We start from the raw sequence: 218,151 nt of genomic DNA on the forward strand, positions 1-218,151 counted from the left end.
TTTTCGTACCAGAAGTCTCTCGATGAGACAGAAGCCAGAGTATGCGCTTTGGCAGGTGAAGAATCGGCAGAGTCAACACATACCATGAAGGTAATGAACGTTCTTTCAAACTTCATTTTTCACCCAAGAAGGAGAAGACAAGTTATCCAAGTCACTGTTGCTCAGAACAGCCAAAATGATAACAAGAAATAAATAATGCACACTGGTCATTGAAAAAGCAATAGGAAGCCTTTGTCGAGCCCTTTTTCTTTCTTCATACCATGCTAAAATTTCATTATGCTTTGCCCTGTTGTATGTGGAACTTTTTCTGATATCCAGTAGGTTAAAAATGTACTTGTTCCAGGGGATTTCTTTTTTAATATAGCATGAGAAACAGCACTTTAAAAACATGCACACAAGGAATTTTTCTTCTGAATTTTCTTTGATCCCCTTTTTTATCACCAAACTTTTGAGAGATCCATTCAGAAAGTCATGCCAGTTGTGCATCCTTGGTTTGAACGTTGCCTTTTAAAAAGAAAAAACTAATACTAATTTTCATAATATTAATAATAATACAAATTTTCATTGGCATGGTCTACTTGCTGTGGTTGAAAAAACTTGGCATTTAGGCTGCTATTGCAGAGATTGATATGAATCAAAATGGAACAACAGAGCAAATCAAAATGGGAAATTTTAATTAAACACCATTAAAATGTATTAGGAACATCTTCACCTTTATTTCTATCCTTAAACAAGCACCAAATTGTTGACCTGATGACTCTGAGCTTCATATCACTTTGCATCAGCACAGTAGTCCCTCCCTCTCCGTTGTTCCTGGATCAGATGCTCCTCATTTTATTATCCCAGCAAGAGTCAGTATATCTTTAAACTGCTCTTTTGCTTACATCACTGACAGCCCAATCCTATGCTTTCCTCTCCTGCTGATGCAGCCATGCCAAAACAGCACGTGCTGCATCCTGCACAGAGGCAGTCCCAGAGATCTCTTCTGGGTAAGGGAACATATTTCCCTTACCTGGGGGGTAAGCCTCTGCAGCGTGGAAGAGTCCACCTGGATCTGTGCCAGCAAAGTGGCTGGCACAGGTTCACATGGACCTGGGCTGCAAGATTGGGTGCAGGAAGAGATTAGGCTTTGGTGAAACCATCCCCTTCCTGGACCTGATCCGCCCGCCTTGCCACCCCTCTTACCTTCCACCCTTCCCCACTCCATTCCACTTGGCCTGCCAATTTACCTGAGTCAGTGGGCCTGCCCTAGATCATCACTGCATCACTACTTAAAGTGATTTTCTTGTAGAAGAATTTAAGCTTCTGAGAATGGTTTGGTTGCTGGAAAGTTTAACAGCATTTTGCCGATACAGCTGCCATCATGTCATGTCCTTTTTGAATGGAGAGTTTTGTTCAGGGTAGAAATCCTCCAGTTCAAAAAGCACATTGATTGGTATTCGGTAAGTTCTAATCTGCATCTCAGCAGTAAGAGTGGCCTCATTAAGACACCATATTATCCTCACCTCCATTCACATCATTCACTTGCTGCTTTGGCAATGTGAATTGTGACTCTAATAACTGGCTTTTTGCTCTCTTCAGCTTTCAACTGCTCACAGGCTAGCAAGTACAGCACGCTACCATATGCTCTGGCATGTCTCACAGTTGGTGGCCATCAGGTCTGCAGCAGAGCTTATTAAGATACTGCTGAGTGGATCCCCCTATATCAGAACAAGGAACAGGTCTGCATTAGCATCAGCCCCTCAGTAACGAGCCATTTCTGGGTTGTCATAGACTTTGATACACAGAATTCTAACTTCAGGATATTCACTACAGTCAGACAGGATTCTCACATGCTCCATAATGTTGATCCTACAGCTTTCATGAAGTGTTTTAATTGTACCTGCACCAGCTAGTTGCATGGAGGAGGTATGATCATTGTGTCAGCTTTTCTTTGACGGGGGAGAGAAAATTCAATAAATACAGAAACCTCTCTTCGAATTCACCAGGAAGCTATCTAGAATTCACTAGATAGCTTTGTAGTGTTTTTCAGAATATATAAGAACTAGAGAAATCTTTATTGTCTGCTGAAGTTCAGGATTTATTACTCATGTATAGAAAGTAACAAGTTGGTGGACTTCCTACCATTACATGTCAATCCTCAACAGAAACCCTGAGGCCCCTGTAGAAAATTGTGGTGGACTGGATTTGCACATGCCTCTGTCCTCCATGCAAGTACCTCAAGAGTGTGCAGGGAAATACTAGCTCCTGATTTGGAGACCGCATGCCTTTGAATACCAGTTGCAGAGGAACAATGGCAGGAGAGGGGCAGGTCTTTATTCTGCAGGGATGGGAACTCGAATCAGGTGACTTGAATTTGAGTAATGAAAATCAGTGTTTTTCGTTGACTTGCGTACACCCAAGTCACATGTGTGGAACACTGGGCAAAACACTCAAGTCAAGGGCCCCTGACTCAGCACTCTGTCCCTACACTTGAAGACTCAAGTCTGGCTGTGTCTGTCTGTGCTTGCTTACTGTTTTCGCCGCATGAAAAACCTTGTGGGGCCATTATTCTGACCAGGTGAGCAGCAGGAAGTGCCAGCCAGAAGGCAGGGAATGGTTAATGTTTGCTTTTACATCCAAGCAGGAGTGGGGAGAGGTGGGAGAAAGCTCTCTTGCCCATCTCTAAAGGAATTGATGAACATTGGACAAAGGATGGGCCGTCTGATTTGTTTCTTTGCATGAGGGAGGGCAGGAGGAGGAGCCCAAGGGGGTTCTTGCTTTGAAATTGGCTGGAGAAGCCCAGGGAAAAAGGAGGCAAGGAAGCAGGAGAGGTTCATAGAGATCACTCTTTCCAATTGCATGGCTGCTGTGAGCTTTGTTGTTACTTAGGGGGAGGAAGCCCCATTGAATAACCAGTTGCAGTTGGATTACTTCTGAGTAGATCTGCAAGGGATTGGGTCATCCTTTATGAGCTGCAGCACAATCCTAGCTGCATGTTGGACCGGCGCAAGTCCCTTGCGCCATCCCAGGAGGATCGCAAACTTGCTGTAAGGTACGTTTGTGCCTCCTCAGGCATGCAGAGGTGCACTGGCCTGCAGAAGCTGGAATAAGCCTCCACACCAACAGAAGGAGTGAGTCTTACATTGGCCGAGCTTGGCCAACACAAGACCAGGGCCTAGGAGAAGGGGGTAAAGGGGTAATTTGTACCCGGGCCCAGGGTCAGAAAGGGGGCCAAGAGCCAAAGTTGGGGGTCCAGAAATTTCCTGGGATCTTACGTTTTCCAATCTCACCTAGACTCACTGCCCATGCGGGATCCTGGAGGCATTACCGTAGGCATATGGCAGTGACTACAGCAACAAGCATACATTCCTTAACTGTGTCACATGTGGAAGGAAACTGACCTGCTACAGTGGCTTGTGGATTTGCTTCCTATGAAGGAGTGGACAGGAGCTCAGGGACACAACTGCAGGACTACAGCTGTTGCTGACGTTTTGGTGTACAAAGGACACTTTCCATTTTAGTATGAGTCTAAATACAATGATTCTAATCTCCTGCAATGATTTTCTATATTTTAAAGATTTTAGAGACACTTAGGGGTACGTTTGGTTTTCCATATTCCTGTGTCTAGCTGCCAATGCCACATGGAAGGGTAGATCTAGGCTCCAAAGACTTTTCTAGATGTCTTCACCATCCCCCCCCACCCTTTTTTGACCTTCCCCCCTCATTCTGCTTGTCCCATCACCACCCTCCCCCGCTCTGTTTCACCCCTCCCCCTTTGCAAAGGGGCCCAAAAGAAACTACATACCCCCTGATAAAATTTCTCTCAGAGACCCTCACAAGACTCTGGGGTGGGTGGAGAGGAGGCAAGAGGGAGGTGTTCTGGGGTGGGGGGAGGGTGGGCGGTGGGCAGCCCTGGGGGTGGGCAGGTGGGGAGCAGGAGGCGGCGCTGGGACCCAGCAGTTATGCCGGATCCCAACCCCTGTTCCCAGGGAGCTCGGAGGAGCTTGAAGTTGCTCTGCTCTCCTCAGACTTGTACCACCTCAGGAGGTGGTACAAGTCCGAGGAGACCCATAGGGGTCAGGGTAGATTAACCTGAGGTAAGGCAAAAAGTTTCCCCTTACTTCTGGTTGAGCCACATTGGGCCTGTATCCTGTGCTGGATACAGCGCAAGCCTCTTGGCTTGCCTGTTCCAGTGCAGTATAGGATTGTGCCTTAAGCCTCACAACTGCTGCATCTGACCTCTTGCCACTTCTGTCCCTGCTCTCATGCAGTCCGTCCCACCCCATTCCGCCTTGTTCACAGATGGGATGGGACAGCAAGGGAGAGTTTAAAGAGAACTCCGACACACACCCCCTGGCAGCAGCTCTGTTGTTTTTTTCCCCCGCACCTGACACGTGTATCAAAAAGACTCGTAACTCATCAGGAAAACACTCCTGGTCAGGAAACCAGGAAAACACTCCAAGCAATTTGGAAAGTGCCTCTATTAGGCACTTGAGTCAAGCTGCACTGGATTTGCCCATCTCTGATTATCTGCTTATGGGATCTGGTTGGCCACTGTGGGATACAGGATGCTGGACTAGATATGTCTTTGTCCTGATCCAGCAGGGCTCTCATCCTTTTTTTATGGAACAAGGGACTCCAAGTTCCAACCTGGCAAGTAATGAGAAGGGGGATGGGCTCCAGATCACTGCTACCTACTTTGTGCTTCATGATGAGCAGGAGAAGTAATTTGGAGCTTAGGGAGTGCTGGAGGAAGAAGGGGGCTGCAGCTGCTGTGATCCTCTTCCAGCTTGCTCTTGGCAAGTTGGAAGAGGATTGGAGACCCCAGGGGAATGACAGCTAGAGAGGGCAGTAGATAGATGGCCTGGGGGCTTGCCTGTTCACCACCTTCCCAAGAGCACCACTCTATGCAACTGTTTCAGGTCACTTCATGGCAAGGCCGGCCCTATGTATCAGTCAGAAAAGTCAGCAGATGAAGGAATCTCAGATATGGAGATCATGAGGGATGGGGGAAGTGCTAGAGAGTGTAGTATGTCCTAACCTTTAATACTTATAGTAAGTTGTTTTTCTCGATTGCAGCGAGAGGAATAGCAGAAAGAAAGATGATTTGATTATTCTTCTCTGAATAGAAATGGCCTTGCAAATTCCATGTAATTTAACTCCACATAATTGGAGTTCCTAGATCCTAGAATGCAGGGCAAAGCATTCTAATGCTCTAATGATCAATATTGCCTTTATTACTTAAAGCACTTTACTACCTAAGCACTAACAGCAGACAATTTTGGACTGGGGCTGTGGCAAAAAGTTCCTGCAACAGAGGAAGAGGCTTGGACAAATGTTTTCATTTCCTATTTCTGTTGAGATCAATAATACACTACAGACATAAGGTTACTACCTCATAGCTTCAGAAAGATGCAGAGTTGCCTATATCCCAATGTTGTTTAAAATGTAAACTGATATTTTCATCATTTACTAGCAAGATGCAGGTCCAACCTTGTTATACATGTATTTTTTATACACAGATTTGACTCAACACGAATGGTTACTGCAAATGAGAAGGAATGTGCTGATTCCTGGAGAAGAAGAAAAATGCATCCCTTTAAAATCACAGTTTAAAAAACTGCTTTTCATGCTGTTGTAGAGAAACAGTCAGGCAAGTGATCATTCCATTCTTCAACTGAGCCAGGCAAAGGCAGGGGGTCCTATCTGTTTCTAATTGCTGACTGCCTCTCTACAACAGTAAGAAAAGCTGTTTATAAACCACAATTGTAAAGGGACACACTATTTTGTTTTTTTTAAACTGTTTATATTTAACACATTTTATGGTATCAGCAGGGAGTCCCAGAATCAAACCCCTGAGGACCCCTAAGGCACAACCTTGTTCCTTGAGGAGCAACAGAGGCACAAGAAAACTGGAAGTCGGTCATTAAGGACCAAATCCTAACCAACTTTCCAGCACTGGCATAGCAGTGCCAATGGGACATATGCTGCATCCTGCAGTTGGGTGGCACTCACAGAGACCTCCTCAACATAAGGGAATGTTTGTTCCCTTACCTCGGAGCTGCATTGCCCTTATGTCAGTGTTGGAAAGTGCATTAGGATTGCGCCCTATATATATTTTTCCACTTTTTTTAATTCACTGATTTTTTTAATCCATGAAGGGTTCAGGAACGGAACCCCAGTGAATAATGAAGGACAACCTGTAGTTCTGAAAATGTGTAATAGTTGGTCCTGGGCAGAGGTGTGTGGGGCCACTTGCATCTGAAAATACAGCAGATCATAATGATCATAGTGAATATTTATATACTGTATATCTTTTAAAACAAAAAGTGCACAAGGTAATTTGCAAAGCAAAATAAATGAAAAAGATGGTTCCCTGTCCCAAAGAGTCTCTCAATACAGAAAAAGACACAAAAGAACCATCAGCAAGCAGCCACTGGAAAAGATTCTGTGCTGGATTGCACAGGGATATAAAGAAATAAAAACAAAATAAATAAAAACAAATATGCAGGTCAGAGAATCATCTGCATCTCACAACAGTGTCAAGGAAACCTTATTTCTTTTCTATTGTCTTGCTACAAAATTTGAGATGTGCTATCTGTTCAGGACATATAAAGTAGGCAGCAAAGCCAGCATCAGTCATTTTTAATGAGAGGAGTTTCAGCAACAAGATAGCAAATAAAAAATGTGTTTCTCATTTATACCATCTACAGAAGAAGAAGAAAAAACATCAACATGGTGCTTCCAAGGGGACTGGAGTCAATTAAAAAGAATAACTTTGGATGATAAGGAGAATATAAAACTCTAGTGTTTGTTTTTGTAAGAAAAGCCACAATGGCAAGTTATGTTTGTCCTGTTGCAAAACCTGAATCAAAGAAAGTTACCCATGCACTGGTGCTGCAAAATGTTCAGTATTTTCAAATAGGGATCCTACACAAGCCCTACTAAAATGAATGAATGTTATTGAAAAGCAGAACTCGCTAGATCAGCGGTTCCCAAACTTTTTACCACCAGGATTGACTTTTTAAAATGAAGCTCTGAAGCAGTGATTTTCAACCTTTTTCATCTCATGGCACACTGTAAGGCACTAAAATAGTCAAGGCACACCATCGGTTTTTTGTCAATTGACAAGGCACACTGTGCTGTCAGTGGGGGGCTCCCATTCTCCAATGATCCTATTGATAAATGATCCTCTCTCAAATTCCCATGGCACACCTGGGGACCATTTGCGGCACACCAGTGTGCCATGGCACAGTGGTTGAAAATGGCTGCTCTATCGGGACCCACTTAGGTTTATCAGACTTCTAAAAAGGGAGATCAAGAAAGAAATAATATTTTACTTCTCTATCTAATCTATCTATCTAAGTAATAATAACCAGAAAAAGATCCTCAAATAATTATTTCTCTATATTTACACATGCTTGCAAACGGCAGGAGGTCAGCTCTTTGCAGGGCAGTTAGCAACTATAAGAACATAAGAACATAAGAACAGCCCCACTGGATCAGGCCATAGGCCCATCTAGTCCAGCTTCCTGTATCTCACAGCGGCCCACCAAATGCCCCAGGGAGCACACCAGATAACAAGAGACCTCATCCTGGTGCTCTCCCCTACATCTGGCATTCTGACTTAACCCATTCCTAAAATCAGGAGGTTGCGCATACACATCATGGCTTGTACCCCATAATGGATTTTTCCTCCAGAAACTCGTCCAATCCCCTTTTAAAGGCGTCTAGGCTAGACGCCAGCACCACATCCTGTGGCAAGGAGTTCCACAGACCGATCACGCGCTGAGTAAAGAAATATTTTCTTTTGTCTGTCCTAACCCGCCCAACACTCAATTTTAGTGGATGTCCCCTGGTTCTGGTATTATGTGAGAGTGTAAAGAGCATCTCCCTATCCACTCTGTCCATCCCCTGCATAATTTTGTATGTCTCAATCATGTCCCCCCTCAAGCGTCTCTTTTCTAGGCTGAAGAGGCCCAAACGCCGTAGCCTTTCCTCATAAGGAAGGTGCCCCAGCCCCGTAATCATCTTAGTTGCTCTCTTTTGCACCTTTTCCATTTCCACTATGTCTTTTTTGAGATGAGGCGACCAGAACTGGACACAATACTCCAGGTGTGGCCTTACCATCGATTTGTACAACGGCATTATAATACTAACCGTTTTGTTCTCAATACCCTTCCTAATGATCCCAAGCATAGAATTGGCCTTCTTCACTGCCACCGCACATTGGGTCGACACTTTCATCGACCTGTCCACCACCACCCCAAGATCTCTCTCCTGATCTGTCACTGAACTATCTTGCACACCTAAGGAACTGAGCCCTTTGCATGGTAATTAGCAAATACAGTAACTGATTTTTGAACAGCCTCAGGGCTTGAGGCAGTTAGTTATCTGATCTTTCCATCTGTCCTGACCCACAGTTTGGGAACCACAGTGCTAGATTGCATTCAGTATGGCTCTGACTCCAGTCTGATCCACATTTTCCTAGGAGCAAATCCTACTGATAGAGGTGGGTAAAAATGGTTTTATTTTTTTCATGTATTTCAGTGTCTTCCAAAATTAGAAGTGCAGAAAGTGACGATGTGTGTTTTTAGCCTAAGAGCACATTTTTATAAATTATAATTGCAAATTATAATTATAAATTATAATTGCAAATTATAATTATAAATTATAATTGCTTTAAAAGTGTACTAGGTAGGTGATAGAGGTGGTACAGTGTCCGCAGATGCAGCCACATGTATGTAGATGTGTTAAAGAATATGTAGAGATGTTAGAGAATGATTTTAATTTTTGCAGATTCGTTATCACCAAAAAAACCCCCACCTCTACCCATTGAACAGACATCTAGGTAGAAATGCATAGGATTGTGCCATCATTCATCCATAGATCTGTTTATCTCCTTTTCTACACAGAAAGGACACCATTGTTGATGGCAACATGAGTTCCTCATGCAAGTTAAATGATGGAAATAGAGGCTCTGCTTCTCTGTAATTACTAATTAATTACTGAATTACTTTGTTGTTACAAGATACACTCCAGACATGGATACTTTCCAGCAGGTTTATTCTGCTTTCAGCAGTAGCCAGCTCATCTAGAAAGAGGCTTCTGGCAGGTAGGAGGGGGTGTCACTGTGGCTCAAAGCCATTGCACCAATATTCAGAAGAGAAAGGAATGAATGATGGGGAGAAATCTGCTTGCCAAAATGCACTCCCTAAAATGCTAACTGCTTACTATAATCGCACATCATTTATTGTATATGAAGGCAAACTGATAGGCAGGGTGCAATGACCTGGCAATTTATTTTACTTTTCTATGACTCCAGGCAGCTAGGTCAGGAAGCTCAAATTCTTATCCACTCTCAGATGAGCATAAACTTTTTTCTCCTCTTGTCCTAATGATATTATAAAGACTAATTAGAGGGGAATTCTGCTATTGAAGAGAGGTCTATATATTATGCAGAAGATTAGGATGGAAGCACCTCTTTGATGCCCATTTTTTGAGTCTGAACTGGACTGCAGAGCATTCTATTAATCCAGGCATAGTCTTGGCAATCTTTCTTCCTGGACTATCTTTCATTTATTTGTTTGCTTGCTTACTCGTTTATATTTTAGCAAATTACAGTCTGCCCCATTAGATTCAGGATGGCTTATGATACACCAATTGAAACATCATTACTGTGATTCATAAAATAAACACACATAGGAATGGCTAAAAACAGGTTGTCATCTTACAATGGCACAAACCAACAATGATTGCAAGGCATCAAAGGCCCACTGAAAGAGAAACACCTTCAGCTGGGGCTAGAGCAAGGGTAGGGAATGTGCCAACCACATCTCACAACACAGGGAATTGCACAGGATAGGGATTACCCTCTCCCACAAGTCACCACCAATCAAACCCGAGAATGCAGTGAAACCTGCAGAAGGGCCTCCCTGCAGAATCTTATAGAAATGGGCAGATTAATGTGGAGGAAGTTGGTCCTAATATGGTCCTAAGACAATTAGGGCACAATGCTAATTTGCACTGGAGCAGGCAGGCCAAGTAGCCTGCACTATATCCAGCGCAAGGTAGGTTCTAACTGGAGGGCAGCATGAAGTAAGGGGATATTTTTCCCCTTATCCCATGTCATGCCCCAGTCACCCTTATGGGGCTACTCAGATCTGCACCTGCGATTTTGCAGGCGTAAATTCAAGCAGCCTGTGTAACTTTGCTCAGTCCATGGAGAGAGGTGAGGATTTAGCCTGCACCACTGCATGTAGTTCCACTCCTCTCCTGGTCCCGGTCCACCTCCTGGGCTGCCCTTCTACTGCCCCAAAATGCCCCCTCCCTGCCTCCATCCCATTCTCCTGTCATCCTCTAAGAACATAAGAACAGGCCCATCTAGTCCAACCTCCCGTATCTCACAGTGGCCAACCAGATTACTCAGGTAGCACACAAGACAACAGGAGACCTGCATCCTGGTACCCTCCCTTGCAACTCTCCCATCCCCTGTACTTGCCTGCCTTGGCTGGCAAAAAACATACCTCTGCAGGGTCTGGAGCCGGCCTCTGGGAACCAATGTATGCACCAGCCCTGCTAACTCCTGAGGTAGTGCGAATGTGCTTTACAACACATTTGTGACACCCTGAAGCTGGCACAGGGAACCTGTTCCAGTTTAAGTGCTGGTTGGTATTGCTCTGTTTGGGTTTAATGGTAATAAACAGTACTTGCTCTGCCAGCACAGAGGCACAATGGAACTGTGCCATAAAGCATGATAGTGGAGCGGGGATCATGTTGATCCAGAGGCTGAACATATGTCATAACAGGAGCCAGACTGAGTACCTACAAAGTAGAGCTCACCCCAGCAGAAAAATCTACATCTGGTTATGTTTGAAAGTATGCCTGTATGCAGCCTAAGTGAACTAAGGATATGTTCAAAATTACATCTCTAATTCTTAATCAATAGCAGCACATAAGCAGGCATTGAATAAGATATCTGCATTATTCAAAAGCTAAAAAAGTCATCTTGCCATGTACTGTAAAAACTAGCAGGAACAGCCAATTGTAAACCCAACCAAAAAAAAAATGCTGTTTTTAATCACTGCAAGAAAACTGGACTCTTAGCTTGACAAAACAATCTGACTAATTTGTAGTTTGTATTTTAAATTTAACATACTGTTCACATAAGGAGCAGAATACTGCTTTTATTGGAAGCTTCTTTTTATTGTTCCCTATGGCTGTTTGCTTCAGATATAAATAACATTAAAGACAGGCATGCAGATGAAGGAAAAACAGTTTCAGTCTCTGGTACCATTCAGTAGCAACATAAGCCAAATACAACAAATACATTTTACAGCAAACTTTCATTGCTAATCCCCAGTCTCAGAAAAATATGGGGGGGGGGGGAATAACCCGTAAGGCAGGCAGGCAGGCAGGCAGACTTTTTTACGTCTTTCTGACAAGCATTTTTCACAACTCTGCAACATACAATTACCAAAGAAAAATGTCTCCGGGACCGGCCCAAGACCTCATGACTCCTTAAATGGCATGCCAAATGCTGTCAAACCCTCTCCCCCAATCTGGTGATTTGCCAAATGTTGCACCTCCCACTCCCTGGACTGGAAAAAGGAAAGGATGAAGCAGAAGACAAAGTGTGGAGAAAAGAGTGGTGAGCTGATAGTCTGACACTAGCAAAACTTTGGTGTCTTCCTTGCATTTCTACTCTACCCCCCCCCCCTTTTTTTTTTACAATCCAGGGAGTGAGTAGGATATATGAAGGGAAGCTAGAAGCGGGCATCACCCCATCAATCTGCTGCCTGTGACTGTCTCAGGGCCCAATCCTAATATACTGCAGTGCAGGCGCTGCGCTCCAGTGCTGGTGCTGGGTGTCGAAAATGTGCTGTAATCCATGTCTGCAACATCCTGAGAGGAGTCGGCACTGGTTCAGCACCAGTCAGCACTGTAGCATGGTAGCGGTAGTGAGAGCTTTGGGGGTGGGAGGAGGCATTTCCGGGTGTGGGAGGATGGGGTGGGGATAGAGCGGGATGGGGGTGAAACTGGCGGAGCCCTGTTCTTCTGGATTTTATGCCCCATATCGGGCTGAAAAGCCAACACAGAGCTCCTCCAGTATGCATGTCCTCTTCCCCCAAGGAGGTCTCTGGCAGCTCCTGGATGCAGTAGTAGCCATTTTGGCACTGCTGCACCCAGTGGAGTTGCTTGGGATAGGATTGGGCTGTCAGTTGGCTTCATGGAAGGGCCAGCCCAGAATATTTCTAATTGTTCTGAGTAGGGCTGATATTTATGCATGTCCTGTTTTTGTTTGAATCTTTGTTATTCTAATCTTGATATGCACCAAAAGGATTAGACCAGTGATTTTTGACCTTTTTTTTTGTCTCATGGCACGCTGACAACATACTAAAATTGTCAAAGCTCACCATCAGTCTTGACAATTGACAGGGCACACCATGCTTTTGGTGGGGGGCTCACATCCCCAATGGCCCTACTAATAAATGACCCCCCCTCAAACTTCCATGACACACCTGCAGACCATCTGCAGCACACCAGTGTGCCATGGCACAGTGATTGAATATGGCTGGCTTAGACTCTAGATACCAAAGCTTGCAACTGCAGTACTGATTATAGGTGAAGCAGAACTTCACAATTAAAAATAAAGGTTTTCAAAACATCATTAAGATTTAACAAATTTGGATGAAATCTTAATTTAAGAAATGCCTTTTCATTGGGAAATTGTGGTGGTGGTGAGTGATTGGACATGAGAGATTAAGGGCCCAATCCTATCCAACTTTCTACCACTGCTGTAGCTGCAGTGCAGCCCCAAGGTAAGGAAACATATGTTGTCATACCTTGAGGAGGCCTCTGTGATTGCCTCCCCACCACAGGATGGAGCACATGCCCCATTGGCACAGCTGCACTGGCACTGAAAAATAGGATAAGATTGGTCCCTAAATCTCCAATCCCATACACTTTCCTGGGAGTAAGCCCCCTTGAATACAGTGAGACTTAATTCAGAGCAGACATGCATAGAATTGTGCTGTAAGAAAATGACATTTTTGACTGCACTTGCCTATTGGTATTTTGGTGTTATTCCCAAATAGAAATTAATAGTGCCACCATAAAAGTCCCACAGCTGAATCTCAGGGGTGGGTAAATCCCCTTCCTTTCTGTTTGCCTTTGCTGGGACTGAATGGCATGCAATGTGGTAAAAACTTTTGGGGCAGTGGAGGGATACCTATTTTGAAGGTACAGACCTGGAAAGAAAATTGTTCCTGTACATCATTTTAATCTTCACGCCCCTCTCAAGGGATTCCAAGTAGGGTGGCCACCACTTTATGCCTTGTAAATGGACAGGGCCTGTATGTCTTTAACAGTCAGGAAATGAAAAGTGACATGCTACTGCCATTATGATGCCATGAAGCAAAAACCTTCACCTGTTGATTTCTGCCAGACACAGAGCTGCTAAAGAAGCAGAGTATGCTTCATTGAAAGGTTACACCCCCAATTTCTGTGCCTTTTTGCCAGCCTAAACTGAACTATAAGGTAGAAAGCGATCAGTTCCCTGGAGAAAAATAGCAGGTCAGAGCCACAAGCCCTGCTTGTGGGTTCCAGAGGTTGGTTCTTGTGGGAAGGAAGCAGAGCATCGGTTAGATGGGTCTCTAGTCTGACCCATCTGGAATCTCTTTATGTTCTTATGAAGCAGCTTCAGTTATATACCCTAAATCTGCACAGTCTGAGTCTTGGCGGTTAGACTGCAGCACATACATTGTTAAGGGGCCTCAAGACTGGTAGCCACTGTGCTCTCTCCCTGAGGTAACACAGTACCTTTTTTCCACACATATTTACTTGGGTGAAGCAAAGGACATAACTGTAAGCCAGAACTCTTTTTCTTTTCAACCCACATGTGCTCCAAAAGACCAAATGCAGGTTCTGTACTAGCCACTATCCCACATTCTCTCACATGTTTGATTAGAATGTCATTCCCCTGGGGGCTGGGGGATAAGAATAGGCCCTCAGTTTGGCTGTACTTGTCGTAAGCGGTGGCTAAACAGCCACCGGGTAGATGGGACTCGTTAACCTGAGAAGGCAGCTCATCTGAGCAAAGGAAAACTCTGATCCCAAACCTCCACTTTCTTGTGGCTACATCCAGTTATGGAAAAGGCTTCAGGAGTCAACCTCGAGGCAAAATCCGGAGCCGGAGTCCCTGAGGAAGTTCATGGCTGAACACAGTCTGGCAACTCCTGCGACGCCGCTGGAACCAACCATATTAGCTTCTGCCTTTCCATTGGACCATTTCAGCGACGTGGAGAGGGGGGATTTGCTGCATGGGTAACAGTCTATCCTCCATATCTACTTTACCCAGGCTTCGCGCACTGGAGAGGACCCTGTTCCAGAACCACTATTCAGAGCGCGATACCATAGTCTTCCAGGACTGAAGGATGCCAACAACATTCACAATCACACAGCTTGCCTATGTAGTATTGGCAACCTTCAGTCTCGAAAGACTATGGTATCGCGCTCTGAAAGGTGGTTCTGGCACAGCGTCTAGTGTGGCTGAAAAGGCCAATCCGGGAGTGACAATCCCTTCCACACCGGGAGCAAGTGCAGTCTGTCCCTGGTCTGTCTCCCTGGCTATGGGCCTTCCTTCTTTGCCTCTTTGCCTCAGACTGTTGGCAAAGTGTCTCTTCAAACTGGGAAAGGCCATGCTGCACAGCCTGCCTCCAAGCGGGCCGCTCAGAGGCCAGGGTTTCCCACTTGTTGAGGTCCATCCCTAAGGCCTTCAGATCCCTCTTGCAGATGTCCTTGTATCGCAGCTGTGGTCTACCTGTAGGGCGCTTTCCTTGCACGAGTTCTCCATAGAGGAGATCCTTTGGGATCCGGGATCCTTGCCTATGTAGGAAAGCATCAATTACTAGTGTAGCCACTAGATGCCGCTATAGAGCCTGCTGCCAAGCAGCCCAGACCGGTTGCTTCTCATGCAGGAAGACAGGGGCGTTAAGATCAAGGCAAGACTCTAAGCTGGGTCCCTTAACCCTTTTTGAGATTTCTGACTTAGACACGTGTTTTTCTCAAGTCAAACTTCCTGAATTAATATTCTTGGGCAATCCTGTTAGTGATTGTTATTGATTGGCCAAGGTATTGCCTTCAGTAGTGAGCTGTTTGGATCCTTTGGTTGCTGATTCCCTGCCCAAACCTTATTCTAGGTTTCTTCCTTTGTTGAGAATCCTTTTGCATCTTGAAGAGGATGCCTTCCAGAACCACATTGTTCAAACTGGTGCCAACAGCCATGTTCTGGCTTCCCTTCAGTATCATCCATGCTTTGGATGATACTGAAGGGACCTCTGAACCTACAGATTTCAGCCCTTCTGTTGTTGTGTGTCTTGTTGATCATTGCAGGTATGTCTGAACAGCCATTATATTTGTTCTTTAAGGCGATGTCTTATCTGCCTTTGCATCCTGGCAGGAAAACTAGGCTTGGGATCTGTTTCCTTTCTGGTCCTGTCTCAGCTTGTTGGCTCAAGGCTCTGTAGCTCGGTATTAATGGTCCCAATTCAGCACATCGTTCTTTCTTGCCCTCCTCCCTTATCCCCATCAACTTCTCTCACAGTCTCTCTTTATTGGATGTCATTTCTCACTCATCCTCCCTTTTGCTACCCGCCTTTCCCTCTCCTGTTTTACAAATTTCTCTCTCTGGGTTCCCTGCTCATTCTCCACTCCTTTTACCCCCACTTTCCCTTTCCTCCCTCCCTTCTCTGCTACAATCTGGCAGCCACCATCTTTCATCCTGCAAGATTCCTCGAGATCTTGAGTTCTGAAGTCTTGTGAGACCTCAGAACAGCGTTGATGGCCTCCAAGCTTTGGCAGCTACATAATGAAGAACTTCCACATGCCATATCCAGCCTAAGGGCCTAATGTTTGACACTACTGGTCTAGAATAATAGACCTTTTTATTTCCTGGGATGTCAAGAAACTCAATCTATTGAGGACTACTTTTAGGATTACAAATGTTCATTACTTGATAACTATAACATCACACCTTGTATGTGTGTCCAGTAGGGCTGGCAACTCTGACTGAAGCTACCCCCCCCCCCCAATGATGTAATGTTGGAAATCCCTGGAGGCCCTGTTAAAATCTCCAGGATTACTTTCAGTAGTCACCTGGAGATAGATGCTGATTCCTGGAATCTCCAGGTCAGTCCTAAAGAGTTGGCAACCCTAGTGTTCCGGGCCATCTTAGATATAACACCATAGGCAGAACTTTCATAAGACACTGCCTCACCTCCAATGTAATACTTTCCAAAGGAATCAGTTCACACATTCAGCTGCCTGTCATTCAATGTACAATAGTCAAAGATATTCTTTATGTGTGGATAAGACTCAGAAGCCATACTTGACTCCCAAATTTCACCACAGCCCTTGAGGTCTGTCAAGAAATAGATTGCATCTCTTTCAATTGAAGAGATGGCCAGTGTACAACCTGATGTGGAAAATCACAGGCATGAGATGGTGAAGCACAAGCATCACTGATTTGGAGACCTCCATGCCATCTGCAAGCCTTTACCTAGACTGACTACTTTTACTATCTGCAGTAATTTCATTCAGCACTTTAACAAGCAAGAGGGTAATAAAAACAAATGTGTGATTCATTGATGTACTGTCAAAAAAATCTTCTAACAATTCACCTCTCTCTCATAAACATGTACTATAATTGATTAAGAAATTACTATGGCGCTTCACACCTCCACTGGGACCAACTTGAGACCTGGTATACTTTCTCTGAAATGAGCAAGCTTAGAAAGTTGAGATATAAGAAAGAAAACATTTCAGCCATCCTAAAAGTGCCTGTTAAGATGCCACTGTTACATCAGCCCTTCAGTGAACCAATGCCAGTTCATCAGAACTCTGTGGACTGCTTAGGCTAGAGATCTTGACACTTGGTACTCTTTTTTGTTTTGTTTTCTTTAATATACATGTATTTTGTGGCCAGTGTTACATCAATGTGGGGTGCTGATGGTTCCCGGCTGTTCTAAATGTTTCCAGTGCTCTTCCCTGACCCTGTCATGTCTTCTCTCTACAACCTGTGTATAGCTTTGCACAGAGCAATTATGCACTGCAGTTGCAGCAACATCCTATGTGTTTGTTGCAGCATCAATGCAACTTGCAAAGGCTTCCAAATCATGTCCACTTTTTTGCCTTTCATGTGATCAGATAGTTAACCCAAGTAATAATCTTGCCATTATCTGCAAGCAAATTAATGCAACCTTGAGCATGAAGCAAAACAATCATCCTGTGCACCAATGGCAGCTGTGGGCAGCAACTTGGGAGAAGGGAATTTTCGTCCCCTTCTCCTGGGTAAGTGAAGTAGCCCTGCAATGGGGCTACTCTATTCACCACCAACCAAAAGGTCAGCAGAGTGTTCGTGTCAGCTGCCATGCCCCACACGAACGTGCAGGATCCGGTGAAGCAGAGCTCCACTGGACCCACCTCCCTCCCTAGGCACACCTCCCGCCCACCCTCTCCCCACCAGGCCTTCTCCCTGCCTCCACCCCTTTCCCAGAATGCCTCCTCCCCACCACCACCCCACCCCTGCTTTCCTTTCCAAGGTTCAATGGTCTATGCCACTCCCGAGCAGCAGAGGCCCAGTGCCTGCCCAGCACTAGCCCAGTGCCAGCCAGCGCTCAGCTAGCACAGACATTCACCCGGCAGTCAACCTCACAAACATGCCTTATAGCATGTTTGCAACAGTGCGCACCAGTAGTAAGCTAGCAGTAAGCCATCAAGCCCAGGACTGGGCTCTTAGTAAGTATAAGTCTTTGCAGATTATCCAGCACACACCAGGAGCAGCCCTGTTTCCTTCTGCAGAAGCTCAGCATACTTTTTAAAGGGGGGGACTCAACTCCAGTTCTATTGAGTTGTGAAGGGATGACTCATCAATGTGGGAAGTGTCCCTGTTATGACTTGTTTTTTAGTCGAGTTGTGGGGGGCAGAGACTCTAGACTCCACTTGAATTGCACCATGCTGGGTTTTCCCATCCCTGGGACCGCAATCCTAACAGCAGCAAAGCTACTGATGCAGCAGTGCCAAAGTGGCTGCTGCCACATCCTACAGCACCATGGTAGCTGCCAGAGGTCTCCTTGGGGGAAGCCCCAAGCCCTACAATGGGGCTTTTCAAGTCTGCACAGGGTATTTTGCCAGCACAGACTTCTGTGTTGGGCCAGAAGGCCTGGCATAGAATTCAGGATCTGACAGAGCAGAGCTCCATCTGTTCTGCCTACCTCCTTCCTCGGCTCCATCCTCCCCTGCAGCCCTTACCACTGCCTGCAGCTCTTATCTACCTCCAGCAGGTTTCCACCCAGCACTGGGCATTTGTGACACCCAGCACCAGTGCTGGCCCACCTCAGGATTAGGCCCTAACTTCTGAATACACATATGTGTCACTGTCTACTTGAAACTAAGTCCCAGTGAGTTACCCCAGGTGTGCGTAGGATTTTAGCCTTAGGGCCCAATCCTATTGTTCTATAGGATTTTCCCTATCCAAATATTCCAACTCCCAATGCCCATTTTTTGGCTAATTAACACACCCTTATTTCTAGAAACAGCTGTGGCATAACAAAGGAATGAACACAGAACTCTTTACCTACAGCAATTAACCAAATATATTGCTACAAACACTTATTCCCTGCAAGTCCTCTTGTCCAGAGACTTTTCCTCCCCAAAACTCCACTTAACTTAGTGGGTAAAGGTCCAAAGCCTCCAGTCCAAGTCCACTCAAGCTCAATCTCCCAAAGCAGAGTCCCTCCTCTGTCCTCTCCAGCAGAGTATCTCCTTCAGCAGGGTCCTAGCAATCCCCTTCTCCTATAGGTCCTAGTCCATCCATAACCCATAGGTCTGGGGTGCTGTAGGTCTTGGACAGGGTACCCCTTAGTGGCTTTGCTCCTTCTGAAGCTGCCTTTTATCCTGCAGCCCTTGTTAAGTTCAAATCAGGCTCAAGTGAGCCATCCCTTCAGTCCATGTCCATGCAAAGTCCCATCAAGGTCAAATGAAGCTCAGGTGTCCATCAGAGTCTCCATTGACCTTGATTGATTACAGCTGTGGAGCTAACCCTGCCCTTCCCAGAGCTGTCAACCAGCTGTCAAAACATGGGAATCACTGTCAACACCACATCATCCACCTGATGATCTTCTGATCTTCCATTACACCTATCCAGCTTTACAGCACCAGTGCAACCACAGTGCAGCCCCGAGGTAAGGGAACAAATGTTCCCATATCTTGAGGAAGCCTCTGTGATTGCCTCCCCACCACAGAATGCAGTGCATGGCTGCATCAGTACTGGAAAATTGAATAGGATTGGGTCCTTAGTTTAGTATTTTTATAGTACAAACCTATATACATTTATTCAGATGTGTCCCATTGTGTTCATTGGGGCCAAGATGACCAGATGTCCTTAAGGACATGCCCTCTTTTTTAGTCTTGTGTCCTGGAAAAGAATTTAAATGTTTTGCTTTTCCCTGTGAGGGAGCCTCTACAGGCAGTGCATAGCCTTCTTGTAATTAATAAATTATATGTAATATAGTTTTAAATTTAATAATAAGTCATAGTGTTTAAATTAACCACATGAAATCAATATGCAAGTGCTTTTCACTTTTATTTTGTCATGCCATACATTTTTCTTGCATGTCCTGCATTTTGGGGTGCCTTGTTCTCTTTAGCAGTTATGACATCTGGTCACCCTGATTGGGGCTGACTCTCAGGAAAAGGTGTATAAGATTCTGTGGAACTCCTTGCCAAAGGATGTGGTGATGGCATCTGATGTGGATGGCTTTACACAAAGGGAATTGGACAAATTTCTGGAGCAAAAGTCCATCACAGGTTACAAGCCATGATAGATATGTTTAACCTCCTAGGCTTAGAAGTAGGTTACCTCAGAATGCCAGGTGCCAGGAAGGGCACCAGGTGTCTAGTGTGCTCCCTGAGGTATCTGGTGGGTCACTGTGAGATACAGGAAGCTGGACTAGATGGGCCTTTAGCCTGATCCAGCAGGGCTCTTATGTAAGATTCTAGCCATAGTGTATTTTACTGTATATTAGTGTTCTGTTTTATGTTTTATGCAGGGAGGTGCAGTGGGTGGGGAGGCAGGTGAGGCAGAGCCTCCCCACCAGAATCCTTCAATAAGCGCTGCAGCTATGTGAGGCACCCAAGCACTCACAACCCGTGTGTGTGTGTGTGTGTGTGTGTGTGTGTGTGTGCGCGCGCGCGCGCACGCACGCCCTGACTCCGGTGGGGAGGCTCTGCTTCAACTGCCTCCCCACACACCACAAGTCCCTGGCTTTATGTACTGTATTTACTAACTGATAGTCAGTTTGACGTGAAAGGGGAAGGGCCAATATTAAAAATCGGTCAGATAAAAGAAATAAACTTGAGGGGCTGCTGGTAGAGCCTGTTTTCTCAGAAGACTGAACAGAGGATAAGAGGAGCCCCATCCTATGCATGCCTACTTGGAGGTAAGCCCCCTTAGAGTCAATGGGGCTTACTCCCAGGTAAGTGCGGATAGGAGTGCAGCCTCAGAGTCCCATCCTATGCATGCCTACTTGGAGGTAAGCCCCATTAGAGTCAATGGGGCTTACTCCTAGGTAAGTGCAGATAGGAGTGCAGCCCCAGAGCCCCAGGGCAGGAGGTCTGGTCTAGAGGGTAGAGCCTCCATTTGCCTGAAGATTAACATCCACAAGGTCGCCAGTTCGAGGCCACCGGCACCGTGCGACCTTGAAGCAGCTGGCAAGCTGCAGCTGAGCTGTTCCATCTGCTCGGAGGGGAGGGGGGGGAGGATGGAGGCCAGAATGTTAAACCAGATCAGAGTGTAACATCTTGAATGTAGTGGTTCTTGAAAGAAAGAACCTTCTTTCAATTTGTAAAAATCCCTGCGTGGATTTAATAAGCCTGCCTGTGTAAACCGCCTTGAATAAAGTCTTGAATAAAGACCAAGAAAGGCGGTATATAAATACTGTATGTTATGTTATCCTATGCATGCCTACTCAGAGGTAAGCCCCATTAGAGTCACTGGGGCTTACTCCCAGGTAAGTGCGGACAGGATTGCAGCCTGGGACGGTGAATGCCACAGGGCGTCTGTCAGCCTTCCTTGCGGCTTGATCACCGCAACAGGCTCCTTCACAGCCTCCCTCTGTGGAAACAGGAAACCACCAGCCGCAGGGCACCTTCCCTGCTCCTCCTTTACACGAGAGGCAAGGAGAGCGCCCGCCTCGCCTCATCAGAATAGAGCACGCCCCCTGGCCTCGCCCACCAGCCGGCACGGGAGCCTGGGAGGCGGGGCTCTCCCTCTCTCGCGGGCAGGGTGGCTGTTGCTGTCACGTGCGAGAGAGAAGGGGCGGGGCCTCGAGCGTGTCATGTGACTCGGCTGGTCGCAGCTGCCGGAAATCTCGCGCCGGAGAGGAGAGGAGAGGGGAGAAAAGATGGCGGCGGAAAGGGAGCCCCCTCCGATGGGGGACGGCAGGCAGGCTGAGTTCGAGGAGCTGGAGGACGGCGAGGACCTCTTCACTAGCACCGTCTCCACGCTGGAGGTGAGGGGTGGGAGGGGCCTGGCGGTGCTTGTGGCTGTCACCGGCTGGGTCGGGAGGCGCCCCAGCTCCAGCTCGCCCCCACCCCGAGGCCACTGGCCTCCTGCACTGGGCAGCGCCGTCCCCGACCGGTGCAGCAGCCGTGGCCTTGCCGTCCCTGCCCAGCCAGCTGCGGTGCCGCCTCCGTCCTCCTTGCACAGGCGCTTTCCTCGCCCACCTCCACCCCCGTGCTCGTCTCTAGCCCGGACCCTTCGGGGTACCTGCTCCGGCTGCCTCCAAGCCTGGCGTCCGGAGACCAGCAGCTCTCTGTGGCTCCCTGTCGCTTGTGGGGAATTGCTCTCCCCCATATTATGGCAGGTGGCTGTTCTTTTACCTCAGGCTGCGCTCCTGTCCATGCTTCCCTGGGAGAAAGCCCTATAGACTATAATGGGACTCACTTCTGAGTAGACGTGCGCAGGCCTGGGCTCTGAGGCTGCAGTCCTGTCCATGCTTCACTGGGAGCAGGCTCCACTGACTCTAATGGGACTTCCTTCTGAGTAGACATGCACAGGCTTGGGCTCTAAGGCTGCAGTCCTGTCCAACTTTCCTGGGAGTAAGCCCCATTGACTGTAATGGGTCTTGCTTCTGAGTAGATGTGCACAGGCTTGGCCTCTAAGGTTGCAATCCTATCCACACTTACTTGGAAGTAAGCCCTACAGACTCTAATGGAACTTACTTCAGATTAGATATGCCTAGACTTGGGCTCTTAATGATTTTTGGTTTGTTCAAAGCACTGTATGTACTTTCCTCTTTTCTGCCAAGTCCTGGCACTATTTCTTTAAAACAGAGGTGGGCAAACTTTTAACTTTAGAGATCCTGAACCTGTAACAATTGTATTGAAGAGGGATTTCAGCAGATGCAGCTTGTCATCTCACATGCTGAAATTCTCTCTCCTACACAATTGCTGAAGGTCTGGGATCCCTGAATTTAAAAGTTTGCCCATCCCTGCTTTAAAGGACTGGTGTTTTCTATAGGTTGTGTATCAACTTTGAGTCATAACTGTAAATTTTTGGACTAAACTTCTCTGTCTCCTAAAACTTTAGATCGTTCCTCAGTGTCTTCTCTCATAAGCACTTGTTTTTCTGTGTCTTGCTTCTGGAACATGGTGCTGCTAGTTGGCACATGTTGATTGCAGAGACAGGTTAAGGTCCTTTATTCAAAATAGTTATCTGAGGGCAAGTAAGGTTACTCAGTTCATGTTTGTAAATGCAAGATGTTTTGCACATTTGCTTGGTTCTCTCTTAAAAGCAAATATTACTGTTGGAGCCCAATCCTATGCATGTCTACTCAGAAGAAAGCCCTGTTGTAGTAAAGGGAGCTTACTCCTAGGTAAGCGTGGCTAGGATTGCAACTTAAGTTTAACTGGCTTCTTAAATATGTAGTTAAGCCTTGGGAGTTGGTTGAAATCTTTATGCAGGTCTTGATGCAACTCTGTTTCTTAATTGCATAAAGCACTGCTATCCAAGTGCTTGTTTTGATCTGTCAACAGTTTAAGAGGTAACTGCCATATCCCCAGTGACGGTTCAGGCCTTGTTTCTCCTGTGAGCTGGATGAGAAAGCATTGTACAGGAGTTATCTGTCACAAGAATGAAACACTGCTGTTCTGGTCAGGAGGTGGTTTCCTGTTACAGAACTTTAAATGGAGGTCAGGGTGTTCTGTTGATTTTCAGCTTAATTGTGCTGTGTGTGATGTACTGTAATGTTTTGGGGATAGGTAATTCTGAAGTTTTAAGTGTATGATAGGACTAAATTTTTCAGGAAAAAGCTGTCTGAACTATTTTTCTCTGCCTTTCTCAGTCCAAGGCATCCCCTAATGGTCTGAATAATTGCTCTGTAAAATTAAAGTCTAAACTGAATGCCTAGAAACTGTTTTGATAGTGTTATAGAGAACTAAAGTGCAGAACACAAAATGTGTGCCAATTTCCTCACACATTTCCTCACACATAAGAAGTTTTGGTCTCTTAAATTGGCACAGAGATGAAGTGGTAGCCAAAGTCTTTGCTAAAGAATGAAATTGCATATCAGAGTTGCAGCAGAAGAATCTGTGACTATTGTTGGTATCTGCACTGGAATAAAATCAATATTCCCAGTGTTGACTAAGAGAAGGAACTTGATAGCTGGAGGTATTTGATTTTGTAGCTAAATTGTGTCCTAAATGCAATTGGTAGGCTACTCATAGAGGTGTGCCTTTAATCAGTAGAATGTATAGTGGGCAAGTATAGTGATTAGAGGGTGAGGTACAAGCATGAACTTATAACTTTACTAGCAATTTTCTGCCACTTTCTCTCAGTCCTGCATTGCTAGGTCTTAATGTAGCTGTTTTCAACCACTGTGCCATGGCACACTGGTGTGCCTTAGATGGTTTACAGGTGTGCATTGGAACCTTGGGGAGTGTCATTTATTATGAGGGCAATTGGGGAATTTGAGCCCCTACCAGCAGAATGGTGTGCCTTGTCAATAGTCAAAATACTGATGGTGGTACTTGACAATTTTAGCACCTTGTCAGTGTGCCATGAGATGAAAAAGTTTGAAAATCAATGCCTTAATGTTTGCTCTGACAGGTAGAAACAATGGGCTGAGTTCATATACTGCCTTTTTAATAAGAACCACATTAACTGGACTTCATGTGTTTGACTATGTGTTGCTAGGAAAGTGAGGTGTTTTGAGCAATTTCAGAAAACTGTTGAAATTCTAATGTTTACCTTAATTAGTAAATTAGTAAAGGTAAATGGGACTCCTTTGTGCTTCTTTAGGGAATAAAATCATGAGTTGATGTTTTGCATTATTTACGACTTCGTATGTAAGAAGCCCTTTTTTTATTGGCAAAGGCACCCTGAAATTGCATTGAGAGAGTCTTATCAGGTGATAATTTGGTTTCTTCAGTAGCAGCATGCAGGCACAGCACTTCCTTCTCCAATGACTAAGCAATGTGAAAACATTCTCCTCCAAAAGTGTACCAGGTCACTTAATATTTAATACACTTTTCTTCACCTTCCCCCACTTCAGTAGTCACCTAAGGTGGCTTAGGCATATTGTCTTCAGAAAGCTGAATGGTGTGGGTATCCAGTATGTGTTTGCTGTTCTTATGAAGAGCCCCTCACGTAATGTGGACAGACAATAATCCTCCCCAGAGAAGCCATTTATGGCTTCTGTGATTTTCCTATTGTTGCCTTAATTATGGGGTTAAGCAAATGGAAAAATGAATACCCGTGCACCAATATTTTGAGACTCCAGGGGCTGCTTATGAGATGGGGAAGGAAAAAACTGGCTGAGGTCCTTTATCAGGAGGTGAGAGAGAACATTTTACACATTGAGCAAACTAAATTCTTGTCTACATTGAGTAGGGGAGTATGTTGCTTAATTGAATAGATCAGGTCCATTAAATGAATATTTTTTTGTCCATTTAGTGTGCTGGGTTTCTTGAGCACAATATAATAAGGATATTATTGCTCTCTGTGAATCGAGTCTCTCAGTTCTTCAAGGGTCACCTTCTCAGTTAGAAGTGCAGTAGATCCAGGACAGACCAGAGAGCCATTTAACTTATGGAATGAATTCTACAAAATTTAGCAAGTCAGTAGCTTAGATTGCTTTAAAAAGGGGATTGGAGGCTAGGACTATCAATTGATTCTATTACCATTAGCTTACCTGGCCTAGCTGCCTTCTGGCACTTCCCCCTTGAGACTCCTGCACTAGCCAGTCATGCTATGTGGAAAAGAGACCCTTTCCTCGTTAACTGCCTTGCCCCCCCTTTCCAACAGAAGACTGCAATTTAAAAAATGATAGCTAAATGGAAGCTGTCTGTTCAGGCACATTATACAGTATCTCTGAAGCTGGCATTAGGGTGGCAACTGATAAGCAATAAAATACTAAACTAGATAGACCCTTGGTTTGATCAAGAAGGACTTTTCTTGTATTCATAAACCATATTCATCTATAAATTGAAACTCATCCAACTGAGAATTAAATGCTAGAACACAAAATGGTTTGCATTTAAGCCAGCCTGATGGCATCTCTAATTGGAAGCAATAGCCTTGGTTTATTTTATTGCTTTTCTAGGGCTGTTAATCCAACTATGTATTGTCACATACTGTCATGGTTTAAGTTATTTGTTACTGGTAACCCAGTCTGAAACAAGTTTCCTTTGAAATAAGTTTGACTGAGTACAGTATGGTTTACTACTTCATATTCTTAGGATTCCAGTCTTGTGAAATATTGAAATGGCATGAATCCACAGACACCACAAATCTGCTTCAAAGTCCTCTTGAAAATGCTGCTTTAGGACCCAGTCCTATCCAACTTTCCAGCACTGTTGCAGATGTGCCAATGGGGCATGCACCATATGTTGCAGTGGTAGGACAGTTACATAAGCCTCCTCAGGGTAACATTTGTTCCCTTACCTTAGGACTAGATTGCAGCTGCATCAGCACCAGAAAAATGGATAGGATTGGGCTTTTAGGTTTCTGTAACTGGTAATAGTTTAATAATTGCAAATAAATTCTTTGCAGAAATAAGTGCCAATGAACAGAATGGCTAAATAGAATTGCAGACTTAAATGCTTGAAAAGTTTATGAGCTTGAAAAGGGTATGCACTAAAGGAGCTTTTAAAAAGAATAGTAACTGCAGGAATGTTTAACCATGTTGATATGCAGTTGAAATAATGGATCATTTATTCAACTTTTATTCTGCTTTTCTCCCAGATGGACATCTTAAGTGGCTCTAAATTAAAGTCTAGTCTACATTTAATGAAAAAATAATATATGGGGATATAATAAAGTGAAAATAGTTGCTATAATATCCCCTCTAGAACAAAGGCTGATGATTAATGTTTCCTTAGTATGCTGTTGTCCTACAACTCTAAGGAAATGGAAATTGCTGACACGGCTGCTGTCCTGAGCTGTTTATCATGTTTTGTGCTTATGTCGGGTAATGTTACAAAATGATTAGAACAAATGCGAGTACTGATGCATTGCTTCCCAACTGTTTGTTTCTTTCAACAGTCAAGCCCATCATCTCCAGAACCAGCCAGTCTTCCTGCAGAAGATATCACTACAAATTCTAACGGTCCTAAGGCTGCTGAAATAGTAGATGACGACAGGGAAGATCTCTTTGCTGGTAATTTTCATTATAACATTTGTTAGAATACTTGCATTCACGCTCATGTGTTGCCTAGTGTATGACTTTGAGGTGACTTGGAATTGTATCTTTGTCGTAGGAAGAAACTAGTAATAAAATTTCAAAATGCTTTTTAGACTTGAAGGACTTAGCTTTTTGAGGGTGCAACCCTATCCACACTTACTGGGAGTAAACCCCATTGACTACAACGGGACCTGAGTAGACATACATAAGATTGGGCTCAAACAGTTTTCCGTTTGCTTTCAAATTAATATAAATACGAGGGTCACCCAGAAAGTAATGCACCACATTTTTTTTCTTCAACAATTATTTATTGAACACAATGAAACTTACACACAAGAAAGAATGATGTTTTTTCTACACTCGCTATTTTTCCACGTAATCTCCGTCCAGTTCTATGGCCTTCCTCCAACGAGACACAAGGGCATGTATGCCCTGTCGGTACCACTCCTTTTTCTGGTCACTTAGCCATTTCTGCACTGTGCGAATCACCTCTTCGTCATCCTCAAAATGTCTTCCGCAAATGGCATCCTTTAATGGCCCAAACAAGTGGAAGTCTGAGGGAGCTAGGTCAGGGCTGTAGGGTGGATGGGGTAACACAGTCCAACCCTGTTTAGTGATGTGTTCCGAAGTCCTCAGACTTGTGTGAGGTCGAGCGTTATCATGTTGAATCAAACATTCACCTGGGTTGTTATGGCGCCAAAGTCGCTAGAAGCACTTCTTGAGTTTGGTTAATGTCTTCACATAAGCTTCAGAATTAATGGTGCTGCCTCTTGGCATCACATCAATGAGTATGATGGCCTCACAGTCCCAAAACACAGTGATCATGACCTTACCGGCGGAAGCAGTTGCTTTGAATTTTTTCTTCTGTGGAGATTGAGGATGACGCCATTCCATCAACTGTCGTTTTGTTTTGGGCTCAAAATGGTGAACCCAGGTTTCATCACCTGTCACAATCCTGGACAAGAACGCTTCCCCCACATCTTCAAAATGTTTCAGCAACTCAGAAGAAATGTTTTTTCTGAGAGATTTGTGGTCCACCGTAAGACAGCGCGGAACCCATCATGCACACACTTTTGAGTAATCAAGAGCACGGATTATTGCATCCACACTTCCTTTGCTGATTGACAGCTTCAGCGCCAACTGCCTAGTCGTTATGCGTCGGTCCTCGCGAATGAGCACATCAGCAAGCTGCGTCTTATCAGGTGTGATAGCCGTGGATGGCCGCCTCGAACGCTGCAAATCTTGGAGCTCTGCCGAACCACCTTCTAATGGCCTCACCTGTACTTCTGTCGACTGCAGATTCTCCATAAACTGTACACAAACGTTTGTGAATGTTCCCAACAGTTTCTTTCTCCGCAGTGAGAAATTCAATGACGACACGCTGCTTGTAACGTACATCACTTACAGACGCCATTTCGAAACACTGCTGCAGCTACGCTATCTGTCTGAAGAAATCAAAAATTTGTGTGCGCACTCCTGAAAATTCAAATAATGTATATCTAAAGTTTCGCATTCGTACCATTACTGTAGGCTGAGAAAAAAAAATGTGGTGCATTACTTTCTGGGCGACCCTCGTAGATACTACTTATTCTTCATTGAATATTACAGGTGGGACTACTTTATCTGCAGTTTTGGCATCTGTGGATTTGCCATGCTGCAGATGCTGAACCCCTGGATTGTCCCACTAAAGGCCACCTGGACACAACCAGAACCTTGTCACATTTGGGAGGTTTTCTGTACCTTGGAGAGGCTCAGAAAACCACCTGGAACCTTTTTCCAGCGACTACTGGTTTGTGCTGAAAACCAGAAGTTGCTGGCAAAAGGATCTGGGTGCTTTCTAAGTCTTAGAGAGACTGTGCATGGACTCTCTGAGGGTCAGAACACCTCTGGATGTGATCGGAGCGAGGCTTCGGTTGCATTTAGAGCTCAAGTGGACCTCCAAAACCGTGGATTTCATTATCTGCTGTTTTTGGCATCTGCAGGGGGGAGGGGTCAGGCACCACCTGCAAAAGCTTTGTTTGTGACGTTGTCTGCTGCTGGGTATTAACTATAAACTATTTTATTAAGAATTTGTTCTTATTCAAAGTCAATCCAAAGTCTCTTGACTTATGCCTTTTAATACCAAACCGTTTTAACTGAAACTGTACGTGAGGTACACTGATGTAGCATGAAGGATATGGGTCAGTGATTAAGTGGACCATTTGTAGTGCACAGCACAATGCATGTTTGTAAAATTATATTTTTTGGATGGTCATCCGCCTGAAGTGAAGGTGCAGAACTCTTAAGTTAAATGGCATGAAGGGAGTAGGCCTTCTTGTTGGCTCCCTTTTCCTTCTGTGTGCTAGACTGGTGGTGGAAGAACATGCAGCCAGATGCCTAAGAGCTCTGTAGTGTTTGAGTGCTCTGGCCAGGAGTTAAGTAGTGCTAGTATGTTGGGCTATGCATGTGAATCTCTTAAGTTTCTTCTGCCTTAAAGCCAATGGCCTTTAGGGCAGAAGATAATAAGGGCTATACAGTTTGATAACAGTGACATGGTCAGTGACATACACTCAAGGAGTTTACTACTACTCATTCTAAAGGCAAACAGCAAGCCTGATATACTGGGTTCGCACATTCTTGTGGGTAGTATAAATGGGCCTTTATAGCCAAACCAGCTTTTCAAGAACAACAAAGTGACGTTCTTGCAAAATGTATCTATAAGATTTGAAGTCTGAGGCATGTATGATAAGTTGATGCTTATGACTGGAGTATCTGAATCTGAAGTAGGTTTTTTCTCCAGTCCTACTTATTTGAAGATTACTGTATGATTGGGAGTTATATTTATTAAGGCAGTGTTTCTCAAACTGTGGGTCGGATTGTGAGCCAATCTCAGATGGGTCTCCATCCATTTCAATATTTTATTTTTAATGTATTAGACTTGATGCTACCATGGTTTGTGACTGCATTTGGGGAATGTTACAGGTCTCTACTTTAAACAGGCTACTATGTATATGCTTTTAACAAATCAATGCGGCTTACTCCTGGGTAGGATTGCAGCCTAGGATTGTTAAAAAATTTCCTGCTTGATGATGTCACTTCCGGTCTTGACATCATTTCCAGTGGGTCCTGACAGATTCTCATTCTAAAAAGTGGGTCCTGGTGCTAAACGTTTGAGAACCACTGTATTAAAGGATTCTAAAAAATGAGTGCTGTAAGAACTGTCTGAGTAAGAGTGAAAGACACTGGTTTAAGAAAGAATAAAAGCCAAGCTATTACATGTCCACTTAGCTTATGATTTTATTTAAAAAAAAAAATTTGATATTTTTCAAAAGATATTTGCCACCTTTCAAATATCTTAAGAGAAGTTACATTCTTATTATAGGCAACATCCTGGCAGTACAGTATCATTCAGAATGGAAGTAAAAGTTCAGTAAATAGAGCTTATTTATATTCAACTTTTATAGCCTAAACAGCTATTCCCAAATAGTGGGTCATGACCCAATTTTTGTTGGATCACGAAATTGACAGGGCAGAGCAAGCTTTGTGTATCAAGGCTATGTGCTTCTGGGGTGTGTGTGGAGCACTGCTGCTCAATCACCATTATAGCCACACTCCTTGGCATATATAAATCAAGCAGCGGCCTCTAGGCCTCTTTAAAAGTTTGGAAACTACTGGAAACCTACAACAATGATGACTACATTTTCTGTGAAGTTGTATTTGGGCTTGCTCTGTTGGTATAACTTTGTTTTTTTTTTACCTTGGTGGTGTCAAGGTGGGAAGAATTTGGAATACCTCTGTGGCAAAATTTTCTGATTTTTTTACACCCCCAAGGATACTATAGTCTGTGTCTCTCTCTATATATATTGCACTAGCTGTTGCAAGCATCTGGCCTAGATGGCCTGAGTTCTAGATTGTACATAAAGGGCAAGTATCAAACAGTGTAAATAAGATATATGAAATGAAATGGTAATTGAATGACTCTGATCACATGCTAGTATTAAAAGTTGTACATCTAATTTTTATTCATTTAGAAGCCACAGAAGAGGTGTCCCTGGACAGTCCAGAAAGAGAACCAATCCTCTCTTCAGAATCTACTCCAGCAGTCACTCCTGTTACACCCACTACACTAGTAGCACCCAGAATGGAATCAAAAAGTGTAGTGGCTCCTGCAGGTTTTGATAGATCCAGGGAAGAGGTATTGAATAACTTTATAAGACATTCTTATTAAACTTTGATTTATACAAATTATAGTTTAGTTTGTAAAAAGCACTTTATTAGCTTTAAGTTAGATGTGTATAGTAATAAAATAAGCTATGGATTGTCAAACTTTGTAGGGAGCATGCAAATAAAATTATTTTGCTATACCTCTTAAATAATAGCTTTTGTTGCCATTCTACTCAGTGTTTATCAATGGCCTGTGTTCACAAGCAAGACTGAGATGGGTAATGTCTGTGTATATTACACAATGTTTGCTAATCAGTTAGGGAAACTTCAAAAACAACTGTCAAAGTGCTTTGTATAACTAGCCAGTCATACACTGTGAGGAGAACATAGTTAAGCAAAGAAATATTTCTAAGATTGTAAACAATTCAGACTGAGCTGTTCAGATTGTGTCTCTGAACTAAGCAACAATCTTTTCTGATTTAAGTGCTTCCTTTCTTTCTGGAGATATTGTGTAATTCTTACTGCTTTTCTTCCTGAAATCTGAACCGACACCTTTCTCTGGTTGCTTCAGGATGTCGTTTTCTGTTAGTGTGAATATTTCAGGGCCAAAGTGTGCTTTAAATCTTGCAGTGCACTTTTCTAAACAAACTAAAACAGAAAACTAAAGTTATTCTACTTATAGTTAGTGACAACCATCTAGTGGACATTTGCTGAATTCATTAAAGGGAAGTCTCTTCTGCCACTTCTTGAACTAAGCAGGTCAACAACTGTGATTGGACCACTGAAGAGTTGTCTTGAGTCTCAGCAATAGTTTTGCTTGACTTATGCTTGTAATGATAGTATTGGAAGCTGGATTCATATGAGACTGCTTCAGTAGTGTATCAAGAGTCTCAGTTTTTTCTCTCTGAAAATGAAAAATACAAATATTTCACAGATACTAATATTGAGAGAGGTTCTTGCAAACATTGCCAGTTGCATAGTTGAACCAGTCATCCTTCTTAAATGGCTTGTTCAGATAATTCAGAATATTTTAGACATTAATTATAGTGCATGCTTTATCTTTCTAGATCGAAGAAGAAGCAAATGGTGACCTGTTTGATATTGAAATTAATGTGTCTGATCCAGAGAAAGTTGGTGAGTGCACATTTTAAGATGGTTAAACTAGCTGTAATATTTCTCTGAATTTGTGAAAATACTTGGTTATTCACACAGGAATCTTAAAAGATCTTGAAAAAGTAGTGACATGTATGTATGTTCCTACAGGTGATGGCATGAATGCTTACATGGCATATAGAGTAGCAACAAAGGTAATTTGTTATAACAGAAGAATGAACAATTTTTGCTATTATGTACTAAAAATGACTATTTTAAAATGGCCTTTTTGTTTACTTCTAGACTTCTCTGTCCATGTTTCACAAAAATGAATTTTCTGTTAAAAGAAGATTTAGTGATTTTCTTGGCTTGCACAGCAAATTAGCATCAAAATATCTGCATGTTGGTTACATTGTGCCTCCAGCCCCAGAAAAAAGTATTGTAGGTAAGTATAACTTTTGACAGAAATTCAGTTCTTTTAATACTAGACTGTGACACATCTACCTCTATCTGTTGCTATTTGGATGTGTTGCATTGAACATTGGGTGAGGGAAGCAGAAAAGGTTAAAACATTTTGTTTAAGTTCAGGGTAAAACTGAATTCAGGAACAAGATGCATTTCAACACAAGTGCAGCTAACTTGACAGATTAAATCATCTTTCCCATTACCCACTCAACACCCTCTTTATAATCTTTGGGTCCCTATCTGTTTTTCCTTTATGATAAAGCTTCAGTCATTGCCATTGAATTGTTTCAATAGATCTTCAGATTTGAACCTCAGTCAGGAATGTTATGTGTGTGACAATTGAGTTGACAGACCTTTTGATTAGAATTTTGTCCTTTGGAAGAAACCCACCTAATTTTGTGTAGGTGAATTATGAGCCTAGAGTTTTAGAAACAGCCCTTCTTATTCTTGGTGCAATGTTCTAATCAATTGTATGTTACTGTTATAGTACCAGCACCTTTTTAGCGGCTGCATTTTGAGCATCCTAGGTTTTTTCAGAGTTCAGAAATGCCTTTCACTGTCCCTTTGATCCAACTATGCCCTTTGTGTGCAGAAAGGATCTGTGGCTTATACAAGTGCCCCCACTATAATTTTTGCCATTGAAGCATCTTGCACTGTTCTAGACCCTTTTCCTTGAGTTGTGTGGTATGGGCAATGCAAGGAGCTACAGTGGCAAGGAGGGGGAAAGCCCATGGCTTTGGAGTTGTCATGCCTTTTAAAAAACTTATCTATTCTCCAGACTTGGATTGGGAGGATCCATTTCTGCTAATAACTTTTCAAATAAAGCTTAATCTTAAAGGGTTGGGCTCTCACTGAACTCTGCGGGAAGTGAGTGTGTACACTAATGGAAGGCGAGCTTCAGTGTTCTTATAGTAGTAAATATTGAAACTCATAGTGGTATCAGTAGGAGCTTAATAAACAGAATCCTGGTGTTTCATATCTACTAGTAGTAATGCTCAAAGTGAATGCTGAGGAAGAGATACAGGACAGAAAGGAGTGGCTACATAGGACAAACCCAACCACTGTTAAGGGATGGTCTTTTAAACTTGAAGGCTCCTAAGCAGTTTGTTTTGCAGCCATTCTCAGCCTTTTTTTGAGATATGTTCCTTTAGGAGCTCTTCTCAGGTTCTAGGACCCACCTGTCAAACATTAACAGATAAATATAAATGATTGTATTATTGAACCCTTTCAAATGGGCTATGGCTCTCCAGGGGGGCCATATGTCTCCTGCTGAGAATGGATAGCCTACAGAACAATGCATTTCTTGCTTCTGGTCAGATTTTTATTCTCACTTGGGCTGCTATGGTGCTGGCTTTGCCTATTTTCAACATCTAAGTTGTGAGTTTAGTTTGTTTTTTTAAGCAGTTTCTATATGAAGTGATTTTAGTTAGAATTAAAGCTTGTGTAAATCTCAAGTACATTGTTCTGGAATCTTGCTTCTGTTCATGTGTTCGACCTATGGGGAGTTAAAAATTTGCTGGATATAATGTTAAAAAGCTCTTCCAACTGAGATGTGGCAGTTCAGTCTAGTCTTTTGGCTCTTCTGAACCTTTTTATAAAAAATCATGAAGCTTGATCTGCTCTGCTGTTTCCTTTTCCAAATGACTGACTTTTGTATTAGTACTTGGTTTCCTTAGGGGAAAAAGAACAAAAACTCTTTCTGAGGGAAGCCAGTCCATTTTGTGTCCTGGGGGCTCTTATATTGGAATTAAACTAGATTGAGGTTCTTGTGGGGAGGGGGATACTCCTTTGACCAGAGTACAGCTCACTGCTTCTTCTTACTCATCTGTGCACCAGTGCCCCAGTTATTACTATAGCTTTGTCCCTGAATTCAGTTTTCAGGAAAATCATCTTCCTGGCAGTGTGCTTCCAAAAGCTTCTGTAAATTGCAGAATTAACAGAAGCAAAGTTCTGATGAGTAAAAATATTTTTGTCCCATCTATCTGTCAAAACCTTGTCTTAGCTGCAGGTATGGCAAGTGTCCTGCTGGTCATCTTTCCTTCCTAAATTATGGCTTCATTGTTGAGAAGTCATGTAAGAGAAAAATGGTTGGCACTAGACTGGGTTTTAATTGTGTTTTTTAATAAAGGTTTTAATAAAATCTTAAACCTGGCAGTTTAGAAAGTCTTTCTGTATCTTTCAGGATTTAATATATATTTTGAGATATTTACAAAGTTCAGTTAATGACTCAATCACATTCTGAAATCAGTATAATGTAACTTTCTTAAAGGCATGACCAAAGTAAAAGTAGGCAAGGAAGATTCATCATCTACAGAATTTGTGGAGAAAAGAAGAGCAGCTCTAGAAAGGTAATCACCTATCTGGATTTAAAGAGTTATGTACTGTATTGTTCATAAGACTCTGTGTAGTACTAAACTTCTTCTTCCTCATTCTTATGAGCTAAAAGGAATAACAAACATGGTCAAAATTGATCCACACATTTTGCAAAACTGTTTTATATCCACTTGACAAATAGGAGGGCATAGTTCAGTGTCAATTATTGGCATATTTAGGAGGGAGTGCTAAAAATGAAACTATTGCAGCAGAATAAAATGCAAGTTGAAATCTGCTTCTATATTTTAGAAATGTGGTGTATTTCAGCAAAGGCTTACATCCTGAAATATTTGTAGGTGCTAATTTTTAGATTTAATTGACTTATGAGCCATTTTGGCTGTTTAGTGAGATATAACTTGGTATAAGTGAGATATAACTTGGTATAAATACTTCCTCACTTTTGTAATTTGGTCAAAAGTACATCCAACAACTTAAAGAACTTGCTGTACCATTCTGTCCTGATAGCTAGAGAGCCTCTTCAAGTCACTTCTGTAAATGGAAATTATAAAGTAAAAAAGTTAATACATTAGAAAGTGTTGGTGGAAGGTACTTTTTTTAAGGCTAGAAATCATCAACATGCTGGCACTGTTAATGTCTGGCAAGTTTCCAGTGAAACTGTTCTAGCGTTATGCTTTACTAGAAGGTAGAGTCTTTGGTGTCATATTTGAACATGTCTTGCATGTCCTCTGTTTGCAGTCCCTCCTTGACTGATCATGAATTTCAAGCAGTATTACTGCTTTTTAATGGTGGTGATGGTACTTCCTGTGGAATCTGGCATCTAGCTCATAAAGTTTGGGGTTGTTTTGCTGAGTTGGAAAGTTATATTTTGCACTCCCCAGTGTCTGAAGAATGTATATAAGCCTGGTACTTGCACGTAGTGGAATAAAGCTGCTAGTGTCTTCACGTGCACATACATACCACACCACTTTTCCTTCTCCACTATTATCTGGAAGCACCAGGATATTTCTATTTTGTTTCTCAGCTATGGCAAAAGAGAAGAGTCTTTTCTCTCTCCCCCCTCTTACAAGCATGAGTTGAACTTCTAGTAGTGAAGGCTAAGGGATAGCTGTTATTCTTCTGAATTTGTCACACCTGTTTGGAATCTAGCAGTTGCTCACCAGCAATCGATCCACCAGCAATAGAATGCTCAAAATTGTCTTGCTAACATGTACAGGTTGATTATGTCTTACCCAGAATTCCAAAAACCAGACTGCTCCAAAATCCAGAAGCTTTTTGAATGCCATCATGACCCCTCTGGCACTGGCCAAAATGCACTAGTAATAGAACAAGAAATCATGATTCAATGTACACAAATTGTGTTTCATGCAGAAAATTATTAAATATTGTATAAAATTACATTCAGGATATGTGTAAGGTGTATATGAAACAAATGAGTTTTGTGTTTAGACTTGAGTCTCCTACCCAAGATATCTCATTATATTTATGGAAATATTCCAAAATCCAGGACACTTCTGGTCCCAAGCATTCTGGATAAGAGATATTTAACCTGTATGTGCTTCCAACAGATCAATGATTCTCAAATTGTGGGTCTGTGGCCCTCCAGTGGGTCATGACCCAATTTTGGACTGGTTGTGAAACTGACAGTGTGGGAAGGGGGAGGCACTGCTGCCCAATCACCGTTATAGCCACAGAGACTTGAGCGACTGGTAAAGTGAAACTATTTGGATCCCAATGCTAAAAGTTGAATGACTGAATATTATCTGTCCCATTGATCAAAGTTGGTCTCAAGGAAACATTAAGCCTATTCCAGAACTAGAGTTGTCAAATCATATCATTGTTTCTATGACCTTCAGCACTTTCCAACTTACAATTCTATAAGTCAGTGGTTCTCACTGGTGGGTTGCAAACTGGAAGTGGGGAACTTCCAGGAACCGGAAGTGGGCAACTGGAAGCAGGGCATTCCCCCTTAAGGAGAGTGGCCCTGCTCCAATGGCAGTGACAGTGCTGCAGACATTGCAGTGCTGCTGCCACCGAGGGGCTTATTTCTTACGTTGGGGGCAGAGCTGGCCCCCTGCAAGGCTCATTGCTGGAGCCTTGCAGCCCCCTCCAATGTCCTATGTGGCTTCTGCAAATAGCCCTTATCTCCAGTGAGCAGTTACTTTCCATTTTTGTGCAAAAGCCTGTCTATCCAAGTGGCAGCAGTGGCCAAGAGTGTCTTTATTCAGATTCGACTGATGTGCAGACTCTCAGTTTCTGGAGCAGCTGGACCTGGCTGCAGTAGCACATGCTTTAATTGCATCTTGGCTGGATTGTTATAATGCACTCCATGTAGTTCTGTCTCTGAAATATGTCTGGAATTTTGACTGCCACCATTGATCAGAATCCTAACTGCATTGGTTGCTTACTTGTTTTGAGGTCTGTTGAAGGTGCTAGCTGTCTAAAACTCTAAACATTTTGGGACCAAAATATTAGGACTGCCACCTCCTACCTGTATCATTTTCTCCCCCCAAATTTTCAAACTCTTCCAGCTCCTGTAGGACTACTTCCTGTCACAACCCCCTTTGTCGTAGAAAGGCTGACTGACCCAACGGTGGGTGTTCAAAAATTAAATTAGTGAGAATGAGGAAGCTGTTTCTCAGGGATGTAAAACTTGGCACCTGTCTGCTTTACAGTGTGTGCAGTGGCTTGCAGTTTGTGTTCAAGGCCTATAAAACCATGAATGTGACGCCACATCCCACTCACATCCTCCTGTGCCTTTCTGTTCAGTGCCCCTGTCTTTTTGGTATTTGGGTGGGAAGAAGGTCATTTATATCAATTAATTGCTTGCAGGCAAGTTGATTATATTTTAGGTATTTATGTCTGTTCAGGACTAACATGGATGACCAAATACTCACCTTTTATTGGTGATCTTGGCAGAGAAGTAAAAGATTGAAACGACATTTAAACTGAATTATGTAAATGTTAGCGGTAACCTATTCATAATGCAAATTTTAAAACACGCTTGTCTATCTGATGAAGGAAAGTGCTATAATCTATATTATACCCAGATTGCACACTTCTACAGTATCTTCAGGAATATTAAATGTTTTGCTTTTAAAACCGTAGATATCTGCAACGAACAGTAAAACATCCAACCTTGTTACAGGATCCTGATTTAAGGCAGTTTTTGGAAAGTTCTGAGGTATTTAAATTCTTCTGTTTTTTGTTTTGTTTTGTGTTGGGAATCTTAAGAAAAATTGGATGACTTCAAGGGTGACTACTTGAAAGAGCTCATTATCCCACTAGCTTGTAAGAAATAAGTTCTGTTGAATTCTTTTTTCATAGAATAGTGCCCATAGCTCAAAATCCACTCATCTTGGATTTGGAGATTGTCTGCACACACTGGATCTTTGTCATACAAAGCAGACAAGCTTGTGGTTAGTTCTGCTGTAATTGGTCCTTGAATATAGAGGACTTCAGTTTTCAGTGCTTTCTGGTACCTTGCAATCCCAAATTGAAACATTGTTTAAAAAACCTAATCTAACTTGGTGAATGTACGGTAGCTACTGCAATCTTTTGAATTCTGTTTAATTCTGCTATTAAATCTTGCTTGAAATCTACTTCTTAATTTGAATGTGTCCTAGTGAGAGCCCATATTTAAGAGTTAAATTGTAAATCTCAAATTTTATATATGTATTATAAATATCTCAAATTTTGACAAATCAGAAAGCTGGAGCTTTAACTGCCCACAGGTAGGACTATGTCAGCCCAAGGGCTCTAGCTTTTAAACTGTTCAAAAAATCAGATGACTTAATTTTCATGTCTGTCTTCCCACTTCCACAATGAACAGATGATCAGCAAGAAGCAAAAAGAGTGTACCTAACCTGTACTCCAACATGTCAACGGGGTAGGGTTCTCCAAGGGGAGATAGCAGTAGGCATAAGCTGCTGGATTGATGTTTTTCAGCATAGCTGTTGGGTGCAAAATATTTGATTCTATAGCCACTTCTAGCATATGGGCAGGAGAGTGAACCATGCATTAAGATCTCATTCTGGATGCTCCTGGATTGTAACTGTTGCAATATTGCTATGACTAACAATTCAGTATTCCAGGAAATAGTTGATACAGTTTCATAATACTTGAGAAACCAGTGTGAAATGTGGCAAGCAGTGTTAGACCTAGTGTTTACACTTGAAGTATTCAACACACCTTTTTTGTGCCACTGTGCCTTTAACTTTGAAACTGTAACAGAACATCACCCTTGAAGCTGCTTGCTGCTGCTTGCTTGGTATACAGGTGGCCAGTTAAAGCGTTTGGCGGTATTGTAACAACTTTTGACAAATGGTCTCTGTGTTCCATCTAAATGTAAAGGTGCAGAAGAAAAGCAAATTGAAAGTCTATTTTTTTAAGTTTTCCTCTGAGAATGTAAAAGTAGTAAATTTGAGAAATTAGGTTCCACTATATTGAAATGTATGAGAGAGAAGAAAACACTACATCCTTTTCAGTCCCTTTGGTGCCCAGTTAAACCTCCAGCCTTTTAACCGGTTTGTTTGCCCTTATTTGTCATTCAATTCCAGCTGCCCAGAGCAGTTAACACCCAGGCTCTGAGTGGAGCAGGAATATTGAGGATGGTGAACAAGGCTGCCGACGCTGTCAACAAAATGACAATCAAGATGAATGAATCGGATGCAGTAAGAGCTGATTTTTCGACTTGAATAATGAGATGAATTAATGAGGCTCAACAGTTGCATTTTAAGACTGTAGGAGTAGAAAATGGGATATTAATTTACTTATTGGCTTGGGTTCTCAACTGCATCAGTTGACCACCATGGTTATACCCAGTTAATTTGTTTCCTTAACGTGGGGGATGTAGCTTGCAATGGTAACAATTTGTAATGGTTTGATTCTTTCACTTTTTGCCAGTGGTTTGAGGAAAAACAACAACAATTTGAAAATCTGGATCAGCAACTTCGGAAACTTCATGCTAGTGTAGAAGCCTTAGTTTGCCACAGAAAAGGTAGATCTTTTGGTATACATTTCCTGTTAAATAGTTTTACCTTTATAAAGTAACTGAAAATGCATCGGGTTGTTCAGAAGATCAAATGTAGTTTCAACTAGCTCAATGAGTGATCTTAAATAAAGCAATTTGTCCCTTTTATAGCAGTAAACCTATAGAAAATGTCTTTAAAATAACTGGAAACTAAGCAAGTACTTAAGGCTGCAGTTGTACCATTACAGGGGTACATAAACCCTGTGGAACACTTCCAAATAAATAGGGATCGGTTTGAGCTGCAAATTGCTGCCTGAAATTGGTGAGACATGTATAAAATTGGTGAGACATGAAATTGTATACACATGTATAATTATGTATACATGGCAGGGGAGAGAAAATCGTATTAGAGGAAAAAACCAAGCAGTTTACTCAGGGTGGAGGGGTGTGTGGTCAATAATGCAAATATATTTTTAGTCATCTCAAACTAGGTGTTCAAAACATTCATGTACTTATGAGAACTTGGTAGAACAGGAAAAATTGCTTCAAAATGCAGGATACATTTTCTTCCCAGAACACATCAATGTAACCATAATAAACATACAACCAATCTTTATATGCTTTGCAGTATAACAAATACGACTTAATACTTGCATTCATGAAATTGTGCTGCCAAATTAGTGGACCTAGGAATCAGTGTTTCCTTTATTTTTGTTGCCTATGTGTAACATTACCTGACTGCACAGACAAGTCTGTCTACATCTGGAGTACTCAGTTATGTTGCCACTGCTGAATTCTGCAGTCATGGGGTTGTGAGGTGTACAAGGCTTTGATTTGAGCTGCACGGCCACGTGGCTTTCAGGGAAGGCTGCTAGGAACTATATTTACTGAAGTACTCCTACCAAAATCTGCTTTGAGAATAGTAGCCTGGGATAGTGGTCCATTATAGAAACCAGTGTTTCAGTTTCGAGAGCCAACCTTCAAGTGCTTGTGACTCAGTCTGCATGACCTGCTTTTCTGGAAACTGCAAATTCTGCTCAAAAATATTTGGCATGATAGATGGAGAAACAGGATTGTTATAAAGTTTGGTACTAGATTGCAAGAGGAACTTTGTATTTTATAATTGGGAATATAGGAAGAATAGGTTAATGGTAGCTTAGGTGCATTCACTAATCCAAGAACAATTTCATGCAACAGCCCTGTTTAGGTTCTATTACCTGCTGCAAACTATCTACATTCTCACCATCCAGAGACACTCTCCAGTGTTTATCCATTGGCAATAGGGAAAGATCTCTGCAGAATGACTGGGTAAGATTAGGAATTGATGCACATGAGGAGAGTAGTTGCAAGCTTATGTCTTGTTCTGTGTAGTGACAAACCATGATTTGGTGTTGTCTGAACCAGTCCTGTGTGTTAGTGTTTTTGGAGTATCTATTGAGTATCTATTGCATACATACTCTGGTTTATGCACTTGCTTAGAAAAATAGATTTAACCAATCCTGTGTGTATTGGGCATAGCTTCAGTTTTAAAAGTGGGTGTAGAAATGGAACATATTTGTTGGTACATTAAACCTGGTTATTTTCAAAAATACAACTGACGCTTAATCTGACTGCCTTTTAAAATTTTATCCATTACACAGGCTGACACACATTTTAGAGTCTTAAAAAGACCTGTTCCTGGGTATATTTGAGAAGCCTAGGCCATGGCTTCCTCACAGGGAAACTGCTTTAACCATTCACTAACAAGGCTATGCCATGTCTCCAAAGAAGATGTGATGGGGCAAAACTGATGCCATTTTTGGAATCTGTGCCCCAAATCCATACAAAATTTTTGTTTGTCTGTGTTTAGCTGGTCTGATGACCGTAAATAAAGTATCTATCTATCGCATAAAATTTTTGAAGTGTTTCTGACCAGCAAGCCTGTTTAATGTGAGTAGCTGAAGTCTAGCTTTTTTCCCCTCTGACAGCAGCATCCTCAAATCCCTTCAGCAGTTAATAGATTTCCAGAATGGCTTTCATTCTTCATTTATTCTTAAGGGCTTTTGCCCAAGCAGAACATTTTTGTTTATATTAAGTGAATGGGAGTAACACTCATTTATTTACTTGACTCCAAACATGCTCTTGTGGAAGTGCCGTCTGATTTTTGGGGAGGTGTATTAATGCCCCTGGACTTCTGCTGATCCCAGCTTCTGCTGCATATCCTTGATCCACATCTTGCATTGAAAATCCCTATAACATCAGAAGCAGCTTGTGGGGGGAATGGGGTGGATATGGTCCTGTTGAGATAGCAGACTTGATAGTCCATTTTTGGATCCAGGCCATTGTCCTTGAAATCCTATTGATGCCTGCTCTAATGGAGTCAATATGAATGAATTACTTGTTATGTGGATTTTATTTTGCATAGCTAAATACTATAACTCATATATTTGCTTTGAACAAAAGAATTTGCCTTCAGGTTTCATATCTGCAAGTGTTTGGGTCCCGCTAACACTGAATTTACTGAATTTTGTGCCCTGCTTTTTACATCTCCGAAAGGCTCTGGAAGGTGTGGATGGAGGGCCTTAGGGAAAGATGGAAGATATTTGATTGTTTTTATTTAGGATATTTATTTCTGCTGAGAGCTAAAATAGTTTGAAATTTTAAATAGTTCTCTCAAACCAGTGCTTCTGTCCTATGCCCAACAGTATTTTGTGACCTCATAATGCCAGTTAATTGTACAAAATTGGCATAAAAGATATTACTATGGCTTGCTTTGTGAAAGCAAACACTTTTAAGTTTCTTCTTTTTGCAGAGCTTTCAGCCAACACAGCTGCCTTTGCTAAAAGTGCTGCCATGTTAGGTAATTCAGAAGATCACACTGCTTTATCAAGAGCTTTGTCTCAGCTTGCTGAAGTTGAGGAAAAAATAGATCAGTTACATCAAGAACAAGCTTTTGCTGACTTCTATGTGTTCTCCGAGTTACTCGGAGATTATATTCGCCTTATTGGTGCAGTAAAAGTAAGTCCTGTTTAAAAACTACCTAATTGCAAGAAAGAACTTCGTTCATGGTCATAATTGCACAGTATAAGCGTGCACATGTTGTATTACAATATTAGAAAGTAAGGAGTAAAGACAGAGCTGAATTTTGTAGGTTTGGCTAGGTTGTGTTCCATCTGCACTTTGCATTTCTATTGAACAATCTTTCTGTATAAATTATAAAATGTATCAATTCTTGAAGTAATTTAAAATATCAGAATGATAGGTGACTGCAGTCCTAGGCATGTGTAATCAAAAGTAAGCTGCACTGAGTTCAGTGGGGACTAATTCCCAAGCAAGTGTGTGTTATGTTAGAATTATAGCCTAAAATTTTCCAGTTGTCATAACGAACACCCTGATGCGGACGGACCCTTGTTCAAAACAAAGTGGAATAACAAATGCGTTTTAATGACCTTTGTAGACATTTGGTCCCAAACCCAAATTGCTTTGGTTTTCCTCAGCATCCTCATGCAGTTTTCAAAAGCAGTTCAATATATCATGTAAGACCCAGCTGTACAGAATCTAAAGCAGTGGTTCCTAACCTTTACGCAAAAGTAAAGGAACCACTGGGTTCTTGTGGAACTGTTATGAGGGTAGTGAGCTTGCAGCAGTGGCACTTTCAGTTTTGTGCCGCCACCAACTGAGTGGGGAAAAGGGTTTTCTGGACTTGCTCAGCAGTGGTGAAAACCTGGGTTTTGTGGTGGCTTCAGCCATGGCCAGGTATGTCCAAAAACAACTTTTTTTCACTCAGGCAGCAATGCAAACCTGGAAGTGCTATTGTTGCTGTCGTCCTACTGTCACTACAAGTTGTCCTCCAAGGGAATTCTGTGTTTCCTTTTGCCACGACCCCCAAGTTGGGAAGCACTGGTCTAAAACTTGGTGTGCATGAGCCCTTGAATAAGTCTAAGGGCACAATCCTACCCTGCGCTGGAACAAGCAAGCCAAGAGGCTTGCGCTGTATCCAGTGCAGGATAGGGGCCAGAATCGGTTCAGCCAGAGGCAGGGGGGAACATTTCTCCTTACTCCTGGGTAAGGTGCCCTGGTCCCTATGGGTCTCCTTGGACCCATGTCACCTCCTGAGGTGGCGCAAGCCCGAGGAGAGCGGAGCACCTTGAAGCTGCTTCTAACTCCCTGGGAATGGGGGTTGGGATCTGGTATAACTGCCAGATCCCAGCCCTACCTCCCTCTCTCTGCCTGTCTTCTCCCTGCCTCCTCCCCGCCCACTTCAGAGCCATGTGTTGGCCCAGCTGGGTTGATGCAAGGCTTGCTGTGCAAGCTGCCATGAAGGCTGGATTCAGCCTCTGTGTGCCAGTGTATCTCTGTGTGCTGTCAAGACTTGCTTGTGAGGAGGTACAAACGTGCTTTATGGCACATTTGCAACCCTCCTGGGCCAGTGCAAGGGACTATGTGCAGCGCAATCTTAAGCTGCACTTTGCAAGGGACTGCGCAGCACATAGTGCACAGTTCTAGCCATGTGATAAGGAGGTATCAGCCTCAAAATGGGATGTTAATTGTGAACTTTCTGTTGAAAAGCGGTATATAAATACTGTTGTTGTTGTTGTTGTTAATTGAAAATTGAAGCATGTTTTAAATATTTTTATAGAGGCTATAAAAAATGAAAATGCCTGAGTAGTTCTAAATTGACCCTTAACCTTCTCATTGTTGCATCATACTGCTTACAGGGTGTGTTTGATTACCGAATGAAATGCTGGCAGAAATGGCAAGATGCTCAAGTCATGTTACAGAAAAAACGAGAAGCCGAAGCAAAACTTCAGCTTGCCAACAAACCTGACAAATTACAGCAAGCCAAGGATGAAATCAAAGAGGTAAACTTTTTTGAAACAGTCCCCACTTCTGTGTGTCCCCCCACCATTCATTGGCTTTAATGCATTACTTTTTAATTAATTTTAATCATTGCTTGTTTCATTGTTAACCAGAATAGTGAGCTGCTTAGTAGTTGTGTGCACAACAGGTTTATTTGAATTCTGGAAACTTTGTCATTATGCCTTTCATAGTGAGGGGTAGACATCACAACAAGGCAGGCTGAGATGAGTCAGTTTACTATGATGCAGTTAAAGGCATGTTTCCAAAATCATGCTAAACAGGCACTGTTTTACTTAATACAACATTTCTATCCATATATATTTGAGATATATATGTATGATAAAACTGTCAACATTTGAAGTTATCATAATCTCTGCACTTTTTCTATCATGCTTCACTAAGGAAATCGAAGAGGTAGGATAACTTCCATGCTTCCTTCCTATTTTGGCTGCTTCATGAGTTGCAAATCAGTTTGCATTCGTCATGCAATTTGAGTGTAAAGAGTATGCAAATCTTCATTCATAAAATGTGTTTAACATAATAGTTCTGCAAATTTACCACAGAACTCTTAGCTGAAGTGCTCCACAGACAGAGTTATGCAAACTGGAGTAGTTTGCACACCTGGTTTAGTTATTAGGGAACAGGCTGTGGAATTATACCTGTCTCTTCCTGGACTTCACCAGAGTTAATGTATTGTATGGTGAAAGCTAATAGGAGTTTCCTTACAACAGAGTTTGAAATTACCTTCATTCTATCTAGTTAAGCAATAATCATCTTAATGATGGCTGACACTGATGCCATGTAATTCTTTGCTGTAGCTAAGGTGGTTGTGGGAAGGGAGAGCATGCAACTCTTTGTCACTTATTAACTATAAGTATGTTGGGTCTGTGACTGTAAATAAAGAATGATGATGAACTATAACTAAGCAAAAGTAAACTGGAGCATTGTGTGTACTGACCCGGTTATAGATCTGCATACAATTCTCAGAAAGGGAGCTGTTGGACTATGTGTGCTTACTGTAGACACAGGGTCCAGTACAGCTTTGAGTGTTCAGTGGCTTGTTCAGTGGCTTCAGTGGCTTGAAGCTCATGATGAACGTGCAACAAACAGCTTCTGTTCATGCTGTTTTTCATGAAAACCACCACCAGCTTTGAGCTGTTAAATTTAAAATGACCACCACATGCCTTCGTATGACTTGTATATAAATCTAAGGTCAAAGGCTGTTTCCAGCAGCCAGTCCTATGCATGTCTACTCAGAAGCAAGTCTCATTATACTTAATAGGGCTTATTCCCAGATATGTCTGCATAGGATTGCAGTCTAAATCTGACGTAAGATACTTTCTTGACAATTCAAGCTTGTGTACACATGGAGATGAGCTCCATATGTGAAGTCATCCTCTTATTCCCTACTGCTACTTGCATGTGTCTGAAAAGCCTGCCATAATTGTTATCAGCATAATAAGAAAAAAGTTGCTACGTTATAAAAATGTGGTTTATCCTTCTGGTAGAATTCACTTTATTGGAAACACCTTTCTAGAACTGACAGTGCCAAATACTTTGTGTTAAGTCACTGACAGTTCAGACACCAAAGCTGCTGCTTAATATTTCAGAGCAGTGGTTCTCACACATTTAGCACCGGGACCCACTTTTTAGAATGAGAATCTGTCTGGACCAGAAGTGACATCAAGTAGGAAAATTTTTAACAATCCTTAGCTGCAATCCTATCCACACTTACCCAGGAGTAAGTCCCATTTACTATCATTGTTAAAAATAATGTACATAGTAGCTTGGTCAAAGTACAGGCCTGTAACATTTCCCAAATGCAGTCACATACCATGGTAGCACCAAGTGTAATATATTAAAAATAGAATATTGAAATGAATGGGGTCCTACCTGAAATTGGCTCACGACCCACCTAGTAGGTCCCATAGTTTGAGAAACACTGGAAGCAATCCTATTCCACTTCCCAGCACTCCTAAGGGCAATGCAGCTCCAAGGTAAGGGAACAAACATTCTCTTACCTTGAGGAGGCCTCCGTGCCTGCCACCCAACTGCAGGATGCAGCATATGCCCCATTGGCACAGCTATGCCAGTGCTGGAAAGTTGGTTAGGATTTGGGCCACTGTTTCAGAGAAGCATTGTAACACCTATGGAGTTCATTAGTGTCTACTATAATTCTGATAGCTTTTAGTGCACATTATACTGAAATGGGAATGGAATTAATGTGTAACATTCCTAAATTTAGCAGTTTTTTATCTGTGGCAATCTGTTGCTTGCTTCACTTTCATCCCTTTAAACTTATATACTGCTTTGCATATTTTGATCAGTAGCCTTATTGCTCACTGGAGCTTTTTTCTAGGTCTCTGAAAAATGCAGTCTCCTTCCTTTGCTCTAATGTTTCTAAAGCTATGCTCTACACATCAGTTATATTGAAGCAGTGAGATCAGTCAGCTGATTCTTGACCTTCAGTTAGTGCTGTTAATGGAAATAAAATATTTTAAATATTTAAACTTCCACTTTTAAATATATTCTTAAACCCAAAGCCTCTCTGTGGGATGTATTCAAGTGTATTGGATTAGAAGCATTATAGAAAGTGGTGAGCTTCCCCTGCGTTTTTGTTTTGAAGAATTAATTGTGATAGTCATAGTTATGGGTATATATTTCAGTTATAAACAGGCACTGTGCCAAGTATTAGTGTGGTTATACAAAGATTTGTACAAAATAATGCTGTTTAATCCCAATCTGAATATGTGGTAAAATTTACATTTTCAAAGTGCTTACTGTATTTTTAGTAAATAACTAAGTATGGGCATTTTTATCCCAATGAGGTCAAGGACTGAGAGTTAACAGCTTTCCAAAGGCTGCAGCACGTTCATTTGATGCAACTTAGTCTAAAACTAACTACTTTGTTCATAGCACAAGCAAGATTTTGACCTAGGGATCTTTGGATCCACACCTTAGCCACTGTTTACTAGCTTTTATTTTCAGTACAAGCATTTTTGTGTGTGCTCATATATGAAGTTGCTACTTAACTTCTAACTGGCTCAGGTCACAGGTACTGTACCTTCAGTGGAACCAATGTAGTAAGAACTTTGCAATCTTGCTTATGTTTAGAGTCTTATTTATTCATGTTTTTCTCTTTAGTGGGAAACAAAAGTCCAACAAGGAGAAAGGGATTTTGAACAAATATCCAAAACAATACGCAAAGAAGTAGGACGATTTGAGGTATGTATATATTTTAAATAATCGTTTAAATATTTATCAAAGAATTATTTTTGATAAGCAATATTTTCAACAACTTTTTCAGTTTACAAATAGGGAATTATATTTTTTACCTACAGAAAGACCGGGTGAGAGACTTCAAAGCTTTTATTATCAAGTATTTGGAATCATTAGTGCAAACACAACAGCAGGTAAGCTAAACCTCAAAACATAGTCAAAGGCCTACATTCAGAACTTGAGATACTCAGAGGCACAACATATTAGAACTTTGCCCTCAAAATGTCATTCATCAGTATTGCTTTTCTGCCAAGCCCCCCTCACTTTTGTTCCAAAGTCACTAATCTTTCCTATTCATTAATTCAGTAGGGAGTTGGCAAAGAACTTCAGCCTTTCTATATAGCTTAGGTTGAGGAAGGAGGAGGAGGAATTGCCTTGCAAGAAACTTGAAAACAATAAATGTATGTTCACTTCCAAAAAAGCAGCTGATCATAGACTTTTAACTAATGATGATGGAAGCATTCATTATCAAAGCACATGTTTCACAATGTATTTGCCTAATCTGTTTGCTGCTTTGACATGTATTGGTACAAAGTTGACTGAAAAGTTGCCTGAAAGGCTTAGGTTACATTTGTACTATGTGAACTTTGATTCAGATGGATTTGTTTGTATTGTAATTTGAACAGAGGAAAGAAGCATCTTATGGTATATCTTCATTCATGATAGCCTAATTTGTTTAACATGTTACATGATTAGGAGATGTAAATATAAGCATTCAAAGATGTCACTGTAAAGATACAGGAATGCACTTGTGAACAAAACACATTAACTAAATGCTATTCTCTCTCCTAGCTGATAAAATACTGGGAGGCATTCCTACCTGAAGCCAAAGCCATTGCCTAGAAAGAAGACTCCTTCAAGATATGAAGATTCTTTGGATGTTTGCCTGACTGAGATAAATTCCACAGTGAAATCACTTTAAAATCATCCAAATAAACCACTATATATTTTATGAATTAACATGTGGCTTTTTATATACTACAGCAGTTTATTAACAGTTGCATGTCCTGACCCTCTTTGAAGTGGACTGTGGCATGACATTCTGCAATACTTGCTGAATTGAACACTATTGTGTCTTAATACTTGCACTAAAAGGTGCGATGCAAGGCCAGAAAGTTATTTTTGTTCTTTACAATATGTTCTGTCTACCTGATCTTTATGAAACAAATTGCATTTATTAATGTTCACATACACATTCCTGTACATAATCAAGATTTTGTGATTACAGTAATAAAGGGATGTACCTTGTGAAACATTAACCATTAGCTTTTTTCTTTATTTCCAAATATTTAAGTAAGGTTTGTACCCAATACTTGTATCAATTATGTTGAATACTGTACTTTTTCCAGAAGTTCACACAACAGTTTGGCTCTTTAAGAATTCCCATCATGTATATTGATTTTATAAATTGTTACACTTAAATATAAATTTGTTAGGGGAAAGCAGAATATTGCATAGTAACACTAAACCTTTTACAGTTAACAGCTGCAGTTTCAAACTTTACACTGAATTATGCAGGTCAGTAGTGCTTGAGAGACATAAAAAGGCTAGCAAGCTGTCATAATACTTCTCATCTTCAGGGTGCTTTTAATGTTCTTGAATATAAACATATTGCTGTATGATTAATTCTGATTTAGTTTGTTCAAAGCACCGACATGTGGACCACATATTTCTATTGAAGCTAGTAAACATGAACAAGTTGTATAGTTTGTTTATGCAGGAGTGTATCAGTCCAAAAGCCATGACATGGATGCAAACACTCAGGTTGGAGTTTGTCCTGGGGACTGTTTGTTTATATTTAACTTTCCCATATGGAATACTGCATAAGGTAATGTACTGAGAACTGGATTGTAACCTGACAGCTGCCACCTCATTCGACAGAATGAATTGCAACTTTGCTGCTAAAGCAATCATGAAAATATCCATATTTGTACTTGGTGTTCAACATTTTCCCAAAGGATCACAGACACCTAGTTTTGCTGACTCTTGCAACAGGAAACTGACCCTGTTCTTAGTGTGATCCCTGTAGCAAACTGATTAGAGTTTTTGTTAACCAACTGATATGGTTCATCATGCTTTCTTTCCTTATAAAAGGGTATAATGCTTACAAATTTAACATCTTAGGTGTTCTTGCTTGAATATCAGTGGCTTTAGTTTTTTGTTGCATTAGCTCTGTGGTTTTTAAACTCTCAGGGAGTTTGAATACCTCAGTAAGTCCTTTCAGGGGAGGGGAGGGAGGCAGGGGGAAGGCAGTGATGTGATCCCCAGGATTGTGTCACTAAGGGGGGCTGCAGGGACTGGGATGCACTCATCAGTCCCTGCAGCAGCTTTCCTGGGGGTGCGGGGAGCCCTGTGTGAGCCTTTCAAATGTGAAAGTGGAGCTGATTATTCTCTTGAAATTAGTAAATGTTAGTAGCTTATTGACAAAGACTTAGATGAAGTAAATATAAGCCAGCAAGCCAAAATCTAATGTAAACACTTCAGCTTTGAAGGTAGTTGTGCTCTGTTATAGCAAAAATAACCAACTGTACTATAACTTCAAGTCTATATTATAATGATTTAACAATTTATTGTATGAGGATGTTGAAATGTCTTCACTTGACAGGAAACAGATTTGCTCTGTTTTCACAATTTTTTGCATGTATTCTGTTACCCATAATTCACAGGCAGGAGGGTGGAACTTGGACCTGTTGAAGTGTTATGGATATAAATGTCTGGAAATGATGATTTTACTCAGAAGTAAGCTCATTATGTTCAGTAAGACTTGTGTTGTAATCCCATTGTAAGGGGGGAAAATAGTGATGGACAGATACCTTAAGTCACAACTTATTGTTCTGTCTTATTCTATTACCCTTTAAATACAGGTAAGGAAGAAGTTGAAAGAAGATGATCCATTGTATGGTAGCTTTTCAATATTTAAGTGGTAAAATAGCTTCCTTCAATTGCTTCTATAAAAATTAGTTAAATTGACTTCTTCCCCACTGCATCTAGATGAGGTTGTAACTGAAAATATCATGCAACTTTAGTGAGAGGTAATTTTTGATTATCTTTTATCTACATCTCCCATCTTTGTAATAGAGAAACACACAAACCTTCAATCCAGCAGGTACAATGGTCATGAGATCCTCAGCTGTCTGTTTCTCACTTCTGATTTTCTGTGACACTGTAAAACGTGTTCTTCATTGTATGTGGGAGGGATTACTCTTTACTGTATCAGTGCAGTATTGCAATTTCCTATGATGCCATGCAGTCAGCATAGTCAGCTATTTTTCTACAGCCTCACATATTACAGTACACTTTTGTACTGAGATGGCAAGAGCAGAACACTATGATGGCCTTGACCAACAGTGGTTGTCTCTGCTGCATCCTGTTGAATCAGAATTGGAAGTGACCCACAAGGTCATCCAGTCCAACCTCCTGCCTGTAACAGGAAATCCTCCTTCAGTAGCTTCTGGTGAGCTTCTGCTTGAAGATATCAGTGAGGGCGAATCCACCACCTTTCTTGGTAATTGGTTCCCCTGCCAAACCACCCTTGGCATCAAGAATTTCTTCCTGCAATTTATTCAACAATTAGGTTACTCCTCTGGCAGTTTGAACCCATTTGATCTAGTTCTACTCTCAGAGGCAGTTGAACAAATTTGTTCCTCCTCCCATATAACAGCCATTCAGGTATCTGAAGAGCTCATATCCCCTCTCAGTGTTCCCCAGGCTTACCACCAGTTACTTCCAGCTTGGAAGGCCGGATGTGATGTGACAAACACCAGGAAGAGGCTCAGCGTGAGTGAAAGGGCTTTTCTGAGTGTGGAAAAGCATCCTTTAGAGCTCTCCCCCCTCTGAGCCAAGTCTCATACCACAGTTTGTGTCACATTCCTGATCTTGCTACTGGGGGACACATTCCCAAGGGTTACGAGTACCACCAGACACCACCACAAGTACTACTGGTTGGTACTAGTACCATTGATGGAGAAACTCTGGTCTAAAATCAGTTTTTTTATTGGCAACCTTCAGTCTCGAAAGACTATGGTATCGTGCTCTGAAAGGTGGTTCTGGCACAGCGTCTAGTGTGGCTGAAAAGGCCAATCCGGGAGTGACAATCGTAAGCCTAAAGTTACAAGAGGGGACCTTCTTAAGGCTTCCTACCCTAGCTCAATTCCTTGTCCACTCAGAGGTAAAGCCTATTAATTAATGGGATGTAGGATTCCTGTCTCATTTAACTGAAGACGACTAAGAGCCCAACCCTATCCATGTCTGCTCAGAAGCAAGTCCCATTGGAGTCAATGGCCTTACTCTCAGGTAAGTGTGGACAGGATGGCAGCCTAAGGCTGAGACTTGCATGTCTCACTTCATCCAGAAAGAGGTAAGGGGGAGATCCCTGCCAGGCCGCAGTGGCGACTTCTGGTTGCCGAGCAACGACGCCATCGCCACAGGCCACTCCCCCTTCCCCTCCCCCGGGCTGCGCGAGGGCTGTCCTTCCCCGCTCCCGCCTCCTCCGTGCCCCCCTTCTCCCTGAGGCATGGGGGGAGAGGGAAAAGGCGGTGCGGTCGCCATAGAGATGGGAAAAGGTTGGTCGCCGGGCGTCACGTGACGGCACCGGGCCCTTCCGCCAGGCTTTCCCAGGCGCGGGCCGCAGGGAGCCCGTCCCCGACCCCCTCCCCCAGTGCGCGCCTGGGGCGTCCCTCGGCCCCGCCTCTGCTCCCCGCCCGGCCCCGCTGCGGAGGCTCCAGGCGGCGGCCGCGCTCCCCCCTCCCGCCTCCCCACACTGCTAGCATGGAGGTTTTCATCCCGTCGTTCCGCTACGAGGAGAGCGAGCTGGAGCGCGGCTACACGGTGAGTGGTGGCGGGACGTCCTCCCTTCTCCCGCCCGCCTACCTTCCCCAGGGCGCCTCGGGCAGGGAGAGGCTGGCCCCGCTTGCACTGCGACCGCAGGCTGCGGCCCCAGCCACACTTACCTGGGAGTAGGTCCCATGCAGTATAATGGAGCTTACTTCTGAGTAGCCGTGCACAGGATTGGCTCTCAGTCTGCTCCAGCAGCAGTGAATCGGGCGAGGGGCTGCAGTCCCATCCACGCTTTCCTGGGTGTAAGCCCCATTCAGCACAGTAGAACTGACTTCTGAGTGGAAAACCCCACTAACCTGAAAGTAAACCCCACTGGAAACCTGAGAGTAAACCCCACAGACTCCAATGGGACTTGCTTCTGAGTAGAACACAGTGGAATTCACGCATAGGAGGACTGCCACTGTGGCTGCCCTGCTGCCAATGGGACCTTGTAGGTCCTAAAAACCAGGTGAAGATTTGGGGGGGATGTGATCTGACCCCTTCAGACCCCCATCCCATTCTCTGTGATCTGCAGGGTGAGCTATCGCATTGCCTCCTTGTCCTCCTCTGCTAAGCTAGCCACATACTTGGTTGCTGTTCCCTCCTGCCCTTTGGAAAAAACTGACTCCAAAAGTGAAAATGTGAAAAAGGGAAGAGAGAGAGGGTCTTCTTCCTCAACACCACCACTTCCTTTTTGCAAGGTCCATGGCCTTTCAGGCACTCTTTTCAAAGGAGGCCTGGAAATAGTGGCAAGCATGGAGTGACTAGCCAAGGAAGAGAAGGCAGCGATAGAAGTGGATGAAGCACCAAAAGTGCTGGAGGTGGTAGGAACAGGGGTGGTTGGGCAGTCGTCATTTTAGCAATGTCAGTGATCACCTCTGCTGCCCCTACTGCAAAAAACAAAAACATGGGCCAATGAGGCGCCTCTGGTCCCAGGACCCACTGCACCCAAAGGGCTTGACCTAGAGCTCCACTAATAGTAGTGCACCTGGTTTCTTATCTTCTTCGGCCGTGGCATTTCCTTTGTTGTTGCTGCTGCCTTCATCTGTCTATCTCCCATCTCCATCTGTAATTTCTTCTGGCACTAGACTAGCCAGCTGCCAGCAGTTCACCACTGCTGCAGTTTGGAAAGAGCGGGTGGCAGGGTTGCACATCCACACTCATTTTGCAGGCTGGTCTGTTCTCTACAGAGCTTAGGAGCAGAATGCTAGTTTAGCTTACTGAAGAGATGGTGGCAGCACCATTGAGAGGTAAGCTGGCAATAGTTGACCTGAAGCTCATAGGGATGAGGGTGGGAGACTGAGGTGCTCTTCCTCCTAAAAGTGCTATCTGGTTTTTGGTATCCTGTGGGTACCATTGGTAGTCTCTGGGTAGAGAATCAGCATAGTAGTTATTGGTCTTGGTCGCTTAGTATACCCAATCACTATGCAAGCCTGTTCAGATGCAAATTCAGTGGGGTTAACCACCAACCTAACCATAGGACAGGGACTGTAACCTTAGTGAGTCTGCTGGGTTTTTAGATAACTGGCAATTGCCAGTGTTTCTGGCTTGTTATTTAAAGACTTGATCCAGACTAGTGCCTAATGCAATAGTTCTGGATGGGAAGTTTTCTCTGTCCTACCTGAAGATGTTGAAGATTGAGCCTGGGACCTTCTGCATACAAAACAGATGCTCTTCACTGAGTTTTAGCCCCTCCCTGAGCTACAGTCCTGCTGTACAGGGTTACCATGTTTTCTTTACCAAAATTCAGGCACTTATGGCTGATTATCCTCCAGATCTTCTTAAGACTTCTTTCCTCTGGGAAACATATGCTCCTGAGCACGTGCAAAGTTCATTTGTGAAGTGAATGCTGCTACCAATCAGTATCAGCAATACTGAGCTAGATTGACCTATGGTTTGACTTGGCTTCCTATGTCCTTATGAACGTTTCTTCACTTCCCTGGAGGCTACGCTGTTATGTCAACCAAAGTGAATAATGGGTTTGCTAACAGTGGCTCCATGCTTGGTAAGAATGTATGTGAAGCTGCGGCTTTCTAGTGAAGTGTTTAGAGCTTTGCTGATGTTATCTAGCAAGATGATTGGTATGCTGCAGTATTACAGGAGCTCCTGATTGCTAAAGTCTCAACTTATGAAAGTACCCATGATCTCTTCTGATTACTTCCATTCTGGGTATTTTTAAGAGGGCAGTTATTAATCAAGTAGGGCATACTAATTAACATGGGAAAAATGTACCTTAATTCTACAGTCGGTGAATACTTCCATCATTGAACACAGTGGAACTTATTTCTGAGTAAACAGTCCTGAGTGGGACTGTGTTGCATATATAGGATGAAGTTGCCTTTTCATTAATTACATTGCATGTCAGATAAAGAAAGATAAAGTTAGCTTCTGATCTTCTGTTATTTTATCAAATGACCATAATTCAGGTGTAAGGTAAAGAACAGAATAGCGAGCAGGATAGTATTATATGTAATTTTATAGACAGCATAAGCACACCTCATGCTTGCAAGGTGAAAATGTAAACCTCTCTCCATAATGAGGTCTTGGATCTCCAAATAATCCCTTCTGCTAACTGCTCTCACCACACATTTTAGAGCAATGAACTCCCAATTTACGCATTATACTAGAACAGGAGAAATCAGAAGGAAGGATTTGATGAGGTTTCTAATTTCTCAGAACAAACTCTGTCTAGTGCTTTGTAGAGCAGTAATCCTGTGCCTGACCCTGTGTGTGGCTCATGTGATTCAACATTTCTACATATAAAAACAGTTCAATTGAAACAAAATCTAGTTCTTCATGAGAAATGGATGTACATTGAGTCACAAGAATCCTGTAACTGAAGGCTTTCTTCCTCTGGCTTGAGTGCAATAGTGCGAACTATCTCCAGGTTTGGATGTTTGGATGGTGACTACTTGTGTAGATACAAGGTTTTCAATACTGACAAAAACCTGAAGCTTTCCTCAGGCTTTCTTTGCCTCCAAGAGTGGTTGAGAGTAAGCGGAAAGGGGGGTGGTGGTGGAGGGTTAGATAGGCAGTGATAAACTTGTTTGTAGCAAGAAAGATAGGTGAAAGCCCAACCTATAACAGGACCTTGACATACCTTTGGTTGTACTCAGATATACAGAGACCGTTTTGGCTCTGCCATTGCTCCCTTAGCAAGAGTGGAGTCTTGCTGGGGGTGTGAACAAATTTTTTAAGAACTGATCCCAGTTTGTTTCAATTTACCTATCTTTTCACTGACTATTCCATTTGAACCCAATTTCACACTTAAAGTGGAAAAAATCATGAAGGGCAAGGGTAAATTCCTCTTTATTATTTATTTATTTTTTAAGGATCAAGGTTTTGACTTTATCCACTGTTACTGAAAACCAGCAACATTATATTGTGAAAAAAATTGTTTTCAAATCTTCCCATTGGACAACAGGGTTATCCTTATCCTTGTCTTTTAAACACATTAAAATGATGCAATACTGTGTCAAGACTATTCATGAAGATATTGGTTTTCCTCATTTAATACCAGTTAACTGTTAAAACTTTTTGTTGCCACTTTAAATTGATGACTGGATCTCCAAATTATTGACCCTCTGCTTATAAATGCAACAGTTGTTCATAATTTGGCAGTGAATGACCTTTAAATGTAGACGTTTTGTGAAGATATCCTTGGGGAACAATTTAACTTCAAAATGACACCCATGAGCACTTGTTATTTAAATATGCTTCCTTTGTCAATAACAGAATAGCAAGTACTAGTTAGATTTCTAATGTTGATTCAGATACTTGGGAACCAACTGAATAAATTAGTGTACACTTGATTTATATTGACCAAAAATGTTGCATTGGTATGTTGCAGGTCAAGGTGACTCATGTTTAAATAGGCTGAGGAGCAAAGGGCATACTTGACTGACATTAAGCTTACAATGTACTTAATTTTTTTTAATGTTGGCTCTTAAATGTTTGATACAGTAGATTTTATAGAAGTCCGTATAATTTTTGGGTTAAATTATTCAGAAATTATGTACTCTTTTTCAACAAAAAGTTCACAAACTAGTTTGTGAAGTGAACAAAGCAGATAGGAGAACATTTTTCCACTTCTTTTTTAATCATACAGGTACTCAAATCTTAAAGAAAAGAAAATCCAAGGGAGACACCAGCATATAGTCACTGGAAAATACGCTGTGCTGGTTTGAATAGGATCTGTTGCTCACCCCTTAAATATAAGAGAACTTTCACTTTATAAGGTGTCTATCTGGCTGTGAAACTGAGTTATTAATCTCTAAATTGCCTATAAAATCAATAAAGTTATTCTTTGTGTTTAGTAAATATAATTTCCAACTTCCCTTTAAATCTCTTCTCCCTGTCACAGGTCACAGGGGTTTGCTTCATGGCAACTAAAGGAATGCTATTTGGCAGGTTTTTAAATTATAACTCATAAGTGCTGTCAAGCCAATCCACGTAACCATCAGTAGAGCTACCCAGTTCTGCACAATTTGATAAGAATGTGTGTTTAAATGCAAATGCCAAGCTATGCCGCCCATCTTCTCAGTGGCTTCACTAGGGCTGGTGTCACTCCAGTACACTAAAGGTGTCACGCCATGGCCCTGCCCCAATCTTGTCATATCCTCCTGCATGATCAGGGCCAGCTTTGCAGACCAGTCACCTACTGTGGATCTCCTGGGCCAGCCACCCCCTGTGGCACATCTGAACCAACTGGCTCGCCATGGACCATTCGCTGGCTGCGTCGTTCCTGAGCAGTTGCAGCACCTTCAGAACAACTGGTTTCCTGTGTAAGATATTTTTGTGCCAGCCCCCACCCAATGGTTTTACCCAGTGCGGTCTGCAGCCCCCACATCCTCTTGGTGATGTCTCTGAATCTATTATTATTATTATTATTATTATTATTATTATTATTATTATTATTATTATTATTATTATTATTAATAATAATAATAATAATTAATAATAACAACAGTATTTATATACTGCTTTTCAACAAAAGTTCACAAAGCAGTTTACAGAGAAAAATCAAATAACTAATGGCTCCCTGTCCCCAAAGGGCTCACAATCTAAAAGATGCAAAACACCAGCAGATAGCCACTAGAAAAGACACTGCTGGGATGAGGAGGACCAGTTATTCTCCCCCTGCTGAATAAAAGAGGAGCACCCACTTGAAAAAGTGCCTCTTACCCAATTAGCAAGAGTTATCTATGAATCTATTTCATGCTGATTTTCCTCTACAAAAGTAGGAGGTGCAACCATTACAGAGTTATTTGTTCCTTTGATCCTATTCTAAGCCCTAGTCCTAGAGTCTAGTACAGGCCGTTTTTCTAGTTCAGAAACTGTGTCATAAGCATTGCTAGTCTTGGAATGAAAAATAGTGGAGTTTTTTCAACTTTTGTCCAAACTCTTGGTAAATGTCCTATCGCTTATAGAGAAATTGCTTCAACAGTTGCTAAATTGCTTCATCAATGGCTCTGGAATATCATCACTATAAGCTTCCTCTCTTGTTCTGGTTGTTTAACAGCAGAAAATTTGCTCTTGAAGCCTTGGAAGGTTACATTTCACTAATCTCTCTTCATTTTCATGTGTTTTCTTTTGTCAGGATTCTTGCTATCAGTGCATTCGTGTAACCTTCTAAAAGTCACTGCCTCTTTATAGGTATTTGGCATGTCACAAAATGACTGACTGGAGTAAAACTCTTTTTTGTCCATGTTGACAGGTTGACAAACCTGCGGAGACCATATTTAATGCCACTATTTTTTTTAATTTAAATAACTGTCTTACCTTTTGTAAAAGCTTCTAAGCTTGCTAACAACAAAACATTCAAAAATGAACAATTATCGTTAAAGTAGTAACATACTAAAAGTCATAGCATCTAATCTTAAATTTTGTTAGTCATGGCTAAGGAAGTTAATCATTAATAAGGGCCCAATCCACTGGCGTAGCTAGAGGGGGGTGGCACACTAAGTTATGCAGGGAGCCTCCCTGCAGCGTGCAACTGAGGGTGCCGAACCCGTGGATGAAAAGGGTCCACTGTAAATGCTAACTTGGGCTGCAATCCTATGCACGCTTTCCTGGGAATAAGTCCTAGTGAACACTATGGGACTTACTTCTAAGTAGACATACATAGGCTTGTTCCATTAGTAGTGTGGCTGGAAAGTCAGTCCCACACAGAAGTAATAATATAATACAGTCATATATACTTGATAGTACAGGACAACGGAAAAGAAAAAACCCTCAAGTGGTGGCAGTGGGCTGTAAGTTCCATCAATATTGTATCTTTCTTTCTGGAAAGATACAGTATTAGAAATAGTTTCTTTGTAGACACTGGAAAGATACTAGGTTAGGGTTTCATATGATATAACAGTCTAGGGCAGCGATTTTCAACCTATTTCATCTCCCGGCACACTGACAAGGCATTAAAATTGTCAAGGCACACCATCAGGTTTTTGACAATTGACAAGACACACCATTCTGTCAGTGGGGGGCTCACATCCCCCACTGGCCCTTCTCCCAAATTCCTGTGGCACACCTGTGGATCACTCACACAGCCAGCGGTGTGCCACAGCACAGTGGTTGAAAATGGCTGGTCTAAGGGCTTTCCTACAGAGAATTCAGTACAGTGGTGCATTTTAAATCTTTACATGGAAGTGAAAAGTGTCCAGTTTGGTTGGGGTGGACAAGCCCCATGTGATTGGGCAGTTGTATTGAACATTACGACTAAACAGCCACCGGGTAGATGGGACTCATCAGCCTGGGAAGGCTGCTCATCTGAGAGAAGGAAAACTGATCCCAAACCTCCACTGCCTTGTGGCTACATCCAGTTATGGAAAAGGCTTCAGGAGTCAACCTCGAGGAAAAATCCAGAGCCGAAGTCCCTGAGGCAGTCCATGGCTGAACACAGTCATGTTCTGGCAACTCCTGCAACGCCGCTAGAACCAACCGTATTGGCTCTGCCTTTCCATTGGACCATTTCAGCGACATGGAGAGGGGGGATTTGCTGCATGGGTAACAGCCTATCCTCCATACCTACTTTACCCAGGCTTCGCGCACTGGAGAGGACACTGTTCCAGAACCACCATTCAGAGCGTGACACCATAGTCTTCCGAGACTGAAGGATGCCAACAAGAGATTGAACATTAGGAAAACTATCTCTATTCATTTGAACTTTTGGTGCCATTATCTATATTTTGTATTGGATGGCACACAAGGCCCACAGGAATTGGACTGATTTCCTCCCCCCCCCTTCCTACTGTGTAGAATGAGGATATGGACTTCATATTAACTTCATTATTTCTAATGACATGCTTAAACTCTAGCTTTTGACAATTATTTGCTTCCTATCAGTGTTACTGTATCAGCACATTGAGGCTAGAGAGGTGTGTTTGTAGTGTGACACAAACTCCAGCCTTAGACTGGATTTCTGCTATGGATGTTGATACTCTGGAAGGTAGCACAGTGCTGATATTTTACATTCCAGAAATAAGATTTGAAACTTTTAAAAGTACAGTGGTGCTGTTTGTTTTCTCTTTCACAGACCACAATAAAAGATCTTTGTTAGTGTTCATTTGTACACATCTGAGTATTGTATAATGAGATTTGTCTGATTTGCTTTGACTTGTTAGAAGTCAAGAAATGTGGTTAGAAATGTGGCATACAGTGACATGAAGGTAGAAGTTATTTTTTCCTTTCTCATTAATACACCATGGAAATTTGCTGTTTTATTGTTTCTGTTTTAGTTGGTTTTGTAATTAAATCACTGTTTTAAGTTCAGTTTTTAAACCAATACAAGAAAGTGTTCATACACTGTATTGCCTTCAGAGTGGAGAATAATGAAATCCAACATAACCTCATCATCTCTGACATCAACACAAATTAAGAATCTTGATTATGTGGTGAAGCAATCAATAGGATAGCAGTGAATATGTATTGATTAGGAAAACTGCTTTTATGAAAAGTAATCAAATTCATTTTAGCTGACTTGCCTTCTTCTTATGGCCTGATCCTATGAACTCCTGCAGTGAGATAACAATCTGTACAATCAAGTATAGGACGCATACAAGGAAGTTAATTTATTAATATTAGTAGAACTTGCTTTTAAATGTGTTTTGGAGCAAGATGTGAGGATCCTAGTAATAACACTGTCATCGGCTGTGTCATATATGCAATTTATGTGACTTTGCCAGAGGATGCAACACTCTTAGAAAGCATTTTAAATGCCAGTTAGTTGCTGCAGTGTCTTGGATGTGAAACCATCTCTATATCAGCTGTTTGTACAGTTTTGTGTCCCTGAACACCTCAGATAGTCAACTTGTGCAGCCAAGGCCTCAGCCTGATAATAGATGGAGATCACAGCCTCATAAATTGTAGGCATACTAGCCCCCCCCCCATAGGGCCTGGTTATGACCCATCAGCATCTCCTCCAATATGCATGGTTTTATCTTTAACCAGTTTGCCCTCATTCACCAACTATTACCTTGGAACTCAAGTTCAGAGCAGAAATGTTAGGCCCTGGGTGCTTGGTTACAGAAATGTAAAGCTGGTGTCACCATATACTGCAAACATCAAAGCTATAGATAATCTCAACCCTGTGACTCCATATAGGTATTAAATATAATTTGTGTTGATAGGGCAAACAGATGGCCTTAATGGCCACCTATGCTTGGACAGAAAGAAATAAAACCAGAAGAGAAAGGATTAAAAGCATGTTACTCAAATTAAGTGATCAAGATCATGTAGAAGATCATGTGGTCCACACTATCACAAACTTCTGAGAGGTCCAGTAAGATCAACAGACCCTTGTTGTTCCTGTCAGTCTCTAGGCACAGATCATTTCCCAAAATAGTCTGCATCTCACAAGAAATCAGATTGAAAGTATTCAAGTAAAGTGTAATCCAGGAACAGCTGGAATTGTTCTGTTAACCCCATTTACCACAATTCTCTCATTCCCCCAAGGAATTAAAACTATTCCATCTGAATCCAATTCAAAATGCACAACTTTATGATCTCAGAATTGTGCAAAATTATCACAATGTGTCAGGAGTGGTTCACCTTCCAGTAGGATGCATTTGGAGGCCATTAACCCTCTGAGAAGGGTTACCCAGAAAAGTTCCACTGGACACAATTCATAGCGTAATCCTAGTTGACAGTAGTGCTGGCACGGTGGCTGCTACGCTGGTGCAAGCTGTCATAAAAGCACCAGAAAGTGTTTTATGCTGACTCATGAGCAAGCTGTGCCAGCAGGGTGGCCTTTCCCTGCCAGCACTGCAACCAGGCCTTGTGTTTTGTTTTTTTTAACCCTTGGTATTTTTACTATTCCCAAGCATCATAAGCAAACAGATACAAAAAAAAATACTGACAAAAGAAAATTAATGTTAAAGAAGTCAAATCACCATTGGTTTGTTATTGAATTGACTGTGTTGTATTTATAGAGGAGAAGAGAGTTTGAAACAAGAATTCAGTTTCTGAGCTGTACTTGAAAAGGTGTGGTTTCTCACAAGGAAAAGTGTTTTTTTTTTAATTTCATTTTCAGAGGTTTCAGATTCTGTGATTCCAGAATCACATTTTTAGGTGTGTAGACATGCCTGTGATTTTTCTTGACCTAGAAAAGATGAAGACAGATCTATAAAAAGAAAATAGAAAAATTATTGATTAGTATTTGTATTGTAAAGGCCCAGACACCAAATTTGGAGAAATTTGCAATGAATTTGTTTAAAATTTTGGTTAGTTTGGTTCACAACAATTAACAGTTTCAAAATGTATACAGGAATATCAGTAATGATGTAGCAGATGGGGAATACACTGGATGATCTCTACAGTGAACATACATGCCCCCCCACCTTGAAAATAAGCCATGTTTCTAAATTGCTGTGGATTATGCAGAATTATATGGCAGTCCCTAAGGAAAAAATAATTTGAACAAGTATGTCAGGGCAGCAGGGGAGGATAGCCCTTGCTTTCTCGATAGCAGAGTGGCACGGGAGCGTAAGGAGACAGCACAAGAAGCAGGCAATCCCAAAGAGAACCAAAGGAGCAGCCACAGGCTTGTTTGTTGCAGAAGCATGTATTGGTAAAAGGAGCAGGCAGAAGAGTAGTCAGTCAAGAAGTCAGGGATACAGCAAGGCACAGTCACGATAAGCAGTCCAAGTCACAGCACAAACCAGCAGCACAACACACAAAAACTCCACGACAACAACCCACACCTGGAGTCTGTGCTTGCCCCCGTATATACTGGGGCCAGCCAATCAGAATAGGGTGACCTCATCGTCACAAGACTGTCTTGTGACCCTTTCTGATTGGCTGTCCAGTGGTGCATTGCAACACTCCACCATAGCCTACGTGACTCTGCACACATCTCCCCAGGTCACATGGCTCCTACCTAACACAGGTGCATCTGATTGCTAATCATATACAGTGCTGCTGTTCCTTTAATTTACTTTTCATACCTGGCCTGGACATCAAGGCCCCTCCTGCCACATCCTGGCTTATAACAATTCAATGCCTGGGATGCCAAAGGCCTGACAAAATATAACCATAATTAGTAGCATTTCATGTATCAGATCTTACTGAAATCTTAAACCCACTTACTAGTGAGTAAAACTTTTGAAAATCGTGGAATTTGCCAGGGAACCAAGCTATTAAAAATTTGAGTTCAATTCAGATTCTTCACTGAATTCTGCACTTCTAGTTCAGTCACTAACTGTAAAAAGTAGTTTGATAATCAATTCAAACATTTTATAACAGATTCATTCATATAGGATAATCTCAAATTATTTTGCTTGCAGCCTTACTCTATAGAATGATTACTGTTGAAGAAAAATGTTTTTAAAATTAAAAAAAACATTATTATTTTTAAAATACTTTTGCCCGCAAAACACGACAGCAGTTTAAAAACAAGCAAGCGGGAGTATAAATCAATCATAGTGCATGATTATTGAATCACTTCTTTTGAACTGGTTAGCATTTTTTGTCTTTAAGAACTTGCTCAAGTTTCTAGACAGCCAAAAGATTTCAGACTAAGGTTCAGTTCTGGTTCATTGGAAAAAACTAACAGCCCAGTTCTAACCAGATTCCTGCATGCTGGTACAGCCTCTACTGTGTCTAATGTGGGAATTATGGCTGCTCCTTTATTCCCTTACCCTGGGTAAAGCCCCAGCATTCTCTGTGGGGCTACTTGGATCCATGCCAGCTTTATAGCTTGCACAAATCAGGGCTGCCCCATGTTGGGATTTCAGGCTTGGGAGAAGCAGGCCTCCTCCGTAGTCCCTGACCTGATCGACTCTCCTCCTGCCCTTTCCCTGCCCTGGCTTCCAACCGGTGGTGGAAGGATGGCTCATACCTTTCTGCCAGCAGAATGGGCCTCCATACTGGTGCAATTTTTCTGTCAGCGCATTTGCAACAATGCATGTGCTCATTCCTCTGGTGGAGGCCAGCATAGGATTGGGCTGCCTGGCAGTTTTGGGGGATAGGTTCAGTTCATCTTCCTAGAACTTGCTTCCAAGGAAACATGCATCAGATAGTACTATTAAGCTAGTAGTCATAGTTTCTACATGGGCAGGCAATATTCAAATCTCATTAGTTTGACAACAGAGAAGTTTTATGCATTTACATTTTTTTCATTTATATTTACTATATAGTTCTTTCCTTTTAGTCCTATATAAGTGAAAAGAGTGGTGAAGTTGACTGAAGTGGCTTATACCCTGCTTTACTAGTCAATTTCACAGGTAAGAGGAGGCTGGGATAAAGCAGTTGTTAATAAATGTGCTAGGAAAAAGGGACCATGCATCTTTCAATGAGAGGAAGTCTGAGGTGGGGGGAACATTGTTACAGGGGAGTGGTACCCTTGCACTTTTTTCTTTTAAAGGACCACATGATAAATAGTGGGTATTTTAAATGGTGCTATCCCACACTTCAGTATCATGCATTGTCAGGGTGGCATGCAACAATAATGCAAACACTTTCAACAAGATATGCAGACACTTTAAACACTTCTTGGAGAATAAGAGAAGTGTGTCATCCATCACTAGTGACATCAGGACACCCTTTTCCCTTTTTTTTTAAAGTGCTACCATTACAGGAGATGTGCGTTTGTGCTACATTCCAAAAACAGTTTGTGATAATGGTGTGAAGGTCTGTATAAGGCCTGGGGAGTCACCAAAAGCAATTATTTGTATCTTGCCCGTACAGTGTTTCTAACATAAATTGCTAAAATTTCAGGTAATCAGTATGATCCATGTCACTTGTTATAGCAGCAAACTTTTAAAGTTACTCTTTGTTTAACCCCCATGCACACCTGCTTCAACTTATTGTTAAAACAGGTTGTAAACCTACATTTTCTTAAGGTAAGCATGTTGAGTGCCTTGCTATTCTAGACTTTGACCCAAACAGTAAGATACTGTGAGGCATCCAGTCTCATTCCATGTTTTTGAACCTCATTGGTGTTGAAAGTAGTTTGCCATGGACGTGAGGACTTCTGTTTGGGAAACACAAGTCCAAAATGCCCTTAACTCAGCATGTAGTATTAATCCAGTGCTTCTTTGGATTTTGACCATTAGATTATACTCTTGTTAACCTTTCAGCTGCTCATTTCTTTATTATACCATAATAGAAACAATGCATTATGCTTGTTCTGTTCATTTAATGTGCAAAATCATTAATAAGTTATATTACTGAGAAATAGAGTGAAGATCTAATCATGATAGGATATACTTTTCCTTAAAGATTGCTGTGTTCCTCCTCTTGGTGTACAATCCTATGCCTGTCTATTCAGAAGTAAGTCTGACTTAGTTCAATGGAACTTACTCCCAATGAAGTGTGTGTAAGTTTTTTATTAGTCTGTGTGCTTTTACACACTTATACCTAACATTCCCCTTTGTTTGTTTGAGCAAAGATTTAGATTTTATAATATAAATCAGTCTATAAAAATACTGATTTTGGTTTTGAGAGGTACAAAAATAATCCTCTTCCTGCAAGGTCAACAAATTTAAATAAACTTGGCACATGTAGAAGAAGTCATAATATTTTATATGGAACCAAAGTAAACAGTTTTCAAAAACAATAACCGGGAAACGAGATATGAATGAAACCTTGGCTGATTAAACATTGACACACTTTCAACCACTTGATTTTAGACTGATGAGAATAATGAAAGAAAACAGCAATTTATTACTCAGTCCTATGCATGTTTTCTCAGGCGTAATTCTGAGTCTTGCTCAGAGCTTGCTCTCTGGGAAATTAAGCTTGGCATAAGCCCCAGTGAACTCAGTGGGACTTACTTATGAGCAGACACACCTGTTATTGTGTTAATGCTATGGGTTGTGTCGGCTTTCTGCAAGAGAGATGATAGTAGGAATTAAAATCACATTATTTTATGTCTTTCCTTTAGTCTGAACTGGAGTAATAGTATGGACTTTATTTTAATGCCTGTCTGTTCTTAATTATAGCATGTTGCATGGGAACTGATTTGAACTTCATTGTAATTTGTATATGCATTTTCTGTCTATATAACAGTTTAGTGAAAAGACTAGGAATACGAAATAATAAAGAATTTGATTCAGACCACAGGTTCATCTTCTTTCATATGGTTTAACCTACAAAGGTTCTACTTTGTCCCTTTTTTCTTTGCACTTGAAAAGAATAAATAATTATTTAATATATATAGCATGCACATTCCCAACACACTTTCTATATGAATTATAGGAAATGTAAGTTTCACAATGCCCAGTGGATGCATCACTTCTTAGAAAGTGGAAACAAAAAGTAGCACTTGTAGGCTGAATTGTCAAAACTCACTCATGTGAGAGCCCTTCTAAAATAATCCATAGATAACTTTATCTATTAGAGGCTATGAACTTAATGCCCTGTTTCCGAAAATCTCCTTTTTACAGTTAACTAGATAACTGTGTAACCCTCTTAAGCAAAAAGCCCATGAACTCCCTTCCATGGTTATTTCTAGCCTCGACTCTTCTAACAAGATCAACTAGGTTGCTTTTGCTTATAAAAGTAGAAAATAGATTTGATAAAAATGGTTAGTCCCCTGGCCCTTCTTTTATTTATCATATCAGAAAAGAACAATGTTTTGCTGTGTTGTGGTCAAAACAGAGGCGACCTTGCTTGTTCACAAGTGTTCAAAGTCTGGAGATAAGAGGGGCAAAATAATAGAGTACAATGGAAAGAGTGTAGTGTAATTATTTGTGACTTGTCAAGTGATGCCCTTTCAGGCCCCAAGTGATTCAAATCTGGGAACTCTGCACAATTCTCTAAACTAACCATAGCCAGCATCAGAGAAATCTCACCCAGCTTCCTCGACAGTGCTGAAATTGCATCGGTTTGTCATGCACTGAGCATGCCAGCTCTACACAATATCATTTGCTTGCAAATGGGCTTAGCCCCAAAGCCCTGATACACATTCCTTGGTATCTGGCTCATGGCCTGTGATTTGTCATGTCTCTGGTGCTATCGGTTTAAGGTAATTTTAATAGATTCTGATGGTTTGCTTGTAGGAGTCAAGAATGCACTCTAGGCTGTGTTGTTTTATGCCTCTTTCTGCAGTATGAAGCATGGTAGATGACCTCGTGCTGGTGATACCCAGACAAAAATTGCAGAGGAAATGAGGAGGTTGTCTTGTATGGTTTTGCTTAAAGCTGGTATTGGCAGCTATGACAAATCTTCCAAGGAAATTTCATGGCTTGTTTAATCACTGTTCCCATTTCTGAAATTCAAGATTTCTTTTCTTATGAGTAGTTTTGTCATTTTCTGGTAGAACGCAGGTATGACTGGGATATTTTGTAGCAAATGAAGTCAAGATTACATTTTGTATTTTTAAATTTGATGAAGCTACATATATATTATAATTTACAAAACTTGTAGGATTATCTGGATAAGGACACCCAAACATCTTGCCTTATTAAACCATGTAATCAATAATTGAGCTTCCCTCATTAGTATAACAAAAATGGTGCACCATTGTGATTTTATTCATCTTTCTCATCTGGGCTGCATAAAACAGGTCTTTCTGACATTCTGAACTACTAAGAGAACATAAAATCAATAATTTAATAGTTAGGAAATTAGGAACATTAGGAAATTGTTCAGGAAAATGGGTGTTTAGTTGTCTTAGAAAATTAATTCAGCTGCATTATGAAATAAATGGCATATTTTGCTTTGCTTTTGACACCGGTAGATGAGATTATTTTACCATTGACAACTCTGATCTTTACATCATTTTTTTAACTGACTCCCTTAATTGATTATTTCTGTGATGTTAGAGCCTGCAGCATAGCTCTCTAGAAGTCTGCTGACACCAATCGATTACCATAAAGGTGTTAATGTTAGTGATTTCATCCAAGAAACATTCAAACTCTGTAGCTAAAAACTCCCAGAGCATAGGAGGCCCTTGTTATTTTTTGCTACTGTTGAATAACAAGGACTTCTCTAAAGAGGTATGAATGAGTCCTTGGAAAAGAGCAGACTTCAAGTTGTTGTTGTATATTAGTATGGAGTACAGACACATTAATGTTTAAAATGTAGAGTTTTAAAAACAGTTTCTATTAATATTCATCATTGTATCTCAATGGAATTCATGCAAGAAGTGTTCAGACATAGACCATTTCTTTTGAGATTTCCTTAGGGGATGTCTGACAGCAGAGTAACTTGGAGCATCCCTGCAGCAGTTTGAGTTCTTGTCAGTTCGCCCCCTTCTCCCACCTACCAGAGAGAGATTAATCAGTTTTTTAAGGTGAAGTTGGAGTTTTCAATCTCTATTTGAAGCCTTTATATGTGAATCTCTAAAAACTTTTTTTTTAAATCATAAAAGGCAAGGAAACAATTCTGTCGATCTCTCAGTGCATTCCCCCCCCTTCATTTGCATGCTGGTCTGTGCCCTCAGATCCAGACCAGATCCCATTTTGCACATACATAGTTTTCTACATGGAGAGCACAAGTGAGTTTGACATCACAGCTTGAGGGTGTATGCAAGTTCAGCATAGATATTTTGAAAATACAGTTGGCTGGTTTGATGGTTCGATCAAACTAATGTGCATATTGTTTTAATATGGTTGTGTGAGTTATGTTCTTCCATAACTTTTCATTTACCATTTCAGGGCATCAGTGGATAGGTATTCTTCAAAGCATACAAAAATGCGAATGTTTGTATTAGTCCATTAGAAAAAATCTAAATGTTAAAGATAGCATCTGAACATCTAAACATAGCACAACATCTATCTTATTTTGAAGTCTCAAAGTTGTGAGCAAGCTTTTTCCAAATTCTCTGGAACACTTCTGCTGGTTATATGTTAAACCCAAAAGAAAAAATAAAGGAATGGGATACTGCATGACAGAGTGGGAACATCAGGTCTGCCATTTGTACATTGTTATGGAATGGAGGTGATGTAACATGAATGGAATTTGGTTAGACTGTGATAACTGCAAAAAGATCTTCAGTTGTGGCTAGGTGTACTGGGGTGCTCTCTTTTTGAATTAAATGCCAGTGTATCCAAATAACCAACAACATCTTGATTTCCCCACACTGCTCTGTTTTTTTTTTAAGGGGGGTTTGTTTTTATTTAACGTTCAACCTGAGAAAGACTACTGATGAACTTGAAACCTTTGTCATTACTTTGTGACTTTTAGTTGGTCCTAATAAAGGTATTATGCTACTGTTGCTGTTTAGCTTGTTCTTCCACCAAGAATTCATCCAGAGAAGCCAACTCTGTAGAGTGTAATAAATCTTTGGCTGACCCTGAACTTCCTGTCTCATTAAGATGCTGAACATACACCCTGCTCACCTTAAGTCATGTTGGCCTATCTGATCTCTGGGAGAATTTAGCAGCAGCTGATATGAGTATGAAAGAAAAATATCTGATGAAAACAATGAGCATATACTCAGCTTTAATGCACTTAAAGAAGATTTCCCCCCCCCCCTACAGTTATGCATTTCATCTGTGCATGTGCTCAGTATTTCATCACCAGTTAACTTGGTATAGGAAGAACGAGTTGTTTCTTTGGCTATGTGCTCATTCCAATATGGGTACATTATGTAATGCTCTTGTTCTTCATTTCTAGAATACCATTCATATGTATGGCACTTTACATTCAGGGAGATAACAGAACCTTGCCATGATGGCTCATAATCTAAAAGAGACACAAGGGAGGTAATACAAGAAGGGTAGGGAAGTGATACAAGGAAAGATTATATGCTACTTCTGCATTGTGTGGTATGCAGCCTAGGAGCTTAATGAAAAAGACAGGTTTTGATGAAGGAAAAAAGGGAGGCAGCATCACAGAGGCAGTTCCAGATGTAAGGGGCAATAAGAGAGAGAGAGGGCATAAATGTTTAAGGGCACCTTTGAAAAGATAAAGCTGGAGGGGTGGGAAAGTGAGGGCATGGAGAATGTTGAAGATAAGGCTGATAGTAGTCTACAGACAGACTGTCGCAGGACATGTTTTAATTGGCTTTATCAAGTTAGCAACATAAATATATGATCTGTATGTATTTTCCCCCACATTCTGCATACTTATTAGAAAATCCTTCCATCTGCACTTGTCATCACTACCACCTAAAACCTTTCTAGAAAAATAAAATCACAGTTTGTGTTTTCCAAGTTAATTAGCTTTCCCACTGGTTTTAGTCTGCTCTGGTGTAAAAAGATATTGTGGACTTTGTGCTTTTTTTGTGGGCAAGTTGCTTTTCTCTAGAAGCCAATTCTTCAAGGCTTACAGATCTTTCCTGTGTGTGTGTTTTCCAGAAACAAACCACATTTTAAGTAGGAGTGATTTGTTATCATTTTACATCTTTTACACAGATATCTGATGAACAGTGATATTCAAATAAAATTTTAGAAATCGAATTGGTAAACTACTGTGGTTTGTATCACACTATATCCTTTAAAGATATGTGCCTATCTTCAACACTGTTGTAAGATGATACAGTAATTAAAATAAAATTAACTGTATTATGAACTATATAAAAGCCAAGTTCTTTGTTATAAGTACACCAAGAAAATGAAATCTAATCTGTTTTTTGCTAACAGACTTTTTGAGAATCATATTTAGAAACAGATCATACACTCGCTTGTCACTACAAATGAACCAATTACTGGATTGGGTTGTCATTGCTCTTACTTGGATATCCAGCTTATATAACAGTAGGGGTCACTGTGTGCATTGAATTTGACATGACATTTTAAAATTAACTTAAAAGACTTGAACATTCAAGCAAAGTTTTAAAAGAAAAGGCACAAAAAAAATTGTTTTGAATAGAAGAAAAGGCACACAAGGAAATATGTGAAGTGGCACTAAAAGGTTTCAATCTGTTTCAAAATTACATTGTTAGCATTATATTCACATGTCTGATTTCATGCATGATTATGAACATTTTAAAATGAGAATTTAAAGATTTTTAAAAATATATAGATTTTCACTGATAAAGTTTCTCTGTGACTAGACAGAGATATCAGTGTGTGGTGACAGCATTCCAGATTAATGACAAAAGGAAGAAGATTCCATTATGCAAGAAGCTGTAAACTATTTTTTCCTTCAGAGACAGAAGTTATGACAGTGCCATTGTTGCCTGGCATGATGCTGAAATTGTCTTTTGAAAAAGTTGATAGATTTTTTTCGTCCTTGATGGTATACTCACTATAATTTCTTCTTTCATGCTTTGCTTCCTAATTTTATTTTCCTTCTAACGGCAAATGGTCGGTTTTTGACAGGAACACAATTGTAGCTCTGACATGTCTAACCAGATGTTCTCTCTCGTTCTACAGATGATTCTGACATTACTTAACAAGTATCTTACAGCATGATACCAGTATCTTTTCACTTTCTGCTTGGTGTCTGGATCCATTGTGGATTCTCAGTAGTTTAGCTGAATCATAGTTTTTCCCCTCACGTTCTCCTCAGGGTCTTCTAACTCCTTTTGTTATGGTCTGTTGAAAAATTTAAATCCTCCCTTTTCTTGGCACTCTAGCATTAATCTCTTTGACACCATACTTCAAAATAAAAAGTGCTCACCTCTTTATACCATGATACCTGTAAACAAAGTCTCTGTGTCTGTCAGAATACATGCAGCGATGCTGAAGCAGACACTAAATGTAATATCTATATATTGGTAAATGAATGCCTCTTTCTCTAATAAAAAGCATTTGTTTTTCACTGGCTTACACTATTTATATGTCTTATAAAATATCAAGAAACAATAGATTTCTAGTTAATTATTTTATCTTTTATTTATTCCATTTGTTGATTTTTCAGTCTTTGTAAAATGCTTTTAATTATTATTAACACAGTCCACCAGAAAGATCTTTTTAGATAAAGATCTCCCCTTCACATGAGTGGGACTAAAGTTCCTCTCTTGCCTAACATGCGTTGGTGTAATGGGATTTATACAGATGTTTCTGATAAGTTGTGTTCTACTACCATGTTCATCAACATACCCTGTTTAAAGATTACTTTCCTAAACTCTATGCTTGGTGAGATTGGGCTCTAGGCTCATACAGTTCTGCCATGTGTGGAAGAACAAAGAGATTCCATGCTTATTTGAATCTTTCCTTGGCCACCTGTTACAAGCACTTCCATTCTTCCCTGCCCAGGTGGTCTGTTCCCAGAAAGAATGGGTCTAGGGCTTTGATTATGTGATTAGGGAGATTGTTTGCTCAAATAAATACAACTCTTGATTTAGGTATAATTTTCTGTGTACAATAATTGGAATGGAGAGGAACCATGCAAGGAAAAACTTTTCTCCTTGTCACTACACACTGAAGTGAGATGATGGAAGTAGTGTTTAACCAGGGTGCTCAACTCCTTTCTAAGCCCAAGCAATATGTGCTTCCAGCTATGGAATACTTGTTGAAATGTCCTGTGACCGAGGTTATTGTGCAGGGTAGTACAGCCAGCCCTCCTTATTTATGAGTTTTGCACCCATGGATTTGACTCAGCGTAGGTGTCCGTGTCAGGAGAGCATCAAGGATTTGCTTCTGGTTGCGTCTGGGAGGTCCTGTGAGACCCTTCTGTGGATTTCATTATCTGTGGGGCACCCTGGAATGGATCCACCACAACTGAGGGCCAATTGTATTCTACCAAAAATACCTTGATTTTGTTTAGATGTAGAAAGGTGAAGATGATTGACATTTTTAGAGCAGCAAGATCATCCAAAGTGCCCAAACTGTTTTCTATACAAGGTTTTTATAAAGTAAAGAAAAGTGGTCAGCCTGTGGGAATTCTGGGGTAGTGGGCAGGGAAACCACCAAATGCTGGTTTAGCCATCAGTTTACTTGTATTCCTGTTTGTCATTTCAGTTATGAAGCCAGGCTCCTACTGCAGCTTGAGAATCTACTGTGAGTTGTGTTTTCATAATACATCTGTCTTCACCCATATCTCCAGGGGGAATCACTCTCTGTTTCACATCTAGCACAGGCAATTTGAACAATGAAGGGTGCCACTGGAAAGGACACAAAAAAGACTTGATAGTTGATTCTAGTGAAAAAAATTAAAACCACCATCCATTCCATTAAAATATTGCCCAAGGTTCTCTGTGAAGCAGGTCTAAATTGACTTCTCCATTAACTAACTAGCACAGACAATTCTTTCTTGTCTGCAATAGCAAAAATGATGCACCGTTTAGAAAGTGTTATTCACTTTCAACCAATATTCTTCTGACTCCTTTGAGTTTAACTAAGAAAACGGTAAAGTCATTGCTCTAGTTACTGTGCTTTTTTGAAAATAAGTCCAGATAGTGCTACGGGCATGCTTAGAGCAGTGGCTCAGGTATTTACCCACTTCACATATCCTTGTCACAAAGAGTCAGTTTCTGTCCTTTTGAAATCTTATGCAGTGATGCAGACAACCTGCAGATTGCACAGTGTGTAATATAGAATTATTTTCTGCTAACAAAATCCTTGTTAGCACTGTTATTACCATGATAAAGCCCTAAATGCAAGCAAGTTATTTAGGTCACCTCTAGCTAATTCCTATTTGAGAGGAGCTCCAAATAATGAAAGAAAATGAACACTAAATAGCGTCTCCTTAACATGTAGCAGCAGTTTTTCTTTGCAGAAGGACAGGGAAGCAATTGGGTACAAATGTGATTAAGAAGTGTTTGTGATCATCCAGATGTTAATGACTTCCTAGGTTAAGCAAGATCCTAGTTGTGCATAACGTGCTGGAATATGCTTTGGAATAGTAGTTTTCCTCTGTTTGAACAGCTATTCATATTCTGTCGTCATTTATTGTCCTATTCTGTCATCATTTTTTAAAATGAATTGGCCTTTGTAAGAACCCATTGGTCTTCATCATTTGTTATCTATTATTTTTGCCATCTATATTACTCTCAAGGTTGCCAAGTTATATGCATATGAAACAGCTAAGAATGTTCTGTTTTCTTAATAAATACTGAGGGAAAGGGTGGGAAATGCCTTCATATTTTTTTCATTAAATCAAACTTCATTTGCAGAACAAATAAGTTGGTGAAAGATTTTCACAGCACAGTCACAAAATATTTCTAGATATATTATTTTCTGAGGAAAATGGTAAATAGGGATTTTTTTTTCCAAGCAAGCAAGCAAGCAAGCAAGCACTGCACTTCTCAACATGAGTGGCAAGGATTCTACCACAGAAGTTCCACCCACAGAAGTTCCAGGTGTGGGGACTCTACTTCGTACCCTACCTCTTCCTCTACCAGCCATGCAAGCATGCCTGTGATTGTTTCACAGCCAGCAAAAGAGGGGAAGGAGAATTATGTAGCCAAAGACACAATTCCCACATCAAAAGACTTGCTCCATTTTGCAGTTTTCAACCCTTGGTTTTGAAAATATTTTATGTATTAGCTGAAAGAATGGAAGCTTGTGCACAGTATATATCCCCAATTTATGCTGTTTGGGAAACGTGTAACTGAAATGCCTCTCATAAACTACATTTACCACATCAGAAAAAGTGCTTGAAAACTCTGTGTGTGTGTGTGTGTGTGTGTGTGTTTTCGCCTCCTGACAGGTAAACTTAATTTTCACATGTTCAGATTTTACCATATACAACAGGGGTGCTTAAAGTTTTTGGCAGGAGGGCCACAACATCTCTCTGACACTGTGCTGGGGGCTGGAAAAAAAAATTAATTTACATTTCAAATTTAAATAAATTTACATAAATGAATATATTAGAGACCAAAATGAATGAATGAATTCCATCCAGTTTATGATCCCATCCACCCTAGTAAAGGGGGGGGGGTCTTCATGCCAGCTTATGATCCCATCCACCCTAGTAAGGGGGGGGGAATCTTCATGCCAGCTTATGATCCCATCCATCCTAGTAAGGGGGGGGAATCTTCATGCCAGCTTATGATCCCATCCACCCTAGTAAGGAGGGATCTTCATGCGAGTTTATGATCCCATACACACACACACACACACACACACACACACACACGGAGGGGGATCTTCCACACTTTCACATACCCGCCTGCTCACCTGTCCCCTCGCCCTCCCCTCCTTCGTTTGCCTGGGCTGCCTACCTGCCTGCCCGGCCGGCCAGCCAACCAACCAGCCCTCCCTTGCTCTGGAGGGAGACGTGCTGCAGCTGGGCTGGGTTCCCCTCCCTCGTGATCTTTCTCTTTCTCTCCCCTGGCTCAGGTTGCAGGAGGAGAGGGGAGGGGAGCTGAGCCAAACGGAGCAGAGCCCAGCCCAGCCCCTGGGCAAGAAAGGAGACTAGCACCCAAGCGCGCAGGATCTTTTATAGTGGGAAGTAACGTGAGACCTGCAAGTCTCATGTTACCTTCCCACTATAAAAGGCCCTGCATGCCGGCTGGGCTTGTCTTTCCTTCGCTGCCACTGAGCTCAGCGGCAGCGAGGGAAAGCAAGGCGCGGAGTTCGCGTGGTGGGCCAGTGGGCTGGGGTGAGGGCCGAGTGCCCATTGGAGGTGGGGGGACCCCCTGGGGGCCGGATGGGGACCTGCAGCGGGCTGTAAGTGGCCCGCGGGCTGGGGTTTGGGCACCTCTGAATACAAAAACAAATATGTGTATATTGTGTCTAGTTACAGTCTCCAGTGTCTGAAAATATATCTTCCCATTCCTTACATTTAACTTAGTCTAAACTTTTCAGCTTTTTACGCTTGGGGAAGTTGTAAGAACAAATTTTTGCATTTTTCTAAATTCAATCTCCTCTAGCCCTGTGTATTGTAAAATAAGTCTATGTAAACATGCACTGAGAGCAGCCTGAAATGGCTGCCATTAAAATGTTGACACTGGCCAATACTTATCTGTCCACTATATCTCAAGATACAAGAGCTATTATTAAGAGCTGTTATTTCCTGTTATTTTGAATCACTTATAACTTTGCCAGACTTTATCCATTGAGAATTTCCATACCAGGTCTTTGCCTCAGGCTGATTCTCCCCCCCTTCGGTTTCCGCAGTAACATTTTATCTGTTTTATTTTTATTTTTTTAGAATAAGGTCAGAAGGGGAAAAAACCATGCCTTTGACAATACTACAGAGAACCTATAGACACTCCTAGGATATTTGCAACACTCCCTCCCGCTGATTAACATTCAAATCACTTTTTCTAATCTGTGTACATAAAATAGTATTATAGGTTTTAAAGATTCTAATCGTTTTGTTGAAAATTATTAAGTTCAGCAAAGTCACCATTAAGTGGCTGTTTCAGAGAAAAGGCAAGACTCAATCAGTCTTGCTAGGACCAATTGTAAAGTGGGAAAACATGCTTCTGAAACTGGGTGACCAAGCTTTTGCTCCAACAAGAATGCTCAGTGATATATTTTTGAATACAGATAAAGCCATGAAACATCGTGCCCTGTAGTGGTTCTACAGTACATGAGTGTTCACATCTTCATAATGATATTTTGCTAGTAAATAAACTACAACAAAGAAAAGTTGTCTGCACTAATCCTTTTTTTAAAGGCAATCCTTCACAAAACTGTAAAGATTTTCATTTTCATTCTACTTACTGAATGAAGTTATTTTTTTCCCCAGTTTTCAGTCTGAAACAAACAATACAGTCAGCAGCAGCTATAATATGTGGGCTTACTAATCATATGCAGAAACTCTCTGGAGAAAGAAGTGGGGAGGATATGGAGATGGGAGATCCTGACTGATTTTCAGTCCAGAAACAGCAGGGTTGTTCCATAACCTGCAGTCAGTAATAGCCAAAAAAAAGATTTATATCTTTTAAATGTTTGTTGTCCCCTAGTAGAAGTATTCAGACATTATGAGGGAAGAGGGTGTGCTCCAGAAACTCATTCTTATCTCCTTTATGACCTCATCTTCTTCCCCTTTTCCTAATCTTGAGTGGGATTTCTTTCCTCTTGTCTTCTCCCAGTCTCTAGCTGCCCCATTCACCTCTCATTCTGGACTCTGAATTTTCTGGATCTGAGTCACTGGTAAACTTGCCAGTTCAAGTATCAGTGGCCGTTTAAGTGCATTTACTAAGCAATGGAAAAGTTTTAAAAGAATTGAAACCCAAGTGGTTGTATGCCACTAAATTGTAACGTTGTTTTAGAAAACAACAACCTAAAGGTCAGCTCAGTTAGGTTTTGGCAAGATTGTGTCTTCACAGTCTATCTGGTATGCTCATCCTAGAAAGTTGGTTACTTGTTTGCGAGTATTTATGTGCAAATATGGTTAGTTGCACATTGATACTAGTAGAAATGGATTGTCCTTACTGCTACATAGACAAAACAGTCATGAAATCTTTGCAATGCTTTAAGCAGTAGTGGCATGATATAATGAAGTTGTATTCCATTAAGCACTTGTATACAAGGGAACAAAATGTCATCACCTGAGTGTAGCTGCAATTCAGTGATACAACCTCATCTGTTCCATCAACTAGTTTTGCTCTGATCAATAAGCAGTTTTCTGTGGCCTTTCACTACTGTCAAGTATCATTGAGTGATGTAAATACACATCAGAAACTAAAAACTTGACAGCTCACCCAGACTAAGGAGGGAAAGGAGGAGGGGGAAACCACTGGAATTGATAGAGATGACAGCTGACATGTGCTGTGTATAAATTATTTGGTGTTGCTGCACACAAAACTTACTTTCTATTGTCTGTGAATGCACCATGAAATGACCACTGCCCAAATAAGGCCCAACATTAGGTGCTGTTTTTTGCAGAATATAAAATCATATGATTTTTTTATTTTAAACTTTATAGTTGACAACATATTTTAAAATTAGAAGAAGAATGTTAAGATTCTCTCGAGTTATTACTATTTAAAACCCAAACATAGAGTTTTCCACTAGGATTATTTTATGTAGTTTAAAACTTTGATGATCTGATTTGATTCATGGTTTTATAGGTTAGGATCTTGGAGTGGGGGAGGATTCTGTTGAATTGAATCTTCATATATACATAATGGAAGCAATGCGGTAGTAATCCATCTAACACTTGTGCAATCTTCCTTACTTTGTGTAAGTATTCTTTACTCAGTGCTTGATTTGTACAAGCCCCTTTTGAACAAAGATTATGTACTAACAGTTCTTTATGCACTGAGCCTAGTACAAAAAAAGGAATGTAAAACTTCATGAATATTATTTATTTTAGAAATTTCTATTATCAGCAGCAGTATTTCAGGAGCCTTGAGGACCTGCCCTAGGGTTAGTTTGGGCAAGTGCAGTTGTGCAAGCATTTTGTAGGATGTGATCCAGTGTTTCACTAGCATTTACCCTTTTATCTCTTTCTTTTCAGCATTTGCATGATATAGCATTACCACTGCATGGCACTTATGCTAACCATGGTTAGCCTTAAACCAGAGTTGAAACCGGCATCTGAAATTGGACTATTCATGCAGGGAAGAGAAGAGGGAGCACACAAGCTCATTCTCTTTCAATAGCCATTCCAAACTCTTACCCGTTATTAAGGAATTGGGAAATGTTATACCTATACTGGCCTTAGTGTCACTCAATTCAGTACATATATATATATATATATATATATATATATATATATATATATATATATATATATATATTAAATTTGAAGAAAGTTTGTTCTAATATTGCATTTTAAAATTTTTATTATAAAAATTGTGGTATGGAGTTCAGATGGGGTGCTGAAATACTGTGTACTTGCTGAAAAATGAGATGAATACTTAAACCATTTTCTGCACAGTTAACCCTATGGATCAATACACTGTGCCTGCAGGCCATTCTGTCATGCTTTTTACAAAGCATTGCAAAATTCTTCTATTAAATTATTAACCTTGTTATAAAATGAATGAGTAGAGTTTTTAAACATTTTAAAATAATATCTTACATCCAGTTTATGTCGTGAACCTCCCAAGTGGAGAAAAATATGTAGTGTAGGTGAAAATCTGGACTTTATTTCTGTCCTGCACTTGTAAATGGAGAATGGAATATACAGCATTTCTCTGTCTGAAATGAACCTTGTGAAATGCTTAGTTTTGCCAATAGGTCACAGTTGTACTTCAGAGATTTGGTTATGCTTATTCTTAACCACTTGATTGTGGAAGAGACTCTTCTGAAGACACTGTTCAGTGTTTCATCCATTTAGTAGTGGAGAAGTAAAAGAAGTGGTTCTCTTAGACTTTTATGAATGTGAATAAATGAATAAATGAATGTGAATAAAACAGAACAAAGTTTTAACAAGGGTTAGAGGTTTTATAAAGGTCATTGATATAGTTAGTATACCACTGCTGCTGCTGAGTTTCTAAATTACATACTTGTTAAGGGAAAGGAGAGTACAAAAAGTTTCAGTGGCTTGTATAGGAATACAAAATGAGCATTTGTCCCTGTTCGTTTCAGGCACTGTGAGATTTTTTTGTTATTGTTGCCTCTCTTTGTTCCTCAACAGTTTCATGGAAAGTAAAAATGCATGCATTGGATGTTCTGGGCTGTAACTCATTCCTCTGAGGAATGAGTTACAAAGGAAGGAAGGAAGCTAAAGGAAGAAATCTAAAGGAAGAAAGCTAAGAAATCTGGTCAGTTTATTTCAAAGGTAATTTGTTTAGTTTGCTGATGGCAAAACAGTGACACACAGAGATTATCTCAAGGAGGAAAGATAGATTACCAGTTTGTGGGCACAATCCTAACCAGGTCTACTCAGAAGTAAGTCCTATTGTGTTCAGTCGGACTTACTTCCAGGAAAGTGAGGTTAGCTTTGCAGCCTGTGACTATTTATATAGAAAGGACTTTTGTAAAACAAAACAAAAACAACATATATCCTACTTCATTGGATTCTTCATTTCTTCTAGACCCATTCTTTATTACCATAGACATGGCAATTTGAAAGTAAAGATTAGGTATACAATATCACACAATTTCCACACAGGTTTATATGGATAAAGTCACCTAGTGCAAAAGTTGCTATCTAGTCAAATATTTTTTTTCCAGACCCCTGCCTACGAGCTACCCATGTTAGTCATTTGTGGCACATTAGAAACACTGAAAAGCAAATGTTCTTTCTGTTTACAAAAGAAGGGAACTGATTCCCTTGAAGCAGTTTGGTTTTGTCCCGAATCCTAACCAACCTTCCAGCACTGGCATAGCAGTGCTAATGGGACGTGTACTGCATCCTGCACTTACAGAAGCCTCCTCAAAGTAAGGAAATGCCTGTTCCCTTACCTTGGAGCTGCATTGCCCTTATGTTGGTGCTGATCTAGTGCTGCAATTCTAGAGAGTCACTTTTCTGTGACTTAGTAGTAATTATGAATTTGTGTAGACGTTCTTAGGCTTGCAAGTGACACACTGTTAACTAGCTTTTATTAAATGATGAAAGCTGTTTTATATGAAAGGACAGTGAGATTAGTTCTGGTAGTGAAAACAAATTGCAAGGTTGTCATATATTCTCAGGTACACTGTTCTTTAATTCTGTGTCCAACCCTCCCATCACTGTTTTACACTGACTTCATTTTGTCAATCCAAAAAGAGTAGATCCTGCAAAACTGAAATCTAGTAACACCTAATGGCACAAGCTCCATATATTAATGCATATTCTCATCAAATAACTATCATATTATGGTCAAAAGAATAAAGTCAGATAATAAGTCCACCCCTTGTAAAATTCCCATTAAAATTGGACAGAGTAGTTCTTACTATTTAACCAGGGCCAGCTTTTAGGCACTTGGGGAGATTTCTCCCAATTGGGGCCCGTACATGGTGGGGGCCCGCACTGCTCTTCCACCCACTGCTGCTTCCACTTGGCCCAAAATTGGGTCAATTCAGAAGCAGCAACCACCCACCACTACTTCCAGTTGACCTGGAATTGGTGCCATGCAGGCAGCAGCTTGCATGCCTCATTCCCCACCCTCGCAGCTCCCAGCAGTATTGTCTTGCTCCGGAGTGGGCTGCTGTGAATGGGGCAGAGAGCTGAGGAGTGCTGTGAGCTGGGTTCGCACTCCCTCCTGCTGACCTCCCAGGCACACAACCGCTAAAGGTACAGGAGTCCTATCCAATTGCACAGAAGTAACAGATTTTTTATCTTTTTCTGGCTTCATTCAAGCTAAGAGTTTAAAAAATTGGTAGAGGGGACCCAGCAAAATTAGATGGGGCCCGCATAAGTGTTTCCAATTGGGCCCTGCATCTGTTATGGTTTTTATGTTTCTGTGCTAGCAATTATGGGTTATATATACTCTTCCCTGTAAGCTGCACTGCTGTAATAGAAGCCCCATGCAGCTGAATAAAAGTTGCCCCGTGCTTATCTCTTCCTTTTGTCCATTTATTTCCCTCCCCCTGTGGAGCCTGCTGTGAAACCTGCCCAAGGAAGCTAGGTGTATGTGCAGATTGCTGATAGAAATGATGCTTCTGTCAGCTTCTGTCTCCCCATCTCCTCTCCCCTGACACTGCATCAGCCACTGTAGGAAGGAAAATCAGTAGTACATGCTGTGCAAATAGAAGTGATACTACAGGGTGCAGTTCTGTATGTGCCGTCCTTAAAAGGATATGGGAGAAGGTACAAAGAACCCTGTACCTTGTACAAAGAACAAAAGGTGCATGTAAGGGATATCAAAATGATCATGGTCTTTTAATTTTGGCGGAGAGGGGAGGTTGGTGTTAGAAAGTAGGGGTGAGGAAGAAGATATAGAGTTATTAAATTAGACATGGTTTGGACTAGGAAGCAAAAAGAAATAACATCCAAAAGCAACAAGATAGCAATATCTTTATTAATACTACCCAGAAAGACACAACTCTGTAAGAAAGTTTAATAAGTTTCCACTTCCAGCTTCAATCCTTAGTATGCCCAGGTAGGACTGGAATTCTCCCTGATTTAGAGTGTAATCACCCAATCAAATCCCTCCCCCCTCCCCTGGGCATTGCAGAAATGCCAAATTAGCTACCATTGCATTCTGAAGAGGGGCAGTCACAGAAGTCTCCAAATGTTCCCTAAACCTCCAAGCCACAGAAGGGTCTACTCAGGCTTATGCTAGTGAAATCACTGGCACAGGTCTGCATGAATCAGGTTCAGGAAGGGGGCTAGAATTCAGCTGCTGCCAAACCTGACCCCTTCCTGGAGCAGATTTGCCCTTCCCACACTTCAATCACTGCCTTGTATCACCTTCCCACCCCATTCTGCTTACCTGTCCCACCTTAACATGAACTATTTTGCCTTAACATTAACTATTAAGAACAGTAGTGGTGAACTCAAAAGCTGATGCTTTACTTTGTGATCTTGATAATTGAAAGAGAGACAATAAGAGAGAACAAACAAATGAACAGACTTTTGAATGAAGTCAGTTACTGGGAATAGGGACTATTCAGGGAGATTGGGTAATGTTTAATTAAGATAAGCTACCTGTACTGATTACATAGTTTTATATTATGCCTGATAAACATGTAAACATACCACCTGACCACCATGATCATGATGCATGAGCAGTAGCTCACTACCTAGTGGCCAGACTGGACACTATCCATTTTAAAATTACAGTACGGGGGGCTCCTGTAGGGAGGCTACGGGCAGGCGCGTGCGACCTCTGCAGGGCTCAGAAAAGCCTCCAGAGGCAAGGGGAGTGGAGCTTGCCTTACCTCCGAAGAGCAAGGGGGCTTCCCTGGGTTTTTGAGGTTTCAGTTACCTGTAGGGTTCCAAAACAGGTACAGGGGTAGGCCTATAATTATATACTACTCAGGTCATTAACTGTTCTACATGGTTGGGAGGAAAAAAATAGAGGGAACATTGGTTATAGTTGCTAACATTGTAGCATAAAATTCTTAAGCCAGGATCCAAAGGACTACTCTAGACATGCCTAGTGGGATTTGCCTTTTTTTACACTGATTAGTGCATTTCCACAGGATATCATGGACTACTTTGAAAGTCTCCTTAGCTCCATGTGTGGCATGGAGAAGCTGCTATTCCAGAAACACAACCCCAAGCTCCCTTGGGCATTCAAAACTAGTTGCACAGTTCTGTGAATTCTAGTGAAATTAAATAAAATGCATTATTGCATTCCCTTTGCAAACTGCATGCAGCTTAAGGCCTATATGCAGAAGACTGCATGGTGAGCTCGATGCTGGCCACTTTTTTCTGCAAGCAGCAACTCCGGCTGCAATGCAGACTGAAGAACTTGAGAACTTCAGAACCAGCCATTGACACACAATACAAGAAACTGCAGTGAAGAAACAAAGGTGAAAGGCAAGCCTAAAGGGCCTCTTTGGGTCAGACCCCAGGACCTTCGTCATCATTGTCCAGCGAAGTGTCTTATCTTCTCTATCACTTGCCTTATTATTATTATTTTTAATTTAACCATTCCTGGCACTTCCACTTCGTACTGCTTATTAAGACTTCAGAGATACAAACCAGTAGCTCAGTAATTGCTTTCTTGAATCTGCCTTTAATAATTACATTTAGTAAAGCTGTATTGAAAATTAGAAAGGCAGAGACTAATGGAAAACTAGATTTTTCACTGAATTAGAAAGCAAGACAATCCATATATTGACAACATTTCAAGTTGAAACAGATCAGGAAAACTGTTTTGGACTGTCTGTGCAAAGAGGCAAACCCAGGACTGATGTGCAGTGGCATCTACATTTTATACCAATGGAGAAACTATAAGAGATTTCATCTAAATAGATGTCTTGGGAGGATTCCAATTTGAATGCAAGTCATTTGACTTTTGGGGATCTGAATTTACCTCTGGCATGCAAGAAAGCCAAAAGCTAAAATATTGTGTTAATGGAGTGGAAGTGATTGTAAGTTAAAGGAAATAAAATGTTTCACTGAAAAATGTAGAAATTATCAGTACTACAAGCAAGTTATTTAAATACTTGGCTTGAAGTTTAAAATCGTTGTTACTAGATTCCTCTCATTTGACATCATACCTAACTCTGCTTGGTTATTGCTAAGTACTAACCAATGAACAGTACTTGGGGGTCCAATCTTATTTGGAATAGAAATGTGACAAATGCAGAATTTAGAATGCCTTCAAAAATGTATTTCTACAGCTAAGCAGATTATGAGCCCTTTGGGGTACAGGAAACCATTTATTGATTTGTGGGCAGGAGGTCTGGTCTAGAGGGTAGAGCCTCCACTTGCCTGAAGATAACATCCGCAGGTCGCCAGTTCGAGGCCACCAGCACCGTGCGACCTGGAAGCAGCTGACAAGCTGAGCTGAGTTATTCCATCTGCTCTGAGCATGGGAGGATGGAGGCCAGAATGTGATACCAGATCAGAAAGAAACATCTGAAATGTTGTGGTTCTTGAAAGATAGAACCTTCTTTCAATTGTAAAAATCCCTTTTTGTATTGGCAACCTTCAGTCTCGAAAGACTATGGTATCGCGCTCTGAAAGGTGGTTCTGGCACAGCGTCTAGTGTGGCTGAAAAGGCCAATCCGGGAGTGACAATCCCTTCCACACCGGGAGCAAGTGCAGTCTGTCCCTGGCCTGTCTCCCTGGCTATGGGCCTTCCTTCTTTGCCTCTTAGCCTCAGACTGTTGGCAAAGTGTCTCTTCAAACTGGGAAAGGCCATGCTGCACAGCCTGCCTCCAAGCGGGCCGCTCAGAGGCCAGGGTTTCCCACTTGTTGAGGTCCATCCCTAAGGCCTTCAGATCCCTCTTGCAGATGTCCTTGTATCGCAGCTGTGGTCTACCTGTAGGGCGCTTTCCTTGCACGAGTTCTCCATAGAGGAGATCCTTTGGGATCCGGCCATCATCCATTCTCACGACATGACCAAGCCAACGCAGGCGTCTCTGTTTCAGCAGTGAATACATGCTAGGGATTCCAGCACGTTCCAGGACTGTGTTGTTTGGAACTTTGTCCTGCCAGGTGATGCCGAGGATGCGTCGGAGGCAGCGCATGTGGAACGCGCTCAGTTTCCTCTCCTGTTGTGAGCGAAGAGTCCATGACTCGCTGCAGTACAGAAGTGTACTCAGGACGCAAGCTCTGTAGACCTGGATCTTGGTATGTTCCGTCAGCTTCTTGTTGGACCAGACTCTCTTTGTGAGTCTGGAAAACGTGGTAGCTGCTTTACCGATGCGCTTGTTTAGCTCGGTATCGAGAGAATGAGTGTCGGAGATCGTTGAGCCAAGGTACACAAAGTCATGGACAACCTCCAGTTCATGCTCAGAGATTGTAATGCAGGGAGGTGAGTCCACATCCTGAACCATGACCTGTGTTTTCTTCAGGCTGATTGTCAGTCCAAAATCTTGGCAGGCCTTGCTAAAACGATCCATGAGCTGCTGGAGATCTTTGGCAGAGTGGGTAGTGACAGCTGCATCGTCGGCAAAGAGGAAGTCACGCAGACATTTCAGCTGGACTTTGGATTTTGCTCTCAGTCTGGAGAGGTTGAAGAGCTTTCCGTCTGATCTGGTCCGGAGATAGATGCCTTCTGTTGCAGTTCCAAAGGCCTGCTTCAGCAGGACAGCAAAGAAAATCCCAAACAAGGTTGGTGCAAGAACACAGCCCTGCTTCACTCCGCTTCGGATGTCAAAAGGGTCTGATGTGGAGCCATCGAAGACAACAGTGCCCTTCATGTCCTTGTGGAAAGATCTGATGATGCTGAGGAGCCTGGGTGGACATCCAATCTTGGGGAGAATCTTGAAGAGGCCGTCTCTGCTGACCAGGTCGAAAGCCTTTGTGAGATCTATGAAGGCTATAAAGAGTGGCTGTCGTTGTTCCCTGCATTTCTCCTGCAGTTGTCTAAGGGAGAATACCATATCAGTGGTGGACCTGTTGGCTCGGAATCCACACTGTGATTCTGGATAGACGCTCTCTGCAAGTACCTGGAGCCTCTTTAGTACAACTCGGGCAAACAGCTTTCCTACAACGCTAAGGAGAGAGATGCCGCGGTAGTTGTTGCAGTCACCCCTGTCACCTTTGTTCTTGTACAGCGTGATGATGTTTGCATCCCTCATGTCTTGAGGTACTCCACCTTCTCTCCAGCAGAGACAGAGGATTTCATGCAGCTCAGTGACGATGATCTCTTTGCAGCATTTTAGGACTTCAGCAGGGATGCTGTCTTTTCCAGGTGCCTTGCCAAAGGCAAGGGAGTCCAGGGCCACGTGAAGTTCTTCTAGGGTTGGTTCACTGTCAAGCTCTTCCAGCACAGGCAGGCACTCAATGTTGTTCAGTGCTTCTTCGGTGACTACATTTTCTCTGGAATATAGCTCAGAGTAGTGCTGCACCCAGCGTTCCATCTGCTGCGCCCGATCCTGGATGACCTCGCCTGTGGCAGACTTCAGAGGGGCAATTTTCTTCTGTGTTGGACCTAGGGCCTGCTTGATACCATCATACATCCCCTTGATGTTGCCCGTGTCAGCTGCTATCTGTATCTCGGAACAGAGCTGGAGCCAGTAGTCGTTAGCACATCTCCTGGCAGTCTGTTGGACTTTGCTGCGAGCAGTTCGGAGGACCTGCAGGTTGCGCTCACTGGGACAGGCCTTGTATGCTGCTTGAGCTCTCCTCTTTTCCTCAATGACTGGTGTCAACTCCTCAGAGTGGGCTTCAAACCAGTCTGCCGCCTTGTTGGTCTTCTTGCCGAATATGGACAAGGCGGTGTTGTAAACGGTATTCTTGAAATGTTCCCATCTGTTGGATGCGTTTGCGTCGGCCGGGCCTGGAAGAGATTCCTCAAGCGCTTGTGCAAATTCCTCCACTTTTCTCTGATCCCGGGTCTTACTGGTATCAATGCGAGGTCTTCCTTCCTTTTTCATGTGATACAGTCGCTTTGTTTGCAGTTTCACTCTGCTGCACACCAGGGAGTGGTCAGTGTCGCAGGCAGCACCATGATAACTGCGTGTGATCTTGATGCTGGGAAGGCTGGAGCGTCTGGTGAGGATCAGGTTGAGCTGGTGCCAGTGCTTTGATCTTGGATGTCTCCAAGAGACTCTATGTTGGGGCTTTGTGTTGAAGAACGTGTTGCTGACACAGAGACCGTGATGACAGCAAAACTCTAGCAGGCGTTGGCCATTTTCGTTCATCCTCCCAGTGCCAAACTGACCTAAGCAAGTGGGCCATGAACTGTTATCAGCACCAACTCTAGCATTGAAATCGCCGAGGATGAACAATGGCTCTTTTACAGGGATTTTCTTGACAGTGGTGATATAAAAATATAAATTGATATTATAAAAATATTGATATAAAAATCCCTACGGGGATTTAAATAGCCTGCCTATGTAAACTGCCTTGAATAAAGTCGGAGGAGAAATCTGATGACCAAGAAAGGCGGTATATAAATACCTGTACTATTATTATTATTATTATTATTATTATTATTATTATTATTATTATTATTATTATTATTATTATTTTACTTTGTTAACCACTTTGTGAACTACAGGTCCAGCCTTGTTATACACTGATTTTTTATACACGGATTTGACTCAACATGAATGGCCACTGCAAATGAGAAGGAATGTGCTGATCCCTGGAGAAGGGGGAAAATGCATACCTTTAAAATCATATTGTTGGCATCCTTCAGTCTTGGAAGACTATGGTATTGCGCTCTGAATGGTGGTTCTGGAACAGAGTGTCCTCCAGAGCACAAAGCCTGGGTAGAGTAGATATGGAGGATAGACTGTTACCCATGCAGCAAATCCCCCCTCTCCACGTCGCTGAAATGGTCCAATGGAAAGGCAGAGGCCAATACAGTTGGTTCCAGCGGCGTCGCAGGAGTTGCCAGAACGTGACTGTGTTCAGCCATGAACTGCCTCAGGGACTCCGGCTCCGGATTTTGCCTGGAGGTTGACTCCTGAAGCCTTTTCCATAACTGGATGTAGCCACAAGGCAGTGGAGGTTTGGGATCAGAGTTTTCCTTCTCTCATATGAGCTGCCTTCCCAGGCTAACGAGTCCCATCTACCCGGTTTACTTTAAAATCACAGTTTTAAAAAATCGCTTTTCTTACTATTGTAGAGAGAGACAGTCATGCAAGTGATTACAGGTGTAACCTAATTATCCATAGATTTTTCTTTCTCAATGCAATGAGATTTTTCTTTCTCAATGCCCTTTAAATTAAAGGAAAACAGTCATTTAACAATGAGAAAGGGGGGGCAGCAGGCTGACAATCCATCAGTCATTCTCTTTTCAGGCAGCTTCAGCCCAATACCCCTCCCTTCCCCCTGAGCACCTGAAAGAAAGATACTTTGTACTGGTGAAGGGAGGGGGTCAGAGTGAAGACTGATTGTTGGATTGTAGTCTTAATGACTTTGTGATCTTAACATCACAAAGATCAGCAAGGCCGTTTTTAAATCACCTGAGCAAAGAAACTTTGTTTTTTGAATTGATTTGCTATAGTGCATTTTTTGAATGTTTTTTTGAATGACATTTTTTTGTCATTTGAGTTCTTGGAAAGAAACCCATGCGAATCATGAGACTCAACCTGTTCTTCTGTTGAAAACCAGTATATAAATAATCTTAATAAAATAAATAAGAAGCCACTGAAGCAGTCCATGCCTTTTTATTGTGAGAGAATTGCTCTTGTTTTAAAGAAGATCACCTACTGATGATGTAATATAACTGTTTATATAACAGGGACCCTGTTTAGGGGTGGGAAATTCTATAAAATATCTTGGCACACTTTCTTCCCCACCTCCACCAACTTTAAAATGCAAGAAAATGCTGATTTCATTTTAGAACGACAGTGACTCATGCGGCAGTTCTGTTTGATCAGCATTTATCCAGAAAGTTTCCAGCTTGATGTTATATTGCTTAACAGGAAATCACATTTTCAGCATTTTGCCTAAACCAACTACTCTCAGTGACCTCATATGCTTGTCTGCCTCAAGTGCTTTATTGTTAGATGGAACTTTTTAACACTTGTGAATAAAGTGGTCTATATATTGTTTTGGAGCCTCAACTCTAGCAGGAAAAGGGAGGTTGCCTGCTTTGTACGCTTCACTGGAACTGTGTCCCTTCTCTTTTCCAGCACTTTACTGTGGCATCAGCTTTGGGGGTAAGACAAAGAGGAAGCAAACCTACAGGGGCTTTGTTTCCCAGCTCTACTCTCCAGAATTCACCCTTTCATTTTGCACCTGTCCCCATACAACAGCGGTGTCCAAACTTTTTGGCAGAAGGTTCACATCATCTCTCTGACACTGTGTTGGGGGCCAAATTAATTTACATTTCAAATTTGAATAAATTATGAATAAATGAATATATTAGAGATGGAAGTTGTATGAATGAATGATGGTCTTGCAATAGCTCAAGGTCAGTAAAAGTCCTTGCACAAGCAAGGCTGGCCTTTCCTTTGCTACCACTACTGCATCACAGACATGAAACAGCAAGCAGTGGAGGGAATCCTCATCCCACAGCTCATGTGAGAGGTCAAACAGTCATCTTCACACTGAAAGCAGTTGCATCAGGCCAGCATGGGCTCCAGCAAGTCTCCAGAGGGCCAGAGGCTCATTGGAGACTGGGAGCTCCCCGTGAGCCAGATTGTGAGTCCCTGAGGGCTGCAAGTGACCCCCGGGCAGGGATTTGGGCACCCTTGCCATACAACATTAAACATATACTGTATAGCCAATTTATACTGAGTCATACCATTGGTCCATCTAGCTAAATATTGTTTGTACTGGCTTGCAGTGGCTCTCCATGGTCTTGCATAGGAGTCTTTCCCAACACTACCTAAAGATGGCAGAAACTGAACCGGGAACCTATGCATGCAAAACTGATACTCTTCCAATGATCAGTGGCCCCTTTCTCACAATTAGATATTTGGTCGGCTGCAGGAATGTGGTACAATTTGGGGGAGTTTGCTTCCAGTCACTGTTGATTTCTGGAAGTTGTAGCCAGTAAGAAATTCTTACTAGGACTTCAGATTGACTTGGGAAGTCCTGCGTATTTTTTCTTTCGCAGTTATCCTAGGGTCAAATCATGGCAATGCTTTGATTCTCCACTATTAACGAAGGTAACTTGCAATTATACATAATTGACGGTGCCTTTCTATTAGGCAGAGTGTTTGGCACAGAGTGAAAAAAGGGAGTGGGCACACATGTTCTAAGAAGGACTTTTCAAAGAGGCCTTGTGGAAACCTTGCTGGTATGGGTCTGGTCAGTGTCTACCTGGGAGACCAGCTGGCAAACCCTGTGTATGCTTCTACCATGGAAGAAAGTTGAGGTACGAATGTGATAAAAAAATAAAAGAACAGGATTTGTAGAGTCATAGGCTTTTCAGTTATATAGATGCCAACTTTTCACAATATTTACTTTTGCCTTGGCAGGTTCAAAAGTAAAATTACGTTCCAAAAATGCAAATGTAGAATTTAGCTTGCTTGCCAGTTGTAAAGTTTTCAGAGCAAGTTAGGTCCTGGTTGATTGATAGCCATTCTGAGGAGGCAGTGGGGACTGATGGGCCTAGCAAAGCAGATTAATTTAAATCAAGGCAATTTTAATCACCAAGAAAAAGGACTGATTTAAATCAAGTAGTTCATTTATTTCCTAAACAATGATGAATATAAATTTGTTAATCTAACTGCTAAAGCATGTTAATATATAACTAATTGGACCATTTGCACTATCTGGGAGGGTTATCCTTTTGTATAATTTTGTCTGTATAAAGTAACTAACAATACAAAACTGTTCTCATTCCAGTTCACACATGTTATTTCATTGCTTAAGGACAACTAAGGGTTCATAACTTTCTGGAAACAAAGGCTGGTAGTTAATCAATGACTAGAGCAGTTTTATTTTCCTGAGATGAGAAGACTCTATCCTTGTTTCTTTACAGAGAGTATATATGCAGAAGTTTCAGACCCATGAGAACAATCTGTAATGACGTATTGAGCCATATGCTTTACCTCAAAGGATAGATATGTTTCAAATGGACCTTTGTATATGTTGTGTTGAATCCAAAGAAAATTAATCATGACTGATGACCCAATCCTATGTGGCTGCCACAATGTCCAATGAATGCAAAGTGCCATCCCAGTGGAGAAGCCAGTTGAAAGGGATGAGAAGGGTAATACTTGCCTGTCCTTCCTGGCAACTATAGAGCTTGCTATGGTATCCCTCAGAGCTATGCCAGTGCTGTTGCTTGCATCGTGCTTCAGAGCTGCTGGAGTGTCTGACAAAGGAAGGGGGTTCAGGATCCAGTGGCCACCAACTCCACTTTTTCCCACCCCCAGTCTGCCCTGCTGTCTGCCCTTTCCTTCCTCTCTGCTAGTGGGTTTGTGCTGGTGGCTTGTCTTCTCCCTGTTGATAGTGGCACGCAGCTTTCTGGATGCTGCGTTAGCAGCCTCTGGTATAGGGGCTTCATTGATGATGGAGTTGTCTTTGCACCCACATGCTTGGCGGTATACTGGCATTTCACAGATATAGGATTGGGCTATCAGTCTCATTGAAATGAATGGGGCTTGTTAGTTATGACTAATGTATCATTGATTTAAATCATTGATTTAATTTTGACTATCTTTCTGTGGATACAATCTCTAGGAAAGCAGCTTTTAATTCAGGGTATTTGATAGAGGGTCACCAATTCTATTTTAAGAGATTATGGGCTAGTACCTAATACCTGCAGCTGCTCTGCTATCCTATATAAGGTGAATACAGGACTGCACTGATAGTCTGGATTTAGTGGGACATTTCTCAAGCAGAATTCCAGTAGACAAGTCTGTAGCTGCAGTCTGTGAGCAGACAACACTTTCCACATACACAAAAGCATTTTTGGATCCAACCAATGGAAAACAGAGGAAAGAATAGATGGAGCAGTACTTTTGTGTGTGTGTGTGAGAGAGAGAGAGAGAGAGAGAGAGAGAGAGAGAGAGAGAGAGAGAGAGAGAGTGAGTGAGTGAGTACTTGATCAAGGCAAGAAGATTTGTCAAAGTGGTGGGAATAGGAGAATTGAAACCAGAGGAAGACGTTGGAACAAATTATAGAAATGTTATCAACAAAACATTGGACAAAACTATCAGAAGAAATTAATGGGGGGATGGGCAAAGATGAACATAAGGTAGAAAACTGCAAGTGGCAAATAAAACATTTTGGATGACTTGAGATTGCTTGACAGACAGTATAGCAGACTAATAGGAAAGTATGAATTTCCTATTATGTGTGAAAGTATGAATTTATAATGAATGAAATCAGCAATCAGTTTTTATTATGATCTCAAATTACACCAAAACTGTCTGAAAAATTCAGATGCTCTCAAAAATGATCAGCAAAGTTTATCTTAAGACTGAGAATAAGCTGATTGGCATATGTCAGAAAATTGTTATTGAATTATCTTTTCGACATATGTGGCCTCAGATTTTTCCATCAAGGCTCACTTTCTGACAGGTGTGAATTCCTAAGATTCTTTGCAGTGCAGGTACTTGTCCTGATTGGCAATTTTTCATCCACAGGATGCTTGCCAGTATCTATTCAGGTGAACTGTGAGGGTGGTGGCCAATCTGGCAGGCCTGTCATGAGGAAGAAGTCCTCTGCAGGCAGGAGGTGCTAATCTCAGCAGTTCTCTGTGGTAAGCTGCCATGCGCTTACCAAGTTCTGGTTTGCACCTCATCTTGTACTTCGTTGGGGCTGACAGTGGCAAACCAAACAACTTTCAGTGTGCAATCTTTTTTGTCTCCTAATTGGAAGAACGCATAAAAATATTTACATCATCATGTTTTCAGATGATAAAAAGTGCACGGGCTATTACAATAGTTCTAAAAACCAAAACAAATCTTTTACTGGCTTGTTCAGAATCATATTTAGGAAGTATTCAACATTAAGTTACTCAGCATAATGTCTTCCTACATTTTTCAGTATGAAAGTGTTAAATATGAGTCAGTAACAGAGTGAACAGGGAAGCGATTTTTTAAAAAAATGTTTTTGACTGTTCAAGGAGGCGTGTATGTTCACTCTTGGGTCGGATTCAAAATTGTTGGAAGGGGAACAGAGGAGATAAAAGTGATGTGATTAGATTGTTTAAATGAGAAGGCATGTCTTACTAAATAAAACTAATCTAACAGAGTTAAAGGAATAACAAAAGCACTTGTTTGAATTTGGGGTCAGACAACATCAGATTAGACAGACATAATTTCCAGAAACATTTTTTTGAAACAATCTGGCCATTGAAACTGGCTGTTAGGGGTGGCCAGTCAACATTTGAATCTCTTCCTAGTTCTGACAGCATCAACTGTCAGTGTGCAGGGTAGTGCAGTGGTTTTCATACTTTCTACCTTCAGGAAATGCTTGACACATTAAGTTGTCTGCCAAAGAACTCCTGAGCGTCTGCCACGAAACACTGAGTGTTAGGAGAGGGTTTTGAGTCAAGTTTGAGACTCATGCTTAAACCTAGTCTGTGCAAGCAGCAGAATGAGGTGATTGGGAACTGGGGGCATCCTAACTGGTCAAATGAGCCATACCCTATCTGACTGCAAGCAGAGTTCATATTTTTAATGCATTTTAATTTTTTTAAATAAAAAATTACCTGCAATCAGAAAATTTGCACAGCAGGAAGTGGCCAAGGACAGAACCTCTCCCCATGATGTGCACGTTTTTCACTTGCATGTAACTTGGTACTTAGTAGAACAATTAAAAATTGCATTTCTCAGTCAAAGCAGTACAGTCCATTTCACTACCTCATCCAGCTGCACATGTAGACCAGGTCTGAGTTTATGTAGGGTACAAGCCAATACTGTTACATGGTGCTGTCAGTGCATGTGAGTAGAGAGCTAAGGGCTAGAGCACATGGAATTCTGACCTAGACCTGCACTTTGCAGATCGGTTAGTGTGCAAGCTGTTTTTCAGGGAAACAGTTCTGTTGTTGTTGATTTTCCTAGTGAGGAATCATGATAAACTTCCAAGAGGCACCAGGACTTCTCAGAACACAGTTTAAAAGCCACTGGTGTATAGGATTGTGCATTAAATTTGGACTAGGAAGACCTGGATTGAAATCCCTATCTGGTGTTGTTGATCAAATCCCTATTTCATAGCCACAAGACTGAAGACAATATAATGCAAGCAGAACTGAAATGTGGTCATGGTTCTAGAGCAGGGGTGCCCAAGCCCCGGCCCTGGGGCCACTTTCGAGGAGTCCCAATGTGGCCCTCAGGGACACCCCAGTCTCCAATGAGCCTCTGGCCCTCCAGAAACTTGCTGGAGCCCACACTGGCCTGACGCAACTGCTCTCAGTATAAGGGCGACTATTTGGCTTCTCACGTTAACTGTGGGATGAGGGCTCCCTCCACTGCTTGCTGTTTCACGTCTGTGATGCAGTAGTGCAGCAAAGAAAAGGCCAGCCTTGCTTTGTGCAAGGCCTTTTATAGGCCTTGAGCTATTGCAAGACCTTCATTCATTCATATAAGTTCCACCTCTAGTATGAATGAATGAATGAATAAACCTTTATTAGGCATAGATAGAGAAATCATAAAAGCAAACATAATTAGTCCTAGTTCCGTTTATCAAAAACGGAGTTAAGATACTAAATTACTAATAAAACATTTACAGTTCAACATAAAATATCAACATTTTTGACAAATTACATTAAGAAGGCTTGGAAATCACCAAAAGTAAAAATTTAGAAATTCCCTCTAGCACATCTGGTGAGCAGTCATTTAGGAGACACTTCAGTTTTGCCTCATCCGAAAGCCCATTCATTTTGCTGAGAAGTGGAGTCATGTAAGTGTGGTGGGATCTAGTGTGCCGAGGACAATAAAAAAGAATGTGTATGATTGATTCAACATTTCCCAAATTACAAGGGCAGAGGCGTTCTTTATATGGTATTTGCCTATATCTGCCTTCTGTGACCTTGGATGGAAACACATTGAATCTTGCCAAAGAGATTGCACGACGTTCAGAGGGGTTGATCAGAATACTCAGATAAGGAGCCATTTGCCCATACTTTAGCGGAATAGAGAAATTAAGAGGGGAGCAAATTCTAGAAGCAAGTTCAAAGAAGTTTTGTGCCTCAATGTCTAGCATTCTTTGCTTTACCCTTTGATAAACTTCAGGGAATGGATAGAAACTTAAAAAATCCAATGAAAAACCAATTGATTCGATTTTTGATTTAATTTGGCTATACCATTTAGAAGAACCAGACTCAGATAGCATTCTGGATAGGAGACTGCCTGGTTTCACGTTATAATGTAATTGGAGCCAATAGCGTCCACCTCTAGTATATTAATTCATGTAAACTTATGTAAATTTATTCAAATTTTAAATGGAAATTAATTCTTTTTGTCCCTGTTCCCCGACACAGTGTCAGAGAGATGATGTGGCCCTCCTGCTGAAAACTTTGGACACCCTTGTTCTAGAGATTTGAGAGGAACCACTTTGTACTGCGGTAATAGGCTGATGGGAGCTAGTGTCCTCAGTTCTTGATTGCCTTATATATTTTGCTATAACTGGGTAATCAGTTGATAACCGGCCTGTTTTTTAAAAAAATTAGTTTAAATGAAGACAGCTGTTATGCAGATTGAACCAAAAACCATGAAAGACTTTGTTATGGCTTCTTAAAAAGAGTTCTTAAAACAGGATTTTGATTTAATAAGCTCCGGTTATTCCTTTCCAGCCTTTTGATGGTTATGAGCTAAAATGTCATCTTTTTGGCATGATGGTCACAGAACGATACAAGTTTCCACACATAGTTCAAACCCAAAGCTATTCATCCTGTTCTCTGTTTACATTAGTTAAATTCTGGAGGACATTTTAAATAACTTATGATCATGCCTATTAAGTGTTGGCTCTATGCAGAAGAAAAAAGATTTGTTAGGATTGAACATGGTGTATTGTGGTAATTAAGAGAAATTAAGATTATTTGATTGCTGATTAGTTGTAGCGCTAATCTGTTTTATCTGATATATTTACCAATTATACCATTAAAAAGCAGGACTGCACATTTTATTTGTCAGTTACTAAGAGAGAATGAAACAGGGATAGTTCATTGTGAAATAGGCCTGGTTTTCTATTTTTTAACCAACTGTAAAATCACTACTAGTTGTTTGATAAGATGTTTTATGGTGATCATTATTGCTCATTATTTACAAATATTACTGGACGTTTGTTTATATTTAGCAAAACCTGAACCCTCTGAGAAAACATGTAATCTCCATATGTAGCACATTCTTATTTTGACTCATTCACCTTTACTTGATCCTCTGTGTTGTTATTTCATCAGTGTGCCTGTAATTCGTCAAGAAAATTAGTGCCAGGCAAGCCTTTTCTCTATACATTTTATATCAGCTATTTTCCCTTTCTTTTATACACAACCATTATTATCTTTCAAATACAGCTATGTGCCTCTTAACGACGGGGATATGTTCTCCAATCCCCGTTGTTATGCAATTAGGTCATTAAGTGAATATTCAGTCCAATCTATTGCCTTTGTTGTGAAAACAGACACTCCCTGCCAGACACTATCTAGTTGCCCAGGCTACTGGAGATACGTTGCCTCTTCCTTACTTTAAGTGCCTCTCTTTTGTGTAAACAGACACTCTGCTGCAGGCCATGGGAGATGCAATTGCCTCATTAAGAGCAGCATGTTTATTGTGCTTTGAGCACCATCATAGATGTGGTCCGTCATTAAGCGAAGCATTTTTAAGTGGTGAATGCCTGTACTCTTCTCTTCCAAGTTTAGGCTGAAAATAGTGTATCATAGTTTTAAATGTTGGGATTCTGAATAATTATCAGGCAATCACAGTTAGGACTTATTCAGATTAACTTAATATTAATAAATGAAGTTTAGGAAAAAACATTATATATAGCAGTTGTATAGTGCTTTTGATCATTCAAAGCCTTTCACATGAATTATCTTCTTTCCTTACAACAGTGGTTCCCAACCTGGGGTACATGTATCCCCAGGTATTTGCTAGGACCTTTAGGTGTGCTTGAAAAAGAATTGAATGATTACAGGGTCCGCTTGGAGGCAGGCTGTGCAGCATGGCCTTTCCCAGTTTGAAGAGACACTTTGCCAGCAGTCCGAGGCTAAGAGGCAAAGAAGGAAGGCCCATAGCCAGGGAGACAGACCAGGGACAGACTGCACTTGCTCCCAGTGTGGAAGGGATTGTCACTCCCGGATTGGCCTTTTCAGCCACACTAGACGCTGTGCCAGAACCACCTTTCAGAGCGCGATACCATAGTCTTTCGAGACTGAAGGTTGCCAATACGAAGGCAGCTCATTATTAGAATGCCTTGTGGGGCTGTCAAGGCAGGAAGGAAGCTAGCTGGCTGCAAAAGTCCCACCAACAGCTAGCTTTTGGTCATCAAAATGTGTATTATCAGATATGGAGCAGAAGTTGAAAACATAGAAATTTGAAATAGCAGCAGCTGTATTAATTACAAGCAGTTTGCTAATATGAGGGATACAATTTATGGAAATGGGCTGTCAAGGGGTATGGAAGTGAAAAAAAAAAGTTGGGAACCACTGCCTTACAGAATTTTTGTAAAGGTAGAACATGAGAAGTGTAATCCCCAAATTGCTCCTGAGGTTGAGGCTTGCCTGAGGCTACTTTGTGAGTTTTTAGGCATGCTGGCCCAGTCATGAAGCAACATGATAGAGCATGTGGGATGGATGGTAGAAAGAGCAGCAGATTTAGAGTGCCATTCACTCCATCACCACCTCCCACCAACCCACCATGAATGCAAGCCTCATTGATCTGTGCCCACTCACTCAACATGAGTGGGAACAGATTATCTATTTCCCTCCCCACTCTCTGTCTTCTGACAGGATTTAAAGGAAAAGTGTCAGTATAAATGCCATGTGAGAAAGGAGTGCTCTCTCCTCGCTCTCCCTTGCTCTCCCTAACCCTCTCCCCTTGCTCCATATCCGTGCAGTGTTTAAAGTTGAAACGAACATATTACCTTTCAGCTTTAAACTCCATGCAACGAGCATGGTGAGGAACTTAGGAGTTTATATTTCCCTAGTCCTTCCAACTTTTCTTGAAGAAAGGGGGGGGGGAGAGAAAAGACACTTTCAGTCCAGATCTCCTCTTCCTGCCTACTTGGTGCTTATTAAGCCCCAAATAAGTAGAGAGAGTTGGTTTTGAGCTGCCTGCTTCCTTTTTAGTTTACTTACTAGGAGTATGGCATGTAGGCATCCAGCACTGCACTGCTTCTGTTTTGTATGAATGCTAGCAGGTAGTCTGGCACAGGGGTGGAACGGGAGTGAAATGGGTGAGGGGAGGGTGGCATGGTGGGTGTATCCTATCCCCCTTCCCGAGCCTTCCCAAGCCATCGACTTGGGTCAACTCAGACTTGTATCAGCAATATCCCTGATGCAGGTCCACATTGACCCAATGCAGCTGCTATGGATTATCCTGGGGAAAAGGGACAAATGTGCCTTACCCCAAGGAGATCCCCAGCAGCTGAAATTCCCTGCAAGGTGGAGTGGAAGCCATGCCGGCGCTGCTGGCTCAGTCATCAGTGATTCCAGCGGAATTCTGTGGGTATAGATCTATATTCTGTATTGCCAACTAGAATTGACAAAACTGGGAAGAAAACTTGCCTTTCTCCAAGACATTGAGGTGCTCATGGAGAAATGTAGCCCCCACTTTAATGATGTTGTTGGTACATCACCCTGTTATTGCCATTCACTTCTATAAAGAAAAGGTACAGTTGGGCATTGGAATACATGAGTGGGGTCCAATTGGGCCTCCAGACATTACCGGAAACACCTTCTGGACAGATCTGGAGGTGTTCTGAGGTCTATGTGCAGCTATGTGCAGCCTCTCTGGGCCTCAGAAAGCCCTCAAAAGTGTCAGAAAAGGCACTTTCAGAAGGTGTTCTGAGGCCCAGAGAAGCTGCACACAGCCTTCAGCCACCCCAGCCATTTCCAGTCATGTCCAGGAGGTCAGGTGAGGCATTCCAGTGCAGATTTGGAACTTGTGCTGAGTCAAATCCATGGGTTCCGAACCTGCAAATAAAAAGGGCCCACCTTTATAGCGTTGCACACAAACACTGCCCTTGAAACACACATGGTTCCTAGGATGCCAATGAACTTGGAATCTGGCAGCAGGGTCAAGGCACCTCCCTACTCCCTCTGTCACAAGGGCAGGTTACAGGGGAAAGAACTCAATGTCCTGAATCTTGCTGGTCCACATTACTCTGTTGACAATGGTGGGAAGGAAACTGCCATCAATAAGCCCCAAAAGAATTATGTGACCTGAGCACCAATAGGAGTCCCACTGGTCTTATATAAGAACTTTGTATTCTATCTGTTGTATTTTATTTATTGTCCTGCATTATGTTGGTTGTGAGCCTCCTGGTGCACCTTAGTTTCTAACAGGAGAAATGATATGTAAATCTTTTAAATAAACTTCTTAAATTCCTATACTTGACACCCCCCATCTGACCAACTTGTTGGACCAAGTAACGTTGCAAACTTTCTTGTCTTGTCTCCATCTACTTCTTCTGTCTGATCAAATACTGAATCATCAGCCCACCTTTAACTATGTTATCTGCCTCTCTGATCCTTGCACCCCTATTCCAGAACCTGACCCACAGACTATCAGTTCCCACCATTTACTCCAATCCTGTTGGTCCCCAACCCAATCGTAATGATAATGTTTTGTTAGTAATATTAATACTATCTAATGCTTTTTCTGTTTATCAGTTTTCAAAGGCTTTTCATAGATTAAAATAAATTGTCAAAGTCATTTATTCAAAAAGGCAATTTCTGTTCTAGCCATGGTCCTTACCTGTGTAAGGTAAGGAACACTGACTGCCTCTTTCTGGATATAATTCAACTGTTTCCTAGTGAAACCAGTCTGCAGGTAGGAACTTTCAATACCATAGATGGTCTTTCAGTCTATGCATTTCCTACTGGTCTTGGTTTATTAGCTGATGTTTTCATGAGCATTTTGAGGAATTTCTTGTCACCTGCCCTGAGATCTGACCCAATGACCCAAAAATCAAAAAAATGTCATGTAAGTGGCTACTAATTAGTGGATCTAGAGAGTTGCTTCATCTGGCCTTTCAACCTTCCACAGGCAGCAGCAAAAGCTGTCATACACATCATGGAAAGAAAATGAGCCTGCGCTACTTTTTTTTTTTAATGGTGTAAACACTAGAGCAAGCCCAGCTGAGACTAGAGATGAATATGTAGGTTAGGAGGAAATTAACCTGTAATGCAGTCTTTGCATTTATATCTCTTGTGTTCTACAAGATCTACTACTTCTATCACTGAACTGTACATGTTTATGGTTGTTAACATACTGTAGTGCATGATTGAAATGGAGAGAGATACACAGATATCTGTCATTTGCTTTGCATTTTTTAAAAAGCAGTTAATCATTGCTTTTCAGACATATTCAATAATTTCTAGAAATTATTAAAGTATAGTGGACTTTTCTTTTTTAAAAACCTAACAACTCTTGTTTTTGAATGTATTGGGTTAACCACTGGTTAGTAGGGCATTTAGGCAGAATACTTATTAATCAATGTTGTACCTCAGTATCTCCAGAGTGTTTGAGGGAATTAGGGAAGGGAGTCAGCTGCAGTAATTACAAGAAAGAAATATACTGCAAAGTTAACATATTTGGGGAAAGATTTTTGAACACGGAAGAGTAATATTTTAAATCATTTTTCAGGTTTTTAAGATTGAGGTGCTAACAAATGGAAGAAAACATTTCATTGAAAAGAGGTATAGTGAATTTCATGCTCTCCATAAAAAGGTAAGTATTGAGGATAAATTGTTTCTATCATAATGCTGTCTGTATTTTACTGTATTTCTACCTCTCCAGATTATCTAATCTGATTTTTTAAATCTTTTGTGTTTTGTTAAATATGACAGAAATTTTATAATTCCCTTTCCGATACTACTGTATTGCTTTTAAACAGATGTTTAAGTAGGATGAAATGATAGGCCAGGAGTGTCAAACTCATTTCATACAGCGGGCCAAATAGTATTTATGATGCCTGCTGAGGGCCAGAAGTGATGTCATTAGGCAGGAAATGATGTCATTAAACTGGTCATAACCAGAAATAAGCACTTCTTTTTCTCACTTAAGAACACATTTGCTGCAAATGACAGTAGAGAAAATATACAAATCTTGATCATATTTCAAGATATGGGAAAGCCCAATTATTATGCAGGCTGCACTTTCAGCAGCAACACCTCAGCACTGCTCAGCAGTGAGAGCCGAATGGCTGAATAAAAAGCTTCCATGGGCCACATCCAGCCCCCGGAGCCTTGTGTTTGACACCCCTGTTCTTATAGGATAAGAAAAATGCATACATTCAGTCTTTCTTAGGCACTAGACAAACAATTTGGCCAGGTTTTCATTAGTGTAAACAAACACGTTTTATATTTCCAGGAAGTTACAGGATAATATTACAGGCAGCAGAATCAAGGAGGCCCATATCAGGCTTTCTGGGCAGGGAGGGAGAACAGGATATGGCAGCAGAGGCTGTCGCCATCTCTGCCCCCTCCTGTGCCTGATCCTCCCTCTGTCCAGTTCCACCTTTCTCCTGCCCCCCAAAACTGCTTTGCCAGCTGGCAGTAACATTTACCACTGGCTTCTGCACACCATCATCCTGCTGGTATTGAGGCCCAGCAACAACGCTCCTTGTTCCTCAGGTGCCATAAACTTTACAGCATGCTCCTGACACCCAGAGCTGGTTGTATGCACGTACTGCTGGTGATAAGGCCCCTTGGATTGGGTCCTTACTATACCTTGACATTCAGACCCTGTTTTCTTGCAGTAGTGTGCACGTAGTACAGCTACATTAAAATAAAGGTATGTTTCACCCATACGTGAAACTTCTTGTCTATGTTAAGAGGAAACAGGTGATTATATTACAACCTCAGACCAGTGTGCAAACCTAAATACTGGCACTCATTTTTGAAATACTGAAGGAAATTTTCACTTTTTGGCTTACTGGTTTTCCTGTCTCTGCTGATTCATGGCCTTGCCAAATGCTTGGTAGCTGTAGTCGAAACATGGGATTATAGCAAAAGGCATTTTTTATCTCTGTGCGTATCAGCAACTGTAGACTGTTTACTGAACAATGGAGTTGCTTTTGTTGGATGTTAGAACCCTATGAACAGAGACTTTTGTTGATGCAGCTTTTGCTAGGTTGACATCTCAAGCTCAAGGATGAAATGTAAATTCTTCAATCCCTGTGGGCATGCACATCAAGAGCAATTTTGAGTTTCTGTCCTTGTGATTTTTTTCCCTCCCACTTCACATTTATTTAGACACTGTAACATGTAGAAGATGCCCATGTCACTTCGTATCAAATTTAGAAAATCTACACGAGATGTTTTCTTTTTTTGGTTTTGAAAAGGGTAGCAATTTTGTTTCCAAAACTTTTTATTAATCATTTATTATTTTATTGATAGCAAACATTTATGCAGCACTCTTTTGCATGCAGAGTGTTTTACAAATGTCTGTCTGGCTTGTCCTTGTGATAATTCTGAGAGAGAGGTCATCATCATTATAGATGATGGACCAGACAAATCGAGTTGCTCAAGGTGTCACACAGTGTCCTTAGCTATACAAGCTGCTCATCTTCATTCCAATATTCTGACTTCAAATGTATTATGTAAATGTTTATAATGTTGCAAAAGTTACAATGCAATGGAATATTTGTGTGAATGAAGTTGAGAGAATTTCAGCGTTGTGTTGATTTCAAATATTGCATAATCCTGTTCTATTGTGCATGATACAATTGTATATTGTAACAACAAGAGGGTGTTTCCACTGGGGAATTTACTGTGTAGTATATACTGTCTTAATCTTTTTGTCGGTTGTGTACTGTGCTAAATATTGGTGAGTTCTGGTAAGATAATTAATTCACATGCAAATAATACTGCACATCCAGGATTTTTCTGCATAAGTTTTCATACTTCAAGCCTCTTCATCTACCCTGCCAACCCACTTTTTCAAGTTCCTCCAGTTTACTTGGTGGCGGGGAGTGGAAGGAGAACGGAATAAACTAAGGGTACAATCCTAACCCCTTATGTCAGTGTTTTCCAGCACTGACATAAGGGCAATGTAGTTCTGAGGTAAGGGAACAAGCATTCCCTTACTTTGAGGAGGCCTCCGTGAGTGACACCCAACTGCAGGATGCAGCACATGTCCCATTGGCACCTCTATGCCAGTGCTGGAAAGCACCGACATAAGGGGTTAGGATTGCACCCTAATTGCACATAATCCTGTAAATTCAGCTATTGGAAAGGAAGTAAAGGTACACTGATTTCATTGAGACTCCTTTCCAATGCTTAAAGTCAGGTTGCTAACATAACAAAGCATATAGGGCACAATCCTAACCCCTTACGTCAGTGCTTTCCAGCACTGACATAAGGGCAATGCAGATCCGAGGTAAAGGAACAAACATTCCCTTACTTTGAGGAGGCCCCCGTGGGTGACACCCAACTGAAGGATGCAACACATGTCCCATTGGCACCGCTATGCCAGTGCTGGAAAGCACTGACATAAGGGGTTAGGATTGTGCCCATAGTCAACTTACTAATACAGGAATACTGGCCTGTGTGTGTGTGTGTTCTACTTCTGAAAGTTCACTACACACCTTACTTTCTCTTTTCTCAGTACCTTATCTTCAACATATGAAACTTGTTTTCAGTTTCTATAGATTGGTCATCTCCTATTCATTCATGGTTAGAAACAAACTACTGTAATTTCATACATTTTTCTGTTCAGTTCAGTCATGCGTGTGTTATTTGTTGCTTTCCAAATGCCTAATCCTGCAAAAGGACTAAAGTCAATTGTATTTTGAGTATGCATGTTAGAGAATGGGTAGCCAATTTGTTTCACCATCTTATATACAAACATCTGTAATTTAAGAAAATTGGTTTATTCATAGACTAGTATTTTTTTTATTTTTTAACTGATTTTGGCATTATCAGTCCAGTCCTATTCATGTCTAATCAACAGTAAGTCCCATTATTGTGCTAGGATTGCAGCCTATTTTCCCCCCTATGTACTCTGTTTTCTCAATTGCTTTTTGAATATCTTTTTTATTTCTAAATAGTCTGATTACTTTATAATGTTTTATTTGCCTGTTCTTCATATTTATAGCTTAAGAAATTCATTAGAACTCCAGAAATCCCTTCGAAGCACGTGAGAAATTGGGTCCCTAAAGTTCTTGAACAACGTCGGCAAGGCTTGGAAATTTATTTACAGGTGAGTCACTTTCAGAGATATGTAGGAAGGATTCAGTTTCCAGGAAGTTTATTAGCAACAGATGAGAAACTGAAAGATTATGCTTAAGAATGGCTATATGTTAGTTCAGTCTCCAGTGTCCTAGCAAGTAGTTCCAGCATCTTGCTCCTGAAATGTGGATGGCTCAGTGGTAGTATACCGTGGTTTATTTCATGCCATACTTTAGACATAGATCTGGTGAAGAAAATTTTGGTTATTGTGAGAAGGTGGGGTAGGGGTTCTACCGGCTTAGACCCCACAGCACCCATGCTCCAGATATGAATCCCCAGTCCCAGCATGGGATTGCTTGGTTCTACCCCATTCAACACCTTCCCCTCCAAAGACAATAGGAGCTGCTGGTGGGTTGGACTAGAAAAAGCTGGGCAGTTCGACCCAGAGGCACGTCCAGAAGGGCAGAGTCATGGTTTTTTCCCATCCTTTGTTCAAATGGCATCCCACCCTTTTGTCTTGGGTGATGTGGACCAAAAGCCTGGGGCATTTCTCTAGTGACTTGACCTTCTGCACTTAAGTTCATCCCTTGTGAGGAACAGAGGATGGCACTTTCTAAACCCCGGGAGGCCCATTGGCGAATTAATACTGGCACCCATAGCTAATCGGTCTGACCCCTGTGAAGTAGGTCAGTAATGGAAAGTTGGTTAGGATTTCGGCCTAAGTAGAGTAGGGATTGTACTCAATTAGTGACACTGGAGTTTTTTATTTGCTATTTGCCTTTTAACAACATGAGCTTTGCTGCCTACCTTTCTTCTTCTTTTGCTAGTTCATCAGTGCCTGGTTTTTATACTGTGCAATCTTTCTCTCCATTGTTCTGATTTTTCAGCCTATTAATAAACTTGCTTTTTTGGTGTTATCTGCCTGATCTCTGTTCACTCAAGAGGGAGCAGATTGTCAATGGCCATCAGACTAACCATGTTCTGCTGGTGATTGGTTTTAAGGATACACCTCTCTGGGGTTTGAGGATGGTTAACCTGGGAGAGAAGTTTACTCAAGGCAACTTCCTTTTATCTGAGCTTCATAGCTTTGGGTGGTGGCAGTGAAAACTACTTTTCCCAGTATAATCGCAGAACAAAATAAAACAGAAAGGTGGGTTCCATTGCTAACTGTTGCATGCTGACCCTTTTTGTTTTCTGTTTTCCCTTACAGAAAATATGACAGAAGTGAAACAAATGTAGATCTAGTACAGAAATTTGCTATGCTGCAATAACTTTATTCTTAAAACTTTTGAAAGCGGTTTCTTTTTTTCCACTATCATAGCTGGGTTTTTTTGTCCTTTTTTCAAATCTACTATCTGTTCTTTAGATCCAGTTCCTTCCTTCTTTTAGCTATTGTTCTTCCATCACTTCTTCATATTTTTAATCTTTCTGTACCATCTGGAGTTTTTGCCCATAACTATAAGTTAGCTACTGTTAGCATCTTTTGAAAAAAGTCTTTCTTTGAGCCCTTTCTACCATCACCCAGTTTTCTTTCTACCTTGAGCTTCTAAAGTCTTAGAACAGGTTGTACTTGCAGAATTTTTCTCATCTAATGCACATTTGATCCTAATTCATCTGGTTTTCATCTTTTCCATTCCACTGAAACAGCTTGAACATCTATTACTGACTTTATTCTGTCTAAACAACATTGTTTTTCAGTTCTCTTGTTGGACCTTTCCTCTGTTTTTGATACAATTGATCATCCTGTTCTTTTGTCATCTTCTTATAAACTTGGTTCCTGGGATCTTGTTCTTTCATGGTTTTCTTATTTATTCAACCATTCTTAATACGTTTCCATTAACATTCCATCTTCCTTGGCCTTATTTTCCCAATATGTTGGTCTCTTCCTGGATTCTGTATTGAGACCTGTTCTTTTCTTTCCTTTTGCCCATTTTTTATTTCCTTTATTTTTCTTCTAAGGCGTGCAGAGAACATACATAGTTGTATACATGTGTATATCGTGCTAAGTGTCTGCTTGGAAAGTGTGACACAGATCAGCAATGTGACTACCCTTAGTTCTCTTTATCCACTGGAGCTAGGTTTCTGGAAACCACATGGATAGCAAATCCATGGATAGGGAGTCACTGATTCTATGGAATCAGTGGGGTTAGGGGAAGAGGTAGCTTACCTGTCAGCAGTGCAGACTCTCAAATGCAACAGAGACCCTCAGAATTGCAGTGGAGATGTTCAAAATGGCACCCACAAATAGCACAGCCATCTTTAAAATGCCAGCGGATAGCTTATCCACTATGGCAGGGCTTTTCAGACTGGGGTGTCGTCACGCCCCAGCCTGTCGGCCATGGCCTCTGCCCCCTTAAGGGGCGGGGGCAGCCTGGAGGCAGGAAGGAGGCAGCGGCGCGATCCCCAAGATCATGCCACTCAGGGGGATTTCACTTTCACAGCTGCGGGAAGCCCTGCAGGGTGATTTCATTTTCACAGTTGTGGGGAGCCCTGCAGAAGGTCGCGCCGGGCTCCCCGCACCCTGGGTGAGGGGGGGCTGCAGGAGCTTGAGTAAGTGCACCTAAGACCCATCATGAGCGGCGTGATCCTGGAGATCACCCTGCTGCCTTCCCCCCCACCCCTGCTGCCTCCCCCCCACCCCCACAAGCACTTACAGTGGCTCAGACTCTCCATGAGAGTTTGAAAACCACTGCACTATGGGGAGGGGAGTAGAGATTTCCGTTACAATTGCATATTTAACCCTACTCTAACTCATGTTTTTATCTGCCTTAGGTATTTCTAAAATACATTCTTTTCTTTCTGAGTAGAGTAAATCATTTAGCTACTTTTTGAGCAGGAAAAAAACAATTGGTATGTCCTATCCGAAGCACTGTAAAATTGATTGTAGTCCTGTAGTCTGTTAACGCTTACGTTAAAATCAGTGTGTTAGTCCTTAAGGCATTACTAAGACTTCTTGTTGTTTATGCCAGTATAATAATTCTTATAATGAAACCTGAAGTTAACTGGTGTGTATATTGGCTTAAAAATGAATCATATAGCTCTGTGGCAAATGCCGGATAGTCTTATGATTACAAGCCAGTTTTATTAAACATAAATGATAATTGTATCAGAGCATCTACTACTGTTTGGTGAATTTCTCTCATTAGGATATTGTTCCCCTAATTCTTCCCTTATTTCCTCTGCAATCCTATGCATGTTAACTTAAATATAAGTCCTACTGCATCAAATGGGACTTACTCCTAGGTATGTATAGGATTGCAGTGCAAACATCCTAAGGGCACAATCCTAACCCCTTATGTCAGTGCTTTCCAGCACTGACATAAGGGCTTTCCAGCACTGACATAAGGGCAATGCAGCTCTGAGGTAAGGGAACAAAGAATCCCTTATTTGAGGAGGTCCCCGTGAGTGATACCCAACTGAAGGATGCAGCACATGTCCTATTGGCACCGCTATGCCAGTGCTGGAAAGTACTGACGTAAGGGGTTAGGATTGCGCCCTAAGTGTTTTGGGGAGAAAACTGTCACTAAACTTAAAATGGCACCAGCCATAACATCCAACTGCTACCTGTTGGGGTTAAAAGAGTTTGGAGATTAGCCTCTTTGGTAAGGAAAAAGAGCTCAGGGAGATGATGGTCTATCAATACTGTACTCAGCTGCAGATTTCTTGATCACTAAGGCTCTAAGTGTGTCTTTCTGGTCTGTGTTTCTTCTAAATAGCCTGAGGTTTAAAAGATGGAATAGAAGTTACAAGGTAGAATGCTGACAGCCATGTTGTTGTAGGATGGGACAAAGAGAGCAGAAGAGATTGAAGCTAGATTCTACCAGCATTTATTGCCAAGAAGAGCTTGAGAAAAATTGGTAAACTGGGAAGGGGGTATGCTCAACTTCTGGAAGCTATCTGACCTTATTTGTCAGACAGCCTTCAGGATCCTTCAGGACAGGATCACTGTGGGAGATTCCCATGCTCCACTCCCAGACATCAGAGGGAGCTTCTTATATCCAGTAAAATCACATTTTGGAGGTGTAGTTATACCCAAAATCTACTAGTATCTGTCCAAAATCTTTTTTTTTTCTTTTTGAACAAATAGTTACTACATGTGTTTTCTGTTTGATTTCCAATCTTTATTTCTGGTTGAGTACATACCATATGTGGGGTGTATATAGTCTGTGGAGCCAGGCTTGTTGATGAGTGTAAATGAATAAAAGTTCATCCTGGATAGTGTTAGTGCAAATTTATTTAACTTCAGTTTTATCTATTAGTTTTAAAGGATGCTTCTGAGAACATCTATTAATCAAGTAGAAAACCTACAGGAAATTACTCAGTGTCCTTCTCCCTACAAAACCCCGATTAGTTTTGAATAATTGCTGTTGCGCTATGTTTATAAGGATCTCTAGAAGGGGCAGTATGATAAGGGCAAGGAGATAAAATGTTCTTTATCCTCATTAAAGATTGTGAACAGTGAGTTAAATAATATTAATGGCTAGGATTGTCAGTGTTTAACAGTACTTTCCTAGTACAAGTGATTTTATTGATCAATGCAGACTCAATGTAACAGGGCAGATTATTCTACTGATTTTATCGAAACCTTAACTAAGTTTGTTAGTGCGCCACATATCTTTAAATAGATCTAGATGATGATGTAGATTAAGAAAAGCAGAACACCATCCATCTTTTTTTGATCTGTTAATAACTTAAATCCATCATTGTTGCTACCAGCTGTTTTCAGATTCTATAGAGCGTACACATTTCTTTGGTATCTGCTGTAAAGTGCAGCAATAAAGTTTTTGCAAGTGTTTGGTTTTTAAGTATCTGGTACACATAACGAGATCTCCCCTAAGGAGGAAAGAAGGAGCAAAAATCTTGTGCTCTTTATGTGCTATTCATTGTTATTTCTATGTTTTTGAGCACTGTGCCTTTATTACAACCAGATATAGTTTTTTGGCATGTGATGTTTTTAAAATATTCTAAACTTTCTGTTTTGAATGGCGCATTCATTTTAGTTGTGAAACCACCATTATTTCCTTGTTTTTCCAGTTGGCCCCTTCTCTTATTTGTGCTGCATACTTTTAAATGTTTTTATTTTTATTCTGTAATGGAACACTTCTGAGATCTCCCAGACATGGCTTATATCCACTTCTTTTATTTTACAATTCAGGTCCATGTTGAAACAAGTGCTTCCCATTTCATTGTAGGTTCAACAGCGATCATTAATGTATACACATCATGATCATTAATCATGCAAATATATTAGCAAAATATACATGTTCGTACACATTCTGGCATTTTTGTCCTTGCTTTAGCAGACTGGGAGAGATCGGTGGGAGAGATCATTGCATCTCATTGGGCAGCTACCGCCCGCCTTAAGCTGGGCAGTCCCCAGCCAGTAAGGTGTTGCCTCGCCACGGTCCGTTAACCTCATGGGGTGCGTGGGGTTTAGGGTGAAAACCGACAAGCGGATCGACAACTCTGCACCATGCAACAGAAAACAGAAAACTACTGCCCTAAAGCTGGGCACCTGGAACGTTAGGACAATGACACCTGGCTTCTCTGATGACCTGCAAGAAATAGACGACGCACGCAAAACAGCTGTCATCGACATGGAGCTGAGCAGACTGCAGATGGACATCGTCGCCCTTCAAGAGACTAGGCTGCCAGATTCCGGATCTGTCAAGGAGAGAAATTTCTCATTTTTCTGGCAGGGAAAACCACCAAACGAAACCAGGGAACATGGCGTTGGCTTTGCGGTCAGAAATACCCTGCTGAAATCCATCATCCCACCTACTGTGGGAAGTGAAAGAATTTTGTCCCTGCAGCTCCAGTCATCAGCAGGACCTATCACTCTCATCAGTGCTTATGCACCGACTCTGTCGTCTCCAGCAGAAGCCAAAGACAAATTCTATGATGACCTGGCCACCACTGTCAAGAAAATCCCTGTAAAAGAGCCATTGTTCATTCTCGGCGATTTCAATGCTAGAGTTGGTGCTGATAACAGTTCATGGCCCACTTGCTTAGGTCAGTTTGGCACTGGGAGGATGAACGAAAATGGCCAACGCCTGCTAGAGTTTTGCTGTCATCACGGTCTCTGTGTCAGCAACACATTCTTCAACACAAAGCCCCAACATAGAGTCTCTTGGAGACATCCAAGATCAAAGCACTGGCACCAGCTCGACCTGATCCTCACCAGACGCTCCAGCCTTCCCAGCATCAAGATCACACGCAGTTATCATGGTGCTGCCTGCGACACTGACCACTCCCTGGTGTGCAGCAGAGTGAAACTGCAAACAAAGCGACTGTATCACACGAAAAAGGAAGGAAGACCTCGCATTGATACCAGCAAGACCCGGGATCAGAGAAAAGTGGAGGAATTTGCACAAGCGCTTGAGGAATCTCTTCCAGGCCCGGCCGACGCAAACGCATCCAACAGATGGGAACATTTCAAGAATACCGTTTACAACACCGCCTTGTCCATATTCGGCAAGAAGACCAACAAGGCGGCAGACTGGTTTGAAGCCCACTCTGAGGAGTTGACACCAGTCATTGAGGAAAAGAGGAGAGCTCAAGCAGCATACAAGGTCTGTCCCAGTGAGCGCAACCTGCAGGTCCTCCGAACTGCTCGCAGCAAAGTCCAACAGACTGCCAGGAGATGTGCTAACGACTACTGGCTCCAGCTCTGTTCCGAGATACAGATAGCAGCTGACACGGGCAACATCAAGGGGATGTATGATGGTATCAAGCAGGCCCTAGGTCCAACACAGAAGAAAATTGCCCCTCTGAAGTCTGCCACAGGCGAGGTCATCCAGGATCGGGCGCAGCAGATGGAACGCTGGGTGCAGCACTACTCTGAGCTATATTCCAGAGAAAATGTAGTCACCGAAGAAGCACTGAACAACATTGAGTGCCTGCCTGTGCTGGAAGAGCTTGACAGTGAACCAACCCTAGAAGAACTTCACGTGGCCCTGGACTCCCTTGCCTTTGGCAAGGCACCTGGAAAAGACAGCATCCCTGCTGAAGTCCTAAAATGCTGCAAAGAGATCATCGTCACTGAGCTGCATGAAATCCTCTGTCTCTGCTGGAGAGAAGGTGGAGTACCTCAAGACATGAGGGATGCAAACATCATCACGCTGTACAAGAACAAAGGTGACAGGGGTGACTGCAACAACTACCGCGGCATCTCTCTCCTTAGCGTTGTAGGAAAGCTGTTTGCCCGAGTTGTACTAAAGAGGCTCCAGGTACTTGCAGAGAGCGTCTATCCAGAATCGCAGTGTGGATTCCGAGCCAACAGGTCCACCACTGATATGGTATTCTCCCTTAGACAACTGCAGGAGAAATGCAGGGAACAACGACAGCCACTCTTTATAGCCTTCATAGATCTCACAAAGGCTTTCGACCTGGTCAGCAGAGACGGCCTCTTCAAGATTCTCCCCAAGATTGGATGTCCACCCAGGCTCCTCAGCATCATCAGATCCTTCCACAAGGACATGAAGGGCACTGTTGTCTTCGATGGCTCCACATCAGACCCTTTTGACATCCGAAGCGGAGTGAAGCAGGGCTGTGTTCTTGCACCAACCTTGTTTGGGATTTTCTTCGCTGTCCTGCTGAAGCAGGCCTTTGGAACTGCAACAGAAGGCATCTATCTCCGGACCAGATCAGACGGAAAGCTCTTCAACCTCTCCAGACTGAGAGCAAAATCCAAAGTCCAGCTGAAATGTCTGCGTGACTTCCTCTATGCCGACGATGCAGCTGTCACTACCCACTCTGCCAAAGATCTCCAGCAGCTCATGGATCGTTTTAGCAAGGCCTGCCAAGATTTTGGACTGACAATCAGCCTGAAGAAAACACAGGTCATGGTTCAGGATGTGGACTCACCTCCCTGCATTACAATCTCTGAGCATGAACTGGAGGTTGTCCATGACTTTGTGTACCTTGGCTCAACGATCTCCGACACTCATTCTCTCGATGCCGAGCTAAACAGGCGCATCGGTAAAGCAGCTACCACGTTTTCCAGACTCACAAAGAGAGTCTGGTCCAACAAGAAGCTGACGGAACATACCAAGATCCAGGTCTACAGAGCTTGCGCCCTGAGTACACTTCTGTACTGCAGCGAGTCATGGACTCTTCGCCCACAACAGGAGAGGAAACTGAGCGCTTTCCACATGCGCTGCCTCCGACGCATCCTCGGCATCACCTGGCAGGACAAAGTTCCAAACAACACAGTCCTGGAACGTGCTGGAATCCCTAGCATGTATTCACTGCTGAAACAGAGACGCCTGCGTTGGCTTGGTCATGTCGTGAGAATGGATGATGGCCGGATCCCAAAGGATCTCCTCTATGGAGAACTCGTGCAAGGAAAGCGCCCTACAGGTAGACCACAGCTGCGATACAAGGACATCTGCAAGAGGGATCTGAAGGCCTTAGGGATGGACCTCAACAAGTGGGAAACCCTGGCCTCTGAGCGGCCCGCTTGGAGGCAGGCTGTGCAGCATGGCCTTTCCCAGTTTGAAGAGACACTTTGCCAACAGTCTGAGGCTAAGAGGCAAAGAAGGAAGGCCCATAGCCAGGGAGACAGACCAGGGACAGACTGCACTTGCTCCTGGTGTGGAAGGGATTGTCACTCCCGGATTGGCCTTTTCAGCCACACTAGACGCTGTGCCAGAACCACCTTTCAGAGCGCGATACCATAGTCTTTCGAGACTGAAGGTTGCCAATACAATAAAAGCAGACTTTTCTTTTTTTATTTGAATACTTGTATGCTGCCTTTCTACTTTATAGTCTGCCAAAAGCAGCTCACAACAAATCAAACAGTAAAATTCATTTTTTAAAAAGTTAAGTTAGAAAAGAAATATATGTAAACTCATGAACACAACCATACAAGAATTAGAAAAATTGAAATGGAAGCAGCTGATAATTAAAATAGCAATTTTTTTTAGTAAAGACCAAAAAATTAGCAATGGCAGCACTAAAGTAACAAAACAGGAGAACTTAAATTAACCATTAAAGACCTTGTTAAATGAAACTGTTCGAAACTGGTATTTAAATGAAGCTAATAAAGATACTTTCCTAACTTGCCTGGGATTTAATTCCTTTGTGGCGTATCATCACTAGAAAGGTTCTCAGGCACATCATTTTCCTAGGATCTAATCTATCCAACTTTATAGAGCTGATAAAGCTGTGCCAGTGGTGCACATGCTGCATCCTGAAGTGGGGGGGGGGGGAGGCTTCTGAAAGGTAAGGAAACATTTGGGCTGCACTGCAGCTGCACCAGTGCTGGAAAGGTGGATAGGACTGGGCCCTTAATCTGTGAAGGTATGAAAATCCAGGAAAAAGGTTCTCTTACTTACCTTAATGAAAAGGCAGCTTCATATGAGAGGTGTTCCTCAGAATACCCACATTTCAGGCCATAGTAAGCTTTAAAGGAGGTCACAAGCTTTTTGAATTGTGGCCAGAAATAGTGCAGATCTTTTAAAACTTGTAAGGTTCGATCAAACCACAAACCCTTGTCAGAAGGCTGGCTTTTGTGTTCTGAACTGGCTGAAGCTTCTGTACAGTCTTCAGAGGCAGTCCCAGGTATAATGCATTACAGCGTTCTAACCTCAGTGGTACCAGAGCATGAATAACCTGTCACTGTTATGTCTGTATAGAACAGCAGGTGCCAAATCCTGGCCCGCAGGCTGGGTCCAGTGCCTGGAAAAATACTTCCCACAATGCTGCCTCCTATCTTTCAAGCCAGTCTTCTCAGTAACCCCAACAGGGCAGAAGTGGCTGCTCAGAATGACTTTCTGAGATAATCAGCTTGAAAGATAAGAGGCAACAGTGTGGAATGGTAAGCATCATGCATGACGTGAAGGCTTTTATGTGACGAAGTGGTCTGCAGTTTGGAGACCGCTGGTGTAAATGTCCCACCCGTCAGCTTACTTGCTAGTAATCGTGAGAGGTACTTTGGGCTATAGCTGTCACCCAAGCATCCAACAAATGGTCTGGCTGTAATAGTGTCTCCAAAATTGAACTTGTTTTATCGAGGAGGATTCATAGAAGACGTTGAATAGTATACCGTGGAATATTAGATCACCACCTTCCAGAAACACTATAGCACAAGTAGTATAGTACCAACGATATTTATTAAAAGTATTTGTATACTTCTTTTCAACAACAACAAAAAAAGTTCACAAGCAGGTTTACATAGCTAAATAAACAAATGGTTCCCTGCAGCTCACATTCTAAAAAGATGCCGAACAAACACCAGGAAGAAGCACTGGAAAAGATACTGTGCTTGGGTAAAGGACATTTGCTAGTATAAGGTGAGAACCACTTTAAAACATGCCTCTTTGCCCTGTTAGCAGGAACTGAACCCAGTGGTTTTCAAACTCTCCTGGAGAGTTTGAGCCACTGTAAGTGCTTGTGGGGGCGAGGGAGGGGAGGCAGCAGGGGCTGGTGGAAGGCAGCAGCGCGTTCCCCAGGATCGCGCCACTCATGGGGCTGCAGGAGCTTGGGTGCACTTACCCAAGTCTCCAGCAGCCTCCCCGGAGTACGGGGAGCCCAGTGCAAACCTCTGGCAGGGCTCCCTGCAGCAGTGAATGTAAAAGCAGAACAATCACACCCCGCCTCCACTAAAGCGGAAGTGGAGCACGATCGCTGCACTTTCACTGCTGCGGGGAGCCCTGCCAAAGGTTCGCACCAGGCTCCCCACACCCCGGGGAGGCTGCAGGAGGCTTGGGTAAGTGTACCCAAGCCCCTGCAGCCGCCGTGAGCTGCGCGATCCTGCGGATGCGCTGCTGCATTCCCCCTGTCTCCTAGCTGCCCCCGCCCCTTAAGGGGGCAAAGGCCAGGGCCCACAGGCTGGGGCATCATGACACCCCAGTTTGAAAAACCCTGTGAACCCATTACCACCTTTTGAAACATAACATCCAAGTAGGAATGGAACTGTCTGAGTATAGTGCTCTTGTGTCCATCTTGAGTAGGTCGCTCAAAAGCTGCCAAGAGGTTCAGGAAATTTAAAAGGACCATGTTACAACTGTCTCTTTGTCAGCTCAGATTGTTCACCAGTTTCTCTGCCAAACCCAGGCTGTGGGTCTATCTGTCAACCTGTTAGCTTTTGGGGCTTGAAAATGATCAGGGGCATATTTTCCATACCTGTGGGGGGAAAAAACCTACTTGAGGGAAGATGAACTTTAAAATCTCAAAGAAGGGATTGTGTTGTTCTACTTTTAACTAAACGATTCACGTTGATAATGAAATAGTCTTCTGCGACATAAGTCTTCTAATTGTCATTCTTGACTGATCAGCTCATGTGTATTTGGCAGTCATCACCAAACTTGTTTGCTTTTGAACCATGATCCAAGAATGATATTTTTAATTCATAATATAAAACTCTTGATCTGGCCAATCCACACCCAGAGGTTCAAACTAAAGTAGTGCTTGATATAATACAGGGATAATATAGGCAGAAGGCTGGAAAGTTGCCTGAACTAAATAATAAAGGCTTACAAAGGCATATGTTATCATTTCCTGACAGTACTCCCCAAACATTTTCCAGTCCATTTTCTTGCAAAGACATGGGTGGGATGATGGCAGCTACCATAACTGTGCCGCTGAGCACACTCAAGTTAACCATGACTCACTTGAATTCAAGTTCAAAATGTATCCCTGTTTGATGGATGTTAAGCATGTAGGGGTTAGCTATAACTTTTTTCTTCTCTCTGAACTTTCATTTTCTCTTTTTTTGTTCTTTTCCTATTTTATTTTAATTTTCCTCTTAATAAAGGAAGGAGGGGAAGTATAAACAAAGTGTTGTGGGCTTACTATTACACAGGCCTTTTAAAAAAAAACAAAAAACCCAAACTTGTTTTTTGTTGCCAAGGATGTTTGAATGAATTTAGAATATTTTGAGTGTGCTGAATACAAAAATGGCATCAGTTTTGGCTCTAGTTTTGGGGGTACAGTATAACCACCATATATGCCGATTCAAGCAATTTCCTTGTGAGGAAGCCGAGGAAGTTGGTTGAATCGGCATATAAGGTAGCTATGCCATATCCCCTAAACTAAAGCCAATCAGGCAAAACCGACGCCATTTTTGGATTCAGCACTCCAAATATACCTAAGAATAGGTCTAACTTTTAAGACAACAAAATGCGTATTGGCTTGTGTTAGTATTCAGCTGTCAAATATCACCCTTCATTTTTCTAAAGACATACTTTACATTGAATGAATGAATAAACCTTTATTAGGCATAGAACATACTTATATGCTTGAAACTATAAAAAATCTGAAGGAAGAGAAATAGAAGAATCTCAGTCCTGAGAAACAGAATGACCTGAAAATCTTGGGCAAAATTGGTTGTCTCTGTTGTCCCAATTTGTTATGTTTGAAATGCCAGCAATGATAGTCATGCTTTCCATCTTGTATATACATGTCTTGCTACTACAGGCTTTATATTCTGAGGTTATGGATGGCTTTAAAAAGCTAGTGATTCCGTTCAGAAGCTCAGCTTATTAATTTGAATCCAGTACAGCTTGCTGAAAGTATACTTAAATTAACTTGCATGCAACCAAGAGAACTGTGCTTCAGCCTGTTATCCAAATAGAATGGCAAAAGCATGTGAGTGTGAGCAGCAGCATGGGAAAGAAGTCCTTATCTTTCCCTTTCTTTTCTACACCCGAATCACTGTTGCCTCCTTTATCTTGCATATTCTTTCGTGTTCCACAGGTGCATTTTTAAAAGTTTGCATAACTTGAAAACAAGCATGAAGCAGACCCGGTGCTTTAATTTCATTAAATGCTTTGTAACTGGTGAAGATTAATGTATATATCTCTTGCTAATTCTTTCCAATTACTTAGTTCATATAAATTCCCAAACCTTGTTAATTATGCCAAAGTCAAGAGGTAATTTTTAACAGTATTTCCACAGCAGGGGAATTTTCCCAGCATAACCTTGCCCTCCAGTAGAAACTCTCAGCAGATTAGGCTCACTGACTCAAGTCCATTCATTTTCAGCTCAAGCCTAATTGCTGCTGACTGGCTGCCACAGGTACCTGGCTATTGTACACATAAAGAATGCAGGTCCTTCCGAGAACAAATAAGGAAAGATTAATTGTTTGTTTTGTTGCATCCCAAGAGAAATGTGGGCCCTTAATCAAGAAAAATAATTTCTTCTGTTGATTTGGCTTATTTGGAGGGACGCATAATTGTAGACTGGAATGTGGTGGACATGTGTTTTGTAAGAAATGTGGCCATTTGCTTTGCACAGGAGGCAAAGATAAAATGAAATAAATGTAAGACAATGCTGAAATTGATGGGGATGGCTCACATTTCTCATAGTAAGTAATTTGGCCGTTGGGCTTTTATTTGAACCAATATTGCTAGGTAGTATTGTCATTTGTTTTGTCTGCTTCTTTGGAAATCTAATCAAGGAGACAATAGTAGGGGGGGAAAAACACTTCTCCAAATTGTCCTTAATTGCTAGAACACAAAGTGAGCTAAACACTCTGGTGTTTCCAATTAAAGAACCTGTTTCAAGCAAGTACCATTAAATCTATCTTTCCCTGTCTGATAAATAAGCTATCAAAGACTGGAACAGATTAATTGAGAGCAATTAATTCAGGGCTTAGTATAAAGTCAGACAAAGCCAATGCTGTCAGTGACTACAAATTTGACATAAAATAAATTATTTCTTGGATTAGAAACATTTTAGCCCTTGCCATTTCATTACCCTAGTCAACAAAACACTTGGGAGAACTGGGTTCAATTTTAGACTCTGCCATGTTGTCCATGAACTTGGACAAATATCTTTGTGGACCATCCTCAACCTGCTTGCTCGGTATTAGTTGTGTTTCATGGCAGTACTACTCCAGTAGAGAGTAGTTTGAGGATTGCATCTTTTATCTGTTTCTGTCTTAAAGTTCCTTTGATAATGTGGGGTAACAGTCTTCCTACCTTGTGCACTGAGGTGACAGGAGTTATTTGCCTACAAAGACAGACAATTGGAAAGAGTACCTCAGACAAGAAATCACTAAGGGCCATTCCCCAATTGCTTTTAAAAGCTATGAACATGCTTTTTTGGAAGCATACTGGTTTCTAGATATTCTTAGGCTTATTAACAGTGGGTTGTGTTTGTATCTTAAGAAAGTTAGGACTTCTAAGGGCGCAATCCTAATCCAATTTACAGCACCGACATAAGGGTAATGCAACTTCAAGGTAAGGGAACAAACATTGCCATACCTTGAGGAGACATCCGTGACTGCCCCCCAACTGCAAAATGCAGCACATGCCCCACTGGCACAGCTTTGCTAGTGCTGGAAAGTTGGTTAGGATTGCGCCCTAAGTCCCATTGAAATTAATGGACAAGTTAGTCATGCCTCATGACAAACTCGTCTCACTGATTTCCATGATGCTTAGGATTCATTTTGTCAGGATATAACACAGTGTATTTTTATATAAGGGCATTCAGTGTAATATTATGTAAGATTTACCATTGTCAGGGGTCGAGCCCTTGTCCGACCCCTGCTTTACGTGGCTGCAGGCCAGGGGCAGAACTGCCTGGCCATAGAGCCACCACCACCTCTCCAGCTGACCAGGTAAGATGTAGGGCAGCTGGGTGGGAGAGACCATCCCCCCAGGGCTCACCTGACTTGAGCAGTGAGCAGTCACCATTAACCACCAAAGAGAAGGGAAGCAGGCCAGGGTCAGGGCCCCTTTAAGCCTAGAGAGGGAGGGAGGAACCGAGGGTGTGGCTGGGGAGGGTGTGGCTGGGGTGTGGCACAGGGAGGCCTGTGATGACAGGAAGTTCTGGAGAGGGAAGGAAGGAGGCTGGAGCTGGAGCCCGTGCCTGAAGACCAAGGGCCTCAGGTCCTGCCTCCAGGGAGAAGGACAAGGGTGTCGTGAACCCCTCCCCCTGGCTTGGTCTGAGGCTTCTCCTGCAAGGAACCCCAGGGAGGTGGACACCCCACCCAGGGGTCCCATGAGACCATCTAGCCGACCCTCGGTACCCCGCCAGATGACGCCCTGAGACCCCCCTTTTTGGGGGAACCCCTCACAACCATATTATGGCGTTTTCTTATAGATGACTTTAAACTGGATTAGACTGACATGGAGAATCAGCATAATCAGAATAAAACTGACTTATGAGAATCTGCAGCTATTAGCCATAATAGGTAAATGTTTGAAGTACAGTGCTTGGAATACCCTGAGTACCATTTGAAAGCTAATATAGTTAGGCTAGAACTGAGAAGATCTCATTTCAACTTTCTACCTAACAATGAAGCTTCTACCTAACAATGAAGCAAACAGTCTATCTTTTCAAGGTAGCATGAGGATAAAATAGATCAGGGAAACCCAGATATGCCACCCTGAGCATTTTGGAGGAATTGCAGGATAAAAGTGTAATAAAATATCCTCAGGAGAGTGGAGGATAACAACAGGATAAGTCCACCACCTTCTTGGATGCCTCATGATCTTCTAGAAGCATTTGAGTAGCCACTATTGAAAAGAGAATACTGGACAAGGTGGACTGTTATTCTTTCCAGGAAGGCATTTCTTAAGAGAAAAGACAGGTGCAAGGCTATGGTAAGGCAGAAGTGTTTGATAGATTCTTTCCCCTTATATCCCATGTTTCAGAGCAGACATTCTTGCTAGTGGCGTCACAATGGGGATATGAAGCTGACAAGTGCCAACCAACAAAAGTATATCGCTCATCTAATCAAGTCCAGAGCCATGAATCGGTGGTCTAACATTACTGTTGTAGCCTAGGTTGAATAGCAAAGGCAACATGGCTACAAAGAATCTGTAGTTTTCTAGGTTGTTTTTTATCTGGTCCAGAGAGTGATACTGCTAAACTCTAGCGGCCAATATCATAACTTGGTCCAGCTTAATGATTATATCTTAACTACCTTTTGTGCAAATGGTACATCTTTTCCAGTGCTACCTTACTCCTGCAACCATCTGAGACTCATACAATTGTGTCTTGGAGGGTCCGCCAACCCTCAGAGTCAGTTTTCAGGCAGCCTGTGATGAGAAATGGTTGGGGAATTCACTTGCAGGAGTTTCCTCCCACTCCCACTCTTTAGGAAACAACCCTTAATGGGATACCATGTGTTTCCACCAGAGTTCTGTTCCAAATCAAGCAACTTGACAGTCATGAACATCTCAGGAACAAAGTATAGCTGGAATGATGGAGTGCCATGCATAGAAATGCTCTATAGACACACTGACTGGCTTATGATGTGGCATTGCATTTAGAGCAAGTACATTAACAAAGTAGTTGATTTATATATTCTCATGGTATATATCCTTATGGTATTTGCAATAACAAGTGAGGTCTGAGGTGCAGAAATTTGTTTATAAGGTTTGTTTGTAAATGACTATAGAAGGTCAGGTACAAAAGAAATAGAAGTATATACGTATTTTTGCTCCTTTTCTGTGCAAAAATACATTTCCCATGTTAAACTATGAAATATATTTTCAGGAACGCAAACCAACAAAATCAGATAGAACAGGAAGCCATTTAGTTATTTGATTTTCTCTGTAACGGCTTTTTGAAACTTTTTGTTGATAATTGGTATACAGGGGGAGCCAGTGTCCGTGAATCCCATATCCACGGATTCACTTATCCACAGATCGGGTCCATGGGCCCCCTTGTGTGTGCTACCTCTGGAGGCAAGGGGAGCTCTGAGTCCAGCAGGGGCTGCATCCATTCATGGCCTCTGCCAGGCTCAGACTGAGCCTGAGAAGCAAAAACACACAGCTTCTGGTTTTTCTGAAAAAACGGAAGTGACATTTTTAATCCCTTTTTTTAAAAGGCTTTAAAATTACAAGTGCCATTTTTAATTCTTTAAAAATGTCACTTCTGGTTTTTTATTATTATTTCTTGCATGTCACAGCTGCCCTTTCTTTCGCTGGACTTGGCATTAATTACTAGTCAGTCCCCACCCAGGGGCCTAGGACATCGTAATGTATTTATGAATAATGTGTGCTGAACCAAGCAGGGTACCTTTTTGAATTTGACCAATAGTAATTTTGTCAATATTCAGATGTTTTAAATGCAGTTCAGGCATCATCATCATCATCATTATTAAAAATACTTGACTACAGTTTAGCATTACTATCAAAAGTCTTGGTCTTACAATTGGGGCACAGTCGTAATGGGCCTAGCACTGGTGAAACAAAAGTGCATGCAGTCACAAATATGCCGGAAGCACATTGCGCACATTGTGACAGTGCAGACTCCTGGCACCAGCACTTCCACTGGCCTACTAGTGCCAGATCTTGGTGGAGTGCTTGATGGAGCAGGTTAGCTCTCACCAGGAAAGGGGAAGGCAGAATGGAGGTGGAGAGGGGTTGTAATGGGGTGGGGGAGGATGGAATCAGAAAGGGGGTGGGAATGGCGGCGGGGACTACTGCCATATCCTATCCGCCTTTCCAGGTCTGATTTCCTGACACGGGGCTGTTTGAATTTGCACCAAATATTTTGCTGGCGCAAGCCTGAGTAGCCCCATAGCAGCTGCTGGGGCTTACCCCGGAAGAAGGAAACAAATGTCCCTTTACCTCAGGAAGACCTCCAGCAGCCTCTCTTCCTGTGCTGAATACTGTGGAGGCTGTTTCAATGTTACTGTATCTCAGCACAGAAAGTTAGTTAGAATTGGGCTGCCTATGTCCCTGCCTTCAAGCCTGACGTGAATGTAGGGACGTGCAGTGTGGGGGTGGCTGGTGAGTCAGTACTGCCCTGTCATTTCCATGGAAAAACACTGCAGTTGCCCCACTTCCTTACACTCAAGGAAGCTCTCCTTGCACATGCTTTCTTGGGTGTAAGGAGAGCCTCCTCAGATGTAAACAGGGCAGGACATCTGGTCTAGAGGGTTGAGCCTCCATTTGCCTGAAGATAACATCCGAAGGTCGCCAGTTCGAGGCCACCGGCACAGTGCGACCTTGAAGCAGCTGACAAGCTGAGCTGAACTATTCCATCTGCTCTGAGCGTGGGAGGATGGAGGCCAGAATGTGCGACCAGATCAAGAAAGAAACATCTGAATGTTGTAGTTTCTTGAAAGATACGCGTAAAAACCTTCTTTCAAATTGTAAAAATCCCTACAGGGATTTAAATTGCCTGCCTATGTAAACTGCCGTGAATAAAGTCTAAGGAGAAATCTGAGGACCAAGAAAGGCGGTATAGAAATATCTGTATTATTATTATTATTATTATTATTATTATTATTATTATTATTATTATTATTATTATTATTATTAAACAGGCAGGGTAGCTGCAGTGCTTTTCCATGACTACAATGGGGCAGTTCTGCCTCACCTGCCACCCCAGTGCTGCACATCCCTGGGAGAATGATGTGCTGCTTCTGCTCCTGGTTTTAAACAAGATATCTATCATTATATCTAGATCTGACAAGTTGTGATTTGTTCTAATCATAGTTTGTGAATGCTACTTTTGATATCTGACTTAGGGGCAAGCGCAAACCCAACTCACATGCTACTAATCAGAAACCATGGTTTACCATAGTTTTGCAAACCATGGTTTGTACTTGTGATGGCTGGGTGTAGTGTCTGAGTTGTTAAACCATATTTATAACTTTTGCTCTGTGTCCAGAGACAGCTGAACTTTGGAGACAGATGAATTTATGAAATTGGGAGAATAGAAAATAGAAGCAAACAAGCAACTCTAAACCTTGGTTTACCTGTTGTATGACAGCTTCAGTCATAGTTTACATTCTGAACAGTAGATAATGTGAGTCATGATTTGACATTATGTCTGAATTGAACAAACAAGCACTACAGAGAAGAACAAGAAATCATAATCACTCAACAAAAGTTAAACTGTTGGTTTAGTAATTGTAACTTTCATAGAATGAGTGTGATTAGATTGTATTTGTGTTAAAATGTTTTCCAATCATGATTTCCTTGGCAGCTACATAGTAATTTAGAGCTAAAGATATATGGCTGTTTAGTTTTCAACTTTCAATTTGTTGTTTGTCTTTGTAGCAAACAGGTAGAATACAAAGAAGCCAATTTTAATTGAAGAGGTTAATTCACTTAAAAGTAAATTCTTCAATCAATTTTATGGAGCAGGTAAATCCACAATTACTTTGAATTTACCTGCTTGAAAAAGTCACGCAGCTCTAAAATTGGAATTGGAATAATGTCTGAACAAATCTGCTACAGACCTTTGTAATTTTTGGTTGTCAGGCTGCTGCTATTTGTCTTTGGCACAGAAAGGGTTACTAAGAGTTGAATGGCTCCCTCCTGTTGGCCTTTTAAATTGGCAATTTCAATTTCCCTGCCTTTATTAAGAAAGCCCTCACATATGAGTTTGGGGAGGGATGGGTGTCAAGGAACAGGAGCTGCAATGAAGTACCTTTGATTGAGCAAGGATTACATTGCTCAGTTCATTCTATAAAAACGTGTCAGTTTGCCACCCAAATAAATGCCTGGAGCACATAAAACATGGAGCCAAGTGACCCCTAGAAGAAAAATCAATTGCAATTCATATTTCATATGCCTATAATTGCTAGTGAAAGCATAGCTTCATTCTTTATAGGGAAGGTTGCGCTGTTGTTAGATATTTCCTGTTGGGGGAATGGGTTTGGGGGTGTTTCTTTTTTGTTATTTTCAATTATCATTCCTTTTGTACGGGCTGAATTATTTCAATCTGTAGCAATTCACATTTCTTATTCTTGCTCACTATTCTGTGGTGCACTGAATGAAAAATAATCCTCTCCAACCCCCACCCCACCCCCATGCAGCTGTCCTGCTTGAAAGTACAGAAAAGCTTTTCCAACCAATAATAGGGCTCTTTTAGTTAAGGTCCTATCATCAGTAAAATTATCAATTTGCTAGCATTTTTACCTTCATACACAATCTATATTGTATTTCTTTTCCTCGAACAGGCAGTGAATCCTGAAGTTTGTGTCCTTAAAATCAGAATTTTGAAAGTGTCCTCTTTTTTTTTTTTTGTCCTCCTTCCTTTACTTCAATCCGATTTTCTTTTTACAAAGCTGCTGTAGGATTCCTATCCCACTGTGGACTGAGATGTCATGTGGATAGAGAAAATGCCGCTCACTTTATGGATTACTGTTAGGTCAACAAAACTTTGGCAGCATTGATTAACTTGACAGTGAGTACAGCAGTACATTTATCACTTATGGCTGTGCTGTAGAAAATCTAATAAGAGGCAAACAATTCCCTTTAGAGCAGTAACAGGTTCACTGTGGCTAACGGTGCATGCACTGGAAATTTCTGCCTTTAAATTATACTCTTGCTGCTAGTTGAGTCATTGACTCAAAGCTACTGCACTTTCCATGACCATGTTCTATATTATTCATTTGATCAGAATCATGTGGTTTCTAGATCTATGATGAAACTGAAGCTTGCACCTGAATCTGTTTCAAAAAATCCTTAGATCTAGGCTCATGCCTTGTACAATTAAATGAGAGCGGCTGCTTTAACTGGTGGTGCTTGAGCTGTTTCCAAATGGTTACAAAGGATATTTATAGCGGATGCAGTGTAACCAATGATTAATTAACATTTGCTGCATAAATATATAGTATAGATTTCAAAAAATATGTTTTTCATTAGGCAGATTTCAGCAGCAGATGGTATACAAGGAGCACATTTCTAGGTCTACATATATGGTTTTGATTTGATATGATTTCCAGCCTGAACTTCAAGGCCAAAATGAAATGTAGGTGAAAGCCTTATTGGAATCTGTTAGGCCAGATAACGAGGTAGGGGAATGTGCACAGAGTCATAAAAAGACAAAAACCAGTACACTTGGTTCTATCCTTGGCTATAAGCAAGCTAATTTAGATTGAAACCTACCAAAGTACTCTTAGGCTGCAATCCTAACTTCAGTTTCCTGGGAGTAAGTCCCATTGAACACAATAGGACTTACTTCTGAGTAGACCTGGTTAGGATTGTGCCCTTACTGCTACAACCATAGAATGCAATTTCTCAGAAACCCATACAACTGCCATTCACTTCAATGGATTTTGTATAAAAGCATTATGATTCAGAAAGCAAATGCTTATTGCTAAAGCCCTGCTCTGGCCAATTATTTATTTTCCTTTTAATTGGCTAGCTATTTTTAAATCAGTGCATAAACTCTGACATTTATTGTCCAGTTTGCTTAAATTGATAGTAGTTTTCTTGCAGTCAATTAGGCAAGCCCCCCACCCCACCCCAAAGATGTTTTGGAAATGCATCATCACCTCTAATAAATTTATCTCTTGATCTGATTCAACAGATCTGTTTTGTTTTCGAAGTGACATTTCTTATCTAAGCCTTTTAGGCTTGGCACATTCAATTAAATGCCAACAAAACCAAGGGGTTCTACTTTCAAGTCAGCACATTCGGGTTGAGACTGTTTGTGCTGAACTAAATTCAGTTTGGTATGAGAACATGCAGTTGATTGGGGAGAGTGGAGCAAGGGTAGCTTCCTTTGAAAATAGACATTCTGGTGTTTTTTTGTTTTGTTTTTTCTTTTTGTTCCAGCACTACTCTAGGAAGCAGTTTAAATTGGAGAGTTTTGTTCCAAAACCTCTTATCAAGTGATGTAGTTTTCATTGTTGGGAGAGAATTATTTAACTAGAATCAGTTGTCAGGAAGCCTAATGTAATAAGGCATCTTGTGGTCTGAGTAAAAGAAAATCACATTGCAGTTTGGATTTACCAGAAAAACTATATTCATCTGAAACACCAGAAGCCAAGACAGAGCATAGAGGCACATGCAGTCAAACCATTGGACCCTGGCCCTTTTTGATGTATTTCATGTGCAGAGAAGTGTTCAAAGCTATCTTGTTTCTGAAACAATAGTCCACATTTCCTTAAATTCATGGGTTCATATAGAGGAAATACTCCCACCACTTGCCTTCTTGAGAGTGGAGACCTGAATATTGATTACCTATCATGCTGGCATCAGAACTACTCTTAGGATTCAATTTTTTTTTGTTGTTTTGCATATTTTATTGATCAAAAGTGGTAAATGAGCATCAAGCGTGCAAGAAGACGATGAATTGTTTACTTGCATAAAATAACCTTTCAATAAGGGAAGATGCATTGCTCACACTTTTGGTGCTGTTCTGCTGCCCGAAGCAGATGGCATTCAGCTGCTATTGATTTGCTCCTATAGTTACAGAGCAGCACGTAACGAGGCATGCTCATTTCAGGTGAATCTGGGATTTTTTCCCCCCTTTTTGTTGTGGAAGGGAGGAAGACAGTGGCCTCATTTTACAAAAAGAAATACCTAGTAAACTAATATGCTGATAGTAACAGGGAAAAATGAATTGAGTGTATAAACAAAACAGAAGAAAGTGTCGTTCAGATAGAACAGGGGAAACCACACTAATAGCTAAGTCAGCCATTTTCAGCCACTGTGCCGTGGCACACTAGCGTGCTGTGAGTGGTCCAGAGGTGTGCCACAGGAATTTGGGGGTAGATCATTTATTATTAGGGCCAATGGGGATGTGAGCCCCCCACTAGCAGCATGGTGTGCCTTGTCAATTGTCAAAAACCTGATGGTGTACCTTGCCCATTTTAGTGCCTTTGTCAGTATGCCGGGAGATGAAAAAGGTTGAAAATCACTGAGCTAAGTGATCTGTTAAGATTACCACATGTACCATTTTTTCAGTAAGCAAATTCAGCAAGTTTTTTGAAAAGAATGATCCAGTTTGCAGTGTGTACAGCTTTCTAGTTGCCTTGGGCATTTGCCTTGGCAAGGGAAAGGCAAGGTAAAAAAATTTTTTTAATGATAACAGTCTTCTGTTTCATGTTTTTTCATCATGATACCCTTAAACTTTCTAGCATTCTTCAAAGAGTTGCCATGTCACATGCATCAAAAAACAGATTTCAAGACTAAGACTTGTCAATCTTTGGAAAATGTTGGGGAGGATGACCTGATTTACTACAAAACAAAAATGATCTCTTGCTTCACAAATACACAAACACACAACCATGGTCCAGGTTAAAAATACAGTTTAAACATGAACAAAAATTTACTAAAATAATCTAACAGTAAAAATTGCAACAGATACAGTCAAAATGCCCATTGCATAAATAATAGGATTAGTGTGACTTCTAGAGTAGAGACAAATGTATTTATAGCATGAGTTTAGGCATATCTACTCAGAAATAAGTTTCATTTAGGTCACTGATGCTTACTCCAAAGAAAGAGTGTATTGAATTGCAGCCGGATAGCCCAGTCCTGAGCTTCCATGTCATGTGGCTGCAGCAGCACCAAAAACAGCTGCTACCGCATCCTGCACACCAATGGCAGTGGCAGGCAGCACCTCGGAAGAAGGGGACTTTCACCCCCTTCTTCCTGGTAAGGGAAGTAGCCCCGCAATGGGACTACTCGATTCACCACCAACCAAAAGGTTGGTGGTGAAGTAAGAGTGTTCATGTCAGGTGCTGAGCCCCACACGAACGCTCTGGATCCGGTGGAGCAGAGCTCCACCAAACCCACCCCCCTCCCACCCCGTTCTCTCCCCCTGGCACGCCTCCTGTCTGCCCTCTCCCCGCCTCCCCATTACGCCTCCTCCCCTTCCTCTCCCTACCTCCCCCCTCCCCTGAATGCCTCTCACCTGCCTCCCCCCCACTTTCCTCTCTATGGCTTGGCAGTCTGTGTGACTGCCGAGTGGCAGAGGCCAGGCGTCTGCTCAGCAGTAGCCCAACGCTGGCCAAGCACAGGTATTCACCCAGTGGTAAGCCTCGCAAACGTGCCTTATGGCACATTTGTGACAGTGCACGCTGGCGGTAAGCCCGTGCATCAAGCCCAGGATTGGGCTCTTAGAAGCCTAATGCCATTCAAGTGATCAGTGAAAGTGTCAGCAACCCACATTGCAGAGTTACCCATAATCCCAATAGGCGGTTTATATTAAAGCCCTGATAAACCAATTGCTATGGAACATATCCTAAGTCAGTGGTTCTCACATGTTTTAGGCCGGGACCCACTTCTGAGAATGACAATCTGGCCGGGACCCCTCGGAAGTGATGTCATTGACCTGGAAGTGATGTCATGACCAGAAGTGACATCATCAAACAGGAAGTGCCATCGTTATGCCAGCGCCTGAGGTGATGTCATCAAGCAGGAAGTGACATCACTGTTCTCACATAGGAACTCAAATGGCAAATGATAAAATAAAATATTGCAGCTCAGAAGCTTTGTCCAATTCTCCTCTTCCCCCCCACCCGCCCCCGCTACCAATGGCTTCTCAGAGCACAGTAAGCCACAAATTGAAAGTCAGGCTCAGAAAACTGTCTTGCTTAGTACAACTGGAAAAGCCAAACAAACAGCAGGCTGCAAAGAGAGCCAAGGAAGGACTGTTGCCTGCCTTGCATTTCAGAGACCATTCTTTGCAACAGATGCATCTTTCCACATAATCTCTAAACAATGTCATTAACCAGTCTCTTAGAGTTGTGTTGCATACTATGCACATTTATTAACAGGACAAGCCTATGCATGTCTACTCAAAAGTAAGCCCCACTGTGTTAAGTTGGGCTTACTCCTTAATCCAAGGAAAGTGTGCATAGTATTGCAGTCTAAGGGTATGGGGACAGAGGGATGAAGGGCTGGAGGGCAGGGTTCAGTCATTGCAGAGGTGGGTTTGAAAGAACCAGAGGGGGGGGGCAAAGGAGTGGGCAGATAAAGGGGATAGTGTCACAACATGGACCACTCAGCATCACACTGCAGCTCCAACTTGTGTGAGTGCATATTCCCCCTCATCAGTTTGCTTAAGAAAAAGAAAAAAGATCAACCTTAGTCTGACTGCCCCATTTGAAGTGAATCAGTCAATTGTTCTTATTCCAGAAGCCAAATTGAAAAGCAGTCAAGCAATATTTGAATCCACACTAGGCTATTTACACTTCCCCTAAGTGGAGGAAAGATGAGATCAAATTATATTAAATAAATAGTTGTATTTTGTATCTGTGTGATCCACCTGTGTGATCCACCTTACTTGGGAGTAAGTCCCACTGAACTCAGAGTAGGGCTAGCTTCTGAGTAGAGTTCCAAGTAGATCTGCATAGGATTTGTAGTGGTTCAATTGGAAGTTAGTCAGGAAGCTCTTTGTGGCTGGAGGGGGGTGGCAGGGGCCTCCCTTTGTTATTCCAATGAGCAGAGAAATGGCTCTGGTTCACAAAGACCCCCCCCCCCCAATGATCAAGGTGAACACTTGGAGCTACATGTCCTGTTGCTGCAAGTAATAATTAAGGCAGGCATGGTGACTCCCTGCTGCCTCAAAGTGGGATTCAGGCAGTTTTCTGCCCTGCCTAGGAAGGTGAAAGGAGGGAGGGCAGGTCCCTCAGACATCTTGAATAATTAAGGGGGGGAGATTAGCCATTCAAAAAAAGAGAAGGGCTCTGCCACCCCCTCCCAAGGATTGATACAAGTAATGAAAGAAGCCTTGGAATGGAAGCTGTAACAACTTCAAAGGTGGAGCCAACAGTCTATTTTGCCAGGCTCTAGTTTCCAAGATAGCAGTGCCCACTTAAATTGCCAGGTTCCAAGATGGCGGCTCGGACCTTCTTGGGACCCACCTGACATCTACTCGCAACCCACAGTTTGAGAAACCCTGTCCTAAGTTATTCTTCCTCTTGCATTAAGGTGCTTGTGTACACAGAAGTTATAGCAGAAGGTTCTAGTACAAAGAAATTCAGATTGAATCTTGATGACTTTATGCTTGTGCAAGACGTTTTACAAGAAACTCCACTACACATTGCATAGGAGGTTACAGTTCGTGTAATTTCTTCTTATACTTGAACAATCACATACAGAACAATGCAAAGTGCAAGCTTATTTCTGTGTGTACTCCTTAAGATGTAGATCAGTATGAATCTGCCAGATGCATCATCTGCATCAGTGGCTTTGATGATATATTATTCAGGTTTGAATAATATGTCACCAGAGTCGCTGATGAGGACCTGCATCCATTGCATGCTTGCTGATATTTTAATGAGTGTTATATGGCATTATAATTCTGAATGTGGTTATCTATACCATGGTGGAACTGGTCATGTTATTTGGTGAAATTTGCATTTTGCCTGTTTTTCAAATTTTTACTGGGAGATTGTTTTAATACATTCTTGTTCATTTTTATACTGTATTTTTACCTAGATCAGTGGTTTCCAACATTTAGGAGCCCACAGACCACTGAGGCAAAAATTGACATTGCTGTGGACCACCTGCAGCTATGGATGGTCTGCCCTCTGCCCTCTCTGGTGGTCTGTCTCTCAAGTGCTTCCCTTCAGACTATCAGATTGGACAGAATGGAGTGCCCGCAGCCACAGCTGACACTTAAGTAATTGTGGCTGCAGGCAGTCTCTGCCCTCTTTGGTGGTCTGTGGGAGATTGCTTACTTAGTAAGATACCAGAACTTATCAAAGGCTATTTTTTTTTTCCTGAGAGCTCGTGGACCACTTCTTCTCAGGGTCTTATGGAACACCTGTGGTCCACAGACCACAGGTAGGGAACCAGTGAACTAGATCACAGTTGTGGTGGTGGTGATGGTGGGAAATCTGTTAACATGCAGGATGAAGTGTTAAAGGGGCAGGGCCCAGCAGCGGTCTGGAAATGGCCTGAGATGATCCTTTGTCATCAGTCTGCCCAGGGGATGGGAGGACTGGAGAAATGGAAATTCAGACTTGCAACCCTAATTCTTCAGCCCTCAAATGCTTGCTGATGTGGTGCCAGGATCTACAAATCCTTGAATCCATGCATCAAATTGTGGATGTCCTTGACTGAATGGTTCTCTTAGTATAGTCCTGTTTAACATGTGCCATTATAGCTGTGCATGGCTCTCCAACTGTATATTGTAGCTCATTTGGTGCTTGATAAATGCCTAGTCTATGCAGGATATTGAATAGGACTATCTAAATGTTCCGTTAACCACCTTTATCTCATTTAGGAGCAAAAGATTATACCCAATTAGTGAAGAGTAGTCTCCAAATCCTTTCCATTGATATAGCAGGTGTCTGCTCCAGCCAATGGAATATTCCCATGGAGGAAAATCCCCACGGTTAAGGACTTCCTTCTGAGAAAAGTAAAACACAATTTACAGACAATTCTGTATAAATTTTAACATAATATAAGCTTTATAAGCTTATAAGCTTTAAGCTTATAATATATTTGCTTTATATATATATTTGCTTTAAGCTTAATATATTTGAGATTCAAGCATTATCTTTAGAAGTGTGTGCATTATTAACCCAAGTTCAATTAATTTCCTTTGCTTTCTGCATTGTGTTATCAGGTCTTGGGCAGGCACCGGTTGCTCAGTGTAGTCAATTTCAAAAAGAGTTTTAAATCATTCACATCTCAGTACTCTGGTACGTACGACTCAGACAAAATCAGAAAACTGACTGTGGATTAGAATTTAATTTTTTTAGCAGTACTGCATCATTCATGTAAGGGGAAGGATTGGTTGGGGAAGGAGATGAGTGAAATAAGTAATGTTTGAACTTGCCTTCCACAGTCACTTATTAGCTTGTAGTTGCATAAAGCAATTGAGCATGTGGGTAGTTTCTATGAAGCTTTATGTTACCAAACCCAATTGGAGCTGTATTTGAAAAGTATCCAAATGCAAGCTTACATTCATTGGAATTTTTAATTTGGAAACTTTCCCCCATTGTACTCTTAGGAGCAGAAAATAGTAACACCTAAAAAGTGAGTCTGTTGAACCTATTGTTTTTTGGTTACAACTTTGGTTACATCTTTGAAGATTAAACATTTTTGAGTGAAAGAATATAAAAACATTTTACATTGGTAAAACACAAAATATACTCCTAGACTTGGAAGCTCAGTTACTGAATGAGGAAAATGCAGGCTCCTTTTTATTATCATTTAATTCAACAATTGCTGAGCAATTCACACTCTAAGGGCTCATTCACATATTTATCATTTCAGTGTAGCTAAGTTATAAGAAACTCATTTAACTAATGAGCTCTCAAAAGTTCCTTATCATCCAAATAAATGATCTATTAATGAAGGCAAGGCTTTCAGATTATAATCGCCATTTTAGCTAATCATGCAATTTGTCTCTTACACAATCTTCAAATATATACTCTCTGAACCTTTGCATAGTGGCAGAATGCAAACCCTCCACTACATATATAACCATGCATGATGAAGGTGCTTCATGTGGACATAGAATCCATGCAGTTCGTCCCCTCCGGTCAAAAGTGTGCAGGGTATAAAATGTGGAGCATATGGTAAACTGCCCTACTGGTCCATCTAGCTTGCTATCCTTGACACAGACTGGCAGCTGCTCTCCAGGATTTTAGACAGGAATTTTTTCTCTGACCTATCTGAAGATGCTGGGAATTGAACCTGGAACCTTCTGCATGCATAGCAGATGCTCTTCCACTGAGCTTCGTTGTGCATGAACATACAGTATCCTCATTATATATTTTGTTATGTGTGTATGTGAAATGGGGCATAGATTGTGTGTCAGGATTAAAATTGGGAGTGGGGGAATATGCAGGACAAGCTGAAGGTTTGAAGAGATGCTGGGCAAAGTGCCTGCAGTGGCCCAATCTGTCATTGGTTGAGTTCCCTCGATGTGCTTGGTGGAAGGTGCAGGAGGTGGCAAAGTTGTGGCAGCAAAAGTGTGGGGCAGCTCAAGACATTCTTGCTGTTCCTTGCTCCTCCTGCTTCTGCTGCCACAGTGGATGGTGAGTGGATGAAGGTTGGTGAAAGTACTGGGCAGCCAGAATGCATGCTCTCCAGCCATTTGGCACTTCCACCTTCCATCTCCTTCTTCTGTTACTGCTGCAGGCATCAAGAAGAAGCACAGCAGCAACTGTACTTGATGGCTCCTAGCAATCAAGTTTTGCCGCTTTCTCACTGTGTTCCTCCTCTAGCTGCTTGTAATGGCAACAGGAGGAGGAGGTAGCAAAAGTTCTAGGAACTCTCCAGCATTACATCTTTTTCTTCCTCTGACTGTGGTGAGAGGAGACAATGCAGAAAATTCCAGAGTTTTACCACTATCTCTTCTTTCTTTGGAAGGGGGTGACGAAAACAAAGTTTTGGAAGCTGCTTTCCTCATATTGAGAATGGGAGGGGACCAATGGAGCCCTGTTCAATCATTCTTTAGCTTTTTCTTTCTCTCACTGCACACCAACAGAGAGAACATTGATTTACATGGAGCCGTTGATTTATATGGAGAAAGAGGAAGGTCTGCAATTATGAAAAATAATTATTTGGAAGCTGGTGTCTGCTGCTTCCATCTCTTTGCTTCATCTCTTTTTTTCTTGTCTGCCTTCAACTGTCTTTCCTAGGTGGCTGTTGCAGAAGTCCTTGCAGCCCATTGTGGCACCACTTGGTACTGTTTAGTAAGATCACAAGACCCATCTCTTGGCTTCCCTTTCATGTTTCAGATTATATACAATTGTTTCATATATGCAGTTGTAACATGTCTAGGAATAATCCTTTAATCCTTTTTGAGACTCTTTCATCCCCCAATGAAATGTTTAGCCCCCCTCACACAGTACCCAGCCCATAGGTTCCTGTACACAGGAGGAGGTTCCTGTTGGGCAGGAGGTCTGGTCTAGAGGGTAGAGCCTCCATTTGCCTGAAGATTAACATCCACAAGATCGCCAGTTCGAGGCCACCGGCACCGTGCGACCTTGAAGCAGCTGGCAAGCTGCAGCTGAGCTGTTCCATCTGCTCGGAGCGTGGGAGGATGGAGGCCAGAATGTCAAACCAGATCGGAGTGTAACACCTTGAATGTAGTGGTTCTTGAAAGAAAGAACCTTCTTTCAATTTGTAAAAATCCCTGCGTGGATTTAATAAGCCTGCCTATGTAAACCGCCTTGAATAAAGTCTTGAATAAAGACCAAGAAAGGCGGTATATAAATACTGTATATTATTATTATATTATACACATAGAGGTGCATGAAAGGGGGCAGGACAATCATACTGGCAAATCCTCCATCGATAGTGAGGCCACATTTCTTTACCCAGTTGATTAACTTGTGAAACTCCTTGCCACATGATGCTGTAATGGCACCTAGCCTAGATGTCTTTAAAGGGGATCAGACAGATTTATGGAGGAAAACTTCATTATAAGTTACAAGTCATGATAACTATACGCATCCTCCGGGTTTTAGAGGTAACCTATCTCTGAATGCCAGATGCAAGGGAGTGGCAACCAGATACAAGTATCTTTTTGTCTTGAGTGCTCCCTGAGGCATCTGATGGGCCACTGTGAGATAAAGGAAGCTGGACTAGATTGGCCCAAGGCCTGATCCAGCTGGGCTCTTCTTATGTTCTTATATTTCCCTGATGGAACCAATAAGCATGGTTATCATAAGTCAGCTACCTTTTCTATGTATGAGAACTAATAGTCAAACTCCTATTTAGTTGTGTGAGTGCAATCAATTTGGCCACCTTTTTTATTGGTTACTGTACTTTTGTTGGTTACTTTTTTTGTTGGTTTGGTAACCTGTACTGTTCTATAGATAGATAAATGAATGAATAAATAAATTGGGTGACACCATGAGTGACCAGACTGGGTGACACCAACCCTAGTGATGCCATTGGTGGGAAGGTTGGGTGTTGTTGGTCACTGGCTTAGATGACTTTTAAAGTGGATTCTAAACATTCATGATGGACTATAGTCTATCAGTAACCATGATGGCTACACTGAACCTCCAGATGCAGGAGCAGTATATCACTGAGTCAGGAATGGATCCAATGCTTGGGGGGGGCGCATGAGCACTCAACTCCAGAGCCCAGGTCAACCAGGTGGGTAGACCTGGGTTCCCAGTTGAACTTTGGCCTCTGTGGCTGAGGTTTGCTGGACAGGTAGACCTGGGCTCCCATCCTTGAAGCCCAGATTAATTAATTTTGTTGTATGGGAACTGTCAAAAATTTATGTGCCGCGGGTGTCAAATGATCTAGCTATGCCAGTGCTTATGACAATTCCTTGGTTTGATTATTCCATCTGATATACTGCAGAGCAGGGGTTCTCTGTTTGGAAAACAGTACTTATACCCAAACAGATAAAAAGTCTATTTGAGGGGTGGGTCTTTTGGCTGCTAGGCAACATTTTGAACACTATTCATGTGAAATCAACATCATGCATTTCCCAATAAGAGCTGTCATGTATGGGAAAAGGGAGACCTCTTACTGTTGCAGAACTGACCTTCTGCTCCATTTCTGCAGGAGTAGAACTGAAACTTCAAACATTTGGAACAAATTTTACAACATCCAACTTTCTTTTATATTAGTGGCAGAACTTTAAGACTACATTCTATACATTCTTACCTGGAAGTAAGACCCCTGGAGTTCAATGGAAGTTGCTTCTGAATAGACATGCATATGAATGGGGCTGTCCATCGTTCTGATTACTATGAGACGGGCAATGAGATTGAGGTATTGTCGTGTGATGTCACTAATAACTCAATTTTGTTCTCAAAATAAACATGAATAAACTCATGTTTACTCAGTGTTCAGTGGGACTTACTTCCAGGAAAGAGTGCATAGGACTGAAGCTTGAATAAGTATGTTTCTGTTTTGTAGTGGCTTTTGTCTTTTTAGTTCCTTTGGATATAGATATTTGTGAGGATATATTCTAAATAGTGGATTACAGAGGAACCAAACCAGCATGTTACCTTTTCCTCCTATTGAAAATTCTGATCCTATCCCTGCAATTTAGGCCACTGGAGTGGTTAGGTGAAGGCACAGAGATATGTATATATGTATCCTTACACTGCTGGCAACCTTCAGTCTCGAAAGACTACGGTATTGCGCTCTGAATGGTGGTTCTGGCGCACTGTCTAGTGTGACTGAAAAGGTCGATTCAGGAGTGACAATCCCTTCCACACTGGGAGCAAGTGTAAGCTGTCCCTGGTCTGTCTCCCTGGCTATGGGCCTGCCTCTTTGCCTCAGTCTGTTGGCAAAGTGTCTCTTCAAACTGGGAAAGGCCATGCTGCACAGCCTGCCTCCAAGCAGAACACTCAGAGGCCAAGTTTTCCCATCTGTTGAGGTTCATTCCTAAGGCTTTCAGATCCCTCTTGCAGATATCCTTGTAGCGCAGCTGTGGTCTACCCGTAGGGCGCTTTCCCTGCACAAGTTCTCCATAGAGGAGATCCTTTGGGATCCGACCATCCATCGCCCATTCTCACAACATGACCAAGCCAACGCAGGCCTCTCTGTTTCAGCAGTATATACACGCTGGGGATTCCAGCTCATTCCAGGACTGTGTTGTTTGGAACTTTGTCCTGCCAGGTGATACCGAGGATGCGTCGGAGGCAACCCCTGTGGAAAGCGTTCAGCTTCTTCTCCTGTTGTGTGTGAAGAGTCCATGACTCACTGCAGTACAGAAGTGTACTCAAGACACAAGCTCTGTAGACCTGGATCTTGGTATGTTCCATCAACTTCTTGTTGGAAAATACTCTCTTTGCAAGTCTGGAAAACGTGGTAGCTGCTTTGCCGATGTGTCTGTTTAGCTCGGTATCGAGAGAAAGAGTGTCAGAGATCGTTGAGCCAAGGTATACAAAGTAATGGACAAGCTCCAGTTCGTGCACAGAGATTGTAATGCAGGGAGGTGAGTCCACATCCTGATCTATGACTTGTGTTTTCTTCAGGCTGATTGTCAGTCCAAAGTCTTGGCAGGCCTTGCTAAAACAGTTCATGAGCTGCTGGAGATCTTTGGCAGAGTGGGCGGTGACAGCTGCATCGTCGGCAAAGAGGAACTCACGCAGACATTTCAGCTAAAATTTGGACTTTGCTCTCAGTCTGGAGAGGTTGACGAGCTTTCCGTCTGATCTGGTCTGGAGATAGATGCCTTATGTTGCAATTCCAAAGGCCTGCTTCAGCAGGACAGCGAAGAAAATCCCAAACAAGGATGGCACGAGAACACAGCCCTGCTTCACTCTGCTTCAGATGTCAAAGGGGTCTGATGTGGAGCCATCGAAGACTACAGTGCCCTTCATGTCCTCGTGGAAGGACCTGATGATGCTGAGGAGCCTGGGTGGACATCCAATCTTGGGGAGTATCTTGAAGAGGCCGTCCCTGCTGACCAGGTCGAAAGCCTTCATGAGATCTATGAAGGCTATAAAGAGTGGCTTTCGTTGTACTCTGCATTTCTCCTGCAACTGTCTAAGGGAGAATACCATATCGGTGGTGGACCTGTTGGCTCGGAATCCGCACTGCGATTCTGGATAGACGCTCACTGCAAGTTCCTGGAACTTCTTCAGTGCAACTCGGGCAAACAGCTTTCCTACAACACTAAGGAGAGAGATGCCACGGTAGTTATTGCAGTCACCCGTCGCCTTTGTTCTTGTACTACGTGACGATGTTTGCATCCTTCATGTCCTGTGGTACTCCACCTTCTCTCCAGCAGAGGCAGAGGATTTCATGCAGCTCAGTGGTGATGATCTCTTTGCAGCACTTTTGGATTTCAGCAGGGATGCTGTCTTTCCCAGGTGCCTTGCCAGAGGCGAGGGAGTTCAGGGCCATGTGAAGTTCTGCTAGGGTTGGTTCACTGTCAAGCTTCTCCAACACAGGCAGGCACTCGATGTTGTTCAGTGCTTCCTCGGTTACTGCATTTTCTCTGGAATACAGCTCAGAGTAGTGCTGTACCCAGCATTCCATCTGTTGTGCCCAGTCCTGGATGACCTCGTCTGTGGCAAACTTCAGAGGGGCAGTTTTCTTCTGTGTTGTGTCATACATCCCCTTGATGTTGCCTGTGTCAGCTGCTATCTGTATCTGGGAACAGAGTTGGAGCCAGTAGTCGTTAGCACATCTCCTGGCAGTCTGCTGGACTTTGCTGTGAGCAGCTCGGAGGACCTGCAGGTTGCACTCACTGGGACAGGCTTTGTATGCTGCTAGAGCTTTCCTCTTCTCCTTGATGACTGGTGTCAACTCCTCAGAGTGGGCTTCAAACCAGTCTGCCGTCTTGTTGGTCTTCTTGCCGAATATGAACAAGGCGGTGTTGTAAATGGCATGTTGGCAGTGTTGTAAATGGCACCCTTACACACAAATGGAATATTCCATTGGGAGATTTGGGAGATTCCAGTCATCACTCTTAATTTTTTTTCCACTTTAAAACGAAGGTGCCTTAACCTCTACTCTGCATATTTTCCATCTTTCCTTCATTTAACGAATGACATTAAAGTGTGTGACAGCTGTTTTTTTCCCTTCAAATTTACTTTTTTCATTTTGGAACATTTCATTAATTTATAGAAGTTCTGATTCTCTGTGATGTGTGTATCTGTACAGGGCACAGTATCATGAAGTACATAACCATGGTGTATGATTGCTGTTGACCCCCCAAGTAGCTTATAATTTATTTTTTAAAGAAAGGAGAGGGGGGGAAAAGACTTTGGTGTCATTATATACCTTGTTGAGGGGGAAAAATCTGATCTGAATTAGCAAAGCACATCTGCTCTTCCTTTAAAAAAAGAAGAAGCAGCTCATTCTTGGGTAAAAAGAAATCCCTAGACTGCTTCTTGATTTTTAGTGTATAATGTTCTTTTACTAACTTTTTTTTATCATTGTAAGAGCCCTTTAAGCAGCTTCTGGAGACAAGGCAAACAGAGGAATATATACTACAAAGTGTTCTGTAAAGACTGTGGGTTTAACTCCCAGTGGAGACTGATGCTCCAGCCTACTTACTGTAGCTAGGATGTATCGATTTTTTTTCTCCCCCATTTTTAGCTGCACCACTGAATTAGAGATTGTGAAGCATCCTTCCTTGTGAAGAAAGGAAAAACTGTCATGAACTTTTTCACCCTAACAATAGGGCATTTCAGACTAAGAGATTGCTAAAAGGATTTTAAACCTGCAAAAACGCAGTGTCTTTGTGCATCCTCGCACTGACTCTTCTGGTCAGAAGCCAGTTGTGGATCTGGAGGAACTAGGTGGGATGATTGGAGGCAGGGGGGATGAATTTTTAGAGCTGTTTTGTGTGTTAAAAAGAAAATCAATCAGTGCAAACAATGCAATCCTCCAGTGCGCTCTCAGAAGGTTAGCAGAATGGTCTTGTCCAAGTTTTCAGCAAGCTGTTCAGTTACTGTTATAATTGGCTGATGAGTAGGTTTGGACCTAACTAGAATGCCAGGGTTCGATTTCAGGGTGTCCTCTGTGAAGATGTGTCACCACTTATGCTGGCTTTAGTGACAATTTTTTAAAAAGGAAACTCGTGGGAAATCATTATGCTGTTTATATGTCTCCCATCCTGGAGAGCATTATCCTGTGATATTTTAGCACTGTTTTCCACTGCATGATGGCATCTAGCGAAGGTTAAGGCAGAACAAGTCCCTCTGCAATTTTGTGACTATATTTTACTTACTGAAGGAGAAAAGATAACTGACAATTAAGAATTTGGGATGTCACAGAAAAAACATGTGCCACTAATCAATGATATCCTCTGGGAATGTGTTTTTATGAAGCTGAGAAGGTAGGGAAAAAAATGGATTAGGACAATTTTTGTTACATAATCATCTTGTGCCAGTTTAAAATAAAAAAGACACTTCTGGTAAACATTTCTGAAAGAAGGGGCTTTAATAGCCTTCAAAATAGTAAAATGGGTGATCACACTTAAGCTGTATTACAGTTGATTTTTTAAGGCCATTCAACAGAATCAAGCGGGTAAAGATTTTCATAGGCTATACTACTTGAAGCTGGATCTGGGGGTGGGAGTGTTGTATGTTTTGCCCCATTTTAAAAAATGTGGACTTTAAAAAAAGCACATAAAGGGAAACCGAAGCATGTCATCTTTTTTGTATGTGCATGTGTTTGAGCTGCCATCCTATCCACACTTACTTATTCGTTGTCTATAGTTGAACTTCTGAGTAGGCATGCTTAGGATTTAGCTGTTTGTTGGAGGGGGTGTGTGTGTCTCCCCAAGAAAGGGATATAACTAACTATGCGAACTCTTTGAAGCAACTGAAGTGGTTCAATCTACCGAGTTATACAGTGGCCCTCAAGGATGTTTCCAGGATGTTCTTTGGGAAGGAAGAAACAACATTAGCTGCTGCTTACACACCTTACAGCATGTGGACTGAGAGTCCAATCCTCAGCTCCTGTGGTGCGCGGCTGTGGAGGCACCGAAAATGGCTGCCGCTGCATCCTGCCCACTCATGGCAGCTGCAAGCAGCACCTTGGGAGAAGGGGACTTTCGTCCCCTTCCCCAAGGTAAAGGGAGTAGCCCTGCAATGGGGCTACTTGATTAACCGCCAACCAAAAGGTCGATGTTGAGGTAAGAGTCTTTATGTCAGGCGCTGAACCTGACGCGAAGGCTCTGGATCCGTTCCCTTCCCCCGGCACGCCTCCCCGTCACACCTCCCCCTCCCTCCCCCATCTCCCCCTCCCTGAAACGTCTCCATCCTGCCCCTGCTTTCCTCTCCACTGCTCGGCAGTCCGTGCGACCGCCGAGCAGCGGAGGCAGGGCACCCACCCGGTGCTAGCCCAGCGTTGGGCTAGCACGGCCGCTCACCTGGCATTAGGACAGTGCGCGCTGGCAGTAAACCGGAACATCAAACTCAGGATTGGGTTCTCACTCCTTGAATAGTGTTCATTTGGATTTTATCCAAGGAGCAATTCAGACACTCATTTCATAATCTCGTGTCATTTATAGCTCAATTGCTACAAAATTAAATTTGAAGAAATCATGCAATTTCTGTACATGTTCATGGAGGATACATTAATCAACAACTATTGCCTGACAGTCAAATGAAACCTCCATGTTAAGAATCTGTACAGCTGTCAGTAGAAGATATGGCCAAATAACCAATATGTCTATCACCACCATACCCTGCTTGTGACATTTTGAGGCATCTGACTGATTCCTGTTGGAAACAGATGGTTGTATCCTTGGTGTAGTTGTATTCATGACTAAGAAATCTATTTATGATTATGTCCCATTGAGTAGCCTGCCCTAGATGGAACTTTTATGAATTAACCCGTCTAATACATTTTTTACCCCAAATCTTATGTTTTAAAATTGCAGCTATAGGTTTTGAATTGTTTATAATACTAGTATTTTAGTTATTCCACCTACTGATAAGATGTTGGTGGTATGAGAGGAATTGGCACAGGAAATACCTTTTTCAGCAAGCATAGACATAATTTAAATCAGCACCAAACTTGTTGAGTTGTACACCAGTGCTTCCCAAACTCCTACAAGGGAATTGGGAACACTGTAAGTTGTTGTGGGGGAGAGGGGAAGGCAGCAATGCAATCCCCAGGATAGCCCTGCTGATGGGGATAGGAGGGGGGTTTTCTGTTTATCTGCAAAAGTATAAAACAAAGGGGGGGGGAGCAATTCCTGTCGCAAAAACCGGAAGTGCCTGTGTTTTTTGTTTGTTTGTTTTTTGTTTTACACTTTTGCAGACATGCTTCAGGAGCTCTGAAGTTAAAAAAAAAATCCCTCCCATTCCTGGCAGCAGCCCAATTCTGGGGATTGCATTGCTGCCTTCCCCCCTCCCCACCCCTTAAAGGGGCATTGGCCAGTGCTTCCCAGGCTGGTGGGTCAGTCACGACCCATGTATATATTTAATGAAAAGTCTTGAATTAAAACATTGTAAACCACATTCTTTGGATAATAGTAATAATTGGACTGTAATAACCAATATTTAGACAGCACATGAGGAGTGAACTGCTATCTGGGTTTCAGGAACTAAAAATGGCCCCAGGCTGATGGACCAAAGGATAAAAATACCTTGAAACATTTATAGCCTTCAGACTGAAGAGGGGAAACCACGCCACACATTTGCGTTTATCTTCAGAAAAAACTAACAGTAAGGTCCAAGCAGCAACTTCTGGATCAGCTGTGTAAGCCAAACAGAAACACTTGAGTAGCCTCAAATGGCCTATAGACTGTCACTTTCTTGCCCATTTTCAAAAGTGGATTTAATTGCCTGCACAGCTTTCTCAGTGTTTTCACTCCATGCCTAGATTAGTGACTATTAACAGTTTGTTTTGTTTGAGTTAGCAGCTTGTATTGTTATGCAGTTCACATATCCTTTGACTTGCTGCCCCCTCCATCCCTCCTCACATGCATAACTGGAATGCAGAGCAAGATGAATTTGTAGCTGTAGAGTGCTGATTTTACAAAATGCAAATGTAAGAGACATTTAATGCAGAATTCTCATTTAAAGGTGAACTGAAAGGCTTTGCACCTGCCAGAATTTCAAGGTTTTAATGTCTTGTCTGCTAGAGTTGATGTAATCATGGAGCTCTACTTTGTAGTTACCTGCCTCTTTCCTTGTATTGGTTGGTTGCTGAAAACTCATATCTGAACTATTCTGAAATCCATACCACAGAGTTGGCATCCTTCAGTCTCGGAAGACTATGGTGTCACGCTCTGAATGGTGGTTCTGGAACAGAGTGTCCTCTCCAGTGCGTGAAGCCTGGGTAAAGTAGGTATGGAGGATAGGCTGTTACCCATGCAGCAAATCCCCCCTCTTCACGTCGCTGAAATGGTCCAATGGAAAGGCAGAGGCCAATACGGTTGGTTCCAGCGGCGTCGCAGGAGTTGCCAGAACGTGACTGTGTTCAGCCATGAACTGCCTCAGGGACTCCGGCTCCGGATTTTGCCTCGAGGTTGACTCCTGAAGCCTTTTCCATAACTGGATGTAGCCACAAGGCAGTGGAGGTTTGGGATCAGAGTTTTCCTTCTCTCAGATGAGCTGCCTTCCCAGGCTGACAAGCCCCATCTACCCGGTGGCTGTTTAGTTGCCTCTTATGACAAGTACAGCCAAACTGAGGGCCTATTCTTATCCCCAGCCCCCAGGGGAATCCATACCACACTGAGTCCATATTGGGTCAGTGTAGGGCCAGTTTGTTACTATTCAGCAGTCAAGTGATGAACAATTTCTGAGGAATGATGAGCCATACTCATGTGTTTCCCCTGCTGCCCTTTTGATGCAGCAAGTGAATATGCGGCCCTTAAAATATTAGAAAACTTCTGATTTCAGGTCATGAAGGTGATTCTTTTGGAACCTTAATCCACAAAGCAAAACTAGTTGTGTTTTGTACTTTTTGCATATTTAGGACCAAGTTACCTGTGCCTTCAATCTTTTGATTGTGGCATATTTGCTTTATAATCCATATCTTGATCTGGGCCATGGAAGAAGCCTTTATTCCTTCCCTCAACAAGTAAGCAGTTTCATTTGACTATATGAAACAAGACTACTAGATTTCATCCAAGGTCAATGTGTAGCTGTTCTCTGTGTGGGCATTTACTTATCTATTTTTATTATCTGAATTTTCCTTCCTGCAATCATGAATAAATGGGCCTGTCCTTTTTGTAACATTTCAAGAACTGGACCCTATCTAGTTGGAAAAGTTAATATACCTTTGATTTTTCAAAAATGCTGTGGGGTGTGGGTGCATCTGTGCATGCATGAGAATATACAGGGGGACTCCATATCTGTGGATTCCGTATCCATGGTTTCACATATCCGCAGATGTGGAACTCCCCACACCTCCATCACGCACCCTCTGGAGGTAAGGGGAGTTGTGCTCCCCTCACCTCTGGAGGCTCTTCTGAGCCCCACATAGGCCACACGTATCCGCCACGTATCTGCCCACGGCCTCTGCAGGCCTCAGAATGGCCGTTTAGGACCAAAAACACAACCTCAAGTTTAGAAAACCGAAGTGATGTTTTTATGCTTTCAAAGTTATTATGGGGTCCAGGGTAGCCACTGAGATCTTCCCTGGTTCTCATAATGCCTTTTAAAGGCATAAAAATGTCACTTCGGCTTTATGAAAAAAATGTAAGTCACATTTTTTAGCCTAAACGGCCATTCTGAAACCCACAGAGTCCATGGGTGGACATGCACAGCCTCTGCAGGGCTCAGAAGAGCCTCTGGAGGCAAGGCGATTACTGCTCCTCTCCCCTCCAGAAGATGGAGGCACCCTATCCATCGTTTCAGGTATCCACGAGGGGAGAGAACACCAGTACCCTAATCTGGAATGTGGATTGTGCTAACCCAGCTAGAACTTGAATGATGATTAATATTTTGTTCATTAATTATTGTTAACATTATTGTCACATATTCTAGTTATCCTCCAATGGGCTCATGGAATCTTTCCATTTGATCTTCTACCCTATGAGTTAGCTTAGGCTGATGGTGATCACCCAGTGAGAAAGAATTAATCCAGGTCTGCATGGTTCCAAAGAATCTTGTGGCTTCCACAGTAGTCTTTCTGCTTGCATAATATTAGGAGGAGACAGTGGTTTTTGATTGCATCATGGGTATTCCTAGTTTGTATTCTGTGTTCTCAAAATACAACTGTTGTTGCCTGATAGTCATTTCCTATTTGTATGGAATCTCTTCCGCATTAACAGTTTTCTAATAAAATGATGATAGGCCAAGCATTCAGTGGATGGTTAACAGTGAGCTTCTGGTATTGAGTGTCACACTGAACTGGTGGTTCTGCATACAGAATTTTGGCCAGGTCACTATCTGTTTATAGATGAACCACTGCATTGTAAGCTGATCTGTCAAACCAAACACTCATCTTACCTTGTTAACATGCTCTAAATCTTTCATTAATGAAACCAGCTAGGCCCCCAGACACTCAGGAGACTTCCATGCTGCTGTGATGGATGAGAGTCTTGCAAATCTTAGAAATGAAGTGGATTTAGTTATTAAATATACACTGTTTAAAAAAAAAATAGACTCATCCCATCTTTATTTCTTTCAGTAGAAACAGCACAATTCATTTTAATATGTGCTTTATCTTGATCTGATTTTTTTTTATTATAGAGTATTATTTTAGAAAATGAAGAGCTTCCCAAAATATTTCTTGACTTCCTCAACGTTCGTCATTTTCCTTCTCTCCCCAAAGCGGAAAGCTGCGGGTAAGATTTTTACCTAAAAATCTAAAAATGCAAAGAGTCATATAGCACAAATCCCTGACAGCTGAACTAGTTCCACTCTATGGTACAGCTCCACTGCCTCAGAATCTTCACTGTTAATTCATATAATTGTTATTGAACCATTATTAGTCCCATATTGTGGTTGCACTTGCCTTTGAAAATGGATCTGAAAACTGGTTAGAAAATACTTAAGGCTCTATCTAAGCTTTAATTAGTTATGACTAAAGAAATGCATCATAACTAAGAGCCCAATTGTATGGGCTGTCAGCACTGACACTGTGACTGCACACCAGCTCTGGTGTTGTGAAGGTAAAACACCCAGAAAATAAGTTGGTGGGTAGATCTCTGTCCTGCTTGACGGCTACTGGGGCAGGTAAGTGTCATGCCAGGTGGGCATTCCGGAGGTGGGGAGGGGGTGTTTTGGGGTGGGGGGATTGGGCTCCCACAGGGGCAGATTGTGCCCAGTAGGGGTCAGGGATGGCAGAGCAGTCATTGATGAGCACACAGAATGGCTACCCTACTTATTTAAACAGAGGGAGACTATCTGAGTGTAGTGGTTTGAATGGGTACATGATGTATGCCTGGGATCTGTTTGAATGTCTGAATTTACACAATATTCACAGGATGAAATAATACATTAAAAAAAGAAAGGGATTCGTCTTATGACAATGGTATGTGGAGAAGATACCATTAAAATAATGAAAAATGGAACCTTTTCAAATGTTTCTGTGAGGAACAAACTTACAGTTAAGACCATTAATACCTTTGAAAATTGCTCAGGCTGCAATCCTCTGCACACTTACTTAGGAATAAGTCCCTTTACTCAGGGAGGGCGCCTTCTGAATAGACATGCATGGGATTGTGCTGTTGGAAAGCTTGCTAGATTATTGCACTGTTCTTCAGATATTACTATTGTAAAATTGCATTAACTCTTCTGTTTTAATGTTATAAAGAATCTGGCCATTAAAACTTCTTCCACCAGTTTCATTTGTATTGCTGTTGGTATTTTAATAGTTATTTTTTTCTACAAATGTAATGCTTATAAGCTTCAATTCATCACATATAACCTATTTTGCATGTATTTGAATATTTCAGTTCTTTTGAGGAAATGGAATCTGAAGAATCAAGGTAAGCAATTCACAACTGAGGAAGAAAATTTTTAGCACGGTGTGTGTGCGTATACCTGTGGTTCTGCAGATGCAGGTGTCTCTGTGCTCGCCCCCCCCACGCACTCTCCAGAGACAAGGGGAGCTACACTTCCTTCACCTGCGGAGGTGTCCGCCCACAGCCTCTGTGAGGCTCAGAATGACTGTTAGAAGAAAAAAACACGACTTCTGGTTTTTCAGCAGCACTGGAAGTGACGTTTTTGTGTCTTTAAAAGGCATTATAGGGCAGGGAAGCTACTTTTAAAGGCATAAAAACATAACTTGCAGTTTTGCCAAAAAAACAGAAGTTGGGGCTCAGAAGGATCCAGGGTGCATGAGGTGTCCCCTGTATCTGCAGTTTCTGATATCTGCGGGGTGTTCCATTCTGGAACCCCCCACACGTACCAGGGCACTTCTGTACTTGTGAAATTATTTGATTATGTCAAGATGCATGCATTGATTACCATCTACCTTCCCCCCTTTTAACAATAGACCTGACCTGAATTTAGGAAGTTCTAAAGGAACTTTAGGCACTTAGGGCGCAATCCTAACCCCTTATGTTGGTGCCTTCCAGCACCGACATAAGGGCAATGCAGCTCTGAGGTAAGGGAACAAACATTCCCTTACTTTGAGGAGGCCTCCATGAGTGACACCCAACTGCAGGATGCAGCACATGTCCCATTGGCACGGCTATGCCAGTGCTGGAAAGCACTGACATAAGGGGTTAGGAATGTGCCCTTAGGAATTTTAAAATTCTAAGAACATTTTAAAGCTCTCCCATTGAATCTAAAAATAGAATATAAAAATGTTTAACTTGGGCTAGATCACTCCCAAAACATTTTGAAATTATAATATAGACATGTCACAGATATTTGAGAAGTATTTATCGTTTCTTTTTAAATTTATCATACAAATGACAGCTTTGCATTCCATATAGGGTGCAATCCTACCCTGCACTGGAACAGGCAAGCCAAGAGGCTTTCGCTGTATCCAGCGCAGGATAGGGGCCCAAGGCAGCTCAGCCAGAGACAAGGGAAAATTTTTCACCTTACCTCTGGGTAAGGCACCTTTGCCCCAATGGGTCTCCTCGAACTTGTGCCTCCTCCTGAGGTGACACAAGTCTGAGGACAGCAGAGCGGCTTCACACCACTTTAAAAAAAATAAACACTCCAGACTCCTTGGGAACAAGGGTTGGTATCCAGCATAAGTGCTGGATCCCAGCCCCACCTCCCACTCCCCCCACCTGCCCTCAGGGCTGCCCACCACCACCCCTTCCCCGCACCCAGGAACACCTCCCTTCTGCCTCCTCCCACCTCCTCCCTGCCCACCCCAACACAAGCCTCACCAAGGAAGCCAGCACGGAGGCTTGTATCAGCCTCCACAGGCCGGTGCACCTCTGAGCTTCCAAGGAGCTTCCAAGGAGGCACAAACGTGCCATGGGCACCTCAGGATTATAAGCCCAGTCATATAAGAATACAACTGATAGTTTGTAGCCCAGCTTTGCTTAGTCCATATTTGCCTCAAGAATTCTTGAGCCAGAAAGCTTGCAGTATTTCCCCTGTTGCCTGCTGAAAGCTGTTTTTCGTTCATTCTGGAGGACAAGTTGGCAACTACATGTTAGATTTCCTATATTTCTGAATTTCGAAAATTGTAAAACTTGAAAACTCTTACATATTTCACAATGCTCAGCCACTAAAATGACTCAGAGTTGAGCGTTTAGGTCTGCAATCCTAACCACTCTTTCCTGAGAGTAATCCCCATTGAACAAAATAGGACTTACTTCTGAGTAGACTTGGTTAACATTGTGCCCTACGTTCCATTGAACTCAATGAGACCTACAGCCCAATCCTATGCTTCCCGCACTGCAGGCTACACCAGCGGGAAAATGGCTACCACTGTATCCTACAGGGCCAGGAAAGCTGCCACAGGTCTTCTCCTCAGGGGAAGGGGACATCTGTCCCTTACCCCAAGTAAAGCCCCAGACGCTACAATGGGGTTACTCAAGGCTGCGCCAGCTAAATCACTGGTGCAGATTTGAGAAGCCCCATTTTGAACTTCCTAGTTCACTAGTTCATCAACACGAAGGATAAGATCCAGCAGAGGAAGCCTCCACTGATTCCAGCCCCGTCCTGGGCCAGTCCCTCTCCCCCATTATGTGACCCCTGTTAAGCTCTGCCCCCACCCAGGAATGCCCCCCCTATGGTCTTCCCCATGCCCTCTCACCACCTGGCATTTACATTCTGGCCAGTGGTAGTTGGTGCTTCCTCCAATGGCATTGGCAGGGCGGTCCAGACTTCCTGCTGTTGCCACTTACTGTGCAAATGTGCCTTATGGGTTTGCAATGCCCAGCACTGGTGCTGGGTTCCAGCTCTGGCACTAGAGCCAGATTGAATCAGGCCCTCACTTCTCAATAAACATGCATAGTCTTGCATAGCCTATTTTGTCCATTCTGTCTTTCTGGCCCATAAAAAGCTGCTTTTTATATACATATATTGTGTAGCATTTGGAGAAAATGATCAAAATGTTAAGGATCAAAACACAATTATACAATCTTAAGAATTGACCCAAATCAATGTAACAGTTAAAACAAATAAATTCTGAAGTCTTAAGATGAAATAGAGATACTGTGAGTTGCCAGTAACTCAATCCTTCTAGACTGCGTGCTTTAGAATGGAAATTTTTTTTCAGAACAAGCTATCTGAGAAATCAGTTTAGTACTGCAATCCTAGGTATACTTATTAGGAAGTGCATCCCATTGAACTGTGTGATTTGCTTCTTAGTACATATGCTTATCATGTTCCCTAAATTTGATCTAATCTATAGTGAGTTCTGTTCCTTGTTTTTGTTTCTTTTCCATAAAGCTAGTTTATGTAAGAAAGCATTATACCTAACCAGCTACATCATCTCTCTGTATCAAAGCTAGTTTGTAGCGTATTCAGTTTCCTATCCCTTGATGCTGACATTCCTGTTCTTGACCTTTCTAGCAAACTGTCCCACCAGCCTGTGCTGCTGTTCCTAAGGGATCCATATGTCTTGCCTACAGCCAACGGTAATCAAACCTGTCATCTGTTTACAGCTCTTTACTGATCTTGCCCTATACCACACAAACCACGCTGTTATTAATACGCACTGAGTCCAAATCCTAAGTTTGCCAACACATCAGCAGCTGTTATTTCAGAGTTATTTAAAATCAAAGCTGGGAGATGAAGTTTTTATGGGGGAAAAAACCAAGAATACTACAAATAAAAGAGAGACTAATTTAAACACACTGGTCTTCTAATTCTAGAATATTCCTATTCTGGAACAGATTACAGAACCATGAATTTCTGATCCAAATACATATGTTTACATATAATGCAATCCATTACAAAAAAAAAAACCTTTTAATTAAGAAAACTTCTTATATGTTTATATAATATCATTTTTCAAGATAACAAGGGATTATTTACCCAGGGTATATATGACTAATACTTTTTCATATAAGATTTTTCCAGATTTTTTCAGAATTTCCATTTGAGCCTTCCTACTAAATTAACAAAGAAAAGGATACAAAATGCATATTTCTGTGCAAATTCCTATACAAAATTAGTAAATATTCTAAGCAGAATTATTTCAATAGGCTTAGGCCTACCCAATCTACATAAAATAAAATCAAAACTAACCTCAGAATCATACTTTCTTATTTCTAAAGCAAACTTTTTTCTAAAGTTCTCAGATAATCAAATTCGCAAACGGCCCCTTAAGCCCTTCAAAGTTTTAAGATATTCTGAGACTTTCCCAAGCCTCAGAATGCCTTAAAAAGCATAAAAATGTCATTCTTGGTTTCCTGAAGGAAACTGGAAATAACATTCTTTTGGCTCTGTGAGCTTCTGTGAGCAATGGGCGAATGCACGCTGCATCTGCGGGCTTCAGAAAGCCCTGCGGAGGGGACCAGATTATAGCTCCCTTTTGGAGGGTTCAGGTGGGGCCTAAGTCTGTTCCAAGGGACCTACGTTGAGCCAGATCCACGGATGTAAAATCCACAGATAAACAGGCTTCACCTGTAAAAGGAATGTTAATGAAACATATTTTCAGCAAGATTCTCTGAGAAGTTAGCAGCTTCTTGCACATATTTCAGTGTAAATAGACTGGAATACACAGTTTGTGAGTTTGCATTAAGTAGAACATTTTTCCAGTGGAAAATTAAACACAGAATGTAGATCTGTTCTGTTTTGTGAAAGATAGGTGCAGCTGCAGGACTAATTGTCCACCAAAGCAGCATTTGTAACTAATTACAAAATTAGCTTGTAATGATTAGCTTGCACCACTGCTTTTCTGTTTTTCATGTTTTATTAAGTTTTACCATAGATCAATCTGTATTGTTATTCAGCTTACCTGTATTCAGTGAAGGAGTTTTTGGTAGTCCTGTTGCTGGAGAAAGGCTAGACGATCAAAATTGTTAGTCTTGATGTTGGCAAGATCACCTACATATTGGGAATTTGAACCCAAACTCTAGTGTTCCAACTGTACAGTCCTTGGGGTGGGAGGGCTGGATTCAGTTGAGTAGTTGTTTTGCAAGGCAGCACACACTCAACCCTCTATTCTGCATACGGATCTCTTGATTGCAGCCCATGGCCTCTAACCCTTAGCATCAAAGCAGGCAATGTTTGTTTAGACATAATTGAAAATACATAGCCTTTTCCAAATCACCGTGCATACTCTGGCATATGCATGGTTGCTTCTTTGAACAGATTTCACCATTCATTTTAGTGCATGTGTGTTGGGAGTTTCTGTCACATAGTGGGGATGATTGCATGCAACTGTTCCTCATATTACACTAACTACGGAACAGCTGTGTGCACCAGGTCTAGAATTGTCTTCCAACAGTTACCAATATCTATGATATTATGTCTCAACATGTTGAATAATTGTTGAAAAATAATGACTCAGGGCCCAATCCTATCCAATTTTCCAGTGCCGGTGCTGCTGTGCCTGTGGGGTATGCACTGCTTCCTGTGTTGGGGAGGCAGTTTTGGAGGCCTCCTCAAGATATGGGAACATTTGTTCTCTTACCTCGGGGCTGCATTGTGGCTGCCCTGGTAATGGAAAGTTGGATAGGTTTGGGCCCTCAGAGCCCAATCCTGTGGGCTCGAGCACCAGGGATTCAAGCATACCGCCAGCACTGGGTGTCACAAACATGCTGAAAGCACATTTGCAGCACCCAGCAAGGAGGGAGTGTCAGTACTGAGCCTCGGCACCAGGACAACACTAGTGAAGAGCCACTGATGGCATGTAGTACCGCCAGGTGGTGGTGCAGCTTTCTGGGATGGGGGGAGGCATTTTGGGGCAGGGGAAGGCAGAATAGGGGAGGGACCGGCCTGGGAGGGATGTGACCAGCAGAGGCCTCCTCCACCAGATCTTATGTGCCACATCAGGCTTCAAAGCCCAACATGGAGCTTCCCAAGTCTGCGCCAGCAAAATGGCTAGGACAGACTCAAGTCACCCCATTGTGGGAGCAGGGGCTTCACTCGGGAAAGGGGACAAAAGTCCCCCCAAGAAGACCTCTGGTGGCCTCCCTGGCCCCACTATTTACAGGGGTAGCTATTTCAGTGCCACTGTACATGGCATTACCAGGGAGGTTAGGACTGGGTTGCCTGTGGGTCTTTCATCCCCTGCCCTGGATTGCTTCCCTCATTTCAGTATCCACTGTAAAAGCGAAGGAACCAAGCATAGCCACTTTAGGTGCCCATTCAGGAGAAAAGCGGAGTAAAAATTGAATAAATAAATAAATAAATTGAATAAATGCCTGTTGAATAATATCAACACTGTTCATCTTAATTTGGACTTAACAGCTTCTTTAGGAATCACCAGCAATCTGCTGTCAAGCAGTATCAGGCCCATACATAATTTTGTCCAGCCTCTGAATGCAGTGAAAGATATAGACAGTTTTGCATGGTTCATCTTTCTCTTCCACCATTGCATTGATCACACCGGATGCAGGATGTGGGAGAAATTGGTACTTCTCGCCTTACTGAAGCTTTTTAGAATCAGAGAAGTAACTTCCACCCTTGTGTATTGTTTCCATCTGTTCTAAACCTGGCAGTAACATCAGATCCAAGTGTGGTCTTCCTCCCCTAAGCAATTGACTTCACTGGAGCCCAGAGAATGTTTTTATTCATGTCAGACAAGAATTTGTTAAATTCAGTGTCTGCTTTTCAGAAATATTAACAGCTATGTCTTGGAATCATGACTTATACTGAATATTCAGAGGGCTGTGAACTATAGATCAATGTTTGTTAAATAGGTGGGGTTTTTTGGTCTTAAGCCATTTCTGCCCAACATTGCATATATGCAACAGGGACCAAATGTGTACACCTGTGGTTAAAACATTTTGTTCTCATATCTCTCTCTCTCTCTCTCTCGTGAATTATAACAGGATAATTCTAATAGCATCTATGGAATACATTATAGGTACAGCCTATTTATCCACGTTAGTTCCGTTCCGTGACTTGGCGTGATTAACAAAAAACGCATTGTACTAAATCCCATAGAGTTACGCAAATACAGTCTACAGCCTGACACTTCCGGATGGAAGGAAACTAAGGCAGCTGTTATCAACCCCCTTCCTCCTTCCCCTTTCACGGGTGGGATCCTGAGCTTGCTTGGGAGTCCTCTGTGTCCCAGGCAGCCTCCCAACAGCACTGCAGGTTCTCCTCCTCCTCTTCGCCCTCCCTGGCCGAAGCCATCATGGGGAGAGAGAGAGCTCCACCTTGCTGTACCTGTTCTGGCTACAGAGGTTTTTGGTCCCCCCTTCCCCTCTTCAATCTCGGCTGGCTCAGGACTCCAGGAATGTTACTGTTCCTTCACAAGGGGAACCTCTTCCATGGCTCCAGCGCTATTTCCCTGCCTGGGCGAGGCAGAGCCTTTTCGCAGTGTTTTGAGCTGCCTGGAAACGGATCAAGATACCAGCTCAGGGCAAAGGAGGAAAAGGTGTGTGTGGCTTTTGGTAGCCCTCAGGCCCATTTGCAGATAAAAAATCTGTGGATAAATAGGCTGCACCTGGATGTGTTTATTTTTGTCACATTTGTGTATTCTCCGTTTGCTGTAGGTCTCTTCTTCCTGTCACTATGCAGTTTTCACAACTGTCTCTACAATGTTTTTAGATTCCTTTGCTTTTAGGAAGGTTGTCCCTTTAGGTATGACTTTTTGTAGGAAACCTGTCCCTTTCTGTTGACTGGATGCCATGTAGTGTGGCTGCTCGAAAGAAGCTTGTGTGACAGGGTAAGCCTCTCCGAGTCAACTTGAACTAAACAGTGCTGTAAACTACAATGGAAAAACTGCTGTGAAGTATTCCCAGTAGAAATCTTGGAATTCCTTCAAGTGTATTGAGATTTTGTTAGAAATTGAATTGCTAGTGTAATCCATCTTCCTTGTGAGAAAAGATTCAGATAAAGAGCTGGAGCCTAGCAGCATTAAGTATTAGAACATCCCTTTAAATCAATAAGCTACAAATCTGGCAGTGCATTCAGGCAATGCCCAGTGCTACACTAAAGTGCGTTTAGTGCTGAAACAGCATTACTAATAGCACAATCCTGAGTGTGGATAAGCATAGTGGTGATGCAGTATCCTAAATTACACTGGGTCTTGCCTTGTTAAGTTCTACAAAAACATTTATATTGTATTGACTTATGTAAGGAAGTAGTTTTTCTTCTCCCATTTTTTCCAGATGACTTTCCAAATGTAGTTATTGAAGGTGTTCTCCGTGGATTCTTTTATCCTGAACTACAGCCCAGGTAGAAAATGGGTCTGGATGGACAATAGTAACAGTCAAGCTTAGGTTTTACTGAAGCTCATGAAACCATGGAACATGACAACTATTGAGAAAGTTTAATGATGGACTATTCTCCCTTGTTGAATTTAATGTATCACTAATATTGCTGCTTTTTAAAGTAATTATGGAAAAAATGCTACTTCGTTATATTAACCAACTCTAAATATTTAAACTTTAAAAGGCTGACATTCTTACAAGTTACACTAACAAGTTTCATCATGTATTTGATTTTTTGTGTTTCTGTGTATGTATTAAATCAGTACACTAAACCTTTCCCAAAATGATATCCACTGCTGGCAGTGGAGACATAAAAGACATTGTAGCACATTGAAGAATGAAAAATGCAAATGTTTCAAAAATGACTGCCGAAATTAGAAATGCAAGTTAAACTTGAAGTATCATATCAGTATTTTCTGATGTCATTATTCATAACCACACTGTGTTTGGTAGGGAAACATTTATATGCTTAAAGTTTGGTTCAAAAAGAGCAGGGGTCTCCAAACCCTGGCCCAGGGGCAAGATGCAGCCCACAGCCAGCCTCTATTCAACCCACAGCCAGCCTCTTGTCCCCTGAAAGCCTCTGGCCCACTTGGCCAAACATAACGAACTGTGCTCTGGTTGCGTGGGTGTCCTAAGGGCCAGAGAGTGTGAAGGAGTGAGCCCATTCATTCATTTATTCACTCATGTAAGTTCCATCTCTTATTTATATAAATTTTATATTTTAATTTTTTTTCTGACCCCAACACCGTGCCAGATATTTGATGCGGTCCTCTGGCCAAAAAGTTTGGAGACCCCTGAAATAGAGCTTTAATTTTCTTCCGGATACTGCCCACAATCTTTGAACTTGCACCCAACACAGTTTGCTTGTTAAGCATAACTTTCCCATGTTAATTTACACTACTCTGCAATAGAAACAAAAAAGAACATGATTAACTAATAGAGGTCAGCTGTATAAAATGAACATATGCATATGTTTTGCAAGATGTTGGTACCCAAAATAAACAGTGACATTACAAACCATGTGTATTTTACTTATATTAATTTCCAGTCGGATAGTGTTTATTCAAAAGGGGACCTGCCCCAGGTGAACTCTTCTGTACATCCATGCTGTTCTATGGATCTTTAACCCAAGATCAAATCTCTGTATTATAGTCTCATCCAGAATTGTTTAAATTATTTGAGGCAACATAAGACTTGAACTTTTTCTTCTTGAAGCAGCAAAACCAGGGTAGCAGGAGGCTGCAATATGGACAGCCAAAACTCAGACCAAGAATCACACAATATTGTCAGGGAAGCCACCATTCTCAACCGGCTCAGAACAATCCCTTTCTGTCTTCCTGTCCTTATATGACAAAGTTAATTCTTCTTCATGGCATTTTAATATTATAGTGGTCAAGTTTAAGAGTATAGATTTACATTAATGTATTCCAGGCTTTCCTGTAGTTTCACTCTGATGTCTACAGCCATCCCCAATGTTTTTAAATATACTATATATATTTTTATAATTTATTATTACTTTAGTCATAAACATTCTTACTTGCCAGTAAATGCCATTGAAAGCACTAAGATTGGCTTCCCAAAAATATGGTTAGAAGCCAAATAAGAAATCAGGTTCCAAACTAACAGCCCAACCCTAACCAACTTTCCAGCACCAATGTAACTGCAATGCAGTCCAGAGGTAACAGAACACTTGTTCCCTTACCTTGAGGAGGTCACTGTGACTACCTCCTCACCACAGAACCACTGACACAGCTGCATCAGCACTAGAAAGTAGCTTAGGAATGGACTGTAAGACTTTTAAATAATCAAGTTTGTGCACCCCAGCATTTATCCTTCACCATTATCTCTTTGTTTAGAAAGCAATGGCTGTCTGGACCCTAGAGCATGAATACACTGACAATATATCTTAAAGATATTATTATTATTATTATTATTATTATTATTATTATTAACAACAACAACAACAACAACTAGGTATTTGTATACCACCTTTCTGGTCATCGGATTACTCCTCTGACTTTATTCAAGGCGGTTTACATAGGCAGGCGTTTCTAAATCCCTCAAGGGAATTTTTGCAATCATAGAGGTTCTCTCTTTCAAGAACCAACAGCATTTCAGAATGGATCTTCCTGGTTTGGTCTCACTTCTGGCCTCCAGTTCTCCCACGCAGGTTGACAAGCAGCTCCATCTCTCACTTGGGCAGCCAAGACGCTTCTTGCTCACACCAAGAGCAGGTGGAATCACTCAACTCGGCTTGTCAGCTGCTTCAAGGACTCGCCATTCTCAGCAGTTCAGGGACCTTCTGATGTTATCTTTGGGCTAACGGGAGCTCTACCCTCTAGACCAGACCTCCTGCCCTAGTTAAAAGATAACTAGTAGCTGTTACAGATGCTTTGCAAATAAGACATTTTTAGAAAACAAAGTTATTCCAACAGCTTAAGTTTAATGTCTATATAAAATATCAAACATCTGAACATATCAATAGGTAAAAAAACAATTCTTACATGGTAACATAATATAGTTGTAACACTAATATGTTTGTATTTTGCATATCTTGCATTTCAACATATTGAAACAGTTATTACAAATCACAGAAGTACTGTGTGTTTATTTTTGCAAGAAAGTCTGTTTGAAGAAAAAAAACATCCTTTTCATAAAGGGTGTCCATAATGTAACATAACAGAAAGAAGACTCCGGGTATCCTTGATGTTAGGAAAAGAGGAAATGCTGAACCATGCATCCAAAGCAGAGGCATTTCTTCTTTTCTACTGAGAGACTTCTAAAATTAGGAAAGTAGCACAAGGTGTAGCTTTAGAGAGGCTAGTTGAGGCCATAAGAGTATACTTCCCATTCAAAAATTCCTGCAGGAGAACACTTTAGTTTTCCCAGAACATCTGTACTATATCTATTGACAGTTCAGTCCTTTGCATGTCTCCATGGAGAAGTAAGCCTCCACTGAGTTCAGTGGGACTTACCCCTATAAAAAACTTGTATGGCAACTGCAGCCTAAATTTATTAGGGGCCCAATCCTATCCAACTTCCCAGCATTTATGCAACCATGCCAATGGGGTATGTGCTGTATCCTGAGGTGGTGTGGCAGTCCTGGAGGCCTCCTCAAGGTGAAGGGAACTTTTATTCCCCAACTTTGGTTCTCTGCTGCAACTGCATTTGTGCTGGAAAGTTGGATAGGCTTGGGCCCCAAGTCTGTTTGCAAATCCTTAATTATCAAAAACGAAACATGACCAAAGAGGGAGAAGGAGCTTTTAATGCTTTTGGTAGAAGCATTGTATAAATCTTCAAAGTATAGGAAAACTGGCTCGTTTTCAATAACATGAATCAATATATTCTTAATTTTTTTATTACACTATCTCCCGGGATGAGGGCAATAGCATAATCTTTAGTGTTCCTTGATTTAGCACCCAGATTTTTAATACTCATAACACAGTGTTTATCCTCTGTTGTTCCTCTATTTGTCTTGCTGTCAACTTGTCCAGTCATCTACTTCAACCACAAATGGTTCTTTTACATCTATTTTCCCACTGTTGACAATCACACAATCTTGAAGAGGACGGTCTTCTTCATCTGTTGTTTGAAGCTCTATGCTGTGCACTGCAGACTAATAAATAGAGGTTTTTAACAAAAAGAAACAAAAACCAAGATCTCTTGTCTCAACTGCATATAAATAAGATGTTTACTGAAGAATACACCTTTATTCCTATTCTCTCTCCACCTACCATTGGATGCTGCCTAATACCAAGTCAGATATTTGGTCTCTCTAGACTTTTTGTACTGACTAGCAGTGAGTTTCAGACAGGTAGCCTTTCCCAGCATAACTTGGAGCCAGCAGGGATTCTGCATACAAAATGTATGCTCTTTCAATGAGCTTATAATGAGCAAACCCTGCAGCTAAGAGCATAACCAAAAACATTTCTTTGTGCCTGAATGAAAGTTAAATCCAAATTGGCATTTCCTTCAGCTGTTGAGAATAACCTGTTATCAATGAAATGGTTTCTAGCCATTGGCTAAAAAGTCAGATAAATCATTTCAGGTTTCCACATATATTTAAGATCATGAGAAATGGGGGGGGGGACTACAGCAGAATGGCAATGACATACACAGATGCGACATTATAAAAACTGAGGGTTGGCCTAAGAATTCAATATAGGCGGCCTGCGTTACCTGCAGATTCGGAACCCACAGATTTAATCACTTGTCAGTTTCAAACCCGTGGAATAGGTTCAACCTGTACTTTCTGGAGGTGACAGCAGCTGTGCTCTGGTCGCATCCAGAGGACTTTGTGAGGGCCAAGGATAGCTCTCCAGCCCTCATAATGCCTTTTAAAAGCATAAAAAATGTCACTGCCAGTTTTGCTGAAAAACTGAAAGTGGCTTTTTGGCCTAAGCAGCCATTCTGAACCCCGCAGAGGCCATGGGCGAACACGTGCCCTCAGCAGGGCTCAGAACTTCCGGAGGCGAAGGGATCACAGTTCCCCTCACCTCCAGAAGGTGCGCAGGGGTGGCCGGCACCCACTGAACTGCAGGTAATTGAAATTGCAGATATGGGATCTGCAGATACGGAGGCCTCCTGGAATCAATTGCTATAAACAAATCAATTACTATAGCAAAATGGCAGCAACACAGACAACTGTTAGGTATGCTTTTAAGGTTAACAATATCCTATAGCCAAGGTACTGTTTCAAAATAACGAACAAAACTAATGTATGTGTGTGTTTTTTTAAAAAGCCTACCATTCCATCAATGACTTTTCCAAACACTACATGCTTCCCATCTAGCCAACGAGGTCTTGTCACAGCAATGAAGAACTGCGAACCATTAGTATCTGGGCCCGAATTAGCCATGCTAACCCATCCGATGCCATAGTGCTTGAGTTTAAAGTTTTCATCTGGGAACCTATCTCCATAGATGCTCACTCCTGAGAAACAAGATATGAGGATCAGAAGAAGGAAATAGAAAAAGCAAGATTTTAAAGATCATTCCAACTTGTTTAGAAAGTTTTAAACTGCAAGGCGACAACCTCATAGCTCCCTACACAGCACCAGCCATCAAGGCAACCAAAGGAAATTTTCTAAATATTTCCCACTTCTTGCTTAGAAGGCTCAGTTTCATTTCTGTTCTGAGATTGCTCTGTTGTCCTATTTTTTTTTAAGGTTAATTTTTTTTAAGGTTTTTTTTTAAGGTTAACTTTGATTTTGTTTTGACTCCAAATATTGCAAATCACTTTGGATGCTTCCATCTTGAAGGGGAAAGGTGGGCTAATAAGATTGACTGACTGATTGATAAATATATAAATCACTGCATCATTTAAAACTGATGGGGTTAATACCACTTTTGGTACAAGGGGAAGAATCACAGTATGCAACTAAGCTGACTCCTGTTCCTATACCCTTGCTATCCTTTCTCTCTTTGGTGAACTCCAGAGCACACCACAGAACAATGGGGTTCCAGCATATACACTAGACAAATTTGTCAATTAAAAAATGACTAATAATCTAACAATAATTTTGTAAATAGCACTATCAAAGGTTAGCAGTTCTCTACATTCATAGGATAGTACTATTATTGTCAAGGTATAAATCCACAAACTACTGGGTATGTACATCTACTCATGCCTACTTGCCCAGCAGATAAGAAAAGAAGGTGAGAAAAGAGGGAAATAGATTTAGGTTACACCCGGCTTCCCAAATAAGTGACTGACAGTGGCAAAGCTACCAGCATGCATCAGAGGTTGGTTTTGTGGTGAAGGTAATTTTTCAACTGACCTTTCCTCCAAGGAGATCAGGGTGAGAGGTACATGGTTCTCCCGCCACTACCACTACAAGTTTCCCCTCACAAACAACTCTGTGGGATAGGTTAGGCTAGCAAACAGTAACATTTCTAAATATAATTTAACGTAATGTATTTCAATATAACTGAATATTATACAATAACATATTATGCATTCTGATTTTTTAATGTTGATGATTGTAGCTTGTTAACCATTTTGGTGTTTGATACTAACTTGACTGCAGAGTTCTATGTGTGTGTAAAATACATAAGGGAAAATTTTATTTTAAAAAAATACAGCATTACCTCCAGTGCCATCTCCAGCTGTGAAGTCACCTCCTTGAATCATGAAATCTTTGATTACACGATGAAATTTACTTCCTTTATATCCAAAACCTTTCTGAGGGATAAAGCTCAGAATTACACAATTGTAGTTTTGTAAGCTCCTACACACATCATAATGAAGAGAGTAACAGCCCAATCCTATCCCTACCCACACTTTCCTGGGAGCAAGCCCCATTGACTCTAATGGGACTTACTTCTGAGTAGACATGCATAGGATTGGGCTGTAAGTGTTTCAAAGACTAGGTGTTTTCCAGAACAAACAGCTAATAAGCTGGCACCATACATACTCATAGGTTACATAGGAACCTGCCTTATATGGGGTCAGACCTAGGTCAGTATTATCTACACCAGGGGTGTCCAAACTTTTTGGCAGGAGGGCCACATCAACTCTCTGACACTGTGTCGGGGGCCAGGAAAAAATAGAATTTACATTTCAAATTTGAATAAATTTACATAAATGAATATATTAGATGTGGAACTTATATGAATGAATGAAGGTCTTGCAATAGCTCAAGGCCTATAAAATACCTTGCACAAAACAGGCCAGTCTTTCCTTTGCTGCCACTGCTGCATCACAGATGTGAAACAGCAAGCAGTGGAGGGAGCCCTTGTCCCACAGCTCATGCAAGAGGTCGAACAGTTGGCCATCACGCTGAGAGCAGTTGCATCAGGCCAGCACAGGCTCCAGCAAGTCTCCGGAGGAACAGAGGCTCATTGGAGACTGGGGTCTCCCTGAGGGCCAGACTGAGAGTCCTCGAGGGCCACAAGTGGCCCCAGGGTCAAGGTTTGGGCACCCCTGGTCTACACTGACAGTGGTGGCTCTCCAGGGTTTCAGACAATACTTTTTGAACCTACTGGGGGACACCAGGGATTAAACCCAGGACTTTCTCTAGGTAAATCATGGGCTGTATCACTGAACTATAGACCCCACTTGGAAACCCAATGAGATTACTCCCGCTGAAATTTGCGTAAGACAGCAGGCTGAGAAATATATACAACTGTGTAATATTTATAAAGGCTAGTATTATGGCAAGATAAAAAAAGAAACTTGCAAAGCAAAACTGCTTTATGCTGCAGTAATGAGTTACAAGTAAAACATATTACATTCAAGTTGTAACATACATTATACCCATTATGTAAAAATGATCTCCCCAATTTTAATTAATTGGCTTAATAAATGATTCTACATGGTTATGGCTATAGCTTTGAGACTGACAAGTCACTAGGGCAGTGGTTTTCAAACTGGGGCGTTGTAATTTAAGGGGCAGGAGGAGGCAGTGATGTGATTCCCAGGATCACATCGCTAAGGGGGCTGCAGGGGCTTGGCTGGACTTATCAGAGCCTTCTGCAGCCTCCTGAGGGTGCGGGGAGCCCTGTGCAACCGTCTGCAGAGCTCCCCAGGCTTCTAAAAGTGAAAGTGGAGGGATCACACTCCACTTCCAGTTTTGCAGACACTGGTGCAGGGCTCCCTGCACCCCCGAGAGGCTGCAGGAGGCTCTGGTAAGTCCAGCCAAGCCCCTACAGCTCCCTTAGCGGTGCAATCCTGGGGATCACCTCGCTGCCTCCCCTCACCCCTGCAAAGAATTACTGCAGGACTTGAATTCCCTTAGAGTTTGAAAATAGCTGCACTAGGGGGGGTCTCCATCTTTTTTCGGGGGGGGGGAGTTTTCATAATGGCTTTTCAAGCAACTGTTTGAGAAAGTTTGGTCCAGCTTTTGAGAGAACAAACTGTTAACAAACATTGCACAGAAAAAGGAAAGGCAGACAGGAAGAGGATGGTTCTTTCTCCAAAAAAACAGAGGCCACTAGAGGAATATAAACAGATTACAATTTTTCTTAAATAGGTGTTTTGTAAAGTAGCTGCAGTATTTTTCCTTTTTAAATTACAGTGAAAACAAGTGACTTACTTCTCCAGTTGCAAGTTGAACAAAGTTTTCTACTGTCTTTGGTACCACTTTTCCAAACAAGCCAATTACAATCCTGCCAACATCTTTTCCACCAATCTGTATGTCGAAGAATACCTGAAGGATTTCAGAAATTAAATAAAAACATTGCAAATACGATAAAACAACAACATTCAAGACAAATTGTTTATACAGCTATCTCTGAATTTGCCATGAAAGTGCTAGTTGGGAATGCCACCCAGAATTGTTTTTAATATGCAATGAAACTACAGATTTGCGGAATCCTGGAGTTGGAAGATACCTGGGATCAGTCACATAACCGAGGGGGGTCACAACCTCAGGCGGCACCTTGCACAGCAGTGGCAATGCCACCCCTGCAGTCCTGCCTCCTCTCACTCGCACAACAGCACTGACACTGGCTTCAGCTACCACAGAAAACAGGCAGCATCACTCCTGAGGCAAACAATTGCATCCAGACTGTGCAGCCACCACAGCCAGTCTTGGTACAATCACTGGGAGTAAGGCTGCACACTTCCAAGAAAGCAGAAAGCATTGCTCCGAGCTGCATGATCACACCTGGACTGGAAGTAATTGTGGTAACATCATCATGTCACCACAATTACTTCCGGGTCAGGTGGGGGTGGCTACTAGAGGTATGCCCCGGGGCAGCACAGGACTGAGCTACACAACTGCCTTGGAGAGCAATCAAAATCATCTTGTCCAGTTGTTCTCACACATTAAGCACCGGGTCCCACTTTTCAGAATGAGAATCTGCCAGGACCCACTAGAAGTGTTGTCATGACTGGAAGTGACATCATCAGGCAGGGAAATTTCTAAGAATCCTAGGCTGCAATCTTACCCATACTTACCCAGGAGTGAGTCCCATTGGCTATCATTGTTAAAAGAATATACATAGTAGCCTGTTCAAAGTACAGAGCTGTAACATTTCCCCAAATGCAGTCACATACCATGGTAGCATCAAGTCTAATATATTAAAAATAAAATATTGAAATGAGTGGAGACCCACCTGAAATTGGCTCATGACCCACCTAGTGGGTCTTGACCCACAGTTTGAGAAACACTGATTCTAGTCCAATCCCCTGCTCAGTGGAAGCAACTACAGTATCCTGACAGATGGCCATCTAGCCTCCGCTTAGAAAACTTCCAATGACAGAAGACCAATGACTACAAAAGGCAGACTATTCCAATGTCAGACAGCTCTAACAGTTAAGAAATTCTTCCTCATGCCTAAATTTACTTCTCTCCAATTTAAACCCATTGGTCCTAGAAACTACTAAAAACAAGCCCTCCCTTTTTTCTATGCAATAGCCTTTCAGAGAGTTGAAATTGGCTATCTTCCCTAAGTGCTCCCTTCCTCTGGCTAAACCTACCAATCTCATTTAACCTTTCCTCATAGGACTTGGTTTCCACCCCTCACTATCCAAGTTGTCCTTCTCTGAACTTGCTTCACTTACTCACAATAGTGTTCAAATGTGGTGTCCAAAACTGGATGCAGCATTCCAAGTGAGGTCTGACCAGTGCAGTAGAGTGAGGAACAGAACTCTCTCTGCTAATACAGCCAGCAATAGATTTACTTTTTTTGCAGCTGCATCACACTGCTAGCTCATATTCAACTGACAGTCCACTAAAATACCTAGATTATTTCATACATGCTGCTACCAAGCTTAATCTCCTCAATTTTGTTACTTGTGCACCTCTGATTTTTTTTTATTCCTATATCTGGGACTTTACACTTCTCTCTATTGAACTTCATATGTTGGTATAGGACGGTGGAGCCTGTCAAGATGATTTTAAATCCTAATTTGGTCTTGCAGGGTGTTAGCTACCCACCCCCTCAGATTTATATCATCTGCAAATTTGATAAGCATTGCTTCTATGCCAGTTCCCAAACTTTTTAGCATCAGGACCCACTTTTTAAAAAGACACTATCAGGACCCACCAAGGTTTACCAGACTTTTAAAAAAGAAAATCTAGAAAAATAGTATTTTATTTATTTATAAGTAATAGCAACAAAAAAAAAAGACCCTCAAACATTTATCTCCCTATACTTACACATGCTTGCAAACTGCAGGAGGTAATTAGCAGCTACAGTATCTGAATTTTGAATACCCTGAGGGCTTGAGGCAATTAGTTATCTGATCTTTCCATCACCCTTTGGCAACCCACCAAAAATCTGATCATGACACACTAGTGGGTCCCAATCCACAGTGACCCATCCAATCCAAAATATTGAACAGCACATGACCCAAGACATAGCCTTGTGACACTACACTCAAAACCTCCAGGTTAACATAATAGCACTCATTGAGAACAGTTGTTCAACCAGCTTGAAATCCACCTAACAGTAGCACCACTGAGCCTATGTTTTACCATTTTATTCACAATATTATGGGAGACCTTCTCAAATGCTTTGCTAAAATCTTGGTAGAATGTGGCCACAGTCATTGTCATTCTTTTTCAGAGCTTGCTGACATTTTCATTCCTGACAATCCTGGAAGTACCCCATTACCACTATGGCTTGTCTCTTCAAGAACGCAGTAAACAGTTTTAGGAACGCATTCTCCATGACTTCAGCATGACAAGGTGTTCCACAGTAGACTCCCACAATAGTATAACTCTTATTCCTCTCACTTTTTAATAAGGCACCAGTTCATCATGCAATAAGGCAACAAGTTTCAGTAAGTGTGAGCATCCTCTGATAACCACAGAATATTCATCTTGCTGTCATCTTCTTACCTGTACCTAATCAATTCTACAACTTTCTGCAAAAAGAGGTTTATTACAGTATTTATAAAATCATGCACAGACCTGAATTCAGGCTCCAGTGACTGCCTACTGCCTTGAAAGCAAAACACAGAGGAATATTAAATTGAGATGAATGATCTGTGTTAATTGATACCAGAACGTCAATCCTTTTCTGCACGTAAGGTACAATTTATACTAGCTGATCTCATAGTACCTGTTCTCCAAACAAAGCACTTCTTCAAGAACAGAACATGTCAGGAAAACAGAACACAAGGGAGAGGTGGCAAAGCAGTGAGGAGATCCAGCTTGCAAGACAAAAAGCATTTTTCAGATCTGGGGGTCAGAGGTAGAGACCCTGAGCTCAGAAATACAGATGGCAAAATACTGCCAAATTGATTGCATATGCTGCAAAACAAGCATAAACATTAAGTTATATTAGAAGGAAGCATAAATATATCCATTAATCTTTTCAGTCTTTTTTCTTAAATGCCCATTTAAAACAAAAAATCTGGGTTGCTCATCAATTGGTGCTGATAGGATGAAACTTGCTATTTATTATAACTACTACTTCTATAAGGGACTTAAAATCCCCTCCAAGGTCTGCAGATCTTCAAATGCTGGTGCACACCTGGTTTGGGCTCCCTTGTAACTGAATTAGCTGAAGAACAGCTGTCCCAGTTACCTAGCATAAGCAGGCACAGATTTTAAGAAGATCTGCAGATTTACAGGATAACAATTTATTTTCTGATGAATACACAATTGCTTTTGTGAAGTAATAAGGGAAGTACTAGATGTTACAAAGAACATGAAGATGCCGCTATTTCAAGTCTCTTTGTTCCCCTTTCTGGTTAAGTTGAGTATAATACAATATACCAGTGTTCTTCAGCCTGTGGGTATGGGGTCACGAAGCCTCATTTTGGGGGTCAAAGAAACCTTCCAAAGCCTGTGCAAGAGGGCTTGGATCCAATTCAATAATGGCCTTGTCTTATCAAAATTGAACTCTTGATCTAATCCTGCACAGCTATTTCTCACCGCCTTGCCCTAAGGCCTACCCTGCTTAAGCTGCTACCTTACAAGATTGTTGTGAAGATGCAAGAGGTAGGGGAAAATGGGGCGAGCAGGAGGTAGATGACAATAGGGGCAGATCATGTCCTGGGCAGGGGGGGGGGAGGAATTGGCAGTGGGTCCTCAGTCTCATCCTTCAGTTATTTATTTATTTATTTATTGGGGTTGCAACACAAGAAAGGTTGAAGATCACTGCAATATATGACATCATCTCACTGTGAATTCCCAGCATTGCCTCACATCACTGGCCATCAGTAGTAAGTGAAAAGGAAGCATAGCATGGACATCAAGTCACAAGTTGTGTCATATACAACTTTACAAGGAGGAAAGGATTATGAAGCAGCAGCATCTGTCATATCCCAACTTCAATTTACAAAAACAGAAGACACTTCCAATTACACAAGAGGTTGGAGTTTTTGCTCTAAGGAGTTTTCCCCCTTTCCTCAGCAGCTTCCTATTGCACACAATGCATTGCTCCAGTGAGCCTCCAAACTCTCAAGAGTGGATTTCAGATGCCACAGGAGACTACTCAGAGCAGGGAAAGTTTCTGTACAGGAACGTCTTACATATGTACTACGGTTAGGATATTACCCTACATCATTTGGAGCATCTAACTTGACCTTAAGGATTCTGCAAACATCGACCTACAGTCAAAGAAGAAAGTAGAAGACACACTTTGATTTGACCTGGCTCTGACATACAATGCAAGCAACTAGATCCATGCAAGTAATTAAAGATCTGTGGGGAATTTTTCACTGTATGCATGTGTATTTCCTAAAATATGAGGGTTTTTTCACAGCAGGGATGGTTAAAAGCCAAAATATCTCAAGAAGAGGAATATTAGTTCCATAAATGTGATTCTGAAGAACATCTCAGCACTGGCCCTGCTGGTAGTGGATGGTAGATATTAAGAGCACAATCCTAACCAAGTCTACTCAGAAGTAAGTCCTATTTTGTTCAGTGGGGTTTACTTTCAGGAAAGTGTGGTTAGGATTGCAGCCTAAATCTGGGATTTTTCCTTCTATCTCATCAAGAAAAGTCCCCATTATAGTTATGCATTTCAGAGTAGTGGTTCTTCACATTTCCAAGAAAGAATAGTCCTGGCTGCCTCCATAAAGACAAGCAGCCATGAGCAAGATACTCTATATGGGACTATCTGTCCCTGTAGATCAGAGAGACATCTCTGCACTGTGTACTGGGAATGAGCTTCATCAGGATCCCAGACTCATCAAGCAGTCCATACAAACTAAAAGTTACTTTCTCATGTGCCCAGTGAGCTTGTCATCAGTAAGATGAAAGGACCTCCAATCTAAAGGACACTCAGTTACCCAGGGCTCTAGACAAAGGAGGAAGATAACCATCTCCTAACCCTTACTTTCATCAACATCAGTATGAAAGTAGGGAGTCCTTGTCTATCTGGAAGAAAGTACACCTGCACAAGATTTTTCCACACTTCCTGTTTTCAAAACTACATGTGAAAACATTCTTGGAAGCAAATCACTACCAGATTGCTGTCAAGACTGTGAAGCATGAGCTTCATCTCTGTGGAGTGGAATCTGGAAGCATAGGGACAGGAAGCTCAAGTCACTCCTGTTTCCTCCTTTGTCGAGTCTCTAAATTGCCTGAAGCAGCTCTCAGGGTCTGCTTTCAGCCACTTTATGCTGACAGAGCCTTGCTTAAGCAGAAAGCACACACAAAGTCCAACACTTGTTCCTGAACACTGTCACCTTTATGTCATTGTCCTTGCCTTCTGTGTTCATTAATACATTCATTCAATGAATGAATTTGCTCATTCATTAATACTGGACACTTTTCCTTGTGTTAAAATATTAAGACATGCTGAGGAGCATCAAATGCAACCAGCACCTAGCCATGGTGTTCTCGAGGAGGAAAGCGGCTCTGCACCTTTACTAATGCCAACTATGGTGTCGTGTCCAATATATATTACTTTCATACAATGCACAGATATGACCACCCAATGTGGATTGTGACATGGCACAACATCCTCCTCCTCCAAAAACATAATTAATCAAGATTTCCACATCCCAGAACTGTCTGGAGTACACCCCCAGCCTGTAGCATAACTAGAGGGGGTGCAAAGCACTAAGTCATGCAGGGAGCCTCACTGGGCCAAGGGCCCACTGGTACAAGGGCCCACCCCCTTTGGAGCCATCCCACTGCCTGGAATGGTTCCAATGGAGAGGAGCCCCTTGCACCTGTGGTGAGGCTCCCTGCGAGACTTAGAGCCCAATCCCGTGCATGTCTACTCAGAACTCACTAGAGTCCATGGGGCTTACTCCCAGGTAAGTGTGGACAGGATTGCAGTCTTACAGCCCAATCCAATCCACACTTTCCTTGGAGTAAGCCCCATTGACCCTGATGCGTCTTACTTTTGAGTAGACCGGCATAGGCTTGGGCTCATTCGCGCTTTGCACCCCCTCTAGCTACGCCACTGCCCCCCAGCCCACCTTCCAGGTGGCCAGCAGTTCTTGAGGGGGCGGGTGGGGCAGGGCTCTTGTGCCTCCGTCTGCAACAAAGAAGCCGAATTCCAAGTGGTGGCGTGGCAGTGGGGGGCCTGCTGCCAAGGCAGGAAGGGAGGCAGCCCTGAGCCATCACGTGCTTTCAGGCAGCAGCGGGTGAGGCGGAGACGCTCCCCTGCGCAGGCACTTTGGAGAGCCTCAGGAAGTTTCCTCGGGCTGACCAGCTGGTCTGGAGCGGGAGTCACCTTGTGGGTCACGGTGGGTCCTCGCTTCCTGAAGCCCCCGGCCCCCGGCAGGCGCCCCAAGACGCACGCGAAGGCGCCCAGCAGCAGCAGCAGCTCGGGCCAGCAGGGCGAGCGCGCTGCGGGGCGGCCCATCCTCACCCCAGCGCCGGACTCGGAACGCCAAAGCGGCGGCTTCCCAAGCGCCTGCGCGGCGCTCAGCATCCAGCTGCTTCTCCCGGCTGACACTGTGGCAGGAGGCGGGGCTGGGCTGGGCAGGGCGCTTCTGGCTCCGTGGCGCACGGAACTAGGGGGCGTTTGCGTCTCGAGCGACCCCACCCCGGAGGGGGGTGAGAAGAGGAGGCGTGGAGGGGTCCCACGGGGGCTTCACCCCCCAAAGGACAGTCCTCAGTCTTTGCCAGCTGGTGGCACAGCGCAACCCCAGGCGTGTCCACAGGAGTGACAGCCCAATCCTAGCCACACTTCCCTGGCAGTAAGTCCCACTGACTCTAATGGGACTCACTTCTGAGCAGAGATGCAGAGGATTGTGCTGTAGGGCTGCCATCCTAGCCACACTTTCCTGGGAGTAAGCCCCAGTGACTTCAGTGGGACCTACTTCTAAGTAGGCATGCAGAGGATTGTGCTGTAGGGCTGCACTCCTAGCCACACTTTCCTGGGAGTAAGCTCCTTTGACCATTATGGAACTTATATCTGAATAGACAGGCATAGGTTGGTCACAAACCCATTTCAGGTGGGTCCCCATTCATTTCACTATTTTATTTTTAAGATATTAGACTTGATGCCACCATAGTTTGTGACTGCATTTGGGGGAATGTTACACATCGCTACTTTTAACAGGCTACTATGTATATGCTTTTAACAAAGTTAGTAAATGGGACTCACTCCTGAGTAAGTGTGGGTAGGAGTGCAGCCTAGGATTGTTAAAAATTTTCCTGCCTGATGATGTTACTTCTGGTCATGACATCACTTCTGGTGGGTCCTGACAGATTCTCATTCTAAAAAGTGGGTCCCAGTGCTAAAAGTTTGAGAACCACTGCGTTAAGGGCTTTCAAAGCAGCTTGTCAGGTTTCAGTGTTCTTCCTTAAATTTCCTTTCATGTGCATAGCAATTTCATTCCAGATTCTGACTAAAATCACAGAGATGTTTTATGTACTAAAAGTGTTTAACATATACATAGCCAATCTTCACAAAAGGAACAGGCCCATAGTTGGCAACCTTCAGTCTCGAAAGACTATGGTATCGCGCTCTGAAAGGTGGTTCTGGCACAGCGTCTAGTGTGGCTGAAAAGGCCAATCCGGGAGTGACAATCCCACACTGGGAGCAAGTACAGTCTGTCCCTGGTCTGTCTCCCTGGCTATGGGCCTTCCTTCTTTGCCTCTTTGCCTCAGACTGTTGGCCAAGTGTCTCTTCAAACTGGGAAAGGCCATGTTGCACAGCCTGCCTCCAAGCGGGCCGCTCAGAGGCCAGGGTTTCCCACTTGTTGAGGTCCACTCCTAAGGCCTTCAGATCCCTCTTGCAGGTGTCCTTGTATCGCAGCTGTGGTCTACCTGTAGGGCGCTTTCCTTGCACGAGTTCTCCATAGAGGAGATCCTTTGGGATCCGGCCATCATCCATTCTCACGACATGACCGAGCCAACGCAGGCGTCTCTGTTTCAGTAGTGCATACATGCTAGGGATTCCAGCACGTTCCAGGACTGTGTTGTTTGGAACTTTGTCCTGCCAGGTGAGAATACGTCAGAGGCAGCACATGTGGAAAGCATTCAGTTTCCTCTCCTGTTGTGAGTGAAGAGTCCATGACTCGCTGCAGTACAGAAGTGTACTCAGGACGCAAGCTCTGTAGACCTGGATCTTGGTATGTTCTGTCAGCTTCTTGTTTGACCAGACTCTCTTTGTGAGTCTGGAAAACGTGGTAGCTGCTTTACCGATGCGTTTGTTTAGCTTGGTATCGAGAGAAAGAGTGTCGGAGATCGTTGAGCCAAGGTACACAAAGTACACAAAAGGTACTAAAGTACACAAATGTACTAAAAGGTACACAAAGTACACAAATGTACTAAAAGTGTTTAACATATACATAGCCAATCTTCACAAAAGGAACAGGCCCATTCGCACTTCAAGTAGGGATATCTGTCAATGAAGTAAACAGTGCCTAGACAGGATGTAAGTGATAGAAACTCATGCTAATCAAGCCTATGAACATCCAGGTCACAGATGCCTTATACTGAAGCTGGGAATCACAAGTGCCTTTGACACTCCTCTTCCCTTCAACAGAGTGCAACTGGCTTGAGAAATGCAGGAAGTTGATTTTACAGGAAAAAGTGTAATGGCTGTGATTTGTAAGAGCACAGAATGCAAATGGCTATGATGGATATCCTGCACAGACATGCCAAAAAAAAAAAAAATCAAAATTGGTCTCTTAAGAACATTGTGCTCGTTGAAAAAGTCTGAATTTTAGAAAAAGGAGCTAAACCAAGTTCAAAAAATTGGGATTACATTGTTTGTGAGGAGGGAGCTTCATCTATTTTTACAGCATATCATTAATATACATCCAGCCATAAGGTTTACATTATTTCCTTAGCTGCCTCAGGCTAGCAGAAACAATGTAATATGCATCTAGCCCCAGCCTGCTCAGTGGGGCTTCTCATGTCCGCACAAGCTAAATTGCTGGCATAGAACCAAATAGCCCAGGGTAGGGCTTTCAGGCCCCAAACAGGGGTTAGGATGTGATGGAGGGTCTGCTGACCCCACCGTCTCCTGGTCCAGAACAGCCCACTCCCTGCCCTCCCCTACCTCAAAACACTCCCCTCACCCTCCCTGGAATGTCCTTCCCCACATCTGCAGCACTACCCCAGCAACTGGTGGACAGGATGCTGCACCAGTGGAACAGCGCAGGCCTTCCCACAGGTGCTGATTACTCCCAGGGTGTCAAAAGCACTTTACAGTACTTTTATGAGACACCCAGCACTGGCACTGTGGCTTCAGTGGCAGTGCTCAGCAACCTTAGGACTCTGGGTTGGGCTGTAAATGAACCCATACTTACAGTATAATCATCTAGTACTGGGGTGTCCAAACTATTTGGCAGGAGGGCCACATCATCTCTTTGACGCTTATACGAATGTATGAAGGTCTTGCAATAGCTCAAGGCCTATAAAAGGCCTTGCACAAACAAGGCCAGCCTTTCTTTCACTGCCACTGCTGCATCATAGATGTGAAACAGCAAACAGTGGAGGGAGCCCTCGTCCCACAGACCACACAAGAGGTCAAGCAGTTGGCCATCATTCTGAGAGCAGTTGCATCAGGTCAGCATGGGCTCCAACAAGTCTACAGAGGACAAGAGGCTCTTTGGAGACTAAGGGCTCCCTGAGGGCCAAATCGGGAGTCCTCAGGGGCCACAAGTGGCCCCAGGGCGGGGTTTGAGCACCCCTGATCTAATAGTTTGTGCATTTCATTTAGGCCAAAATTTTTGAAGTAAAAGCAAATGCCTACATGGTTGCCTGAGCTGTCAACATCTCCCTGTCTTCCTATGTTTTTTTTCCCCTCAAATTATAAGGGCCAAACTGCTTATGACACAAAAAATATGTGATCAGCTTCTGTTTGCTTCTATTAGTCCTGCAGTGGAAAACTACAGATAACTGTCTCCCACCTGTATTTTTTTTTTTCCACTGCAGAATTAGCAAGTTTGGTTTATGCTGCACACTTATACACACTTACCTGGAGTAAGCTGATAGAATTTCTCTGTTAGATTGGTAAAAGGCACAGGAAAGAAAAGGTTAACCTCCTGAGCCATTGTTCTGGCCCTGCTAGAAGTCCTCCTTCCCAGCTGCTTTAAAGTTTTTAGAAGTCTGGAAATATGAATATGCACTTCCTGTATCATGTGTCATTTGGCCCTAAGATCCAGATTTTTCGTGACAGATTTGTATGCAACTTCATTGACTTGATACTCCTGAGAATCTTTTTGGTAATGCGTAAGGAACCAATTGCTTTGAGTGTATATTTCCACGGAACTGCACAATTGTTAGACTTTTCAAGTTTGTCCTTCAGTGTCTTAATGAGTAGCAGAACTATAATAAATGAAATATGTCTTGTTTTAGGTTACTTTGGCCATGACTGCAAAGTAGTATCCCACGCTCTTGGTATTATGTTTTAGTTCTAACTGGAAAGCATGGGCCTTCAAATGGGCAAAGCATCTGAAAAAGTAGAAACAATGTAATATGGTAAGACCACCTGGGAAAATTGTTCTTGTGGGCACACAAACTGCACCACTTGCTTAGACTTCATAATCAGGATCTATATGTTCCTCCACTGCCCATGTGCAGTGAAGATGGACTGAGGACCAGTGGTCCAAAACACCAGGGCAATATGGCTCGGTGGGACTGAATAAGCTAAATAGTTTGATATGAGAAAATGTAAAGTGGTTTGAGCTAATGAAATGGAAGCAATTCAGCAAATAATTTCAATATAACTGGATAAATACTTTCCAAGTTCGTTTAAACTTCCGGTCTTAAATATTCCTTAAAAAGATTTTGAGTTGATGTTTTTATAATTCTTAGTATATGCATTTATAGGGTGTAGTTTACTTTAGAAATGAAATAATTACATTTTTGTGGACTCTGGATAACATCAGGAGAAAGGCTGTACAGTATTTGAAAAAAAAGTCATTTAATACAGCAGGATCTGTTTTAAATTTTCTTGGAAAGTGTGTAAGCACTGATAGTTAAATTATCTTTGAAATAAGATTAATCTAAATTCTTATGAAAGGGGGAGCTGTTAAAGATGGCAAAATTCTGTGATGCTACTAATTCCCACTGCCCAAGTCATTTTAAAATGGGAAAAAAATAAATTTTTATTGGAAAATTATTTTTATGTTACCAAAAGTCATGATGTATGTATGTATTGCCAGGAATTTTAGATCATTACTATCAAATTGGCAACAGACTTAAGACAAAGAGAGAGAAAAAAGTTTGTGATTAATAAGTTCTGCCTTTGAAAGCAAAGGAAAGTTAAATTTAAATTTGCTATATCTGAAAAATAAATGTTTCAGAAAAAAAAGTGTGAGTGCTTGATACTTGAGAGTGGTGGACCTCCCCAGCCCCGCCCCCCAGAACAAAGGGCCATGATGGTGCCCCCCCCCTTGGCACAAATCCGCCCTCCCCACTTACCTGGAGCACACTCCTTGCGCAACTCCAGGACGCATTGGGAAAGCCTCCTGAAGGTCCCCCAAAGCACAGTTTCCAACCCTCAGAGCCTCAGAGAAGCTTCCACAGGTTTCTAAAGGCACGCGAGGCTCTGTGCCCAGGGCATTTGCTCCATCGTGTGAATTAGAGGTCTGCCAGTGATGCTTTATAAGGTGCAATTCTAACCAACTTTTCAGCTCCAAGGTAAGGGCAATGCAGCTCCCTTTGTGAGGAGGCTTCTGTGACTGTCACCCAATTGCAGGATGCAGCACATGCTCCATTAGCACAGCTGTGTCAGTGTGTGAAAGTTGTTTCGGATTTGGGCCTCAGAAACAAAGATAAATGATTGACACTGAGCAGGATTATTGTGCCATGATTTGGCTATTAGATTTTAAGAAAGATCTAAACAAACTAGAAGAGGTGCAGGATTCCTTTGAATATGTGCTGGGAAATGCTAAATGGTGAAACTGTCTTACAACATTTTGGTACAGAGAATTCATGTCAGTCAAAAATGGTAACTCCTGTCTCAGTGAAGGGGCACATGGGCTATGACTGAGTGCCATTTTAAGGCAAATTTGGCATTCTTGAATGCCTGAAAGTTGTTAAGTTTTGGTCTTATGGACCATGGTGGATGAACAGATCTTACGTATGAATTTTAACCTGAAGGTAAGTCCAATTGTGTTCTAGTGACTTGGGAATAAATCACTTGCAAACCTATGCATAGCCAAGCTTGCAGCCCTATGCATCCTCGCTTGAAAGCTGAGCTGAGATAGGATAAGGCAGAGGCCTCCTCCACCATTCCCACCCCCCCTCCCAGGCCTAATCCTCTCTGATCCCCCCCTGCCCCATTCCACCCTCCCTGCCACCGTTCCACTCTCCCACCATTCTGCAGTGTACCTACCTTCTTTGGCAGGTGCTGGCCTCTGACTGGTGATGACAGGTCAACACAGCCCTTTCAACCAGTAGGATGGGCTTCCCCCCGACACAACATTTGCAACAGTGTGTGTGATCATCCCGCCAGCAGAAGCCAACATAGGATTGGGTTGTTAATTTCAAACAGACATTCTAGGATAAAGAATACAGACTGCGGACTAATTAAAGCAGTTCCATGATCAGGACAAGAACTCCATTTAGTCAGGGCTGTGACAAGAAGCAGATCTAGGATCAGGTCTATGAGCACATGCATCAAGTTCAGGACCAGAAAGTACAACAGTTTCTTCATGGGAGCCAGAAGTCAAGGCAGTTGGAGCCTTGGAAAGCACTAGGAAAGTAGACCATCTTTTGGAAGAATAAAACAACATGCTTCTTTTGCAGATATTTTATATAGCGGGTTTTTTTTTTTTTTGGTCTGATGTTGTAAGAACTTCAGATTCATTTTGCAATGTGAAATGACTCACAAAGGAATCAGATCTTTTATCATATAGCATATGTCATGTTGTGATTCCTATAAAATAAGCAATGTTTCCCTTTCAGCCATGTAACATAGTTGTGAACCATGATTTATCGTACAGATAAAGACATATTTCATACATAAGAGCGATCTATCGTAAGCTTCAGGTAAAAATACCGTGATTGTGACACAGGACTCTCACTTTGGACTTTCATTGCTCCCTTTATCAACAGTTAACTGCTTGGAAGCTGCCAGAGATAGTGCTTGGCTGTAAATATTCCAAGCAAAAATGTGTCTGTGCCCTTATTCACCTCTCAAGAAAGCACTGGATGAAACTAGAGTGGTGGAAGTCAAGGGGAAGGCTTATTTTAAGGGCTAGCTACACAATGCTGGCATGGCTTTACTCCTGCTCACTCCCATTGTTACATGACAACTCCCCCCCACACACACACACACAAAAGTGATTACATCTTACATACCCCTTTCTACTTTCAGTAGTAATGAATCCCTCTCCATCCTATGGAATTCAGTGAAAGTCTCGCAATAGCTCAAGGCCTATAAAAGACCTTGCGCAAAGCCTTTTCTTTTTCTGCTTTTTCTTTTTCCAAAGACCTTTTCTTTTTCTGCTGCTGCTGCTTCAAACGTGAAACAGGAAGCAGCAAAGGGAACTCACAGCTCGTGCAAGAGGTCAAACAGTTGGCCCTCGCGCTGAGAGTAGTTGTGTCAGGCCAGCGTAGGCAAAATAGCTGGCGTGACTCAAGAATCCCCATTGAGCAGTCTGGGGTGTAGGGTAAGGAGACATATATTCAAGGATACCTTCAGCCTGCTCAGTTCCAGCACAGGATCCAGTGGTAGCCATTTAGGGCCACTGCTCCTGTGCTGTTTCGGATTGGGCTGTGAGGAAATAAATTGTTGCAATAGAAAATTCATGGGATGGGAGCTACGCTTCACTGGTTTCTTCTTCTCTTCCTCTTCATACGACAGTTGGTACTTCTTTGGCAACTGTGAGGGGTGGAGGGGCCAAATGGGAGTTGGCAATGATAGCCTAATGCAGGGGTGCCCAAACCCTGGCCCTAGGGCCACTTGCGGCCCTCGAGGACTCCCAATGCGGCCCTCAGGCCCTCTGGAGACTTGCTGGAGCCCACACTGGCCTGACACAAGTGCTCTCAGTTTGAGGGCGACTGTTTGACCACTCATGTGAGCTGTGGGACGAGGGCTCCCTCCACTGCTTGCTGCTTCACATCTGTGATGCAGCAGCGGCAGCGAAGGAAAGGCCAGCCTTGCTTTATGCAAGGCCTTTTATAGGCCTTGAGGTATTGCAAGACCTTCATTCATTCATATAAGTTCCATCTCTAATATATTCATTTATGTAAATTTATTCAAATTTGAAATGCAAATTAATTATTTTCTTCCCTGGCCCCCGACACAGTGTCAGAGAGATGATGTGGTCCTCCTGCCAAAAACTTTGGACACCCCTGGCCTAATGCAACAGGCTGTATATTTGTAAGAAGTAACAAACCCTGGGTTTCAAAGACATTTCGTAGAACTTGATCAGGAATTTTAAAAGTTTAAGTTACTCAGCAAATTATGGTACAACTCAGATTTATTTTCTTTTATAGCCAAAATTGTCAGCTAGTAGAGTAACCACAACATAAATATGCCAAAAATACCCATATTTTCTTTTGACTGATATTTACAATATACTTTTAAGTTATATGTTTCTATACATGTACTGTTATACTTTCTTGTGGTCTCCTCTTGCATTTGTCCATAATGAACAAATATAATTTCACTTGATGCAAGAAAAGCATTTCAGGAATATTTCTGGCTAGGAAAGCAACACCAGAGCTTTGATCAAAGTTCTTCATGAATTCTCCAGCTATTTCTCCAGATCTAATGCGTAATAAGACATATACTTCTTTTAGTGAGTAAGCTACTTCCTTAGGCATCAAGAACCTACTGTAGTTTTATCATTTGAGTAAGCTTGAGAGCTTAGCACTTAGAATTTCTCCGAATTTCTCCGAGTCTTAACCAGCAATTTTCAACCAGTATGCTGCGGTTGTGATCTGCAGCACAACCAGTGTGATTTGTAGGTGTGCCATGGGAGTTTAGGGGAGGGTCATTTATTAGTAGGGCCATTGGGGGATGCGAACACCCCACCAGTATGTGGTGTGGCTTGTCAATGGTCAAAAACCGATGGCATACCTTGACAATTTTAGTACCTTATCAGCGTGCCATGAGATGAAAAAGGTTGAAAATCACAGTCTTCCTCTGTTCATCTGCAACCATTCATTTGAATGAAATACATACTAAATGCATTGCGTACTCAAAGAAATAAAAAGTGTTGAAACGCACCTTTTGCCTTGTCAGGTACTTAAAATTATAGACTACACAAACATACAGCAGCACATACATACATGCGGTAGAAATAAAATGTGTTTTGACACATTGCTCACTTCTCACAAATAAGCTTGGTGTCCAAACACTCTGTATTCTCTGTATTTACTGTGCAGGATTCCTTCCAACGTTTACTTCACTGTAAATGTTTGCTCCTTATGCACTGTGACAAGCCATGTTTTATGCTCTTCTTCGCTCCTGCACTTGAATGCAATAAGAAACTGAGGGTCTTTACAACCGGTTTATGTCTTCTGAGCAAAGACAGTTGAAGTGATGAATTCAAGAAGTAGAGTTGCTGTTGTAGTTTTCTCCCTTCACCATCTTTCACACAAACTATATTTAATATTACCAGAAGGGTTTTAAGCCATACGTTTTCATTAACTTCAGTTGTAGTCCACAAGCGGTTTACTCTGCAATTGATTCTATTGACTTCATTGTGATTGTTGGACAGGAAGGGGTTTGAGGCTTGCAGACATTTGAGCTCTAGTATGGTCAACTAAGTACCTTGTTTTCCCTTATCTGAAAATGTGCTTCCAGTATTTCAATTTTTGTCCAAAGAACAACTTGAAAGCATATCTAGACAACCAGAAGATGATGTTGGTAAGGAAGGGTTGTGGTCTGGAGGGGATTTGCTTGCATGTAATTGCTATGTTCTCTGTGACCATCCAATCAGGTGAAAAACCAGGAGGTGGGCCTGGATTCAGCACTGCTTTTTGAGAAGCAGGTCAGAGTTGTTGCTAGGGGTACTTTCTTCCATTGTTAGCTAATAAGGAACTATTTCTTTCCTCTAGGTAGGTCAAACCTTTGCTCAGCTGATCCATGCTTCTGTAACTTCTAACACAGTGGTTCTCACTCCTTTAGCCTGGGACCCACTTTCTAGAATGAGAATCTGTCAGGACCCACTGGCAGTGATGGTGGGAAGTGACATCTTCAAGCAGAAAATTTTTTCGCAATCCTACCCAGGAGTGAGTCCCATTGACTCTCATTGTTAAAAGTTTCTTCATAATTGCCTGTTAAAAGTACAGGTCTATGACATTCCCCCAAATGCAGTCACATCTCTTGGTAGCATTAAGTCTAATCAATTAAAATATTGAAATGAATGGCGACCCACATAAGATTGGCTCGTGACCCACCTAGTGAGTCCCGACCCACAGTTTGAGCAACACTGTTCTAACATAGATATGTCTTATGTAGCGCTATCCATGAAGACAGCTTGGAAGCTTCAGCTGCTGCAGAATCTTCTCCACAGCTTCAAATGGGAGATGAGAGGCAGGCTCATATTCAACCTGCTTTGTACCGGCAACACTGGTTGCTTCCAGACAACTCAAAGGGTTGGTTCAACCCTTTAAAATATTGCAGGATCCATCTCTCCCCGAATTTTCCAACTAGTTTATATCTAGTCAGCAGACCTTATTGTCTGCTTCATCTTTGCCACAATGTCAATTGGTGATGTCTAAGAATAAATATTTTAGGTAATTGACCCACATTTGTGAAACCTGAAGGAAAGTGAGGAAAGCGACTGTTTGATTTTATTTTTCTCCTCCTGGATGGCTGCAAGTCACACTTTTGCCATCAGACTTGTGGTTGAGAATATTGATTCTGGTGACAGTTCTTGTGCTGTTGCTGATGTTACGTTGCTATTGTTGGTTTTTAAATTGAATTATTTTTGTGATGTGACAAAAATGTTCAGAACCCATGAACTTTGTAGAAAAACAGTACACAGATATTTTAAATAAATAAATACACATGATATTTGCTATAATGTGTTAGAAAATTTAGGGCCCAATCCTATCTAGTTTTCCAGTGCTGCTGCTACTGTGCCAATGAAGTATGCACTACTTACTGAGGTGGGGAAGGCAGTCACAGAGGCTTCCTCAAGGTATGGGAACATTTGTTCCCTTACTTCAGGGCTGCATTGCTGTTGCACTGGTGCTGGAAAGTTGGATAGGATTGGGCCCTCTACCTGCTCAGAGATATTAATGCTAACATTTTCTGATGTCTTCAGTTTTTTTAATCCCTCTTTCCCTTTTCAAAACATATAGCTTTGGGGATTCAAACACAGGTTTTAAATGTCTACCTACAGATGATTTACTCCAAAGTTCATTTTTGCATATGTCTGAATATGTCCCTGGTTTCTAACAGCAGCCATAGAAGCCTGGAAGCAGAGCAGATGTTGCTTTGATTGTATCTAGGGATATGTCAATGGTATTCTTAGAAGCAGAAAGATTTTGGCTTGGCAAGACAACTGGTGGCATTTTTCTCCTCATTAAAACATCAGCTTGATAAAGTCCATATTCTGCTGGGTTCCAAAATGTTCAAGCTTTTTTAAACATTAGCATTCTTATCATTACATCGGAACCATTATATGCACAGGCTTCTAGCAAATTAGCTTTTTACAGAGCTCTTCCTTTAATGTCTTTCCTTCCATCAAGTTGACAAGTGAGAAAAAAGTCATTCTTAAGATTGCCAGCCCTGGACGCTGCTCAAGACAGGAAGGTTATGGTGAATGGTTAAGTAAACTTGCCAATAACTTTTTTTTTTTTGTTTTCCCCTGTTGGGCCCAAGTCTTGTCTTACTCCCAGCTGGAAAAAAAAAAAATTCATTGCCTTTTCAGTTTCAGCAATGTTCTTTGTCAACATCCACTAACTTCAGACGGCATAAGCAGCCAAATGACAGCTTTATATGTGTCTCTTGGTAGGAGAACTTGGTCGCATTGTAAATCCAGTCTATATTCACAACTCTTGTGAGAACAGATAGCCATAAAATCAGATTGGGAAAAGGGATGGAGGACAACTGCTTTTTTCGTACTTTTCCTCCAATCCGAATCTATAGATTCAAACCAGTAAATCTCTTTAAATTCAGAAATCTAATTGGCAGCTACTTCATAAACATCCTGGTGATGTGTTTATGTCTTAAGCAACCAGTGTTCCCATGGAAGGTAAACATTGTCATGCTCTTCAAAAGTGTTGCCTTTTAATAACATAGGGAATAAATTATATTGTCATTAATTAGGAAATGAGATTCTAAGCCATGGTGAAAACAAAAGGGAAGGTTTGAAATATAAAAAACAGCTTCACCTTTGCCACATCCTTATAAGACCATTTAAGATGTGGTCACTGAAGAGCAAAAAGATTACAGTTTTGTTGCTGTTGGATGTGGGCATTGGAGATTTTATACCATACAGCACTGTGTGCCTTCAACAGAGGGCTTTAGCCTTAGAGTGAACATAGTTCTGAGTTTTTGGCCTGGAATATTCTTCGTGATGCAAAACTTTTTTTTTTAAACTTCTGTTTTCTTTTTAAAGTGCATTTCTGATACTTCCACTTGTAAACATATAAGGGGAAACATGCAGGCAGTATTCGACCTCAGCATTTCTCAGTGTTTCTCCGCCACTGTACCACTTCACATGGTACGCTTACTGGAAGTATCATCAGAAGTAACTGGCGATTATATCATTGCCAGTCACTTCTGGATTGGGAGGCCAGACGCAACATGACAAACACCGATAAGAGACTCAGAGCCCAATCCTGAGGTCCCCGGCACGGCTCCGCACCGCGGACCTCAGTCGCAAACGTGCCATAAGGCACGTTTGTGGGGCTTACTGCCGGGCTCCTGCTGGAGCTAACCCAGCAGCAGCCGGCACTGGGCTAGGGCCCACCTTTCGCCTGGGTTCCACAGCTCTGCGGTCCCCTGGACCGCCAGGCTGCGGAACAGGAGGTGGGGGCATGGCCGGGGGCGTGGGGGAGGCGTTCCGGGAAGGGGGGAGGCGTGGCCAGGGGTGTGGGGGAGGCGTGCTGGGGGCAGGAGAAAGGCAGATCCACGGAGCTGAGATCTGCAGGATCCTAGGCGCTTGTGCAGGGCTTCTTGCCCTACACAAGTGCCTTTACTTTAGCGGCGAACTTTTGGTCGCTGCTAAAGTGAGTGGCCCCGTTACGGGGCTGCTTCCCTTACTCAAGGGAAGGGGACAAACATCCCCTTCTCCCGAGGAGCCTCCTCCTGTGATAGCACAGGAGGCGCAGGATCCGGCGGCAGCCTTCTGTGGAGCCGCCGGGTCCGGGAGCTCCCGGCAGCTCAGGGTTGGGCTGCCCGGGCAGACAGGAGGGCTTTTTCAAGTGCGTGAGAAGTATGTGCTGGAGCTCTACCTGCCAAGCAGCTCCTACTGCTGCTTGTTGCATTGCATTGCTGGTCTCGCTGCCGGGCAGTGGGGGTCTGGGGTTCCCGCGAGCACTGCCAGACACCACCTCAAGTATCACTGGTGGTAGGAGCACCACTGGTTGAGAAACACTGTTCTATCCAAGTGTTCTCTAACAAGTAAACCTGTTCCTGGGTTCTCACATTCTGCTCAATGAACATAAAAATCCTACCAGGACTGACATATTTGCTGCTCTTGCTTTAATTTTCTAGATGCCATACGCTGAATAAATAAATAAGCAAAATCATTTAATCTGTTATGATACCCCTTTCCCCAGAGTATCGCTCTAGCTCTACCATGTGAAGCCTTTCCACATTAGTAATGCTTTACTGTGTTACTGTTTCATAATCAATTTAGTTTTTAAAAAGTCTGAGAAGTGCAGTTAAAAAGAATAAAATATTTTCCAAAACAGACATTGCATTATTAGATTTAGCTATAGCTTAGGAAGTTACAATTTAACCAAATATGCTAAAACACCTGTCACTTGAAATTCCTCTAGTAGTATATTTAAATCTATCTGCTTGTGTTATCAAACTCAAGCTTTATTGATAAGTGAATGAATGGAAAAAATATACTAGTATTACAGGACCTAGGCACTCATATGCGCAATCCTTGAATCCAATGGGGTTGCATGAGTAATGCCTATAAAATTAGCTCAAGCTCAGTAAATCTCCTTTGCTGGTTTGTGATATTGATAGCTAATGGCAGAAACATTTAATCTGTTACTTTTATCATTCTTCTTTATATAATCCATTCCATACTTCCCAGTATATGACAGGAATTCTGGTTTTAAGTGATGCTATGACATAATTTACAATCAATGCCCTTTGAAATTCTAGTTCCAAAAGGCTGTCCATTTTCATTTGTCATAGCAAAAACAACAAAGCGACTTGTGGAACTTTAAGGACTAACAACTTTATTGTGGCCATAAGTTTCTGTGGGCTAGGACTCCTGTAATGGAGATGTTACAGAATCTTTCTTGCTTTTGAATTATCGTTATTTAGCAGTTCTCAAACTTTTAGCATCGGGACCCACTTTTTAGAATGAGAGACTGTCGGGACCCACCAGAAGTGATGTCATGACCTGAAATGACATCATCAGGCAGGAAAATTTTTAGCACTCCTAGGCTGCAATTCTACCCACACGTACTCAGGAGCAAGTCCCATTTACTTTCATTGTTAAAAGTATATACATAGTAGTCTGTTAAAAGTACAGATCTGTAACACTTCCCCAAATGCAGTCACATGCCATGGTAGCATCAAGTCTAATATATTAAAAATAAAATATTGAAATGAATGGGGACCCACCTGTAATTGGCTCACGGCCCACCTCACAGTTAAACTCACAGTTTAAGAAATATTGTGTTAAACAATACTGTGATTGTTACCTACAATTCTATAACAATTCCCTGGCACACTTATTTTTTTTAATTCATGAGAGGAATGTTTCTGCACATGCACAGATGGCTGTTCAGGCACATTTAACAGCACATATGAAGCTGCTGTTTCCTCTGGGAATATTCTTTTCCATGAATACTGTTAACTTTTAAGCCACACTCAAGAAGGAGCAAGCAGCATGGGAAAGACGCCCTCTTTAACAATAGATCTTACCCCTGGTGAGTCAGAATTCTTTCTGACATGAACATGGGACATCTTAGGAAGTAAATCTCAGGAGCTGTGATCATTGCTCTAGTTCTCATCTAAAATCTTGGCAACAGAACAGAGAATTTGGGGATAGTGGGGATTTGGCTACTTAAAAGTAATACAAACCTAGGAGCTTAGGCTGGAAAATGCATCTGCTGAAGCAGAAAAGCAGAGACAAAGAGATGGCATGAAGTGCAGATAGACACTGAGAACGCTTCAGCTGATGTCTGCTAGAGCAAAAAGAAACATTTATCATTTGTTTTGGTGGGCTTGGGAGCAAGATGGAAGGTGGAGAGAATGAGGTTTTAAGATCACTAAAAGGTCAAATTTCAAGGAGGCCACATTAATGCAACAGAATCTGCAAAAGGCCAATCCTATCCGTCATAGGATGCAGTACAGCCAGTGCAGTGACCAGTTTCATTTTATCTGTCTAAAGATAACTCAGTAGCAAATTAAGGATGCAGCAAGTTCCCCAGATCATTGCATAAAAGGCTGCATGTGACTACATTTGTAACATTTACTTTATCAGAGCAGGAAAACTGTAAAGCAAAAAAAGCATGAACAGTGGTGCCATTTGGAAATAAATATTTAATATAAAACCACCCCATCCTAAAAGGAATGCCAGATGCAAGGGAGAGCACCAGGATGCAGGTCTCTTGTTATCTGGTGTGCTCCCTGGGGCATTTGGTGGGGCCGCTGTGAGATACAGGAAGCTGGACTAGATGGGCCTATGGCCTGATCCAGTGGGGCTGTTTTTATGTTCTTATGAATGTTTTCCATTTTGCATCCAAGAACAACAGTACTTGGAGTTCCTGAATAGGACTTTCACATGCTGTATTCATCAGATTGAAGGACACGGTCGAAGGAAATGGATTCCTTTCTGAACTACGAGTAGATTGACTTTCTACAGTACAGTTCATAAAAGAAAAATCTGAATTCTGTGCCTATTGCATGCATTTTGAGTTGAACTAGAAAGGTTCAACATCTTCATTTTTGTTTCTCACCTCTGAAAGTCTACATGTCACTAATATTTACTAATTGAGTTGATATGGAAGTACTCTTCTCTCTCCTGTTAAATGACTGACCATAAATGCCCATGATAAGGACAAAACAGGAGATGGGTTTGCAGTCAAAACTGCCCCGTTGATAAGGCTGTCCATTCCGCTATAGCAGTATACAGGCACGGAACACTGATAGTGCATTCAACACTCTGCAGCGCCGTAAGTGGGCATACCTGACTTGGAGACTGTAGCACATGGACCAGTCACCAGTGGAACAGAGACTAAAACCATGAGGCATCCTTGCCACCAGTAGGCCTCAATGGCTGCCAGCACATCTGTCACTGTCCCTGCATCCAAGGCCATATTGTAGACCATTTAGAATTGTGTTTCTGAGATACAGAGTTGGGCAATTGATGTACATAGAAATGTCCTCTCTTTGTCATTGCCTGAATTTATCCTGTCTGTGTGACAGTAATTGAATTATTATTTAGCCTTAGCTAAGTCTTGTTGCCTAGGTTTTCTACTTCGATACCCTCAATATATAGAATTGCATCAATTGTAAAAGCCCCCCTCCACGAACGTTCTGTAGAGTTTCTATCATAGAATAACCATATCTCACTGGTTGTCTTTGTTTCACCAGGTTTTTATTATGCCTACTGTAACTATGTTCTACTTTGCAATCACGCACCCCTACTCCCTCACCTTGGCTTAGAGCAGAGGTTTCCAAGCTGGGGCTTTGCAACACCCCATCCAGGAAAGCCTGGTCTCTGCCCCCTTAAAGGGCGGAGTGATGGCAAAGGCAGCAACTCGATTGCCAGGATCGTGCCACTGCTAGGGATGAAAGGGAAGTTTGTACTTACCAGTGGCAGTGCCAGCTTCCATGGAGGGAGGGTTGCAGGGAATCTGCAGACACCTCTGCAGGCCTCCCCAAGCCTCAGAATGTCTAAATGTCGATCACAAAACCAGAAGTAGATCATGTTCACTATTTTTAGACTTCCTGAGGCTTGGGGAGGCCTGCAGAGGTGTCCGCTGGCTCTCCCGAAGACTGGCGCTGCTACTGGTAAGTACGAAAAAACCCCATTCATCCCTGGCAGCAGCATGAACCTGATGATCATGTTGCTGCCTTTGCCCTCCCTCAAAGAGACTTACAGAGGTTCCCAAACTCCCGCAGAGTTTGGGAACCACTGGCTTAGAAGCATCTGGTATTTGCATGTGAACAACTAAACATTGTGTCCTCTTCCAAATGTTGGCATGTGCCTTTCATTTGCAGCATTTTGCTGTCTTTGACCACCTGTCCTACCATATATGAATTTCCAAATTATACTATTTTGCCTTCTGGATGATACACATTGTCATCTTCAAAAGGATATAGTGGAAAAGGTGCAAAAGAGGGCTACTAAGATGATTGCTGGGCTGGGGCACCTTCCTTATGAGGAAAGGCTACGGTGTTTGGGCCTCTTCAGCCTAGAAAAGAGGCACCTGAAGGGGGACATGATTGAGACAAACAAAATTACGCACGGGAAGGATAAAGTGGATAGAGAGATGCTCTTTACACTCTCACATAACACCAGAACATCCACATAACACCAGAATTTAGGGGACATCCACTCAAATTGAGTGTTGGGAGAGCTAGGACAGACAAAAGAAAATATTTCTTTACTCAGCGTGTGGTTGGTCTGTGGAACTCCTTGCCACAAGATGTGGTGACAGCACCTGGCCTGAATGCCTTTAAAAGGGGATAGGACAAGTTTCTGGAGGAAAAATCCATTACGGGTTACAAGTCATGATGTGTATGTGCAACCTCCTGATTTTAGAAATGGGCTATGTCAGATGCAAGGGAGGGCACCAGGATGCAGGTCTCTTGTTATCAGGTGTGCTCCCTGGGGCATTTGGTGGGGCCACTGTGAGATACAGGAAGCTGGACTAGATGGGCCTATGGCCTGATCCAGTGGGGCTGTTCTTTTGTTCTTATGTTCATCCTTTAGGAAGATTTGGCCCAAACCAGATGCTGCCCATTCATTGGCAGTTACTTCCGTATTCTCATTTTGATACGCTGGAGCCTATTAAAATATGAAGGTTATACACCATAAGTTAGATGGTGTTTGAGGGCTTCTTGACTTCGTGTACATTTAGAGTTTTGAGATGTATAAATGTGCAGAGGCATGCTTTGAAATAAGCCAGATCTGCTTACTCTTCCAAGTTAATTGCAGAACGGGCAGACTGCCCTGGCCTCTTGCAACTTTTTACTGTAGGGAAACTGTCTAATCTGGTTCTTCCTCTATCAACAAAAATGTGTGTGCTGCTCACATCCCATTTCAGGACAAAATTATAATCCTTGGATGTGTTGTGGCTGAAAACAAGTTGACAGATAACAACAGCTAGACCCTGGGCCAGTGACAATTATTATTATTTTTTTTAAGTAGAATGCTATGGTTCAAATGTTACTCCCCCAGAACATTGTGTTCCCCCAGAACGAATGTCCAAAAATTAAATTCACTAATATTTTTTGGCTCATTCCAGTTTGAAAAGTAATGTTGTTTTTGATGGTTAGAACCTGAATCTCTTCGTGGTCTTATATAGTTCGTTTTGATCGCTAGGATGGGAACTTGTTAACAATGGCTTCTCAGTAGGTTTCAAACATTTTTTAAGTTGAGGAACTCCTGTATTGTGCAGTAATATCCCATGGAATCTGTATCTGCTCTCCTTCTCCTGAAATTAAAAATGCTAAATAAAAACTGGTAATGCAAGTTGAGAATCTCTAATCTAAAAATCTGAAATGCTCCAAAACCTGAAAATTTTTTAGCGCCACCATGACACCACAAGTGGACAAATTCACACATGACCTCATGTGACAAGGCAGTCAAAATGCAGGCGCATAGCAGTTTACAGTAGTCAATGTCCTTAAGGGGTTCTCCCCCCTCAGCCCTCTTCAGCTGAAATATATCTTTTCTGTGCATTCCCAGATTCCCCCAAGCAAGCAAACACACAAAGGGTAATAAAATGGTACATGTTACAGGCCAGACTCTCCAACAGCAGATTTCTCATGATGCCCCAAATGGACCAAGACCTACGTGCATTAGTCACTGTGGTGTTTGGTTTTGTTTTTGTTTTGTCTTTCTGCTTATTCTCTGCTCTGAGATGTAAATATATTGTTGAAAATGTGAAACAAATGAATTTCATGTTTAGACTTGAGTTCCATCCCTAAGATATCTCATTATGCATATGCAAATATTCCAAAATCTGGGGGGGAAAAAGCATCCAAAACACTTATGGTTCCAAGAATTTTGGATAAGGGATACTTGATCTGTATGTAATGTATTTAACCATTATAAAACCAAAAGGCAAAAGTTTATACTTGTTAATAATTGTAACTTGGAACATTAGTTAAGATCTTTGGATAACTGGAAAATTAAGAACTTTCCTAAATATAATTCTGTGAGTTCATTAACTTTTCAGTATGAAACTATTTACAAGAAAGTAGCTCATGCGAGAGGGGAAAGTGAAATGTGTAAGATGGGAGGTTTTAAAATTTTGCAAAATCCCAAGGAGATGTATGTGGCTCTTAAAGTTTCCACATAATCGTAAGAAACACTATCAGTTCCTTGTTACCACCATCAGAAAAAATAGGACTTTTTGTGAGATACTTTACTGTCATTTAGGTATTATATTCTATATACAATAGAATATAATACCTAAATGACAGTAAAGTATACAATATTCAAATGGAAAATATGAAACTATATCTTTAATCAAAATGTTTGGCTTCTTCTGAGCTGTACTGACACTTGGTCATGGGCCATATGAAGCAACACTTTAAAGAATTTGCTTTAATCTCCACAAATTGAGTTTATAAATATTAATTCATTCTCTGTCTGTTAACATACTTCTGAGTCACGTAGATCTCATGGCTAGAGGTGTTTGAAAATGGTGTTATTTACATTACTCCAAAGTAGGCCCATTGTGTTTAGTAAGACCTAGGCCTGCAGTTCCCAAATTCTCTGGGAGTTTGGGAACCACTGTAACAGCCCAATCCTATCCACACTTTCCTGGGAATAAGCACCATTGACTCTAATGGGTCTTACTTCTGAGTCGACATGCAGAGGATTGGGCTGTAAGTCTTTGTGGTTGTGAAACCAGAAGTGGTTTCAGATCACTATTTTTAGTTAATTGGAGGCTTGGGAAATCCCGCAGAGGCATGTGCGGAGCTCCCTGTATACCCCGGAGGCTAGGACTGGCGGAGGTAAGTTTTTTAATAAAGCCCCTTCGTCCCTGGCAGCGGCATGATCCTGAGGATCACGTTGCTGCCTTCCCCCTCCCCGCCCCTTAAAGGGACAGACAGTGGTTTCTTTGCTGGTGGGTCACAACCCATCAGTTTGGGAACCACTGATTTGATCTGTAAAACTATCTTAGTCACCATAAGCAAACACCTCTACTCATAGGTTTCTTGAACCATGAGCATAAGCCAGTTAAGATTCTGAATTTAAGAACACTTGCTCCAGTTTACTTCAATAGGACAAAATTAGCTTAAAACGAAATATGTTGGTTTGTGAATGGCAAAATAAATTGGGTTTTTTTAATATTTGGATTTATATGTAATATATTGCATTTACACCCACACACATATCCAATATTTGTAGAACAAAGTGGACAAAATGTAAAGACAGAATAAATCAAATGTTCCAGGATTACTTTTAAAACCAAAATATTTTAAGATTAATAATCCTTCTTAACTCTCCAAACTCCATTCCTTCATTTAACGCTATAGTAATAAAACAAATTATTACCATAATTAATATCTCCCACTTAAAGTATTTTTAACCACTGACATCTGGTCACTTCTAAGGAAGTTTTATAGCCTTAGGTGCAGAAATTAAAAGCAGCATATGTATGAAAAACTAGACATTTTGTAAGATGAAACACCTGTTGATGGGAGGAATACATTTAAAGCTAAAAAAGAAATAAAATACACACATGGAGTACAGTTCTGTATGGATGGGGAGCATAGGTAAAATGAAAGAAAGGGCACTTGAAGCTTTTGAAAGGTGGTGTTGGAGAAGTATGAGTAAAGTGAGTTTGAGAAAAATGGAAACTAGCAATGAAATAGTCCATAGGATTAGACAGGATGAGGATACATGTCAAGTTTGAAGGTTAGGCAATCACGTTAACACACTCTGAGATATGAGAGACATACAACCTCATCTTATCCCCTCCCACCAGCATCTCAAAAAAGACATAGTGGAAATGGAAAAGGTGCAAAAGAGAGCGACTAAGATGATTACGGGGTTGGGGCACCTTCCTTATGAGGAAAGGCTACGGCGTTTGGGCCTCTTCAGCCTAGAAAAGAGACGCCTGAGGGGGGACATGATTGAGACATATAAAATTATGCAGGGGATGGACAGAGTGGATAGGGAGATGCTCTTTACACTCTCACATAATACCAGAACCAGGGGACATCCACTAAAATTGAGTGTTGGGCGGGTTAGGACAAACAAAAGAAAATATTTCTTTACTCAGTGTGTGGTTGGTCTGTGGAACTCCTTGCCACAGGATGTGGTGCTGGCATCTAGCCTAGACACCTTTAAAAGGAGATTGGACAAGTTTCTGGAGGAAAAATCCATTACGGGGTACAAGCCATGATGTGTATGTGCAACCTCCTGATTTTAGAAATGGGCTATGTCAGAATGCCAGATGCAAGGGAGGGCACCAGGATGAGGTCTCTTGTTATCAGGTGTGCTCCCTGGGGCATTTGGTGGGCCGCTGTGAGATACAGGAAGCTGGACTAGATGGGCCTATGGCCTGATCCAGTGGGGCTGTTCTTATGTTCTTATGAGGTGGTGCTGCGGAACATGAGCTGCGTGCAGCAGAGGGGAGAGGAGTTCAAATTGCCTGGGAAAGGTAAGTAAAAATCCTTTTTACTCACCTCTTCATAAGCCTCTTGGCCACCAATGGGCCTCCTTTGACCTATGCCAGCTATTTAGCTGGTGTTAATCCAAGGAGCCTCAGAGAGCATCTTGGGCTTGGAAAAGGGGGTTTGGATTTTGGTGTGCACTGCTGCCACTGAGATTGTTCCTCCCGTGAACCACCTTTGCCACCAGCTTCCCTGCTCTAGCAGGGCATCCATGAGCCACTGGCACAGGCACAGAGCCTCTGGCCATTTATGCTGCCGGTTCCAAAAGGCATGGCAGCAGCACAGCTTTTGCAATGCAGATCTTATGGCAGCGGATTGTGAGATCTGCTACCATAGGCCCTGAATAGGAGTGGGCCATAACAGTGCAATCCTACACATGTCTACTCAGAGGAATGGTTCATTGAGTTCCATGGCAAGTGTATAGGATTGCAGCCTACTTCAAGATATGACTTAAGAAGAAGAGCTGTTTATCACTAAAAACAATTTGGGTGGTAAAAGAAGAATGGAAACCAATCTATGGATTAAAACATGAAAGACAAGAAGAGCTTGAAAAATGGGAATCAATTTCATAAAGAACCCAACTGAAAAACAGTTTTGAGAACAGAAAGAGAAGGATTATCTTCATCTTTCTGAAGTCAGTGGAAGAAAGCTACTAATTCCGGTGAAATCAAGACAATACCTCAACTGCTTCTCACAATCCTGTGCTACAGGTTGAAATCAGTTCTTCTGTGGTGTTGGCATTCTTAGCAAGACTTATGCATGCTGCATCTGAATTTATTTCATATCTAAGGATTCACTTGAACCAAGCCTATAACCAGGGCCTCTGGGAGGAATTTTATCCAGGGGTACAAAATTTATTTTGGGTCCCTTCCCAGAGGGAGAGGGGAGGGGCAAAACAGGCAGGGAAGGGCAGCAATGGAGGCAGGTGAAACAAGGACAGGCAAAACAGGATGAGGAGGGTGGTGACAGTTGGAAAAGTCTTCAGAGCTCAGGTCTTCCCAGCCTCCTGCTTCTTATCTTTACTGATGCTTCAATTCTGAAGTATTCTCTCTCTTCCAGAGTATTACTTCTTCAGCTTCGTCCATTTAATTTCATTACCCACCCAGTAGACGTGGCCCCCTAGTCGGCCCAGTCTCCATCATTCATTCTCCATGAGAACAGCTAAGAGCCCAGAAAATTCTCAGCTCCCCTCCTTTGGCACCTGGGCCCCCCTTTTGACTCCTGGCTCAGGTACGATGTACTCCCTACAACCTCCGACCCTAGAAGGACCTTTCTACAACCTGCTTTTGCTCATTTTATATGATGAACCTGCTTTTGCTTTTGCTCATGAGTCACCCTGGCTCATTCCTGGAAGTTGTAGAGTAATGAACATTTCTCTGAACATGTACACAGTGTGGAGCTGAACACTGGGCGACTATAGCCAGGCCATCCATATGGAGAATCGGAGAAGAAGAGTTCAGAGCTATTGGATGTGGTCTCAAAGCAGGTACTGTTTTTCTCTTTGTAGTTATTAGTGCCTTACTGCAAAACCACCATATTCTGAATAATCTTTTAAGAGTATGTGAAATTAAATCATTATATGGTCATAATCTGAAGTTGTATTAGATGGTTCAAACTCATTGAAAAAGCTAAGCTTTGACTTTCCTACATTAAAAAAAAAAAAACCATCATGTGAATTAGTTGTGATTAAATCAGTGTTGGATTATTTCCACTCCACCTGCGCTGAAATTATATGAAGCACTCTCCAAACTCTGACAAACTTGGTTTCTGTTTTCAGACTTCAAAGATGCGTAGAAGCTGTTGGCCCAAACCAGCACCTACATTCAATATTGCCCAAATGTTACTTCCCTGATATTTTCTATCTAGTCACAGAGTGTGAATCTTTGAATACAACCAAAGGTAAGATGTAGGGGTAGAATTTGGGATACTTCTTTTTAAGCACCTAACACAATCTTATGCATGTTTACTCAGAAGTCCCACTGAGTCCAATAGGGTTTACTCCCAGCAAAGTTTGCATCGGATTAAGCCTACATGCTAGTACCACTTCCAATTGCCAGCCTCCTGCTTCTAGTTCTTCCTTTCTAGATCCCCTTACTCTGAAGTGTCAGTTCTGAACTGTTCCGTCTTTTCCAGCATATTTTTTTTCCGCTTATGTTCCATTTAGCTTCACCGGTACTGTCTCCTTCACTGGTTTCTGTTCTATTGTCTATTTAAGGCAAAAATCCTATGTGCAGTTTCCTGGGATTAATCCTCACTGAACACAGTGGGACATACTGGGATTGCACTGTCTGTGTGCTGTATCGTGGCATATTTTCTTTATGATTTTCTTACAACTACATGGTATCTTGTGTTCTATCACACTCATGGAGTGTTTTCCTTCAAGGCAGCAGATCTGTCTGCGCATAAAGTAGCTGCCTCAGCTAAAATGAATTGGGCAGACCTCTGTGCACTGGGAAACATGGTGTGCATCAGAATTATTGCATCCATAAGAAATGCACAGAGACCTACATGTCTTAGGCCATGGAATTCTTTCCACTCACACAGTATCACTAAGTTATCCTAATAGTCATCTCACTAGAAAATTCCCTATTTGCATTTGTCCTAGATGATTTTAGACTGGCCCAAGTAACACTTGCCCTGTAAAGAGTGGTTTAAAAAAAAATTGTGCTATGCTGTTTGACTAGATTCATTCTTCTTCCCCATCTTCAAAACTTTTTAAACTAGTTTATGCTCTGTGTGTGTGTGTGTGTGTGTGTGTGTGTTTTTAACGGACTGCCAAAATGCTGATTCATCCCACTTTGTAGATTAGATTATTTTAAACGTCTTATACAGTCAAGCCCTCCTTATGTCATCAGCAATTTAGCACAATATTTTGAAATTGACCGGGACATTGCAATAAGTGATCTGAGTTTCATCAAGCTGAAAATGAAGTTACCAAAGCAGAGACATTTCAGTGTTCTGAGAGCCCAGTCAAGTTGTTTCATTGTTTCCCATGCCTACGAGGCATCTAGGCTAAATATACAAAGTTAATCAAGTGTGGCCAAACGAAAAGCTGCTTATGCTATATGTAGTAACTGGCACTGAGTATTATTTCTGTGACATCAATCAACATTTTTAGAATTGGCAATTAAATGGGAAAATGTGATTGTAAATTATTCTGGATTAATTACACCATATGATGATTGTTAATTCTAGGTCAAATTTCCCCATTCTGAGACTGCACAGACCGTTTTTTGCTGGATGCAATCCTAACCCTGGAAACGGAAAGCTAAGCTCTGCCTTTTTTTAGTCCTCAATTAGACCCATTTCATTTTCAATGAACTGCACTAAGGACCTTCTCTGCAAGGGATTTCAAAGGTATACCAACTCAGCAAATCTGAGACCTGCAAATTGACTATGGATTCAATCCAGACCACGCCCTCGGCTGGCATAAGTCCCTTGCACCAACTGAAGAGTATCACGAAAGTGCCATAAAGAACTTTCACCACTTTTGGAGGAGAGAGGCTGGTACACAGATGTGTGTCAACCTCTGGATGCTGACCCAACCCCCACTGGGCTGACAAAGGAGGTAAACCCACGTTGGGCAAACCAGGCCAATGTGGGGGTGTGGGGAGGGCAGGGAGGCAGCGTTTCGGGGCAGGAGAGCACAGATGGGTCCATGGGCAGGCAATGGGTGAGCGGGGGGCGGGGTCATAATCCAGTACTTGTGCCAGATCCTAACCCTGGTCCCAGGCAGCCCAGGGCAGCTCTGGGCTGCTCAGATCTGTATCACCTCTTGAGGTGGCACAGATCTTAGTAGCCCCATTGGGGCTGCTGCGGCTTTACCAGGGTAAAGGGAAGTGATTCCCCTTGTCCTGAGCTGAGCTACTTTGGTCCCAACCCTGCATTGGATATGGGGCAGGCCAGCTAGCCTTCCTGTGCCAGCAAGGGTTAGGATTGGGCTGCCTGTAGATGAGGGACATCAGTTTGCCAAAAATGACTCTGTTTCTCCAGATTTTTGCTTTTCTTTTCAGCAAAGGTTATCTTAAGTAATCAGGGAAAGGGAAAAATGAATCCCAGGTGAAGGTAAGCCGACCAGGGGAGTAGTACCTTAGTGCACCTGCACTCCTTCCTGCTCCCCTGATTTCCCTTTACTGGACCAATAGCTAAATGGGGAAAATCCCTTGGTAGTTTGTATCCACTACCACCATCCCAGACTACAGAGAATAGGTAGATGAGGGCCATTTGGGGGGGGAACTCTCCCATGTATGCTCATGCTGAACCGTAGGGGTTCTTAGTAAAAAATCAAACATAATATCTGCAGCCAAAGAGACATGACAACCCACTGAATTACCTGTGAACATTGATTAGACAAAGGGTCAAAAAGTCCAAAAGAAAGGAGAATCAAACATAATGTAGGGGGGGGAAGGTGGGGGTCAAATACAAGCAAGCTGATGAAAAATGCCTGAGCCTTGTCAGTAAGCACAAGAAGGTTTGATCAAAGGGATGCAGTAACTAGTAATGACCAGGAGGTGGAGGTGGAGCTGGGCTGCTACTAAAAAACACAGCCTCCCTCCACTAACAGATGAAACTTGCAAACTGGCTAGAGCAGTGGTTCTCACACATTTAGCACTGGGACCTACTTTTTAGAATGAGAATGTGTCAGGACCCACTGGAAGTGATGTCATGACCTGAAGTGACATTTTTAACTTCAGGAATGTTAAAAATGGCAAACTTCAGTGTGGCAGGAAAATTTATAACAATTCTAGGCTGCAATCTTATCCACACTTACCCTACCCACACTGAGTAAGTCTCATTTACATCATTGTTAAAAGACTATACATAGCTTGTTAAAAGTACAGGTCTGTAATATTTCCCCATACGCAGTCACAATACGAATGTATATTGGCAACCTTCAGTCTCGAAAGACTATGGTATTGTGCTCTGAAAGGTGGTTCTGGCACAGCGTCTAGTGTGGCTGAAAAGGCCAATCCGAGAGTGACAATCCCTTCCACACTGGGAGCAAGTGCAGTCTGTCCCTGGTCTGTCTCCCTGGCTATGGGCCTTCCTTCTTTGCCTCTTTGCCTCAGACTGTTGGCCAAGTGTCTCTTCAAACTGGGAAAGGCCATGCTGCACAGCCTGCCTCCAAGCGGGCCGCTCAGAGGCCAGGGTTTCCCACTTGTTGAGGTCCACTCCTAAGGCCTTCAGATCCCTCTTGCAGATGTCCTTGTATCGCAGCTGTGGTCTACCTGTAGGGCGCTTTCCTTGCACGAGTTCTCCATAGAGGAGATCCTTTGGGATCCGGCCATCATCCATTCTCACGACATGACCGAGCCAACGCAGGCGTCTCTGTTTCAGCAGTGCATACATGCTAGGGATTCCAGCACGTTCCAGGACTGTGTTGTTAGGAACTTTGTCCTGCCAGGTGATGCCGAGAATGCATCGGAGGCAGCGCATGTGAAAAGTGTTCAGTTTCCTCTCCTGTTGTGAGCGGAGAGTCCATGACACGCTGCAGTACAGAAGTGTACTCAGGACGAAAGCTCTGTAGACCTGGATCTTGGTATGTTCCGTCAGCTTCTTGTTTGACCAGACTCTCTTTGTGAGTCTGGAAAACGTGGTAGCTGCTTTACCGACACGTTTGTTTAGCTCAGTATCGAGAGAAAGAGTGTCGGAGATCGTTGAGCCAAGGTACACAAAGTCATGGACAACCTCCAGTTTATGCACAGAGATTGTAATGCAGGGAGGTGAGTCCACATCCTGAACCATGACCTGTGTTTTCTTTAAGCTGATCGAATACGAATATAAATGTAGCATCAAGTCTAATATATTAAAAATAAAATATTGAAATGAATGGGGACCCACCTGAAATTGGCTCATGACCCACCTAGTGGGTGCCGACCCACAGTTTGAGAAACACTGGGTTAGAGTGAAGGATAGCAGGCAAAGGAAATAAAGTCTCTGAAGCTAAGTCTAAGGCTAAGCTAAAAATACAGTCTCTTTTTGCAAGCTTCTTACATTTGTCCAAGGAATCCCCAGTCCTTGTTCATGTGTGTGAGCAAGTCGTGCTCTTCTGTGAGCTCCCAATGAGTGGGTCACTCAGCGACTTGCAGAAAACAAGGACTTTCTATATGTTGGCAAAAATACCTTACTTGAGCGATATCATCAGTTTACCTGATTGGAGGAGTGGAACCCACCTGGCTTCTCCATCCCACTCCTTGGACAGGTTTGCTATCCAAACAGCAAAATATCTCAGAATAGCAGCCTCAGACGGGAAGACAGACCCTGAATCAGCCCTTGGCTGAGGAATAATAGAGTTTTCAAACAAAGAACTAGAAGACTGCAGCTGAATTTTCCAGAAACTCTAATTGCCCAATCCTATTCAGGCTTTATATCACAAGAAGTGTTCTTGGTAGCATAAGGCTGTTGCAAAACATGACACAACAGTTCACACAGCCTCGCTGCTGCTGCAAGTGACAAGTGGCCAGCTCCACACACCAGCAGCTAGAGGACACCTGTTGGGTCAGGGAGGGGGATACTGGCGGTAGCAGTGCAGGCTGATACCCCATTCACCCTTCCCAGTCTCAATCTCCCAAACCGGGTACACATAGAATTGCACTATCAGCTATAAAGCAGTTGCAGACGGGAGAAGATGCAGTGGGCCAGTGTCCCAGGTTTATCCTGGGACAAGGGAATAAATGTCCCCTTACCCCAAGGAGGCATCTAGAGGCCAAAACTCCCCCATGGAATACAGTGTGCATATGCCATGTTGGCACAATGCAGGGAGTTACTTTGGATTTGGGCTGTATATCTGTTGGCCCTGTTCAAGAGCTTCTGGAAAGTTAAACATTCAAAAATACAGAAAAAATAAGCAAAAAAATAAGGGAAGAAACGGTATTCATCACATTAGGCCATTTGGGACTACTGCTAAGTACCATCCTACATCTGGCACCTTTGTGTTATTGCTGGTCTCTGACTTAGTACCTGATTCTCTTCTCCATTTTTTTCCAGCATCTTGTGACATCACTAGGTCCTGCTTCAGAAAGCTCATGGGGGGGGGGGGGTTCATTCAATCTGGCAATTATGAGATCCTTACACTGGATCTCATAGATTGCTAGTCTATGATTGCTAGTCATGACTGCTAGTCATAAGGACAGATAACTAGCATCAGGAGTGCTCTAGTGGCATTTCACCATGTCATGAATGAGAAAATGGTTTGCAAACCCCATTTCTTACTCCATAGAATAATAATAATACAGGTATTTATATACCGCCTTTCTTGGTCGTCAGACTTTAATTCAAGGTGGTTTACATAGGCAGGCTGTTTAAATTCCCGTAGGGATTTTTACAATTAAAGAAAGGTTCTATCTTTCAAGAACCACCCAACATTTCAGATGGAACTTTTGCGGTCTGTTATCACTTTCTGACCTCCTTCCACACAGGCTGACAAGCAGCTCCTTCCAAAGAGCAGGTGGAATAACTCGGCTCAACTTATCAGCTGCTTCAAGGTCTCACCATGGTGGCCTCGAACTGGCAACCTTCTGATGTTACCTTCAGGCAAATGGAGGCTCAACCCTCTAGACCAGACCTCCTGCCAGTAGGTCTTTATAATGCAGCAGCATTAGAACCAGCAGATCTTTATAATGCAATATTGGTATGTTCTAAATCCTCTTGAAATAAATGATACTCAGTAGCTTGTAACTTTTTCCAGTTGCACCCCCTTCTCTAGCAACACTGAGAAATATTTAGAAATATTAACACTTTAAAAACATATTCACTGTGCAGTGGTCTGAGAGAAATGTCTGCAGTGCTGTTAATCCTCCTGACAAGCTGCACCTGTCAAAATTCCCTCTTCTACACAAGGTAGGTAGGCATGTTTGTTCTTTACATCAACAGTCCCAAAGCCACAGTCTAGCAATACTTTTAGTAGGACCAACCAAAATGATGCAGAGTCTTGAGCAGTATGCATAATATATATATTTTTTAAATTCTGAAGAACCTCCTGTTCACAACTAAAGCTTTTACCAGATCATGGCCCCTGGAGTAATCCTGGCAATTACAAGGATTAAAAACATTTTCAAACTAAATTTGTAGTTAGGACAGGCATCTTGCTGAAGTTGAAGGGGGGCACATCCCCCAAAATCACAAATCGGACTGAAAGGGCTGCTCTAGAGTATATTATTTGTACTTAGCAATAATTGATATCAACTACTCTAAACTGAATGTAGAAGATCTGGTGAATGACAACATGAAACTACTGAGAATCTCAAACAAATCTGGAGAATATCTGAAAATGGTGTGTGTGTGTGTGTGTGTGTGTGTGTGTGTGTGTGTGTAGCTGCCAACTTTGCAAGATTGGTTGTTTTTGCATCTCTCCATTAGCTTAAGTTTAAACATCTGTTTGAATTTGTACCATATTCTTTTCATTTCAAAATTATGTTAAAGGAGAGTGGCCACAATCCAGAAAATCTGCTCTACATGCAAAAATAGGTGTTTGCCAGCAAGGTCATGCGATAGAAGGAGAAAATCTGCAGTGCTTCATACACCCAATAGTGCTTGTGAACTTCAAGATTGTGCCAGATTATAAATCTGTGGTTTTCAAACTCTCCCAGAGTTTGAACCCGCAGTAAGTCCTTGCTGGAGCGGGGGGGGGGGGGAGGCAGCAACGTTGATCCCCAGGATCACGCCTCTCAGGGGGGCTGCAGGGAGTGGGGTGCACTCACCAGTCCCTGCAGCAGCATCCTGGGGGTGCAGGGAGCCCTGCGCGAGCCTCTGCAGGCTCCAGTCTGAAAATCTCTGCTCTAAGTCATTTCTACTTTATGGTGCTTAAGGGTTCCTAAATTACTCTCTTTCTGGAACAAGGCGAGTATCAGGGTGGCCAACCTTTCAACTTTAGGGCTCCTGTACCTTTAACAATGGTGTAGAAGAGGGAATTTCAGCAGGTAAAGCTTGTCAGTAATGACAAGCTGAACCTGTGAAATCCCCACTTCTACACAAATGTTAAAGATCCAGGAGCCCTAAAGTTGATAGACTGACCACCTGCAGTACACTCAGGCCTTGAATTTGCTTCACCAGCTCATAAGTGGTTAATAAGATACTGTGTTAGATTGGTATACCCTCATAGCTTCATGAAATGTGACACTGGCACTGCTGACAAATTTGGCACTGCTGACAAATTTACTTAACCCATTTTTGCCCAGAACTCAGGTGTACACATTTGATCCGTGTCGCATATAACATTGAGCAGAAATGGTTTAATCAATGCAACAGTTTCTAATCTGAATTCAATCGGACTGTCCTAGAAAAACCTCCAATGCTTTATTGACATACAAAAAAAAAAAAAAGGACTCAACCAAAACTCATCTTTGTTATTACTCTTAATCTAAAACATTGGTTTTAAAAGGAACTTTTTCTTTCAAAAACTAAAACATTTCCAAACATATAAAACAATCAGAAGACAGAAATATGAGACGGTGCATATACTCCAGTAGACAAAGGAAATGGAGCTGTTCCATTTTAGTACAGCAATTTTCCTAAACATTAACCACATTTTAGGAATAGATAATATTAAACAGACAAACAATTGCACAGAAAAACTAAAAATCATTACAAGTGGTTTCGTTTTAATGGATCTTTTTGTTCACTAAGAAAATTGATAGGTTTGTTAATTTGAAACCATGCTGCTTACAGGATTTCTAGAACTGTTAAATGTGGCTCCATTTATCAGAACAGTTAACATTTGGAAAGTCTGCCTCGGGTCCTTTCCAGATTGTCAATGTTGAGCTCAGCAAAGTCATGATTCACAAACACCCTTTCCCTCATGCATTGGTTTCGAATGGATAGCCCCATCCTATCTAGCGCTGGCTCAGCAGGGCCACACGCTGGCACAAGTTTGAGAAGCCCCATGTCAGGAGAAAAGGCTCGGGAGGTAAAATAGGATATGGCAGAGGCCTCCTTCACCAATCGCACCTCTTCCTAGGCCTAATCCACTCCCCTCTCCACCCTCCCCCAGCCCTGTTACACTCTTGCCCTCACTGCCCGTGAGTGAGGATGTTGTGTAAGTGTTTCTAAATGGGAACCTGTGTAACTGTTATGCAAAGAGAATAGTGTAGCGGTCAGTTTTAAAGTGCAACAGCTTGTCATGTCACTCCCTCCAACCATCTCACCTTATCCATGCCCCATTAAGACTACAACAACAACAAAAATGTTGAAATTTCTTCGTTACTGTTTTCACCTGACACTTCACGACCTTGAAACTTACTATCCTTCATTTTAAAAATCTAGTTCATTCCATCCCAGGTTCTTGGAATGGATCACCATAGTTCTAAAACATATATAAACATATATAACCCGCTGGTGTGTACCAGACCCACAGTTTGGATATCACTACCCAAGAAGATAACTACAAGCATTAATTTTTATTTTATGTCAGTTGGCAACTCCACAGTACACTATCTGAAGGTGGTTGTTTTGAGAACTTATAGCCCATGTCTACTCAGAAATAAGCCATGCAGAAGTTAATGGATCATACTCCCAAGTTCCAAGTGTAGGATTGCAGCTTTGGAGACTGATTTGCACAGGCATTAGTAATCAATGACTTCAGTTGTGTGAAACAGCCATCACTGATAAATCAAATGCCCATGGAGAGAGCTTTCATATCATCTTATCACACTTCAAACGTGGTGATTTACAATGGAAGCAATTCACATTCAGCTATGTTTTTCATTTAGTAGTGAGAACTAAGTAGATTGTGTCAATCAGCCCTTAGAGGTGTCCCAACACCAGCAGTGGTGTAGCTAATGGACATGTAGCCTGGTGCAAAGCTCAAAATGATGCCCCAGAAGTGATGTCATACCTGCATTTATAAAAAGAGTGAAAAATGGGAGGAAAATTGCCTTCTTCCTCAAGAAGCTTGCCATCCATTTGCTCTGCCACCTCCCCTCGGCCAGTGGTATAGCTAAGGCATCTGCTACTAGGGGTCAAAGAAGATTTTGTAGCCCCAACAAAAATCAAAATTAATTAATTAATTAATTAATTAATTAATTAATTAATTAATTAATTAAAAATGTGCACTGTATTGGTTAGAGAGACTGTGCTGGGATCAGTTTATTCTCCCCCTGCTAAATATAAGAGATGCACCATTTGAAAAAGTGCCTCTTTATATAGTTAGCAGGTATTACTGTATTATGATACAAGGAAATGAGAGCTAACTCATACTAACACCTTATTGGTTCCCTGCTGTATCATAGGTAACAGCTAATTGGCTCTCAAAACAATCAGTTTCATTGATCTGTTTTGAGTTAAGAAAATCCGCTTTTTGTTACATAATGCAGTTACTTTGGCTATAACTTTTGATAGAATAGAAATATTTGACATGGTTTGTTTCATTGCATTCTGCATAAAATTCCACATCAAATTGTATATTACATGACGGTATTATTCCAAAATACCAAGGTTTTCACAATTTTGAACACTACTATCAAGCTTAGGTTGTTGCCCCCCTAAAGCTTGTTGCCCAGTGCAATTGCTACCCCCTGCACTTCCTTAACTATGCCACTGAACCCCAGCTTTTCTCCTAAACTATTTGTTTAGGAGCATCAACCTGGTAATAATTAACAAATTAAACTACTGACCCATGTGATTTCCACGGATGCCAAGAATCACAAACCCACCAAATGCTATCAGACTGTTAAACCCAGAGAATGGGAAAATACTGTTTTTCCTCCTGTGAATCAAAATAAAATAAAAAGTCTTATCAGAGTATGGTTGTTATTCTTCTTTTGTGGGCAATTATACTATGGGGAAAAGCTGCGAAAAAAGTAATGATGATTCTGTCATTTTTTAAGACCATTTTGTTTGAGCTGAAGAACCATTTCCCCCCTATTAAATTGCTATTTTAGGGAATTACTGTAGTCCCCAGGCATGACTTAAGCCTCTATTAAAATGATTTCACAGCACTTGTGCTTAACTGTCTGATATGTGTTTTTCAAGTTTGCAATTCTCCTGTGATTTCCAGTTATGACAAAAGGAGAGAGAGAGAAGAGATATGCTTCATTAACCTATTAACAAGGCAGAATTTTTTTTCTCTCCCCAAATAATTGGCAAGATCAGCAATAAGCTACTCAGGCAATGGTAGAACGGGATCAAAGCAATGTAGGAATAATGTGCCATTAGTCAATAGAGAACCAGAAGGATCTAATCCAAAGAGGACAGTAGGCAAGGAGTGATGATGGTGGTCCTGATGTTAACTGAACTGAAACCTCTGGCTCTCTTTTTCTATTTACATCCCAGTTCTAACTAGCCCAAATGATGTCAATGAGCTTTGCCTAAAAAATGCCCTATGACAGCACTTCCCTTTTTTTTTAGCTCCCACTTTGTGGGTCACAGTGGCTGAGTAACAGCCCAGAATGCCTTGCAATGGCCTAGTAGCACCTCAGAATGGATTGCAGTGCCATATCCAGCCCCAGCTGGTGCCAGCCTGCTATTTTATTTTAACACTGCAACTTTATTTTTAACACAGCCGGCACCAGTCCACAACTTTGCTTTGGCACTTTGTGGGTCACAGTGGCAGGGAATCAACCCAGAATACCTTGCAGTACCACAGCCAAGACTGGTTGTGACTCACCAAAAATCAGCTTGCAACCCACTGGTGGATTACACCCCACCGTTTGGAAACCACTACCCTAGGCTCATTTCACACCTTGCTTTCTACACTGCAGGAGAAGTGGTTTCCTGACTTGGGCTGCAGAGATCAGAAGATTCAACTGAGATGTAGGTCAATCAGTTGCTAGGTAACCTTTTGAATTGGCAGCAAAGAATGTACAGCACCCACCTGCCAGTTAAGCTACAGTTTCTAATAATCCAAATAGGTATGGACGGAGGGAAGGAATTCATGTACTTGCTGCTGACGTCATGAAAGCAATGGAAACTGTCAGAGATAGTGTGGGCTTTCTTCCAGCAGGCTGGCATATTGTAGCGGCTAAGATACAGAGTTGTGAAGACTTCTCTGGCTCGACTCTCACTTCTGCCATGAACTAGGCCAGCAGTTCTCAAACTGTGTGACACGACCCGATTTTGGGTGGTTCGCGAAACTGCCACAGCAACAGCAGATTAGGCCATGTGTGTCAAAGGTTCAACAACCTGCTACTTGCGGGGAGCACTACTGTCCAATCACCATTATAGCCATAGAGGCCTGAACAGCTGGTAAAGTGAAAGATTTTTTACTTGTGCAGCAACTTTTACCCTGCACATGCTTGATCTCATCTGATCTCGGAAGCTAAGCAGGGTCAGGCCTGGTTAGTACTTGGACGGGAGACCGCCTGAGAATACCAGCTGCTGTAGGCTTATACCGTAGTCTTTCGAGACTGAAGGTTGCCAACCAAAAAGTTTAAGAACCACTGCTCTAGGCAACCCACTTAGCTTCAGTAATATGAGGATAATAATACTTACCTTACAGGGTCATTACATCAAGATAATGCATGTGAGGTGCTCTGCATCCTCAGAGAGCATGACAAAAATGTTAAACATTATTATTCCAGACGTGGGAAGTGCAGAATCCCTGAGAAATTTTGTATCTCATACAGAAATCCTTTTGTATTTTGTTGAATTTTTTCAGATGCTTCTCTTTGGGAAGAACTCTAAAATTTGCTTTGAACTCCACTTGTTCCAAATTTTGGTGCCAACCCTCTCTCTTCCTGTCAAGGGTAGCAAAGTTTTCAAAGGAAAAAGGGACTGTTACTAATATAGAACAGTGTAGATTAAAAGATGAATTCTCTTATGGCGTTGAAGGAAATGTTCTAGTTCAGCAGTCATTGATTTCCTGGTGCTGACGTTTCCTTAAAATGTCCCCACCATTAATTTCACAATTGCAATAATATTTGATACGTCATCAAAGAATCAAGAAATACAACATGACAAAATCTACAGCATGGCAACATCTACAAATAACATTAAAATGCAAATTTTCCATAAATCCTCCTTGTTTCAAGGCAAATTGTACATTTGCCCATAAACATTTTAATGCTGCCTATTTTAAATTGCTCAGGGCACAATTAACAGATGGTCACCATTGACTCCCATCTTCTCTTAGCAAAATGACTCCAGGGTGTAATCTCTGACCTTCTTTTTGAGGATGGTGCTCATTGCGAATGTGACACACATTGCACATCTTCTCCCTCCCTGATTCTTAAATGCACATTGGCACTTTTTTTCCTTACATATGTGCACTGACCCCAAGCCTGCCATGATCCACTCTTGTATTACAAGTTAGATACTGAACATCCAATGCAGGGTTAAAATGTATTCTGCTGAAACTATGCAATGTCAGCTGTCTGTGGAATTCCTGGATGGTGGGTACCCAAAATAATTTCTACAATACAGTGTAGTAGACAATCTCCTTTTCCAATGGTGCATGTATGGTCTTGTTAGTACTTGCATATTTTGCCTGGTACCTAAGGTTCTGAAGAAAATGCCAGGCATATTTGTCTGGAGAGGGAGATCCACAGTTTGGGAGCCACCACAGAACACTAGTTATGTCACAACAGAAAGAATACAGAGGGGGCTTTATCAAGAGAATCAAAGTTCATAACTGCATGTCATTTGCACAGCCCTTAAAGCTTGGTGGCATTGTCAGAGATGTGTTATTGCGATCCTGTTTTTATAACACTGTAACTTCTCTGAAGGACATATTGAACTAATATTCTTATTTTGGGGGGGGGGAAACTAAAGCAAGTTTGATGGGAATTTTGAAAATCAGTACACCAAATATTGCCACCAATTCATTCCTATAAGAAAGACTCTCTTTTGAACTTCTATATTTTTTTAAATTAAATATCCTTTTGGAGGAGTAGTTGTCCTAGTAGGAAGATAAATGGCTATATATAGTCACTATAAATAGTTTCCGTTGCTTAGCTTTATAGTTAATATTATTTTCTTGTTGGGATCCATGAGACATTATATTAAATTTATTGGAGTGATAGACACCAATATTTGAAGCTGATAAGGGACGGCCAAGGGAATTGGTAATAAGATACATGACCTTTCACCTCTAAGGTCACTGGATCACATCCGTATTAGGTCAGTAGTGGCAGAAAGTCATTACATGTCTGGCATCTGTTTGGTGGCCTTTGTGGAATCAGTTGACAGATTCAGACAGATTCAGATGGGTACCAAGTGGGCAGATGTTACTCACACTGAGGATGCTACTCCAAACATTGTTGTACCCGTCACAAGGTTTCTGAGTCTTGACTTCCTAAACCCATTAAAAAGTTAGTAGTGGTTTAAGTTGAGGGGTGATGGTACTTACTTGTTCATGTGTGGGTAGGTTGCCCCTTCCCATTTATGAAAGAACTATTCCTTTCTATAAAACAATACAAAGCTAGTAAATGAGAACTGGTGTAGTACATTGGTTAAGGCTGCAATCCTATACATTCTTACCTGGGAGTAAGCTGTTGGAGGAATCTTAAAAAGTGGTTTCCTCTTTGGGAGGAAGCAGAGTAGCTTCAGCAGCAGACCCCCCCCCCCTTGCTGGGTAGCAACCCAGGGAAGCTCCCACACCCGGCTGACTGCTAATTAATAAAGACAAATGGCTGGTTAAAGTTGCAAAAGAAAGTCATTTACTCACGGTTCCATAGAAGCATGTTTACAGCATCTGATTATGATCAGAGGTTCACTAAACTTGAGACAGCAAGGCCCTAAAGCTGCCTCACCCTGCATGCCATGTGGTCAAGATGGCGTCACCAGCAGAGCCCTGCTGGGTGCGACCTTGTCAGGTCAGTGTGGAAGAGAGGAAAGAGAGCAAGAGAGGGCATGCACGGAGCAGAAGGGAAGATATAGGGTCTGGGCCACACACCCCACATAGGTCACCAAAAGGGGACAGGTAAAGCATCGGGTCACTGAGCCATGGCTTAACCCTTTCAGGACAGTATCCTGCCACCTCTGGACAGCAGATGGAGTTGCTCCAAACTCCAACATAAACCAATAAGTTTCTAAGATTGCAGTCCTATAAAAATTACATGGTATGTCCCATTGAATTCAATGGGACTTGATCCCGAGTAGACATAGGATTATGCTCTTAGAATTATTTCTGAGTAGAGATAGCATCACAATGTAAGAGACTCAGGGCCCAAGCCTATCCAACTTTCCAGCACCGGTGCAACCACAATACAGTCCTGAGGTAAGGGAACAAATGTTCCCATACCTTGAGGAGCTCCTTGTGACAGCCTCCCTACCACAGGATGCAGTGCACTCCCCACAGGCACAGCTGCACCAGCACTGGAAAATTGGATAGGATTGGGCCCTCAGCTGAGAATTAGAACTTCCCTGGTTTGAATCTCATTTCTGCCATGAACTCACTAAGTGGACATTAGTATCTACTGAAATAGAGGGGTAATTATACTTGTCCTACAGTGTTTTTGTAAGGATTGCATCAAGATAATATATGTGAAATGTTTTACACATTCCAAAAATGCTGTACAAATGCTAAATATGATTAAACATGTTCCCTGCTAAATGCTGCCTAGTTCTCACACACAGCATATGGTGTTGTGATAAACCACAAGTTACATAGGAAGTTGCCTTATACTTAATCTGATCACTGATCCACCTGGCTCAGATATATCCACACAGACTAGAAGGGACTTCTCCAGATACAGGTTTTTCCCAATCCTACCTTGAAATGCCAGGGATCAACTTAGAGCCTTCTGTATGCAGCGTGCAGACTCAATGTGGCTCCTTCCCCACTCATTGCTTTCATTAAAGGGAAAAAGACAACCTATCCACACATAAAGTACTATACCAACTCATCAACCCTCAGCCTAAACCACTACTAACCCTTTAATTTATTATCATTATTTCCTACCATAAATCTCTCTCTCCCCCTTTTTTCTCTCCACATAGAAAACAAAGAAGCAATCCTATGCACACTTTCCTAGGAATAAGCCTCACTGAGCACAATGGACCTTACTTCTGAGTAGACATGTATAGCATTGTGCTGCAGGGAAGACAGTTTCTCACCTAACCTTGAACATGCACAGGGATTTGAGGAAGGGGATCACTTCATCATGTTTCTTATTGTTCAATAAAAATTAAGCCTGCCACATGAGAAGTAAGCCCATTGTCCTATCCAGAAACCTTCCTTTCTCCTTTGGCAGGATGAGGAATTCTGCAATAAGATGTACACCCAACAAACTCTATTTAAAAAAAATGCAAATGTGAATCCTGAATTTTTGCATCATTCCAAATGCTTAATTTCAAGGACTTGATACCTCAGTCTTAAGCTGCACCCTAAATTTAGTTAATCATGGCAAAAGAAGTCAGTTATGACAAATAAAGCATGCATATATACTCAGAAGTCAGTCCCAATATGCTTAGTGGGACTTACTTCCAAGTAAGTGTTACGGATATTGCAGTTAGGATACTACCTTTTAAATGGTTAAGCAGTTGTCCCTAAAATTGCAGACACAGTGCTGAAAGACAACACCCCCCAACCTTGGAAGGTCCAAGGAAGAAAGGTAGGAAAGAGCATCAAAAAAGGGAAGCCAAACAAATACTACCTCTAATTTTGCTGGTTCCTGCCTGCATTGTTAGGAATCTTCCTTATATCTAAAGATATAAGAAATCCTATCTATTGTTTTGTCTCCCAAGTTATGTACCTGGCCTGTAGATGGAAAGCTGGATCCATAATGCATCTGGAAATGCATTTTCCAGATCATTTCACACACTTCTCAGCAAGCAAACATTAACTAGTCCTTTATTTGCACAGAGTGTGATTAAGGGCCCCATCCTATTCAGCTTTCCAGCACTGGTGCAGCTGCAATGCAGCCCCAAGGTAAGGGAACATATGTTCCCATACCTTGAGGAGGCCTCTGTGATTTGGCCCTAAGGATGCAATCCTATTCATACTTTCCTGGGAGTAAGTCTCACTGAACACAGTGGGACTTACTTCTGAGTAGACATGCATAGAATTGGGCTGAAAGTGTGTTTACAAACATCAGTTCTCTCCTCAAAATGCAGGTATACAATGATTTCACTAAACTGATCCTGAGGACAAGACAATGGTATATTGTGATTTTATCATTCTTGCTGATAAAGATCTTCCAACCCAATCCTGTTTATTCAGAAGGTAATTCCCACTAAATTCAATGAGACTAAGGGCCCAATCCTATCCAACTTTCCAATGCCAATGCAGCAGCAATGCAGCCCCAAGGTGAGAGAACAAACTTCCCCTTACCTTGAGGAGGCCCCCATGATTGCCCCCTCACTTCAGGATGCAGGACTTCAGGATTGGCATGGCTGCATCCGTGCTAGAAAGCTGGATATGATTGGACCCTTTTTTAATGAGTTTGTATAACTGTTACGTGAAAATCCCCTTTTTCCTTTTAAGTTGTGATTTTATATCTGGTTATAAGCCAAACTTCTCACAGGTCCAATTTCCAAAACCCTGGTAAAAGTCACAAGTTTACACAACCTGTACCTCTCCATGCACACAGCAGCAAAGACTTTAGCAGCAAAGTCTAAAGAGTAAATTGTTGTCTCAATCACTGTAAATCATTGTTTAAATGTTTCCTATTGTTGTAGCTTAATCACTCTTAAGTACCATATGCAAACTGCCTTCCCCCCTCCCAGGAGGTCAGCCTTGGCTGATAGCAGACTTCCTGATCATCCTGTTTTTCTTGCATGCTCCACGTGTCCCACTGTGTGGAGTGAGCATGCGAATCCAGGACAGCTCTAGGCCACATCCGGGTCATTCAGGTCAGCAAAAACCCTTTTAAGAGAAGGCTGGCACATGCTAGCTCTCTCTCTGGCTGCCCTTCCAAGGCAGAGGTCCTCCTTAGGACTCTCCACCCCCCATCCAACTGCTTCTGAGGACAGGTAACTATATGCATCTGGAATTCCTTCCTTTCTCTCCCCCCACCCTTTTCTCACCTTCTCTCCCCAGCTTTAGTCAGCAACTGGGTTGGCAGATCAGGGACACCTAAAAATCATTCCCTACAAACCTTCCCTTTTTCCTAATTTCCTCGGATGCACCAAATACTTTCCACATGCAACCACCATAAAGCTAGGCACACTTTTCAAGTACTAGAACCAAGAAATGTGCATTATGTTTACCTGTGTGTTTCTGTAATAAAAATATAATCTTTGATTGAAAGTTATCTTTCTCCCAGTCTCTTTTCAAGCTAAAAAGGAATTTCTTTGCATTTTGCCATTTTGTTATCTAGCCTGCAATCCTGAAGTTTCCAAAAGGGTAATATAATAATTCCCCTTAAAACATAACAGCCCTTTTTGGTAACATAACAGCCTAAATAAATCCATTGAAGAGTATTTTCACACACTATGTTGAAAGAACTTTTTACATCTTGTAACACAAATGTCAAATATATGTTGATTATAATGTATATATGATTTTAAAATGGTTCTCCATCCCCATAATGATATTGACACATGTACAAAGAAATCATATGAAGAAGGCATTCTCAGCATGATGTCTGAAAAGAATAATTCAAATGTTATTTGTTCTTCACACTTTGATCTAGGTGCATACCCACTTCTGGACTTGTCCCAAGCTCTCAGGGACTCCTTTTGTCCCATCATAATCCTGGTGGGAAAGTAACCACTGCGGCCAATGCATGGCTGTATATCCAGTCCTCCCACCATCCTTTGGGCCATCAAGGCACAGGGTTGGCTGTTCCTTGCAGGATGAGAAGGCCCTACTCTGGGGTGGTACTGGCCCTTTAACCACAGGGCTAGACTGACCAGGTGAAGCTGGAGTTGAATGGGAATGGGGGGAAGACAACCCAGGAACAGGAAAGCCCAGGGCTTTATAAGGCACAGGGCCTGGTCTCTGGTCAAGTTATCTGAGGACTGCTTTGTGTCATATCCTGTGGAGCTGGGTCAAGCCAGAGGAGGAACAGGGTGATGCAACCCCCTCCCCATTGTTAAACTGTTAAGGGGGATCCCAGATGCTGGGCCAGCAACCCACCCTTTTTGTTTCTATCTCCTTCCTTTCCTGGGGCCAGGAAGGGCAGTCACAAAGCAGTGATCACCCCTCTTGCAACAGCCTTGCTGGGAGAGGAGGGTAGAGAAATTTTCAGTGCATATTAAAAATGGTTAACAGGAAAGATAACTTGGTCCATAATAGCTGTCTTCATTCATCCAAATCCACCTCACTCCAACGTCACATGGTTGGAGCAGTTGTTGACTGGTTGAGAATGCTGGTGATGATGTCAGAGCAAAATGCTTTATGGGTAGGGTTACTTCTGTAGTCTGTGCAACACCTGACAAGCCATGAACACTTCATGCGCAGTAGGACTATCTTTGCCATGCAGCAGCAGCAGAAATGCATTCACTTCCTCTGCGCTGCAGTAGTGACAGATATCAAAAGCCCATTGCTCCTGATCAGGACAAATACTCAGGAATCAGAGACTTATGTTTGCCACAAATCTGCATCTGGAATTGTGCCATCCTCATCTGTATGCACACCAGGTGGAACCTGATTCTTCAGCCTCCATCCGGATGCAGAAGTGTGTATGAATTAGACCCGCTTAATACATGCACCATGGTTTTTCCTCTTTCCCGCAACCAAGATACCTTTCTGACTATCCTTTAACTTTTCCAACAATAGGTAGTAGCCTCTGTTCCTCTGCTTAGTTATGATTAGTTACCAGAAATGCTTAGGTTATTTAAGTGGTGCCATTATTAGACACGGAGCATTGGACAGTCATCCTGTGCATGTTGGTTTGAAAGTAAGTCCCACTATGTACACTGGGACTTACTCCTAGGTAAGTGTGCACAGGTAGAATTGCACTGCAAGATTTTATTTACTACAAGAAAATGAGATCCATTTTTTTTTAAAAGGAGGGGAAGAAAATGAGTTTTGTTAAGAGGCTGGGGGAATCTGCAGAGTTTATAGAGTAATATAGCAGGTTTAATATCCAAAAAGTGTGCTCCAGTTTTTGTTTTTCCTTTTCACACTGCAAGATGGGGGAATTGGATAGAAACAGAAGACAGTGTGATAGAATTGGTTTATAGGACCTTGGCCCACCAATCATGCTTGGAACATGCTTGCAATTACGCTTTCAATCACTCATGCAAGCAGATGTCTGTGTTTGATAGAAATTGTTTCCTTTGTGCTTTCCCCTGGTGGCTCATCTATAATCTAGAAAGTGCTGTGGGCCTGATTTGGACATGCAAGTTCATTCCTTGTGACAGCAATGTAAAGTGGTTTACATGTGTGAATGTGCCATTCACACCACAGATAGTTTTTTTTTTTCATTACCCCTGATGATGGTGCTTTCATATGACATTACTTCAAATGCAGTGCTTCTTAGCAAGCCCACATAATCAGCTGCCAGTGTACAGCTATCAAGTGATAGATACACATGTGCAATCCAACTGTTGGTTTGACCTCTGAAGGTGTGGCTGTTGTACTGGAGGATCCCATAATGGATCAGTCTCTAAGTAGACCAGTAAGTAAGTAGTAAGCAGACCAGTATCTAACTTTTTCAGACCCAGCCCCCACAAGATCTCACTGTTAACCTTTTGTTATACAGTATCTTCTAGACTAACCAGGTAGAAATTAGTACAGAGTTCCTGTATCTTAATATTTATTCATTTGAAGAGGGAATCTTGGAAGGTGAGATTGAACCTGCAGAATTTATCTTTTCTTCACTGCTTTCAGCCTTGAGAAAGCTTTGCCCTCTTTTAGTTATTTTATTGAAAAGATTTATATCTCTCTTGTTTTGCAAACAAGGAGTCACTTGTTTTGGTCTCCTCTCTCTCTTTCAGAGAGTTTCCTCTCAGAGAGAGAGAGGGGGGGGGAGACCAAAACAAGTGACTCCTTGTTTGCAAAAGTAGAGAGAGAGAGAGAGAGAGAAAGAGCGTGCGCGCGCGCGAGCGCACAAGCAAGCCTGTTTCTTTGTCTTATCTTCCTTTAAAAAAAAAAAGATCCTTTGTAAAATACTGGTGGTGCCTTCCTAGGGCAGGACCCATCTTTGGAGCAAGCAACCATTTTCAATCACTGTGCCATGGCACACTGATGTGCCTTGAATGGCCTCCAGGTGTGCTGTGGTAATTTGGAAGAAGGTTATTTATTAGTTGGGTTATTGGGGGATGTGAGCCCCCCACCAGCAGTGTGGTGTGCCTTGTTAATTGTCCAAAAACTGATGGTGCACCTTCACCATTTTAGTGTCTTCCTAGTGTGCCATGAGGTGAAAAAGGCTGAAAATCACAGAATCAGCTCAACCCGACTTGGGCTACAATCCTATACATACTTTCCTGGGCGGAAGTCCTATTGTACACAGTAGGACTTACTTCTTAGACATGTCCAGGATTGGGCCCTTGGTGATTCCCATGACAACTGTACTCCGACTCTCTTGACAAGGAATTGGGAGATGGGTGGTGCAAGATATGGCGTGTGGTTGAGGAATATGCCCACCTTGTGGCTGCAGACGGGACAGGAAAGTGTGCAGGGCAGCGGTTGACTTTGGGCTGGAATGTCTCACCTGCACGCCAGGTGTGGAGAGTCCAGGAAGAGCCGCTGATGCTGAACACAGCCTCCCTTCTTCCCTTTGCAGGACATCCCCTCTGAACCAGGCCAGGCTGGGGGTGGGGAGGCCCCATCCAGGCGCAAGGCGACCCCGGGGCAAGGGAACAAATGCCCTTTGGTCCTGGCTGGGGCTGGGCGCTTCTCTAGCAGCGGGTGATGCTGGGCTCCTCCTCGGCCTGAAAGTGGGACGCAGAGGCGGGCAGGGAAGCGCCTCGCTCTCCCGTCGGGGCGCCCGGCCGGGCCCTCCTCAGCTCGGCGGAATTAACTCATATGAAAGAGAGGAAACTTTTTAATCGCGTGCCCAGCGGAATCAGGCAGCGGGTCTTCCCCCGCAAGAGATGCTGCCGCTCGGAGCCTCCTCCGGCTGGCGCTTCGCGTTTCCCGGCTAGAACGGATCAGGAGCGCCAAGTGTGTGTGTGTCGTTTTGTGTGTGTCGTTTTGTGTGAGTGTAGCATTGTTGTGTGTAGCATTTTGTGCGTGTGGTGCTGTGTGCGTAGTATTTGTGTGTGTGTGTTGTGTGTGTAGTTTTTGTGTATGCTCGCGGTATCTCTGCAATATTCCCAGGAAAAAAGATGATGGATTTGGGGTGGTGAACGCATCGATCGGTGGCTCCTCTTCCCGCTCGTTTTCTTTTCGAGGTCATTAATCAATGCAGAAAAACCCCGCCGCCGCCTCACCTCTTTTGCATGCCCCGCCGCTCGCTTTCCTTCTCCGCCAATGGGTTCCTCGCAACCATTCGCCCATCGATCCAATGGATTCGGATCCCAGTTGGATCGCTCTGGAAAGGCTCCAGGTGGATTGGTTTCGATGCTGCTCCTATTCAATAATAATAATAATAATGGAAAGAGAGAGGACGAACGGCCCGATCCTAGGCATGTCTACGCAGAAGCAAGTCCCATGATCGTCAATGGGGCTTACTCCCAGGAAAGTGTGGCTAGGGATGCAGCCAAAGTCCGCCTTGCCTTGAAGACCCCGAAAGTTGCATTGGGGAGTGACAGCCGTGGTCGGAGTCTCCGGAGAGCCGCACGGAGGGAAAACAAGCCCAGGAAAGCGAGACCGAACACCAGCTGCCACAGACCCAACTGCCGAGGCGCAAAGCCAGGAGGGTCACTCTTTGGGGCTCGACTCTTTGCTCCCCTGGATGAGGCGGATCACCCAAACAAGCCGGATTCCCCCCCACTCTCTCTCTCTCTCTCTCTCTCTCTCACACACACACACACACACACACACACACCTCTCTCTCTCTCTCTCACACACACACACCCCCAAGTATCACGAGTTCTGTTATGCATGGGAGATGGGAAGAAGTGAGCAGCTCTGCGTACCCTTTATTGATCTCCCTCTCAATCACACAGGCAGGTGGACGCGGGCGCGCGCGCACCGTGTCCACTTCTGCGGCTCTGCCCGATGGAAACAGGGCGCATCGGCGTACATCTTTGTATGTGCGCGCCCCCCTCGGCCAACTTTTGGGGAGGGTCTTCCTCTGTCATGGTTGAGGCTCCTCTTGGGCGATCGTCTTCTTTCCTAGCCATTGCCCACACGCTTTGAGAAGACTGTCTCCTTCCTCTTCATTACACCGAGTGGATTATATTTGTTCTCCTTTGAAAAAAAAGACAAATAAAGTGCCCAGGACAAAGCGGAGTAGGGCTACAATCCTATCCACACTTTCCTGGGAGTAAGCCCCCTTGACTATCATGGAACTTACTGAGTAGATATGCATAGGATTGGGCGGTTAGGTTACAATCTTATTCACACTTTCCTGGGAGTAAGCCCCCTTGACTATAATGGGACTTACTTCATAGGGCTCTAAATCTCCCTATCCACCCTGGATGAATGAAGGACAGGAAGATTTGCCTACAAGAGGGCAACGGGCTGGATGCAGACGGCCATTGTCCCTCCTTTAAGGCAAAAAAGCCATCCATGGGGAAACAGCAATCTGAGGGAGAAAGTGACAGATCCCCACGGATGCTCTGTGGTGGGGACTCCTACAGTCCTGGGTGGGGAATGAGTTTGCACCACCATTGCGTCCTGATCTGGCATAAACCTTGGTTGAAAAGAGTTTGAATCTGCGCCCCTCCCAGGGCTTTCTCTCCCCGCCCCCCCTTCAGATCTCTTGTAAGATCACACCCCACACCGTCTGATTTGCTCTCGCGAGGAGCTTCCGGGCGATCCGTCCACATCGAACCGTCTGTCCTTCTGCAACACCTGTAAGACAAATGCGGCCATCGACAATGCGTGTAAGCTCATCGGCTGCCAGCATTCCCCTAGTAGTTGCAGGCTGGCCGGCTGGTGTCTTCGAGTCTCTGAAAAAAAAATTACTTGCAATTAAATTTAAAAAAAGTTTGTGGATAGGAAAAAACCTGCTAATCGGAACCACACGGGATTGGACCCGAATCTCACCCGCTGCCCTGCATCCTCAGCGCACTCCAGGGTGCTGCGGTTTGAAAAGAGTTCCAGGTTTTGCAAAGTTACTCCGTCGAGGAAGCGGGCAGGTTTTGCATTTGCACAAGGCACTCCAGCCACCTCCACCCAGGTGCAGTTGCACTGCGCTGCAACGAGGAGTAAGCCGGGTGGTAAATCTATCTAGCGAAAAAGCACATATTGGATGTGATCGAATTGATCTCAGGCAGTGAAAAGGGCTCAGGGTTCGTTTGATTTAGGGCAGAAAATCAGAACTGTGGGTTCTCCCCCCCATTCTCCAACTCGCCCCTGTGTGTGTGTGTGTTGTCTTTAACTTAGGTGTTATCAATCTGTTCCGCCAAATGACGAATGACCTTGTCATAGGAACGCCAGTCAAAACATTGGCCCCCCACCACCCACTCACCCTTTTGCCCTCACAGGTCGGTTCAGATTCGTGTGAAAATGTCTTTCTTGCCTTGGACGCAGACAGAAACTAAACATCAACAGCATTCCCAGGCTCTGGAAGAAGAAGAAAGAAAGAAAGAAAGAAAGAAAGAAAGAAAGAAAGAAAGAAAGAAAGAAAGAAAGAAACTGGCACAGGAAGAGGACGAATTGCTTTGGAGTAGTGTGAGATCCTACAGGGTGCAGGAAGAAACATATCATAGCACAAGTTCATCGCCATGTAGATCAATTCCCACCATCTACATTTTTTCCCCTGGTGGAAGCTTCTCATATATGTGCAGGTTTACACTCTGCATCACGCTGGAAAATCGGACCAGAAATGAATCCGATTCATGATTAACGTTCTCTGCGCTAAGGGCGTTTACTTCGGAGTAAGTCCAGTTGAACTCAGTCCCTGAGGCTTAAGAGGACGTAAGTGGAGTCGTGGTTGTAGTCCAAGTACCTTTGCGGATATTCACACAACCACCAGATCTGAATTTCGAACATGGTTTGAATTTTTTAGCCAACAAAAAAATGGTGTTTAGGCGTCTTAGGACCCGATCCTTTCCAACTTTCCAGCCATGCCAACGGGGGTGTGTGCTGCATCTTGTGGTGAGCGAGTAATCAAAGAAGGAAACATTTATTTACTCACCTCCGGGCTGCATTGCAGTTGCACCCGCACTGGAAAATTGGATAGGATCGGGCCCTTAGTGTGGTCCTATCCACACTTTCCTGGGAATTAGCTCCATGAAACAACATGGGACTGACTTTAGAGAAGACACGCGCAGGATTGCACTGTAGCCCGTTTTAACTAATCTATATTGGTAAGTGTAGTAAGTAAAAAAAAAAACACAAACTGTTGCATAGTCTGGAGGAGACAGATTGAAAAAAGCCCACGAAAGGTAGAGAGACGGAAAGTGTGACCAAGGAAACCGGATTGCTTCGGAGCTCCTGAGGAAAGGCTAACATGAAGGTGATCCACAAAGCACTTAAGCAGCTTTGGGAGCAGTCCTAACCCACTTTCCAACACAGGCATAAATGTGCCAGTGGGGCCAGTGCTGTATCCTGCAGTTGGGGGGCAGGCAGGGAGGCCTCCTCAAGGTAAGGCAATGTTTGTTCCTTTACCTCGGAGCTGCGTGTTGCCCTCACCTCGGTGCAGGAAAGTTGGTTAGGACTGCGTCCTTTTGTGCATGTCCACCTAGATACAAGCACAGGCATAAGTGGCTTGTGGACCGCCCTTTGGTCCCGGAATTAGAAAGAGGAGGAGCTTGGGCTGAGTCTTGGGAGAAGATCAGAGCCCAGCCGCTCTCCGTCTACGCGGCCACAAGGACTAGAGGTCGAGCCCTCGAACTCCCCTTGGCTGGAGAGGCTTCCGCAGAAGGGGAGCCCCCGCCCAGGCGCCCGATCCCTCTGGAGCTCGGCGAGGCGTGTGCGGGAGGCTCCGCTGGGCAGAGTGACCTGGGCTCTGAAGGGAGGCTTCTTCTCTGGGCAGCCCTGCCTCGGTGGAGCCAAGAGGAAGACTCTGCTCTCCCCCAGAGATCAGCCACTGAGCAGCGGCATCCCCGTCCCTTGCCTGGTCCTCCCTTCTCCCAGCGCCTGGTGAAGTTGGGAGCAGCACAGCGGAGTCTTCCCTTCTCTCCACAATTCAGGATGCTCTGATCTGAAGCGGGGGGGGGGCAAGCTCCAAAGGGCTGTGAGCCTGATCAGCCCCTACAGTCATCGCTCCCTCCCTCCCCCTCCTTCCCTCGCTGCCTCCCGCACACACTTGTGTTTGGTGCTGGCGTAAAACCCACGTGGCTCGCCCGGAGGCTGCCAGAGCGCCGAGCGCAGCAGAGCCCGGCCAGTCGCTCCTGCCATCGACCGCTACAGCCAGACCCAGAGAGAGCCACAGCGGGACAAGAGACCCTCCCCGCCTTCGCACGCCTCGAAGCCTTCGGAGCGCAGGTTGTCCAAAGCAGAACTCTCTCCAGCCGCCCCCCTTCCAAGGGGGAGGGATTCCCTCCGGATCCACGCAGCCCACCCAGCGATCCAGGTAAATCCAGGAGTTAGGAGGGAGGAAGATCGCCCTGGCTGCGTTTGGGGCTTCCTCGGCTGCGCTTGCCTTGCCGCGCTCCAACTTCTCCCGGGACGCTGTGGGTCAAAAAGTGGCCTGGCTAGCGGAAGGGAGGCGCGCTTTCACTTGGCTTTGGGGAGGTTGACGACTGCCCGTCCGCTTCGAGCTGATGAGATTTCCTTGCTGGACTTGAACCGGGAGAAGGAGCCTGGTGGGGGTGGGGGGTGTGGAACGAGAGGAATTAGGCGACTAAGTGCCCAGTCCGATGCATTTCTACTCAGAAGTCAGTCCCGATCTAGTCAGCCATTGGGGCTTACTCCCAGGAGACTATGGATAGGATTGCAGCCTGATAGCCCAGTCCCATGCACGTCCACTCAGAAGTAAGTCCCACTGTGTTCAGTGGGGCTTACTCGTAGGAAAGTGTTTCTAAGATTTCAGCCTGCGAGCCCAATCCTATGCACGTCTGCTCAGAAGTCAGTTCCATTCCCAGGTCAGATTGCAGCCTTACCTGGGAGTAAGCCTTATGGACTATAATGGGACTGACTTCTGAGTAGGCATGCCTGGGCTTGGGCTCTAAAAGGCAGGAGAAAGTTCTTCAGGGAGCTCT

General features: G+C 42.4%; 3 protein-coding genes across 3 annotated transcripts; 2 read left to right on the top strand and 1 right to left on the bottom strand.

Moving 5' to 3' along the window:
- The first annotated feature begins 21,379 nt into the window (after positions 1 to 21,379).
- Positions 21,380 to 49,103, top strand: SNX2 (sorting nexin 2). Its single transcript, XM_066615914.1, has 15 exons — positions 21,380 to 21,551; positions 26,585 to 26,699; positions 30,734 to 30,897; positions 31,934 to 32,000; positions 32,130 to 32,173; positions 32,262 to 32,403; positions 34,693 to 34,771; positions 37,863 to 37,938; positions 39,314 to 39,427; positions 39,660 to 39,753; positions 42,518 to 42,723; positions 44,424 to 44,567; positions 47,710 to 47,790; positions 47,907 to 47,978; positions 48,637 to 49,103. Exons 1-15 carry the CDS (start codon positions 21,444 to 21,446, stop codon positions 48,685 to 48,687), a joined length of 1,557 nt encoding a protein of 518 aa, XP_066472011.1. The 5' UTR covers positions 21,380 to 21,443; the 3' UTR covers positions 48,688 to 49,103.
- A 3,270-nt stretch (positions 49,104 to 52,373) lies between these two features.
- On the top strand, positions 52,374 to 154,856 carry SNX24 (sorting nexin 24). Its single transcript, XM_066616375.1, has 7 exons — positions 52,374 to 52,671; positions 100,548 to 100,631; positions 104,001 to 104,105; positions 144,777 to 144,871; positions 145,985 to 146,017; positions 149,019 to 149,083; positions 153,740 to 154,856. Exons 1-7 carry the CDS (start codon positions 52,612 to 52,614, stop codon positions 153,808 to 153,810), a joined length of 513 nt encoding a protein of 170 aa, XP_066472472.1. The 5' UTR covers positions 52,374 to 52,611; the 3' UTR covers positions 153,811 to 154,856.
- A 964-nt stretch (positions 154,857 to 155,820) lies between these two features.
- Positions 155,821 to 168,636, bottom strand: PPIC (peptidylprolyl isomerase C). The gene is made up of 5 exons (XM_066613876.1): positions 168,433 to 168,636; positions 161,880 to 161,993; positions 159,934 to 160,027; positions 158,592 to 158,776; positions 155,821 to 157,460 (listed from the first exon to the last, which is right to left on the bottom strand). Exons 1-5 carry the CDS (start codon positions 168,631 to 168,633, stop codon positions 157,326 to 157,328), a joined length of 729 nt encoding a protein of 242 aa, XP_066469973.1. The 5' UTR covers positions 168,634 to 168,636; the 3' UTR covers positions 155,821 to 157,325.
- Between the last annotated feature and the right edge of the window lie 49,515 nt (positions 168,637 to 218,151).

This window comes from Tiliqua scincoides, chromosome 2, assembly GCF_035046505.1.
Source record: "Tiliqua scincoides isolate rTilSci1 chromosome 2, rTilSci1.hap2, whole genome shotgun sequence".
In the NCBI taxonomy this organism is placed as follows: Eukaryota; Metazoa; Chordata; class Lepidosauria; order Squamata; family Scincidae; genus Tiliqua; species Tiliqua scincoides.

Excerpts from the sequence above, each read along its gene's own strand:
- SNX2 (XM_066615914.1), top strand. The coding sequence starts at position 21,444 with ATGGCGGCGGAAAGGGAGCCCCCTCCGATGGGGGACGGCAGGCAGGCT. Across the intron at positions 21,552-26,584 it reads GCACCGTCTCCACGCTGGAG|TCAAGCCCATCATCTCCAGA; the intron begins GTGAGGGGTGGG and ends TTCTTTCAACAG. Across the intron at positions 47,979-48,636 it reads TAGTGCAAACACAACAGCAG|CTGATAAAATACTGGGAGGC; the intron begins GTAAGCTAAACC and ends TCTCTCTCCTAG.
- SNX24 (XM_066616375.1), top strand. The coding sequence starts at position 52,612 with ATGGAGGTTTTCATCCCGTCGTTCCGCTACGAGGAGAGCGAGCTGGAG. Across the intron at positions 52,672-100,547 it reads AGCTGGAGCGCGGCTACACG|GTTTTTAAGATTGAGGTGCT; the intron begins GTGAGTGGTGGC and ends ATCATTTTTCAG. Across the intron at positions 144,872-145,984 it reads CCCAAAGCGGAAAGCTGCGG|TTCTTTTGAGGAAATGGAAT; the intron begins GTAAGATTTTTA and ends TGAATATTTCAG.
- PPIC (XM_066613876.1), bottom strand. The coding sequence starts at position 168,633 with ATGCTGAGCGCCGCGCAGGCGCTTGGGAAGCCGCCGCTTTGGCGTTCC. Across the intron at positions 161,994-168,432 it reads GACCCACCGTGACCCACAAG|GTATTCTTCGACATACAGAT; the intron begins GTGACTCCCGCT and ends GAAATCCTTCAG. Across the intron at positions 157,461-158,591 it reads GAAAAGTCATTGATGGAATG|TCTGCAGTGCACAGCATAGA; the intron begins GTAGGCTTTTTA and ends TCTATTTATTAG.